At 43.6% G+C, this 265438-nt stretch overlaps 10 protein-coding genes and 1 long non-coding RNA gene across 16 annotated transcripts in view; 4 read left to right on the top strand and 7 right to left on the bottom strand.

The window, feature by feature from the left end:
- Positions 1 to 5816: 5816 nt before the first annotated feature.
- Positions 5817 to 13573, bottom strand: FKBPL (FKBP prolyl isomerase like). Its single transcript, XM_075836439.1, has 2 exons — positions 13188 to 13573; positions 5817 to 6964 (listed from the first exon to the last, which is right to left on the bottom strand). The coding sequence occupies exon 2, from the start codon at positions 6929 to 6931 to the stop codon at positions 6119 to 6121; it is 813 nt and encodes a 270-aa protein (XP_075692554.1). The 5' UTR covers positions 6932 to 6964; positions 13188 to 13573; the 3' UTR covers positions 5817 to 6118.
- LOC142659891 (uncharacterized) lies at positions 13280 to 19484 on the top strand. The gene is made up of 3 exons (XR_012850389.1): positions 13280 to 13465; positions 14222 to 14329; positions 19195 to 19484. It is a non-coding gene; the product is annotated as an uncharacterized LOC142659891 (long non-coding RNA).
- Positions 19485 to 36943: 17459 nt separating this feature from the next.
- Positions 36944 to 45762, bottom strand: PRRT1 (proline rich transmembrane protein 1). The gene is made up of 4 exons (XM_075836438.1): positions 45516 to 45762; positions 44261 to 44580; positions 43721 to 43897; positions 36944 to 39654 (listed from the first exon to the last, which is right to left on the bottom strand). The coding sequence occupies exons 1-4, from the start codon at positions 45532 to 45534 to the stop codon at positions 39478 to 39480; spliced, it is 693 nt and encodes a 230-aa protein (XP_075692553.1). The 5' UTR covers positions 45535 to 45762; the 3' UTR covers positions 36944 to 39477.
- Positions 45763 to 53111: 7349 nt separating this feature from the next.
- LOC142659888 (carnitine O-acetyltransferase-like) lies at positions 53112 to 75189 on the bottom strand. Of its 2 annotated transcripts, none has more exons than XM_075836436.1 (14): positions 75007 to 75189; positions 72559 to 72789; positions 71806 to 71924; positions 70611 to 70664; positions 68622 to 68781; positions 66577 to 66751; positions 66315 to 66493; positions 65049 to 65149; positions 62717 to 62845; positions 61755 to 61877; positions 61545 to 61680; positions 60777 to 60839; positions 55866 to 56003; positions 53112 to 53823 (listed from the first exon to the last, which is right to left on the bottom strand). In XM_075836436.1, the coding sequence occupies exons 1-14, from the start codon at positions 75049 to 75051 to the stop codon at positions 53608 to 53610; spliced, it is 1869 nt and encodes a 622-aa protein (XP_075692551.1). In that variant the 5' UTR covers positions 75052 to 75189; the 3' UTR covers positions 53112 to 53607. The 2 variants fall into 2 exon arrangements, with proteins under 2 accessions (XP_075692551.1, XP_075692552.1); XM_075836437.1 differs by lacking the exon at positions 75007 to 75189 and adding an exon at positions 74710 to 74961.
- Positions 75190 to 83544: 8355 nt separating this feature from the next.
- On the top strand, positions 83545 to 97530 carry PPT2 (palmitoyl-protein thioesterase 2). The gene is made up of 9 exons (XM_075836435.1): positions 83545 to 84927; positions 86226 to 86399; positions 87939 to 88095; positions 89328 to 89423; positions 91332 to 91439; positions 92948 to 93031; positions 93197 to 93281; positions 93360 to 93414; positions 94520 to 97530. Exons 1-9 carry the CDS (start codon positions 84913 to 84915, stop codon positions 94661 to 94663), a joined length of 918 nt encoding a protein of 305 aa, XP_075692550.1. The 5' UTR covers positions 83545 to 84912; the 3' UTR covers positions 94664 to 97530.
- Positions 97531 to 100494: 2964 nt separating this feature from the next.
- Positions 100495 to 114170, top strand: LOC142659886 (uncharacterized). 2 transcript variants are annotated; one of them, XM_075836433.1, is made up of 11 exons: positions 100495 to 100650; positions 101163 to 102325; positions 103687 to 103794; positions 104961 to 105035; positions 105120 to 105224; positions 106018 to 106155; positions 106610 to 106789; positions 106900 to 107112; positions 111368 to 111559; positions 112222 to 112315; positions 113621 to 114170. In XM_075836433.1, exons 2-10 carry the CDS (start codon positions 101165 to 101167, stop codon positions 112312 to 112314), a joined length of 2265 nt encoding a protein of 754 aa, XP_075692548.1. In that variant the 5' UTR covers positions 100495 to 100650; positions 101163 to 101164; the 3' UTR covers position 112315; positions 113621 to 114170. The 2 variants fall into 2 exon arrangements, with proteins under 2 accessions (XP_075692548.1, XP_075692547.1); XM_075836432.1 differs by having other exon boundaries at positions 106015 to 106155.
- Positions 114171 to 125639: 11469 nt separating this feature from the next.
- SLC44A4 (solute carrier family 44 member 4) lies at positions 125640 to 171667 on the bottom strand. The gene is made up of 22 exons (XM_075836431.1): positions 171551 to 171667; positions 154668 to 154716; positions 153888 to 153961; positions 142357 to 142435; positions 141596 to 141695; positions 141366 to 141482; positions 140050 to 140110; positions 139095 to 139200; positions 138262 to 138345; positions 137640 to 137752; positions 135879 to 136001; positions 134790 to 134889; positions 134611 to 134703; positions 133411 to 133513; positions 132341 to 132597; positions 131812 to 131906; positions 131625 to 131728; positions 130796 to 130869; positions 129359 to 129429; positions 128941 to 129035; positions 128356 to 128440; positions 125640 to 127752 (listed from the first exon to the last, which is right to left on the bottom strand). Exons 1-22 carry the CDS (start codon positions 171564 to 171566, stop codon positions 127619 to 127621), a joined length of 2133 nt encoding a protein of 710 aa, XP_075692546.1. The 5' UTR covers positions 171567 to 171667; the 3' UTR covers positions 125640 to 127618.
- Positions 171668 to 181226: 9559 nt separating this feature from the next.
- On the bottom strand, positions 181227 to 205626 carry EHMT2 (euchromatic histone lysine methyltransferase 2). 2 transcript variants are annotated; one of them, XM_075836428.1, is made up of 28 exons: positions 205569 to 205626; positions 203875 to 203953; positions 203260 to 203376; positions 202977 to 203173; positions 202793 to 202877; positions 201846 to 201916; positions 198499 to 198648; positions 198373 to 198423; positions 198181 to 198289; positions 197953 to 198051; positions 197596 to 197741; positions 197293 to 197436; positions 195544 to 195764; positions 195273 to 195455; positions 195043 to 195155; positions 194338 to 194444; positions 194127 to 194249; positions 192397 to 192498; positions 192208 to 192312; positions 190970 to 191124; positions 189018 to 189185; positions 187124 to 187268; positions 186971 to 187048; positions 186765 to 186880; positions 185832 to 185918; positions 183370 to 183448; positions 182472 to 182647; positions 181227 to 181664 (listed from the first exon to the last, which is right to left on the bottom strand). In XM_075836428.1, the coding sequence occupies exons 1-28, from the start codon at positions 205587 to 205589 to the stop codon at positions 181448 to 181450; spliced, it is 3444 nt and encodes a 1147-aa protein (XP_075692543.1). In that variant the 5' UTR covers positions 205590 to 205626; the 3' UTR covers positions 181227 to 181447. The 2 variants fall into 2 exon arrangements, with proteins under 2 accessions (XP_075692543.1, XP_075692544.1); XM_075836429.1 differs by lacking the exon at positions 197953 to 198051.
- A 5071-nt stretch (positions 205627 to 210697) lies between these two features.
- ZBTB12 (zinc finger and BTB domain containing 12) lies at positions 210698 to 214843 on the bottom strand. The gene is made up of 2 exons (XM_075836430.1): positions 214799 to 214843; positions 210698 to 212732 (listed from the first exon to the last, which is right to left on the bottom strand). The coding sequence occupies exon 2, from the start codon at positions 212487 to 212489 to the stop codon at positions 211086 to 211088; it is 1404 nt and encodes a 467-aa protein (XP_075692545.1). The 5' UTR covers positions 212490 to 212732; positions 214799 to 214843; the 3' UTR covers positions 210698 to 211085.
- A 14585-nt stretch (positions 214844 to 229428) lies between these two features.
- Positions 229429 to 257650, top strand: LOC142659882 (complement C2-like). Its single transcript, XM_075836427.1, has 18 exons — positions 229429 to 229749; positions 230899 to 231114; positions 231400 to 231582; positions 231923 to 232096; positions 233900 to 233986; positions 242230 to 242363; positions 244159 to 244294; positions 244383 to 244520; positions 246002 to 246091; positions 246463 to 246600; positions 248457 to 248548; positions 248643 to 248754; positions 250027 to 250174; positions 251586 to 251662; positions 252399 to 252511; positions 253915 to 254026; positions 255261 to 255316; positions 257110 to 257650. Exons 1-18 carry the CDS (start codon positions 229665 to 229667, stop codon positions 257299 to 257301), a joined length of 2283 nt encoding a protein of 760 aa, XP_075692542.1. The 5' UTR covers positions 229429 to 229664; the 3' UTR covers positions 257302 to 257650.
- A 1449-nt stretch (positions 257651 to 259099) lies between these two features.
- The window catches only part of NELFE (negative elongation factor complex member E), a 10494-nt gene continuing 4155 nt past the window's right edge, over positions 259100 to 265438 (bottom strand). For all 3 annotated transcript variants that reach the window (XM_075836424.1, XM_075836425.1, XM_075836423.1), the window contains exons 5-11: positions 265384 to 265438; positions 265257 to 265294; positions 264795 to 265003; positions 263894 to 264038; positions 263757 to 263811; positions 260245 to 260347; positions 259100 to 259518 (exon numbers count right to left, since the gene is read on the bottom strand). The exon at positions 265384 to 265438 is cut by the window's right edge and continues 20 nt beyond it. In XM_075836424.1, the coding sequence (XP_075692539.1) occupies positions 259406 to 259518; positions 260245 to 260347; positions 263757 to 263811; positions 263894 to 264038; positions 264795 to 265003; positions 265257 to 265294; positions 265384 to 265438 (718 nt within the window). In that variant the 3' untranslated portion in view covers positions 259100 to 259405. The remainder of the gene's footprint in view (positions 259519 to 260244; positions 260348 to 263756; positions 263812 to 263893; positions 264039 to 264794; positions 265004 to 265256; positions 265295 to 265383) is intronic.

Here is a 265438-nt window from a genome sequence, read left to right as displayed (position 1 = left end):
TGTGGTCTTGCCAACTGGTCAACTCCTCCAAACTACATATTTGATGTACTCTATCCAGCCATTGTGTTTTGGTTGGAGGTGCCATCTGGAGCCAGCAAAGGGGGATTAAATATTTAGCTGCAGCTATTAAGTGGGTTGCTAGAGGGAGAAGCCATTTACATGTTCTAAAATGTTGTTTTTTTTTAATCCCAAAGCCAGTGCTACAACAGTCTTGGCTGCTATAGGACCTGTTATCTTAGGATGCAGTGCTTTGGATCTCTTCCTTTCTTTGCAAAAGTGTTTTTTGGTCTCCCACTTCGGGATCCAATTCTATCCTGGTCTCTTACATGGAGCCATAATACGGCCATGTGCATGAGGGTAAGAGGACCGAACAACATCCATCTAACAATTTACATGAAGCTAATTATGGCACGTACTAATCTTCTCGGCCCCTTTCCTTAGCAATTTTCAGGTACCTGTCTCGTGTGTTTGCCTAAGCTAGTATTATTCGAGTTGTACAATTTTATGGTGGTAAATTTTGTGCATACCACTTCAGACATATTCCTGGAGGCCATACGATCAAGTAATATATTGATAAGGGTGCACTGGAAAGCCTGCACCTTCCTTTTCTACTTCACTGAGTATTTTGTATGACCATCAGGGTCGTTTCATATTAATAAAGCTCCATTAAAGGGTTTTTCGAATAGAGACATTGGTGACATATTGCCAGGATATTCCCTCATTGTCTGATCCACTGGAACTCCCACCTGCACCTAAAATAACAGCCCACAGACCCTTCTGCTTTCCTCTCATGCATCAGCACAATCAGGAGTTGTTGAGAAATGCAACACAACATCATGTAGGTGAATCTGGCCGTGTTTCAGTACCTGGTTGGGAGAGGCGCTGTAACCCCTTGTTCTAGGCATAGGTGGGCATCACTAGGACACGCATCCAACATCTGGAGCCCTTGAGGTCAAGTAACATGTTGATGTATTGGATAACCTAGATCTTTACTTTATACTTCACAAGTATTCAGAATAAATGCACCATGGTGGATACTACTAGAATTTAGGTGAACGGGCTGTATTTAACAGTGCCACCCCTTTGCTCTACACATCGGAGAGAATCCTAGCGGACGGACCTCCATAGATCAGATATTAAGGGCTTGGTATTTCTCCACTCTTATCTTGGACACTTAGGTCTCTATGTACAACTCGTTTTGATAAGGTCGGAGATAAGGTGTAACTGGGCTAAAAGCCAAACGTCTCTTTTTTGGAGGGACAGTCCATACTTAGAAAATCACGGCACACAGTTGATAATACGATTGAAAGTGAAATTGATCTTGTTCCAAAGTTCAGTATAAATGACAAAACTCAGGACGAGAGGTTTCAGTCCTCCGGACCTCGTTCACATTGTAAAAAGGATGTAGATGTAAAAGGCACATAGGGTCCTGTATTCAGAATTTTCTATAAAGTGTTACATTGGGTTTTTACCCCTCTAAATGCACCTCCTTAATTACAGAGGGTGGCCCATCACCCTCTATATCTCTGTATTATCTAGTCTATCGGCCCATACTATTTCAGGACCCTTACAATAGGTATGTAACTAGACTGTGGGCATATATTAACCTGTGCACACGGATGGCGTCTTATTTTAGCAAAACACGTATGTTATCTTTTGCATGTATTTATGTTTATGAATTAAACCTTTACCTTCTCTTAGAAAACAGGGACAAATCCCAAAGTGCTGGCAGCACCAGATTTCCAGCATGACAACCCCTTCATTAATCCCACATTTAGACATGTCATAAAAGTAGGTTAGGAGGGCATCCGACACCTGGCACGCTAAGGGTATGTTCACACGGCAGCGTCCGTAACGGCTGAAATTACAGGAGAAAACAGCCCCGTCATTTCAGCCGTAACGGCATGTGCAGGCGCTTGAACGCCGCGTCCATTACGGACGTAACTGGAGCTGGTTTTCCATGGAAAACGGCTCTATTTACGTCTGAAGAAGTGACATGACACTTCTTTGGCGCGGGCGTCCATTTACGCGCCGTCTTTTGACAGCGACGCGTAAATATATGCCTCGTGTGAACAGACAAACGTCAGCCAATTGCTTTCAATGGGCAGATGTTTGTCAACGCTTTCAAGCCGTAATTTCGGACGTAATTCGGGGGTTAAAACGCCCGAATTACGTCCGTAAATAGGCTGTGTGAACATACCCTTACTATTGCCAAGAGCGAGAAGGCCGAAATCCCTGTTCTTGGCCAGCGAGCAGAATGAGGATGAACCGTCCCGATCTATAGTTACAAATACAAACATCAGAAACAGACGAAAAGGCCGGGTCCAAAGCTCAGATCCCCACCTAACAGGTCAGAAAAGTAAAAAAGGGCTGGACGCGGGACAACTCCCTTTAAGTAAAAGTAGCCATTGATGTCCAGTATTAACAGCAAAAACACTTGGTAAGCCTAAGAGATAGACAAATCCCGGGCGTTCCCTGTGTCACTGATATGGGGGGGGGGGGGGGAAGCATGGACTGTCCGCACATTCACAGTATATATGCAAATATCCCCTGGATTCTCCAAGACTCCCGTAAGGAACAAGAGCAGGGAAACAAGTCTAACGTCATATACGAAACCGTTACCAGAAAAATACATAAAGTTAGAATATCACGTATATACAATATGTGATAGAATTGTAACTTTATTATAGGACACTGGAGTGGCCAAATAACTTTAGCTGCCCACTCTTAGGCCCGTATCGGAAACCATGTCCGAATCCGCGCCAAAAAACAGCCAAAATCGCCCCTATTGATTTCAACGGGAGGCAGACACTTTTTTTTTCCCCAAGCAGTTTTTAGCCGCTCACAGGAAAAAAAGATCGGCATGTCCTTTCTTGACACGGCTTCCGCCTCTGACCTCCCATTGAAATCAATGGGAGGCGGAAAAAACTTGAGGTGCTCGTTTCTGAATGTTTTTTTGCCTGCACTCCTTGCATTAGCTTCAAAGTCCGCAGGCGAAAAACGCTGCAGCAAAAAAAACAAAGGCAGGTCAAAATCTGCCTCAAAATTCCTGAAGGAATTCTGAGGCAGATTTTTTCTGCCTGCAAAAAGCTACATGTGAACAGGGCCTTAAGTGATTACGCAGAGAGTGACATTTGTCAGTGATCGTCACAGGAGGTGTCAAGAAATGTGGAAGGAAAGGTGTTTATAAAAATAAATTCAGCTCGAGAATCACAAAGTGATGAACCCTTAGGCCCTGTCCACACAGAGTTTATTGCAGGCTGAAAAATCTGCCTCAAAATTCCGTCTGGAATTTTGTGGCAGATTTTCACCTGCCTGCACGCCGTTTGCCGTGTTTTTCAGCCGTGGCCATAAAACGCCACCAAAAATGCTTTCTCTGCCTCCCATTGATGTCAATGGGAGGTCAGAGACGGAAACGCCCGAAGAAAAATCATGTTTCCTCCGCTCCCGGGGAAAAAAACAACAACAAAAAACACCTCTGCCTGCCATTGAAATCAATGGGTTTCTGCAGCAAAAAACTTTGAACAGGGCCTTAAAGGGAATGTGTCGCTAGAAATTTATTTTATTTTTTTAGTTTAAACAGTTCGTATATAAATGATTACACATTGTTCTAATTTTTTTAATTTTTTCACAAGTCAGGAAATATTATAAATTAGATTCTAATTTATAACATTTCCATGTGCTGGTCACTAGAGGGAGCAATTCCAAAAATTGCAGCATTGGCATGTGGTAAAGCAACCTCATTGATTTATGCTGCAAAATTGGAGAAGACACACTCGCTCTAGTGTGCTCAAACAATCCCCCCTCCTTTCTCCTGGCTAGTGCCAGGAGAAAGGAGGGGGTTGAATGTCCAAACCTCCTACACTTTGTGTGCCGCCATTTTTTGAGCGAATGCACAGTGTAGGAGGATTAGATACAGTGGTAATCACACAGTATAACACCAACATACACACATATCACATACACAAACATAACTTACCTGCTCCTGCCGCCGCCGCTGCATACATTCTCTATGGGGATGTATGTGCCGTATTCCATCTCTGTATGTGTCGTTAATCGACACATACAGAGATGATGAAAAAAACGGCAGCCCCCATAGAGAAGTAAAAGTAAGAAAAAAGTACAACACAAAAACACAAATAAATAAAATTTATTTTAATGAAATAATAAAAGCAATAACATATAAGAAAAAAAATTTCAGGACACCTTCCCTTTAAAGAGTAGTAGAAGAAAGGACTGCAGCACTCAGGTATCCAAAAAATAGAAGATTTAATCACCAAGCATAAAAACTGCAACGTTTCAACCCCAATAGGGTCTTTATCAAGCATAGTAATGATACATCAGTGCACACCTTTTATACCACCAGTCTCCAAGGACAGAGTTGATCTCGTACATATCTGTTGTTCTCATTGCGCATGTCCGGAAGTGCTAATTTCTTCAATTTCCGGCGTCAGCCGTTACCATAGAAACACAGTTTTATTCAAGACTGCGCGTGTCCGTAGGGCCCACTGATCGCAATGGTTCATCCGATGAATCGGTCTCAGAAGCCATATTCCCCGGTCCTCTGCGTCTCCGTTTTTGGATCTTTCTTTGAAGAAAATTCGCAGAGAAGGACTCATTCATCTGCCATTTATACACAGCTCCTCTCTTATAATCTTCAAGATCCCTGTGCCATTTCTGGCATTTAGTAGTTTCAGTATCCTTTCGATAAGAGTCCAGATACGAGGAAACTTTGTCGTTGAACTCTCCAAATTCAAGCTCAGACATCACCTCTCGCAGCTGAGATTCTAACTCCACAATTCTTGTTTCAATTTTCTTAATCTCCAACTGGAGAAATTCAATATTAAGCAGTATGGCGTCAAGGGAGTATTTGTTGCTGATCTGCTCAAATTTAGCGCAAAAATCTCCATTTTGTTGAAACAGATTCGGTCGTAAATTTCTTTATGTGTGAACGCCGGTCTATTGATGCCTAATAGTTCTCTTATTGGTGGGGTTATGTGTTACCCGGCCTGATGCGCGGTCTTGAGTAAAACTACGATGCGCCTCTATGGTAACGGCAGACGCCGGAGACTGATGAAATTAGTATTTCCGGTCATGCGCAGTCCTGCGTAAGATGGTGAAGTGCCTCTATGGTAACGGCAGACGCCGAAATTTGTAATTCCGGACACGCGCAGCCTTGAATAAAACTGCGATGTGTTTCTATGGTAACGGCTGACGCCGGAAATTGAAGAAATTAGCACTTCCGGACATGCGCAATGAGAACAGATATATACGAGATCAACTCTGTCCTTGGAGACTGTTTTACAGGTACTACATTGGCGATCTACAATAGCGTTTCCACTAAACTTGAATATGATGATGTGGGGGGTACTTTGTAGTAATTTTTTCTATGTAATGATGTGTTGTCATATCACAGGTGGTATAAAAGGTGTGCACTGATGTATTATTACTATGCTTGATGAAGACCCTATTGGGGTTGAAACGTTGCAGTTTTTATGCTTGGTGATTAAATCTTCTATTTTTTGGATACCTGAGTGCTGCAGTCCTTTCTTCTACTACTCTGTACAAGTTGTCCTGTTAGACCTGGGACAGTTTTACTGCTTGCACCGTCCCTACTTGGGATTTCTACCTTGATCCCCTCTGGAGGAACTCTGTTGGTTGTGCTGCCGATTTCTTGTTTACCTTCCCTTTAAAGGAAACCTTGGGACTGATGGGAAGCAGGGAGGGTGGGCATCTACATGGGTCATAAGCACAGAATGAGGGGTCGTTATGATGCCGATGTGGTGGAAAGCGGGCAATAACCAGACTTTTAGGAGGAAACGGAATAAATAACACTTTATTTGTACACGCATCCCGAGCTTCAGTTCATATGTCAGTCTTTTATGGTCGACTTCCCTGAGGTAAACTGTAAATGAACCGAGTCTTCTCTGAGCAGACACCACAGACTCGCAGCGTAGGCGGACATTTCTTTTTAAACCCGTAGTCATGAGAATGCCGCCTGTCCGGTCACGGGAGACCAGTCACATTACTGAGGCACGAGGAACAATATGCCCCCGGCATCTGAGATCTCACTGAATGGATTTATTGGTGCGGATCAATGTATGGTGTAGGATACAATTTAAAGGAACATTTTCCCTAAAACTTTACTGATTTGAGCCTGCTCATTTTTCTGCTTTTCCCGGACTTTGACGATTTCTCTTCTTGCTTCCTTGTTACTCGGATCCAGTTTCAACAGTTTTTCCAAATCTGCCCTCGCACCCATCCAGTCTGACATGCCCGCTCTAGCCATGCCCCTCCTGTACAAAGCTTTCAGGTGGTCCGGTTCCTTGTCGAGAACACGGGTGCACCTCTCCTCAGCCTCACGTAACCTTCCCTTCTTGAGGTCGCAAGCTGCCAAGTTAGAAAGCAGGGCAATTTTTTCCTCCTCTGCATCTCCAGGAGTGCAGACTAGAAGTCTGAGCGCCCTGGCATATCGTCTTTCTGCCCCTTCAAGGTTTCCGTCTCTGAATGCTTGTCCACCCTTCTCGCGATCCCTGACTGCCATCTTGACCTTCTCATTCACATCCATTTCCCAAGCTTCCTTTCCATTTTCAAAACTTGCCAATCGCAAGACAACCTGAAAACCCAATGCGCTATCCACTCTGCAGACTTCTCCAGGAAGCATGGTTTCAAGACACTGGTCAATGAGACGATCTCGACAGGTATCACCTTCCCCCAATTCTATCTGTACCCAGCTACCTGCAGGATACCCAGCGTCTATGGCAGAACACGGCTGAGGTGTAGGGTCAGTGGGAAGCTCCAGAAATATGCTACACCTGGCACATTCTTTGGGTTTGTCCACTCCTGATCCTGGCTCTAAAATGGTCTTGGTGAAACGCCCATCTGGGCACTGCCACAGTCTACAGTTTGGTGAAGATGGAGGACTTTCCATCACCTCAGGATTTCAGAAGGATGCGCAAGTTTTCTGTAATGGATCAAGGAGACAAATTTAGGTTTATCTGCATGAAACACATGGTAATAAAAACTAAAATCGATGATACAAGTTATCAACTGGGACCTGGCAGGATGTTTAAAGAGATTCACCATCTTTGGGCGTTTTTGTTAAACCACCTGGTATTGTTCCAGAACGGACATATCCAATGGAGACCAATGTTCCTTTGGGAGTGTGGGTGGAAATAAACAAAAGGTGGAGATCCCCTTTAAGTGACAATGAGGCTCATTTTTAGACAAACTACCAGGACATTGCCCAGCCTTACCAGACTTCGGTCCCCTGCATACGACCGTGCCGAAATCACGGTCAGTGATTACGGGCACGGCTGCAGACAGCCACCCGCATTCGCAGGCCATGCTCCCATATAAAGTATGGGAGCACGGTCCGTAAAAAGCAAAAAATAGGACATGTCCTATGTTTTGCGGAGCCTTCCTACGACAAGGAAACCTTCCCGTAAATATACGGGAAGGTGTCAGTCGGCCATAGAAATTAATGGGTCCGTAATTACGACTAAATCTATGGTCGTGTGCATGGGGCCTAAGGCTCCGTTCACATCACGTTTTGGCCCGATCTATAGGCCGTGAAAATCTCCCAATGTGCACGTTAAATGTGGGCTGTGACAGATTCCCTTACAGTGGCATCCGTCACCCATAGGCTAGAATGCCAACTCTCCTGACCCATTATAGCCTATAGGTGACGGATGCCACTGTTAGGCATCTGTCACAGGCCTCTGTTAAACGTATGCGTCGGGAAGCTCCTGCCGGAATGGTGACGCACGGAAATCATTAGCAACGTTTACGTCACCATTGATATTAACGGAGCGGAAAGCCAACACTCATGTGAACAGGCCCTAATGCACGTCTATGGGGCTATTGACACTGTGTTTTGTTTTGTTTTTAAATGTACCGTATATGTCGGCGTATAAGACGACTGGGCGTATAAGACGACCCCCAACTTTTACCCTTAAAATATAGAATTTAAGATATACTCACCATTTCGTGCAGGAGCTATGGACATCGGCGGCAGGACCCAGGACTCTCTGTCTCTTTGAACTCGCGCATGCGCAGATAGGCTGCTTCATCGCGCGAGATCTGAGAGGCAGGGAATGAGAGGAAAGGGCGGGCCAGAGGATCTTACAGAGATGTTCCCTGGCGGCTAATACCGGACTGCAGGCTCACAAGGTAACACACGACCTGTGTGTAGACAATATGTAGACTAGGGATGTCACGATACCAGAATTTGGACTTCGATACCGATACTTCGTTTAGTATTGCGATTTCGATACCAATTTCGATACTTTTGCCAACAGTAATAAAAAAAAAGTTCTTCCGTTTTCTGATGTGAGGCGCGACGTGTGATGAATTTTGAACGCGCCTCACATTAATAGTAATTAATCCCATCATGTTTCTCAGTCATAATGGGTTAATGTGCGAGGTACATGATGGGGTTAATTACTATTAATGTGAGGAACATGGAGGGTAAATTCATCGCACCTCGCGCCTCACATTAATAAGTGAATGAAAGCCGTGTTTATTTCATTTTTTTACAGCGTACACGTCATAAATGATGCAAAAACATTGTTGTCCGCGCCATTACTGAATGTGTGAATATTTTATGTATTGAGACTTATTTTAATGTTTATTGTAAAAAAGGTGAAGGTGTATTTTTTTTAAAATTTAACAATACTTTGTTTTTACTTTATTTTTAAACTTTAATGTACTGACATATATCAGATATGTGCCAGTACATTAGCCTGTGGACGGATAATACACAGGCAGTTGTTAGGACATACTTGGGTATGTCCTAACAACATGAAATATGGTAGGACAGCCCTGGGGTCCGTCAATAGACCCTGGGCTGTCTGCCCATATATGGTATGGCCCTCGATCGCGTCACAGGAATTCCCTGTGACGCAATCCAGGGGCATCCCCCCTTCTCACTTTCCCCTGAATGCTGCAGTCAGCTGTGATCGCAGCATTCAGGGGAATAGCGGCGGAGAGGAGAGGTTTCTCTGATCTCCGCCGTTATAGAGCGGGGCTGCGGCTGTGTAATACAGCCATTGCCCCGCTCCTGACAGGAAGTGTGCGCGCGGTCAGCATGAGGTGATGCGGCTGGCGCTGCACTAATGAGCGGCAGTTCAGGCACTGAAGACAGAACATGGGGGTGTTTTGTAGCGCGCCCGCCATGTTCTGTCTCCAGTGCCGCCGCTCATTAGTGCAGCGCTGGCCGCATTGCATCATCCTGACCCCGCGAACTTATCATGACACAGGAGCGGGGCTGTGGCTGAATTACACAGCCGCAGCCCCGCTCTCATAGTCATGTGTACTATACTGAGCTGTGCGGCTGCAACGTGCATCCCTAATGTAGACAATATCCGGCATATAAGACGACCCCACACTTTTGACATTTTTTTAAGGGTGTAAAAAGTCGTCTTGTACGCCGATATATACGGTATGTATTTTTTATTTTTGCAAACGTTACAAAACAAGCAAACAAAGAATCAACAAGATGTCCCATGACAGTAGCATCTCCGAACACTTATACCATTATTGCACTTATTGTATTGTGTACGTATTGTATAATATACTTCAAATGGTCCTTGATAAATCGATGACAGGATTAGATTTTGCCCCAAAGACAGATTGAAAAAGTGTCAAAAGTCATAGGACATAAAACACACTAAACAAACCAGGAAGAAGGGGGAAGGATAGAGGGGGGGGTGAGAGGATGGCCACGTGTATCCTCCATTGTCACCACGATGTAGTACGGATATTTAGGAATCATATTGTGATGGGCGCCACACCACTCAGCTGATGTTCCAGATACCAAGTTGTGGAGCCAAAGCATGCCATTAGTTCTTGTTTTATATGAAGTGGTAAGGGAGGTATAAAGTTCTCCCATAACGTAAAAAATACTTCAGTTTTGTGCTCTTTATGAAGGGAGGTTTCCACCCAATCCATTCTGAAGAGATATGATAATTTTTCTAGAAAAATACGATGTGTGGGGGGTGTATTATTTATCCAAACCTGGAGGATCGTCTACCTAGCAGCCGCAGAAACATAATATAATAGTTTTTTGTGATTTTTCTGGAAAAGGGTCATGGAAGGGGGCAGTATCCCAAATAGACCCCACTTCTGGGTGGAGGGGCATTGTATAGACAGGGTGTTTGATACAAATTCTGTATTTTTCTCCAAAAGTCAACAATAGTTGGGCATAACCAGAGACAATGTAACAGGTCTGAATGCGGTGCTCCGCACTTTAAACACGAATGGTCAGAGGAGTTACCCATGAGAAAGACCCAGTGAGGGGACACGTAAGACCTATGAGCTATTTTAAAGGACATTTCCCAGTACATGGCTGATGGGAGGTATTTGGCGGCCTCAGTTACAGATGACAGGAGGTCGTCATGAGTTATTTGATCTAAGAGGTCAACCCAGTAAGATACGCCTGATCTCGATTTAGTGTAGTCCAGTGGTTGTCTTAAAGTGCTGTAATAAGTAGTGATCAGTCTTTTTCGGCATTGAGGAGATGGAGTTAAGTGACAGAAGACGTCATCCCAGTCTTGGTCCTGTAAGTGTGACACTGTATTTTTTTAACAGACCGTGTGAACGGCCCGGGAAAAACATAGGACATTGCCCAGATCCCTCAATAGACTCAAGTCTATGAGGGATCCATGAAAACGGGTCCCGAACGGGTGCAAACTGGCTGTCAATTTGACACTCGGTCGTGTGAACATACTAGTCCTACTCAATGAATTAGAATATCATCAAAAAGTTAATTTATTTCAGTAATTTAATTCAAAAAGTGTCTCTCATATATTCTATAGATTCATTACACACAGAGGGATCTATTTCCAGCATTTTTTACTTTTAATGTTGATTATTATGGGAACAGTTAATGAAAACCCAAAATTTAGTGTCTCAGAAAATCTGAATATTATAGAAGCCCAATTTAAAAAATGATTTTTAATACTGAAATGTTGTCCTACTAAAAAGTCTGTCCAGTATCTGCCCTCAATACTTGGTCGGGGCTCCGACTCTGCATGAATTACTGCATCAATGCGGTGTGGCATGGAGGCGATCAGCCTGTGGCACTGCTGAGGTGTGATCAATGCGGCGTGGCATGGAGGCGATCAGCCTGTGGTACTGCTGAGGTGTTATCAATGCGACGTGGCATGGGGGCGATCAGCCTGTGGTACTGCTGAGGTGTGATCAATGCGGTGTGGCATGGAGGCGATCAGCCTGTGGTACTGCTGAAGTCTTATCAATGCGGCGTGGCATGGGGGCGATCAGCCTGTGGCACTGCTGAGGTGTTATCAATGTGGTGTGGCATGGAGGCGAACAGCCTGTGGCACTGCTGAGGTGTTATCAATGCGGTGTGGCATGGAGCCAATCAGCCTGTGGCACTGCTGAGGTGTGATCAATGTGGCGTGGCATGGGGGCGATCAGCCTGTGGCACTGCTGAGGTGTGATCAATGCGGCGTGGCATGGAGGCGATCAGCCTGTGGCACTGCTGAGGTGTGATCAATGCGGTGTGGCATGGAGCCAATCAGCCTGTGGCACTGCTGAGGTGTGATCAATGTGGCGTGGCATGGGGGCGATCAGCCTGTGGTACTGCTGAGGTGTGATCAATGCGGTGTGGCATGGAGGCGATCAGCCTGTGGCACTGCTGAGGTGTTATCAATGCGGCGTGGCATGGGGGCAATCAGCCTGTGGCACTGCTGAGGTGTTATCAATGCGGTGTGGCATGGAGGCGATCAGCCTGTGGTACTGCTGAGGTGTGATCAATGCGGTGTGGCATGGAGGCGATCAGCCTGTGGCACTGCTGAGGTGTGATCAATGCGGTGTGGCATGGAGGCGATCAGCCTATGGCACTGCTGAGGTGTGATCAATGCGGTGTGGCATGGAGGCGATCAGCCTGTGGCACTGCTGAGGTGTGATCAATGCGGTGTGGCATGGAGGCGATCAGCCTGTGGCACTGCTGAGGTGTTATCAATGCGGCGTGGCATGGAGGCGATCAGCCTGTGGCACTGCTGAGGTGTTATCAATGCGACGTGGCATGGGGGCGATCAGCCTGTGGCACTGCTGAGGTGTGATCAATGCGGTGTGGCATGGAGGCGATCAGCCTGTGGCACTGCTGAGGTGTTATCAATGCGACGTGGCATGGGGGCGATCAGCCTGTGGCACTGCTGAGGTGTGATCAATGCGGTGTGGCATGGAGGCGATCAGCCTGTGGCACTGCTGAGGTGTTATCAATGCGGCGTGGCATGGAGGCGATCAGCCTGTGGCACTGCTGAGGTGTTATCAATGCGACGTGGCATGGGGGCGATCAGCCTGTGGCACTGCTGAGGTGTTATCAATGCGGCGTGGCATGGGGGCGATCAGCCTGTGGCACTGCTGGACTTTCCCAGCACTTCATGCTGTAAATGAACCGCTGGCTAGACAAGTGGGTTTGGCCTGCTAGCTCCGCCCATTGAGAATCGCTTGTTCTTAGAAATTCCAATTGATGTAAAGTGGGGAAAAAAAGTCAGGAATTATCTTACGTCCCATATAAAGCTTCGTTCACATCTGCGCCTGGGCTCCGTTCCAATGGAACGGGACCGTGAGGGCCTGTTCACATCAGCGTTGGCTTTCCGTTCCGGGGTTCCGTCGGGTGAACCCCGCAATGGAAAGTGAAACCACAGCTTCCGTTTTGGTGACGGAAACATCGCTAATGGTTTCCGTTCGTCGCCATTCCGGCTGGTTTCCGTTTTAACGACGGAATCAATAGCAGAGTCGACGGAAAGCTGCGACGGAACGGGACCCTAGCGCAGATGTGAACAAAGCCTTATTAATAATAATAATAATCCAGCGCTGCACCTCCCCTGCCAGCTCCAAAGTCACCATAATGATGAGACTTGTAGTTCCACCACAGCTGCAGTGCTCAAGACTGCTACATCTCCTCACTGCTATCACTCTGCTGAGCCTGTGGGACTACAACACTCAGCATGTACTTACTGCTCAATGTATATGACTGGGGGTGGCTGCTCTGCTCACATTGCTGCACCTGTAGTACTACAACACCCAGCATGCACTGACCACAAACTCTATATGACTGTGGATGGCTGCACTGTTCACCTGCTGCACCTGTAGGACTACAACACCCAGCATGCACCGCCAATACACTGTATATGACTGGGGGTGGCTGCTCTGCTCACCTTGTAGCTGCTGTCGGGCTGTGAGAAGCAGGAAGTGCAGTCATGAAGAGGAGGTGGACTTCATTTCCCAGCATGCCCTGCAGGCTCCTCCCTCCTGCACTGCAAAATGCTTGTGTAACTGGGGAGTGGTGATGATTACAAAATACACCGAGAGATAGTCAGCAGTGACACTCACATACAGAGGAGACAGTCAGCAGTGACACTCACATACAGAGGAGACAGTCAGCAGAGAGACGCACACAGAACAGGAGACACCATGGTGTGACTGATCATTAATGGTGAGTATTGTCTTATATATAATGCGTTGTGATTGTGCACAGTGGGAGCGGGATTAGGTGCAGCATAACCAGTGTTATACAGTGACGGCTGCTGTCTAATATTGCGGGGGGAGATGTAACTGGTGCAAGGCAACAGTTGCCCATAGCAACCAATCAGATACCAGCTCTCATTGTTCAGAGGCTCTTTTAAAAATGAAAGCAGTGACCTGATTGGTTGCTATGGGCAACTGCTCCACTTTTGCTTTGTACTGGTTTTAATAAATGTCCCCCATGTTTCAATTTCATAACTATTTCAAAGATCTCTGCTTGGCCCGTCAATCTCCCCCAACTCTGCTCTGTTTCTTGACCCGCAGCTCGGCACCGGTAACGGTACTATAGACCGGTGGCAGCTGATATAGCACCCGGAGCGGCTGTCACTACCTAATGATATCAAGATCTTCCCATTGCCACTTTGCTCTGCGGCAATGAGAGATGAATTGTGGGGGGGTTTATTTAGTTAATGAAGAACGCAAGAGCGATGCTCTGCAGAGAGTCATTGGCTTTCCAGCATGTTGTCTGATCAGGTGAGATGCTCTGCAGTCCACATTTCTTTTTCTTGCAATATGTCCAATGCTTATCACTCCCGCGTGGATCCCTCCATAGGTCCCGGATTTCCTGCTCTCTGGTGGGGGCCGCTCCCGTGCCGAGGTCGATAGGTGGGAAACATACATAGAAGACTTGTAATAGAAGTTTTATAACCTTTTTCTTCTTCTCCAGCTTGCCGCTATGTGGCTCGCAAAATAGCCAATACCGGACGCACGGGAGGAGAGGAGGTGAAAGAGGCAACCAACAGCTCCGTGAAGCCGGCATGTGTCCTGCGCCCAGGTAACGTCACGGTCTGTCGCTATAGAAACGTGTTTTGGTGCAGGCGGTCACGTACTTCACCCCTAAGCCCTCTTGCACGCGACCGATTGGCGATTTTCTTCACATTTTGCATGAATTTTTTTAAAGACAAAACCAGGAACGGAACCTAAACCGAAAATAAATATATATATATAAAAAGGAAGGCGTTGTAGATCTCCTCTCCTGCATCCAATTCTGGTTTGGGCTTAAAAAAATGCATGCAAAATCTGCAGCACATTTGCACTGTGCGAACAAGGCCTAAGAAAGGAAATGAAGAGAGCGCAGTGTCTACAATGTCTCTACAGTTTGTCTCATAAGTGACGAGGAAAGGGTATGTTCACATGGAGTGTTTACAGACGTTTTTTGGACTGTGAACGGCCCAAAAAACAGCTGAAAAATCGGGAGCAGAACGCCTCCAAACATCTGCCCATTGATTTCAATGGTAAAAACGGCGTTCTGTTCCAACGGGGTTTCTTTTACGTGGCCGTTTTTCTAAACGGGCGCGAAAAAGAAGTGCATTTCACTTCTTAAGCCGTTTTCGGAGCCGTTCTTCATAGATTCTATAGAAAAACATCTAAAAAAAACAGCCGTTAAAAATGCAGCGAAAAACGCGACTTTGAATAAAAACCATCTGAAAATCGGGAGCGGTTTTCCCTTGAAAACGGCTCTGTATTTTCAGATGTTTGTGTGCACATACCCTAAGGGTATGTTCACACGACAGCATCCGTAACGGCTGAAATTACGGGGATGTTTTCAGGAGGAAACATCCCCGTAATTTCAGCCGTAACGGCACGTGCAGGCGCTTGAACGCCGCGTCAATCACGGACATAATTGGTGCTGCTTTTCATTGGAGTCAATGAATAACGGCTCCAATTACGCCCAAAGAAGTGACAGGTCACTTCTTTGACACGGGCGTCTATTTACGCGCCGTCATTTGACAGCAGCTCGTAAATATACGCCTCGTGTGAACAGACAAACGTCAGCCCATTGCTTTCAATGGGCAGATGTTTGTCAACGCTATCGAGGCGCATTTTTCGGACGTAATTCGGGGGAAAAACGCCTGAATTACGTCCGTAATTAGTGTGTGTGAACATACCCTAACAGTGACCGATCTGTCATGATGTGATTCAATAACATATCTCGCATAGAGGCAGGACACACAACTGCTATGGGGTCCTTGGAGAGAGGGGGGCCCCACACTGAACTCCTACCCCTGCTTCTTGTCACAGTCATTGTGTTTACTGGCAACTGCCACTAGAGGGAGCTCACTGCATACAGATTTTTACACCTTCCATTGAGTTCAATACAGGCTCCATCTGTCGTTGTCTCCCCCTATGTAATATCGTCACGTTACTACGGCAATCTGATAGTACACGGGGGCTTTGAAATTCTGTGAAGACACCGCTCCCACACCTATGCAGATATTATGGCAGATGTTAATATTAAGGTGTAGTACATTTGGTGGAGCCCTCAGTGGGGAGTGGTGCCCATTCTGAGTTTTCCTATAGTGCCCTATGACTTCTACACCCCTGACTGTAAAATCCTGCAAATGTTTGCCCATACCGCCAGCCATGATTATAAAAATAGAATAAAATTGGCGCTGTAGAACCAGAATCGGGGCATTCGATTTTGAGGTAGCGCAGGAGTGTGGGGCTCCACTTCTAGATCCCAGCAGAGGGAAGAAAGAAGATCTGGTATGGATATCTAAAGCACAAGGTTCACCATGTACCAGGCAAAGCTTTCATAGATGGGCCCCAGCATTAATATGGATGCAGTGTAGCAATATACCAAGAATAATCGGTGATGTCATTAATAATCGGTGATGTCATTGATAATCGGTGATGTCATTATTAACATTGTGATGGAGATCCCCGTCACTGATTTCACAAGACATTTGCTGTGTCATGCTTTACCTGCAAAATGATAGTAGGTGTAATGAGCATTAGTGACCACAAGGGGGAAGTGTTGTACAGTATTGTCAGACTTCAAAGACTAGGAAAAAGTTTTACTTCTGAATATTTTCTGTAATAAATTCTCTGATTATTAACAATATTGATATTTCTATATTCTATGGACTGACAATGTCCGGACATATTATATAAAGTCCACAATGCACTGGTGCGGTTTATGTAGTAGGCCATAGTCACACTTATATGTATTTGTTGCTGTGATCTCCGGTTCTGATATGGAAGATAATATTTATATAATATAATAAAAGATCGTGTATTACCAGGCTGGATAATTCACACCAAAAAATGAATAGTCGGCGCAGAAACATTCTGCGTCTAAGGGCCACACCTTCAGCTTGTATACTGCTAAACAATCCAGATTTAAAGTGACAGTCACTTTAAATAAGTGCAGCCTATCAGGATAGTGGGCACAGAGCATAAATTGGCAAAGACCTGTTCACTGTCAGGACTTTCCTTCTCAAATGCTGCCCGCACTCCCTTTTTGGCAGACTTTGGTAGTGGTGAATAGCACCCCCAACCCTGTTCGGGGCTGTACGGTCATCGGCATCTTATAGATTCCTGTATTTATTGCGTCGCCGTCTCATGAGCTCAGGCTGTATATATGCCGCAGTCTAGCTGCCAGGGGGCCAAACTTGGCCTTTGTCAATTTTTTGCAGGATTTGCTGCTCCAGTTTATCCATTCTGATTGGCTGAGAGTAGGACCGGCCTTTATGGCCTACGACTCGTGCAGTTACACAGGGCGCATCACCTGTTACTGCTGAAGGGGGCGCTAGTGGCCCTGATGGCTTAGGAACCTGGATCTTGCACCCATGATCCCATATGTTGTGCCCGAACCCATAGAAAAGCAACGGCACAAGATGCAGCCACCTTCACGAAACTATTAATTTGGCGATTTTAATTGGGCACTGCATGGCAGGGGTAATCGGGCACTCTGGTTATATGTACACTGTATGATTGTATTATTTGGGCACTCTGGTTCATTATAAGGAAGGTAATGAACATGGCACCATCCAACCTAATGCCAGCCCTGGGTCTGATCGCTCCACACCAGTCACTGGCCACACAGGACCGCATATTGTGTTTGGCTGCCATATTAGAGAATGAGACCAGTGAAGTGTTTGTTCATTACTTTTTAGCTGCTGCTGGATACCAAGATACAGCGGAACAACGTACCCGAGCCAATGTTTCTGGTTCAAGTTATTTTTGGGGGTAAATTACAGCTGCTGCAATGCCCTCTGTGGGATGCTGACCCATAGTTTATCCTCTTCAGTGTTCAGCTATGGCCTGCGTAGTCTGGAATCCACCTCCTGTCTCATCAGAGGCTTAGACTTTTGCTAGGCAGCTTCTCCCTTTATACTTTACACTGCAGCTCTGCTTGTTCAGATTGGCTTGGAGATCACTGCATGGAGCCATAAACCTGCTGGAATCACATGTAATAAAAAGCACTAGAAGGAAAGCGATGAATGGGCTATGTGACTCAGCGTGTGCCATCTGATGCCAGCCTGTCTCCGTGCACTGCCCAGATGGCTCTGCCATTCCTTGGCTGAAGTAGGAAAACATTTTGTTTCTCTTTAGAAGCAGGAATCCTTTCATAAAGACCAAAGGAGACGGTGAATGTGGGTTCAGAATGGGTCGGTCTAAAATACCCTCACGGTGGAAATTATTTAAAGGCGTATGACCACAGTGAATATATACTGATACTCTCTCTGACAATGACCCGTCCTTCCCTCCTCTGACCCTGCAAACCCCATTCCATCTTATGGCGTACACTATATACAATGAAATTCCTTTGATCCGTCATCTTATAGTCCAGAAATTTATGGCAGCAGATTCTGTTATTTCATGTCTTTACCCTGATTTATATATTTTCCTGCGGCTGTCCAATAATGTAGAATACCTGCTGATTTGGCAAGTTCTACTGACGCTGGATTAAAGGAATTTTACTTCATCTCTGTAGCATAGCGTATATCTTCACACAGTGGGCAATAGTGGATGTTTATTGACCCGGATTGAGTCTCCCCTCATTACCAAGCGTCAATAATCAATTTCTGGAAAAAAACAACACAATACGGTTCCACTACTATACCCGAGGGGGGCGGAGCATGACACTAAAGACAAAATCCTTCTGTCATGCCCCGCCCCCTCAGGCAAACGGAAACCATAACTTCTGTTTGCATCAATGTTGATTTCAATGGTAACGCTTCAGTTGCAAATAGTTTCCATTTGCTTCCATTCCGTAAGGCTTTGCGGGTTTTTTTTAGCGGAAACGATAGCGGAGTCAACCACACGATTTCCACAAAAAAAAGGAACCCTACGGAACGGAAACAAACGGAAACCATTTGCAATGGAAGAATTACCATTGAAATCAATGGTAATGCAAGTGGAAGCTACGGTTTCCGTTTAGAGGGGCCTCCGACGAAAAGCTGTAGCTGAACCCATGAACGGAAACCAACGCTGACGTGAACACAGACTTAGGATGGGGTAGGCAGGGGGTCCACTGGGTCTGTTACCCCAGAGCCCTGGCCCAGAGTGTTTCTGTAATGAAGTTCAAAAAACTTTTTATATGTTAGTTTATTTGCCCCCAGGATTTGCCCTAGCTCTGGCCGATAACTCAACGTGGGGCACTTCTTTACCCCCCCTTTTCTCAGGATACTGTATATTAATGCTGTATACGACGGTTATTGTAGGAATATACGATTGTACTGTAGAGGTGTGTAGTGTTTATTGTAGGGGAATTTTTATGGGTATTGTAGGGGTATACAACGTTGGTTATTGTAGGGGTATACATTGGTTGATATATAATGGATACTCTGCTTGCGATATTCTGTGTACAATATAATTGCTCCAGGTTTACATCCCTTTTTTATTTTACTGTAGGGTGCAAGAAGGACGGCGCGGTGAAGTCTCAGCCACCTGCAGTTTCCACCCCGTTAACGTCTGATATGACCGAAGAATCCCCCAGTGCCTCCACCTCCCCATCACATAACCTGGCACCATATTAATACCCCAGTCCAAGAAGCTGGAAAATATGTTGAGGGTTTGAAGAGGTTTTTGTCTCGCCAGCACAGCAGAAGAATGATCCTCCACCCTGCAGCCCCTGTATACAGAGGTTGGGAGGAGGTGAGAACGGCCGCTGCTGTGTAGCTTAATAAAGATCTAACACACGAGTTCTGGATGTAGAAGTCAGTTATTATGTGCAGCAAAAAAAAATCGTGTATATGAGCAGCTAGGCCGGCGGGAGATCAAGTGAGTTAACTGCCCCCTATGTACAGGGCTGAAACTACTATAATACTGCCCCCTATGTACAGGGCTGAAACTACTATAATACTGCCCCCTATGTACAGGGCTGAAACTACTATAATACTGCCCCCTATGTACAGGGCTGAAACTACTATAATACTGCCCCCTATGTACAGGGCTGAAACTACTATAATACTGCCCCCTATGTACAGGGCTGAAACTACTATAATACTGCCCCCTATATACAAGAATATAACTTCTATAATACTGCTCCTATATACAAGAATATAACTACTATAATACTGCTCCCTATATACAAGAATATAACTACTATAATACTGCTCCCTATATACAAGAATATAACTACTATAATACTGCCCCCTATGTACAAGAATATAACTACTATAATACCACCCCCTATATACAAGAATATAACTACTATAATACTGCCCCTATATACAAGAATATAACTACTATAATACTGCCTCCTATATACAAGAATATAACTACTATAATACTGCCCCCTATATACAAGAATAGAACTACTATAATACTGCCCTTATATACAAGAATAGAACTACTATAATACTGCTCCTATATACAAGAATATAACTACTATAATACTGCTCCTATATACAAGAATATAACTACTATAATACTGCCCCTATATACAAGAATATAACTACTATAATACTGCCTCCTATATACAAGAATATAACTACTATAATACTGCCCCCTATATACAAGAATAGAACTACTATAATACTGCCCCCTATATACAAGAATAGAACTACTATAATACTGCCCCTATATACAAGAATAGAACTACTATAATACTGCCACTATATACAAGAATAGAACTTCTATAATACTGCCCCTATATACAAGAATATAACTACTATAATACTGCCCCCTATATACAAGAATATAACTACTATAATACTGCCCCCTATATACAAGAATATAACTACTATAATACTGCTCCTATATACAAGAATATAACTACTATAATACTGCCTCCTATATACAAGAATATAACTACTATAACACTGCTCCTATATACAAGAATATAACTATTATAATACTGCCCCCTATGTACAAGAATATAACTGCTATAATACTGCCCCCTATGTACAAGAATATAACTACTATAATACTGCCCCTATATACAAGAATATAACTACTATAATACTGCCCCTATATACAGGAATATAACTACTATAATACTGCTTCTATATACAAGAATATAACTACTATAATATTGCCCCTATATACAAGAATATAACTACTATAATACTGCCTCCTATATACAAGAATATAACTACTATAATACTGCCCCCTATATACAAGAATAGAACTACTATAATACTGCCTCCTATATACAAGAATAGAACTACTATAATACTGCTCCTATATACAAGAATATAACTACTATAATACTGCTCCTATATACAAGAATATAACTACTATAATACTGCCCCTATATACAAGAATATAACTACTATAATACTGCCTCCTATATACAAGAATATAACTACTATAATACTGCCCCCTATATACAAGAATATAACTACTATAATACTGCCCCCTATATACAAGAATAGAACTACTATAATACTGCCCCTATATACAAGAATAGAACTACTATAATACTGCCCCTATATACAAGAATATAACTTCTATAATACTGCCCCTATATACAAGAATATAACTACTATAATACTGCTCCTATATACAAGAATATAGCCACTATAATACTGTCCCTATATACAAGAATATAACTACTATAATACTGCCCCCTATATACAAGAATATAACTACTATAATACTGCCCCCTATATACAAGAATATAACTACTATAATACTGCCCCTATATACAGGAATATAACTACTATAATACTGCTTCTATATACAAGAATATAACTACTATAATACTGCCCCTATATACAAGAATATAACTACTATAATACTGCTCCTATATACAAGAATATAACTACTATATTACTGCCCCCTCTGTACAAGAATATAACTATAATACTGCCCCCAATATACAAGAATATAACTACTATAATACTGCCCCCTATATACAAGAATATAACTACTATAATACTGCTCCCTATATACAAGAATATAACTACTATAATACTGCTCCCTATATACAAGAATATAACTACTATAATACTGCTCCTATATACAAGAATATAGCCACTATAATACTGTCCCTATATACAAGAATATAACTACTATAATACTGCCCCCTATATACAAGAATAAACTACTATAATACTGTCCCTATATACAAGAATATAACTACTATAATACTGCCCCCTATATACAAGAATATAACTACTATAATACTGCCCCCTATATACAAGAATATAACTACTATAATACTGCCCCTATATACAGGAATATAACTACTATAATACTGCTTCTATATACAAGAATATAACTACTATAATACTGCTCCTATATACAACAATATAACTACTATATTACTGCCCCCTCTGTACAATATAACTATAATACTGCCCCCTATATACAAGAATATAACTACTATAATACTGCCCCCTATATACAAGAATATAACTTCTATAATACTGTCCCTATATACAAGAATATAACTACTATAATACTTCTCCTATATACAAGAATATAACTACCATAATACTGCCCCTATATACAAGAATATAACTACTATAATACTGCCTGCTATATACAAGAATATAACTACTATAATACTGCCCCCTATATACAAGAATATAACTTCTATAATACTGTCCCTATATACAAGAATATAACTACTATAATACTTCTCCTATATACAAGAATATAACTACTATAATACTGCCCCCTATATACAAGAATATAACTACTATAATACTGCTCCTATATACAAGAATATAACTACTATAATACTGCCCCCTATATACAAGAATATAACTACTATAATACTGCCCCCTATATACAAGAATATAACTACTATAATACTACCCCTATATACAAGAATATAACTACTATAATACTACCCCTATATACAAGAATATAACTACTATAATACTGCCCCCTATATACAAGAATATAACTACTATAATACTGCCCCTATATACAAGAATATAACTACTATAATACTGCTCCCTATATACAAGAATATAACTACTATAATACTGCTCCTATATACAAGAATATAGCCACTATAATACTGTCCCTATATACAAGAATATAACTACTATAATACTGCCCCCTATATACAAGAATAAACTACTATAATACTGTCCCTATATACAAGAATATAACTACTATAATACTGCCCCCTATATACAAGAATATAACTACTATAATACTGCCCCTATATACAGGAATATAACTACTATAATACTGCTTCTATATACAAGAATATAACTACTATAATACTGCTCCTATATACAAGAATATAACTACTATATTACTGCCCCCTCTGTACAAGAATATAACTATAATACTGCCCCCTATATACAAGAATATAACTACTATAATACTGCCCCCTATATACAAGAATATAACTACTATAATACTGCTCCCTATATACAAGAATATAACTACTATAATACTGCCCCTATATACAAGAATATAACTACTATAATACTGCTCCCTATATACAAGAATATAACTACTATAATACTGCTCCTATATACAAGAATATAGCCACTATAATACTGTCCCTATATACAAGAATATAACTACTATAATACTGCCCCCTATATACAAGAATAAACTACTATAATACTGCCCTCTATATACAAGAATATAACTACTATAATACTGTCCCTATATACAAGAATATAACTACTATAATACTGCCCCTATATACAAGAATATAACTACTATAATACTGCTCCTATATACAAGAATATAACTACTACAATACTGCCCCTATATACAAGAATATAACTACTATAATACTGCTATATACAAGAATATAACTACTATAATACTCCCCCTTGTATATAAGGATAAGGTTTAATGTTAAAATAACGTGATGTATTCGGCTTCCTAGAGCAAGCATTTCAGGCTATTTTGAGGCCACTGACACCCCTGGGGGCAATGAATGGTTGACGTACAAAGAGCACTGTAGTTCAGTAAAATCTGCAGTATAGATCATTCCTCTGTCACACGATGCCCCCATACTGGTCCTATCACATAAATCTATAATTTTTGCATTATTTGTATAAAAATTCGGTCTTCGGGATTCAGGAGATGTAGCGCCCCCACATGTACACTCACCTAAAGACAATCCGTTTACTCTAAATCCACCTGTAGGATGAATAATATTCACATTTCTCAGACATCAGAATCTATATGTGCTCTATTTAATAAGATATATTGAGATTGGGTCTATAGCGTCTGCACATTCCTAAAAATACAACTTTCTGCTTCACTGCAGAATATAGCGTTGCCATGGAAACCTTTCATCCGGTCCTATAGCGTGGGGCGTAATGTTGTGACAAGCAGATGCTACCCTCCTTCAGCGGATACAATAACTGGGGCGGGTGGTGGTGGGGGGCAATATTTGGTGTCGGGGTTGTGTCATGGTAGGAAACGTGTGGGGTTTCCATAAAGGGTTAATTTATGTTTTTACTATTATCTTTTTATAAGCAAGAATATTCCAGTACGGCAGACTCAACCCCAAAGGGTTGTTCTGGTGACCCCATGGAGAGGAGGGGAGTTCTAACTTTAAAGCAAAGTTCTGCCTAAATATTTTTTATCTACAGAAGACCCTGAATTTGTTCTGTTGGCACTGTAGTGTCCTAATTACAGCGAACTTCCAGTTCCACCTATAAAACTTTACCTGGAAATTTCCTTCAGGATCCTTTATGAATATAAAAATATAAAATGAGCCAAAAGAGAGGAGGGAGGAGCTAGCAGGAACGATGCATTTCTACAAAACTTGGGTGACTCTGTGACTAAATGACAGCTCCATAGCTGGTAAAAATGGCTACCATAACTTAGCTTATTTCTAAACTTTGCTCCAAGATTGATGTGAGGAGTAGAACTGGAAGAAAAGAAGAAAACACCACAACACACTTCGATAGAACAGTAGAGTGCTCAGCACTGCTATGTTTTTGGATGTGATCTTAGATGTCTTTTCTATCCTAGTTCTCACATGTAAATGTCAGCATAAAACAATGAGTAGTTGCATCTAGGATCCCAATAAAAGCCTTAAATAAAGTGTTCAAGACATTCTGTAAATGGGCAGACCCTTGTATAAACATCTGTTGGGGTCCCTACCATATCTCCATTGTGTTAGAGTGTCAAAGCCAGAGAACCACGTTAACTACTTTGGGGAAAATATAGTGAGGTCTATGCTAGAAGTTATCCAGAATTGGAAAAAAGGGTCTCCATTGAATTTTTTTTTTTAAAACCACGCCATTTTTCTTTTATAGGCTGTGACCGGTATTGCGTGATGTGTACCATATTAGTGACATAGAAATGTTTTGTGGAGAGGTGGAGGTGAGGTCATAAAGTAGTTTGGACACTGGTTTGGTCTCTGATTCGCAAGCTTTTGTGGGGGCGTCATTCCCCTATATGTCAGGATTCATCGTTCTTCGGACTGGATTGGAAAGAGGTCTTCATATCGCTGTGTAATGTACAAGAGTTTAACTCGTGTTGGTTCTTTTTGGACTGCCGCAACCATGTCATACCTATTCTAAAATCTCAAATGATTGCTTGTTGCCAGGGGTGCAGCTATAGGGGGTGCAAAGTTGGCAGTCGCACCCAGGCCGTGGTGCCTGAGGGGGCCCAAAGACCACTCTGCCAAATCTCAAAGCCCCTTCGGTTTCCTAACCTGGTGAAGTTATCTATGCCTCTATGGCCACGAAAAATTCTGAATCTTAATCCTTTGCTCTGTTGGGGAAAGACCAACCCTTTGCCATCTTTATTGGCCTCCAGGATCTTGTCGAACTAAAGAGCCTTACTAGACAAGGAGGGCACAAAGGTGATTTTTGGAGCCACATTTTCGGACCATGGGCCTCCTAGCGGTATTAGGGCAACATTTTTAGGACACTCAACACATCTAATGGTTTTAATTAACGTCTCTGCGTTTTTCATTTGGAGTAGGAAATCGGTATATCAGAGCCGGAACTATCAATTTCGCCTTCAAATAAATCCAACCCTGAGGAGGACAAAAAAAATAAAAAATGGTGATTCTGCAGGTCTTTTCTTGTGAGGGGATTTCTCGTTCTTACGAAAAGTTATGATATTTGAGCCTGACAATTTTTTTTTTGCTTCCTGGTCAATAATGACATCTTCATCTAGAGAAGCGCGATCTTTACCTACATCAGACGGTCATCCGGCAAAGTCTGGAAACACTTTACACATAACCTACGTCTTGACTTTCGTCTTCTCTTTCTTCCAGCCACAGGACGATTGGAATGTGTCGGAGAAGACGAAGCGCGCGACAGACACAAATCCCAAATGTCTATAGGAGTAGTCATCCAGCGATGGCTATTCCCAAGAAGAACATATTCTGTACTTTCTTTAATGGGCTGTTTTATGGGAACTGCAATCGGAGTGGTTTGACATCTGTAACCCAGAGGAAGAGACCCGTGAATAATCATACATGTTCTTTAAAATGTAGAGGGTCCACGATTTCCATAAAAATACCTAGAAAAACTCAGATCCGGCTGCCAGACCCGAAAGGCACTGCCGCCACGGACAGAGCACAATAAATACTAAATCTGACCTAATCTAATTTTACACCGGCCTCCTGTCCATGGTAGCGAAAGACCAATAGGAAACCAGAGAAGCCCTAAAGATGACAAAGGCACTTGAACTGCAGGGCACTTGCCAATGCTGACAGATGCCACCGCATGCATAAAACTACAATATGCAGGCGCACAAGCAGAAGATGACCACCAGTAGTGAGTAAAACCACATATAAAGAGCCAAATGCCAACAAAAAAGCAGCAGCTACTACAGATCTAAACTTCCTCTTCGTATCGTGGCAGATAACCAAGGACACCCCCCACGGATCTGTCATCATAGATGAGCCCATTCCTGCCAGAGACATGCATATGGTGCTAAAGATCCACTCGTCAGGCAAACGACCAGATGTTTCCAACCACCAGATCACCAGCGACACCTCACATTGCATAGGGTGGTTGCAGCATTAAAAATCAGAGAGACACCCCTTCTAGATAGGCTGTCCTAAAGATCAGATAGAAACAAGGACTAACGAACGCTCCCATCTGTGGTGCTGTAGGACAAAATAGGAAAACTACTATACTGCCCCCTATGCACAAGAATCTAAGAGTTAGATTTCTAACATAAATCTGTTTTTCTTTGGGCTCCATGCACATGACCGTATTTTCATCTATCAGTAAATACTGTCCGTAAATATGGTCCGTATTGCAACCGTATATACGGATCCGTAAAAAAAAGGAGGCTGCAAATGAGGTCATCAACATGTTGCCTAGCAATGCTTCCGTAAATATGGACTGTTTACGGATGCACATCCGTAGCCATCCGTATTTACGGAAGCTCCCATAGACATCTGTGGGAGAGTCCGTGCCATAATTACTGACAATAGGACTGGTTCTATAATTTGTTTCTGCACGGACACCCATCCGTAAAAATACTGAAAGGCGTTCGTGGCCAATAGAAATGAATGGGTCCGAAATTACTGATGAAAAATACAGTCGTGTGCGTGGAGCCTTAGTCCCAGCAGAAATACAACATATGGGGAGTTCTCCCTTCCGCTGCTTATATAAATCTTGCCCATGTGACTCCTTCCTGTTGAACGTAACACCTAAAGGCTGCGACTGGTTAAAAGAAAGGAAGAAGAGAGGGAGCCTTGTTCTGCAGCTGGGGCTAAGGGAGAACAGATTTACGTTCTAAATTTAACACTTCCCTTATGTCCATCAGAAGCGATGCAGCAATACATATCTGATCTAGGAGGGGAGGGGGTCGTGGAAGATTTTATCCAAAAGGTGAATAGAACTCTCGTGGAATGGACCTTTAAGCTGGTTGGCAGTTCAGAATCTAGAGCTAGATTGGATACTTTAATCTGTGGGAACACAAGAACCTAAGAACTTGGGGACGGTCCCAGGGACACCACCTGTACCACCTTCAGCCTCAGCCTAGTTACTGCCATGATGAACCTCTCAATTAAGGGATCTCTAAACACTGGCATGCCAAGACAAGCTGAAAAAGCAATGGACTGCAGCCTAAGCATGTTGGAATGGAAGATCGTAGTGGATCCAGTAGCCTGGAGACAAACCACCTGTTAAAAATCGTCATGACTCTGGCATAAACCAGTCTGCAGGCTCCATATGCCCTGAGTCATCCTGCCCTCCATGTGGGCACTCAATCCTATCCTGGAGGCATATGTGGTGATGTATACCCAGGATACTGGCACAAAGGACTTCCCATTGTGGGGGTTCAGCCAACACCAAAGTGACAGGTGGGTGCATCGGGACAGGATGGTCTTTTTCCCTAGACCTCTGACTGTGCCATCCCAGGCACTGAGGAACTCCACCCTGGAGAGGCTTCATATGGAACTTTGCCCAGGGAATTGCGTCTAAGCCGATCATCCTTGAGATGCTTCTGAGAGACGATCTCTGGGGTGACAAGAGGAACCTTGCTCTGAAGGCTAGCCAAAGGGATTAGGAATCTGCCAATACTCCTAGAAATTATTTTATCTGGCACAGGACCAGACTGGGTTTTTCCCAGTTTATTAGTCACCTGAGGTTGTAGTGAAATTGTAGCGTCTCCTGCAGGTGCAAACCAAGCAGATGTTCCGACTGAGATTTCATTGAAACGCCTCTTAACCAAGTGAGCCATGGAGACCCCGAAAGATAGGGAGGCGAACTATACATGTCTGATGGTTATAGTCTGGTCCAGATAGCGTAAATCATTGTGTGACATTTTCCAGAGGGTTTGGGAACTAGAAAAACTCCAGGGTAACTTCTGATGCTTGCTCGGATAATGGCGCGTCTAGTAAGAGGTTCTTGTGAATTCTAAAATAGATGAATCCAGGATCTTCTGCTTTCCCGGAGGCAGAAACTGGTGGTTATCCATCTCTCCTAGGGGAGCTAAAAATTATTTTGTAACCCTCTTCTATGTTCACATCTGCGCTAAGAATTTTATTATTATGTTCCGTTATAGGAGCAGAAAAACGTAATTGAATGCTGTGCCGGATCCATCACATAATAGAAGAAAAGAACAGGAAAAAAGGCAGTATCGTATTGGCTAACGGCGCCAGGCTCTGGAGGACAAGGAACGAGGTAGGTGAGGTGATCTTTTTATTCAAACGACGACGCGTTTCTGGACCGGACTGGTCCCTTCGTCAGGTCAGTTTACAATGTTTCCACGTGTAAGGTGCTTCTATATACAATAAAAAAAAAACGGGAAAGACCCGGTTCACAGCAGTTCATTTTTCATTTACAATCACCAAAGCCGTTGCGGGAAAAACCCTCCATATGGCTTTAGAATTAACACCACGTTTACTCAAAACAGAACATAACATTCACATTTTTCGGTTTTTCATTTTCAGTGAATGTTTATTATCGTATATACACTTAACTTTTTTTGAGTTGTCAGTACTTTGCATCGTATTTATGCTTAATTAGAATAAACTTGTATCTCGTTCCATATAGAACCTCCGTATATCTCGTTCTCGCCCAGGTGGGGGGAGTAAGGTGGATATTTCATTTTCATAACCCATATTCCATTTCTTCATAATTAAGGGGACAAAAATATATAAAAACATTTATAAAAAATGATTTTGTTTATGAACAAATAATCATTCACTTGGAAATATATGCTTTTTATTTTACCCAAAAAACTGGCATGCTGCACAATTTTTCCGTAATGTTTTACCAAATCTGCAAAATGGAGCCTCTTATGCAGATGAAGATAATGCCATAGATTGGTGACCCAAGTGTCCAGGATGAAATTCTGCCAAGTTAAGATAAAATAGATGGCCCCCAATAGCCAGATCCCTAGGGTCAGAAGTCTGGTTTCGGATTCCCTGACCCACGGCCCCTCTTCCGAGCTTCTCTATGGGAGGTACTAGAAAAAAATTAATCCCAATGAAGATCTGAAATCAAATCTCTGGTGAGATGTTCTACTAGGATAGGCTCTCCAGCAACCTCTGGATACCTGAGGCAAGGATTTCCCTTTAGTGTTTGACAAACCCGAATGTGGAAAGGGCAATATTTGTAGCCGAGAATTTGGCCTAAAAACCGAAGCGCCAGAAAGAAAATCTGTCACCAAATTATTTTTTTCTCAATGACTAAATTCTCAATGTAGAATTTGAATCTGTCCAAACCATCTCTGAGAGATAAATACACATCACAGGAGGCAGCCGCCATCTTACTCTGAGCAGAGGATGTTACATGACCTCTTTTAAGGGCACATTCATCCCTACGATCCATCGGATCTCTTAGATTGGACCCATCTTCACTAGGGACAATGGATCTTCCTGATAGTTTTTCAATAGTATCATCCACCTTAGGTGGTGATATTCGTTCCTTCTTATCCTCCTCCTCAATGCCAAACATAGCTGTAAAGCGTTTCGTGAGTAGCGGTGTTTGATATGGGGCCTTCCATTCTACTGTCAACACCTGCGACACTGTCTAATCCACTTGTAAGGTCCTGCGCCCCCTAGAGATGGATTGTAAGGGTTCTCCCTGGTCCTCTGACCATACCGACTTATTCATTTAGAAATTAAATCAGAATTAAATTTAGGTTAGGTTTTTTGTTTCATCTGCAAATGAAAAATGTAACTTTTTAAATTTTTTTAAATTCTGAGTAATAGAAAAACCACTCTGATTAAATACTCTCTGGGAAGAGAGTTCTTCAGATAATTTGGAAAAAGATTTTATTTCCGGTTTCATTTCATTCATGAAAGTTTTAACAAAATCTTGGACCGGGACTGCCACATCCTGCGTGGAGGGAGGACTACATTGGAGGTCTTGTGAGATATAATCTTTGCTGTAGTTCCTGTGCCCCAGGTAGTGTTATATGACAACTCTTGCAGGACACCGATCTTCTTTTGGCTTCTCCTGGTACGACTTCTTTCAGATTCTATACTAAACATCTAAAACAGTTTAGAAGTAAAACCTTACATAAACTTGCAATGTGCATAAAAGACATAAGAGGGCGCCAATATACTGTAGTCTGGTAGAAATTCTCAAGACGTAGAGCGGAAGATAAGTCTCACTCAAGCAATTGCCAACTAGCCAAAGCAGTCATTTCCTAAACCGAGCAAAGAGCCACAACCAAGAAGGTGCCTGACAAGTCATAAGTTTTAAACACATTATATTAAAACTACCCCTTAAGATGGCATCACAGGAGCAGAGGTCACGGAAACTACAGGTCCTGCATAACTACTGTGATTCTGCTCCCTTTGTATAAGAATATAACTACTATAATACTGCCCATATATACAAGAATATAACTACTATAATACTGCCCCTATATACAAGAATATAACTACTATACTACTGCTCCTATATACAAGAATATAAGTACTATAATACTGCTCCCTATATACAAGAATATAACTACTATAATACTGCCCCTATATACAAGAATATAACTACTATAATACTGCCCCCTATATACAAGAATATAACTACTATAATACTGCTCCTATATACAAGAATATAATTACTATAATACTGCCCCCTATATACAAGAATAGAACTACTATAATACTACCCCTATATACAAGAATATAATTACTATAATACTGCTCCTATATACAAGAATATAACTACTATAATACTGCCCCCTCTGTACAAGAATATAACTATAATACTGCCCCCTATATATAAGAATATAACCACTATAGTACTGCTCCTATATACAAGAATATAACTACTATAATACTGCCCCTATATACACAAGAATATAACTACTATAATACTGCCCCCTATAAACAAGAATATAACTACTATAATACTGCTCCCTATATACAAGAATATAACTACTAGAATACTGCTCCTATATACAAGAATATAACTGCTATAATACGGCCTCCTATATACAAGAACATAACTACTATAATACTGCTCCTATATACAAGAATATAACTACTATAATACTGCCCACTATATACAAGAATATAACTACTATAATACTGCTCCTATATACAAGAATATACCTACTATAATACTGCTCCTATATACAAGAATATAACTACTATAATACTGCTCCTATATACAAGAATATAACTACTATAATACTGCTCCTATATACAAGAATATAACTACTATAATACTGCCCCTTATGTACAAGAATATAACTACTATAATACTGCCCCCTATGTACAAGAATATAACTACTATAATACTGCCCCCTATGTACAAGAATATAACTACTATAATACTGCCCCCTATGTACAAGAATATATCTACTATAATACTGCCCCTATTACAAGAATATAACTACTATAATACTGCCCCCTATATACAAGAATATAACTACTATAATACTGCCCCTATATACAAGATTATAACTACTATAATACTGTCCCTATATACAAGAATATAACTATAATACTGCCCCTATATACAAGAATATAACTACTATAATACTGCTCCTATATACAAGAATATAACTACTATAATACTGCCCCCTATATACAAGAATATAATTACTATAATACTGCCCCCTATATACAAGAATATAACTACTATAATACTGCCCCCTATATGCAAGAATATAATTACTATAATACTGCCCCTATATACAAGAATATAACTACTATAATACTGCCCCCTATATACAAGAATATAACTACTATAATACTGCTCCTATATACAAGAATATAACTACTATAATACTGCTCCCTATATATAAGAATATAACTACTATAATACTGCCCCCTATATGCAAGAATATAACTACTATAATACTGCCCCCTATGTACAAGAATATAATTACTATAATACTGCCCCCTATGTACAAGAATATAATTACTATAATACTGCCCCTATATACAAGAATATAACTACTATAATACTGCCCCTATATACAAGAATATAACTACTATAATACTGCCCCCTATATACAAGAATATAACTACTATAATACTGCTCCTATATACAAGAATATAACTACTATAATACTGCTCCTATATACAAGAATATAACTACTATAATACTGCCCCCTATATACAAGAATATAACTACTATAATACTGCCCCCTATATACAAAAATATAATTACTATAATACTGCCCCTATATACAAGAATATAACTACTATAATACTGCCCCCTATATACAAGAATATAACTACTATAACACTCCTCCTATATACAAGAATATAACTACTATAATACTGCTCCTATGTACATGAATATAACTACTATAATACTGCCTCCTGTGTACAAGAATATAACTACTAGAATACTGCCCCCTATGTACAAGAATATATCTACTATACTACTGCCCCTATTACAAGAATATAACTACTATAATACTGCCCCCTATATACAAGAATATAACTACTATAATACTGCCCCTATATACAAGAATATAACTACTATAATACTGCCCCTATATACAAGATTATAACTACTATAATACTGTCCCTATATACAAGAATATAACTACTATAATACTGCCCCTATATACAAGAATATATCTACTATAATACTGCTCCTATATACAAGAATATAACTACTATAATACTGCCCCCTATATACAAGAATATAACTACTATAATACTGCCCCTATATACAAGAATATAACTACTATAATACTGCCCCCTATATACAAGAATATAACTACTATAATACTGCTCCCTATATACAAGAATATAACTACTATTACACTGCCCCTATATACAAGAATATAACTACTATAATACTGCTCCTTTATACAAGAATATAACTACTATAATACTGCCCCTATATACAAGAATATAACTACTATATGTACAAGAGTGGGTAGCCAAATTTTCAGGTCTAAATGAAATGACTCTGTAAGGGTTGTTATTATATGAATAGGATCTGCAGCTCCTCAGAACAGACAGACTTGCCGTTGCCCCTGGCAACATATCATCGGGTGACTTTCACATAACATGACATGATCAGATTGGCGCTCTGTACACTACACTCTGCCCCACTGCGTGAGAAATGATCACAAAACGCAGCTGTGATTGCGGAGAATAGAGGGTTTGTCAGGTCTTCTCCAGCGTACATACGGGCTATGAGAAGTGGCACAGCTGCACAGACATTGTGCCCGCTCTATGTGCCCTGGCTGTTCAGCAGATTGAGTGTTAATCAATATGTCTGTATGAATGAGCGAGCGCCTTCCCCTTACACCGCCGGAGCTCTGTGCTGATTTTATTGTGCTGCAATCTGTGTGTGGGAGTGGAGCGGCGGGCAGCATCTCTCCGCACAACATGAGGCGCTGTCAAATGTTTTTCTAATTTGCTTTAGTTCTGAGAAGTAAAAGAACATGGCACAGCTGGGGCTTATGTCCTTGTTATAGCGGACATTTTGTTAGAGACGTTTTTTCAAACCTGGCCAGGTAAAATTCAGTAACTAGGTCTGTCCAGCATATTTGTTGTTGTGGGGCGGGCACTTAAAATTTGAGGGCGCAATAAACATGATATGTAATTCTGTACTCGTCACAGATTTCAGTCGCTAAAATACATTTTGGTCCCCGCCGCGCTGATTCTGAGATTTTCATAGATTTTTTATAGCGCTGCCGGGGGACCGGAAGTCTAGTTGCACAGTCTTCTTTGATGACGATGCGACTCTTCATCATGTGACCGGCCCCGTTGTACTCTATGTACAAGGAGGAGCCGTAGTACAGCGAGTACATGGAGTACATTGGGGTCAGTCACATGATGAAGGGACATGCCGTCATGAATAAAGACAGCGCAACTAGACTTCTGGTCCTCCGGCAGAGCTATAAAAATCTATGAAAACCTCAGAGTCAGCGCGTCAGGGACCGAAATGTATGTTAGCGAGTGTATCACATACTGCAGGGACTACACTGATAATTTTCGGTCCCCACATAACACCTTTAATACACAATGATAGTGGGCTAATAACCAATAGCCCTGGTGTCTAGTGGGCTAATAAACAATATCCCTGGTGTCTAGTGGGCTAATAAATAATATCCCTGGTGTCTAGTGGGCGAATAAATAATATCTCTGGTGTCTAGTGGGCGAATAAATAATATCCCTGGTGTCTAGTGGGCTAATAAATAATATCCCTGGTGTCTAGTGGGCTAATAAACAAGCTTACCGATGTCTAACGGGTTAAAGGGTTATTCCCAGCTTTCCCGAGGGTATGCCATAAATGTCTAAGGCCTCTTGCACAAGACCATAGCTGTGTGTACAATCCGAGTGTCCGCGGGCCGTCCGCAATCACGGACCGTGCACATACAAAATGTGCATTGGCTTCAAGGAGCAACGCTGGGGCCATGGAAACCACGGTCGTGTGCATTGGCCTATGGGAAAGAATGTTTCCTATACTATGCACAATTGCGGCTAGTATGTGGACCGTAATGCACATGTGCATGAGGCCTTAGATAGAAATACCCTTTTAATAAATGACATGATGGGTGTCTCGGGGTCTCTATATCCGTTCTGTCCAGCGGTTAATAATATCCCCAGTAGCCCAGTGGCCACTTACCTCTCCAGTACAATGGCAGTAGCTTTGTGTCTTTATGACCGATCTCATCATCCAATTGTTTTTCCGTCACTTTGGATCAGAGCATGGAGGAGGGAGACCTGTGCGGCTATCCTGTAACCGTTGTACCCTCTTTACCCTCCCTGAGCACAGGCCCCATGACAGATCTTACTTCACTCTTTGCAGCTGCTTTATCTGTGCATTGTGACAACTCTCTTTCGCTATCACAGTCCTTGTGACATGTAGAACATGAAAGCAAGATTTTTTTTCTGCTTTTTGCCTCTTGTCCTGATCTTGAGTTCCAGCATAAGTTATACTCCAGTCACATCCAGAGCTGCATCCAAAATGCTGCCGATTTCCAGTTCACGGCTGCCCTGTTTCCGTGTCTCTATTCTGCCTGCTCTGCTTGGTGCATTGTGGGGAATGTTGTCTGGTGTAAAAAACAAAACAACAAACAACTACATTTCCCATAATGCGGGGCAGCAGAGTATGTTGGTACTATTTTCTACAATTACCCCCCCACTACTACTACCACCATCATCATCAATCACTGATGCTACACCGCTCTTTTTATATTGCTAGAAATCTTTTTATTGAATTAATTATAACACATATACTAATCTAAGAGCGTTGACGGAGCATCTGAGTGACCTTTGGTTTCAACACCGCAGGGCCAATGAACTGCTAAACTGTGACATCATCGCGTGTAAGGTCCTGGGAGGGCTGTAGTGACGCTACAATTTCCGCACATCACAAAAATTCTGAAAAACCTCTGCGCCAGGGCCCCTTTATTCCAGCCATTGTTGGGGTCCCATCGATGGGATATCCTAGTGAGTTACGGTGACTTCCTTAGGGCTTGTCCACACGTAACAGATTTTCTGCAGAAAATTTCCGCAGTATTTCTGAATCAACAAGTGAAAAATACACAACATTTCATGCGTTCTTTTTACTGCGGAAAATAGTGCCGATATTTTTTGGTGCGTTTTTTTCAAGGGCTGTGTGATGGGGATTTTTTTTTTTCCGGTGATGTCATTTCCACCCCCTGTAAGAAATTCTGCAGCGTTTCCACAGCAAATGATGTAGTACATCAAAAAAACGCAAGAATTCAGTTGAATATATGGAATTCCTCCCCACCCTGCACTATTTAGAACATACACTGCACAGCAGGGGGCGCTAGTTTGTTCGTGACTCTAAACTCATTAGATATGGCTGATGGCAGCACGAATATTTTTGTAAATAAAGATTAATCTCTGTATAATGAAAGGTTCTGCAAATTTCCAACATACTTTGTGTTTCAATCCTTTACCATTTTCAAAATCTCTGCTTGCTGTCAGTAAATGGAAACATTCCCATTCACATCCAGAGGCTGAAAACCGATACTGACCTAATACTTCTCACAGCTGAGGACTCGATACAATTTTCTCCAGTCTAGATAATCCTCTGTAAACTAAAACAGCCCAGAATATAGAGACTGATACAATGTATAAGTGCTGGTAAAATGTAACAATCAGGACAGGATAGAGATTTGTGCTGCTGATGTCTTAAGATCACAGAGGATTGTCTAGGCTGAATGGAATTGTAACAACCCCTCAGCTGCGAGACGTAGTAGGTCTGCACAGGTTTTAAGCCTCTGAATGTAAACATTGAATGTATCCATTCACCGACAGCAAGCAGAGATAATTAAAACTCAAACGTTCTCAGGATCTAGGAGCAGTTCCTTTCAGTTTTCCCAACAAATGTGACAGAGGCCATTGAAATACATTTTGGTTTTATTATAGATAATGCAGCTAATTAACCATTCCAAATGCTAATGAATAAATACCCACAATGCATCCCTCCAACCAATAAATAAATCTTTAATAATATGAAAGAATAGTAACCATAAATATTTCTTTTTTTTCCCCAAATCACAGAAATAAACCGTCCCTCCCTATAATATCGTCCTGAAATATAGCAGCTATCTCTTTATTACACACAGTCCGCAACATTCTCTTTATTTACCACATATGGGCCTTTGGCGCCGGTGGTCAGGATGCTCCCATGCGACCAGAGTCATAGCTAGGCTTTCCTCACCCAGGGCAAAGTTCACTTGCCTTGCCCTGTATCTAAATTCCCTGGCCAAGACCAAATGGCATGTTGGCGCCCCCTGTTGGAACCCAGCACCCAGGGCACATGCATCACCAACCCCCCACTAGCTATTTCCCAGATGTGACATTCGGCTGCAGGGCATCCTGGGTATTTAATAACGAGCTATACAGGTAACCGTACCCATTACTAACGCTAAGGCTCTGTTCACATTGGTGTTGTATTCCGTTTTGTATCGGTGGTTGTAGTCTGCTGCTCTATTCTTACCATCAAAAATACTGTAACCCTATTGGGAACCGCAAGGTCCCTATTATAAGTCGATGGGATCCCTTCAAAAATGGATCCACCATACTGGTCATGGCTCCTTTAAAAGCCACGATGGTAGAGTAAATAGAACCTAAAATATATATTACGAAAAATATTTTTTTTTTAAAGGGACTGCACTCCTAAAACCCTAACCATGCAGATTATATTGGCTGTAAATGACTGCCCTGGTTCTGTATAAGTCCATTACACAGTCATCTAGCATATGAAATCACATTGGTGGTGCCAGTCTCTTACCCACTCCAGTTGTGTGACCATTTCCCGTGACCTAAATGTATCAAGCGCTGATGAAAACACTCCAAAAATATCTTCATATTAGGGTTAGCACGAGAGCCAATTAATCAGATTGTCAAGGCAACATTCCCCCAGGTAATAGAGACAAGGACATCTCCTTCTAGAGCAGTTTTAAGTCAAATTGTGACTCTTCTGCTACCGGGGGGACTAGAAGAGTCAGCATGCCTAGACTATGAATTGACAAAAGCACAGCTGGATTATTATCTCTTAATACAGCAAATCTAATTTGCAATACAGTAAAAGCCCTTTAATCCAGAAATCGATGATTCAAAATTACTGCCAATTCGGCGCCAGGCAAAAATAGTCCCAATTGCAGATTGGCAAGGGAATTTTTTGGACAGTCTTGTAAGTATAAAGTGCAGGAGTGTTGGGGGTCAGTGACAGGAAGTGTTGTCACATCTACCGTTCAGCATTGTAGAGGCTAAAGTGTCGTTTTGATCGTGTGGCACCATGGCGAATCAAAGTAGTTTGCTATACCTGGCGTCAGTAAAGATGTTTAAGAATTTAAAAAAATGTAATTCGTTTTTCTAAACCCGAACTCATTAAGACATGGATAATGGCAGCACAGAAGCAGTAAGTGATATGGGGGTTGGGGAATTATTTTCTAATTGACCTGTGTTGTGTCCTTATTACCTCATATGCACCTGCACGGGAGTATCATCTCATATAAAGCCAGCTTTCCCACCTTCCATATGGCTTATCATATCTTATACTGGTTTAAGTTGGCCATACACTTTCTGGTTGGCAGATCAGATCCTGCCCCAGGACCACCAACTATCTGTGTCTATGGGGCTCTCCGATACCCTCAGGGCAAAAAGGATTTGGCCAGTTTGGACCGTTCCGGTCCATTTTTTTGTTACTGGAGTTACTTATTCGAACGGTCAGCCGAAAGATCTTTCGGCCAATAATTCCCATGTCCAGGTCCGCTAGTCCCAACTTCTCATGTCACACAATCATTCCAAAATTCTTCACTCACTCCATACTTCTTGTAAATTTCGCCTGGCTATCTCTCTCTGAAGGACTACTCGCCCGTGTGACAGTCCATTCAATTTTCCTGTATCCATTAGGTCTCCTGAACTGTCTCTCGAGCTATCTCCTGGAGTCTTTATTTCTCAGCCCACTGTCTTCACCCTCAACACATAGCTGAAAAATACCCCATATTTTACCCCATAACACCCCAAGATGGCACCTGTATTATTTAAAATAAGAGAGGGGAATAGGACAGGAGAAGACAGGGACAAAGGTATGAGACAGAGAGCGCTGTCGTAGATGGGAAACACGGGAGAAGAGAGAGACAATAGATGGTCAACCAAAGGAAGGATGAAAAGAAGAAGGAAAAATGGAAAAACACAGGGGGTACATATGTTGGGGCAAACAGAGAAGAAAATAATGGTGGGAGGAAAAAGAAGAAAGAAAACACCAAGGAAAAATGAAAGGAAGACATTAAAGAAGATGAAAAAGGAATAAAAAAAGAGCGAATCTAGAAAAAAAGGTTTGAAGATAGGCGAGTTAAGAAAGTGCTGGGTGAGATCTTGGTGGCTTGGCCTGTACATCAGATGCCCCCAAGTCCCAGAGGGATAATTCAGTTACCCCAGTCATTGTCATGGTGCTGAGCTGCGATGATAATAACCACTGTGAGGATGGTACACAGGACCATAGCGGCAATGCCCACTGCCAAGCTAATGAAGGAGAAGTTCCGGGCCTCACGCGAAGCTATTTCTGCAGACATGATGTCTCCACGAGCCAATGCTGTCCTCACCTGTAGGGAGAGAGGAGAATGAGATCAAACTAGGTAAGGGGTCCACTGCCATGGAAGAACACATGATTGGCCTGAACGGAGAAGACTCATGAAGCTACCACCATCAACTAAGCGGAGTCCATCAGAGAAAGGACTAATATACAGCTGTTGGATAAGGGCAGATGTAAGGGACCGCATAGTTTGATGTGTAGAGGTGAGGGACTCCATAGATCCCCCTGGATTTGTTTTTCATCCCACGATTTGCCAACATTAGAGGGGAGGAGCCCTTCCCTTAAGGAGTATAGGGCCAATCTGAGATGGGGCCCGGTGTCTCCATTGAATCTATGGCCGAACCAGGGTTTGGGGCTCAACATTACATATGTCCGTGCTGCTGGAGTCGCGAGGCACATAACCTTTGGTGTCTTAAGCCTCGCTCCCACATCTAAAACATTTTGAAGCTTTTCTAGTTTCTATGGAGACCAGAATAGAGTGCTACGAGAATTCATCCCATCTTAATTACCTAACATTAGTTCATTGTTCGAAGCCTATGACAAAAACATACATACGACATACATCGCTACATAGGAGTATTTACAGCCGAGGTTGTACAAAACACAAGTAGCAGGTAGAAAAATAATAAATTATAGGGGCGACTCCGAAGGCGACCATCTTCCCCCTCTACCTTGAATGACTGTGTTGCTCTCTCATCACTTCACCTGCTCCACCAACTTGGTATTAACTCCCCATTCATGTTTTTTTTTCCCCTTCTACTTTCTTATTCAGTTTCTTTTCCGCACCATTAGACCATTTTGGCCTACAAAAATACAGACACCCTCAGGGAATCTGAGTCTTCTCTCTGCCTTGACTATGCTCTTTTGTGCTGTTTTGATCCCAGTATCCATTGGACCACACATGACCGTACACATTGCTCCCATTTGTGATTCTTGGTCTTCCTTAAAAAATATGTATAAAAAAAAAATATCGAAGGGATAAATTAATTAATAACGGATGTATATTTGGAGAGAGGTAACCGTTTGTTCTGCTACAGATCTGAGCCTCCACCCACACAGAATAAGAATGTGCGAGTAAGAATTATGAAATCTGCACATAAATGAAAATATTAGGAGCCTATATCATCACCTAGAAATAAATTAACCTAATAAGCGCACTAGATGAAGTCTTGTACTTCCCCGGTGACAACCCAGCGGACACTCTCAAAAACATCTCTATTTCTAGTCGAAGCAGGACAAGTCAACATTTTTGGCCAAACCAGCTGGACGTTAAGTGTGATATTGCATCGATCAGACAGAACTAGGGGGAAATCATATATTTTTTAATGTTTTTGGCAGACAACACATTCTACTTTGCAATTGCTAGCACGCTTTGAAAAAATGCCACCTGCTGGGAGAAACATTGGGGACGAAGACAAGGAGAAAATGAAAATGGAGAGAACATGTACAGAATGAAGAGATGGAGGTCACTCATTTTCATGACCAGAAGAATCATGTTCACAGGTAAAAGGGGTAAATGTTGATTCTGTAATATAATTGGTGTGCGAGTATGATGGGTCTCACCATAAACACCAAGTCAGGTAAAAAATAAGCTCCTTATAACGTTAAACATCCAATACCATTATAAAGAACAGTAGATAGATGTGACCAAACCTCGTGAGAGACACAAAGTCTAGATATTTGAAGATTTCTCAAAGAAAAGACTGGTTGTATTTTTATTGTGATGTCACTTACTATGAGACAATTGGCCGAAAGATGAACTGAACATCAAAAATTATGGGAAGAACAGATAGTAATATGATGGCTTCTGGTGGGGGGTCCATCTCTAGAACATTATAAAGACCATTAGAAGGACTTGACCAAGAATAAAGGAAGAGACACAGAAACCTTGGGCATAAGAGAAGACTGGTTGTATTTTTCCAGTGATGTCACTTACTGCGAGACAATCTTTTGAAAGACCAACTGAGCCATGAAAACTTTAGAAAGAAAGTAATGACAGCTTCAGGTTGGGGGTCCATCTCTGGGTCCCAGACCTCTGGCATTGATTTCTTATCAACTCAGTCCACCCCAAAAATAAATTTTTAAAGAACATTAGATAGACCTGACTAAGTATTGAGAAAGGCGCACAAATCCTATCTTTCTCCAAGTTAAGTCTGGTTGTAGTCTTCTAGTGACGTCACTTAGGCCTCATGCCCACTTCAGGTTTTTTTCTTCAGGGTGCTATCCGTTTTTTTAACCGACACATTCATTTCAATGTGGCCATGCACACTTCTGTTGTTCGGTCCATGTTTCACGGATCCGTCATTAACGGCCGTACGACGGCCAATGGAAGTGTGCATGAGGCCTAACTGTGAGACAATCAGTCGAAAAACCAGCTGAACATCAAAAGCTATGGCTAAAATAGAAAGTAATGTGTAAGAGGGATCCACCTCTGGTCCATGGACCTTTGGCACTGACTGCTCAGTCACTCAGTCCATAAGGAAAGGAACTTATAAAGAACCAATTGAACCAAGTGTCGTGAGGGCACAAATCCCCAAGAAAAGGACTGGTTGTATTTTTCCAGTGATGTGATTCCAGTGATTTTTCCTTTACTGTGAAACAATGAGCCAAAAGATCAGATGAGCCTCAAAAACTATAGGTAGAACTGGAACCACAAGATTTGTCCTTCCACAAATCCCCTAGTTCGAGTTATGCCAAGATGAGTGGTGCGAGAGGACCTGCTATTATAAAAATTTAAAAAAATTGTTGCCGATACTCTGTCGGAGGCTGTGAGTAAAGCAAAATTTTTTTTTTTCAAAGCTGGTTATCCTGCGCTACTAATCTTGCCATAACTCGAAACAGGAGGAAAGAAAAACAAGGTATTTTCTTTGACAGCTTCAGGTAGGTCCACATTTTGGCCACAGTCCTCTGGCCCTGATTGATCAACCACTCAGTCCACCACAAAAAAACATTAAAGTACAACAGATGGACTTGACCAAGTATTGTGGTAGATGCACAAATCCCGGTCATGCAAATGCTTAGATTTCTCATTAAAAAAACAAAACTGGTTGTATTCTTCTAGTAACGTCACCTGTGAGACAATCAGCTGAATAAATCAGATGAGCCTCAAACTAAAGGTAGAACAAAAAGTAATGTGGCAGCTCAGGAGGGGGGTCTATCTCTGGAACCCAGACCTTTGGCACGGATTGCTCAACCACTTAGTCCACCACAAAAATGTAGATGGAGTTGACCGAGTATCTTGGGATATACACCACTTCTGGGCATTCCAATTCTTAGCTTTCTCCAAGAAATGTTTTTTTTTTTTTAAATTGGATCTTGGGACTGTCAGCATGAATTTTCAATGATAGCTGTAAACATGATCCATTATGATATACAGCCTTTTATCGGTTTACTTCCCAGAGGTGTTAAGCTGCACAACCAAGCAGATGAATTTAGGAGAAGTTATTCCAGTGAATGAGCGAGATAATGCTTCATAAGTAGGAAATATTTTTGGTTATTACTTTCATGGGTAAAATATTTTAGAACATTGCACAAGGGTTGGTCTGGGCCTACAGTGTAGCCGAGGATCCTTTGGAGGGCTCAAGCTCTTACACAGTAATAGGCCCCAAAGGTCCTACTGTAGACAACCTCATTTGGAGTCAATCACTTGCCACAAGGGTCTATTTCTTATGGGCTGATTCACATGTACATAAATAATGTGCACATGTTCTGTGTAGAAGATTGGTGGGCCCTTGGAACTATTTCCTCTGGTAGGTCCAAAGAACCACACTCAAAAACGGCATTGAACTATGCACCAGGGCTTCCAAACGACCAACACCACAGTAGGATTCTCCAGAAATGATGACGTCATATTAAACAAGAGAGAAATCAGATGGTCTTCCAAGAAATGATTGACTCAGTGAAGATATGTTGGATGGCAAGAAGTGAGATCTGTCCTTCAAGACCTTTGCTAGTGCCTAGACCCCGTAGAATGGATGGCTGAAGACTATTAGGCTTTTCTTCCAGATGTTATGGGACATAGCAATGGAGACTTACAGATTTTTACCCTCCAACCTCCCATCAAGTGAAACACTCACCTGCACAGCCTTTATGATGGCGATAACTCCGGTGGGCCAGAAGCAGCAGATTGTGGTGAGCACAGCGATCGGCATATAGTCATGAGGAGGACGTCGCGGCTCTAATAGGGCCAGTCCAGGGGGAATCTGAGGAGCTGGGATCCCAGGCAGCGGGGGGACAGTTCCAGCTTGGTATTGCTATTGAAAACACAAGAACGCGTTAATGAAAGTAAAAATTTGGGTTCCATTGATTAGATAAAATAATAAAAAATTATATACAAAAATATTTCTACAGTAACTAAGCAGATTTTCTACTCAAGAGTTTGGTAAAGCTGGGTGGCAACCCTTGTAGACCCTCTACTGGCAGCCATATTGGTTGACACCCAGCTTTCCAAAAAACATATAAATGAATAAAACTCTGTTTATACTTATGGTGATTTTTGATAGTAGGGGTTAATTCTCTGTAATTCCGTTTTCTTTAATATGGCTGTCAAATCCCTGCCTAAACTTTTACCCATAATATTAAGCATATACATGTCGGCAACCAATCTGTTCACTCACCGTTCCCATGGGATACACTGGAACGTAGGCTGTGCAGGGCTGCAGGTGCATGGGATACCCGGTGGCTTGTTGCACATACCCTCCACTTTGAAGCGTTCCTGTGGGCGTATGAGTCTGCACCACATACCCTTGGGGAGCTGGTGGTGCTCCTGTAAATGGGGTCTCCTGAAGGTAGCCTTGAGGGTCCTGACGGGGAAGGGTAGCACTGGATGGCTGGGGTGGAGGATCATTATAACCTGGAATTACTCCATTACAGGGACCCTCCCCCACCGGTTGGTTATAAGGTGGGGGGGAGTTATGAGGTCCAGTGTCCGGAGGGCCTGAAGAGAATGAGGTAGAGCAGGAGGGGGCGAGAAAGAAAGAGAGGACACTGTCAGTCACAACGCTGTAGATAACAACACCCTGGGGCAACAACAGGTCAGAACACACAAGAAGTGACAGGGGCAACTGCACAGATCCAAATATAGACACGCACAAATATATACAGTCAGTCCACGTAGAAGCCCAGTATTGTACCATGTGCACGTATATACATATTATATATATACACACACACACATACATATATATATATATATATATATATATATATACACACACACACACACACACATAATACCTCCGCATACAATTCAAATACATACTCCTTCCTAGATACATAGATGATGTACCACACAAACATATGTAGTAGATATCTTTGCAATGCATACTAAACACATAGCACATATACTAGAACATATACTATATGCAAACGTTATACATAAAAAAAAACTCATGTACTGTACAGTAGGTAGATAAGTGCATTTATATACGTGTACATTTACTGTATATTTGACTATATAACAGGGACTATATAAGATAGATGGATAGATAAATATATATACCCCTACCTATGTGCCATATACATGCATACAGAATATATATATTTGGGATACTACCATAGCATCACTAAGCAATGTAATGGCCTAGCACAGATTGACCCCCTGCACATTGACATCTCGAGCCTCCGCCATCCATTCCATCACAGCCCCCCTCTGCTCCGAGTCTCCAGCTGTGACCGGTGGATATTTGGTGGGATGATGAGGATGATAAAGACCAGACATGATCAGGGACATGAAATGAAGGCTACAGACAAGTGACAGGTCAATAAACAGATATGAGTGTTCTCTATAATGATAATTCCAATATATACCCCCCACCATTTTAAATCCCCCCCTATTCTCTAATCCATGATGTCATCGGTATCCCCTCTCACCTGTCTTCTCGCTGGACATGTCTCTGGGGGGAGGGAGCTGTGCTGATTTTTTTCAGGGGGGGTCCTCGGATAGATGTGGCAGGATAGGGGGGTCTCTCCTCGCCCCCGCTCACCGTCTCCCCCCCTCAGAGCTTCGTTCTGATCCTGCACCAATTCTTTCTGCAGCAGCCTGTCTGTGCCTCCCTTCTCTCTCCTCCTCCTTCTCTGATTCTCTCACCCCCTCTCCTTTTTCCCCCTGTGATTTCCCTCCTCTTCCCTGTAATTCTCTTTTTCTGTGTCCCCCCACTGTTCGTGTTTTCTCCTCCTCCCGATATTCTCCCTTTGCTTCCACTTCACTTTCCCCTCCTTCTGTTCTGTCGGTTCCTCTGTAGTTCTCCTCTCATCGTTCTCCTCCTCCTAAAGGTCACATTCATCCATTTGTCACAGAGAACAATGGGTTAATCTAAAATATAGTGTCAACAATAGCAATGACAAACCACTATCCTTCCCTGGGGGTGAAAAGGGGGTGGGGAAGGTCCAGATTTTGGTTTTTAAGATCCTTGTCACATCATTATTCTCCAGGCAATTAGATATTGGGAAGAGAGCGTTGCGTTGGATCCTTCCAGATCCTACAAGAATGTTGGTGAACGCCTGAAGTGCTCCATCTCCAGAAGCAATCAAATGTTATTTTACAGCACAGATGATAGAAGAGGATGAATGCAACAGCCAGAGAAAATACAGAACATTTCCAGGAGAAAAGACGTAATCAGCACCCAGATACAATCACCCATAAATGATTTCTTCATGGTCACAAATTGGTTTCTGATCTAGGACCATGATGCGATTTGTCAAAGAGCCAAATCCAAACATCTCCAAGTCTAAGAATGTCTCCTGGATCAGTTACCTTCCAAGTTCAATCCTATGCGGGGGAAGGGAAGTGACAACCACTCTGGGTACAACAAATATTGCCCATAAGGGTTGTCACCATATCCCAGCTCGGAGAAATGTGGACAAGAGCCAAGTTACTGCACCATGGGTTAGGCTCGGCCGTCAGTAGCATTAGACGGAGGTCTATTCCAGGTGCAGAGGAACGTTGGGTTAAAGGGCAATTCCAGTAACAATTGATATGATCAAGAATAATAAAGTAATAATTCTCAAGTTATGGGAGGAGTGGTCGGCTAACGGCTTTTCATAATGGCTTACTGCCGCTCAAGAGCCTCAATCATGGAAGCATAGTCGCACTTGCTTCACTTTCTTAAATCCTGACCCCACTTCCAAAACAAGCCACTTCCAATACTGTGTTCCTTGAGTGCCCATGCCTATGATACATCTCAATTATTCCAAATTGTAGAAAATATAGAACTTTTTTCCCCATCAAATTTGACCAAATCTGCAAAAGAGGCCCCGAATCGATGTAAACATAGCCTTACACAGAATTGCCTGAATCGGTGTGCCCACTTTATAGAATTGTGCCCCAATAATACAACATATTTGTCTCCTCCATTGTCCTGCACTGCTCCCTACACCTCTAACAGGCAGTACAATGCCAGCAGCCAATCAGCAGCCACTTGAATGTAATTATCTCTTCCTGTGTCATTCTCTACAGTAAGAGTCAGCACTCAAGAATTCCCTCAAATAGATACAATTTATGATCGATCTCTTCAATCAATGCAGATGAAAAGCATTCTGGGAAAGATCTGGAAATCAAGGATTGTCTCATTAAATCCTAAAAAATGCTTAAGTCACAGAGTCAGGAGCCAAACAAAAGTAGTCAACGTGTTACGTGTGAATATATCTCCAATAATGCCTTACGGCTCATTGTAAACCCAGTTGGAGTTATGCAATTTATATTACATTTCGAGAGGGATAAAGGAAAAGTAGTAGCAACCGCCCCGAGCAAATAGTCATTTCCCAGCCCATTTTATCCAGACAGACTGAGCTGAATAATGTTCCTGCACTAATTACTATACTACTACCCTCATAAAAACGACTATAATACTGCCCCTATATACAAGAATATAACCACTATAATACTGCCCCCTATATACAAGAATATAACTACTATAATACTGCTCCGTATATATACACAAGAATATAACTACTATAATACTGCTCCTATATACAAGAATATAACTACTATAATACTGCTCCTATATACAAGAATATAGCTACTATAATACTGCCCCTATATACAAGAATATAACTACTATAATACTGCCCCCTATATACAAGAATATAACTACTATAATACTGCCCCTATATACAAGAATATAACTACTATAATACTGCTCCTATATACAAGAATATAACTACTATAATACTGCTCCTATATACAAGAATATAACTACTATAATAATGCCTCCTATATACAAGAATATAACTACTATAATACTGCCCCTATATACAAGAATATAACTACTATAATACTGCCCCCTATATACAAGAATATAACTACTATAATACTGCTCCGTATATATACAAGAATATAACTACTATAATACTGCTCCTATATACAAGAATATAACTACTATAATACTGCCCCTATATATACACAAGAATATAACTACTATAATACTGCTCCTATATACAAGAATATAACTACTATAATACTGCCTCCTATATACAAGAATATCACTACTGTAATACTGCCCCTATATACAAGAATATAACTACTATAATACTGCTCCTATATACAAGAATATAACTACTATAATACTGCCTCCTATATACAAGAATATAACTACTATAATACTGCCTCCTATATACAAGAATATAACTACTATAATACTGCCCCTATATACAAGAATATAACTACTATAATACTGCTCCTATATACAGGAATATAACTACTATAATACTGCTCCTATATACAAGAATATAACTACTATAATACTGCTCCTATATACAAGAATATAACTACTATAATACTGCCCCTATATACAAGAATATAACTACTATAATACTGCCCCTATGTACAAGAATATAACTACTATAATACTGCTCCCTATATACAAGAATATCACTACTATAATACTGCCCCTATATACAAGAATATAACTACTATAATACTGCTCCTATATACAAGAATATAACTACTATAATACTGCCTCCTATATACAAGAATATAACTACTATAATACTGCTCCTATATACAAGAATATAACTACTATAATACTGCCCCTATATATACACAAGAATATAACTACTATAATACTTCCCCTATATACAAGAATAGAACTACTATAATACAGCTCCTATATACAGGAATAGAACTACTATAATACTGCTCCTATATACAAGAATATAACTACTATAATACTGCCTCTATATACAAGAATATAACTACTATAATACTGCCTCTATATACAAGAAAAGAACTACTATAATATTGCCTCCTATATACAAGAATATAACTACTATAATACTGCCCCCTATATACAAGAATATAACTACTATAATACTGCCCCCTATATACAAGAATATAACTACTATAATACTGCCCCCTATATACAAGAATATAACTACTATAATACTGCCCCCTATATACAAGAATATAACTACTATAATACTGTCCCCTATATACAAGAATATAACTACTATAATACTGTCCCCTATATACAAGAATATAACTACTATAATACTGCCCCTATATACAAGAATATAACTACTATAATACTGCCCCTATATACAAGAATATAACTACTATAATACTGCCCCCTATATACAAGAATATAACTACTATAATACTGCCCCTATATACAAGAATATAACTACTATAATACTGCCCCTATATACAAGAATATAACTACTATAATACTGCTCCTATGTACAAGAATATAACTACTATAATACTGCCCCTATATACAAGAATATAACTACTATAATACTGCTCCTATGTACAAGAATATAAATACTATAATACTACCCCTATATACAAGAATATAACTGCTATAATACTGCTCCCTATATACAAGAATATAACTACTATAATACTGCCCCCTATATACAAGAATATAACTACTATAATACTGCCCCTATATACAAGAATATAACTACTATAATACTGCCCCCTATATACAAGAATATAACTACTATAATACTGCCCCTATATACAAGAATATAACTACTATAATACTGCTCCTATATACAAGAATATAACTACCATAATACTGCCCCTATATACAAGAATATAACTACTATAATACTGCTCCCTATATACAAGAATATAACTACTATAATACTGCCTCCTATGTACAAGAATATAACTACTATAATACTGCTCCCTATATACAAGAATATAACTACTATAATACTGCCCCTTATATACAAGAATATAACTACTATAATACTGCCCCTATATACAAGAATATAACTACTATAATGCTGCCTCCTATGTACAAGAATATAACTACTATAATACTGCCCCTATATACAAGAATATAACTACTATAATACTACCCCTATATACAAGAATATAACTACTATAATACTACCCCTATATACAAGAATATAACTACTATGTTACTGCTCCCTGTATAGAAACCTGGAAAGCATTGTTAGAATTTATTTCTACAGAACCTGTAACTGGTGAGAAGTAAAAGATCTGAATCAGCCGATGCTTTGGTATGAATTATTCTTGCACACATCCTTTTCTATGTTTTTTATGTTATATATGTGTACTTGTGTGTGTGATCATGTATTGTATGTGTGTGCATAGGTTTGTGCCCCCACAACTGAGGTTGGCCTTCTTTGCCCTGTGATTACTGGTTATCTTGTTGTGATGTTGTGTACCAGCCATATAGCACACTTGTCACTTGCAGCAATTAACCATCATGCATTGCTCCATGTAATGTCTCCCACAGTCACGTTTCTATTGCTGGAGCCGGCTACTAACACTATGCACTAGTGATTGTCCTATACAATGCCCCCCCCCCCCCTCTGCTTACTTAACCATGCCTCTATATGAACCTTTAATCATATTGTCAGCGCCTCCAGCATCGGCGTCATTGATCTGTCCGGCCTCCTCGCCTCTATTCTCGGCACGGTGCAGGTGACCTCATTTCCATCTTTGGCGTCAATGCTGCAGGTAGACAATCTTACATCTCTGGCCCGACTCAGAATGCGGTGCGGGATATAATAATCGGTCAGGCAGTACACGGGATATCATCGGGAGATCGAATGGCTGTCGCACAGGCCATTTGGCCTCCACCTGTCACGCACATGAACTACAAGAAAGGAAAAACGGAGACGAGAAGAGAAGCACCGAAAAGAAGAGATTTCCATGTAACTAATATTTATACGGGGGAACCAGCAAAATTCTGTATACAGCATTAAATTAGAAGATATCCTTAGTAGACAACTCCAGCCAAAAATACACACTTGGGCATCACATCGGGCTTTTATGTCCTCTTTACCTTCACGGCGAGTCACAGGATGGTATCTAGCAGTTAGTTACTCGCCACCCTATACTAAAGGGGATGGGACCAATCAGGGCTGGCCTCCTCTTTGTAAGGTCCTCATACTAGCCGCATGGGCTTCCGCTACCCTTAACCCCGGTTTATATGCCCAGTTATAGCATATGGACGTCATGGTTCCCCAACAATTTGAATGGGTGCCATGTATTACAGCATGTGCGGCCGCCCGTTGCTTGCTCTGGAGATACCAGCTCATTGCTCATTGTTCTCAGCAGCCACAATGGTCCCAGCTTGTTTTAGGTTGTCAAGTTAGGAGAGCCCCTTTAAATTCTAGTTCATGTTCCTGGACTGGGACACCAACCAGGACCAGGATTCCAAATTGGATTAGTCTTCACTTGACAAGGAGCTCTCTATAGCCCATTCAACCCTGAGGGATGGGACAATAAAATGGCCATTTATTTAAACATCATAAAGACAAAGCAATGGACTGTCGACTCAAGAGTTGTATCAGACCAAGACAATTCGACCCTCGTCATTAGGGGTCTCTTAAAAATTGTGGAGTCACATTGTAAACCCCACTTGGGATGACTAATAACAGGTAAAAGGTGCAAGTGATTAGTACATTACTGGTCACAGCAGCCCTGATAATTGGGGAAGGGGGTCCAGTTGACTGAACCCCACTAAAGTACATATGAGCCAGATGACCCCAAATTTTTCTTTAATAATGAGGCATTCTGTAAAATAGTTCTAAGGTTCTGGGAATCAGATGGCTTTTGGGATAGGGATTTCACCAACTCAATCTCAGGGAATGAGATAGATAATGAGCATGGGCAGAAATACTAGCACAGCACAGCAGGCACAAATATAGGCACAGCAGCTGCTATGGGGCCCAATAACTAAAGCGGCCCTCAGGGTTAATGGGATGTGAGTGAGAACTATGGATTATGAAAGGGGGAGCGAAGAATTGAATAGGGCCTCATTCAACTTTTGCTATGGAGCCCCATTGTTGCTGATTATGCCCCTGCTATCTTCATTATCCCTCTACTGTGACATGACTGTGTGCATTATACCAGCATTGTGACATGACTACTTGCAAGATGTTACTTTTTTATTATTTTTTTCTATTGATGTGATATCAGTGTTTGGCTGTGCATTATTCTTGTGCTGTGACATCACTATGCACATTATCAATATACTGTGACATCACTGTGTGCATGATTCCTGTGCTGTAACTTCACTGGGTAGATTGTTTTTCTGCTTTGACATCACTGTGTGTATTATACCTGAATGGTGACATCCCTGTGTGTATTATAACTGTATGGTGACATCCCCGTGTGTATTATACCTGTATGGTGACATCACTGGGTGTATTATACATGTATGGTGACATCCCTGTGTGTATTATACCTGTATGGTGACATCCCCGTGTGTATTATACCTGTATGGTGACATCACTGGGTGTATTATCCGTATGCATTAGGGAGAAACACATGAGGGGAGACCAAAATAATAAGAAATCATTTCATGCTGTGAGCTTACTGCTGAATGTGGTCATGGTATAGTGGGCCCAATTCCATGTTTTTCTATGGGGCCCCGTGGTAACATGAGATAGATTAGAGATTAGATAGATAGATAGATAGATAGATAGATAGATAGATAGATAGATAGATAGATAGATAGATAGATAGATAGATAGATAGATAGATAGATAGATAGATAGATAGATAGATAGATAGATAGATAGATAGATAGACTCCACACTAAAAACTGTAATCAGTTAGATTTATTGTATTCATATTGAGACACAATTCAGTCTGATATGTATACATTCTCATGGTACAGACCTTGTAGGACATCAAAAAGCTGTGATCACCGCTAGTTATGGCATCTTTCCCTGTATAACATTGGAGTATATAGAGCACCAGTCTGGAAAGTTTTGGAAAGTGGGTGGTAGGTGGATGTAGAAGCGATAATGGGGGTAATATTTGGATGTTACCGCTATAACGGGGTAGAAGGATGTAACATAGTATGGGGGAGATCCATGCAATGGATGTAACAATGTATCCGAATGGGACACCTATAATATGGTATCTGAATGCGACACTTACAACAGGATAGACAAAAAACTGGGTACAAACACGTAACAGCTATAACGGGGTGATGGGACAAATATAACGGGGTGATGGGACAAATATAAACAATTCCTAAGGGAGTAGATGGCTGTGACAACTATAACAGGTTACATGGATGCCATAATGGTTACCACTCAGCTCTTTAAGGAACAGCAGTGTATAAGGGGTTCTCCGGCACTGCTATACTCCGTGTTGGGATCTGCCTTCACCCCCTACGATTCATTGACAGGAGCTGTATGTAAAGTAAACGGCCTCAGTCATGTGTAAGAGGGACTATGCAGAGGAGCATACAGGGGCAGGACGGCCACATATTTAGGTTACATCGCTGGGGCCGCAGTGTTTACATATGGCGATGTTGGTTAATGGCTTCTTTTTAGGACCCTGATCTTTGGGCACATGCCCTCCATGATTCCGGTACCGCCCGTGTAATAGGTTTGTATTGTGTCGCTCGTTTATGTCATGGGGCCAATATTCTTACATTGTCATAATAAATATTGGGCAGATTTCTTGCCGTCGTTTATTGGGGGGACAGGTCAGGTTATAAATTAAAGTGATGTAGAGGGCAGTCTACTCCTCCCCCGGTTGACACTTCAGGATTAAGGATCGGACGTCTCTGAGCGCTCCCTGCAGACTGTCGGACAGTCTCTGAGCGTCGGTCTCCTGGCAGCAATCAAACGCGGATACGCACACAGTGATGCGGTCTTGGGAGGGTGCAAAGCAGACACTGTACCCGTCAGGAACAAGGGGCCCATAACACATGACACAGTCCAAAGGAGAGGACACCTGGAAGAGACCGAAAAGCTTCTATGAGAATTCAACGTATTAAAGGGGTTTTCCGGTTTTATGTAAACGAAGCTTAACCATCGTATAAAGAAAAGTTCTGCAACTTAATATATTTTGTGTTTTAATTCTTCCCAATTTCGGAGCTGTCTGCTTGCTGTCAGTGAATGAAAACCTGTATAGACCTAATATTTCTCACTGCTGAGGATTTGCTACTATTGTAATCGAGTCTAGAAAATCCTCTGATCTAAATAGTCTTGGCTCCAGGCAGATACATTTTACCTGCACTGATACAATGTAGCGAACTATCAGGACAGGAGAGATATTTGTGGTGTTTAGCTCAGAGGATTGTTTAGACTGGATACAGTTGTAGCAAACCCTCAGCTGTGAGAAGTTTTAGATATCAGCCTACAATGGTCATTCAACAGCAGATGAATGCCATTTGTGCCGATGGGCAGAATTTATTCTGACCACCAGAATGAGCAAACTTGATGGTGGACATGTAGGTTATGTCAATATACCCAAAGGCATAAGCGTCACCAGAAATCTCTGGAGCCACTTATCTTTGAAGACTCAAAGGGGGAAAAAAACAACAACTTGGTCGACCCTTGTTTACCTCAATGGCCCAGAGACATTCGATTATGTTGGATCCCAATGAATTTTTTTTTATGTATATGAGCACTTTAATATGGACTTGTACCAGAATGTATGAGTGTGCCCCCTCCTTGTAGAGGACATGTGGGACTAAAAATGAATCTCCACCCTTGAACGACATTTTTTTTCTTTTTATTGATCTATCTCCAAAATCCATAATTAAGACAAAGTTAAGTAATACAATTCTGTCTGCCTGCAGACACCACTAGGGGGAGCTTAAGAGCTTACTGCATACCTTATACACACTTATGTCACCAGCATTTCACCTATAAAGCAGCAATACCTGGTGAAAGTGGGTGAAAAATCATTTTTATGTAACCTATAATTCTCCTGTAAGTCAACTCTGTACCTTTAGTATTCAGTTTTTTCGTTTTCCTACCGTATTGAGCATAAGAGAGTCATATCTTCATTCCTCAAGCCTTTGAGTTAACCCCACCTCCTTACTTTTGATGGACAGCTCCTCACCTCCCCCAGCACACGAGTTCCCACATTTGCCCATCGGCGTCCTGTTCTGGTGCGTGCGCAGTAACTAAAATGGAGGCCCGGACGAAGCAGGAAACTGCGTTTGACCATAGATGACGGGCGCATGTGCGTTATCTCAGATGAGATTTCGGCATTCAGGGCTGGCCAGTTTTCGGCGGTGGGCGGATATAAGAAGAGGAACGAATGAGACTCCCGGTTTATTACTATAAAAGGCGCAACATTTTTGCAGACCGTTATTTTTACGGTCGGAGGAGGAGCTTGAGAGAGGGGATAATGACAATGAACTTTTGACAGCAGCGGCCAGCGAGGGGTGAGGAGAGTTCAATAGGTGAAATTCTGGTGACAGGTTCCCTTTAAAGGGGTATTCCGGTAACAAGAAGTTATCACCTATCCAGTGGATAGGTGATAACTGTTAGATCGGTGGGGGTCCAACTACTGAGATCCTCACCCATGTCCCCCATTTCTCCCCACTAGGTGCAGAATGGAGCGCAGGTTGACCATGCTCCCTGATGCTCCATTCAAAGTCTATGGCATTGGCGAAAACTGCTGAACCAATCGGGGGGGGGGGGTCCCAGCGATCCTACCCCTTCCGATCTAACAGTTATCACCTTTCCAGTGTAACTTCTTGCGTCCAAAATACCCCCTTTAATAAGAAACTTAGAAAATAAGCTATTGAGCTCCCTCTAGTGGCAGCTGGAGGCAGCCAGAATTTTCTAATCAATTTATGCCTATGCAGGGGATTTGGAGCTCTGTATCAGAAAAACAGAGGTATGACTGCTATACATATATTTATCCGCACAGAACGTTGGACCTATAAAATGCACATTCACTTTAAACATTCACAAAGTCTTGGTTCTCTGCATGGAAATACTCCCCAATGACTGTACGGAGCTGACAAATTGACAGACCTGCCCAGTGAAGAGCTTCCAGTGGGAAGACACCGCATATGATGTATCCATGAGAAGTGACGGAAGGGCCATCCCTGAGGAAATACACAGCATCTTCATAGCCAGGATAGCGCCATCTACTGACTGCCCCTGTAACACCTAAGAGCGGAGATTTCAATTTAATACATTTATAAGAGAGTAGGAAATAAAAGGTATGCTTTCTTCAAGAAACAGCGGCACTCTTGTCTATGGGCTGACTCGTATTGCACCTCTGCCTAATTTACTTGAATGGGGCTGAGCTGCAATACCAGACACAGCCTGTGGACAAGAGGGGCGCTGTTTCTGGATTAAAAAAAAAAAAAAAAAAAAAAAAAAAAAAAAGGAGGCCCCTTTTTCTGATCTCCCAATCCCTTTCAACATCTCCTGATAAGGTCTATGTCACTTACACATCGTTCTATTATTATTCACTTATAGTATAAGGTCAGGGCACACTGTTCTCAGATCTTTCTCTTGTAATGTGCGCAGTAATCAGGAAGGCATTGATTTCTATGGTCATCTTGTCTCCTCTATCAATATTCTTATAATAATAACCATTTATGCTGCATCCGGACCACAAGCCTCGACCTTAGATAATCCTATGTTGTTATAGGGCAATGAGAAGTCTAGATTTGTGTAGCTGTAAACTGTATTTCCTTTGCTGGGAAAAGGGTCATATCAGGCCATGCTGGGAGTAGTAGTTTCATAAGAGCTGGAGGGGTCACATGCTCTGTTATAGGAGTATTTATTATGAGAAAAACAATAAAGCATTTCTCAAATTAAAGGAACACTCCAGGCCAAACTAATACAACGCTTAGTGCAGAGCCTGAGGGGGCGGAGCATGACACAGGGATTCTCTCTCTGGAGTTCTTTGAACCCCGTGTCATACACTGCCCCCTCAGGCCCTGCACTAGGCATAAAACAGTTTTGCCTGAAGTTTTCCTATAAAAGGATATATACAATTTTGCAACAATTTAATTTCGCTCCAATGAATCTAAAATAAACAAACAAAATAAATAAATAAATAAAGCAATTTTGCAAACAGTCTCGATTAACAACTATCCGTTTTGTGTATACAGCTCATATACTAACTAATCAAAGGGGAGAGAAAAGACATGGACCGAACATCCACTGTATACAATGATCAATTGCGGCTAGGCAAAATATATAAATATGAACGAGAGGTTCTTTGTAACATTTTGATCAAATTGTATGCAAGCCCACTTGCCACTTCACGGCGACCTCTGAAAGTGGGTCCCTACTCTAACGGTTGCAGCACCGCATGGCGGCTACCGCCACCGCAGCGCCGCTCCTGCAGAGGGAGCAACCCAGGGGCCCAAAAGCACCCATGCCTTCAGACCGTGCCAAGCCTCCTTGGCTCTGGGCCACGTCCCCCCACAAGTGCAGCACCACAGCAACAGACACCACCACACAGCACCACAACATGTGAACAGATGGAATGAGCTCACCTTGCCATGCGCCCCCAGTGGCCAACTGAGAGTACAAGCAGGAGCAGGAACACTTATGAGGTCATTCCTAAATTAAAATCAGCTGGGCCAAAAGTGTGGAGTGCTGGTACCAAGTAAAACAAAACAACAGAGGGGATAGACTCTGTATCATATCAAAGGGGAGAGAAAAGACATGGACCGCACATCCACTGTATAGCAAGGTGAGCTCATTCCATCTGTTCACATGTTGTGGTGCTGTATGGTGGTGTCTGTTGCTGTAGTGCTGCACTTGTGGGGGGACGTGGCCCAGAGCCAAGGAGGCTTGGCACGGTCTGAAGGCATGGGTGCTTTTGGGCCGCTGGGTTGCTCCCTCTGCAGGAGCGGTGCTGCGGTGGTGGTAGCCGCCATGCGGTGCTGCAGCCGATAGAGTAGGGAACCACTTTAAAGAGGTCGCCGTGAAGTGGCAAGTGGGCTTATACAGTTTGATCAAAATGTTTACAAAGAACCTCATGTTCATGTTTCTAAATTATGCCTAGCGGCTCAGATCAACGTATATACTGTGGATTGTGCGGTCCATGTCTAGTTTCTCACAATGCTCATATACTAACTAACCTACAGCAAAAGGAAGAGGGGGAGGCAGAAGCACATGACTAGAGGGTCAGACTACACAAGGCTTATTTGTAGTCTGTAACCATGGAGACACAGATCAGAATAGGAGCTGTATTCACAAAACAGTAGGAGATTTTTGCAAAGTTGCTTCATTTTATTTTTTTTTAGATGCATTGAAATGCTCAACTTGCATTTTACTGAAGTAGAAGCTTTACAGGATTTTCACACTAAAGCTATTGGGGTGAGCAGCACTGAGACTTCGAGATGGGGATGTGGTGGGGTGAACCAGCAGCAGGAGGGGGCTCATTCTACTTTCCTCTATAGGAGATCCTATTTGTATACTGGAATTTGGTGCCGGTCCCTCATTTGCATAACAAAAACTCTGGCATTAAGAAAGAACAACAGTAAAGAAGTTAAAGGTCTTACTTCTGGAACGTGTACCAAGCATGAATCATATGTATTATTGCTATAGATATTTATCAGTAGATATTGCACGGTGTATATATAACATGCACATTACATACACCGATCAGCCAGAACAGTAGAACCACCTGCCTAATACTTTGTAGTTCCCCCACGTCCCGCCAATACAGCGCTGACCTGTCGGGGCATGGACTCCACAAGTCCTCTGAAGGTTCCTGTGATATCTGGCGCCAAGACATTAGCAGCAGATCCTTTATATCCTATAAGGCTGGATTCACACGAGCATGTTTAGTCCGTAAAGGACGGAACGTATTTTGGCCGCAAGTCCCGGACCGAAGACACTGCAAGGAGCCGGACTCCTAGCATCATAGTTATGTACGACGCTAGGAGTCCCTGCCTCGCTGCAGGACAACTGTCCCGTACTGTAATCATGTTTTCAGTACGGGACAGTAGTTCCACAGAGAGACAGGGACTCCTAGCGTCGTACTTAACTATGATGCTAGGAGCCCGACTCCATGAGGTACTTGCGGCCGAAATACGTTCCGTCCGTTACGGACCGAACATGCTCGTGTGAATCCAGCCTAAGTGGTGAGGTGCGGCCTCCATGGATTGGACTTGTTTCTCCAGCACATCCCACAGACGATCGATTGAGATCTGGGGAATTTGGAGACAAGTCATCACCTTGAACTCTGTCATATTCCTCAGACCATTCCTGAACAATGTCTGCAGTGTGGCGGGGGCATTATCCTGCTGAAAGAGGGCACTGCCTTTAGGGAATACCGTTACCATGAAAGGGGTACTTGGTCTGCAGCGATGTTTAGGTAGGCGGCACGTGTCACATCCACATGAATACCAGGACCCAAGTAATCCCTGCAGAACATTGTCCAGAGCATCACACTGCCCCCGTCGGCTTTTCTTCCCATAATGCATCCGGTGCCATCTGTACCCCAGGTAAGCGTAGCACACGCACCCGGCCGTTCACACGATATAAAAAAAAGAAAGAAGTGATTTATCAGACCAGGCCACGTTCTTACATTGCTCCATGGTCCAGTTCGGATGCCCACGTGTCCATTGTAGGCGTTTTCGGCGGTGGGCAGGAGTCAGCATGGGCACTATGACCGGTCTGCGGCTACACGGCCCTATTTACGGCAAGCTGTGAGGTTGTGTGTGTCGACACCTTTCTATTGTAAGTTTGCGCTACAGTAACTCTTCTGTGGGATCGGACCAGACGGGCAAGGCCTTCACTTCCCTCACACATCAATGAGCTTTGGCCGCCCATGACCGTCACCGGCTGTCCTTCCTTGGACCACTATTGGTAAATACTTACCACTGTATACCGGGAAAACCCCAGAAGACCGGCTGTTTTGGAGCGGTTCTGACCCAGTCGTCTACACGTCACAATTTGGCCCTGGTCACGGTCGCTTAGGATCCTTACTCTAGTCTATTTTTCCATCTTCCCACACATCAACTTCAGGAACGGACTGCACTTGCTGCCTAATATATCCCCCCCCCCCCCTCGTTCAGGCACCATTGTAACCAGATCATCAATGTGATTTACTTCGCCGGTCAGTGGTTGTAGCGTTACGGCTGATCGGTGTATACTCCCATGCATTTGTGGACACATTCCCTGAGGGGACACCAGATTAAAAACACCCAGCAAATAAAAATACTCGCAATTCAACATAACTCAGGCCAACATGACGTGAACAGTAAATGCATCCCATGATATATAGCAGCCTATTCCATATCCATGCACACGAAGGAAACTTTACCCTATCGCTAGCAAATTCTGGTTGGCCACAGATACAGGTGAGCAGATGACATTGGTGAAGTCCGGGATCTCAGACGCCACTGATTTCTAGAATAAAGAGACTTTATAGAGCGATCAAATCCTTGTGATAATGATCAGAGATTTCTAGTGACAGGAGGGGTCTGAACTCTACGGAGTACTAGAAATCAGTAGTGGTCCAAGATCCCAGACTTCACCAATGTCATCTTCTCACCTGAATCTATGACCTGTTGGGAGATCGCTCCAGTTGGATTTTCCCTTTAAATTTTCCCTAAAGATCTCCGGATTGGCCCCACAGATAATGAGTAGATTGCATTAACATCATCATATTAGGGAACGGTCATTCAAGCAGGTTCCTAATATACAATGACGTCGGTTACCCACGCTTGCTATTGTAATGAGAGTGACTTGGCCATGCTGTAAAATCCACCATAACCGAAATAGACTAGCTCCACCTACTGGTTGTTGCAGGTATAACACGACAGTATGAACTTTTTAACGAAGTCGATTTCTCAAGGCAAGAAAAGCTGCGTCTATTGTGATTCATGAAACGGAGAGAAATGAGAGAGGAAGACGGAGGACGCAAATAAATGCTACAACAGATGCAATGACAACGGAAAATCTCACCTGCTCTCTGGCTGCTTGGTGACTTTCCACAGCTCGAACCAAGAGGGCAAGTTTCTCTTCTGCCTGTATAATGAGATAACGAAGACGGAGTATTTATAAAATGCTAATAAAAAAATAAAAAGTCTCTGCTTGCTGTCAATTAATCAAATAATTCTTGTTTCAATCTTAAAAACATGCCCTGACCTAGTCTTGCTCACACAGCTGGGTTTGTTGCAGTGTTTCAGTTTTGGCGAGAGCAATCAATCTGGCATCCAGATACAGGAGAGCTTTGCGTTGATGCCATGTTTAGTTTGGAGGATTGCCTACACCGATACATTGTAACAACCTCGTTACCTATGTGAGCAGAATTAGGTCAGGACAGGTTTGCAGGTTGTTTGGTTTAGAAAACTAATATTTTCAGGGACCCGACATGTCCTTGCAACACATGGATAGTGCATCGATTTCAGCGACAGCTGTGTAATGCCCGATTTCTCCTGTGGTGGCGCTGCAGGGATATTGAACATTTTCTGACAGGCTCTCCCACAGACTACAGCTGTTGCTGGGGGTCTGAGCAGCAGGAGACCCTTTGATTAGCTTACTGTTGGGGGATCCTTCTAACAAAAAAGAATTGTCCAAAGTAATATTTTTTCTATTTGTTGACAGCAAGCAGATGTCTTGAAAACGTCACCGACACAGCCCCGCCAGAGAATGTAAAGCGAGACATCACGAAGACTTATCACATTCTTTACAGACCCATGGTTCATGACATGGTCCCCACCCAAGACATACCAAATTATTTGGGTCATCTGCAGCTTGTACAAATTCCAGTGCTTCGGGGGAGGAGCAGCGCACAACATCCGACCGCCCCCGATAAAACGCACGGAGTGAGACTACCTCGGTCGTTGCACATAGTGAGCCGTGTAACCTGTGCAAACAAGAACGATGGTGAGCGGCATCTACTGGCAAGGCAGATCTTCTCCACCCCTGCCCCTACTGTACCTGTAATATGCCAGCTGCAGGCAGATCTGCAGGAAAGCACCTGGGCTCATGTTGTACCTCTGCGGAAACTTCTTTCCAAAGTCGGGGAAGGAGAAATAGCAGATGTCAAGATCATTTACCAATCTGAAGGAGGTGAGAAATGCAACAAGCGGTCAGAAATGTAATAAAGATACCTTAAAGGGATTGTTTCACAAAGAAAACCCCTCTCTATAAACCCTATTAGGGCACATGGACGTAATAGAGGGGGGTTCCCCACTTGGGAGCGGAGAGTCGCTAAGTAAGAGAAGCTGGTACTCAACAGATGCAGCCGTCCATGTATAACGGGAGTATGATTTAATTATTATATCACAGTATTATTTGAACATTATTATTATATGGTCAGTTATTCATTTGAATAGCCGCCATGTAATACTATATTTACGCTGTAGAGGTCGCTGTAGGAGATATGTATGGTTACTGGCAGCTTCCTGATCACCTGTAAATAGAGAAGAGGCGGTCTATGAGACAGCCCCTTTACAACCACAGGATTAGCCATTTGCTCTATAGTGGATGACATCATCAGATCTCTGCAGAAGCAGTGATGTCACCCACTGACAGAGATGCCTGTTGCTAGGCAGCCAACTGAGCCAATAAGAAATGTATGAGGATTCCCCCATAAATAAAGTTATTTTCTAAACTTCTATTCAAATATTTTTTTTTGTTATATCTGTTAGAAGTAAAGTTGGTTTATATTCACACGGGAGTTGTCAGGCTGCTGTCCCAGCACCCCGCCTCGTATTGCAGGAGCAGAGGATATATTACTGTATAACTGGCCAGTCAGGACAACCCCTGTGGACGTATTGCTGCCTAACTTGCCAGATGTGCCTGGTGATGAGCTGTAATGATGGCCATATGGTTGTACATTGTGTGTAATTCTTTACCTTACTAAAGAGAGTACACCCCATGGAATAGCCCAAACTCACATGTCCAGGTTCTGCTTGGCTTGTTCGATGTGCTGTTTGATTTCCGGTGGGAAATTGAAGTACAGCTTTCTTGGTGGAGGAACCCTGGTGAGAGGAGTGCGAGGCGGCAGCAGACCAGGGCCCTGAGAGCTGGGAACAAGGGCCATTAGTGGGTGAGACTAGTGTATTATAATAGGGCACTAAACCGAGAATGATATATAAATTATTCTATACACAGGAGACTCAAACCACACACTACAATAAAACCAGACGTCATCAATGTAACCACGTCATGACCCGAGGACGGTAACTCCTACATAATATCTCATGAACAATTACTGGAGGCCTAGCTCAACTTTTTACGACAGTTAAAATCTACATAAAAAGTTGAGTAAATGTATAAATACTTTGCTTGACTGTTTTTGTGCCAATTTTGAGTTAGATCATATTGTTTTTCCCATTTATATACATAACTGCTTTAGAAATGGTTGCCCTTGGAAACAGACAGCAGTTTGGTTCCACCCAGCTGTCAGTCATGTAAAGTTACATTTATCTGAGCTCCCATAATACACTGCTGTTAGCAGGAAACTAGCTGAATACAACTAGACACACGGAAAGAAAAAGATAATGTAACTAAGGATCATTACAACAGAAGTGATGCAAAAGCTACTCAGCGGATTATAGAGATAACGGTGAAATTGTGTAAGTTGTTTTTCTAGAGTGGAGTTTTTCTTTAAAAGACCCGTACAGGCAGAACGGTCTTTAGGGGTGGTAAGCTGGTGGTGGAGACCTCCCAGTTGTCTATTTATAAAATAGCGTATAGGTTGCCGAAACTAACGGGACTGATTGTAGGGTAACGGAGGTCCAAAGAAAAAGACAGCACTGGAATCAATGGGAAGGCAGGAATCCAGGTATGGCAGCAATTTATCGTTTTTGAGGACATGACTGGTCCTCTTTCAATAATTCTTAAAACCTTCCAGAATTATTTTGCGGTGTGTATTATTTAGTAATCAAATTGCTCTATTATGTGGGAACTATATGGCAGTGATATTATGGGGGGGTGTTTAAAGGGAGTATTTTCATATTGCATATTATATGGGCAGTATATGAATCTATTATGTCGGGTGTATATAGCAGAATTATGTGGACACTGTATAGGAGCATGATTTAGACATTATATGGCGGTATTATTTGGACTCCGGGAGCATGATTTAGACATTATATGGCGGTATTATTTGGACGCTATGGGCGCATGATTTAGACATTATATGGCACTATTATTTGGACACTATGGGAGCATGATTTAGACATTATATGGCACTATTATTTGGACACTATGGGAGCATGATTTAGACATTATATGGCACTATTATTTGGACTCCGGGAGCATGATTTAGACATTATATGGCAGTATTATTTGGACGCTATGGGAGCATGATTTAGACATTATATGGCGGTATTATTTGGACACCGGGAGCATGATTTAGACATATGGCGGTATTAGTTGGACGCTATGAGAGCATGATTTAGACATTATATGGCACTATTATTTGGACACCGGGAGCACGATTTAGACATTATATGGCGGTATTATTTGGATGCTATGGGAGCATGATTTAGACATTATATGGTGGTATTATTTGGACGCTATGGGAGCATGTTTTAGACATTATATGGCAGTATTATTTGGACGCTATGGGAGCATGATTTAGACATTATATGGCACTATTATTTGGACACTATGGGAGCATGATTTAGACATTATATGGCGGTATTATTTGGACGCTATGGGAGCATGATTTAGACATTATATGGCAGTATTATTTGGACGCTATGGGAGCATGATTTAGACATTATATGGCGGTATTATTTGGACACTATGGGAGCATGATTTAGACATTATATGGCAGTATTATTTGGACGCTATGGGAGCATGATTTAGACATTATATGGCTCTATTATTTATACACTATGGGAGCATGATTTAGACATTATATGGCGGTATTATTTGTAAACTATATGGCAGTTTTCTTTGTGAATTGAATTACAATAATGTGTGGGAAATATATGACATTGTTAGGCACTATGTGGTATTATTCTCTGGATACTGTATGGAGATATTATTAAGGCTTTGCATAACAGTATTACTTTATATTTGCAGCTTTTCAAAATTATGAAAAAACGGTCTGAAATGTTGCGAGGGGGCCCTACTTTGCATGTTGCCCAGGACCCTACGTACTATAAAACTGGCTCAACGAACAGATAAGCCAAGGAAATATAAAGATATACAAATTATACATTTTGCACCATAGTCAGGGGTGATAATACCTCCTACGAGACACCAATCACTTACCAGTATTCGAAAATATGGCGCAGCATGGTCAGCACCGCAGAGGCATCAGCTGTTGCTTGATCATAAATCAGTCCACAGGTCCCATCCTCTCCCACTACAAACTGCAGGGGTTAATACTCAGTGTTACTGAACGCTGTGGCCTAGCACGTAATAATACTGAAAGGAGTTAGTTTTTAGGGGCAATAATGCAAGATTTTAGTAAGTACCAGTAAAAGTAAGCACGCGAATCGTCCTATTGTTAAAAGTCTTAGACGACTTTTCACTCCTAGATAGCAACCACTTTGAGAGCAGTAATAGTGGCCATATTGGTTGTCACTCAGCTTTCCAAGAAATGGTTAAATATAATTTTTTACATTTTTTGCTGAAGAGGACAACTCATGGATAACTTTTTAAAGGGTACGTATCGTTATAACTTTTTTTTGCATAAATCAGTAGTACATGTGAATATATGAAACTTTGTATTATATCTCATTAGGGGAAAGAAACACCTTTCTCACCTTCCAGCAGCCTGTAGTTCCCCTGTCCCTGCCATGGAAATTCCCTGTATTTGTGCGGTAAAATTTGCAGTAGATTTGCCACGGTATTCACCCTTTGCAATGCAAACCATGACAAATCCATGACTGAATTAACATGCTGCAGATTTCATGCCCTGAAATCCACGCAAATTATTTACACTACATGTAGATAGGGATCCACACCGAAAATTTGCAACAGATCCTCGCTGTATAAACCAAGCTTAAATGGCCAAAACCTGCTCAGTCCCCAAAAAATCCATCTAGTGTAAAACCATAAATTTGAAGACTGTGAGGAGGGTGAGTGGGGGATGCAGTTTCTCAGTGAAACAGCAGCAGTGGGAGTAGCAGAGGAGAGACTAAGCCCTAATGCACACTACCGTGTGTGCTGCCCGAGTCCCATCTGTGATCCATGGAAAGATAGGATATGTCCCATCTTTCCACGGATCGGAGAGTCAGATCCGTTTTCACGAACCCCATTCACCCACTAAAGTGAATGGGTCCATGCAAATTATCGGGTGTCACACGAATGCCGTGAAAAAACCGGCACAAGTGGCACTTGGTCGTGTCAGATGACACCTGGAAGAGCTATCTACTCAGTAAATATGGACGGAAAACCATGAGAAATTCCAAATACACTAAAGAGAGAATCCCGGTGTCATGCTCCGCCCCCTCAGGGCCTGTACTAGGCATAACACAGTATCAGTTTTGCGTAGAGTCCTCCTTTAAGCAAGGTTTGAAACGGAGCCGATACCTGTAAGGTCTTGTCAAACCAGCGATTGCCGCTGTTGGCATGGCTGCCTCCTCCGTGCAGCATTTGGGCGGCGGTACGGCTGCTGTACAGGTCTTCTGAGTACTTCAGCGCTGTAGCATCCAGACACACGGTAAAGAGGCTGCGCTGGATACTACGTACAGACTCCCGGTTCAGCCGGTCTGGAAGATTAGGACACAGTATGGTCATGTGTCTCCCCCATCCATTACTCATCAGTCAAGTTTCCTAACCATAGTAAACCTACCTCGAATGAGGGTGCTGTACGCTCGCCCCCAACTCGTCCTATGGTCGGTGGTGAGCACCCCAATAGGCTCCTTGTCGGTCTTTTTAGAGTGTGCACGTAGGAAAAGCAGCTGCTGGTGAATCTGATCTTCCGTCAGGGGTGAGCCATCACTATTGTACACGTCCAGCTCAAAAAACTGGGGAGAGACACAAAGTCAGCGAATCTGTGAAAAGAAAATTTTGCCTATGGGCAAATTTCCTACTATAGAGCCGTAGTTCCCCCATAAAAGACATGGAGGCTGAAATATGAATCCGTATTTCGCCATTTCAGCCGCCATTGTCTTATATGAGGGAATCTGTGGTTCCGTAATAGGAATTTTCTACCCAGATTCACATTGGAATTGAACAGAATTAGAAGAAAACTTGAGAACTTGATTATCACGAGCCAGGTAACTTGTAACACTGTTTTGAACATCATGTAGGAAACAGCACAGTGCTACAAAGTATTATCTCTCAAGCTTTGGTCGGTTTGTGAACTTGGTTAACATTAGAAGAACTGAAAATGGAGAAATAAAAACTAAAACAAAGATTATAAAGAGGAAGGAGGCGTATGCGGCAATGTTACAGATAGGATAAAGGGTTGTCTACGCCACCCAGACAAGAGATTCTACACTAGGAGACTGGCATCTCAGAAGAGAGTTGGCTCCAAGAATGGTGAGGATGAAAAGAAGGAATTTGGGAGATGGGCAAAAGAAGATAAAGTTACAAAGCCATTAATTGGGTGTTCCCATATTAGACACTTATGGCCTATCCACAGGATAGGCCATAAGGAAGCACCTATCTCCAGAACAGAAGTTCCCCCGAGCCCCACCCTGCCCGATGAAGTGGCCGCCAGCAGCCGCATCTGGGCGGAGAATGGATAGAGACATGGCCACGTCACTCTATCCGGTCACCTCAATGGAAAATAGGGAAACCGTTTAACAAGTCGGGGGACCATCGTTCTGGAGATAGATGCCTGTCCCAGAGCTGTGGGTATGCCACAAATGTCTAAGATGGGAATACCCCTTTAAGACTAAAATACAGTTGACGTATGTAAAAAGACTTAGAGGGGAATTCCATCCTTCGTTATATAGTCCACCACCAAGCCTCAGAACAAATCAATTGTACATTGTTTAGTACCGCTTCCCACTTGGCGTTAGTAGGATATCTCCATAACTTGATATTTCCAACACAGCACTTGTTGGGAAGCACCAATTATTTGCATGGAGTTGCCCAATAAAACTTCCAAAGAACGTCCTGTGTCGGAAATTTTAAGATTGGAATTTTCCAACAAACACTAAAGAGGTTCTGTACCAAGCACCAAAGCACTTTATCTTCTGACATGTCCCAATGATGCATTATAAGGGGAATATTCCAATAATAGTTGGCCGCATATGACCCAATTTAATGACCCATAGGATAATATAACCAATAATCTGGTTACATAGCTGAGAGGAACCAAGTAACTGATGGTTTGAAGCATTGAAAATCTCCATATAATGAACAGGAACCTTTTCTTGTGTCTCTAATGATTATTTGGATCTTCTGTTTGCAAAGCAGTGGTCCAAATAGGTTAGGGTTGTTTCTTATTAACGTTGGCCATAGACTGTGGGTGACAATGGCAAATCTCCAGACTCTTCTGGAGATTTGCATGTGTCACCTGCATTCGAGTGGCTGTACAGAGCCCTGGCCTCAACCCCATCCAATATCTTTGTGATAGTTCCGAATGCCCAATACGAGCCAGACCTTCTCATCCAACATCAGCGGCTGACCTCACAAATGCTCTTTTGGCTGAATGGGCACAAATGCCCACAGACACTCTAAAATCTTGTGGAAAGCCTCCCCAGAAGAGTGGAGGCTGATAAAGACATAAAAGGGTGCCCAACCCTATATGGTTTTGGAATAGAATGTCCTACAAGTTCAAATAAGTGTGATTATCAGATGACCATATAGTTTTGGCCATATAGTGTACGTTCTGGTGGCACACATTGATACACATCACAATATCCTTGTAAGCATAAGCGTCACCTGGTAGTTCTTGCAGACGGTCACATGAGGAGACCTGTTCGGAGGATAGAGAAGGACTCGATCTCTCTTGGTTCCAGGTTCTCTGCAGGATCCAAAAAATTTGTAATACTGATCTTGGCACAGCCTTTGGCCCCTCCATAATTCTTGCAGACCACCAGGGCTGTTAAGGAAAAGTAGGAAGAAAAAATTATTTTGATCCTGGTGCAAGAACAAAAAAAACAAAAAAATCCATACCATTATAGGAACTTGGTTACCAAATCATGCCATGGGACGTGTGACATTTTATTTGCTTTCAAGTTAACTGTATCTGAAGGAGAGCTATATGGCTGATATGGGGTCAATGGATATGCGTGGTCCTAGTTCAGGTCCCATTCTTATTTCTCCATGAGTGGTGTGAACCAAGGAAGAGGAAATGAGTAAAAATTTTCTTCTACAAGGAATGGAAGTAGGTGGTCATCAAGCTCTAGATCCCACTATCCATGGATTAGAAGGATGTTGGGTGTGGTGGTGTGGAACGAAAAAGAGGACCACCTTTTCATTCCCGCTATGCAGCCCTTTCCTTTCTGTTAGCCTACGGCCACTGTATTAGCACAATTAGATCATGCATCTAGTACACAGACATTATAAGCGTCTGTCTCCATGCCAATAGATTCACCCAATCCTCAAGTAAAGGTGTCCAGTGAGATCACGCACATTGGGCATATGGGTCAAGCAACGATTTTCATTCAGTCACCATTGCAGCTTACTAATAATAGTAATATCAATATCCAAATGAAACCAGTTGTGAAGAAGCGTCAAAGTCCCTCTCCTACTTTCTATAAGAGCGCTAATCAAAAGGAAAAAAAAACAAAGAGCCGATGCCCCCAGGTCCTGAAGTGCCATTGATTTGACTATTAAAAAGTGATTCTCCACCCTCAACAGACCAGGTAAATTTTTCTTTGTGTATCGTTCTTCAAACAAAATGTACCCAAGATCTCGTAGGCCTTACCACGTCCAAACTTGGAGGTAGAGCAAAGCATCATGGTACTGAATATTTTTATGCTCTTTAAAGCGGTCGTCCGATGTAGGAAACCCATTTTAAATATCCTATAAGGGAATTCTGAGCTAATAGGGGGGGAGCCACGGTGTAGGACCCTATCTCTTGACCAGAGCAGGTATTACAAAGCTGGTCTCTGCATTACACATACAAACCAATCGATTTGAATGGGCACTGTGTAGTGCTTAGTTTCCCCTGTGGTGGCGCTGCAGGGAAATTGAACAGAACACTTACTGCCTGGATTCCCACACATTACAACTGATCGCTGGGGGTCCCAGCAGGGGGACGCTTTGTTGACAGCTTATTGGCAAGGAACTGTTCTACCAAGAAGGGATTGTCCAAAGCGGAGAACACCTCCAAAGTGATGCTTCACCTGTGATTAATTTTGGCTGCATGGTCAGTAAATGTAAAACTTATTTATCACATTAATACACTTTGCAGGTATTTGTGAACTCAATTATTTGGACAGGACTGTATTATTTATCATCAGGTATTCCGGTATAATTAAGCCAAGTTGTCTTGGTTATGTCATAGTAGTATTTGGGTAGTATTTGAGCACTATAGGCAGTTGTGTGGCACTGCTACCGAGGCACTGTACAGTACATTATTCTTGCAGTGTGTGGTGGTAGTCGCACTGTATAGGGTCCGAATCTAGGCAACTGCATGGATATGTTATTTGGGCCACGCATGGCACCGTTATTTTAAAACCATGCTGTATGGCGCCTATATTTAGACACTGAATGGTATGGATATTAGTACTCTGTATGACTGCACATCATATAGGGGAGGGGTGCCAACAGAAGGGCACCATCCAACGTGAGGTCAGCTGTTGACACTAAATATGGGCTCCAAAACGTTGTGAATAATCCCTTAATGGTTTTGGTGTGAAGTCTCCTTGCACTATGATGGTATGTGGGGCACCATTATGAAAAAACATACAAGACCAAACTCACCTCTCAATTTTGGCTTTAAAGTCCAGGACGCCACAGATCAGTTTAGATGCAAATCTGAAAATCAGTAGATACATTAATAGTCTCCAAAATAATATATCTGTAACCATAGCAGAAGAAGTACCTTTGTGTGCAGAATACAGTTCCAGAGGCTGGAGTGGGGACGACGGGATACAATTTCCTAATACGCACTAAATTCTGCCTCAGGAGCTCATTTTCTGGGTTGTGGACTTAAGAAGGGACCCGTTCTGGAAATGACATCTAGGCAGACGTCTTCTTACGTAGCTCCACCACTAAACAGCAGATCTGGACCTGGTGAATTATGCAAATCTAGTGGCAGGATTCAGAATGGTGAATATTAAAATGTGGTGCACCAGGAACTGGAGTTGGGATTGACGGCATAGTAGAAAGTGGCACCCAGAGCCGGTTCTAGCCTCTAGACACCATCACAATATACTATAGGACTCCTATAAACGACCTTAAAGTGTAACTAAAAAATTCTTAAAAACTTTTGACATCTCATAGTGACATGTCAGAAGTTTTGATCGGTGGGCGTCCGAGCATGAAGACACCCACCGATAGCCAAAACGAAGCGGCAGAAATTCTCTGGTGAGCGCTGTTCTGCTATGTTTCTGATCGGCTTTCCTTGGATCAGAAATGAAGCGGCACAGCGCTCAGTTGAGAGCTTCTGCCGCCTTGTTTTAGTGATCGGTGGAGGTCTCAGTGCTCAGACGCCCACCGATCAAAACTTCTGACAGGTCACTAGGACATGTCAAAAGTTTAGTACCCTTTTTCTTTTTTAGCTGGGACAACATACAAACAAATACCACATGGCGATATTGTCCTTTGTACACCTTAGATAGCTGTTGTCCTGAACGCTTGTTTGGCCAAAAGCTATTCCTCCCGAGCTCCCCATACGTAGATCTGTAATCAATGGGAGGAGGGGAATATGCCGTTGCCAGGCATCTATGGCAGGGACTCATCTTACGTGAAAACCATGCCCAATTCTTCTTTCCCACAAACATCGGGAGGGGAATTCGGGACACCCCCATACACATTTGACGGCCTATAAATCTATATAGAGGCACCCAGTGGGGTCCATCCATGAAAAGTTCAGAAGCTGTAGATTAAACATATCATGGAGTATAGAATATATAGTCAGATGGACATGAGATGGATGTAGGGATTAGATAGATACCTCAGCTGTCCCCTCCAATCCTTGTATTCCCGCTGGGGGAGAATGACAGCCGGGCTGGAATGTACAGGTAGCGGTAGGTGGTTCTCTAGGTATATACACTCTTGTCTCCAGTCTGTGAGCTACAAAGGGAGGAGAGAGGTCAGTAAATGGATAGACGAAGAGAGATTATGGTCTAGCGTGCCATAGACAGAGGAAGGTCTGACATGTGCAAATCACATTCTAATATAATAGAATGTGATTGGCGGTTTAAGGCGAGTAATGGCTCCGTACACACCTTTAATGGTTTTCGACGTTCCAATCTCATCAAATAAGTAATTTTTATTATGGACAGGTTATTAGTCATCGACCAACAAGCTCAGGGACAGTTGATACTCAATGATCAATGGCTGAAGAATCCCAATCCATTGTGTAAAACGATCACCTGACAATCGGCGAACGTTCATCTAACGTCTATGACGTCTAGTGCTCCTTGGCAACATCTATGTCAATGTCTTAAATAGCAAAATTGTATCTGATGGGGCACTTAAAATATTGCAGATGGGTCACCTCAACACAATGGATGGAATGCCCCAAACACTCATGGCAGCAATGCGACAGGTGACCCATGTTGCCATGTAGCCCTAACCCAAGTGGCATTACAAGATATCGATATAAGAAAATAGCATAGAAGTCAATTACATAGAGTGGAATGTGAGCTTTTAATGAATTATATTTTACGATACTGGCCTAGATTGTAAGCTCCTGTGGTCTCACCCAGTTGTCGGTACGTTCCGCCCTCTTATGTAGTTGTCTCTCTATCTCTTCTCCTTGTCCTCTAGGTCGTAGGAATTTCTCCAACAGTTCTTGGGTGCTCTCCAACTCATCCTCATCAACAAGAGGCTGAAGAGAGCGCAGGAAGCGGGCGAGAGTCTTCCGGAGATCTGGGACTGGCTGGCGGGGGAGCGGAGGGGCAGAATGAGACCTACGGAGTGAATGGAGGGAGATCTAGAAATAGAAGAGAGTGAGGATTAGCAACAAATACTAAACATAGTTCAGATAAAGGCCTATAGTCGGCCACACAAAGTAGTCCTAATCACACGAACCTCACATAGTCCCATATTAGAAATTTTGTAGCAAATTTTAATCCCTCAGGTTTTTATTAGATATGTCATGCAGGACCAGCAGGAGTTCCCCTCAGAGGATGTATCTAATGGAGACCTAATAGTTCACTTTGGCCCAAAGAATGGAAGCCGTAAGACTTCCTTCACACACACTTTATGTGTCGTGGTTTGTTTTTGCCCAAAAAAAGGCATCTAAAAAACACGTTTTTTAGTCAAGTGGTACATGCGTTTCTTATGGCGTTTTTGGTGAAGTGTTTTGCAAATGGTTTGTTTTACTACCTGCATTTTTTTTTTTGATCCAGGGTTTTCAAAGACTATGTGATGCAGAGATTTCTCTTTGCATCACATAATTTATTCGGAAAAAAACGGCATTAAAAACGCCAGACTTATTGACACTAGCGGTTTTTTGAAGAGGCAAAAAAAAAAAAAAAAAAAAAAACCTATGGAGGTCTGTGGTAGAAAAACGCCACTGAATGCTTTAAAACACCAAAGCCAGCCTTGCTGCCATTTTTTTTTAAAATAAAAACACTACTGACCCAAAAAATACAAGACAAAAAAAAAAAAAAAGGCACCTAAAAAAAATTCTATCAAAATATTTCCACATTGAGTTCAAGCTAACATGAGGTCGCAGCGGTTTTTGCAGGAAAAGGACACTAGGAAAGACGTCACAAAAAAAACAAAACCTGGAGTGTAAAAAAAAAACACCCTAAGGGTATGTTCACACGGGTTTTTTTTCGGAGTTTTTCGGGCCGTTAACCTGCCCAAAAAAATCGGAAGCAGAACGCCTCCAAACATCTGCCCATTGATTTCAATGGGAAAAACGGCGTTCTGTTCCGACGGGCCATTTTTTTAAGCAGCCGTTTTGAAAAACGGCCGCGAAGAAGAAGCGCATGTCACCTCATGTGACGTTTTTGAAACCATTTTTCAATGACTAGAAAAACAGTCGTAAAAAAACCCTGCAAAAAACTTCTGAAAACCAGGAGCTCTTTTCCCTTGAAAACAGCTCCATATTTTCAGACGTTTTTTGCCAAGCGGAGGAACGTACCCTCATAGTGGAAAAGCAAATGAGAACAAGCAACAATAAGTTTTAGGCATCTGTAGCACGAACAAGCGAGCCTTTAACAACTCTATGCCAAGAAGACATTGGGCAAGATTTATCAAAACTGGTGCAAAGGAAAGCGGAGCCATTGCAACCAATCAGGCTACAGATCTCATATTTCAAAGGCCCTTTAGAAAAATGAAAGCAGCAATCTGATTGGTCGCTATGGGAAACTCTCCACCTTTTTCTTTGTATCAATTTTTACTAAATCTCCACCATTGTCATCTACCCACGTAATTCCCCGTTGTCTAGCCCTGGGGTCTGGCGATTATCTTCAACAAAAAAGCGGAGAGGGCCGGAGTATTGGTGGAGCATCAGAAACATGCACCATCTCTGGAGTATAGATGACCACGTTGGTTCCGGCAAGAGCATAAGGACCCACCATGGTCATCTCTGGTGGCTGGACCCGTAGCTTGGAAGCCGTCCGGACCTGGTTCAAGTCTGAAGGAGTCACAATAGAAGACAACGAATGTCAATGGAGTTTCCCTTTAAGCTCCATAATACGCATGCGATACCTACAGAGGAATCATCTGCCGGCGATCTAATGAGTATAGTGGGCTGCTCGACATCTAGGGGGACCCAAGCGGTTATATCACAACTGCACCCCCCGTCAATAATAGTCTGGAACGTATTAACCCTAAGAATCAACATGGCTGATAACAGGGTGGTGGGGGGGGGGGGGGGGGTCAGGTGTGACAAACATACCTGCATCTCGGGAATACACTACAGTCCCTAAGAAACCCAAAAAAAGTGCCGTCAATTAGGGAATACATGTAATAACCATGCAGGAAGCGACAAGTCTGAACAAACTTTGCAGAAGCGTCCAAGTAGTCGCAATGCTCTGCAAACAAAAACCGCAACGGTCTGCAAGTCCTTTAAAGTAAAGCACTGCTGTCTTGCAAAGTTGCAATGCTCTGCGAATCCCCACGTTCATGAACTTGCGATGTTCTGCAAGTGCTTAGGAGACAAAAAAAAAAAATGGATTAAACTCTGAGATCTCACCGTAGCCCTGAAGGGGGCTGTGCAGTGTATGAGGTTTCGGATCATCCTGCCAGCTGCCCCCCCTCCTCTGCTGCACAAAGTGAAATCTACCCCTGGGGTAATCTACGGCTGGAGGTGTGGGGGGAGGGCCAGGCCTGGGTGTGATGGGGGGAGGGGCAGACCCACACTTCCTGCAGGGCGGAGCATACATGAGTGGATAGTTTGTGTCAAAACCAGTGCTCTGTGAAACTACAACTCCCATCATGTCCCGGTAGCCTGCAAATTGTCCGTTTTCTGCGTGCGTGATTTTTGCATACACAACGAAGTCTTTTTTGTATTTTTATAAATCCAAAATGTTTTTTTGTTTTTGTTTTTTTAGTCGGATCTATACGTGCGGTTTTTGCAGCTGCGGTAGGAAATGTTGCTAGAACGGCTTTTTTTAGAAAATCTAGTTGCGGTATCGCATGTAAAACGGCATTTTGCTGTGCTTTGTGTTATTCAAAAGGGGTTTTTCCGATTTTAAAAAATATATAAAAAAATTTTGTCTCAAAGTTGCAAAATACCAAACTTTGACATATACTTTCCTAACTGGTTTTGCTCCAGTCCCCGCTGCCGGTCCTATATGTCACCTCCCGCTCCTGCTGTGCGTCCGTGCATGTGGACGTGAAGTCAGGTGATCACGTCAGTCAGTGTAATGTCCCCGCTGCGGTCAGTGATTGGCCGCCGTGGTTACCTGATGTGTCATTAATGTGGACGTCATGTCAGCGCGTACAAAGAGACAACAGGAGTGGTGGGGAATGCATTAGACCTGTGATTTTGAGCTCAAATTCAGCGATTTTCAAATGGCGTAAAACCTCTCTACTGCCGCGATTTAATTCAATGGTGAAAAGCCGCAGCCAACGTTTTTTAACCGCATTGTGTGAATTTTTTACAAATCTCATTCGCTGCAATGTAATATCAGCCCGCTGAGCTAATTTCTAAAAATAAACAGCGCATACCCTTAGGCTAGGCATACACGGCGACGACAAGTCACGCGTCAGAAAACTGTGTCGATCTGTCAGTGACTTGCTGGCACATGACTATTTTAGGCTGCGATTTCATTACAAATTGCATGCGAATATGGGTATGTTCACATGGCTTACTTTCAGACGTTTTCCGGGCCATAAACGCCCCGAAAAATGGCTGAAAAAACGTAAGCTAAACTCCTCCAAACATCTACCCATTGGTTTTAATGGGAAAAACGGCGTTTCGTTCAGACGGGGCTTTTTTTTTATGCAGCCATTTGAAAAAACGGCGCATAAAAAAACGCCCTGTAAAAAGCAGTGCATAAGGGTATGTTCACATGCTAAACAAAAAACAGCTGTAAAGTACGAAGCCATTTTCAAGGGAATACAGCCCCTGATTTTCAGACATTTCTTAAGCATCAAGCGTTGTTTTGATGCTTTTTTTTACGTCCGTTTTTTAGCTGTTTTTCTATTGAGGCAATGAAAAACGGCCCAAAAAAACGGCTCAAGAAGTGACATGTATTTTTTTACGGGTCTTTTTTTACACGCCGTTTTTACAAACGGCCGCGTAAAAAAAACGCCCTGTGGGAACGAAACGCTGTTTTTATTATTGAAGTCAATGGGCAGATGTTTGTTTTTAGCCGTTTTTCATGGGGAGTTTACGGCCGAAAAATGGCTGTCAATAGAAAAACAGCTCCAAAAACGGCCGCAAATAAACGCATCAAAAACGTTTGATGCTTAAAAAACGGCTGAAAATCAGAGGCTGTTTTCCATTGAAAACAGCAGTATTTTTCAGCCGCTTCTTGTTTTGCGTGTGAACATAGCCTAAGACTTTAGAACTTCCAAAAGACGCTCAATATAAGCAAAGTTGCAGACATGTGGCAAGTGAGCCGCAGTCGCGAGCGACTTTCATTTCATTGAAATCTCTGCGGTGAAAAGTTGCATGTGACTTGCAATCTGCAACAAAAAATCGTGTAGTAAGGCGACCGCATTCACAAACATTACTTGCGATGTCACAATATGACCTTGGGATCTTTTTGTCACTACCAACGTCGCCATGTTGGCCTGGCCCAAGACAACTCTGACGGTCTCCATTTAAAGCTTTCACCTTTTTTTTATTTATTGCAAAAACAAAAAATGTGCTGATATATGAAGCTCTTTCTCTTCATGTTTAGACAAGGGAAGTGACAACCACAGAAGTTGTCACGGTTTTACACCCTTCTGGCTAATGTAAGAGTGTGGGGGAGAATTCCCAACTTTTAAAGGAAACCTGTCTATTTATATATATACGTTAAAGTATGGTACGTTTATTTATGTACTGTGCCTTTAATGTGTTATGCAGTATTTTCACCACCTAGTTGTCGTTCCAGAGGAGTGTCCTGTCCGGCCTGTTGCACTCATGTTGTATATATGCAGGGCCGGCCTTAGGATAGATGGTGCCCTGTGCGAAATTATCTTTCTGCGCCCTACCCCCATCATAAAAAAAATGCCACCTAGAAAATGTATAATGCCCCCCCACAGTATAATGCCCTATATAGTGTCCCCACACAGTATAATGATCCTTTTGTGCCCCCATACAGTATAATAATATTTAATAATATAATATATTATAACCCCTTCAAGGATACAGCCCCCTTGTAGGTAGTGCCACACAGCCCACAGCCCCCTTGTAGATAGCGCCACTATAGCTCCCTGAAAGAGCGGCTGTGAATTAATTACATGCGGAATATTCACCTGCGGTGGTATTTAACACCTTCCAGACTAGCGCATATCATCATGGGTTCTTCTAAACTTTGTTGGAGAGGTTGTGGACAGATAGGATCCCCTCTACATATGTGGTGGTCGTGTCCATCAGTGTCTGGCCTTTGGGTTCCGGGTATTTGCACTTATTTCAGAATTCGTACAGGTTCCTGTGCCGATATCCCCTGCCATAGCAATTTTGGATATTAATCTGGAGGAAATAGATCCGCTAGATAGATTAATTATTCATCATATTCTTATAGCCACTAGAATGGCCATCGCACAATCTTGGAAATCTCCGATTTCCCCCTCTATCCAGGAGGTCATTAGAAGAGTTAATAGCCAATGCTATCATGAAAATTATTTCGTTTCTGATTTAGTTCTACATGGTCGGAATGTGAGGAGATGGAATTCTTGGACTCATTCAAAATACTATATTTAATTATGTTCTTAAATGGCTAATTTGAGATGTGTTTTACTTGTATGGAGTGTCATTCTAATATGAACAGTATTGTGTGTTTGTTACTTATGTGTATTTTTGTTTGTTTGTAATTTATAAAAATCTATCAATAAAAATGTAAGATTTAAAAAAAGAAAAAGAGCGGCTGTGGCCGGGGATTCCGCTCCTGGACGGAGAGCTTGATGCCTCTCTCCATATATGGACAGTGACATCAGGGGCAACTCCTGAAGCGGAATCCCCGTCCACAGCGATGCCGATACTGTGACTGGGCATTCCACTCCAGGAGAATCTCCTGTCGTCTGTGTCCATTTATGGACAGTGATGTCACTGGCTTCTCCTGGAATGGAGTCCCCGGTCACAGAGTCGGCAACGCTGTGCACAGGGATTCCGCTTCAGGAGTTGCCCCTGATGTCACTGTCCATATATGGAGAGAGACATCAAGCTCTCCGTCCAGGAGCGGAATCCCCGGCCACCCGGGGATTCCGCTCCCACAGGGAGCTAAAGTGACGCTAGTAGATAGCAGAGCAGGAAGATACTTCCCTGCTCTGCTATAGCAGCGTCGCTACCGCTGTACCAGCCGCAGCGGCTGCTAGCGGCGCCGCCGGCCAAGGGGGGGACGACGCCACTGAGTGAAGAAGCGCCTGGGCGGAAAGGGGGCTGCTGAGTAGCCGGGCCCGGGCGCTTCTGAAACAAGCAGGGGAAGGGAGCCAGCGCAGCGCCCCCTTCCACCTGCTGGAGTGATGCGCCCTGTGCAATGGCACAGGTCGCACACCCCTAAAGCCGGCCATGTATATATGTGGCCAGTAATGGCGTGTATTTATTTTTTTCCTGCCATGTCGTTTATTGCGCTGTAACGTTGTGACTGTTTATGGCATGTGAAGCGAAATGAGAATGGTGGTTGGCTCGCTGGCTGGTCTAAATTATTTGGTGCCGAGATGCATGGCCCGGACGCCATCTTTACTGTATTGCCACGCTATAACAAACTCCAGGGCAAAGAAGCGTGGCTATATCGCGTCTTGTCACTGGGGGCACTGACTATTTCATAAAACACTGGTCTACTGTGGAGCTGCTGATGAAGCGTCAGGTACGAGTGGTTGGGCCTGTGTCAGTGGTCCTGGAGCGTGTTGCGAATGACGGGCCTCCCTGTGTATGCAGCAGTCGTGCGAGTAGTGGCGGGTACGGGCAGGAGCCCTTCCTGTGTACAGCGTGCAGCAAGCCAGTTGCAGCCTAGTAGGCCTGAAATTGCCAGGCCAACCCTCGTAGGGAGAAGCCAAATTCTGACTCCACTTTCCTGCCACAACAGAAGACATTTGAACTAGCACCTTCTCTAGTGGGTCCGTCTCCCTCCTCAAGGCTTTCTAAATTTGATATACTATTCTATGACTGTCCAATAATCCAGAATATCTGATAATCTGCCGCACCTCAGGTCCTATTAATGCTGGATTAATGGTATTTCTTTTTATGACAAGTCCCACATTTTCCCATTCGGCTTGTTGACCCCATGTTGGGTGAGCGTGAAGTGTGTGGTTATGATGTGTTGTGTCCCTGCGCCCCTGTGTAAGAGTCCTTGAACATGTTTACACACCCTTATCTCTCACACTCAGTATAACACTACATGTACTTCACCCAGGTTAGTTATTAGCTGCGACGCCTGCAAGCACCTTATCCGGAGCTTGGTGTAAAAATATATATATATATGATGATTATAAACCAGATTCACAGAATACAGGCTGCTGTAAATGACAGCTCATGATGACTCCTGCGGCGGGGAATTAGATTTCCCTCAAAATTTTAGTTACGGAAACAAAACGAATAATAACTTTATAATTGAATTGCTCGTAGCACAGATCCATTCAATGAGACCTGAGAGGTGCCGCATTATCAGATTTTCTGGATTATCTGAGGGGCACAGAAATATATATATAAAACTTGCTTGTAAGGGTAGAGAACGCTCCATTATAATTCAGTCCCGTGCTGGAATTAAGTTCCAGATCATCAGAATTCAATAATATTCACTAACTAGTTACATTTTACATAAGTTATTATATATATATATATATATATATATATATATATATACACACACATACACACACACAAAGAAAAATTGAAATTGAAGAACACCTCTAAATTCCATGTATTCTAGCACAGTTCCAAACACGGTCTTAAAAGGACCACTTTCATAGGAAATGGGGCCGTGGGCAACAAGCTGAGCAGAGCCCCCCGTTTGCCATTTTTAGACAGCTACTGTATTCTCATAATTTGTGCCCACATACCATTATAGTGCCAAGATAATATGGCCATATACAGTCCACATAATGCCATCATATAGTGCCAAGATGATACTGTCATATACAGCCATATACAGCCCACATAATACCACCAAATAGAGCCCACATAATACCACCATATAGTGCCAAGACAATACTGCCATATACAGCCCACATAATACCAACATATAGGTCCCACATAATACCACTATATAGTGCCAAGATAATGCTGCCATATACAGCCCACATAATACCACCATATAGTGCCCACATAATACCAACATAAAGTGCCAAGATAATACTGCCATATACAGCCCACATAATACCACCATATAGTGCCTACATAATACCAACATAAAGTGCCAAGATAATACTGCCATATAGAGCCCACATAATACCAAAATATAGTGCCCATATAATACCAACATATAGTGCCAAGTTAATTCCGCCATATAGAGCACACACAGTACCAACATAGATTTCCCACATAGTTCCAAATTTCATTTCTCAAATAAAGCCACCATATCCCACTAAATAATACTGGGTGGTTTTAGTTTACTCCTGGGGTTCCTATCCTCGGGGGGCCCATGGCTATTACCCAGTTTGCCAATCCCTGCAACCATTTCCATATCGTATCCATTATATAGGATTTAGCAGATACCGCAAAATTCCGGTGGAATTTGTCCAAGAAGATCGCCACAGGGCTGAGCAGGGGATCCCTAACCGAAACAATAGGCCTGCCCGGGGGGGGGGGGGGGGGGGGGGGCAGACGAGCTTTTATGAACTTTGGGTAAACAGTACAGCATTGGTGTTGTAGGAAACTTAGGGATGAGGAACGAATGTAGGCCCTTATCTATCACAACATTCACATATGCATTGTCTACCAAGACCCTCATACGCTTTTGAATATAATTTTTGGGATCAAGAGACGCCCCACATAATACCACCATATAGACACCCTATTAATCCAAATCACAAATACTCGTTCATCGGCTAATCGTATCGCTTATGCTGCAAGGAATATTATCATTGTTGGCATGATAGAAATGTTTGGGGACGAGCGATCGTAGTCTCGAGTGCTCGTCCCCATACATAGCTCGTTATGAAAGGAGCAAACGAGCGCCGATCAACGATGACCGGCGCTCGTTTGCACGGCCCACGTGTAAGTGGACCCTTAGCAATGTCAGATTGGTAGGGGTTCGACCGCTGGATGATGTGGTTGCCCACTGATCATACAATGGTGGCATATCCTATCGATGTATACCATCAATGTCTGTGCTGGGAAACCCCTGGATGGCAACTATAGCACTGTTCATCCTAATCTACCTGCTTCATGATTAAAACACTAAAAGTGTACAAAAGACATGTAGAATTATTCCCGCTCACAGCCGCAGGCTCTTCTATCTGAATCCTATAATTGGAGTTTACAGCGAGGACCCTCTACCCTTCTGGTCCAGCCATTATGCTTGTATTTCCCTGTAGAAGAATTGCGTGTGTTCAGGACCGCGCTTTTCCTTCATTTATGACCCGCATGGGTTTAATCTCAGCTGCTTCTTCCACAATTCCATCACATCATGGAGTCATGTAAATAAATCAAAGCATTCATTCATACGGCCGGGTCTCCATGGAAAAAATTTTTAGTTCTTCAGTACATTCCCTCCTCCGGTGTTATACTCCCGTCTTCCCATCCCGATCCTGACATTTTCAACAAATAGATTTAAGGCTATGTTCACACGGGGTATTTTGCCGAGTTTTTTGACGCGGAAACCGCGTCACAAAACTAGGCAGAAACGGCCCGAGAACGCCTCCCATTGATTTCAATGGGAGGCGTCGGCGTCTTTTTCCCGCGAGCAGTAAAACTGCCTCGCGGGAAAAAGAAGCGACATGCCCTATCTTCGGGCGCTTCCGCCTCCGACCTCCCATTGACTTCAATGGGAGGCAGGAGAAAGCGTATATCTCGCTGTTTTATGCCTGCGGCGCTCAATGGCCGCGGGCGAAAAACGGCCCGATAATTGCTGTTCACACGGAGTATTTTGGGGGAGGAATATCTGCCTCAAAATTCCGTTTGGAACTTTGAGGCAGATATTCCTCCCCCAAAATACTCCGTGTGAACATAGCCTTAAGGAGTTTTCCAGCCACTAAAAATTGATGGCCTATCCTCGGGATAGGCCATCAATAGCTGATGGGTCAGGGTCCGACTTTCGGGACCCTCGCCGATCAGCTGTTTTGAAGGGGGTACGAGCGAGCGCTGCTTCCCCTTCATTTCTTCTTGTTCACTGTGAACATTCGACACGAATTTAGCGGCGATTCACAGGTATTACAGCCGCCTTCTCCCATGGAAGTGAATAAGATGACGCTGCAATATCTGTGGATCGCCGCTACATGTGTGCTGAGGATTCACAGTGAGCAAGAAGAAATGAAGGGGAAGCAGCGCTCGAACGAGCGCTGCGGCCCCTTCAAAACAGCTGATCGGCGGCGCTCCTAGGAGCCGAACCCTGACCTATCAATTATTGATGGTTTATCCTGAGGATAGGCCATCAATTTTTAGTGGCTGGAAACCCCCCTTAACACTTCTACTGTGATTTTGCAGTCTGGTTCGCGCGACAGTCCGTCGAAAATCGGTACCGTTGGTAACTATGGGTTAGTTGAAGGCTGGACCCATTATATGGATTTCTGTATGCATTGCTATAAGACATGGCGTCATGCGACCGTTTGCGCCGCATCTCAATCATTTACGAAATCCAGCGTTTATAGCAGATCTGTGATCATAAGTCGCCTATAGACTGTAATTAACGTCTTAAAGGGGTTGAATGGGTTTGAAAAACAATTTTTAATTTCACCAGAGAAAAAATGGTCTCTGGCTCAGGAGGTCCCGGCATGTCCATGCAATACACAGATAGTCCACTGATTTCAATGGTAACGGTGTAATACCTATATGTCCCTGTGGTGGTGTTGCAGGGAAAATGAACACTTGATGTCAGATGATTGTCAGGGGTCCCAGCAACAGGACATCTGTGGCTGCCACACAGTTATGGGGGGGGGGGGGGGGAATCTGTGGCAGACACACTGTTATGGGGACATTTGTAACTGACACACTGTTATGGGGACATCTGTGGATTCCACATTGTTATGTGGATCTGTGGCCGACACACTGTTAGGAAATTTGTAGATGATAGTGTTATGGGGACATCTGTGGATGACACACTGTTATGGGGGTACCTGGGGTTGACGCACTGTTATAGGGACATCTGTGGGTGACACACTGTTATGGGGACATCTGTGGGTTACACACAGTTATGGGGACATCTGTGGCTGGCACACTGTTATGGGGACATCTGTGGCTGGCACACTGTTATGGGGGAATCTGTGGCTGACACTGTTATGGGGGAATCTGAGGGGGAAGGTTTATTTCTGACTGTAAGAATGCATCAAGTGCACATGTTTATTGCTCGATGGGGGTCTCTCTGATAACTGTGTTTCCCCGCTCGCATTATCTATCACCGCTCTCATTCTTATGCTGTAGGGAGCGGTTGCTAAGACCTGGTTGCTAAGGAAGCCCTACAGGCAGAAGGATAGCAGCGGACGGACGTGACGCAATGACTAAGGGGGCGTGGCCTACGCTGAGCATCTGCTGACTGCAGTCAGTGTAAACAAGGGAGGGAGGGAGAGACAGTCACTGACCATAGAGAGCAGAGAAAAGAGACTGCAGCCTGTGAGACAGCGCACACATAGAGAGCAGAGAAAAGAGACTGCAGCCTGTGAGACAGCACACACATAGAGAGCAGAGAAAAGAGACTGCAGCCTGTGAGACAGCACACACATAGAGTAAATACCTATAACTAGTGCAGTTCAAGGAGACTGCACAGAAAAGAGAGCACAAAAGGGACTGGAATGAGGGACTTCAGGGAACTGGAAGAGATTTCAGGAACTGGGGAAAGAGACAGCACAAGGGAAAGTCAGACTGCAGGGAGAGAGAATAGGACAAGGGGCTAAGAGAGTGACTGCTAGAAATAGACATCCGATACTGTAATTACTGGGTGGTAGATAAGAGACTGTCACGTAGTGTGAGACTGCAGAGAGAGCGGCAATAGAACCAGGGTCTAAGAGAGTGCTCAAAGTACTCCTCATAGTGTGTGATAGAGAGACCACAGGGTGATAGGTAAGAGACAGTCACAGTGTGAGACAGCAGAGGGAGCGTGAGATTGTGGGAAGGGAATAGAACAAGGGGTTAAGAGAGTGCTCAAAGTACTCTGCTAGAGAGAGACATCTGATATTGTGACCACAGGGTGAGAGATCTGAGACCGCCACACAGTGCTGACCAGGATAAGGGGGAAGGGTCCATGTGGTGGTGGGGGGCAGCCATGCCGTGCTAGGTGTCCAGGACCGGACACCAGAATGAGACAGCCGGAGAGAAGGAAAAATACCAAGAGACCGCTCGCATCCCAAGAGGAGAATGAGACGACAGAGAGTAAGATCAGAGCGCTTGTGTCTGTCTCTTATGTTTTCCCGTGAGATTTCCTATCATTTCCCTTTATTGTCCAGTTTAACCCTTTCTCTAGTGATTTCCAGGGTTTGGGTTGTAGCACAGATTCCCTAATCCAGAATTACAGGATTATAGGTCGGTTGTATTATCAGTTTTTTGTGGGTCGGACCTGGTATAGGGAGCAGAAAACACGGGGTTTACTGTTTATGGACCAGTCCCTTAATTAAGGACCTTACAGAAAGTCATAATAACATAAACCCATCCGCTGCATTATATCATGTAAATTTAAAGGGCTAGAACACGTCTTCTGCTATCGACCGTGATGGCATACAAATGCTCGCTACAAGCTAAAAGGTGTGAGTGTTTTCTTTCGTGCCAAGTAAGGGTTAATAGGGTACACGAGGGGTACAAACCAGGTAAAGATGGCAAAACGGGCGCGAAGTTTCTTGTCCCAGCAAGTAATGGGTTAATGCAGGAAGAGTATTCATGTATCACGGAGAGGGAAGGGTTAATGCGCCTGCAGGGCTGCTGTTGGGAATCTAGTGTGGCACATAATGGGTTCATACTGGCATGCAGCAAGTAGAGGGTTAATGGATGGATGGGACGAGTAGGTCAAAGCTGTGTAAAGTAATGGGTTAATATGGGGACCTGTGGAATTGTGGGATCACTGGAAGAAGGTAAGGGGTTAACGCCATGGCTATTCCTATATATCGGGCCAGCGCGTATGGCATTTAAAGGGTTAGCGTACAGACAGGTGCGTTTTTCCTCCTAAATCCTAACACATAAAGGGTTAATACGGTTATGTACATGCGGTGTGTTCGTCCGCTTGCGGCAGGTAATGGGTTAACGATATGGCAGGACAGGGAGGGAAACCATGGCACGTTATGGGTTAATACATCCGGAGTGTTTTTTTGTTTACCTTAAAATGTAAATAATGGGTTAATGGAGCACCAGAGTATGGTTGGTTAGGGGTTAATGGGGGATGGGTGACTTTGGCGCGCTCTGCGGTTTACAGGGAGTTAATCGGACATTGTGATCTTTCTCTCCGGTCACTTGACAAGCTGATGAAATGATGTGATGGAGAGATGAGGAGGGAGAGCGCCCCCTCTGGACATGTGGGAACTGACGATGTGACAGGAGGGCAGGGATGTAGTGTCTCACGTCACAGATGCCTCGGTGCCTATGTCACAGCTATGTGTGCTCCTGACTCATCAGACATAAGCGGGCACTGCCATCTCACGTGCCGCTCTCCACCATCATAACATCTCTCTGTTTGTTTATAGGTGACTTTAGACATGGCAGGAACGTGCCGCTTGGCAGTGCCAACACTCTTCTTCTTCGTGCCCCTCCTGCTCTGGTTAACGGACACCACACATGGATACAAGCCGGTTATCCTGGTCCACGGCCTTTTTGACAGTTCTGCCAACTTCAAATATCTGGTGGAGTACATTAACAAGGTAAGAGGAGGGGGCAGCGCGGAGAGTACTGCAGGATCTGTTACCGGTATGGAACTAATTGTATGTGCGAGATGAAGCAATGTGTCAGGAAGGAGGGCATGCTCAGCGGGTGTGCTGTGTGAGGGGAGGCTGGCACAGCTGCTATACCTATGAGAAGGGAGGCTGGCATAGTTGGTGTACCTAATGAGAAGGGAGACTGGCATAGATGGTGTACCTATGAGAAGGGAGGCTGCATAGCTGGTGTACCTATGAGAAGAGAGGCTGGCATAGATGGTGTACCTATGAGAAGAGAGGCTGGCATAGTTGGTGTACCTATGAGAAGGGAGGCTGGCATAGTTGGTGTACCTATGAGAAGGGAGACTGGCATAGATGGTGTACCTATGAGAAGGGAGACTGGCATAGATGGTGTACCTATGAGAAGGGAGGCTGGCATAGTTGGTGTACCTAAGAGAAGGGAGACTGGCATAGATGGTGTACCTATGAGAAGGGAGACTGGCATAGTTGGTGTACCTATGAGAAGGGAGGCTGGCATAGTTGGTGTACCTATGAGAAGAGAGGCTGGCATAGATGGTGTACCTATGAGAAGAGAGGCTGGCATAGATGGTGTACCTATGAGAAGAGAGGTTGGCATAGTTGGTGTACCTATGAGAAGGGAGGCTGGCATAGTTGGTGTACCTATGAGAAGGGAGGCTGGCATAGTTGGTGTACCTATGAGGAAAGCCTGGCATAGTTGTTGTACCTATGAGGAGAGGCTGGCATAGTTGTTGTACCTATGAGAAGAGAGGCTGGCATAGTTGGTGTACCTATGAGGAAAGCCTGGCATAGTTGTTGTACCTATGAGAAGAGAGGCTGACATAGTTGTTGTACCTATGAGAAGAGAGGCTGCATAGTTGTTGTACCTATGAGAAGAGAGGCTGCATAGTTGTACCTATGAGAAGAGAGGCTGACATAGTTGTTGTACCTATGAGAAGAGAGGCTGGCATAGTTGGCGTACCTATGAGAAGAGAGGCTGGCATAGCAGGTGTACCTATGAGAAGAGAGGCTGGCATAGATGGTGTACCTATGAGAAGAGAGGCTGGCATAGATGGTGTACCTATGAGAAGGGAGCCTGGCATAGCAGGTGTACCTATGAGAAGAGAGGCTGGCATAGATGGTGTACCTATGAGAAGGGAGGCTGGCATAGCTGGTGTCAGAGCTCTTTGCCATTTATAAGGGTGAAAACTCACTGGCATATTTGAGGATGGGGGCGCTCTTACACTTCTGAAGATCGGGGGCTCTGGCATGTGTGAAGATGGAGGCTCGCTTGGATATATGAGCATGGGGGCTCTTTGGCATGTATAAGGAGGGGCTGGGTGCAGCTGGGCATTTCTGAGGCTGGTACCAGTGATGGCTTCATTAGAGTGGCGTGGGATCCTGCCATGGCTGCATGTTGGGGATTATTAGGGAGCTGCAGGACTCGTGTTCTTAAGACAATCAGTAAAGTGGAATCTGCTAGCCGGCGTCTGACTTTCATGTGACTTCCCTTTTTTCTGACCGCAGTCTCACCCGGGCACCAATATCTCCGTGCTGGACTTGTTTGACCACAGGGCGAGTCTGCAGCCCCTCTGGAAACAAGTGATGGGATTCCGGGAGGTGATCTACCCGATAATGCAGAATGCTGGAAAGGAAGGCGTTCACCTGATATGTTATTCACAAGGTGAGGACTACTGCACCCAGCATCCTGCAGCAGACCTCATACCCAGTGATGGCATCACTTCTCACGACTAGCATTAGTTTTCCATTCAATAATCTATATCTAATGAGCTTTACATTAAGAGTTGCCATCCCCAGGACTTGTGTAAGGGTCGATTTAAAGGTCATCTGTCACTGGTGCCCTAATACTGCCAGCCCCTTAGCGTTATTCAGTAGTGGGCACATGCAGTTTGTCAGTGCATATGAGAGCCGGCGCTGCAGAGTTAGTAAAACTAATAACGCCTATCATTGTAGTCTATAGACAACCTGTCCCGGGGATGGGTTCATTGGCGTCCATTGTCGCCTATGGAATAATCCTAATGGTGTTAGTGGGTGGACGGACCCTTTAAACCCATGATCGCCAACCTTTGGCTTTCCAGCTTCTGCGACCATTCCTGGGAGATTAGAGATTAGCGGTCTAGTAGGGATTACCATAGAGGTGATTGATGCCTTCGAACCTTTTCCTGCTCGCTCCGGCTCCGCCTTCTAACCCATCACATGACCACTAATGATCCTCTGATGCATGAAGTAGACCCGGCTGACTCTCATACACGGGGGCGTTATTCCGTTTTTTTTTTTTCTCTTTGCCTCTGTGCATCACGTGGCGGCTCAGACATCCAGTTCTTCAGGGTAATCTCATTCCTAAATTCACAGTCATCTGACAGGTCACGTGGATACGCCTAGAAACATGAACACAATAACTCCACCTCTCCATATACACATATATCATGTCAGGACAGTAGGTGGTGCCTTAAAAGGCCATCTGACAGCTGCCGTTAGACCGGAGTATTATATAAGACTGGCATGGTGATGCCCCCTGTATAGCTGCCTGCACAGCTTACAGCATGCCCTGGCTATCCTACTAAATCCCGCAACCAATCTTACGTTTATTGTGTACAGCAAACTGACGTCTACTGTCAGGTGAGGAAACGGGGACCCGTCAACCTGTCCAATCCTATTGTTTCCCCTGAGATAAGCGGCGCCAAAGGGGAACTGTCAGACGCTTATCACTGCTGGATGTTACATACCGATTCAACGTTCCCAAATATAAACTGTTTGCGGGAGAGCGCTATAGGTTGAACATCTACATCGTGTGTTTGGCCAGCGTCAGACGACCGTATCGTCGCCGTCCTTCGCCTCGATCTGGTCTTCTTAACATTTATGTTTCATACATGCCTTGTCTCCCTCTGTCTGCAGGAGGACTGATCTGTCGGGGGCTCTTGGAGACTATACCAGACCACAACGTGGACACGTTCATCTCGCTGTCCTCTCCTCAGATGGGACAGTATGGAGGTCAGACTCGTTTACTTGTAATCAATATGACGATCAACTTGTAGCATCCATATGACGTTGCCCTCGGTGCATGAAAAAAATCACAATTGCATTTGTCCATGGGAGCCGTTTTGGGAACGTTTCCTAGAACTGGATGTTTAAAGGAACACTACAGGCAAAACCGATACAGTGTGAAATGATGTGTTGGGGCTGAGTGGGAGGGGCATGACACCGGAATCTTTCAATCTCCGTCCTGCACTAGACATAATACAGTTTATCAGTTTTGCCCGGAGTTTTCCTTTTAAACATCAGTTCTAGGAAACGTTCTAAAACTTCTCCTATGGAAAAACACAGTTATGTTTTCTGTGTTACGTGAACCACGTGGATCTCTCAATCAGAATTGTCTGATTAGAATACAGCACCTGTTCTAGGAGGGCATTCAGTGGGTAAAATGGCACGCACTAGTTTGACAGGCCAGCACCACCTTGTCTATGGGCTGTGTTTGGTATTGCAGTATTCACTTGAATGGAGCTGATCTGCAATACCAGATACGGCCTACGCACAAGAGTGGTGCTGTTTTGGAGAAAATGCTGAGCTTTTTCCTGATCTCATACCCCTTGAAGTTTTATTAGGACATCCAAGAGATTTTTATTACGGTCATTAAGGGGCCCTATTTTACAGCACCAACTTTTTACAGCACTGTGGATGACACTCGGCACGGGTGTTTCGTCGCATGTAGAGCAGGTGCCCGGCTGTGTAATGACATCTGGGCTCTCGCTGTAGTGGCTGGGAGCGGGGGTACTTCCGATCCCGGCTGTTTGAGGCCCCATTCACACGAGTGTAAAATCAGACGTGCGCCAGACCAACGCGCTGGATCGCCGGAGGCAAGGATAGGTCAGTATAGGTTTATTTATTTTGTTTCCAGCCCCAAATAAAAAAATGTTCACATCCCGGATAACCCTTTTAGTCATTAAAGGCTATGTAAACCTTTAAAAGGCATAAACAGGTCAGTCCGCGTGATTAGTGCAACTTTCTAAATAGTTTTTAATAAAAAAATATTTTTAGTTTTTTTTTAGATACAGCTGCTCTGTATTCTCTATACAGAACAGCTGTATCTTTTGCTAAATCCTGTTCCCGTCGGGTCCGCGGGTCCGGCATATCTCTGACAGTTCATGACTTAGATGTGATAGATCCTGTGTGTCCGCGGACTGACGGATTCAGGTAATAACCAACGATACGGCTGCTCTGTATAGAGAATCTCAAAAACAATTTTTTTTTAAAATAAAAACTATTGAGAAAGTTGCGCCAATCACGCGGACTGACCTTTTTTATTAAAAAAAATAAAATAAATTAAATTGCCTTTCAAAGGTCTACATAGACTTTAAGGCCCAAAATAGGACGACCACTAAAGGGTTAAATGAAGAACTTGCCTTAATAACGAAGCCTGATTGTTCTGCAGATCTATAACGGGTCACAGATGAGTCTCTAATGACCGTTTTATGCTGGGAAGGAACACATGTATTATTAATATAATATACAACATATATATATATATATATATACACAGCAGGAGATGTCTGACCGCAGCAGATAGCCGCTCTGTGTAAAACGTGAAGTGTAATAATGCCGTGTAATACCAAGCAATTTTGCTTCTGTATAAATAATAGATCATATAATAACCTTGGTTGCCGTGTCATCCCTTAAAGGGAAAGTCTATCAAGCCATGGTCTTCTGATATGTCATAGACAAAGATGTCAGAAGATCAGATTTTGGGCGTACTTCCCCTTTAAATTGTTGCCGCATGTAACCAGCATAATTAAACCCATTCACTCAGAGCCGTTATCTTTTATATGTCCGGAATAAAGAGCAGCGCTGACTTGTGTCGTGATGGATTGTATGTATAATAACGGACTTGCTTTCATGTTCCAGACACAGATTATCTGCGGTATTTGTTCCCCACGTATGTGAAATCCAATCTCTACAGATTCTGCTACACGCAGTTTGGTCAGGGCATCTCCATCTGCAATTTCTGGAACGGTAAGATATCCGCCCGCCCATGGCAGCGACGTGAAGAGTGGAGGTCACACAAGTCAGTTTTTTAAGGGGCCGTCTTCTTTGGACATCGGGGCGTTTTTAATACTTTCACTAGCTGGGCGCTCTGATGAGAAGTAACATCCTCTTCTCTTCAGAACGCCCAGCTTGTGACAGTGCAGATCTGTGACGTCACTCATAGGTCCTGCATCGTGACGGCCACATCGGCACCAGAGGCTACAGTTGATTCTGCAGCAGCATCAGCGTTTGCAGGTAAGTCGATCTTACCTGCAAACGCTGATGCTGCTGCAGAATCAACTGTAGCCTCTGCTGCCGATGTGGCCGTCACGATGCAGGACCTGTGAGTGACGTCACAGATCTGCACTGCCAGAAGCTGGGCGTTCTGAAGAGAAGAGGATGTTACTTCTCATCAGAGCGCCCAGCTAGTGAAAGTATTAAAAACGCCCCGATGTACGCACATAATACACGCCCACTTGGACTTTTACTTTTAAACACACCCACTTGGACTTTTGCAAGCCTCATTTGCATAATTACAAAAATGGTCATAACTTGGCCAAAAATGCTCGTTTTTTAAAAATAAAAACGTTACTGTAATCTACATTGCAGCGCCGATCTGCTGCAATAGCAGATAGGGGTTGCAAAATCTGGTGACAGAGCCTCTTTAAGATATTTAGGGGGTGGCCCTCCCGATAAGGACGCCGGGGTCACACCGTGCAGGGTCTGTTGCATTTTGATTTTAACCAATCCAAAAAGAGGGCAACTATAATATTACGGTAAATTCCTTTCATCCGACATGAGATCGTCCAGAAAGTCTGATAATCTGGCACAGCCTGCAATTTAATCTAGAAGAATTTTACAAGCATATGAGAATTTTTTTTTTGGTTTACTTTAAACTTTCCTGCCGTAGGTTCTCAACCCTTGGGTTTAATTCACACAGGGTTTCTTTTTGCAGGCAGAAAAAATCTGCCTCAAAACGCCTTCAGGAATTTTGAGGCAGATTTTGAATTGCCGGCGTTATTTTGACGCTTTTTTTTTTTTTTTTTTTTTTTAAAGTTTAAAACGAGCGCCGCAGGTTTTTTCTGCCTCCCATTGATTTCAATGGGAGGGTCAGAGGGGATAACGGTTTGAGGAAAGAGCGCACCACTTTTCTTTTTTTTTTTTTTTTTTTTTTTTTTTTTCCTCTCCCATTTGCAATTAATGGAGCACAATTTGGGCCTTTTTGGTTCCAACGCGGTTTCCGCATCCAAATCGGCGCCAAAAAACTCCGTGTGAATATCTCATGATCCAGTACTATCCCATAACAGGTCTCATGGATGCCGGATTAAAGGATTTTTTGGGGTATTTTTTTGGATATTGTTTTCAGATTTTTAGTAGTTGAATGAATGTAATTTTTTTTTATTTTTTTATTCAAAGCTTTATAGAAATTATTTGTAAACCAGGGATTCTGGAAAAAACAAAAGTCAATTTTTAAATGTAGATTTTTCTCTTTTCAGATCCACATCACCACGACATGTACATCAATAGCAGCGATTTCTTAGCGCCTATAAACTCCGAAAGGCCAGAACCGAACACAACAGGTAATTGCGCTTGTAATATGGAGAAAAAGCCACCCCATAAGTCTCCACGGGGTCCCCTAAATGACACATGAATCCTTTATTTCTACCGTCTGCGTCCAGCATCTTGTATGTGATGTGTCCCTCTGCCTGTACAAGAATTGATTTTCACACTCCCCTCCCCCACAGATTGGAAGAAAAACTTCCTGCGTCTTCGCCAGTTAGTCCTTATTGGCGGTCCCAGTGATGGCGTCATCACACCGTGGGAGTCCAGGTACGGCGAGGTCGTGGCTTGTGAGTGTATAGCTGTACATCTAGCGTCCTCTCATGTCGCCACTTTTTGTCTTTTCAGCCACTTTGGATTCTACGATGAAAATGAGACGGTGCTGGAAATGAAACGGCAGAAGGTTCGTCCTATCAAAAACTAACGGGAGTACTTATGTCCATGAAATGACCAATGAAGATCATCTCAATTAGCCCCTCCCCTCAACTTCTTATCCAGACTTTTCTGGTTTTCTATGCCAGCCATACACATTTGATGCCCCGTGTGTGCCACCTTATACATGTAGCTCACCTTGGCCAAGCATGCATGTTTATTTCAATTAAAAGAGGGGCAACAAAGGATCGGGCATGGTGAAAACCATTCAAATATGCTTGTCCTATAAATATAAGATGAGATAAGCGGCTGTCAGACACCTGAGACTCCGTTTATCTCTGTGGAACTGCAGGATTGGACAAGGAAAAGTCCAAAATGTCAAATCTTAGTTTGCCGTGACAGCCGACATCGGGGGACGGTCTGGCTTTCCTCTAATATCTATGGCCAGCATTAGGAGTCAGGGCTGCAGGGAAGTGTCATGTGACCCCAAGAATGGTTTAGAGGCTGCGCAGGGGGAGGGGCTTATATGTTATAGTGATGTCATTGCGCCCCCTAGTTCAGTATTAATAATGCATCTGTAATCTACCATATTGTAAAGGGACTTGTATTTATGACCGTCTCCATGCGAGGTGGTCGGGAGTACGGAAACAGCCAAGCGCCAGCCACCTCATCAGACCGTGGCCTGACGAGCGGCAAGATCCGGACAAGCTAGGATGGGGGTCAGGGGCCCTTTCTAGAGATAGGTGCAGGTTCCAGAGGGGGGACCCACATCTGTCGGACATTTATGTCATATCCTGTGGATATACAGAGATAGGAATACCCCTTTAATCATTATATAAGGAACAGTTCTGAAACTTTCTGATAATTTGTTTTAATGCCTCACCCTTGTCAAGACCTCTGCTTGCTGTTAGTGAATGAAAATATTCTTGTTTTCTATCCAGAGCCTGTACTGTCCTGCTCACGCAGTTGCAGGACTAGTTATAAAAGAGACCTGACACACTGTAACAAGCCATGCACCTGTGTGAGCAGCACAATTGGACAGGAAGAGGTTTCCTTAAGGCTTCAGGCAAACTGAGAGCAAGAAATGATGACTTTTCTGTCATTTTTATATTTTCCCCCCTTCTTGTTCCTCTCAGGTGTATCAGGATGACAGCTTTGGTCTACGTACAATGGACAAAAGAGGAGCCGTCGCTGTTTACTCTGTGCCTGACGTCATGCACACAATGTGGCACTCCAACGAGACCGTTTTCAACGAATGCATCGAGAAGTGGCTGACCTAACGGCGCGGCGCTCTACAGAGGGATTAGATGACGCCTCTCGTCTTCTCCCTCCAATCTAATGCGGATTGACCTGGACTCATGACACCTCAGTGTTCATCTTCCCCTGTCTGTCGTGGTTTGGTCCGCTGCTCCGGTCACTCCAGGGACTTACTCCACCCCAGACCTCCCACACACTGTAGGCTGCTGTTTTTACCTCCCAGCATTAGTCTCCAGTCTGTAGCTGTGGAAGGATATCGGGTACTTTTAAACCCCCCCCCCCCCCCCCCCAACCTGACTTTCTGGAAGGCGGAATGTTTTCTGTTTGTATCCTTTTTTTAACAATGAAAGATGAATTTTAGGAAACTGTTTGCACAATGGGGGGGGGTGGGGGTGGTCTATTCTTAAAGAAGTACATACAGAACAAACAGGGATCCTCTACCTCCGCCGCCAATCCACTGCTGTCACATTTTGGGCTAACAGGGTGCTTTTTATCGTCCCTTCATGGGCAGACAAAGGAACGTTTACTAAGTGTCTTCTTGGCCCATGGACTTTTGGGTGCTGAAGTCGTGGGATCTTCATGGTACACAAACACCATACTTGGCTCTTACATACTGTAGAGTAGACAATTTGTGAGATGATCCAATAGTAACCGATTGTGGGTGGGTGTATATATATATATATTATATAACATGTACACTGAATGGCCACTCCATTAGAGACCCCCCATCTAGTAGCGTGTTGGACCTCCTTTGACCTTCGGAGCCGCAGCAATTCGTCGTGACAGATTCCACGCGGTGATTAAGTCGTTCTGCAGGAATATCGGCTCGTGCGGACAGGATCGCGTCTCGCAGTTGCTTGTAAAGCGTCCCTCTGTCATGGGGTAAATAGCGGCCATGAAGCGATGGACTTGGTCGGCCACGATGCGAAGGTAAGCCCCACTGGTATCAAAGAAGCCAGGGTGCACCAAGAAAACATCACTCCACCAGCCTGAACTGTTCACAACTGACAGGAACGGTTCATTGATTCATGCTGCCTGCGCCAAAGTCTGACCCTCCCGTCAGCATGGCGCCACGGATATACCTGTATTCATTTGACAGGCAATGTTTTCCACTGCTCTGTGATCTTATTTTGCGCTCTTTTGCCCACCGGAGTCTTGTTTTTCTGTTTCCCTTAGACAGCAATGGCTCTCGCACTGGTCGTCTGCTGTTATAGCCATCAGTGCTGAGGAACGACGAGTTGTGCGTTCGGACTCGCCAGTCGGGGCACCAGCGTTGTATTCGGCTGTGGTTTGCTTGACTGTGCAGCGCCTGCACGCAAGAACGATTCTTCACATCCTCCTCTGACCCCTTTTCGCTTGATGTTTTTACTCGATCTCACCATTCTTAGTAAACTGTCCACACCAATGCACGAGAAAACCCCACAAGGTTGGCAGTTTATTTTTAATACCGGCCCCCGGTTAGTCTCGCACCGATGACCGTGCCTCGTCCGAAGTCGCTCGATTTTCACATTCTAATGTGGATTTAAACAGAAATTGATCCACAGAAAACCTACTCGCTTGTCTTTGTTTTTCCTCCGGGGTGACGTGTCTAATTTCCATACAAGGAAGCTCCGGGGTCTCTAATAGTGGCCATATAGTGTATATGAATAAATAGTTCTGGGTCCCATTACGTCGTACAGGTGGCCACACAGTCAGCTGTGTACACCATTCCAACCATTTTTATTTTTTTTTATACGCAGAGGTAGTAGTGATACATATCTAGAAGGGTTAGAGAACACCGAGTAACACGACAGGTTTTGTTTGTAGCCATGTCCGCAGCTCTGTAAATGAGCTGTATACTCCAAACGGTAGGAGATTTTATTTTTTTAATTGACTTTAAAAAGATGCTTAGTTTTTTATTTTAGATGCGGAGGGATAAAAAATGGTTGTGAAAGTGTTAACTGTGATTAATTTTATTTCAATGAAGACTATTATAGGGGATCTGTCAGGAATCCGAACAGGGGGCAGCATAGGGTAGAGGGAGGCTTGATCCAGTATGTAAAAAGCTGAACTCAAAAAGCAGGACTCACAGGCTCTCTATATGTTTGCAGGAGAAGCAGGACTCACAGGCTCTCTCTATATGTTTGCAGGAGAAGCAGGACTCACAAACTCTCTCTATATGTTTGCAGGAGAAGAAGGACTCACAGGCTCTCTCTATATGTTTGCGGGAGAAGCAGGACTCACAGGCTTTCTCTATGTGTGTTTGGGGGAAGCAGGACTCACAGGCTCTCTCTATGAGTGGGTGGGAGAAGGACTCACAGGCTTTTTCTATGAGTGGGTGGGAGAAGGACTCACAGGCTTTTTCTATAACTCCTGGCAGCAGTTAAGCAGCTTTTAATATGAAAATTGTGAATCAAATCATAGAAAACTATATATATATCCCCGAGCTCAGCATCTCCGCCTCTATTCTATGCTGCCCTCAGATAGAAGACCTGACAGATCCAGCGGGGTTATGAATGGTGTCTCTGGCCGCAGTGTTGCCTCCGCAGTGTGTGAGCAGTTGAACGGGGAGCTGAACTATCCCTGTGTTTGCTGCAAAAAAATAAAAAAAAGCCCTCATCAATGCAATGTCCCCTCCGCTCAATGGAAATTGGGGCAGCAATTTTTTTTATACCTTTCTAAAAAGTTTGTCAGGTTCGTGTTTTCACAAGACTGGACCGGGAAGCTCAGGACGTGGGTTATTTATGTATTTATAATCCTTGAAGACGCACCGATATGGTACCCAAGGCACAAGAGCTGACACTCCTGGACACGAGGGATTGTGTTAGCCGGGACACGTCAGGGAGTTTACTGCCCATTTCTGCTTTTTTATGGCTGTTTGTTGTGTTCAATAAAACATTTCTGCATTTAACTGGTCACGTTTATATTTGTTTTACAAGCCAACGCTGACTGCGCTATGACTGATTCATCACGGACCTGTCACCATGACGTTTGATAGACACGACGTGCACTTTATTGGGGATGTGGGGAGGACTCGCCTCTACATCCGTAAGAAACAAGAGGAAGGATTGCCTGAAATGAAATCACTGATTTGTGCCTATGTCTACCTTTTTGTTTTCAGAAACAGCGCCACTCTTGTCCACTGGTTGTGTTTAGTATTGCAACTTGGATCCTAGAACAGACACAGCCTGTGGACCAGAGCGGCGCTGTTTCTGAGGAAAAAATAGACCCTTCTTTCTAATCTTATACAACCTTGTAATAGAGCATGGTCCGCAGCGAGAAATCTATAGGGGGTGCAGGGGTACCATAGCAGTCACAACCTGCCCCTAGTCCTGAGGGGAACAGGTCCATCCCCCCCCACCACCCAAATAAAGCTTTGAAAGCACAATTGCTTATCATGATACGTGAACATAGGATGAAATGAGAAGGGGATTGGCCCCCATAAAGCTTTTGCAAGATCTTCAATTCTTCAAGTCTTTCTAGATATGCAGCAATATGATAGGGGTGTAATATGGCCGCATTTTAGTGACTATTAGGGTACATTCACACGCACTAATTACGGACGTAATTCGGGCGTTTTTGCCCCGAATTACGTACGAAAATAGCGCCTCAATAAAGTTGACAAACATCTGCCCATTGAAAGCAATGGGCAGACGTTTGGTCGTAATTGGAGCCGTTATTCATTGACTCCAATGAATAGCAGCGCCAATTACGTCCGTAATGGACGCGGCGTTCAAGCGCCTGCACATGCCGTTACGGCTGAAATTACGGGGATGTTTTCAGGCGGAAACATCCCGGTAATTTCAGCCGTTACGGACGCTGTCGTGTGAACATACCCTTAGTGTATGTTTACACAGCTTACTAAAAAAAAGTCTGAAAATACGGCGCTGATTTCAAGGGAAAACATCTGCTGATTTTCAGCCGTTTTTTTTTTTAGCAACTCGCATTTTTCGCTGCGTTTTTTACGGCCGTTTTTGGAGCTGTTTTTCAATAGTCAATGAAAATCCGCTCCAAAAACGGCTCAAGAAGTGACATGCACTTATTCGTGGGTGTTTTTAAATGCGGCCGTTTTTCAAAACGGCCGCGTAACAAAACGGCCCGTTGGAAAAGAACGCTGTTTTTCCCATTTAAATCAATGGGCAGGTGTTTGAAGGTGTTCTGCTTCCAATTTTTCGGCTATTTACAGCCCAAAAAACGGCCGAAAATAAGCCGTGTGAACATACCCTGAGGGTATGTTCACATGCAGTGTTTTCAGGCGTATTTTGGGGCGTTTACGCCTAAAAAACGCCTGAAAAAACGGTAGCTGAACGACTACAAACATCTGCCCATTGAAAGCAATGGGAAAAACAGCATTTAGTTCATACGGGCGTCTTTTTACGCCTCTGTTTTAAAAAACGGAGCATAAAAAGAAGTAGCATGTCACTTCTTGAGGCCTTTTTTGGAGCTGATTTTCCGTTGAACACTATGAAAAACGCCTCAAAAGAAGCTCCAAGCTTCATTTTCAGCTTCAAAAACGCCTGAAAATCAGAGGCCGTTTTCTCTGACAACCGCTTCGTATTTTCAGACGTTTTTGAGTTTGCGTGTGAACATAGCCTTACGTCTGCAAGACCAAGACAACTATGAACTGTGACTTGCAGCCGTAAAACAGTCACAAAAATTTGGCCATATTACGACCAAGTGAAACATACAGACGCATGAGGTCCAATTCCGTAAGAAGATGAGGAACCTATCAATTTGTTTACGGAGCGTGGATGGGAAGCGGAGACATCGGCAAGACCAAGAGAGAACTGTTAAATACACGTACATCATGTCTAATGTGCTGACCATATTGTTATTTGCGGATCACACTGGTCTTGACCGGAGCCACCAAAAATCTAACGTCTCCATGAAACTATTTCTACGATGTTCACAAAGTGTGATGATCACCGTGCGTAAAATAGTCCTGATCTTAAAGAAAAATGTAAATTAACCCTAAAATATTTAATTGGAAATTATGTGAATGAATATTAATACTGAAACAGACTTTTAAACACGTTCGAAGTGGCAATAACATATTAAATACCAGATATTTATAGAACGCTTTTTGTTGTACTGTCTTTTTAAAAGGAGGCGTGGTCTGATTCTTCCCACCTGTATAAGTAGGTGGGATCCACCCAAGATAAATGTCTGTAAACAGGTTAAACCAACATTCCATGGGGGGGGGGGGAGAGAGGTAGGAGGCGGAATTGCTGCTTGGATTGTACCAAGTCTCAACCGCTCCACATGTTGTTAACCCTTTCTCCGACTGCAGCCCATAGAGTGTCAGAGCATTAACTCCTGAGCTGCCAGACACCCAGCGCACTACTAGTCCTTGGCCTCTGTTTCCTGTGCCCTCTGGATATGATAGTGTTAATAAACCTTTAACCTGCACAATGTGAATGCAGCCATTCATGGTGAAGTCCTCATTTGCTTGTCTATTTAACTCTTTACTCTCCGAGATAGCAACATCATTAGCATGTGATATGGGGGGGGGGGAGTAAAAATTGAACCAAAATGTTTCATGCTGGGCCATGTAGTGCATCAGATCTAAGATTTTTCATGGGGTCAGCTCTGTAACAGAGCTCCAGGCAGCTATTTTCCCCTGGAGATTACAGGAGCTATTTACGGTATAATCTTGCCGATGCTGCCTTTTAACCCTTTAAATACCAGGAGGATCTCATAGCAAATATTTTCCATCGCTGCGTTACTTTGTCTCTTGTTTTCCGCCGTTGATACGTTGTAGCAAACCTCAAAAAGAAACTTTGTTTCAAGAGTCCCTACCTTGAAAGGGTTAATGCAGCTCAGGTAGGGACCTGGGTGCACACCTCTACTCCGCCCTCTTGGGAGTTTCCTGGAAGGAGAGGTGAGGTGGCAGAGGAGGGTCAGTCTTCTGCTCAGTACTAAGTTCTAGACACCAGACTGTGATGGGGGCATAGGAGTTTCAGAGCGACCCTTGATTAGTTCTACATGTGGAAGGAGACATAAGGGCACGTCGGTGCCAGTGACAGCGAAGGTGGGTGGTGACGGTGGGGGTGGTGGTGACTTTCTGGTTGGCAGGGGACTGATTAGAGCAGCTGTACAGGAATGACAGGGGGTCCTGTATTAGAGGAGAGGTGAATGGATCGGTGGTGACAACCTCCTGGGGTCACCGCACCATGTTATTCATTCAGGGAGGAGAAGGAACAAAGTTTACTGGAAAGTGTCAGTGGAACGAGCTGGTAATCCCATGCTGGCCTCCTCGCATTCCCTTCCGGCAGAGTATTGTGACAGATGAGTCCGTGCTGTGTAAACGTGGACAGACTTTTTTTTTTGTGTGTGTGTTCTTTAGAAAAAACTAAATGCACGCCGCTGACCAGAGAGGGATCGGTGAGGGGCAACTTCATAGACCCACGTAATACAGCGAGAGTGAGGTCACAGGGACCAGCAAAAGTTGGCATCGCCATAAAAATGTTTTTGTAATTTTTTTTAAATTTTGTTCTTAAAAATATTTACTGTTCTGAATTTATTCACTACTTCCTCTTCCAGATATGTCAGACCTTTGCCGCCTTTGCTCCTCTCAACTTCGTGGGTCACGCCGCAAGTGGCTCTTTGGGGGCTCTGGATCCCTCCCTGCCTTATTCTCCCATGTAGTAGGTACCCCCGTCCTCCGCAATTCAACTGGATCAACCTCCAGACCTGTCAAAGGAAAGGGAAGACCAGAAGATGCAGAGTTTCTCTGTGGAAAGTGCTGCCACTCGCTCAATGTCTACCAACGCTATGACCAGGTGTTGTCTCGCATGCGGGAGCTGTATGAGCAGAGGTCCACTCGCCTGGTAACAGAGAAGGAGAAACTTTTGTTTACCTTACGTACTATTCACGCCAGAGCCTGGGACCTTCCACCACCTGAGTACCAACATGGGCATCAAGACCGTAATACACCTGGATATCGGGGTTCTTACAATGATCTCCGTTCTCCTGGCTATAATAAGTCTCGGAATAATTCCCTTTCTCCAGGATACCAAAGTTCATGTCCAACTTCTCCCTTTCCTGACCGTCCTGGGTCTTTCCATGGCTCCTTGGGTTCTTTGTCTTCTGGTACTCCTTCGAAGTCCTATCAACAACTCCTGGACCATGACCGCTCAAAGTGGGAGCATGAGAGCTGGTGGGATGACCGCCACAGGGGCTGCTCACGTTGCATCAAGGGTGAAAAGTGTCATTCTTGCTCCTCCTGGAGAGTTTCTGACGCCAATTATGAGTCTGTATGTACTGTCCCTCGAAGAAAGAAGCATAATAGTGGAGCAGATGACGGTAGTTCGGTTCTTCTAAGGAGCAAATCTCTGGGAAGCTTTGGTGGAGAAAGCATCAGCAGTAAGGGCTCCCTCCTGTCCTTATCAGCCTCTTCTTTGGATTCTCTTTCTTTCATGGGGGAAGAAGGAGAAGAAGTATTTTGGAAACCAAAGTCTCCTTTGGCCTCATCTCCTCCTTCGTTTCCTTTACCCAAAGCTGTGGTGGGAGAAATGTTAAAAAGCTTGAAGAAAATTAAGTACAGTCCAGTTAAAACCCCAACAAGGAGCAAGATACCTGTAAGAGGTCAACCGAGGGCAAGGGCAGAAAACGTGGACCAATGTATAGAAGAAGATGACTATGAGAGACCACGGATAGAAGAACCTGCAGGAGACTTGGATGCATACATGGGAATTGGAACTGAGGTATGTGATAGTTGTACTATTATATATGTTGGAATATTTCGAAGATGATGGCGCTTGAGTGACAATGGTGAGGTCTATGCTATTAGTCGGTGGCACATAGGGGGTCCAGGGATGGGTAGGTGTTTTTGAGATATCTGCCAACTATGGCTGTCCGTCACAACAGAATATGGATGCCTTGGGTGTGCCAAGATCATAGGTATAAATAACAAACATTACTCAAGGCAACCTGCTCATCCGGTATTGTAAAAACAGTAGGCAACACGCCACCCTGCATGGCTCATCTGTGAGAATTATATTAAATTGTTACAGTGTAAGTGGCATCTTGACAAATTGAGCTAAGTATTTGTAAGGTGAATGAATGGGTGTGGCAATGGTGCCAGGATGCAATAAATAGGGACCTACCTGCATATTATATATATATCTATTTACAATAATACTTAAGGAATTTCACTTGTATAATAAAATATACACAATGAGGTATTACAGAGGATTGGAGGCATGAGGCATTTCCTGCATAGCGAAGAGGTAGGTAATGGACCTAGATATGTGCTACTGTTGCCTGTTTTTGGATTGCTTACTTGATGACTATCAATATTTTTATTGCCTGGCCAACTATAGTCAGATTGGTTTCTGGTATGGTTTGATGGGCATGAGGTATTTCAAGGGAATGCCACCTTCCTGGTGGTTATTTGTTTATAATATATGCAGTGAGACCTCTCAAAGTCCACATCTTTGAGGAGACCACCCCTGATCTAGACCACAATTTTCTCATATCCTATGTCTATTGGCCATCGTCATTGTGAGGACGATCCAGCCAAAAGAGCTCATACGATATATAGATATTAATTGTAGATATACATATGAGGCACTAGGGAATGTTCTTGTGCCTTTACTCTAGGAATAAATACAGAGACGTAGTCCTTGAATGTACACAGAGTGAGATTATCGCCTCGTTACGCTGAGAAGATTATAAGATGCCTTAATCAACAACTTAGGAATTGGAATAATCTTTCAGGAACCATGTAAGAAGCCTGTACTAGAAGTGTCCACTTACGGCCAAGCTCCATTGATGAATGTTGATCTCCAACGCCAAGATCTTGAAGTTTAGTTGGTCATCAAATGCTCCAAGTTGCATGAATATTGCTTATAAAACCTTGAAGATGCTCGGAGACATTAGACTTGTCTTGATCCTTGGGTTTGGGTGACTCGGGTGAAAATTTGACAGACACGAATGTTCCAAAGTCTGATGGTCAACATACAGTATGTCTAGTGGGGAACCGGTCAGGCAGTTGCACCTACCATAGAGGCAGACCAAGGTTAGCACATATAAGCTCTACATTCCTGTCCCATCTGTCTTCCAGGTCTGCAGGACTCAAGCCTCTCATTCCCTTCACATTCGGGAGACCCTTAACTGGCTGGAGACACAGCTGAAGACCGCTCAGAGTGGTGGGACCTCGTCAGGGCAACAGGTAATGGTTCAGTTTGGAGTTGGCAGCTGACACCACGATGCAATAATTTATCAAAGCTTCTTTTATCCTAACATGACTGTCATTGTGTTGTGTGGTTAGTACTGGAATGGGCAGTATAGATGAGATCTTTCTTTTTGGAAACTGGTGGTTACCAAGTGACGACCACACCAAGAAGCCATCCAAGCGTTGTCTCTCCTCTCGTATTGTGGAGAGGAGAAGCAGATGTATCTGGTGGAAAATGAATCCAAGCAAGAAAGAGAGTATGAATTTGGTATCTGAATTTTAGGTCCACGAAGAAATTATTACACCAGATTGAAGTTCTCCATAATGTGGCTCAGATGTTTAGTCCAACCTGCCACGCAAATATTATTTTGCTATATGATTCACCTATTTTGCATTAATTCAGGGATTTTTACATGAAGAGCGTAGATTGTGTCCGACCAGAAAAAAGGTGGCCATAGGACATCTACCCTACTCCTCCATGAACATGCACTTCTAGAACTTGAGCTTACATGCTTATTTCATTAGAGCCCTGGAGATATGCCGACACGCCAAGACATCTTTGGCATTGCTCAACTCTTGGACCAAGCTGTCCAATCCTTCATTGTCCTGACTGCAGATGTTAAGGGACCACTGAGCAGGTACCATAGAAATGAGATTTCTTGACCAGGGAATCTCACGGTAACGGTCCTCCTTTTACTTAGTGCATCTGTTAGATACACTATTGAGGACATGCCAGAGTGGCCCCCAAATGTCTGTGTGTAATACGCAGCTGGCTAAGAGGGGCCACATGGCCACATCCAGCCTTTACTTAATAAGGTGTTGTGGATGCAATTCCATGGTCCCTCTCTGCCAGTCCAGCAAAAAACAATTCACATGGCTTTTCCTTTAGGGACACCATAAAGTCTAAGGGCGGGTATTTATGGCCATATGCCTCAGAAGCACCCCAGCTGTGATACACCTGCCCATCCTCAGAACCCATCTTGGAAGTGGAATAGTCCTTCAGTCCAATATTTCTGGTTACACAAATAATTTGATTTTGGGCTATAGATCTTCCAACATGATCTTCACCTTTTAGAAGTAATTTTTGTTTATTCCTCCCAAGTCTGCAATGTCCAGCGCTTGTTCCAGATTTAGTTTTACTTTAGATGCTGCTTTCCTTCTAGGACCAAGTGATAGAGCAACAAGAACTGATACGAGAGTTGATCAAAAGACTCAAGTTCAAGGAAGAAGTCTTGGAGGTAGGTCACCAGGCAAGGTTTTTGTTTTCGTTGGTGGATGAAATAATACTTCATGCTCAATGGGACTTGTCTTCTTTTCCTCAGGACTCTCTGACCTTGTTGCTGACTCTTCCTGTTGCCAGTGACCCATCGGGAGAACTTATCACAGACTTTGTTGAGAGGTTAAAGGAACGAGAAGAACAGATAAAGGTGACATCACTATTGATAATATATTGCTAGCAAATAAAGGGGAACATGCGCCACCAGCAGAAGGAAGACGCCCAACACGGCCATCCGTTTATAAGTGTTGTTGCTATGTGTTTAGACCTGATGTCTATTTTCCCCCAATATAGTTTAGCGAATGACCGCTGCAGCAATGAACCACTATATGGCCTGCCTGCGTTCTGAATGAGGTGTTAAGGCTACACAATGACATAAATCAGCAATGATATGTATTGTACTCCAGAGCTGCATTCACAATTCTGCAGGCTTCAGAACTGAAATCTTTAAATATTCCTTACTGATTTGTTGTCCATACAGACCTTCCTCTGGCAAATGACATTCTGCATAGTGTAATCTCATGTTGAAAACTCTACCTGTCCCACATCGCTAGAGGAGCTCAGCTGGGCTGTTAGGGGTGTGTCTGTCGACAAGCTTTTTGACTGTTTCTGATAACAACCACTAGAATTGTGAATTCAGCTCTATGGTGGTAGTTTTGGTGGTTTAGTATAACCGTGTGTGTGTGTGTGGGGGGGGGGGGGGGGTGTGTATGTTGGCTAATTTGTGTTGGTCATATGATCAATCATAAGATTGAGTTCACATGTTAGATTTAAGTTGTAGAAAAAAAGCCACTACACCAGCATGTGAATCCAGCCTTGCTGAGTAAAAAATCACCGCCGGCCCAGCGGTCCTTGTACTGGTCAACAAATCCATATGTTAATCTGCAGGAAAACAGCCCTTAGGGCAATGTCTCATGTACTAACACTATGACCTGTCCTAGCAGAGAGAAGGGGATGAGTTGTCCGAAGTCAAACGCCAAAGAGCGTCAGAAGTCAAACGCCTACAGGAGGAGTTGAGATCAAGAGAGGAGGACATCACGCGACTGTCGAAGGTCCTGCGTGATAATCAAGACACTATAACCGTGAGTGCTTCCTCAGGGGCGGTCCTATGGCTCAGGGGTTGTCTCTGCTGCCTTGTAGCACTGGGATCCTGTAGAATCCTACCAGACAATCATTGCATGGCATTCATATGATGGGTATGGAGTTCTTCTGGCTTTGGTTTCCTCCCCTGTACCAAAAATATACTATCTGACAACCAATGTGGCCACCGTTTGTGGCTCCCACAGGGGTTGTCACCCAGCTTTTCTAGGGTTCTAAGTAGCAAATATGCCTGTTTTAGCAGTGATACAGAAGGGGGCATATGCCTTTTCTTAAATAATCTACCATCCAGGACTCTAGGGAAAACTGTGATAATGCTTTTTTGAGAAGTAATGCCACTTTTATTGGTTGTCATCCAGCTTTTGCTGACACTAATATAATGAAGAAATGACGACACCATGCAGAACCTGTAACATTGTCTTCTACTCCATCATCAAGGCTCTTCGTGACATCCTGGGAGAAAAGGACTTCACCATCCAGAGACTGGAGGTGGCACTGGACTCTGCCGTTCGCTCCTCAGCCTCTCAGGATGCTCTGCGCCTCTCTGCTCTGCGGCAGAAAGATTCTCTGATTGCAGCAGTACAAGGAGCCCTGAGCAGCAGCAATCAAGATGTGGAGGTGAGTATGAGAGACATACCGAATCTCATATCTCCGTTTTAATATAATTCATGTCTTGCTCCATGACATAACCTTTCTTCTGTCACAGATGTCTGTATCTCCTTTTGCAGGCCCTTGCAGACTCTCTCTTATCCCACGGACTGGAGGAATTTAGTACCTCAATTCCTGGACTGTCTGCCCCTAATCCTCTAGTATCCCAGCTACAGGAAAAGGGTCGGCTCCTATCCCAAGCCCACGCAGACAATCAGCGTCAGAGAGTTGGGCACCAGCGAGACATCCAAGATCTACTAAATGCTCTTAATGAGAGCCAAACGCTGCTCCAGGTGAGACTTCCAACATTGTAAGAATATAACTACTATAATACTGCCCCCTATATACAAGAATATAACTACTTTAATACTGCCCCTATACACAAGAATATAACTACTATAATACTGCCCCTATATACAAGAATATAACTACTATAATACTGCTCCTATATACAAGAATATAACTACAATAATACTGCCTCCTATATACAAGAATATAACTACTATAATACTGCCCCCTATATACAAGAATATAACTACTATAATACTGCCCCTATACACAAGAATATAACTACTATAATACTGCCCCTATACACAAGAATATAACTGCTATAATACTGCTCCCTATATACAAAAATATAACTACTATAATACTGCTCCTATATACAACAATATAACTACTATAATACTGCCCCCTATGTACAAGAATATAACTACTATAATACTGCCCCCTATGTACAAGAATATAACTACTATAATACTGCCCCCTATATACAAGAATATAACTACTATAATACTGCTCCCTATATACAAGAATATACCTACTATAATACTGCCCCCTATATACAAGAATATAACTACTATAATACTGCTCCTATATACAAGAATATAACTACTATAATACTGCCCCTATATACAAGAATATAACTACTATAATACTGCTCCTATATACAAGAATATAACTACTATAATACTGCCCCCCTATATACAAGAATATAACTACTATAATACTGCCCCCTATATACAAGAATATAACTACTATAATACTGCTCCTATATACAAGAATATAACTACCATAATACTGCCCCTATACACAAGAATATAACTACTATAATACTGCTCCCTATATACAAGAATATACCTACTATAATGCTGCCCCCTATATACAAGAATATAACTACTATAATACTGCTCCTATATACAAGAATATAACTACTATAATACTGCCCCTATATACAAGAATATAACTACTATAATACTGCTCCTATATACAAGAATATAACTACTATAATACTACCCCTATATACAGGAATATAACTACTATAATACTGCTCCCTATATACAAGAATATAACTACTATAATACTGCCCCCTATATACAAGAATATAACTACTATAATACTGCCCCTATATACAAGAATATAACTACTATAATACTGCCCCTATATACAAGAATATAACTACTATAATACTGCCCCCTATATACAAGAATATAACTACTATAATACTGCCCCCTATATACAAGAATATAACTACTATAATACAGCCCCTATATACAAGAATATAACTACTATAATACTGCCCCTATATACAAGAATATAACTACTATAATACAGCCCCCTATATACAAAAATATAACTACTATAATACTGCTCCTATATACAAGAATATAACTACTATAATACTGCCCCTATATACAAGAATATAACTACTATAATACTGCCCCTATATACAAGAATATAACTACTATAATACTGCCCCCTATATACAGGAATATAACTACTATAATACTGCTCCTATATACAAGAATATAACTACTATAATACTGCCCCCTATATACAAAAATATAACTACTATAATACTGCTCCTATATACAAGAATATAACTACTATAATACTGCCCCTATATACAAGAATATAACTACTATAATACTGCCCCTATATACAAGAATATAACTACTATAATACTGCCCCCTATATACAAGAATATAACTACTATAATCCCCCTATATACAAGAATATAACTACTATAATACTGCTCCTATATACAAGAATATAACTACTATAATACTGCTCCTATATACAAGAATATAACTACTATAATACTGCCCCTATATACAAGAATATAACTACTATAATACTGCTACTATATACAAGAATATAACTACTATAATCCCCCTATATACAAGAATATAACTACTATAATACTGCTCCTATATACAAGAATATAACTACTATAATACTGCTCCTATATACAAGAATATAACTACTATAATACTGCTACTATATACAAGAATATAACTACTATAATCCCCCTATATACAAGAATATAACTACTATAATACTTCTCCTATATACAAGAATATAACTACTATAATACTGCTCCTATATACAAGAATATAACTACTATAATACTACTCCCTATATACAAGAATATAACTACTATAATACTGCTCCTATATACAAGAATATAACTACTATAATACTGCTCCTATATACAAGAATATAACTACTATAATACTGCTCCCTATATACAAGAATATAACTACTATAATGCTGCCCCCTATATACAAGAATATAACTACTATAATACTGCCCCTATATACAAGAATATAACTACTATAATACTGCCCCTATATACAAGAATATAACTACTATAATACTGCCCCCTATATACAAGAATATAACTACTATAATACTGCTTCTATATACAAGAATATAACTACTATAATACTGCCCCCTATGTACAAGAATATAACTGCTATAATACTCCCCCTATATACAAGAATATAACTACTATAATACTGCCCCTATATACAAGAATATAACTACTATAATACTTATGGACGAGAGTATAGATTTTAATGGTTAGGGGAGATGTATCTAGCTATAAACTATGAGGCCATTGTGTATTTTGGGCAGTGTTCAGACCTCTTTTCTCCTCTCCCCATGTATGAGTCCTGCAGAAAGTGAAGTATCAGGGGCTGTAATGATGTCTCCCTGTTTCTCCTCTGTGTTTGTGCGGTTCAGCTGGGAATCTGTGAACGTGTTTCACATGTGAATGATTTCTGATGGGATTTGTGCTGGTTCAGCGACTGTATTGTATAATCCCTGATGCTCCGATCCCAGGCCGCGAGTCTGTTGGTGTTGAGGAGGTCCCGCTCCCCTTCCTCCTTCCTGGATTAGACACCACAACACAATGTACCAAACTATGTAACGGAAGGATATTTGATCCTCAAATTATTGGTCATTGCGATGGTTCTGACGGTAATGGGTTGGAAGTGCCCAAATATATAAATGTAAATTATCCATAATTCTGTTGGTGAGAAAATTGTGTTGGCTGAAACGTAAATTGATAACCTGATATGATGGAAATGTCACAACCTCTGGGGATTGCTGACCTGCTGTTTATACTTCAGTATTGGGAGCTCTTCAGCTCTGCTACATTGGGACACTGCTAAGATCAGTGACTCCAGCGTAGCTGCATTGTGTATTGAAATCTGTGGTTGTCTGAAATCCACCTATTCAGAAGTTCGCACTGCGGCTTTTACACTTTTCCATACTTTTTTACTGCAGCTCTGCTTGTTCAGATTGGCTGCTGTGTAGAAGCACAAGCTCAGCAGGAGGTCAGTGCAGAGGTTGGAGGCCACTGTCATAGAGCATCATTTCTCCTCTCATAGGTCATATAATTTTCCTTTATGTGGCCTATATACAACTCCATTAGGGCTGGGCGATTATGACCTAAATCAAAATCACGATTAATTGAACATGTAACCTCGAGTACGATTATTTAGGCCACACCCCTTTTGCATGCCACACCCCCTATTTGCATGCTACTCCATTGAATTAATATTTATCACCTGAGCCTGCTGTATACTACTGTATATAATGTGCCATATAGCTGCCCCCACACAGTGTAATGCCCCCATAGCTGCCCCACACAGTATAATGCTCCCCATAGCTGCCACCACACAGTGTAATGCCCCCCATAGCTGCCCCACACAGTATAATGCCCCCCATTGCTGCCGCCACACAGTGTAATGCCCCCATAGCTGCCGCCACACAGTATAATGCTCCCCATAGCTGCCGCCACACAGTGTAATGCCCCCCATTGCTGCCGCTACACAGTGTAATGCCCCCATAGCTGCCACCACACAGTGTAATGCCCCCCATATCTGCCCCCACACAGCCCCAATAGTGCCTAATAAAAATAATAAAATACATACTCCCCTAACCCCGTTCAAACGACGAGTGGAGGAGATCCCTCTGCTCCTCCGGTCTGATTCGGCGCAGACAGGCGCGATGATGTCACTGTCTTGTGCCTGTCTGCACCAAGCCGTGAGCACAGCGACTGGGAGAGCAGGCACCTTACGGCTCCCTGCCCTACCATTGGATTCAACTGTATCTGTGTCCTGAAAACGCAGATACCGTTGACACTGGGAAAAAAACTTAATGCGCAAGCTGACGTTGTTTAATTTAGCTGAATTTCGGTTTGTTTGTCCTTTAGATTTTAATTGCCCAGCCCTAAACTCCATTGTCTTTCATCTGTAGGAACAGTTGCGGCACTGTAAGAAACGCCTGCAGGACGGGGCTCAGGAGCAGAAGATGCTGCGAGAGACGCTGAGGGAGAAGGAGGGAGAGCTGCAAGAAGTGAGACGAAGGCATAACGCCGACCAGCACCAAGTCAATGCCAAACTGCTGCAACTACAAGACTCTGCCAGGGAGAGGGACCATGCCACCAAGGTAACGACCCCACAACCCTAGATGCTGGTGAGGATACCTGCAAATACCTCTTCATCCCTAACTGCTGTGTTACCGCCATTGTATCCGCACCCATTCCCCTACTAGATTTAGGATGCCCGTCTTGAAACACGAAGTCAATGCAGGATTTTACAGAGGGCTGAATGCATGGGCCATTACCATTGTTTGCTGCGACACTATCGTAGCGGCTACATGCAGCCAACACTAGGGGGAGCTCACTGCATTCAGATTTATACATCCATATTCAGTAAGCTCCCCCTAGTGGTGGCTGCATACAGCCAAAATTATATTAATCAATGAGCCGTATACACATATATATTATGAGATTAATCAGCACAGAAATTGGACTTAAAAATGAAGTGGCGGACATTAACTTTATTAAAGGTGCAGTATGCTTGGCGGAGCTCTCAGTGGGAGGTGGAGCCCTTTCAGATTTTTCCTATGGGACCCTATGATTTCTGTGCAGACCCCTGACTCATGGTGATATCCCTATTTTATTAGTAGCAGGCTAACCCGCTTATGTTCCTCACTTGGTATATCCACCTGGTGGCCATAGCCAGTACTGCGGACCCTTTTTGTACAACATCTAATTGGATTTTTTTGTAGTTCAGAATTATTATTATTATTTTTTTCTGGTCTTCTAGAAACTACTGCAAGATGCTGAGAGCAGAGATCAGATGATCAAGAAGCTGCAAGACAGGCTGAGCCTGGGAGGGGGGATCAGAAACACACTGTGAGGTGAGTGCGGGTTCCTATGTAATTGCGCAGTAGCCTGGTCATGTGGTGTGGCACTGGCTGGGCATGTGATGGGTGGTTGGCACTGGTTGGGTTCTTGGGGCTGCAGTCAGATGACCTTATGTGACATGAAGGTAATGTGCAGCTGGAGTAAGTATTGGTCTGATGAATGAATCTGCTGCATCTGTGTGCTACAGCCTACACGTGGCATGTAATGAGGCCGGTGCCCGGTTGTGGCTGGTTGGGCACATTAAATTGAATCCATGCACTTGCTGTGATGGAATTCTTACTGTTTTGGTCTCTTCTTCGGACCCTCGCATACTTGCTGCTGACTTTATGCCACGATATAATAGCATTTTGCATGGTACATCTACATATATAGTTATGATCCTTTGCAAATCATTTGCTTTGACTTTTATCTTGTACTCATTTTGAGTTACGTCATGTCTTTATACTCTAGTCACATCTAAAGCTGCTGTCAAAATTCTGCTGATAGCCTCTTGAAATCATATTTGTTTTTCCTTTTTCTCTTTTGTCAGACTATTGTACTGTACCTGGTGTAAATACTCCTCCAATAATGTGTCACAGCAGGGCATGCTCCGTGCAGACAGTGAACCACAGAGGGCAGCAGTGAAACGTGAGGTTTTGCTGACGGAGAGATACCAAGAATTAAGTGGTTTATATATGATAGAAAAAGACTCCAACACTGCTATGGAGCTCATGGGGAGAGCGGGCCAGGAACTGAACTGCTCGGCTCTTGTTGCATCTCTTCAAATGGTCATAGTTAAATTATAAAATTCTGGTTACCTGCAGCCACCAGTAGGGGGAGCTCACTGCATGCAGATTTACACAGCTCCCATTGAGTTCAATGCTAGCTGTATAAACTCATATGCAGTGAGCTCCCCCTAGTGGTGGCTGCAGGTAACCAGAATTTTATCATTTAATTCTATCACTGTTTAAAGGACAGCTGGGGCTTTGGAGCTCTGTGTCAGAAAGTTACACACATAGACATACAATATACACAACACACGGTATATCCAGTTTTAGTTGCTATAATAATTTTATATTTTGTGGGTGGGGCTTATTCTGTTTCGCTATGGGGCGCTACCATTTTAATCTACGCCCCTGCAGGAATGGGGTAAACATCTTTTGTATGCGACTAGAGTATACAATTATCTTTAGAGGTGACTAGAGTATTAAATTGTGTACTAATTTTGAGTTACATCATACTTAAAATATTAGTAAAATTACTCTTTACGAATCGCTATAATATGAACGTTTTATTTCTGCTCTCGTCTTCTCTTCCAGATGTGCTGCTTTTCTACTTTCCTCACAGGATGAAATGTGGAAATTGTTATGAATACATTGTTTGCCAGCTGGAGACTCAAACTCCCATCATCTTTCTCCAGAATGGGGGTGGGGGGACATCAGGACCCAAATAACTTGAGATCATCGTTGGGTCAATGGGAAGAGACTTTGAATATATTTGTGGACTTAACGGGATGTGAAATATCAGACGGGACAAGAGACGTTGGACGAACGTTTAAGGGAACGAGGGAAATATTGCAAGTCGGAAACGGTGGGATTGTCGAGAAGTGTATGTTGTTTGGAATTGTAGAAGATTATTGAAGGATGTATTCCGGTACAATTCTGCTCAGGATCACATATACATATAAACTCTTCTATGTGACATTCATTTCTATTCCTCTAGACCTGGATATGGGTTTCTTCTATAGTAGGACGGTAAAAAAAAATATAATTTTTGTTCTTAAGATGGATATACTGCTTTGTCGATGCCCCACAAGAAGACCATAGAAAGGTCCGACATGGGAAATGTTCTCTAGAAGACGACGACCATGTGGCCTTCTCAAGCCAAGATGGGACAAAAGCATTGACCTTGTCTGATCTGATGGCCATGGCTTTATAGGGATTGAAGAATATTGTTCCTCACTCCATTCCTCCTCCTCTCGTATCCGTCACCGCTGAGAGGTCCGTTATGTTAGAAGCCATGGATACGCCGGCGACGTTTACCCCTCCATACCACCTGCAATCATCGCCTGTGTGGACTACATGAGAAAAACCAGCTCTAGTATGAGAATGGAGATTGCTGCATCTTCATCCAATGGTCGTGTTTGGGAGAACCCACCACTGGTCCTGCAGAGTCTGGTCGTGTTTGGGGGAACCCATCACTGGTCGTGTTTGGGAGAACCCACCACTGGTCCCGCAGAGTCGGTCTTACAGCCCGGGCCTGTTGTATAGGTCATAGGTAATGGAGGAGGAATCGATCACGTCTGTGTGACCTGATCTCATCACGTAGTGCTATGGGCAAGTAGCAGGACCAGATCTTTCGAGATTAAGGGATCACTTACTGTAGATGATGTCATATGGATAATAATGGGGATGATTTGATAACTAACAAATAATACCTGACTGTTGTATATTTTTTATTGTTAAATTGCAAAATTCTGTATCGGAGCACTGACCGGTGACAGGAGACGGGTCACCAGCGGTTGTTTAGCACTGACCAGATATTGGATCTGCGGGGCCAGAATAAAAATTTTGTCCCTGTGGAGCTTCTATTTTGGAAAGAAAATCACTGGCGTGTCCCCTCCGTGTCACAGGCAGCACAGGGGAGCTATGGGATGAGTATCCCAACAAACAACACCTCATATCTCAGCTATTTTGACCCGGGAAGAGCAGACTATTGGAATGGACTGTAGTGACTCTTAGATTTCCAGGTCATCAGCGTAGTTGATAATTAATGAGGTTGTACCTGACTGCGCACTCACTACAGTCCACTACAAAATGGGGTCCCAATGTCAAATGGTCAACGCTGTCTCTTGAATTGGGCTAGATGGGAATGGATTAAAAGGGTTGTACAGGATTAGAAGAAAAAGTTGTTTGTTTTTATTTTTAAACAGCGCCACCGTTGTCCGTGGTTATGCATGGCATTGCAGCTCAGTCCCATTTACTTGAAGCTGCAATACCAGACAAAGCCTATTGACAAGAGTGGCGCAGTTACTGTAAAAATATGCAGTAAAAATGCAGACTTTTTTTTTTTTTTAATCCGCCAACCCCTTTAAGTCATACATTAGGCGATGTCTCTGTTGGTCGGCATTGTGTGAAAGTTGTTGTCGTCTGCCCTTACAATGCTGGTCGGTTCAGCAGTCATGGCGTATCTTTACTGTTTACATCTGACTACAGCGCTCTGTATATCTCATACTTAGACGCGAGTTTCAATCTGGTGCAAAGGAAGTGGAGCAGTCGCACATGGCAACCAATCAGTTTGCTTCTTTGATTTTCAAAATATCCTCTGAAAAATTATAGCTGGAAGCTGATTGGTTGCTATGGGCAACTGCTCCAGTTTTGATACATGTCTTACAAGAACGGCAGCCTCTGTACTGGTAACTTTATGGGAACAATGGTTTCCAGCCAGCAGGAACAGGTTCTGTCACTTGAAACAATCATTGCCGCTATGCTCACTGGCCGTATTGCCCATAGCAACCATTCGGAGCTCTTTCTTTTCTTAAACTGCTCTGTAAAAATGAAAGCTGCGCTGTGATTGGTTGCTATGGACAAGAAGGCCAGTTACTCTGTTAGTTTGGATAAATAAGGCCCATAGGGGGGAGGGATTCATGAAAACGGTCTACCAGCAAAACGGTCTGTTGCCCATAGTAACCAATCACAGCGCAGCTTTAATTTTTCAAGGTCACTATAAGAAATAAAAGCTGCTCTGTGATTGGTTGCTATAGGCAATTTCAGTTCAATTTAACCATAGTCACCACTTCCTCAGGAGTCTTTTTAAGGAATTTTGTAATGAAAAATTGTGATTGTTGATGAATGTTCTGAAAATTACCGAAATATATTATGTTTGTCACGGCAAAGTCTTCGTTATGGACCGGCCTTTCTCTTTTTCTAATACGATACTTGAGAATATGGCAGCACTTCCCTGACTGCCTCATCATTGCCATGTGCCCGGCTACCCATCACTGCCATCTGTTGTTTATTATGCCGTGATTTGGTAATGGCGCTGGTTGTCGTTGTTCTAGGAGTACCTGGGCCGATTACAACTGTGTCACCTCCTGCCATGTTATAAAGGTGCTCCCTAAATGATTTTGTCCTGATGGGAAAGAACGCCAAACCAGCGCCGCTACTGCCAGCCGCCAGTAAATTTACTATCAGTCCATTGTTACTAAGGGAAATTACCCGGCAACCTAAGCTCAGGAAACGGGTATACAGCCATATGTTATGCACTGGGTGACCCGCCTGCCAGTGATTGGGCAATTTATGGAAATGGCAAAGGCAACCAGAGCTTCCCGCCTCATGCCACGGGAGGGGTAAAGCTTGGAGCCTGCCGAACTAATGCTCTTAATGTTTGTAATTCTTCATGTTCCCGGGATGTAATTAGTTCCGATTTTGTGAATAAAATGTCTATTAATTACACGTCTAAGGTCATGCGCTTTATTTCTACAGTCATAAATTTGAATCCAGCAATATCGGAACCTGGTAGGTGGCGGAGTATCAAATCTTCTGGATTATCAGAAATAGAAATCATGTAAAAGATCAGAAACACTCTCCAGGCTGACGACTCAAAGATGTCAAATAGACGACCTTACCTTGTGACTAGTGGCGGATTAAGTAGACCATAGGCCTGGGCTGTTACCCAAACTTGGGGCCCCCCTTCTCCACCGCTGCCCTGCCGCGCCGCAACTATTGTTAACGCTACCTTTTTGTGCAAGCATTCACAAAAAGGGGTTACGATTTCCCTTGTCACAGGGCTGTGTCCCTACATACTGACAGTCTCCAACCATCGCTGATAGTATCACATCCTGACAAGGGGAATGTTAACATCAATTTGTCGATCAGTCCTGGACTACACAAAGACTTTTTCCTATAATAAACATGTCAGGTGATGCGACAGATTCTCTATAAATCCAGTGACTCACAGGTGACTACTTTTTAGATTCTAGTAGGTTTTTTTTCCCTCTTTTCTCCTCCATCTGGTCCAGACTTCATGACGACTTCTCCCGGCCATGACTCATTTCTGCGGAATTTGCAACTCCGATGTCTTCAGGGCCTCACTTTTCCAACATTTCTACACCTATAAACGAAGATAAAATTATGATGGTACCGCACACTGTGCCCCTAAATATAATAGCACCATGCACTGCGCCCCTGAATTAAATGGTACCAAACACTGTGCCCCCGAATATAATTGTTACACACTCTAAAGCACCACATACACGGTGCCCCCTGTAGATGGCACCACACCCCCAAAGTAGATAGAGCCCCACAAACACCCGCTGTAGATCGCATCACACACATCCCCCTGTAGACAGCGCTTCCCCCCCTTGTATATAGTACCACACAGCGCTCCCCCCCCTTGTATATAGAGCTACAGGGCGCTCCCTCCTTGTATATAGTGCTACACAGCACTCCCCCTTGTATATAGAGCTACACAGCGCTCCCCCTTGTATATAGTGCTACACAGCGCTCCACCCCCCCTTGTATATAGTGCTACACAGCGCTCCACCCCCCCTTGTATATAGTGCTACACAGCGCTCCACCCCCCCTTGTATATAGTGCTACACAGCGCTCCACCCCCCTTGTATATAGTGCTACACAGCGCTCCACCCCCCCTTGTATACAGTGCTATGCAGCGCTCCACCCCCCCGTGTATATAGTGCTACGCAGCGCTCCACCCCCCCTTGTATATAGTGCTACGCAGCGCTCCACCCCCCCTTGTATATAGTGCTACACAGCGCTCCACCCCCCTTGTATATAGTGCTACACAGCGCTCCCCCCCTTGTATATAGTGCTACACAGCGCTCCCCCCTTGTATATAGTGCTACACAGCGCTCCCTCTCCTTGTATATAGTGCTACACACCGCTCCACCCCCCCTTGTATATAGTGCTACACAGCGCTTCCCCCTTGTATATAGTGCTACACAGCGTTCCTCCCTTGTATATAGTGCTACAGAGCGCTCCCCCCTTGTATATAGTGCTACACAGCGCTTCACCCCCCCCCTTGTATATAGTGCTACACAGCGCTCCACCCCCCCCTTGTATATAGTGCTACACAGCGCTCCCCCCTTGTATATAGTGCGACACAGCGCTTTCCCCCCTTGTATATAGTGCTATACAGTTCTCCCCCTTTGTGTAAAGCTACACAGCGCTTCACCCCCCCTTGTATATAATGCTACACAGCACCCCCCCCCCCCCCCCCAAAAAAACCAAATAACATATTTTACTTACCTTGCCCCGTTCCTGCCACGGACGGAGCGCTGCACGTCCTCCAGGCGGAACGCATGCGCAGCTCAGCGTGATGCAGTGACGTCCGGCCTGCACAGGGAGTCTTCCCAGTGCCTTATAGGCTGCAGGCCTGACGTGGCCTGCAGCCTATAGAATTCATTTGTATCTACGTCCTGAGGACGCATATTCAAGTGAATGTGGAAGTCGCTAGCACCGGGGCCCCCCTCCATTGCTAGCGATGCCACTGGGTATGAGGGGGCCCGTGCAGTTAGGGTGGCCATTGGCCCCGGGTGGCCGCTCGAACCGACCGAATGATGATCTGCCACTGCTTCGGACTACTCATTTATTAACCAGTAGCAAATCGCCAATTAATTTCACATCTTTTTTTCCTATGGTGTATTCTGTAAAGAAACTTAAATGCACTGAAAAATAGAAAACTATATGCGACATTCTAAATGTTTAATACCCATAGGGGGCAGTATTAGGCTGGATTCACACGAGCATATTACGTCCGTAATGGACGGAACATATTTCGGCCGCAAGTCCCGGACTGAACACACTGCAGGGAGCCGGGCTCCTAGCATCATAGTTATGTAAGATGCTAGGAGTCCCTGCCTCGCTGCAGGACAACTGTCCAGAAAACATGATTACAGTACGGGACAGCTGTCCTGCAGTGAGGCAGGGACTCCTAGCATCTTACATAACTATGATGCTAGGAGCCCGGCTCCCTGCACTGTGTTCGGTCCGGGACTTCCGTCCGAAATACGTTCCGTCCATTACGGACATAACATGGTCGTGTGAACCCAGCCTCATAGTAGTTATATTCTTGTATATAGCAGTATTATAGTAGTTATATTCTTGTATATAGGGAGCAGTATTATAGTAGTTATATTCTTGTATATAGGGGCAGTATTATAGTAGTTATATTCTTGTATATAGGGGCAGTATTATAGTAGTTATATTCTTGTATATAGGAGACAGTATTATAGTAGTTATATTCTTGTATATAGGGGCAGTATTATAGTAGTTATATTCTTGTATATAGGGGACAGTATTATAGTAGTTATATTCTTGTATATAGGGGGCAGTATTATAGTAGTTATATTCTTGTATATAGGAGCAGTGTTATAGTAGTTATATTCTTGTATATAGAGGGCAGTATTATAGTAGTTATATTCTTGTATATAGGAGCAGTATTATAGTAGTTATATTATTGTATATAGGGGGCAGTATTATAGTAGTTATATTCTTGTATATAGGGGCAGTATTATAGTAGTTATATTCTTGTATATAGGGGCAGCATTATAGTAGTTATATTCTTGTATATAGGGGCAGTATTATAGTAGTTATATTCTTGTATATAGGGGGCACTGTTATAGTAGTTATATTCTTGTATATAGGAGCAGTATTATAGTAGTTATATTCTTGTATATAGGGGCAGTATTATAGTAGTTATATTCTTGTATATAGGGGCAGTATTATAGTAGTTATATTCTTGTATATAGGGGCAGTATTATAGTAGTTATATTCTTGTATATAGGGGCAGTATTATAGTAGTTATATTCTTGTATATAGGGGCAGTATTATAGTAGTTATATTCTTGTATATAGGGGCAGTATTATAGTAGTTATATTCTTGTATATAGGGGGCAGTATTATAGTAGTTATATTCTTGTATATAGGGGGCAGTATTATAGTAGTTATATTCTTGTATATAGGAGCAGTATTATAGTAGTTATATTCTTGTATATAGGGGCAGTATTATAGTAGTTATATTCTTGTATATAGGGGACAGTATTATAGTAGTTATATTCTTGTATATAGGGGACAGTATTATAGTAGTTATATTCTTGTACACAGGAGGCAGTATTATAGTAGTTATATTCTTGTATATATGGGAAGTATTATAGTAGTTATATTCTTGTATATAGGAGCAGTATTATAGTAGTTATATTCTTGTATATAGGGGCAGTATTATAGTAGTTATATTCCTGTATATAGGGGGCTGTATTATAGTAGTTATATTCTTGTTTATAGGGGCAGTTTTATAGTAGTTATATTCTTGTATATAGGGGCAGTATTATAGTAGTTATATTCTTGTATATAGGGGGCAGTATTATAGTAGTTATATTCTTGTATATAGGAGCAGTATTATAGTAGTTATATTCTTGTATATAGGGGCAGTATTATAGTAGTTATATTCTTGTATATAGGGGCAGTATTATAGTAGTTATATTCTTGTATATAGGGGGCACTGTTATAGTAGTTATATTCTTGTATATAGGAGCAGTATTATAGTAGTTATATTCTTGTATATAGGGGCAGTATTATAGTAGTTATATTCTTGTATATAGGGGCAGTATTATAGTAGTTATATTCTTGTATATAGGGGCAGTATTATAGTAGTTATATTCTTGTATATAGGGGCAGTATTATAGTAGTTATATTCTTGTATATAGGGGGCAGTATTATAGTAGTTATATTCTTGTATATAGGGGGCAGTATTATAGTAGTTATATTCTTGTATATAGGAGCAGTATTATAGTAGTTATATTCTTGTATATAGGGGCAGTATTATAGTAGTTATATTCTTGTATATAGGAGCAGTATTATAGTAGTTATATTCTTGTATATAGGGGCAGTATTATAGTAGTTATATTCTTGTATATAGGGGACAGTATTATAGTAGTTATATTCTTGTATATAGGGGACAGTATTATAGTAGTTATATTCTTGTACACAGGAGGCAGTATTATAGTAGTTATATTCTTGTATATATGGGAAGTATTATAGTAGTTATATTCTTGTATATAGGAGCAGTATTATAGTAGTTATATTCTTGTATATAGGGGCAGTATTATAGTAGTTATATTCCTGTATATAGGGGGCTGTATTATAGTAGTTATATTCTTGTTTATAGGGGCAGTTTTATAGTAGTTATATTCTTGTATATAGGGGCAGTATTATAGTAGTTATATTCTTGTATATAGGGGGCAGTATTATAGTAGTTATATTCTTGTATATAGGAGCAGTATTATAGTAGTTATATTCTTGTATATAGGGGCAGTATTATAGTAGTTATATTCTTGTATATAGGGGCAGTATTATAGTAGTTATATTCTTGTATATAGGGGGCACTGTTATAGTAGTTATATTCTTGTATATAGGAGCAGTATTATAGTAGTTATATTCTTGTATATAGGGGCAGTATTATAGTAGTTATATTCTTGTATATAGGGGCAGTATTATAGTAGTTATATTCTTGTATATAGGGGCAGTATTATAGTAGTTATATTCTTGTATATAGGGGCAGTATTATAGTAGTTATATTCTTGTATATAGGGGGCAGTATTATAGTAGTTATATTCTTGTATATAGGGGGCAGTATTATAGTAGTTATATTCTTGTATATAGGAGCAGTATTATAGTAGTTATATTCTTGTATATAGGGGCAGTATTATAGTAGTTATATTCTTGTATATAGGGGACAGTATTATAGTAGTTATATTCTTGTATATAGGGGACAGTATTATAGTAGTTATATTCTTGTACACAGGAGGCAGTATTATAGTAGTTATATTCTTGTATATATGGGAAGTATTATAGTAGTTATATTCTTGTATATAGGAGCAGTATTATAGTAGTTATATTCTTGTATATAGTGGCAGTATTATAGTAGTTATATTCCTGTATATAGGGGGCTGTATTATAGTAGTTATATTCTTGTTTATAGGGGCAGTTTTATAGTAGTTATATTCTTGTATATAGGGGCAGTATTATAGTAGTTATATTCTTGTATATAGGGGGCAGTATTATAGTAGTTATATTCTTGTATATAGGGGCAGTATTATAGTAGTTATATTCTTGTATATAGGGGCAGTATTATAGTAGTTATATTCTTGTATATAGGGGCAGTATTATAGTAGTTATATTCTTGTACACAGGAGGCAGTATTATAGTAGTTATATTCTTGTATATAGGGGGCAGTATTATAGTAGTTATATTCTTGTATATAGGGGCAGTATTATAGTAGTTATATTCTTGTATATAGGGGACAGTATTATAGTAGTTATATTCTTGTACACAGGAGGCAGTGTTATAGTAGTTATATTCTTGTATATATGGGAAGTATTATAGTAGTTATATTCTTGTATATAGGAGCAGTATTATAGTAGTTATATTCTTGTATATAGTGGCAGTATTATAGTAGTTATATTCTTGTATATAGGGGCAGTATTATAGTAGTTATATTCTTGTATATAGGGGGCAGTATTATAGTAGTTATATTCTTCTATATAGGAGCAGTAGTATAGTAGTTATATTCTTGTATATAGGGGCAGTATTATAGTAGTTATATTCTTGTATATAGGGGCAGTATTATAGTAGTTATATTCTTGTATATAGGGGCAGTATTATAGTAGTTATATTCTTGTATATAGGGGACAGTATTCTAGTAGTTATATTCTTGTACACAGGAGGCAGTATTATAGTAGTTATATTCTTGTATATATGGGAAGTATTATAGTAGTTATATTCTTGTATATAGGGAGCAGTATTGTAGTTATATTCTTGTATATAGGGAGTAGTATTATAGTAGTTATATTCTTGTATATAGGGGGCAGTATTATAGTAGTTCTATTCTTGTATATAGGGGGCCGTATTATAGTAGTTATATTCTTGTATATAGGGGCAGTATTATAGTAGTTATATTCTTGTATATAGGGGCAGTATTATAGTAGTTATGTTCTTGTATATAGGAGCAGTATTATAGTAGTTATATTCTTGTATATAGGGGGCCGTATTGTAGTTACATTCTTGTATATAGCAGTATTATAGTAGTTATATTCTTGTATATAGGGGGCCGTATTGTAGTTATATTCTTGTATATAGGGGCAGTATTATAGTAGTTATATTCTTGTATATAGGGGCAGTATTATAGTAGTTATATTCTTGTATATAGGGGCAGTATTATAGTAGTTATATTCTTGTATATAGGAGGCAGTATTATAGTAGTTATATTCTTGTATATAGGAGCAGTATTATAGTAGTTATATTCTTGTATATAGGGGGCAGTATTATAGTAGTTATATTCTTGTATATAGGAGCAGTATTATAGTAGTTATATTCCTGTATATAGGGGGCAGTACAGTATTATAGTAGTTATATTCTTGTATATAGAGGGCAGTATTATAGTAGTTATATTCTTGTATATAGGAGCAGTATTATAGTAGTTATATTCCTGTATATAGGGGGCAGTACAGTATTATAGTAATTATATTCTTGTATATAGGGGCAGTATTATAGTAGTTATATTCTTGTATATAGGGGCAGTATTATAGTAGTTATATTCTTGTATATAGGGGCAGTATTATAGTAGTTATATTCTTGTATATAGGGGACAGTATTATAGTAGTTATATTCTTGTACACAGGAGGCAGTGTTATAGTAGTTATATTCTTGTATATATGGGAAGTATTATAGTAGTTATATTCTTGTATATAGGAGCAGTATTATAGTAGTTATATTCTTGTATATAGTGGCAGTATTATAGTAGTTATATTCTTGTATATAGGGGCAGTATTATAGTAGTTATATTCTTGTATATAGGGGCAGTATTATAGTAGTTATATTCTTGTATATAGGGGCAGTATTATAGTAGTTATATTCTTGTATATAGGGGGCAGTATTATAGTAGTTATATTCTTCTATATAGGAGCAGTAGTATAGTAGTTATATTCTTGTATATAGGGGCAGTATTATAGTAGTTATATTCTTGTATATAGGGGCAGTATTATAGTAGTTATATTCTTGTATATAGGGGCAGTATTATAGTAGTTATATTCTTGTATATAGGGGACAGTATTCTAGTAGTTATATTCTTGTACACAGGAGGCAGTATTATAGTAGTTATATTCTTGTATATATGGGAAGTATTATAGTAGTTATATTCTTGTATATAGGGAGAAGTATTATAGTAGTTATATTCTTGTATATAGGAGCAGTATTATAGTAGTTATATTCTTGTATATAGGAGCAGTATTATAGTAGTTATATTCTTGTATATAGGGGCAGTATTATAGTAGTTATATTCTTGTATATAGGGGGCAGTACAGTATTATAGTAGTTATATTCTTGTATATAGAGGGCAGTATTATAGTAGTTATATTCTTGTATATAGGAGCAGTATTATAGTAGTTATATTCTTGTATATAGGGGCAGTATTATAGTAGTTATATTCTTGTATATAGGGACAGTATTATAGTAGTTATATTCTTGTATATAGGGGACAGTATTATAGTAGTTATATTCTTGTATATAGGAGCAGTATTATAGTAGTTATATTCTTGTATATAGGGGCAGTATTATAGTAGTTATATTCTTGTATATAGGAGCAGTATTATAGTAGTTATATTCTTGTATATAGGGGCAGTATTATAGTAGTTATATTCTTGTATATAGGGACAGTATTATAGTAGTTATATTCTTGTATATAGGGGCAGTATTATAGTAGTTATATTCTTGTATATAGGGACAGTATTATAGTAGTTATATTCTTGTATATAGGGGCTGTATTATAGTAGTTATATTCTTGTATATAGGGGCAGTATTATAGTAGTTATATTCTTGTATATAGGGACAGTATTATAGTAGTTATATTCTTGTATATAGGGGCTGTATTATAGTAGTTATATTCTTGTATATAGGAGCAGTATTATAGTAGTTATATTCTTGTATATAGGGGCTGTATTATAGTAGTTATATTCTTGCTCATAGTGGGCAGTATTTGGCTGGATTCACCACATATTTGGCCGCAGTGTAACTGCTGCAAAATTCACGTGTTTCATGCGGAGTTGGATGGATGCAGATTTGCCGCAGACTTGCCATTGGTATAGGGACAATTACATTTTCCTGAAATACCCAGTTCAATATAAATGACTAATGTGAACCATTAAAATAATTATATATTACACGATTTTGTGATTTGCATTGTGCACACGCCTTTTGGGTGTCATGGGACTTGTAGTGTGGCATCTGTAACATAACAATGCATAAATATGTAATAATGAAACATCTGATAATTTATAATCAATTTATTAATATCTTAGGAAAATACTTTTCTTCTAGAAATCTATAGACAAAAAAATATACAGCATTATGTACATGTAAAATAGGATTTAAAACATACAACAACCTATCTGCGGTAGGATGTTATTAGAGATTCTTACACAACGTATAAAGTATTATATATATACACCGTAAAGCGCGCTCCAGTGGAAGCTATAGTTCAGTCTAGCCCTTCCCCTTTGGCTACTTTGCTGGAGAGCTCCACCCACCTCAATTCCTTCTCTTTGGAGATCATCTAGACAGACTATAGATGAACTGCATAGGAAGAAACCTCTAGACAGGTAGTAAGTAACCGATGCAAAGGGTAGAGACAGTAGGCACTTAAAAACCGCAACTATAGACGGTCAGATATTTTAATATATTATCCACACATGGCTCCTTAATTAGACCCACATTGCAGCTGTCTGCATGTGGCCTTAGTTCAGTTCACTTTAAAGGAACACTCCAGGCAAGACTGTTATAACTACTGCAGAGCCTGAGGGGGGCGGGATTAAAGGAATATCAGAGATGATCTGTGTCATGCTCCGCCCCCTAAGGCTCTGCACTAAGCATAACACATTATCAGGTTTTTTTCATGGAGTGTCCCTTTTTCTGTACCTTCTAAAATTATCTTCTGACAGGTTAGGAGGCATATCAGAAGTAGTACCCCTTTAAGGGGATTGTACCAACAGGAAATGTCTTCCTCATACGCCCGATTAGGACACATGAACATTATAGAGGGGCTTTCATACATGGACAGCTGGTCCAGATGGGATAGGTCTGTGAAACGTCCCACAAGACAGCATGGAAGGCCATATTAATTTATATACTAATTGTAAACATATGAATTTTTATCCATTTATGATCCATAGTACGGACTCCATTGGCGCAGTCCAGGACCCTCTACATGGCGGCCTCGATTGATGATTTGCATTGTAAGCTGTGATAAATTTATAGTTCCCATAGACGATCACATAGTTACAGGAATTCTTCCAGGGCTACAGAGAGACCTAGTAATTGATTACTGGGGAATTGCTATTTATGCATTTTCCTTATACAATATTATAAATGGCTCCATAGTGGCAGCGCATGAAGTCAATGACCGACTCCCTCTCAATTGTGGTAAAGACCCCCCCCCCCAATGTTGATCTGTCCTTATAAAGCGCACTGGACATTGAGTTAGACTAATAAAATAAAAGCTAAATAGGTCCCTTTAAGACAAGTGGTATAGTAAACGAGGGCCGTAAGGGCCACAATACTTCCTAATCGCCAACTATTCACGCAGAGTACTGTGTGGTAGTCGGTCCAGCACACTTCTAAGAATTTTTAAATGTAATTATTTTTCCCTCGAAGTAACCATGACCATCACACTGCAAGCGCTTAGTTCTACAGAAGTAGCTAGCATTGAGGTCTTGGGTCCACACCTACGCCCCAGTCAAACTATGGCATCCCACTAGGCCTCTCCTGCCCATAGTTAAGTAGTAATGCCCTCTAGTGTATTGATAGACTACATTACTGGTTCAAAATGGCCACCTCCAAGACTAAAGAACAATTGAAAATTATGGAAACCCACGAAGCCATATTCACAGTAAGTTATGAGGTCACAGAAGGACTAGTCAAACATTGTGACAGATTCTCCTCACCCATGTTGGTCACACTGAAAACGACTGGATTATTGGCAGCACGCTTGGTAAAATGGCCGACATATGACCAGGAACTCAGCGATCACCTGCCCAAACGTGCGAATGAGCGCTTAGGTGATGTGCCGACTTCTCTGCCGAGCCTGTGCAGCCGCTAAAGCCGGACACTTTTTGGTTTTCAGGAGTGTTCGATAGTTGAAATGTAAACAAAATGGCCACTCTAATCTGTGGAAGGGATCAAACAAAAATACGGAACTAAAATAATATTAACAATAATAAAATCAGCTGCTAATCTCGGCCGGTTAAGTGATTTATTTCTTCTTCTTCTTCTTTTTCTTGTCCTCGGCCTGAGGGGGTCGGTTCTTCTTGTTTAGGATGGACATCAGAGACTTGGGCATGTAATATGGCTTCTCTGCTGAGCCGTCGTTCCGTTCCAAGTCTTCCACTGGAAAAACAGAGGCGGTTAGGAGGGCAGAGAAAATGCAAGTTGTTTAAAGGGGGGAGGGGGGGGGGTTCCAAGTGTATTGGGGCCACTAAACCACCAGCATGTCTTTATGCATGCGCAGTGAAGTGAAGTCGGGTATAACGTCCCCGGCTTCATCTGCACAAAGTGCCTGCGACCGATGCCGCTGGACTCCTAGAGTTCGAGTAATTTACATTTTTTACAATTTTTTTTTTACATAGACACGTTTGAAAGGCTAAACCCCAGTTGTATAACGACACGCTGGTGTTTTAGTGGCCCCCAAACTTGCCGACAGAGACTCTTTAACTGGATTTATTTTAGCACCCCCGCCTCCAATGTAGGGTCTATAGGGGTTGTGTTGTGTATCAAGGATCACTAACCAAAATCTAGAGATTAATTTAGATCTGTAATCCGAGCTCCAGCCCAACCACACAATTAAAATCATTCTGCCTTGTGTTAGGGTCTATTCATACGCTGCAGTCAAATCGCTGCTTTTGCCACAATTTTCTTAAAGCCACGGCACACGAATAAACTCTCATTGTATTGTAAGTCCTTTCAGGACACGAAATGACAAGGTATACTCACAGAAGCACAGGAAGAGGGTGTCCACACACATATTGTACACGCTAAAGAAGCCTTGAGCGATCATGTATGATCCCACCACCACCGTCTGCAAGGAAAAATGGACACAATGAGTAAGAACAGCAGATATATCCTTCTAAAGGTCTGTACTAAGCTCAGTGCTTGTTGTGAAGTTTTCTTTAAAGGTGGTTTTCCGGTTTCTTCGGATAGGCCATCGATATCAGATCGGTGTTGGTCCGACTCTCGTCAGCCCCGCCGATCAGCGGTTTGAAGGGGCTACGGCAATCAGGCAAACGCCATGTCCCCTTCATTGTTTACACTGCTCCGCCCGTTGAATAGCGGCTGTGCCGGATATTACAGCTCAGTCCCATTACTTGAATGGGATGAAGATGTAGCAAATAGCAGACACCTATAATACGGATCAGGGTGATGATATCAGGAGACATCACAGGTATAAGATTTTACTTTCTAATGGATTTGGTGAAGACAAGGAATCCACCCTGGAGCAACACGCAGCTTACATTGAACGTGATGCCAGGAGGAGCAGGAGTTTTCTGAAATCTATACGTTACATCCTCCACCACTCACCAAAATGGGTATCCAGTAGTAGTTCAAGGATGGGGACTTAAAGGCATCATTTGGAATTGGCAAACGACCAGAAAAGAAGAAAAATGCGAGGACTCCTGAGGAAGACAAGACAAAGAAGATAAGACCAAAGTGTCTGAGAGGAGGAGCATGAGATATACAACAGAGGAGATGATATGCAAAGAACGACTATGTGAAGGTAATGGTGATGTCATTTTGTGTCAATGATGGTGACTTAGAAGATGGATTTTCATGTAGTGCAATGATGAGGGTTGTGGTAGCAGGATACGGCCCCATAAGATCACGTGTATAGCACTGGAGCTCATGCATGGCCGCAGATAAGGGTCAAGCCACAGAAAGGGAGGAAAATTGCTGGAAACCAGAAGGGATTGTTTTTGTTTTCTTCCTTGAGCCGCCTCACCTACTCCACCAACAACAATCAGTTTCCCGAAGAATATCAGCAAATCTGTGACCTTGTCCAGAACTACCACCCTGGAGAGAGAAGCGCAGAGATCAGAACACATCTAATAGGCACGTTAGACATGCAAAGAACTAAACTGCACAAATAATAGCTGGAACGTGCGGTCAGTGGAGATGACAGAAGAGGCTAAACACACGCGCGCGACATGCTTAATACATCAACACGCCAAATCCAAGTCAACACGCCAAATCCAAGTCAAGACGCCAAATCACCCATTACTCAACATACCAAGATCCACATTCTGCTCAACATTTCAAGACCAGCTCAATGCACCAAGTCAAGTTTAGGTCAAGGTGCCAGGTCCAGCTGAAAGTGCCAGGTCCAGCTGAAAGTGCCAGGTCAAGCTCAAGGTGCCAGGTCCACCTCAAGGTGCCAGGTCCAGCTCAAGGTGGCAGGTTCAGCAGAAAGTGCCAGGTTCAGCAGAAAGTGCCAGGTTCAGCAGAAAGTGCCAGGTTCAGCAGAAAGTGCCAGGTTCAGCAGAAAGGGCCAGGTCCAGCAGAAAGGGCCAGGTCCAGCAGAAAGGGCCAGGTCCAGCAGAAAGGGCCAGGTCCAGCAGAAAGGGCCAGGTCCAGCAGAAAGGGCCAGGTCCAGCAGAAGGGGCCAGGTCCAGCAGAAGGGGCCAGGTCCAGCAGAAGGGGCCAGGTCCAGCAGAAGGGGCCAGGTCCAGCTGAAAGGGCCAGGTCCAGCTGAAAGGGCCAGGTCCAGCTGAAAGGGCCAGGTCCAGCTGAAAGGGCCAGGTCCAGCTGAAAGGGCCAGGTCCAGCTGAAAGGGCCAGGTCCAGCTCAAGGTGCCAGGTCCAGCTCAAGGTGCCAGGTCCAGCTCAAGGTGCCAGGTTCAGCAGAAAGTGCCAGGTTCAGCAGAAAGTGCCAGGTTCAGCAGAAAGTGCCAGGTTCAGCAGGCGACAGGTCCAGCTGAAAGTGCCATGTCAGCATTACTCAGGAACATGAATAGTCCAAATAAATATGCGAAGTCCCACATTACTCTAGGTCCAACTCAACATATCATGTTACTCAGAACATGCTAAATCACACATTACACATGCCAAGTCAATACGCCAAGTCCAACTCAATATGTTAAGTCACTCAGAACATGCCAACTCCAAGTTAACACATGAAGTTGGCATATTGACCTGAACTTTAAGTCACACATTGTTCAAAACATGTCATGCTCTCCATGCGCCAAGTCCAACTCCTCACACAATCCTCACAAAACGCCATGTTCTACTCCACACGTCAACTCTTCACACGCTACTCACTAGTCATATTTGCCAAAGACAGACCCTGTTATCCATGAAGACACGACCCTGTGTAACAAGCAGGAGATACATATATAGACAAGTCAATAACATGGAGAATGAGGAGCTGTGTGCGTCATCACCTCAAAATGTTCCTCATCAGCAGCTTGAAGGCATTTTTAGCAGAAACACAGAAATTCTTTCCATAAACTGCGATCTGCACAGGAAGGAGAGTGGATCGGAAGATTAGTAAATAAGGAAAAATAGGAGGCAATATTTTTCTGTGCTACTAATTGCAACAGCAACATTTTTCAATTTGGACCGGGCGATCAGATGATCGACAGGTCAAGCAGCTAAAATTGGCTACTCATTTCTTCTACAGTGGCCACTGCAGGATAAATGTGGTATGACAAGGGGCCTAATTAAAATTAATGGGTGGCCATGTTATACATGATCATGCTGAGTCCCCCAGCAGAGCAGTAGCAGTTCTTTTTGAGCGCCTCTCTGCTCCGGCTAACAGAGGGAGGTTGCGAGCAGATGACCCCTCCTTTATACCCTAGTTTGCTTCTGAACAGCAATTTCCCATATCCTACAGTTAAAATCTACCTTTATAAATTTTTGCTTTACTTATCTTGATATTGAATTAAAATGTTACTTTCTTCTCCATTCACATCCAAAGCTGAATTCAAAATTGTTTCCCGTTACCAGAGAGCAGTGTACTATGTGAGCTCAGATCAGAGTGACAAAGATTTATCTCGGCAGTATGTCACATGTCTGACAGCACGTTTGAGCTAAACTGCTGTCTGTTTCCAAGGGCAACCAGGAGAACTTTGTAAATTTGCTTTGACTACGGATGGAGACTTGAAATAAGTCAGAATCAGTATCAAAACAGTAAAGAAAATAATATGCAAAAGTAATCAACTTTTTAGCATGACCAGATTGCAATCTTAACGCATTAGAGAGAGTCGTTACCATGATATACGCGTTTCGATTCAAGAACTTGATGAACTTCTCCAGACACCAGAAGCAGCATTTGAGGCAGCAGAGGACAAAGCGCGTGCATGGGTTTTGTGCCCCTGGTGGAGAGAGATGTTATTACGTATAAGTGGAGACCCTTTCATGTACAGAACCTTATAAAGAGCCCTATATCAAGTGTTACCTTTCAGCTTGTGGTCCAGATACTCCAGTACGATTCTGATCAGCTGAACTATGGTGAGTATGAGAGACCCAAACGCTAGTGATCCTGTGTGATATCTGGAGGGGAGAGAGAGACTAGAGGGGTCACAATCTATTATAGAAGGAACATGGAGAAAGCCCTGGGCACTTTGTAACCTATAGATTTAAGATACGCTTATACCAAGCGTATGTTTGTAGCACAAGGTTATGTGATATTTACAGGTATAGTTTACTTTCACAACAATTTTATTGCAATCTGCTATCGTTTTGAGTATACAGCTCCTATGAAGTCTCCATGGTAAAATGATAAAAAAAAAAAAGAAGACTGGTTGTGAGGGAGGACCTTCCCTTTAAGGAGATCATATAAGCCACCAAATACATTGAACCATCCGAATGCAATACTGTTTAGGAGTTTACAGATTATCGGTCAGCTGCGTGCCACCACCAGGTACCGGACTATTGGAATTGCTGCAGAATAACGGAATCCTACGGTATATGGATATACGGCTCACCTTAATGTTCTCATGAAAGCGGCAGACACAGGGAAGTATGGGATATCTTTAGGTTTGTGGAAAGCCCAATAATAAGAAGCGAAGGTCCCGGCTAAGACGCACTGGCCCAGGGCAATGACAAAGTTAATGCACCACAGGAAGCCAATGACATTGTAGATCTGCAGGTTGAAGAGGTTTTGCTGGAAGATTCCATCAGTATTATACTTGTAGAAAATACATCGCGCCTCGATGCAGTCGCTACTGGAGACGTTAAATGTCTGCAGGAGGGAAAACCTACAAGTTACACTACAATTATAATATATAACCTGACACAAAGTCTTAAAGGGGTGACCCATCGATCTGTAAATAAATCACTGTTTAATAAAAAGTTCTGTCACATTCTAATAAAATGTGGCTATCAATTCCTCACCATTTTCAAGAGCTCTGCTTGCTGTCGGTAAATGTGAGTGGCAATGACTGACAACTTGTCCTGATCATGTCTAAATGACACAGGTGCGGGGCTTGTTGTAAAGAACCATGCGGTTGTGTGAGCGGACGGGCCCTATGTTTTGCTGATTCCTCCAAGCACATCACCAAACAGCTTCCGCCAGTAATAACAATGGATTACTGGAGGTTTCAGAAGCCTGAGCAGCGAGGGGTGGTGGGTTTGATGTCCATTTCATTTTTACACAAAAGCTGGGTGACCACTAATATAGCCACATTTACAGCATCCACAAGGGTTGTCACCCAGTACTAAAACGACAAAACTCTCTAGTTATGCAGTGATATGGAGGGAAGGGATTTACCAGGCTACAAAGGATCTCTCACTCTTGAGGACCTATCACATCTATAAAAAAAATAATAATTGAATTGTGTAATGCTTTATTTCCCCTGTGGCGGTGCTGCAGGGAAATTGAACACTTGCTGCCAGATTTCCCCAGAGCTGATCAGTGATCGGTTTATCATCAGGTTATCCTGATAACAAAAAGCCATTGTCCAGAGTGGACAACCCTTTTAAGTAAAACATACAGACCACCGAGAGAATACATTGCTAGAACCCCACATTTAGCCAAGATGTGCACAGTACTCACCGTTGGGTCACAGGTGTTATTTCCAGTTATATTTGAACACCCCGGAGCACTTTTGTTCAAAGCAGACACAACATATATTGGAGCACCAGAGGTTGCCAGGTACCTGGAGGATGTTAAGGAACCACCAGAGCATCGTTATGGACCATTAGTGTCTTCTACCTTGCGCGGGGCTTCCAACAAGAAGAAGATCATGCTTAACTTCAAGTTCTCACTTTTTACATACATTACATGAGATTTTAGAGTATCTCCCCAGAGGGTAGCGGAGATGAAGTTCTCATCTTCTGGCCTCCAGCTGCTTATACCCTTCGTCTAACATGGCTACCTCAAAAGAAGCAGGAGGACATTGCGTTACGGTGTTGGATCACACCCTCCCTAGTATTGTCTGCATAGAAACTCTCTAAAAGTCCTCATCAATTACAAAGAATTGTGCCAGGTAGACAAGGCCTTCAAAAATGGAATAATGACTTCTTCAATTGAGAAGACCCATCGCACTTCTTATGGAGATATTCTATGGCACAGTTACATGGCTGGACAACATACGGTAGCCAGGAGGACACGAATGCACCTCAAAAGCTACTTCTGGTTAAAAAAAAAAAAACTTTGTTGAAAGGTATCCGTTAATCTGCCGCACCTCAGAAGATCCTAAAGGATCACATTTTCTTGAATCCATCACGGGTTTGTCCACGATTGCTTTTATTGGACCTTTTGTGCATAGAATACCATAATTAAAGAATAGGACTATGAAGAGTCCTTATCCAACACATAGTGACTTCTTGAGGAGTCATCTCTCCTGGGATAGGTGGATGAGCATCTACTAGGGCACCTTCCGAGATCCTGTTGGATGGGTCTAGTCAAGTCTTGGTTTTTGGCACTTTGTGGAGGGTGTTTGTAGTTTAGGAACCAGCATGAAGGACAGAAGAAGAGGTAGAAATTTCCTGGTCGCTAAGATTTGTATTTTTGCCCCCCCCCCCCCCACCTCCTTTGAAGGACTTTCAGGGCCACGATTATAGCTCTTCTTTCTCTCGAATCGGTTCAGAAGGTAATTGGCGCTTACACAAGTCATAGACGGACATTTTCTTGGCTAGTTGACTAGTTAGCCAAAGGGCCCAAGTAACGTCATAAAAATGTTCATGGATTTTTATACAATGTCTGTATAAGGAGGGACTAGACTAGAACGACATAAACGATATTAAAGGATACAGAGCGGTAACGCCCCAGTACGCCACACAGACAACCAGAAGAACAAAGGTGACGATGGGATAAAACAGGGAAGACATGATATAACCGATCGCCCTGGGGACGGAAAGAGATCATCGTTATTGCCAAAAACTTTAAGCTTCGACCAGAAATTGCTTCGCACTTGCCCCTCCCCCGCTCACCTGCTGGCCTCTTTTATCAGCGCGATCGCAATGAGAATCCTCTTCCGCAGGAACAGCAGGAGTAATAACAGAATGGCTTCAACCACAGCGAGGATGATTACTGGAGGGGAGGTAAAAATATGCTACAAATAACCTGATGTCACCTTTAATAATAATAATACATATATATATATATATTTATATATTTCACTTCCCACCTGCAATATTCAAATATTATATTATGGGGTCTGAGACCAGCACCCCACCAGTCTGGGGCCCTATATTCTCTACCATCAGGCCAGTTGGGGATTACGGAGTGTAGGCTGCACATATGCGCAGCACACGCCATACAAGTCTATAGGAGATACGTGCTTGGATGATTCCGTGTCTGCCATAGACTATAATAGACCATAGCGAGTCTGCGGCCTCCGATCAATGTAGCCGCTCACATTACGCAGGTAAAATTCTAGATTGTGTTTACTGAAGACGTAAAATAAGAGAAGTAATCGTTGCTGCTTCGGTCTGTAAAATTTGTTCCTAGCCACTGCAGTACCAAGTATGACCTCTAGATGGTGGTGCAGACTCAAAACCTAAATTGTATCTCCTCTCCATTTGCTATGCAGTTGAAGGCAGTCTTGTGATCCCTGTTATCAGCCAGTTGGGGCTGACTGTGGTGTTCATCAATGAGATGACTAACAGGAAGTCCAGAAAAATGCCTGCGCCTTATGATAACTTCTTTATCGCTAATACCTCCAGATCTAAGAACCTGTAGAAACATTTACACACACGAGTATGAGTAAAGTGGAGGAGCGTCTCCTGCTTGGGACCCCCCCCCCCTCTATGAACCAGAGTGGAGAGACCCTCGGTCTGGCAGACCCGGGCCCACCATGTACTACACTGCCCCTGTTGCGGCTCGCTGCAGGCAGCATGTCTAGCTGTTTGCCGGGTGTCTCAGGGGCGGCTGTGGTTCCCATTTTAAGGTTTTACCCCCCTTTAACCAATTCTTACTAGATCTTTGCAGACATGTTGGGCTATTATGTGTTGTTACTATTCACAATAATAACCGAACATTAGTGATACACGGATAGAGAAGAGCAGAGTGTGACTTACAGATAGCCAGCCAGGTCTCTTTAACACGGCCATAGACGCTCAGGTTGGTGGTGAGGCCCACATTGGATATGGTTGCTCCTTGTTTGTTGAAGGTGTCATACTCCATATAACAGTGATAGATGCCTGGGAAAGAAAAGACAGAAGGACAAGGTGTCAGACAGTTAGCAATTAAAGGGTTTGTCTAGGATCAGAAAAACGTCTGTCCATAGGCCATGTCTGGTATTGCAGTTAAGCTGTAGTCACTTGAATGGGGATGAGCAGCAATACCAGATACAGCCAGCGGACAAGAGGGGAACTGGGAAAAAAAACAACTTTTTCAAATCTGGGAGATCCCCTTTAAGATATTTGCTAGTATCTCTTTACTCTAGACTATGTTAGTACTTCGATAAGCAGGACAGGAGGGGATGAATCATTGACTTTAGCTGTAGTGTGACATTAAGTTCACGAAATAATATGACAATAGATTACCGTAATTAATTCATGTTACAGTATTAGTCGTGTTATGGACTACGTTCCTTGCTCCTAAAAGTCTAAAAGGATGTCTTGACCTTTAAACTCCATTTTACAGTTTATATATAAGCTACATAAACAGTGGAGTCACTGTGTACACACATTTACTTATCGTCTACTAATAATGTGTTATAGCCTGTATAATACTCCAGAGCTGAACTCAGTATTCTGCTGGTGGAGACAATGTGTACATACATTACATTACTGATCCTGTACTGATCCAGAGTTATATCCTGTATTATACTCCAGAGCTGCACTCACTATTCTGCTGGCGGAGTCACTGTGTATATACATTACATTACTTATCCTGTACTGATCCTGAGTTACATCCTGTATTATACTCCAGAGCTGCACTCACTATTCTGCTGGTGGAGTCACTGTGTACATATATTACATTACTTATCCTGTACTGATCCTGAGTTACATCCTATATTATACTCCAGAGCTGCGCTCACTATTCTGCTGGTGGAGTCATTGTGTACATACATTACATTACTTATCCTGCACTGATCCAGAGTTATATCCTGTATTATACTCCAGAGCTGCACTCACTATTCTGCTGGTGGAGTCACTGTGTACATACATTACTTATCGTCTACTAATAATTTGTTACAGCCTGTATAATACTCCAGAGCTGAACTCAGTATTCTGCTGGTGGAGTCACTGAGTACATATATTACATTACTTATCCTGTACTGATCCTGGGTTACATCCTGTATTATCCTCCAGAGCTGCACTCACTATTCTGCTGGTGGAGTCACTGTGTACATACATTACTTATCCTGTACTGATCCTGAGTTACATCCTGTATTATACTCCAGAGCTGCACTCACTATTCTGCTGGTGGAGTCACTGAGTACATATATTACATTACTTATCCTGTACTGATCCTGGGTTACATCCTGTATTATCCTCCAGAGCTGCACTCACTATTCTGCTGGTGGAGTCACTGAGTACATATATTACATTACTTATCCTGTACTGATCCTGGGTTACATCCTGTATTATCCTCCAGAGCTGCACTCACTATTCTGCTGGTGGAGTCACTGTGTACATACATTACATTACTTATCCTGTACTGATCCTGAGTTACATCCTGTATTATACTCCAGAGCTGCACTCACTATTCTGCTGGTGGAGTCACTGTGGAATCTTCTGTTTTTCCCCAATTCCCTATTGAAGGTCCATAAGCATCACTCATTGTATAATTTTCACTCATGTAGAAAAATAGGTGTAATTGCCTCGACTTACCGTATCCAATAACCCCTATAACGCCAATGATAAGCAGCCACACTAGGATGCCGGCAGTGAACCTCAACAGGATGAGGAAGAGTAGGCTCACCACCATAGCTATAGCCAAAGCTCTGTAATACAAGATGGAAGACGTCAGCTCTTCTACCCGGATTACTCTCAAATACGATGACTTTGTGACCATCTCCCCATACTTTACTAGTTCTTATGCCCCCCCCCATCCTCCAGTGCTTTCTGGTTCCATCATCCCATATATATTCTTCTACCTCCAACACCTACTAAATACCTCGGTCATTCCAATTCATTGTTCCGTCTTCAATGAGCTGTGCGTAATGAATACATGACCTCCATAATCCCCCCTTTATTGTCTATCATCATAGTAAGAACATGGCCCCCAGACTTTGGCAGGTATATGAATTATAGGGACACCCTGGGAAAACGGATGCACTGTGTTCTACTTAGAGGGGGTGGAGCTTGACACAGAGATTCTCTTTGGTGTTCTCTGAATCTGTGTCATGCTCCGCCCCCTCAGGCCCTGCCCAAGACATCTCAGTGTATCAGTGTTTTTCCTGGAGCGTCCCTCTAAGTTATGCTGCAGTGTATAAGTTTCGTCATCACTCACATGAGGATCCAGGACCACGACTTGGCAAAGTCCTGAAATATTTTCTTTCCTAGGTTCTGGAAGTTAAATGAATCCAATATTTGACTAAATAAAAAAAAGAAAATGAGTGAGCGAGACCGAGAAAAGAAATGAGGAACCCATAGAAAAAGAAACAGAAAATTAGCGGGAAAGAGAAGCGTCCTACCCGAGCTTTGGCCACATTCTGCCCGAACCTCCCTTTAAAGTGAATGGGAGGAGGAATAATTCCCTGGCGGATTTTGCGGCGGGAAGCAAAATCCGCCGTGTGAACGGACCCTTAAGGCATAGGATTAATAGAAGGAGCTCAGACGTAGTGGTCACAACCTAGCCATGAAACCAGAGGGACTACAAAGGTCAATCTGCCCTATATAAGGAGACCAGTTATGTGCGATAATTAAAGGGCCCTAATTGCATTTGGGCCCAGAAGCTTCAAGTTACGCCTCTGATTGGTCGTGAGCTTAATAATTTCAAAGCAAATGAAGAGCTTGCGACGGTCTTGTTTTTTTTACTTTTAAGCCATTTGAGGGTCCTTTAAAGACATTATGCTCCATGATGAACGCTAAAAAACACTCCAAAGTTAAATTCAGCTACTTTGGGGAGAAGCAACGGAATAACCACACAGTTTACACAATGGTGAATTCTGTAGACAGACATACAACATCAGAAACATTTCTATATCAATTTTATTTTAACTTCCTCCATATCGACAAAGTAAAAAACTGACTTAGTAGAAGAGTACAACGTTTGCAGCAAGCCATAAAGCAGCAGGAAGAAAGGGAAGATTAAAGGATGAAGTATTGGCATCAACATCTTACTCAGTTGCTTTGATTATACTGTCCTTTGATTGGTTGGTGCTCATGTTGTCGATGGTAAAATTAGACGGAAAGGAGAGATTCGCGCTGGGAAAACACCTGTTAAAGACTGGGAGACAAAGATGTGCTCAAAAATACATTAATACCAACGGACTGGAAACCATTCGAAAGGATAATCTACCCCAAGACTCCTATTAAACTGTTCGCTGCTTGATATTCGTGGGGATGCATTCCTGGGTTAATGGTCTGGGACTAATGACATCACCATGCTTCACGTGATGTCATCGTATGCACAGATGATCAACAAGCTGTGTCAAGTTACCAACGGAGTGGAAAGTAAGTAATCTATTCCACCAAGAGCTTAAAGTAAATGTCCATTATTGAACACAGTCTTGTTCTTTTTTTTTTCTATTTAAATATAACTCCAAAATCCTTTGCTCATAAATTTCATAATATAACTTTATAGAGGTTGGAGTCTTGTTTTTCTGATACAGAGCTCCAAATCCCCAGCATAGACATTCTGGCTGCCCGTAGTCACCACTAGAGGGAGCTTAGGAGCTACCTCACACCTGCCCGAAGGCCAAGATCAAAATGAGCCTCCTATTATGGTGCTAAATTGTGCCACCCAGAACTGAAAGGTGTTTGTTTCCCCCTCCACGCTCGTTGGGCCAATTGCTCACCCTTTTGCTTGCTAATAATGCAGTTACTCTGGAGGGGAGTCCTGCACAGATTCTCACTGCCCAATAACCGATACTGGGCTCCTTCTCTCCACAGACCCCATAGCAGGCCTTCTTATACTCTCTAACAGTCAGGAGATTCTCCAATCCCTTTCACTACTCTGTGCAGGACTAGAAATGACAATCACTCTAAATGTCCCAAATTGGCAATTAAAGTAATTACTCTCCTCGAGAAGACAGTCCTTCAGTTTCTGGTAAAATATATTTATATTATTACTCACATGGATTTGAGGGGATCAAAAACACAGGACAAAGCTCCTTTGATGTAATTTCGGACACGGTCTAAGTAAATTTGGAGAAAGACATAAAAATAGTAACGTTTCTCTACAATCACCTCAAACACCCTGGTCCTGCAGTATGCTACATCCAATCCCTTCATTCACAATAAACATTTCAGAATAAATATATACATTATATACACACATACATGCTAGATAAAAACTTGAGTCACCGGCACTGTGTACATACATTACTTATCCTGTACTGATCCCGAGTTACATCCTGTATTATACTCCAGAGCTGCACTCACTATTCTGCTGGTGGAGTCACTGTGTACATACATTACATTACTTATCCTGTACTGATCCTGAGTTACATGCTGTATTATACTCCAGAGCTGCACTCACTATTCTGCTGGTGGAGTCACTGTGTACATACATTACATTACTTATCCTGTACTGATCCTGAGTTACATCCTGTATTATACTCCAGAGCTGCACTCACTATTCTGCTGGTGGAGTCACTGTGTACATACATTACATTACTTATCCTGTACTGATCTTGAGTTACATCCTGTATTATACTCCAGAGCTACACTCACTATTCTGCTGGTGGAGTCACTATGTACATAAATTACATTACTTATCTTGTACTGATCCTGAGTTACATCCTGTATTATACTCCAGAGCTGCACTCACTATTCTGCTGGTGGAGTCACTGTGTACATACATTACATTACTTATCCTGTACTGATCCTGAGTTACATCATGTATTATACTCCAGAGCTGCACTCACTATTCTGCTGGTGCAGTCACTGTGTACATACATTACTTATCCTGTACTGGTCCTGGGTTACATCCTGTATTATACTCCAGAGCTGCACTCACTATTCTGCTGGTGGAGTCACTGTGTACATACATTACATTACTTATCCTGTACTGGTCCTGAGTTACATGCTGAATTAAACTCCAGAGCTGTACTCACTATTCTGCTGGTGGAGTCACGGTGTACATACATTACATTACTTATCCTGTACTGATCCTGAGTTACATCCTGAATTATACTCCAGAGCTGCACTCACTATTCTGCTGGTGGAGTCACTGTGTACATACATTACATTACTTATCCTGTACTGATCCTGAGTTACATCCTGAATTATACTCCAGAGCTGCACTCACTATTCTGCTGGTGGAGTCACTGTATACATACATTACATGACTTAACCTTATTTAAGCTTAGTTCTAATATATAAACTCTTAAAAACACAGAATCTTTCCTGGTAGACGATCTTACAAGCATACAGAATACTCATACTGACCATGAGTGTAGTGCTTAGATTAAGGCTGGGTTGACAGTACTCCTGAATAAACGCATTTTTAGGGGTTTCAAAGGGATTAGTGGCTCTGAACGTCTTCGGGCATTCGGCCACACACACCTGAAAGGTGGACGGATAAAATCAGGGGTAAAAGTGTTACTGCACCACCAAGTCTCTGGCAGGATATGAAGGACACGGGGCGCTATGGAAGGTCAGGAAAAATGCAAACTTACCTGGGTGGTGGGGCACTGTAATCCATTCATTGCAGCAGCCAATATGTTTATTCCAGTGATGCATTTTAATAAATTATAGTACAGCACAAAGGGCTTATCCCTGCAAGAAAAAATACACGTGAAGGAAAAGAAGAGACTGCGGGAGGTGAAGAGCACAGGGTCCCCAAGAATCCATTTAGTAGGCTTAAATACATGAAAAGTGGGAGGTAAGAGAGGGATGAGACATACAGGGGAGAGGAGCAGCAGTATAAAGTATGGATTGCCTGCAAATATACAAGAGTAAAGGAATAAGGAGGGAGACTGCAACAAAGAGCCTGAAGCATATATTAGAGACAAAGCGAAGTCTGGAGATACAGAAATAAAGGCATTGGGAATCTGAGCCATAAACAAGAAAAGGGTTTATGAATTGTTTTATGATTTATGATTAGAAAAAAGTCTGCTTATTTCCAAAAACAGCGCCTCTCTTGTTCACAGGCGGTGTCTGGTATTGCATTCTCTTGAATGGGGATTTCCTGCAATTTCAGACGCAGCAAATGGTCAGATGTTGCGCCACATCTGGGCAAGAAGCAGACCCTTCTAGTGTAATCCTGGTATACATTTTTTTTAAAACATGGGAGCCTGTGGGTGACGGACGCCATTGTTGGGAATCGGTCACAACCTACGTTTAACATATATACACCAGGAGCATATGCCAAACCGAGAGCACTAAAAGCAGTGTGAAAAGAGTCTGAAAATAAGCATCACGGAGGTGAAATACTCACTTGTTTTCCCCGACCCCACAGTACATTCCAGTAGAATTTCGTGGATAGACGACCTGACGAGGATCTCCATACAACCAGGCTAGAGAATAAGGGACACGACAGGTCAGGACTGATTCACAATAGGTGGCAGAGATGGTAGAAGTACCACAACAGGTTTCGTTTTTACATTAGAATTCACCAACTTAATGAAGAAACCAAGGTCACAGAGCAGTGGTCACCAACCTGTGGTGGTCATAGCATGCTGGGAGTTGTAGTTTCTCAGAGCCACAGGTTGGAGACCATTGTCTTATAGGTTGTTTCTTCCATCATTTCATTTTCGGCTTATTCAGTTATCTATAACTTGATGTAAACCACGTGGTTACTTTTTGCTGGCAAGGGTTAAATCTCCCAGGCCAAGCCTTATCCCCAAAATAAGCTCCTCACAAACCCTACAATATGAATTCTCAACCATTGTGGGTCCAATGAAAATATTTTCCCATCGAGGGCAATCCCTACATTAGTGGGGAATGTTTGCCTGGTATGCTTCTCTCTCCCGGTGTCCAGCACCATTGTGTGCTTCGCGGCACTGGATACCTGGAGAGAGAGCGGCGCTGCAATGTGTGCTTGGCGGCACTGGACACCTGGACAGAGCCGCACTGCGTTATGTGCTTGGTGGAGCTGGAAACCGGGAGAGAGGAGCTGTATTGTGTGCTTGCCAAGCACACAACGCAGCACCACTCTCTCTCCAGTTGTCCAGTGCCACCAAGCACACAACGCAGCGCCGATCTGCAGGTGTCCAGTGCCGCCAAGCACACAACGCAGCGCCGATCTGCAGGTGTCCAGTGCCGCCAAGCACACAACGCAGCGCCGATCTGCAGGTGTCCAGTGCCGCCAAGCACACAACGCAGCGCCGATCTGCAGGTGTCCAGTGCCGCCAAGCACACATTGCAGCGCCGCGCTCTCTCTCCAGGTATCCAGTGCCGCCAAGCACACAATGCAGCGCCGATCTGCAGGTGTCCAGTGCCGCCAAGCACACAACACAGCGCCGCTCTCTCTCCAGGTGTCCAGTGCTGCCAAGCACACAACGCAGCGCCGATCTGCAGGTGTCCAGTGCCGCCAAGCACACATTGCAGCGCCGCGCTCTCTCTCCAGGTATCCAGTGCCGCCAAGCACACAATGCAGCGCCGATCTGCAGGTGTCCAGTGCCGCCAAGCACACAACACAGCGCCGCTCTCTCTCCAGGTGTCCAGTGCTGCCAAGCACACAACGCAGCGCCGATCTGCAGGTGTCCAGTGCCGCCAAGCACACATTGCAGCGCCGCGCTCTCTCCAGGTGTCCAGTGCTGCCAAGCACACAACGCAGCGCCGATCTGCAGGGTAGCATTCCACTCAGTTCCCCCCTTCTCAAGTTGAGTCTACATGAGGAGGGGGAGAACTGAATGGAGTGCCACCCTGCAAATCGGCGCTGTGTCATGTTTTAGGCAGCCACAGCAAGCAAGTTTTTAACAGTCTTTTTACCGTGGCGATGACTTTCCCTTACCGGGCAGGCCAGGAGTTAATGCTGAGGAGGAAACTTCAGAAAATTCAGGATTTTCTTCATGACTGGTCTTATGTTCACACTGAGTTTTTTGGCGCATTAACCGCTCCGCAAAACTAGTCAAAAATTGCCCGAAAATGCCTCCCATTGATTGATGGGAAGTGGACAAGTTTTTTACCGCGAGCGGAAAAACCGCGTCGCGGTAAAAAGAAGCGCCTCCAAAAAACCCCATTTCAATCAGTCAGAAACTGGAAAAAAAACGCCTTGACGAGTTTTTGTCAAACCACTGTGCAAAAAACGTCTGGAGCAGTTTTTGTAGGAGGAATTTTCCTCCTGCAAAAAACTCTGTGAACACAGCCTTATTACACAAATACAAGGTTTGGGGGCGATATCTGCACCAGCGAAAAAGACTGTTCCCTGTCCATATTTACAAGCATTTTGTATGTTGGAGCGAGTGAGAAAAGGACCTCAGCACCAGCTAAACAGGACTGAGACTTCATACAATATGGCAGCTAAACGCCAAAAGTCCGGTTATGGTGCGCTATGTGCCGCGTACAAGGGTCACACTGAAATGGAAGTTTAACTAACGGATTCATTGCTCAATGTCACTTACATGGTAACTGATTGTCTTATATGACTTCCATGTTGCATGGCACAGAGTACTTCATCTTTGAGGTTTTTTTATTTAGATCGGCACACCTTACAAAACAAGTTGCCGGCCTCTGCTCTACACCTACTTTACTGACTACGATTTGTTGACTGCTTTGCCCACCCAAAACCACATCTTTGAACCAGCCTGTTGCCCCTACTGAAAAAGGTGATAGTTCCTGCCTATTATATCCTCCGTAGTTCCCCCTGACCAGGAGATTTCAGGGTTGTCCCCTGCACAGATTACCAATGTTTCGCTATAGGGGGTGCCGAGGTAGCAAGTGCTTGAGGGGGGCCCAAATGCCACGTTCCCACAGAAGACGCTAGTATTATAAATGGCACATGGTGGGTGGGGGACCCCGTTACAGGTTTTGCATTAGGGCCCAGAAGTTTGATGCAAACACAACCACCAGCAAGGACGTCCGAGGATTGTGGTAGATTTTATATTCTTTGGCTTTTTAGTCACCACTTTCACCATCACTTCTAATTTCCAAGCTTCTTGAGCAAGTGATCTACATACCCTCCGGAAATGTTTTGGCTTAACTGGTTTTACCACTAACAGGAGTGTTGTACGGCGCGGCACCCTCACATACCACAATCCAGAGACTAGTCGTGTGACCGACCATTTAACATTCAACAACCACGTCCTCAAGATTGTCCTAACAAAACGACTTCTACATAATTTCTTACAAGCAAGACTCCTGAATTAAGTCCCCTACGATACACAATGTAAGGCCGTATTCACATCAGGGTCCCCTACGATACACAATGGAAGGCCGTATTCACATCAGGGTCCCCTACGATACACAATGTGAGGCCGTATTCACATCAGGGTCCCCTACGATACACAATGTGAGGCCGTATTCACATCAGGGTCCCCTATGATACACAATGTGAGGCTGTATCAGAGTCCCCTACAATACACAATGTGAGGCCGTATTCACATCAGAGTCCCCTACGATACACAATGTGAGGCTGTATTCACATCAGGGTCCCCTACGATACAAAATGTAAGGCTGTATCCACATCAGAGTCCCCTACGATATACAATGTGAGGCTGTATTCACATCAGGGTCCCCTACGATACACAATGTAAGGCTGTATTCACATCAGAGTCCCCTACGATACACAATGTGAGGCTGTATTCACATCAGGGTCCACTACGATACACAATGTGAGGCTGTATTCACATCAGGGTCCCCTATGATACACAAATGTAAGGCTGTATCCACATCAGGGTCCCCTATGATACACAATGTAAGGCTGTATCCACATCAGGGTCCCCTATGATACACAATGTAAGGCTGTATCTACATCAGGGTCCCCTATGATACACATTGTGAGGCTGTATTCACATCAGGGTCCCCTACGATACACAATGTAAGGCTGTATCCACATCAGGGTCCCCTATGATACACAATGTAAGGCTGTATCCACATCAGAGTCCCCTATGATACACAATGTAAGGCTGTATCCACATCAGGGTCCCCTACGATACACAATGTAAGGCTGTATTCACATCAGGGTCCCCTACGATACACAATGTGAGGCTGTATTCACATCAGAGCCCCCTACGATACACAATGTGAGGCTGTATTCACATCAGAGTCCCCTACGATACACAATGTAAGGCCGTATTCACATCAGGGTCCCCTACGATACACAATGTAAGGCCGTATTCACATGAGGGTCCCCTACGATACACAATGTGAGGCTGTATTCACATCAGGGTCCCCTACGATACACAATGTAAGGCCGTATTCACATCAGGGTCCCCTACGATACACAATGTAAGGCCGTATTCACATGAGGGTCCCCTACGATACACAATGTGAGGCTGTATTCACATCAGGGTCCCCTACGATACACAATGTGAGGCTGCATCCACATCAGGGTCCCCTACGATACACAATGTGAGGCCGTATTCACATCAGGGTCCCCTACGATACACAATGTAAGGCCGTATTCACATGAGGGTCCCCTACGATACACAATATAAGGCCGTATTCACATGAGGGTCCCCTACGATACACAATGTGAGGCTGTATTCCCGTCGGAGCCTCCATCGCAGATTCCATAATATTTGACGGAAAAAAAGCACTGCACGCACATCTATTTTTCCCATCAAAACGCAAAACAAAGCGACGGAACCCAATGTTAGTGAAGGGGGTCTACTGGGCGTCGTGGTATCTGTTACACGACCGTTCCATCACGGCGTCCTTAGTACGCCAATGTGAACAGAGTCTTACAACGAACCATGAGACAGAGCCAGTCATGCAGCAAAATAAAGTTGGCCATACACTAGAAATTTTGGATGTCTATTTTCGGAAGAACTTTATGGTTGGTGTGTGTTGGTCATTCAGGATGACAATGCAATATGCTAAAATGATACTTTGCCAACAATGAATAGATCGATCTTTGCCGTGAGCGATGACCTGGACTGGGCTTCTATTGATGGGGTTCACATCTGTAATTTGGCGCAAAGTATTGCTAACGACTGCACTTGATAACAATTAGCCTTTTTGGCCAGTTGTCCGGGATTTCCAAAAAAACATGGCTAATTTCATGCAGAAACAGTGCCACCCATGCCTACGGGTTGTGTCTGGTATTGCAGCTCAGATCCATTTAAATGAATGGTGCTGACCTGCAATATCACACACAACCTGTGGACACATACCTCGCTGTTTTTGTTAGAAAGCAGCCATGTTTTCCTAATCCTGCACAGCCCCTTTGACATTGAATCATAACCAAAAACAACCAGTGAGGCAAAAGAGAACCAGAATAGCGTAGTCGATTATGGTATTGATTCTGTCAAAACAATGGAACCCATTGGCACCGGATCCGTCACCATTGAAATGAATGGTTTCCGTTTGTGTCAGTCAGGGCTCCGTTCTGACGGAAAGCTCAGATGGAACGGAGCCCTGACGCAAATGTGAACGAAGCCTTAAATAGGTGAAATCTGAGGACCAAATCCTTCCAATCCACGGTTTATTAAGGAAGGGGTTAACTCCTTCTGGCAACATCCTGCAATTTACGGGCTGGCAGAGAAAGTTATTTCCAATGAGGCGGTGCTACTGATAAGGAACAAGGAAACGATCCCTGTATCAAATCTGCCAAAAAAATAGCAGTGAGTTATAAAAGCAAATAAAGCGCAAAATCATTACAATAACTTTTATTTGCCTAAATGCAAATGCACTGGAAATACGACACGTTCACCTCCAAATCACAACATTTCTCCAGTTTGTGTAAATCCTTTACAGAAAGTAAAGAAAAAGGAATATTAGGCTGTTCAAAAAAAAAAATTGTTCCAGCATTTTTCTTTAAAAACTCAAAAATCTAAAGCATAAACTGAAAAAAAGTCAGATTTGACTTTCCTGAACTAATATTTCGTGGCATAGCCGATGTTTCCGAGAACTGCTTGACATCTGTGTTACATGGAGTCGACCAAATCCTGGCCCCTCTGAACAGGTATCCAGTCCGGGAAGACTGGACGACGCTCCACAGTTCTTCTGAATTTTTGGGGGATTTTACATTTTTTAGGCCACCCCACAAGTTCTCTATGGGATTGATGTCAGGGGATTGGGCTGCCACTCCATTACTTCAATCCTATTTGTCTGTAACCAACGTGTTGTTCGCTTAGGCCTCATGCACGCGGCCGTGCCCGTAATCATTGCGGGCAGGGCCGGCCGCGGACTGCCACCCGCATTTTTGGCCCGTGCTCCCATACAAAGTATGGCAGCACGGCCCATAAAAAAGCAAAGTATAGGACATGTCCAATCTTTTGCGGACAGTTCTACGGCCCGGACACCTTTCCGTAAATAAAACGGGAATGTGTCGGTGGACAATAGAAGTGAATGGGTCCGGAATTACAGACGATTTTTACAGTCATGTGCATGGAGCCTTACTGGTGTGTTTTGGGTCATTGGCGTGTTGAAACACCCATTTCAAGGGCATTTCTTCTTCGGCATAGGGCAGCATGATATCCTCAAGCTCTTTGATATATTCCGACTGACCCATGATCCGTTGTATGCGATAAATAGGCCCAACACTATGGTATGCGAAACATCTCAACCCATATCATGATTTTTGCAGCACCTTGCTTTACGGTCTTCACAGTGTGCTGTGGTTTGAATTCAGCGCTCGGGGGTCGTCTGACATACGGTCTGCAGCCACTAGACCCAAAAACTATTTTGCTTTCATCAGTCCACAAAATGTTGCGCCATTTCTCTTTGGGCCAGTCATTGTGTTCCTTGGAGTCCTTGCTGGTGACGTGGCTTCACGTAATCATCTTGTGATTGTAGCAGATCACCGGTAACTTCAGATCTTCTTTCATCTCTCTGGAGGTGATCATTGGCTGAGCGTTTGCCCCTTTGGCTATTCTTCAATCCTTCCCCGCTTCCTTCCGCGTCTTTCAGGTTTTGGTCGCCACTTCAAGGCATTTGGGATCATTTTAGCTGAGTCGCCTATAATTTGCTGCACTTTTCTCTATGTTTTTCCCTCTCTAATCAACTTTTTAATCAAAGTCCGTTTTTCATGAGAACAATGTCTAGAAAGAGCCATTTCCCCCAATATTTCAGAAGGAAATGCGCTATAACCAACATGTGCAACATTTGCCAGACTCTAAATGGACCCGTTATTCCACAGAATGAAGCACTTCACCAATTTAACTCCTCACTCCTATTATTTAGAACAAACCCCTATCAATTAACCCCTTAAGGACACGGACATTTTTTGAATTTTGTTTTTTCACGCCTTCCATGAGCCATAACGTTTTTATTTTTCCGTCAATAGAGCAGTGTGGGGGCTTTTTTTTTTTTTTGTGGGAGGAGTTATTTCTATTGGTAGCATTTAAAGGGAATGTGTTGCCAGCAAAACATGTATTTTTTTTTTTAGTTAAACAATTAGTGTGTAGGTTATTAAACATTGTTCACATTTATTTTATTTTTTTCACGAGTCAGGAAATATTATAAATTAGATTCTAATTTATAATATTTCCCAGCACTGGTCACTAGATGGAGCTATTCCCAAAATTGCAGCATTGCATGTGGTAAAGCAACCACATTGCTTTTTGCTGCAAAATTGGGAAAAAAGCACTCGCTCTAGTGAGCTCTGAGAATCCCCCCCTCCTTTATCCTGGCTAGTGCCGGGATAAACGAGGGGATTGAACGGTCTAACCTCCTACACTGTGTGTCGCCATTTTTTTAGCTAACACACAGTGTAGTAGGTTTACATACAGTAGTAAACACACACAAACACGAACATACATAGAAATCTCTTACCTGCTCCTGCCGCCGCGGCTCCCTCCGGCCCGTCCGCTCCGTCTGCTGCCGCTGGTCCAAGTGCACAAGTCCAGAAGCTGCGACCGGAAGTAGTAATCTTACTGTCCGGCCGCGACTTCCAGTCCACAGGAAAATGGCGCCGGACGGCGCGCATTTCAAATTGGACTGTGTGGGAGCGGCGCATGCGCAGTTCCCACACAGACGGCGTACACAGAAGTGGATGGGACGGGCCCCGTTCGCAGTCCCTACGGGACTGGAGCTGCCGTATTCCATGTCTGTATGTGTCGTTAATCGACACATACAGAAATGGAAAAAAAAATGGCAGCCCCCATAGGGAAGAAAAAGTGAAAAAATAGAAAAAAGTAACACACAAACACACAAATAAATAAAAACGTTTTTAATAAAACACTAACATTAAACTGACATGAAAAAATTTTTGGTGGTGACATTGTTCCTTTAAAGTACCATATAACGGAGGGGGAGGGGGCACTGGGCTAAGGGGTAGTAATAGAATCTCCCATTTAGGTGATATGCTTTTATTGGTAGTTTGAGGAACAGATACACCGTGAGGGCTCCCCCAAGAGCCTAAATGTAAAAATATAGATGTATCTTGTATATTTTCTATTCTTTCCTGTACTTCTCGTACATGTTAAATAAATTATAAAAAAAAAAAATGACAACTTAACTTTATTCTGTGGCTCAATACAATTGCTGTGGTACCAAATTTATATAGTTTTTTTATATTTTACTACTTTAAAAAAAACAAAAAACTTTTTGTTAAAGTAAATTTGTTCTGTTTCACCCCATTCTGAGAGCCGGAACTTTTTTATTTATCCGTGGATTGAGCGGTGCGAGGGCTTATTTTTGAGCTGTCGTTTTTATTGGTACATACAACTTTTTATTACATTTTATTTTAGATCTAAGTTGACCAATAAAACTGTGATTTTGGTGGTTTAATTTTTTACGGCGTTTACCGTGCACGTTAAATAATTCTATATTGTAATACTTCAGACTCTTACAGATAGGGTATGTTCACACGAGGGCGTCCGTTACGGCTGAAATTACGGGGATGTTTCAGCCTGAAAACATCCCCGTAATTTCAGCCGTACCGGCATGTGCAGGCGCTTGAACGTCGCGTCAATTACGGCCGTAATTAGCGCTGCTATTCATTGGAGTCAATGAATAACGGCTCCAATTACGGCCAAAGAAGTGACAGGCCACTTCTTTGACGCGGGCGTCTATTTACGCGAAGTCATTTGACAGCAGCGCGTAAATATACGCCTCGTGTGAACAGACAAACGTCTGCCCATTGCTTTCAATGGGCAGATGTTTGTCAGCGCTATTGAGGCGCTATTTTCAGACGTAATTCGGGGCAAAAACGCCCGAATTACGTCCGTAAATAGGCCGTGTGAACATACCCATACAGCGATACCAATTTTGATTACTTTATTTACATTACTTTATAGGAAAAATGGGAAAAGGGGGTTTTATTGAACTTTTAATATATATATTTTTTTCCACTACTTATTTAACTTTTTTTTTTTTTACACATTTTTTAGTCCCCCTAGAGGACTTGAACCAGCGATCATTAAAAGGAAATGCACATCATATCACTGGTACAATACACTGCAATACTAATGTATAGCAGTATATCTTTATTTTTACAGGCTTCTATTAAGCCCTGCCTTCATTAGGCCCCTGGGCTGCCATGACAACCATCGGCACCCCGATTGCGTAGCGGGAGGCGATGAGCTGTCGGAAGGGGGGGCACCCCCTCTAACGCCTCAAATGCTGCGGTCTCGATTGAGGGGGTTAAACGGCCAGGAACAGCGCGATCGCTGTTCCAGGCCGTTCGTCCCGGGTGTCAGCTGTAAAAACACAGCTGACACCCGCAGCATATGGAGAATGGCCACCTTTATTTCTCGCTCCTTATTCAGTACACATGGACGCTCAGCCGAGCCCGTTCACGTGTTCGGGGTCGGGAGGAACAGCTGTTGGCTGAAGGAGCTTTCGGCAGGCAGCAATCTATGGCCAGCTTTACAGCTACGTCAGCGCCGGAGTCTCTTTTGCGTAAGTAATGGCTATTGTTGAATGTTCTGTACACAGAGGGAAGTGTGAGACTGTTTTATCACGCCGTTCCTGCAGATAATCTTATCTCTTTCTGATATGTTTAACAGACTTATGGCGGCCATTTTCTTCACTGACTCTCAGTAGTTCGCAGCTTGTTTTTATTGCAAGTTATAGAATTGGTGATAAGACTCAAGGCAGATATCAGCGACTACTGATCTTATAACGACTTACCGTCATATACATGGCAAATCTCTTTAAAGACATGGCGTACCTTTTATTTTCTGGGTTCAGTGTCAATTATGGAGAAATCTGGACTTTCATTTATTTTTTTTCATGTGTTTTGTATCTTTAGGTTATGTTCACACGCTGTGTTTTCAGGCATATTTTGGGGCGTAAACGCCTCGAAATACGCCTGAAAAAACGGTAGCTAAACCCTTTCAAACATCCGGCCATTGAATTCAATGGGGAAAAACTGCATTACGTTCAAATGGGTTGTTGTTTTTTTACACCACCGTTTTATGAAATGTCATGTAAAAAAACGGCGCGTAAAAAGGAGCATGTCACTTCTTGAGCCGTTTTTCATGGTTAAAAAAAAAAAAAAAAAAAAAAAAAAAAGCTACAAAATTGCTTAAAAAAAAAAAAAATGTTTTCAGCTACAAAAATGGCTGAAAATCAGAGGCTTTTTTCCCTTGATTTTCAGCCATTTTTTATTCCGTGAACATACCCTTAGGTCTGCCTCATAGCTTCTATTTAAAACGGAATTCATGGTGCTGCGCCAGATCTTTGATGTGACAAATCACATGCCCTCCGTGACCGGCCTGTAGTTATGGTTTCCATGATACAGAATATACAGTATTACATGTCTCGTCACGTCCTGTGCTCTTTTTATAAAAAAAACTTTATCGGCAATAACATCTTCAAGTTATAGTCGGCTACCTATGGCCGAGGCCATGGTCAGAGATGGCGGATTTGTTGCAGATTTTTGGTGCGGAGTCCACGCAGTACAATACACATCAATGGGATTTTCAAAACCTCATTCACATGTAGCAGATTTTTCCGCTAAGGATTTACTGCAGATTTTCACATCAGAACACACTCCAAGAAATGCTTTCAAGGAAAAGACAGACGTGTCCATAAATACAGACTGCGCTCCCATAACTGCAAGAGTGCCCACAAAACACTGTCAGCCAGAGTAACCCCATAACAGAACCGGAGCATCCACATAATAGAGCCGGGGTGGCCAAATAAAACCAGAGCTTCCGTATAACAGTGCCAGTCAAAGTGCCACATAACAGACCAAGAGCTCCCTCATAACAGCGCCAGAGTGCCCATATAGTAGAGCCAGATCTTCCACATAACGGTGGCCGTCAAAGTGCCCCTATAGTAAAGCCAGACGGCCCCATAACAGTGACTGCTATAGTGCCACATTACAGAGGCAGAGCTTCCACATAAAAGTGCCGGTCAGAGTGCCCCTATAATAGAGCCAAAGTGCCCTCATAACAGTGCCAGCCAGTGACCACATGAATATTGCCAGTCAGGAACTATTTTTCAAGAAATTCCTGTACAATCCGAAAGGACCGGCAAGTATCCATGGAGCGTACAAAATATTTTGCAATGATCCTTGTAGTACAGACACATCCGCTCACGTCACAGTGCACACCATTATATGATCTATGTGCTGATCCCTGATTATAGGGGGTGCAGAGGTAGCAGTCGTACCCAGGCTAAGCTGCTTGAGGGGGGGGCCCAAAGGCCCCCATAAGACGACACCAGTATTATAAATGGCACATGATAGTTGGGGGGTCCTGTTACATATTTTGCATTGGGGCCCCGGAGCTTCAAGCGAGGCCAATGAGCCCCATCATTCTATACTTTCCATAGACATTTCCGCGTGACTTTTTTGTACCATTTGGCCAGCGAATACGCACTTGTAACGTATACTCCAGACATACACACACCCAATCCATGTAAATATTTAAAGAACACCGACTTCTATCTCATCATGATTTCCATGCTTACCTAGAATTCCAACCACTATGTAACCGAGAATGAACACCATGAACAGGACACAGCAGATGATGTCCGTGCAGCTCCTACGTGAAGAATGGAGACAGTCAGTGAGAGGAAACACATACAAGGGGCCTCATTCATTTTTTTTCTATAACATATTCTTCTGAATCTGACCATGTTCGGTGTCGACCCAAAATTTTCTCTAAATAGACCAAGTAAGGTTGCTTTTAGGGTATCCGAAGGTATTCTCTATTGACCCAGTCAGCAATTTCAGGAAGGCCATTTAAAGGGGTTGTCCAGGATTAGAAAAACATGGCTTCTTTCTTCCAGAAACAGCACCACACGGGTCCATGGGTTGTGTCAGGTATTGCAGCTCAAATCTATTGAAGTGAATGAGGCTGAGCTACAATACCACACAACCTCTGGACAGGTGTGGTGCTGTTTTTGGAAGAAAGTCTCCATGTTTTTCGACTTCTGTTCAAGCCCTATATTAGATCCATTTGTGCCCACTGGTTACAGCATTTATGGGACATTGGTGTTATGCCCTACTCTCAAGGAAACTGATAATTTGACATTTCTTTCCATGACACAAATTTGTGTTCCAAAAAATTGATATTCTATGTTAGCATGAAAACCCATATCCTCCTACGCGACGTCAACACATGGACGTGTCTGCTGAACGAAATATAAGCATATCAGCAGCCAAGCAACAAAGATGACTGCGCATGAGCAACAGCTATGGCTGACATTGGAAGGCCGATTCCAGACCTAGAGAGACAATTCACTCACCGATTTTTGATAGGTCCATTAAACTTTGGGTCAAATTTTGCCGGTTCACCTATGTGGGGAAAAAAAAAGATGTATTAACAGACTTGTACCCAGGGGGGGTTGAATATACTGAGCCTGCACTTGCCTTTTTGGAAGGTGTATACAAACGCACATTATCTCCTAATACTTCACCCTTCCACATCATAGTAAAGGAAAAAGGGGCAAATGCCCAGGAGCCTCCACCACCTAGTTCCTTCCAACTTGCTTGACTGTTCCCTTAACTCCCATAGAACACAATGGAGAGACACACGCACATGCGTTGCCACCTCACCAGGGTCGAAGAGCCACCATTCTTGACCTAGGTCCATGGATATGCCATGAATGTCTTAAATGTGATTAATCATGTTAGCCACACATTATGACATGCTTACTGTGAAGGGGCCACCAAATTTTCTGCCCGAGGACCGCCACGTACCTTGGCGGGACCCCAAGCAGGGCTCTACTTCTCCAAAGTTACCATAAGGGTAGCAAACAAGGGAAGATGGCATTGCCTCAATGATCACAAGTCTCTTTTTTCAAAGAAGAGATAGGGTGAGAAAAAAAAAAGCCCTTGATCCTTCTGCCCAGATATGAGTAGGTGTGGTGGTGGGCACGGTTACCAGTAGATGGGCTCCATTTATCATTTATGTGCAGCCTACTCTGGTCACAAAGTTTTGTAGGCCGAACATTAGACATTTTGGCAGCCAGACGTTGGTTTACAGCTCTACTTATGACTAAAAAAAGAAGAAGAAATCTTACCACTGATGGTGGAATGTGTGTCCACCTGTGACCGTCCTCCATACCCTTCCTCGTCACAGGACGGTTATCGTCACAGTAATGTGGTAATTGCGGCATATTTGCAGCTCTTATCAGTTAATTACCGGGAAATTATACACTTAAGCTTAAATCCTGTTAACAACCTTGGTTTGTCATAGTACAGGCTGAGTTTTTATGACATGCACTTTCCTCAGGTATCATACACAATGACTAATAAACACACATGGCCACCAAAAAGGGGAGGTGGAGAGGACTGTTTCGGGGCTGGAACAAAAGGAGAGCAAAAGGGGAAAATGCCGCAGGACCTCCACTATCTAGGGGCCATCATACCGGTCCTCAGGATACACATTTTCAGGGCACTGTATGATTGCCTTACATTGATTCTAAGCTTTGGACGATCCCTACATGCTAGAGGGATCCCTTGACAATAAGCTGATCCCAAATTGTCCCCCAGCTGGGACCCCCAGTGATCAGCTGTAATCTGTGAGGAAACCTGGCAGTAAGTGTTAAATTTTCCAGCAGCGCCACCACAGGGGGAATTGAGCGTAAGGCCGGATTTACACGAGCGTGATATACATCCGTGCGACGCGCGTGCTTTTCACGCGGGTCGCACGGACCTATACAAGTCTATGGGGGCATGCAGACAGTCCGTGAGTTTTGCTCAGCGTGAGTGCGCTGAAAAAAACTCACGACATGTTCTAAATTTCTGCGTTTTTCGCGCATCACGCACCCATTGAAGTCAATGGGTGCGTGAAAACCACAAAGGTCGCACGGAAGCACTTCCGTGCGAACTGCGTGATTCGCGCAAGAGCTGTCAAACTCTGAATGTAAACAGAAAAGCACCATGTGCTTTTCTGAGAACAAACATCCAAACGGAGTGTCAAATTAGAGATGAGCGAACCGAACTTCACCGGGTTCGGCCGAACTCGTTTTGACCGAACCCGGCAAAAAAATTTCCGGTACGCGGCGTCAGGAGACAGTCACTGTCCACGGTGCTGAAAGAGTTTAACTGGTTCAGCACCCTGGACAGTGACTTCCGATCACAATATACATGAACATGTAAAAAAAAAAAAGAAGTTCTGACTTACCGATAACTCCCGGCTTCTTCCTCCAGTCTGACCTCCCGGGATGACAATTCAGTCCAAGTGACAGCTGCAGCCAATCACAGGCCAAGCACAGGCTGCAGCGGTCACATGGACTGCCGCGTCATCCAGGGAGGTGGGGCCAGATGACAAGAGAGGGACGCGTCACCAAGGCAACGGCCGGGAGACCGGACTGGAGGAAGCAGGAAGTTCTTGGTAAGTATGAACGTCTTTTTTTTATTCACAGGTTGGTGTATATTGTGATCGGAATTCACTGTCGAGGGTGCTGAAAGAGTTACTGCCGATCAGTTAACTCTTTCAGCACCCTGGACAGTGACTGACGTCGACTAACCTCATCTCTATGATGGCGGCTGCGCGAAAATCACGCAGCCGCGCATCATACACTGATGACACACGGAGCTGTCAAGTGACTTTTGCGCACACAAAACGCTTCGTTTTTTTGCGTGCGCAAAATGCACACGCTCGTGTAAATGAGGCCTTACACAGTGACAATTAAAATCAATGTGTTATCTGGGTAATGTAGGACAGGACAGGTCCTCCAGGGTGAGAGACGCTCTTTGTAACCACTCTCCAGGATCCTCCTCTCTTGACAAGAGAGGACAGGGGGCTCCCCTCTATTAACTCAGAATTCACTAATAGGGTGCATGAAATGGGTTTTCTAAACTAGACCACCCCTTTAACTGGACACTACTTGTTACTCTTATTTATGCACTTAATAAGAAGTTATACATCCATGGGGACCACAGCATTGTCATGGCACATGGCGAGAGAAGGGAGATAGATTTGCATCCACACTAATGGAATTAATGATTTTGCCACTGTGCTTAGATGTGTGACTAGACTGGATTTGGAAGGGTATGTCCTGATAGGTCTAGAGAGAGGTCTAATATTTAAGGATAGACCTTAATCCGGACTTGTGTGTCAGGGGGTCCAACAGCGCCAGACCCCCCAGGCCACTTTTAAAAGATCAAACATAGTGTTCATAAAGTACTTTGCCCAATCAGAGACAACTGTACGACGGTTAACCCCTTAGTAACCAGCCTATTTTAGACTTAGACTGGGCCTCCGTGAAAAGGAGACGGCCTAGTTTAAGCCCCTTAGTGACCGTTGTGAAAAGGAGCTGCCGGGGGACCGAAAGTCTAGTTGCATAGCCTTCTTTATGACGATACGACTCTTCGTCACGTGACCGACCCAGCGCTATAAAAAAAAAATCATAAAAAAAACTCAGAATCAGCACGACGGGGGACTGGAATGTATATTAGCGAGTGTACTCACATACTGCAGTGACTACACTGATAATAATTTTTGGTTCCGGCATAACCCCTTTAACTCACAGCTGTGTGGTCATCTCTATCTTCTGACCTCTCTTAAAGTCGCCAGTATTATCACATACCTCCTAACCGTCCCATCAGATTCAGCGGGACAGTCCCGGATGTCCCGGGCAGCCAGGGGTATATCCCGCTGTCAACTGTATCTGCGTCCTCAGGACGTAGATACAGTTGAACCCAATTCTGAAGCAGGGAACCATCAGCTCCCTGCTTCAGAAATAGTTCAGAGCGGAGGATCAGAGGGAGCTTCTCCGCTCACCAAGGACTCCTCGCCACAGCGCTACTTTAAGTGCTGTGCTCGGGGAAGCCCTTGACATCACTATCCATATATGGACAGTGAACTCAGTGGCTACTCCTTGAGCGGAATCCCCGTTGCCGATAATCTGGCCCCGTTGCCGATGATCCTGCTCCTAGAGGAAACTCCTGAGGTCACTGTCCATATATGGACATTGACATCAGGGGCACCTCCTGGATCGGAATCCCCGGCCATATTCATCAACAAGGACTCCGCTCAAGGAGTAGCCACTGACGTCACTGTCCATATATGGACAGTGACATCAGGGCTTCCCTCTAGGAAAGGAATTTTGGGCCTATGCTCTAGTTAGGGATTCCGCTCCTAAAGGGAGTCCCAATGGCACTATCTACAGGAGGGTGGCTGGCGCTATTTTCAAGGGGTCTGTGGCACTACCTAAAGGAGACACTGTGGTTCTATCCTCATGGGCAATATCTACATGGGCACTGTGTCACTATCTACAAGGGAGCTGGTACTAGGTGCAGATAAGGGGGCATTATACTGTATGGGGGTATCTGCGTGGGCATTATACTGTATGGGGCGCATTATACTGCGTAGGGCAGTTATGGGGCATTATACTGTATGGGGTATCTGCGTGGGCATTATACTGTATGGGGCGCATTATACTGTATGGGGGTATCTGTGTGGGCATTGTACTGTATGGTGGCAGCTATGGGAACATTATACTGTATGGAGACAGCTATGGCGGTATAATACTGTGTGAGGGCAGCTATTTGGTATTATACGGTGTGGGAGGCACTATGCGAGCATGATACTGTGTGGGCTGAAGCGGGTGTGTATGAGCGGAGATTGGGTGGAATTAGAGGCGTGGCTTAAAAGATGCGTGCTGCATTGGTTGTCCCTTTTTGTCACACTTGAAAGTTAGAAGGTATGTTATCGCAATGTCGGTCATTGTGACATACAGGCCATAGGGTGAGCAGTATTCTAAACCGCATTCCCAAAACTTTGCTGGCGCCTATTCCTAGACATTAGCACAGTCTGCTCTATAGAAAGAGCAGATAGAGATTGTGGACATTATTCATTGACGGAGACGAAAGAGGGAGCACTAACGTCACAAAAATTAGGTAAGTATTTTCTATTTGATCTTTAATAGCCAGCAATGTATTTTGTATTCCATAGAGAGGTACAAATTATTGGCCCTTAACTTCTCTAGACTACCAGGGACATTACCATTAACTCTTTAACTACATAAGACCGCCATGGTTATTACTTGTAATCCATTCACCCCCCCCCCCCCATAGACCAATAGAGATTAAAAAAAATGTAATCCCTAAAAAACCTTGGACCACCAGGGGTATTACCAGCAAACCCTAAACCACGTTAAGATTATTAACCATAAACCTCTCGCTCCTTCGGAACAGAAGTAGGAACGTTCAGCCAAAAAAAGACAATATATTAACCCCGAAGATGAGAAGCTTTATCGGGGGCATAGCGATCACGGTGTGGCTCGTGTTTCTCCCCAGCCCACACAGATGTATATAGGTCCCAGGATGTTACCATAGCAACCAGAATAAAAAAACACCCATAGTTTACATTGCGGACTGCATTCATAGAACTCGGGACAAGCACCGCCATGGACAGCACTTTCCTATGAGCAAAAACTTCGCCCCAGCCTTCTGCTATTTAACGACGCGACCGCATGACGTGATATTAGATCAGATGTCTTCACAGAGCTGCACACCCACCACCTTGTCCCCCAGCATGCACTTCAATCAATAAATGCTAATCAATACGGATTTATTGTGATCGACATGAAGCTTCTCTTTCCTCTACTCCAAGAATGAACAATAACTTCAAATACATAAGTGTCATATTTTCTGTGGAAAGAAGTCTGAAACTGGCGCCTCGGGAGAGGGGTGGCACGTTTTTCTGCCCCTCAGTAGGGCCCCTCAAAAATAAGCTGATCACAGGGTGACGCCAATGGTGGAACCCCCAGTGATTGGCTATAATCTGACTGTGAAGGAATTTGGCAGCAAGTGGTCAATTAAAATGCAGCGCCACCACAGGGGAAATTAATCATTACATGGTAGGCACTGAAATCAATGGGCTGTTTATGTAACGCACAGACGGGCAGGGTCCTCCAAAGAAAGACGCTCTTTGTTGTTATACTCAATTCTGGCTAATATACCGGGGGTCCTGAATGCCGCCCCTCCTCGATTATCTCAAAGTTCCCTAATTCCTTTAGGAATGTAAAAAAAAAATGTCGCTTTCAAAAGGGACTTTTTTTTCCTTTTACGTTGCTCATATCGAGATTTACAATATTCTCATTGGGAGTCTATGATGTCCTCACCGCTGCCCACATTCTTGATAAAGGCTAAATATACATTTCCGTGTTCGTACAAACAGTGTGTATAATGCGGGCGTGGAGCCTCACCCGTCACCAAGAACAAAAGCCCAGAGTTATATTACAGGTCGTGAATGTGCCGTCTATAGACTCGCGTTCACTTCTTGATTTTCACCCTGTAACTTACCCCTCCACCCACTTCTTACCCCTCTTGCCCAAGGCAAAGTAGACTCCCTCATCACAAGCTTTCTTCGCCCCCTCTGTCTCTTCATACCCCCGGGATATGTCTTGAGCTCTGTGCCCGTCTCTCCTCAGCCTCCATACTTTGTCTTTACCATCATATGGAGTCACATAGAAATTCGTGGGTGTTGGTGCAAATATTTAGGGTTATGGATATCGAAAAGTTTACGACAGCAATTCTCAGGAGGAACGGCAAGGTACAATGGAGCATCGTTCTGCAGGATTAATAGTATTGGCGAAGACTAATGGTGCAATGTTTTGCTGCAATAGCAGATATGGCAAGGTTGATGGAGAAATGCTCTGCATGGTTGAGGAGTACTGGAAGAAAACTGGAGGCTGATGGGGGGCAAAGCTCTGCATGGGTTTGGGTATTGCGAAGGATAATAGAACAATGCCCAGCATGGATAACAGTATTGCAGGGGTCAATAGAGCAATGCTCTGCAAGATTTCCAGAAGTTCGTGTATTAACAGGCATATGGTTCACAATTGAGAATTTCTGGTATGGATTACAAAACCCAAGACTCCAGGGTAGAGCTTTACAGGGATCCCTCAAGATTTCCCGCTGTCTACATGCCCCTCATTTAAAAAAAGGTCCCTTTAAACCAAGTGTCAATTAAAAGGGTCACATAAATTGCCCACTAAAGGAATGCCATAAACTGCCAACAAGGGGCACACAAACGGCAACATTTGTAATAGGCTTATATGAAGTTCCTGATGCTCTTTTACTTGGGGCCTCATTGCAAAAATAATCAATACGGGACTTATCCCAGAATATGTATCCCCCACCGCTCTGCAGGGACTGTGCCGGGAGGGGTCCTGTGCAGGTTCACACCACCGGTAGAGAAGGCGGATAGTGATGTCATTGTTTGGATAGAGGCCGAGGTATAAAAAAAATGTGATCTGAGCAGGCTGACGACTCGTCTGTGACCTGCCCTCAGCGGGTACATTGTTCAGACTGGCAGGATGCCTTCTATGGAAGATCTACAAGGGTGTCTCCCTATATGTCACCCATCAAGTGTAACTATATTTGACTCGACAATGAATGAAGCCAGAGCTTAGAAATACGCAATTTTATTAAAGTCTAAAGTAACCAATGACGCTCAAGACTCATGATCGACCATGAGCCAATATACAAGGAGCAGGGTCAGAACAGATAACCTCAGCGTGGGAAAAAAAATAAAAATCGATCATTTGGAAATCTCCAGTTGTTGTCATTGTTTCAAAGTCTATAATGATCTTAAAGGGATTGTTGGGTATAGAAAATACATGTTCAAATACTGTTTTGGGGAATTCTTAGTTAAGACGGAAGTGGTTCCTCATTTGGGAAGAGAGCGGCTAACAAGAGCATCTCTTTCTCTGGAGGACCTGTGCATTTTATGTATAGCGTATACATTTCCATTGGAGAGGTGTAATGCCTAATGTTTCCTGTGGTGGCGCTGCAGGGAAATTAAACACTTTCAGGTTCTTCCACAGCTGATCGCTGAGAGCCCCTGTGATCAGATTATTTTCAGATGACCCCTCTAATAAAAAGTGAGTGCCTAAAGTGGACAGACCTTAGCTACATGATATATAGTATATAGAGTATGAGAAGATTAAGTCCAGAGGTCCACCATCTATAAGGTGAGAACATTTCCTCAGGTGGCAACCTCTAGGGGAGCGGTAATGGCTGCCACTACCTGTTGTCACGGTTGGAAAACTTGGAGAAAAACAGTTAAAACTAAGGCCCCATGCACACGACCATGCCTGTAATCATGGACACGGCCAACCGCCAACTGCTGCGGCAGTCACCCGCGTTCTCGGCCCGCGCTCCTATATAAAGTATGGGAGCACGACCCATAAAACGCAAAAGATAGGACATGTCCTATCTTTTGCGGTACACTTCTACGGCCCGGACACCTTCCCGTAAATAAACAAGAAGGTGTCCGCGGACAATAGAAGTGAAAGGGTCCGTAACTGCAGACTGTAATTACGGTCCGCCATTACGGACAATTTTTACAGTCGTGTGCATGAGGCCTAAGAAATGGCTGAACAGAACCTTAAAAAATTTGAGGGAAAATAAAAAAAGTCAAAGGATTTTTATAATAAATATTCACGGGTGATTTTTTTGTTTCTAGGTACAAATGCGCCATGAAAAGAATTTCTCCCTATAATCAAAATATGACCTGGGAATAGAAATCCATGAATCCTACGCTATTCTTTGGTTCCATGTCATGTTGATCTAATGAAATCTAAAAACAATATGACAGCCACTAGTGGCAGCCATTAGAGTGCCCTATAATGACTGTCACACAGATTTTCAACATCATGGGATGGCGTATAAATCTGCAATCGGCCCGTCGGAACAGAACGCCGTTTTTCCCATTGAAATCCATGGGCAGATGTTTGGAGGCGTTCTGCTTCCGATTTTTCGGACGTTTTTCGGGCGTTTATGGCATGAAAATGTGTGAACATACCCTCAGTGGATGATTGGGGTCTATGAAAAGATAGGACATGTCCTCTCTTTCCACGGATCACTGACAGCACACGGTCATGTGCATGAGGCATTAGGGTACGTCCACATATAGCGTGAACACTGCAGAATTCCCGTGTAGAAATTACGCAGCACATTACCGGAGCAGCAGAGCGGATGAGATTTGAACAAACATGCTGTGGAAAATATTTGAAGAAGGGACGTCGGGAAAATGACCTTCGGTGCAGATTCTCAATCTGCAGCATGTAAATTTCTCTTGCGAAAACGCTGCAGAATTTCCACGCTGTTTACGCTACGCGTGGACATGCCCACAAAGTAAAAGCCGCAATCATAGTGTTTACCACTAACACACCAGATGAATTTTGAGTCACGACTAGGACTCAACAGCTCATTTTCAGTACCATAGACTTGACAATTACAGTCTGTTAGGGTCCTTTTACACGGCCAGATAAGGGGCGTGAAAACAAACGTCGATCAACGAGACAGCTCGTTGATCGGCACTCGTTAGCTCCTTTACTACGATCGTTCCACCCCATACATTTCCATTACACAGGGAGGTGTTACCGACTAGTGACCATTTTAATCGGCTGATCATTGCCTTGTTTATGAGGGAATGAGCGTTCGTATGCCCGATCATTGGCCCGTATAAAAGGGCCTTGAGTCAGTGAAAGAAAACCACCGGTGACTACTTGTTACCTCCATGTCAAAGGCAGCACAGGGACAACCAAAGCAGCTCTACAGCGCGGGACTGCCCCAAATAGCTCCTCATATCTCAGATTCCTGTACTCCTGTGGATGTGACATTGGGGTTGGTGGGGGGGGGGGGGGTGCTACGTGGGGTTAATCTGAATGAATACACCTTGAGTGGAGTTGGGCTTTGCGTATAGACCCAATGGAGACACCCGCCTGAGTTACGACTCTGTTTTGGCCACTACCCCTGGTCTCCATATCCTGCCAGGACCGTACACACCCATGCCCAGGTTATAATATAATGTGCGCTGGATGCCGAGCATCACACCGACCTAGTAATTACTTCAGAGCGGGAACTACTGACAACATGTCATTGCCATCATCACCACCATCATTCCTGGAAACTAACCAGTAATTAAGAACAACAAGCCGCACCATGGCAATGCCACTCCCCAGGGGCCAGCGATGCCCTGAACGTGATGGCTCCGGCTCAGATCACAATAGATAGCGCTCTAAACTTGGCTCCTTTCGCGCATACAATATACAGAGTTCCTGCCGAGCTGGTTTCCGACCACAATGGAGTCCGTCTCACATTTCACCTGCACAATAGATTCTGTCTGATCTTTCTAGAAACACAAATCAAGTTGCCGGAATCACTTGCAAATGAACCTTGATTTACAAAACAGATGATCTCCCATGGCCCATGTAGAATAAAGTTCTTGTCTGCCGCCCTGCGCCCTCCTCCCTCCAGATCTGCAGTTTCATCTGTGCTCTGGATAATAGACATTTGTCAATTTCTTATACTGTCCTGAATATATTTCGTGTTTTTAGGAAGTATACGGGTGACTTATCAAAACGCGAGCAAAGCAAAAGTATAGCAGTTACTCATAGCAACCAATCAGATTGCATCTTGAATTTCCAAAAGGGCCTCGTAAAAATGAGATCTGGAACCTGATTGGTTGCTATGGGCAACTGCTCTACCTTTTATTTTGCACCAGTTTTGTTTTCATAAATCCACCTTTATGTTTTCTCTCGGTTTCCCTCCTGTATTATAGACTTTATTTTAGATTACGTCTTTACTCTTTCTACTCTTTTCTGGCATAAGTGATGGTAAATCTGTCAGTCCGCCGGAGGCCCGTCCCTGCCCAAATAAACCCCGCCCACTTTTCCTGCCACTTGTGGCGAGGTGTGAAAAGTCGTAAATATGGTGTGCCCCATAATTTGAAGCTTTTTTACTACATAAAAGTGGCGTAAATTCCCCCCTAAGTATGCAGATGGCTTTATAGCAGATTCCAGTCTGAACTGCGGGCAATGTCTCACTTTAGAAATCACTCCCTTCGTGTGAAGTTCATGGTGTATACAAGAGGAACAATAAGAAATAAGAGCTGGCGAGTGCGGTAACATTACTGAATGATTGGGGATTGGCGGCCGCACGTGAAAAATGTGATATTAAAATCTACTACACTGAGAATTGGAGTTGCAGGCCCAAAGCCTGAAGAGAGATTCTCATGACAACAGGTCTTCTCCCAATTCCTGTCAGGTACAGTGTTGTCATGGTGACCCCCTCCTCATCAATATCTACATCCTCATTGGTTTGAATGGTGGAAAATCTTTGTGTATATTGATGTGAATTTTGATTGACATCCACGCAATGTCTCCATGACAGCACTGCACCTGACAGAAATTAGATGGGGACATGGCATCAAAATCTCTCAGTGGTGCAGCCTCAGGCTTCGGGCCTGTACATTCAAGAGATCAGATCTCAGCATACAAGACATAAAAAAAACATTTTTTTTTCTCTCCTTATGAGTTTTATCAGGACAGCGGTGTTCTTCCCCTCTCCTTCACCCCTCAGCCTAGGCCAAGTGTCAGGGACGGAGGTGCTGGTGCAGGCTGCATGAGTAAGATGGCGTCATTCTCTTTAAAATCGGCCTACTAGGCCCACAAAGAGAGCGGGTTGGGGCATAGCACCAGGACTGTTTTTGCGTTTTCTTATTGAGAGGTCTATGTTAGGAGGTCTTACATGAGATTGGAAAAGGTTTTAGAGACATGTAGAACAGGAAAAACTAGGCTCTTCCAGATATTAATCTGTCACCTATAGACACCTGACTAGAATAGAAACCTCCGCCTAGTCTTAAAAGAAATCCAGGGACTGGAAATGTGTGGCTTGGGGTCATTACGGTGTTGTGTGGAGTTAGACATTAAACCAGAGCTGTCACTTTACTGCAAATGGCCTCATAAAAATGGTTGACGCATTAACTATGAGCTGACAGAGAGAAAGACGAGAGTGGAGTTTAATAAGGGTTCAATTCAGAATCTGTGTGGGGGTCCACAGGCACCCAACAACTCTCATCATTTCTATTCCATGTAGGCCATGACAGGACGGACGCTGGACCAGACCCCCGGTTTGGACTAGTGACATCATCAGAGTCCTGTAACCGTTATCTGCGTGGGGGAGGGACCTGCGAGTCCCCTCGACTGCTTGATTTCCCGATTACTCAGTCCGACGTTGTTATATAGACATATATCATTGATAGTTGGGTGGTGGGTCCAGGTATAGAGCTTGTAATGGGAACCCTGAACCTCTGTGGACTGAATGATAAGACAAAGCATGAAGGTAGCGCCAAACAGTACAATTCTACTGGCAGAGAAAGGGTTAGCGGTGTCACATTACTATCACTTTGTTATGGCGGAGATTTGAATAAGCTTCATGGGATTTCCATACACACAAGACCAGGAAGAAGTAAAGAAAACACTTCTAAAATGTACGTTACTATGGTGGCGCTGCCGACTCTACACTTATCAGCCTGTTGGTACACAGAGGATCTACAGCCATTGCAAAACTACAACTCCCAGTATGTGCTGCCAGCCCCAGGCTGTGAGTTGTGATTTCACAATTGGCCGGTGAGCCACGGATTGCAGACCACTATATCAGTGGGTCTGACAAACCATATTCTGTTAGCATCACATGGCACAACTGACCCTGTGGTCCTCCCACCAAAACATGTGTGCACCCACAAATGAATAGGTCCCCCCATTAACAGTAACGTTTTCTTCTCGCTGCAGATCATGGACGTCGCCTCCTTGCTTCGTAGGCGGTGTCTGGGGTGTGTCTGGCAGCTTCAAAGCTTTGTTCTGGTAAATCATAGGAAACCAGGCCACTGGATACACAATTCCTAAATCTGTAGAGGGGTGCGGGAGGAGAACGGAGCAGTGACTCCAGTGTAATACAGATACTCCAGCGGGAGGGGGGGGGGCTGCGGACGGGTAACACTGGTTATACGGAGGTCAGGAATGACAGAGTTATTTATGGAGGGCACATCCGGAGCACTGAATACAGTATATAGTTATAGGTACGAGTAAGGAAGGCAACCCACTGTGGTGGATATGCCACCAGATAGAGAGGGGCCACAGATCAGTTTTGCACCACCTGCTTCCTCCTGGTTAGAGTAAATCTGGGTAAGGCCAAGTTCGTGTGCTAGGGATGTCAAAAACATAAAGTGAAACCTTTTCAATGGACAGTGATGCTTGGAGCATTTGTGGTTTTTTTTTACTAGCCACGGCTCCATAATGATGGCCACAGCACAACCATTAACAGAGACTCAAGTGCCCCCATAAACCGTGCCAGCCACAGTGTCCCAATAAATAGTGTCAGACACAGAGTGCCCCTATAATCCGTGTCAGACACAGAGTGCCCATATAAACTGGGTTAGATGAAGAGTGCCCCCATAGACAGTGCCAGCCACAGAGTGTCCCCATAGACAGTGCCAGCCACAGAGTGGTCCCATAGACAGTGCCAGCCACAGAGTGGTCCCATAGACAGTGCCAGCCACAGAGTGGTCCCATAGACAGTGCCAGCCACAGAGTGGTCCCATAGACAGTGCCAGCCACAGAGTGGTCCCATAGACAGTGCCAGCCACAGAGTGGTCCCATAGACAGTGCCAGCCACAGAGTGGTCCCATAGACAGTGCCAGCCACAGAGTGGTCCCATAGACAGTGCCAGCCACAGAGTGGTCCCATAGACAGTGCCAGCCACAGAGTGGTCCCATAGACAGTGCCAGCCAAAGAGTGGTCCCATAGACAGTGCCAGCCACAGAGTGGTCCCATAGACAGTGCCAGCCACAGAGTGGTCCCATAGACAGTGCCAGCCACAGAGTGGTCCCATAAACAATGCCAGCCACAGAGTGCCCCCATAGACAGTGCCAGACACAGAGTGGTCCCATAAGCCAATGTGTTCAAATAAAACACCCTAGGTCCAGCTCTGCCAAAAAATGACCCATGGGCAGCCAAGTGGTCACTCACATAACTCTCCCTCTCAATCAGCAGAAGTAAGAAGGTGCCCCCTTTTTCTGGGAGACTACCAGACAATCTGGAATAGTAATCAGCAATCACCTAAGGCCCCCCCAGCATAACACCATTAGAAAACATGAGGGCCAGAAGGGAGAGGTCTGCGAGTCTCTACAACGGGATAGAGAGTGCAAGAAAGGACCAGGATTTGGGGAGCTCCAGTTACAAGAATGGGGAGGTGTTGGGTGCATTTTACAGGAGTCCTCTTTGGCCGCGGGGTAATAACTGCACCAAAAAAAATAAAAAAAAATCGCAGCAAATCTGCACTCCTGTTTTATGATGTGGTTTTCAACCGTGCGGTGAGAAACGCATTGCAAAACCGTGGAAATTCGCTGTGAAACTATGCGGTTTTGCTGTGATTTTCACCATGCTGTTAAAAACTACTCAAAATAACAATTCATCACATTCATCTGAAAATCATCTGTCATCGTGACATGTAGGAAGATCAGTGGCAATCTACTTGGGTAATGGGTATTAACATGCCCAGGCGGCACAGTTGACAATTAGGGGATGCATTTACCGGAGTAATAAGGGCAACACCAACTGCAAACAGCAACCATGGAGAAACGTAATCCACAATGTCAATGTACAATGGGACAACTGACCAGGAAATGTTTACGTGGCTGGCACAAGAGACCAGGTAAGCCTGGCACAGAGTGGGTATAACAGGACACGGCATCAACATAATGAGTGATTAGGTAAAAAGTAAAGGGGCATTACTGGTATATAGAACAGGTGAAGTATAAGGGTATTACTGGTATATAGAACAGGTGAAGTATAAGGGTATTACTGGTATATAGAACAGGTGAAGTATAAGGGTATTACTGGTATATAGAACAGGTGAGGTATAAGGGTATTACTGGTATATAGAACAGGTGATGTATAAGGGTATTACTGATATATAGGAACAGGTGAAGTATAAGGGTATTACTGGTATATAGAACAGGTGATGTATAAGGGTATTACTGATATATAGGAACAGGTGAAGTATAAGGGTATTACTGGTATATAGAACAGGTGAGGTATAAGGGTATTACTGGTATATAGAACAGGTGAAGTATAAGGGTATTACTGGTATATAGAACAGGTGAAGTATAAGGGTATTACTGGTATATAGAACAGGTGAAGTATAAGGGTATTACTGGTATATAGAACAGGTGAGGTATAAGGGTATTACTGGTATATAGAACAGGTGATGTATAAGGGTATTACTGATATATAGGAACAGGTGAAGTATAAGGGTATTACTGGTATATAGAACAGGTGATGTATAAGGGTATTACTGATATATAGGAACAGGTGAAGTATAAGGGTATTACTGGTATATAGAACAGGTGAGGTATAAGGGTATTACTGGTATATAGAACAGGTGATGTATAGGGGTATTACTGGTATATAGAAACAGGTGAGATATAAAAGGTATTACTGGTATATAGAACAGGTGATGTATAAGGGTATTACTGATATATAGGAACAGGTGAAGTATAAGGGTATTACTGGTATATAGAAACAGGTGAGATATAAAAGGTATTACTGGTATATAGAAACAGGTGATGTATAAGGGTATAACTGGTATATAGAACATGTGATGTATAGGGTATTACTGATATATAGGAACAGGTGAAGTATAAGGGTATTACTGATATATAGGAACAGGTGAGGTATGGGGTATTACTGATATATAGGAACAGGTGATGTATAAGGGTATTACTGATATATAGGAACAGGTGAGGTATAGGGCATTACTGATATATAGGAACAGGTGAAGTATAAGGGTATTACTGATATATAGAACAGGTGAAGTATAAGGGTATTATTTATATATAGGAACAGGTGACGTATAAGAGTATTACTGATATATAGAACAGGTGATGTATAAGGATATTACTGATATATAGAACAGGTGATGTATAAGGATATTACTGATATATAGAACAGGTGATGTATAAGGGTATTACTGATATATAGAACAGGTGACGTATAAGGGTATTACTGATATATAGAACAGGTGACGTATAAGGGTATTACTGGTATATAGGAACAGATGATGTATACATTTATATACCTACGGTTTGAGGAGAGGTAACTAACAGGACAGTATAAAGGTAATGGCAGGATGATATACGGGGGCAGGAGGTAACAGGACAGTATACAGGTAATGACAGGATAATATACGGGGCAGGAGGTAACAGGACAGTATACAGGTAATGACAGGATGATATACGGGGGCAGGAGGTAACAGGACAGTATACAGGTGATGACAGGATGATATATGGGGCAGGAGGTAACAGGACAGTATACAGGTAATGACAGGATGATATACGGGGGCAGGAGGTAACAGGACAGTATACAGGTGATGACAGGGTGATATATGGGGCAGGAGGTAACAGGACAGTATACAGGTAATGACAGGATGATATATGGGGCAGGAGGTAACAGGACAGTATACAGGTAATGACAGGATGATATATGAGGCAACAGGACAGTATACAGGTAATGACAGGATAATATACGGGGGCAGGAGGTAACAGGACAGTATACAGGTAATGACAGGATGATATATGGGGCAGGAGGTAACAGGACAGTATACAGGTAATGACAGGATGATATATGGGGCAGGAGGAAACAGGACAGTATACAGGTAATGACAGGGTGATATATGGGGCAGGAGGAAACAGGACAGTATACAGGTAATGACAGGATAATATACGGGGGCAGGAGGTAACAGGACAGTATACAGGTAATGACAGGATGATATATGGGGCAGGAGGAAACAGGACAGTATACAGGTAATGACAGGGTGATATATGGGGCAGGAGGTAACAGGACAGTATACAGGTAATGACAGGATGATATACGGGGGCAGGAGGTAACAGGACAGTATACAGGTAATGACAGGATGATATATGGGGGCAGGAGGTAACAGGACAGTATACAGGTAATGACAGGATGATATATGGGGCAGGAGGTAACAGGACAGTATACAGGTAATGACAGGATGATATATGGGGCAGGAGGTAATAGGACAGTATACAGGTAATGACAGGATGATATATGGGGCAGGAGGTAACACTACAGTATACAGGTAATGACAGGATGATATATGGGGCAGGAGGAAACAGGACAGTATACAGGTAATGACAGGATGATATATGGGGCAGGAGGTAATAGGACAGTATACAGGTGATGACAGGATGATATATGGGGCAGGAGGTAACAGGACAGTATACAGGTAATGACAGGATGATATACGGAGCAGGGTGAGGTGACTTACTCCTCCGGTACTGACTGATTAGTGTGTACTCGGCACTTACCGAACTCCTCCGCCATCTTCTCCGGTCCCCGCTGGCCCCAGTCTCTGGCCGGCTGTTTGGTTGAGGCTCCGTCCCGAATCCGTTTGGTCACCTGGCCCCGCCCATTCCTCGCACCTGTACCTCGCCCCGCCCATCCTCGCTGCTGACCACGCCCCGTCATAGCCTCCAGGCGATGAATACACAGGACTACACGCAGATACAGATCTAATGTATACCGTACACACAATACTATACAACACTGTACACAATACTACACAACACCGTACACACAATACTACACAACACCGTACACACAATACTACACTACACCGTACACACAATACTACACTACACCGTACACACAATACTACACAACACCGTACACACAATACTACACAACACCGTACACACAATACTACACAACACCGTACACACAATACTATACAACACCGTACACACAATACTATACAACACCGTACACACAATACTACACAACACCGTACACACAATACTATACAACACCGTACACACAATACTACACAACACCGTACACACAATACTATACAACACCGTACACACAATACTACACAACACCGTACACACAATACTATACAACACCGTACACACAATACTATACAACACCGTACACACAATACTACACAACACTACACAACACCGTACACACAATACTATACAACACCGTACACACAATACTATACAACACTGTACCCACAATACTATACAACACCGTACACACAATACTACACAACACCGTACACACAATACTACACTACACCGTACACACAATACTACACTACACCGTACACACAATACTACACAACACCGTACACACAATACTACACAACACCGTACACACAATACTATACAACACCGTACACACAATACTACACAACACCGTACACACAATACTATACAACACCGTACACACAATACTACACAACACCGTACACACAATACTATACAACACCGTACACACAATACTACACAACACCGTACACACAATACTATACAACACCGTACACACAATACTATACAACACCGTACACACAATACTACACAACACCGTACACACAATACTACACAACACCGTACACACAATACTACACAACACCGTACACACAATACTACACAACACCGTACACAATACTACACAACACCGTACACACAATACTATACAACACCGTACACACAATACTACACAACACCGTACACACAATACTACACAACACCGTACACACAATACTACAAAACACCGTACACACAATACTACACAACACCGTACACACAATACTATACAACACAACACCGTACACACAATACTATACAACACAACACCGTACACACAATACTACACAACGCCGTACACACAATACTACACAACGCCGTACACACAATACTATACAACGCCGTACACACAATACTACACAACACTACACAACACTGTACACAATACTACACAACACCGTACACACAATACTATACAACACCGTACACACAATACTACACAACACCGTACACACAATACTACACAACACCGTACACACAATACTATACAACACCGTACACACAATACTACACAACACCGTACACACAATACTACACAACACCGTACACACAATACTACACAACACTGTACACAATACTACACAACACTGTACACATAATACTACACAACACCGTACACACAATACTATACAACACTGTACACACAATACTACACAACACCGTACACAATACTACACAACACCGTACACACAATACTATACAACACCGTACACACAATACTACACAACACCGTACACACAATACTATACAACACCGTACACAATACTACACAACACCGTACACACAATACTACACAACACCGTTTCCACTATACTATACAACACCATACACAATACTACACAACACCGTACACACAATACTATACAACACTGTACACAATACTACACAACACCGTACACACAATACTATACAACACTGTACACAATACTACACAACACCGTACACAATACTACACAACACCGTACACACAATACTATACAACACTGTACACACAATACTACACAACACTGTACACACAATACTACACAATACTGTACACAATACTATACAACACCGTACACACAATACTATACAACACCGTACACACAATACTATACAACACCGTACACACAATTCTACACAACACCGTACACACAATACTATACAACACCGTACACACAATACTACACAACACCGTACACACAATACTATACAACACTGTACACACAATACTATACAACACCGTACACACAATACTATACAACACTGTACACACAATACTACACAACACAACACTGTACACACAATACTACACAATACTGTACACAATACTATACAACACCGTACACACAATACTATACAACACCGTACACACAATACTATACAACACCGTACACACAATTCTACACAACACCATACACACAATACTATACAACACCGTACACACAATACTACACAACACCGTACACACAATACTACACAACACCGTATACACAATACTACACAACACTGTACACACAATAATATACACCATACACACAATACTACACAACACCGTACACACACTACTATACACCGTACACACAATAACACCGTACACACAATACTACAGAACACTGTACACCCAATACTATACAACACCGTACACAAAATACTACAACACCACCATAATAATGCGACATCATTGTGTGAATTAGCACGGTACTGTGACATAAATGTGCTTAATATCAGTGTACACCAGGGGTCTCAAACTCGGCCGGGTAAGTGGGCCGCATATAGAAAAAATGTGAAGTTGACGGGCCGCATTACTTTCAAATTTGATACAATACAAAATTATTGTTAATCAATTAGTTATTTGAACTACTATAACACTACATTACTATAATAATAGCGCTAGGTTTAAAATTTGAGAGATTTCTCCACGTGCTTATTTCAACAATCCATCTTTCCAGTTTAAGTGTCGCTAAATGCAGTCCGGCGGCTCAGTTAGCAGCGTTTGGCAGACACATGTCAAGATTGGGCAGCCCCTTTTTAGATAGTGCCATAGTGCCCTCGGTGGATGCTGCCGCAGTGCCATCGGTAGATGCTGCCGCAGTGCTCTCCGTGGATGCTGCCGCAGTGCCCTCCGTAGTTGCTGCCGCAGTGCCCTCCGTAGTTGCTGCCGCAGTGCCCTCCGTTGATGCTGCCGCAGTGCCCTCCGCAGATGCTGCCGCAGTGCCCTTCGCAGATGCTATCACAGTGATGTCAGGGGCTTGCCCAGAGCTGGAGTCCCGGAGCAGAGCCGCTTCTAGCACTCTGCCTGGGATTCCAGCTCTGCTCCTGACATCACTGTCCATATATGGACAGAGATGTCAGGAGCAACCCCAGAGCTGGAGTCCCGGGCAGAGCGCTAGTAGGCTCTTCCTGGGATTCCTGCTCTGGGGAAGCCCCTGACATCATTGTCGATGTATGGACAGCGATGTCAGAGGCTTCCCCAGAGTCCCGGAGCAGAGCCGATACTAGCGCTCTGCCCGGGACTCCGCTCTGGGGAAGACCCTGACACACTGTCCATATATGGGCAGCGATGTCAGGGAATTCCACAGAGTCCCGGAGCAGAGCCGATACTAGCGCTCTCCCAGGACTCCGGCTCTGGGGAAGCCCCAGACATCGTGTCCAAACATGGACAGCGATGTCAGGGAATTCCACAGAGTCCCGGAACAGAGCCGATACTAGCGCTCTGCCCGGGACTCCGCTCTGGGGAAGACCCTGACACACTGTCCATATATGGGAAGCATTGTCAGGGAATTCCACAGCGTCCCGGAGCAGAGCCGATACTAGCACTCTGCTCAGGACTCAGGCTCTGGGGAAGCCCCAGACATCGCTGTTCATATGTGGACAGCGATGTCAGGGAATTCCAAAGTCTCGGAGCAGAGCCGATACTAGCGGCTCTGTGTCCCGCGGGCGCAGATGACAGCCCCAGGGGCCGCCTGCGGGCCGCGTGTTTGAGACCCCTGGTGTACTGTGACATCGTTGTGTACGTTATCCCTATACTGTGATATCACTGTTCATTATCTCTCTACTGACATTATTGTTTATTATCCCTGTACTGTGACATCACTACTGTCCTGTATCATCACTGTGCTCATCTCTGTACTGTGACATCACTCTTTATTATCCCTAATAAATGCTCTGACATCATTGTGTGCATTGTCCCTGTACTGTGACCTCCCTGTCCTCATCTCTGAACTGTTACATTTCTGTTTATTATTCCTATACTGTGACCTCACTGTGCACAATTGGGCGCCAGAATTGTCTTACGGTGTAAAAAAAACGGGCGTACTTGTCTTGTGCCAGATTTATTAAGTGTTTTAGACTTTTTGAGCCTCATTAAAGTGAGTCAACCAAGAGGTGGTGTAAGGAAAAGCGTCTAACATATCTAGCAAAATATTCCTCACATCATGCACCACTATGATAGATTTGACACATCTTTTGCCTGCCTAGTTTTAAGTTTAAGACAGTAATAATAAATCTGTCCCAATTATCCCTTCTGTGCCATCATTGTTCCTGTACTATGACATCACTAGACACATTACCTTTGTCCCAACCCTTCTGTGACATCATTGTGTGCATTATCCTTGTACTATGACATCACTAGACACATTACCTCTGTACTGTGACATTACTGTGCACATTATTCCACCACTGTGCCATCATTGTAGGCATTGTTCCTGTACTATGACATCACTGTGCACATTATTCCACCACTGTTACTTTTTACATTATCCCTGTACATTCACATTACTGTGTACATCATTCCAACACTGACGTGATTGCGTGCATTTTTCCTGTATTGACATCATTGTGCACATTTTTCCACCACTGTGATGTTACTTTGTGCATTATCTCTGTACTGTGACATTACTGTGATATCATTGCGTACATTAGCCATGTACTGTAACATTACTGTGTACATCATTCCAACACTGTGACGTGATTGCGTGCATTTTTCCTGTATTATGACATCATTGTGCACATTTTTCCACCACTGTGATGTTACTTTGTGCATTATCTCTGTACTGTGACATTACTGTGATATCATTGCGTACATTAGCCATGTACTGTACATTACTGTGCACATTATTCCAACACTGTGACATCATTGTGTGCACTATCCCTGTACTATGACATCACTCTGCACATTAGTATTTTATTCCTCAATGGCTGATTAAACCAATAGCCGCCATAATTTAAAAAGGCAAGTTGTCTTCTACCCTTTATACAAGTGAAGACACGTGTGACCCGTCTGTGAAAAGGGGATCACCTACTGGTATGGGGTGATAAGGGTCACTCCGATCTGAAGCCCCAGAGCAGCTATATGTGCTTCCCCGGTGGTACATGCGCCTTTACTTTACAGGGTATAGGTCCTGCTGCCCCATATAGGGATTTCTTTACTTCCGGTGTATATGTATATATGTAAATGAGCCGTTTTAGGTGTACAAAAACTCTGTAAAGAAACTTCTCTACTCCAATAAGATGTATACAGGACAGCGAGTGAGTCAGGCGGAGGGATAGTTAAAGATGTGACAAGTAAACTATTATACACTAAAGGAGCCGACCCATATCGAAAGGGAAAGGATTGTGAAACATTAACAAGATTTACCTGCAACTGCGCCAGCTCTTAATAGCAGGGCCACGTAATCGCCAGGCAAACCTAAGCAGGCGCCAGGGCCCAAATATTCTTTGTTAAGCGGAGGGTCTCCTTAATATACAGATGGTTGTTCTAGTCTTAAAAGGGTCGTCTTACTGCAGGAGTCAGAGCCGCACTGGCTCAGAGGAGAAGCATGAGTGAGGGAGCCCCTCTATGATGTCCACAGTATATGCCCTATTAGGACCTACGAGAGAAGACCGCCCCTTTAATGTGATGTCATATCCAGCTCCAAGCAACGGACAGGACATAGACTGAATACCACACGACAGAAGGGGGAGAAAAAAATAAAAATGAAAAAAAGCGGCTAGGAATCTATGGGGCATAAAACATGTATATTGTGTGGTAGCCTCTGTATGAGACATAAAAATGATAAATTGGAGGTTGCTGTCCCTTTAACAAATTTGACCGAATTCGTAAATGTGTACAAAACAAGAAATATTTGCATAGAGAGGAGGAAGGCGACTTGTTGCTTTGAAAAACGTTGATTTACAGAAAGAACAAAAGTGGCATCTTGAAGGACACGGAAACTTCCTTATTGGATCTAGAAAAACCTGTACAGTAATATATATATATTTTTAACTACAAAAATATTCAATATTAAGAATGAAGCTATAGTCCTGAGCCGTTATATAGTCACAAAGGTACAAAGTAGTTAAAGGAATTTACCACTGAGTTCAGGTGTACCTAGTGGGTGGAGCCAAGTACAGTCACTAGACCGCTATTGGCCAAAAACATGTTTCATCAGCGTCCACATTATACAGCTAGTCTCCCCTACAAACATTGTATTCAAAATATATGGAGGCACTTTGACTGGGTCTGGTAGGGTACGTCCATACAACCTATTTTCAGCAGTTTTTCGCGCTGTAAACGCCCTGAAAAATGGCTAAAAATGCGGGGGCTGAACGCCTCCACGTAACTGCCCATTGATTTCAATGGGAAAACCGGCGTTCCGTTCCCACAGAGCGTGTTTTTTTTACGTGGCCGTTTTTCTTTGAAAATAGAAAAACAGTTCCAAAAACGTCCGTAAACAACGCTAGTTGCTTGAAAAACGGCTGAAAATCAACTGTTTTCCTTTGAAACCAGCACCTTATTGTCAGTCGTATTTTGTTTCCCATGTGAACATAGCCTTAAGGTGGAACTATGAAAGGTTGAATGGAAAAAAAAACAAAAAAAAACTTGCAGCCGATAAAAGACACTCAGCAATTTTCTAAAATTGGGAGCAATTAAAAGGTGGTATATGTGGTCCGAGTAAATCTAAATAACCCAAAAAAAAAAAAACACTTTTATAATCCAGAAGGTCTGATAATCTGCCATTTGTCTCAGGTGCAGAACTATAATGTCATGTGGAATCTCAAAACCATTGTGTTCTTTTATATAGATTTCCATGACCATCTGATAATGTAGAATATCTGGTAATCCGTCACCCGTCAGGTCCCGTCAGTGCTGGATTATACATACACACCTTGATGATACGGTATGTACTTTTCAAATAAAAAATAAATAAATAAAAAAAAAGGCAAAGAAAACAACAAAGTCCAATACCAACAAGGAAGAGACTTCACGGTAGTCACCTATTCAGACAATAAAGTGCAGATGACTTCAATCCAGGGAGTGACAGCAGATCGGTGACTTATTAGTAGAAAAACTAACAGCACATCTAAAAGGCGCAGGATGGGAGTATATTGCCCCAAAAATACCGGAGACTTCAGGTTCTTAATGACGCATGTGATCATAAAAAGATAGACCGGTCGTATTATTCATCCCTTACCGATTTACAGCTTCCTAGTCCTGAGCACGTCTGTGAAATGCCCCATAAAGGGTTAAACTAGTGTATGCCAAGTGCTCCCCCTATACAGCTCCCAGTACCAGAGAGTTTCATGGTGTCCGGTGACCAGCTGGAAAGGACACTTGGGAGGATCGTTGAGCAGGGAGGCGTGTCTGTCATCAGCCTATCAGCATTGCTGAGAACACTTCTGGCATTACCGATTGGCTATGAGCAGCTGACTGACGGACGTCCTTTTCAGCTACACACCAGGCACAGGTTAAAGCCCCATACTTTGGTTCTGGGATCTATAGAATGGAAATTCTTAACGCCTACAAATGTAACCCTTTATGGACACTTTAGATATGGCCTTCTAAATAAACCTTCTGTCTAACGATTCAGAGAATTGGTCCGGAAACATTGAAAATCTATCCCTTTGAACAAAAATCACCTCCCCGTAGACGTGCGGCGCTATTAGGGTATGTTCACAAGGCAAACGAAAAACGGATACCGAGCTGTTTTGAAGGGAGAACAGCCTCTGTTTTTCAGCAGTTTCTTATACATCAAGCGTATTTTGTTGTGTTTTTTTTATGTCCGTTTTTGGAGCAGTTTTTCTATTGAGACAAGGAAAAACGGCTCAAGAAGTGACGGAATACACTTCTTTTTTACGGGGCTTTTTTTCCGTGCCGTTTTTACATACCGCCATGTCAAAAAACGCCACGTGGGAACAAAATGCAGTTTTTCCGATTGAAATCAATGGGCAGATGTTTGAAGACGTTCAGGCTCCGTGTTTTTAGCCGTTTTTCTGGGCGTTTACGGCCCGAGAAAAACAGCTGAAAATAAGCCGGGTGAACTTACCCTTATGCCATGCGGCCAAAAACAGTGCGCTATTTTTACAGTGCATTTTTTGGCTACGCGGCCTGTACAGGTGATGGTTTCAATGTGCTTCATCTGTACAAGACGTATAAACGTACGCGGCGACGGTGTACCGGGCACCCTAAAGGGGCTGTACAAAAATAAACAAATCTGTAATTGTGTTTAACAATTACTAAATATCTGGAAGAAGCTCGATTAAGCCCCTTGGGGACCTAAATATTTTTTTAATTTTGCATTCCGGCGGTCATAATTTTTTTTTTTTAGAATCAAGTTTTTTTTTCGCCACTACTTTGATTTTTAAATTCTAAAGGGGGATTTTCATCTAAAGATGTTAACTATAATATATTGATATAAACATCTACAAGCCGGCACATTAGCCTGTGTACTAATCATACGGCTGGAATTCAAGAGGTTAAACATCAGAGATCAGAACAAAAAAAAAAATCTAATCCTCGGCGTCGGAGCGTTTGTGTTGCAGCCATCGCCCCGCTCCTGATCGTACGGTGGAAGAACGAGGAAAATACTCGTAATGATGCAGGAAGGAGTTAAACAAAATACACTAAACTCCGCTCCAAAGATGCGGTCCATTTAAAGCCGTGATATTTCTATATACACAGACTTATACATTCAAGATCGCGAACGCGCGCTCAAATGCAGCGGACATTAAAGGGGTCTTCCCATCTTGGACCTCTATGACATAACCACAGGATATGCCATCAATGTCCGATAGCTGCGGGTCCCACCTCTGGGACCCGCACCTCTCTAAAATGGCGCCCACTAAACCCCGTTCTAGCTTCCTAGTCTCCTATCCACTTCCTAGTTAGGTGGTCGGGAGTTACGGAAACAGCAGAGCTACGCCGCATAGAAGTGAATAGGAGTTATGGAAACAGCGTAGCACGGCGAGCACTCGGCTGTTTCCTTAACTCCCGACCACCTAACCAGGAAGTGGCCGGGATGCTGCGGGAGACGAGTAATCTAGAATGGGGTTTAGGGACCCCGTTCTAGAGATAGGTGGGACCCGCATCTATCTGACATATCCTGTGGATATGTCATAAATGTCTCATGGGAAAACCCGTTTAAATCGCCGCTGAAAGAGAAACATTTCCTACATATTTACCATCTCCGTCTCAGGGTTCATCTCACAACTGAAGTGAATCCAGGATGACAGACGGGTAAACACGGCTGATCCCGGCAGAGCGCTCTGCACACAACACGGCTGCGGTCCGTGGACGCTCCGCGGCTGCTATTTACTAAAACATAAATCGGTGTTACATAATAAAACGTCCACTCAGATGTATTTATATATAAAAAAAAAAAGTCATGATCTTTATTTTATTCATGAGACTGGACGATTTAGAAGACAATGATCAGGCAGGAGAACGGTGATCAGAGCAATGCTCTGCAAGATCACTACTATGTCCCCAGGCAGGACATTGGTGAACAGCATGATGCTCTGCAGCTTAGACTGGAAGAGAGATGCTCTGCAAGGTCCCTCTTGTACTAGGCTCTGATAGGAGAGTCTTAACGATCAGACAGTCTGAGGAGGAGGAGGAGGAGGAGGAGGAGGAGGAGCGGCGGTAGGAGCAGGAGCAGCAGATACCGGCACCGAATCGGGAACCTCAATTCGAGCGAGGCGGCTCTGCTCCAGAGCAATGGCTTCAGCGGAGTGTTTGCACCTCTCAGACCCACATTGACACGTAAAGTATTTGCTCTTGATGTCCCAGAACCGGTCACCGTAATCAAACCTGGAGGGAGAAGAAACGGCAGAGGGGGCGGGGTTATACAATAGGAGCGAATAGTAATGAGGAAAGTAACCTTAGAGATCACCAGTCAATGGAGGATACGTCGTGGCATCAGATCTCTTCAGATTTAATGGGATTTCAGATTTATGATCTAAACCTTAGCATAGGCCGTTAGTGTATAATCAGCGGAGGTCCGACCCTGCGATGTACCCGCTTTGTTCTGCTCATCAGTGGGAGTCCCAGAGGTTGGACCCCACCCATCATACGACAGCCTATCCCAAGGACACAAAAATCAATCAAAACTCCTGGAAAAGCCCTTTAAAAGTTTTTTTTTCCAGCCAGTAAAAATTGATGGCCTATCCTCAGCGCTCATACGAGTGCTGCACCCCCTTAGAATCAGCTGATCGGTGGGGGTTCCGGGAGTCTGACCGCGATAAGTCAGCTATTGATGGCCTGAGGATAGGCCATACATTTTTACTGGCTGGAAAACCCCTTTAAGATCCCCTAATGGAAACAAATAATCAGTTGTTACAGAAAATTCTAATTGCATCCAAGGCAGTTTCATGTTCAGGAGGCCAGTCATGTGATTTAACTTGGCCAATCAGCCTTTCTTGTGGAGCCCGGAACGGGTGGTAGAGGCGTTCAGCAGGTGGAGTAGCACTTGCTGTCTTATTTCCATCAGGGAATGTATGTTAGATGCCCTAATTTATGGAGGTCAGTTGTTATGACAGATCCTCTGATAAAATGAATGATTACATAGAGATATTCCAGGCAAAACACAAACATTTTAATTTGTCCCTTTCCGCTTACCCAAGTTCCTCTCCTGCCCGGATGTCCCGTCCACTGAAGAAGGCAATGCGGGGAAAGCGCAAATCCTGGTGGGACATGAAGACTCTCACGGGGATCAGGTTGGGCTCACACAGATGATTAATGAAGCGGCTGACATTGCCATAGTATCGAGCGTCTATGCAGTACACCTCCCCGTCCTGAGAGAAAAGAGGGGCAGCATTAGTGGTGTGACGGCATATACAGGGGAAACACTCCGTGTACCCCATGTGCCCGGTGACAAGTGACGGTTACCCTGGGCACACATAGAACATCCGTATTTTTTGTTTGGGTCAGGTCATATATTTCGCACCTGACGGAATCAGATACTATTAGAGTAAAGCGGAGAAAAAAAAAACCCATTTGGAAGGTTTTACGGCTTTCCTCTGGTGGGTTCTTCTCCAGTTTTTGGCACAAAAAGATGATTTTTTTTAAGTGCCCTGTAAATTCATGCTCTCAAAGTTCATTAAGGGATACAGCAAATGGTCAGGGTCCACTAATGTAAGGACATCAATAATGCAGTCGACTGCGCTATTGATTCCGTCGGAAAAACAGAAACCATTATTAGCGATGTTTCCGTCACCTTTGATATCAATGGTGACGGAAACGGAAGCTGTGGTTTCAGTTTGACTTTCCGTTGCGGGGGTTCACCCGACGAAAACCTCAGATGGAACGGAAAGCCAACGCTGATGTGAACAGGCCCTTAGTCTATATTGAAACTTGCTGTTAGGGAACTGTATAGGCATCCACATTCATATACCTGCCCTATGGCGATATGAATGAGCAATGCGTATACAGGAATCAGGAGATATATAGAACACACACATATATAGAACACACACACACACACACACACACACACACACGCACACACACGCCTAACCTTGTTATCCAGGTCAAAGAGATAGGAATCATCTTCTCTCACATCAGCCTCTGCATCAGAGATCAACTCCCCCACATACCTGCAGATGGGAGAAAAGATTGGGAGGTCACAGCGGGAAGCAATGGCTTATGGGAAGTCAGAGACCAAAACTGCAAAGCGCAAAGAATTAGGGGGATATATTTTTTATAATGGGTGCAAAGGAGAACTATGAGGTTACCCGGCCAAGCAATGGTCTCTTTCACATTTCAACCTGAACTAATAACATGTAGAGATTAATTCTTATCGGTGGGGTTTTCAGCATCAGACATTTCATATTGAATAGATTGGAAGCGACAGGAGCGCAGAAGGAGTCAGCGTGAAAATAAGGAAATACAATTATATGGTCCCCTTTTAACAACGTATATATAGAGTCCATGAAAAGTAAATACATTACAATCCTCTCTTGTACTGATCCTGAGTTACATCCTGTATTATACTCCAGAGCTGCACTCACTATTCTGCTGGTGGAGTCACTGTGTACATACATTACATTACTTATCTTGTACTGATCCTGAGTTACATCCTGTATTATACTCCAGAGCTGCACTCACTATTCTGCTGGTGGAGTCACTGTGTACATACATAACATTACTTATCCTGTACTGATCCTGAGTTACATCCTGTATTATACTCCAGAGCTGCACTCACTATTCTGCTGGTGGAGTCACTGTGTACATACATTACATTACTTATCCTGTACTGATCCTGAGTTACATCTTGTATTATACTCCAGAGCTGCAATCACTATTCTGCTGGTGGAGTCACTGTGTACATACATTACTTATCCTGTACTGATCCTGAGTTACATCCTGTATTATACTCCAGAGCTGCAATCACTATTCTGCTAGTCTTTAATAGACTAACTCAGAATCAGTACCGGATAAGTAATGTAATGTATGTACTCAGTGACTCCACCAGCAGAATAGTGAGTGCAGCTCTGGAGTATAATACAGGTTATAACTCCGGATCAGTACAGGATAAGTAATGTAATGTATGTACACAATGACTCCACCAGCAGAATAGTGAGTGCAGCTCTGGAGTATAATACAGGATGTATCTCCGGATCAGTACAGGATAAGTAATGTAATGTATGTACACAGTGACTGCATTAGCAGAATAGTGAGTGCAGCGCTGGAGTATAATACAGGATATAACTCAGGATCAGTACAGGATAAGTAATGTAATGTATGTACTTAGCGACTCCACTAGCAGAATAGTGAGTGCAGCTCTGGAGTATAATACAGGATATAACTCAGGATCAGTACAGGATAAGTAATGTAATGTATGTACTTAGCGACTCCACTAGCAGAATAGTGAGTGCAGCTCTGGAGTATAATACAGGATATAACTCAGGATCAGTACAGGATAAGTAATGTAATGTATGTACTTAGCGACTCCACTAGCAGAATAGTGAGTGCAGCTCTGGAGTATAATACAGGATATAACTCCGGATCAGTAATGTAATGTATGTACACAGTGACTCCACCAGCAGAATAGTGAGTGCAGCTCTGGAGTATAATACAGGATGTAACTCAGGATCAGTACAGGATAAGTAATGTAATGTATGTACACAGTGACTCCACCAGCAGAATAGTGAGTGCAGCTCTGGAGTATAATACAGGATGCAACTCAGGATCAGTACAGGATAAGTAATGTTATGTATGTACACAGTGACTCCACCAGCAGAATAGTGAGTGCAGCTCTGGAGTATAATACAGGATGTAACTCAGGATCAGTACAGGATGAGTAATGTAATGTATGTACACAGTGACTCCACCAGCAGAATAGTGAGTGCAGCTCTGGAGTATAATACAGGATGTAACTCAGAATCAGTACAGGATAAGTAATGTTATGTATGTACACAGTGATTCCACCAGCAGAATAGTGAGTGCAGCTCTGGAGTATAATACAGGATGTAACTCAGGATTAGTACAGGATAAGTAATGTATGTACACAGTGACCCCACCAGCAGAATAGTGAGTGCAGCTCTGGAGTATAATACAGGATGTAACTCAGGATTAGTACAGGATAAGTAATGTACTTACAAATTTCTTAAACTTTTGATGTAGAGTTATTCAATTGAATGGAACGGAAAGCTGTACTATTAAGCACAGCCCAAAAAAGGTTTATGGGGGGGGGGTGAATTTTTTGCAGCTCGTGTACTACCCCTTTAAGACCTGAGTGATTCTGTTCTGTCAAGTTGTTAAAAATTCTATTCAGGAATTTCCTTATCCGTTTCCAGAAAATGTTTTTAACAACCAATATTGCCACCATTACTGCAACTGCAGGGGTCCACACAGGTATAAAGGTATATGAGAAGGGAAAATACGGCTTCATAACCAGGCAGATTTATCATTCAGGGATTTATAGAATATGACAGACCTGATGATGCTGGGTGGACAATCCTCACACTAAATACTTACTCGCAGATAAAGGATCCCTGGGGTATAGCCTGCAGAGCCCTCACTCCCCAGCCCATCTTAGCTGTACGGTACAGCTGCAGCCGAACCCTGAAAGAGAATTTAGGTGAAGAATTTTATTGTCAGACTGGTTTACTATACACAATTACCCATTAAAGGGGGTTTTACGATCAGGGACATTCATGACATCCACAGGATAGGCCATAAACGTCAGATAGAGGAGGGTCCCATCTATCTCTAACTCGCCGCTTCCGTAAGAACTGACCGGTGTAGCTCGCATGCTACGCTGCTTCCATAACGGCCACTCAATCACGTGTCAGCCGGTACACAGAGGTAGGGGGCCCCGTTCTAGAGATGAGTGAGGGTCCCAGAGGTGCGGCCCGCATCTATCTGACATATCCTGTGGATATACCATAAATGTCCCGGATGGGAAAACCCCTTTAAATATGTAGCGAGAACAACCTGCATAAACCTTCCTTCTCTTGCTTCATATAATTATACAATAACGGTTCTTATTACAGGGACACTGGTGAAGTAAAATCCCATTAATCCATGGAAGCGGACAGGTGTATATAAGACTCACTGGTAAGGGTAGTGAACCATCGGGAAGAGAGCGAAAATGAAATGTGAAGGGAGGTCATCACAGGTCAGGACAACGCTTTTTAGATGTCCTATGAATGGCATAAAGCGAGTGGGGTTCCCCAAACCAGGGAGCCCCTGTAAAGGACAACTTCCGCTATGGAGGACTTGGTCAGAGCATGTACAAAATAGTCACCACCTACATCTTCCATTGGCAAAATCGGGATATATCGCCGGCCAGGACTATCATTTGAGGAAAGAATCTTTTGATAGGGACATGAAGTTTGCGACTTTAAGAATCTGACTGTACTTTTTTTAGTGCACACAAGAAGGTGCTGCGGTTGGTGCAACGCTTACTTAATGCCGCTCTGCACCACTCGGTTCTTGCACGTCTGCCAGCAGGCACAGGCTTGGTTACATTCAAAGATAAGCGGAGGCTCAATCTTGTTAAATTCCTGTAGAAGACGACCATCCTGCAGACATCAAACACAAGAGGGCAAGTCAGCGAGGCAGAAAACAAGAGAAGGCAGAGCAGACAGGAGAACCTCCGTATAAGCGCTCACCTTATCATACCAGCAGCGGATACTGAGCTGTCCGCAGAGGCAATTACTAGATGAACAGTCGTCCAGGCAGCTGCAATTCTGAACACGCAAGGAAAAAAGGGTGAGCAACAGAAAGAGAGAGAACATTGCGGAGGAAAGGGACGAGATCTGTACCTGGAGGTGAGTTATATTGCGGTCAATGCTCATGGCGGAGGTCTCACAGTTCTCGGACACATACTTATAGTCTTCCGGGGAGAGTTCTTCATCCACTCCGTTCACACAAGGAATAGGAACTCTTTCATATCCATGAGCGATGTCCCTAGAGGAATAGAAAAAAAGAGGGGTCAGGGAGCTGCGGTGATATCACTGAGCATTACTAGATATTGCATCACATTATAGGGATTAAAAGTTTTCTCCAGAATGGACAGTGTACCCATGGTTATGAAATGTGCGAATCCTGCGAATACATGAAACATTATTATGTCTTAGTGGAGGAAGGGGACAACTTCCTCACCTTCCAGCAGCTTGCAGTCCTCCTTCCCGTCTCTGTAAATGTTGAGAAACCTCCTCAGTCACCCAAAAAATCCATCTAGTGTAATAGAAGACAGGGAAGAGGGAGGAAGGGGGATGCAGCTGCAGAATCTCTCCCTTAAAGGGGTTTTCCCACGGGGGGACTTTTATGACATATCCACAGGATATGTCATAAATGTAAGATAGATGCGGGTCCCACCGATCTCTAGAACGGGCCCCCTAAACCCGTTCTAGCTTTTTGTGCTCATGCGGACTGCCAGCCACTTCCCGATTACATGGTCGGGAGTTACGGAAACAGCGTAACTCGCTGAGCTGCGCTGTTTCTGTAACTCCCATAGTAGTGAATGTCAGTTACGGCTGCAGCGTACCATGCGAGCTACGCTATTTTCTCCTTCATGGTCGGAAATCAGCTGGAACATAAAGAGGTAGAACGGGGTTTAGGGGGCCAGTTCAATAAATAGATGCGGGTCCTACCTCTGGGACCCGCACCTATCTGACATTTATGGCATATCCTGCGGATATCTCATAAATGTCCCTCGTGGGAAAACCCCTTTAATGTTTGTGTGAGTGATTGGATGTAGTGGAGAAGCAGCGCAGCAGGGTGGAGCCACTCTATCATGGGGACAACATTGCTTACTTATGGCTCACCCATACAGACTGCTCTATGGACAAGATACTTGTAATAGATCAGTAGAAAGCGATGGACGTAACCTGTCCACCAGCATCTATTAGGGAGCCACAAATCAGACTATACGGGCCAGCTGCAAGTAAAAAAATCCAACCTTCTGCAGCAACAATCAAAGAAATGAGTTCATGAAATTCAAGCTGGATATGAATCGGTGGACGAGTCACCTTTAGGAGTTGGTTTTAGCAGAAACAGGTGATGGCTTCAAGAAAAGGATCAGATGAGGACTTAGAACAGAAAAATAAATACTTAAAGGGTAACTAAACTTTGACATGTAATAGTAACACGTCAGAAGTTATGATCGATGGGGGTCCGGAGTACTGAAACCCCCACTGATCTCTAAAATGAAGTGGCAGAGGCCTTCGGAAGCGTATCGTGCCGCTTTGTTTCTGATGGACTTTCCTGGGGAAGCCAAGCAAGCGGCGTACGGGTTCATAGACTTTCTATTGGGCTCGTACACCGCTCTGAGGAAAGCTGATCGGAAACAAAACGGTACAGCGATCACCTCTGCTGCTTCGTCTTAGCAATCGGTGGAGGTCTCAGTGCTCGGACCCCCACCAATCAAACCTTCTGACTAGGACATGTCAAAAGTTTTGTTTCACTTTAAGTAAAAGTATAGAATTCTTGTTTGTATGTTGATTCCGTCTGGTCACCACTTAGTATCAGAAGGGACATTTTCTTCTTTTAGGGCAGATCGGCTCATGTCTCGTTTTTTCCCTCTGGATCCATAGGGGGGAAAACAATGTTTTACGATTTAACCCTCTCCTCCTTCACATCCGCTCAGCCCCTTGGTTGAACTTGGACATGGACCTCTATCATGTGGGAGTAACAAGCGTCTGTCCACACGCTCACCTGCTGATGATCCTCTCCGTGCGGACTGCTCTATTGAGGATCCCTTGTCGGATCTTCCGATTAAGCTGTAAAGCGTACCAGACGTCTGTGTGCTCCAGGGTTAGGTCGCATGGGGTGTCCCCTTCATTGTTACGAACCTCTGTGTCAGCCCCACGAGACAGAAACAGGCTGAAGGAAAAAAAATAAAAAATTAGTAAAAATTGTATTTTTATTTTTGAAAATATTGATGCGAATTTTTTTTAAGTACTCTCCGTAAAATCCTCTTCTCGTTCAGTTTGGAGAAAACACACCGTAGGCATATGCCACTAGGAGGCGAGACACCAGAATAAATAACAAAATAAAAAAAGTATGGACTCCTACAGTCTATACCCCACCTACAGACACTGAGCTAATTCAGTCTGTACAGAAACAGTATGAGAAGTGGAACAATATCAGAACCAGATGAGAAAACCAGGTCCAACCTTATAACGAAAAAAAGGGTGGGAGCCGTGTTCCCCAATGGACTGGACGAGAAAAGGATTTTACACTGAGTACTTAAAATAGTTTTCGCATTAGTCTCATTGAGAGACACAGACCTCAGGACGTCCCAAAGAAATCCACATGGGTGGGAACCAAGAGAAAAACTCTGCCGATGCGCGCAATACCAAGGGAGGCATCTGCGGAAGCCCCTGTAGAATTTGATTAAAAGTGCGCAAAGACGAAGGTAGCCGCTACCTTGCAGAACTGGAGAGTCGAAGACGGATGGCGCATAGTCCAGGAAGCACCAAGCGCCCTACTGGAACGCGCTGTAACCCAAAACAGGGGTTTATTCCCTTTGAGGAGACTAGCTTGGGGCAAAAAAAAAAAAAAGGGTACAGTCCAGAGCACCTCCTTATCTTGATGGAGAGACAGGTACGGAGCGTGACAAGACAGAGGAATAAGTGAAAAAGAGGCAGCGGGGGAAATAGGTGAATTAAGAGAACCCTTGTGGCCTCCTGAGCATCGACTGCGTACACCTTGGGATCCCAAGACCTGGTGACAAGGAGGGCAACCTGGCGAGTAAGTAGAGATGCCGGCCTGTGTGCCCCACCTGGAACAGATTTGTGAGAGCACTACGAGATGAAGGGCCCATTACCCTGGGTCGATCTGATCACGAGTGAGAGAGTCAATTGCCGAGAGAGCAGGAAAGTGAAGCGCCGGCCACTCCAGATTCTTGAAGGCCGCCACCGAACTCCGGGTCCTGCCTTGGTGATTGAGCTAGTCGACTGCTGTGACATTTTCTGCCTGGACACGGTAGAGATCGCTTCCAGTTTAAGATGTTGATGGGAAGACCGGCCTAAAGGCCCTGAGCCGTGAGATTCTGGATAGCATTTCCCCGACCCCCGAAGGCTGTGGATCTGCCAACGCAGCGGGAGAAAGGAGCGTCCCTGTAGGTATCGCCGAGGAGCAGAGCCACCAGAGTAGAGACCGGCAGACTTAAAAGGGAAGACGGATTCAGCAGTCAAAGGGAATCCAAAGAGCAGAAGAGAATCCAGGAGAGGATAGTGGACGAGTGAAACCTCCGACGAAACCCCGGAACGGAAAGCCAACGCTGATGTGAACGGGCCCTAAATGTAGTAATATGCGCCGCCAACGCAAATGAACGCACAGTTGTGCCGAGTCTACCAGAGCAGGAGCCACTTCCTGCAGGAACGCTCCATATTAGCTAACAAAGGAGGGGGGACAGGAGACCCTAGCTCGATCACATCCATATGGAACAATAGTTCAGGATGAGACGACCCCTTTAAGATTCTTACATCACAATAAAGTACTTTTAAATAGACAACTAGTTCTGTGTTACTTATCTGGTCCTGAAATCGGTTTTACAAAGCTACAGTGTCAGAGCGGCTTGTGCTCAGTGATCGCTCTCGTCAGATCACACGAGACTAATGTGGAGTTGTTGAGTAGAAAATAGATAGATAATAGGCTCTTACTTTACGCAGTGGATGTAGCCCTCGCGAGCAGAGATGTGCAGTGGCGTATCCCCATGGAAGTTAACGGCATGCAGATCGCACTGCGCATTGAGCAAAACCTCAGCAATCTCAGCACTGCCGGTGAAGGACGCCCAGTGTAGGCAGATGTTTTTCTCCTGTGATGGGGACAATACGCAGAAGATAGAAAGTGAATCTGTCACCAAAGTTACATAGAAAACTAATAACCTTATAGCAGAGCAGAGGAAATATTTTATACATTTTGTATCCGTTTTTCCTTCCAAGGCTATGAAATCACGCCCCATATGCAAATTAGCCGCAAAAGGGGTCTAAAGTAACTTTTACACCGGCCGGTACAACCAGCGCCGAATAACGAGACAGCTTTTTGATCGGCGCTCGTTTGCTACTTTCACAAGGAGCCAGTATGGGAATGAGCGATTGATCATTCGATCATCCGATCGCTCGTCCCCATTCATTTCTATCGTTTGCCCGTTAATTGCCGGGTGTAAAAGTACCTTAAAAAAGTTACCTCCAGTTCTCTGAAAGTCTATGAGGATTCCCTTATACATTCCCAGTCAGCCTCATCAATCACAAATGTCCCTGCTTAGCAGCAAACATGATTGTGTGGTTACATTAATGTATTCAGATGGGTGATCTGGGGCAGGGCGGATTAATGAATATTCATGGCACACCGGAGCAGGAAGGAGATGGCGCGGGCAAAAAAAAAAAAAGTAGTAAGTAATTTTGCTCAATGATCCCTAAGGCTATGTTCACACGCAGTGACCAGGAACGTCTGAAAATACGGAGCCGTTTGCAGGCAAAAATAGCTCCTGATTTACAGACGTTTATCAACTCGCGTTTCTCACGGCCTTTTTGGAGCGTTTTTTTAATGGAGTCAATGAAGAACGGCTCCAAAAACGCCCCAGGAAGTGTCCTGCGCTTCTTTTGACGAGCCGTCATTTTACGCGCCGTATTTTGACAGCGACGCGTAAAATAAAGTCTTGTGGGAACAGAACATCGTAAATCCTATTGAAAGCAATGGGCAGATGTTTGTAGGCGTAATGGAGCCGTCATTTCAGGCGTAATTCGAGGCGTAAAACGCCCGAATTACGTCTGAAAACACTGTGTGTGAACATACCCTAATAGTGCACAGGGGGTTGTGGAAGCCGTCGAAACACATTATGCAAAAGATAAACGGACAGATGGAAATCAATAGGGAGGAATGAGTGTTCGGTACTCACATTGTCCTGCAAAGTAACATCTGCCCCCCTTGTCAGCAATGTACGAATGACGTCAATGTGCTTGTGCTCGGCAGCCCAGATGACGGGAGTCCAGCCACCATTATCCTAAAAAGAGACATCAGTGAATAAATGAATGGAGGCGTCACTGCTTTCCACCGTATGTGGATATATCAAGGAGGACAGGCTCACCTGGGCATTTACATTAACTTGGCCCGTCGAAAGTAGGAAACTCAGCATCTCCAGATTTCCACTCTTGGCTGCGTGGTGAAGGCAGGTAGAACCATCCTCCTCCTGAGAAATAAGAAAACCTCCGACATAAGCTCAACAGAAATATGGCAAAAATGTAGTCAGTCTACAGTACCAGCTGTCATAATCTAGGAGCACAGTATAAGAGAAAACGTAGCGCCACCTAGTGTCAAGATGGTTAAATCATTATGATCTTACGAGAGTCAAAATACATTGATCACAATATTTATTAACCCAGGTGATTATGTGAACAGGTTGTTCTTCATGGAAGAATACTCGAAACGCGAACAGATCTCCGTCCACCTTATATACCTCACTACTTCAGAAGCGCACGCACACCCCCTGGTGCTTATAAGGCCAGAGCCAGCGCAGAACGATGGCGAGACGGAGAATTAACCCCTGCGTCCGTGGAGAAGCGCCTGCACAGGAGAATGTGACCTCTTGGGTCTCTGCTTTGTTTACATTGCATTGTATATTTATAACTACCTCTTGATGTACATGGGCCTTGTCTGCCAACATTACCACAGCGGGTTGCACCTGTTCTGGACTCTTTTGGATGAACCAATTCTATTAAGGAGCCGGATATGGTCACAAAGAAATCACCGGCATTCAAGTAGAAACTGTTGGTCCCCGAGTTTGATCTCACTACACGCTGGTTGTTGTGTCTGACACGACCTCAATAGGTGAGCACCTTCCCAGAGTCATAGCAAGAAGCTACCTGTGACGACAGTATGTCCCTATTTCTTAAGGGATGATTTATAAATAACCTAATAGACCTTATTGATACGTCCGGTGAGTGCAACGATATTAATAAGGAATGCAATTAAGAGTGGACATGGACATGTTCTGTATCGATGGAGGGTGCCCCTCAAGATCATCTCCTCTAGGGAGCCCAAGGGAACCCCAGTTTGACACTGGATATGGATCAACTTTTTATAGATCATTTTGTTTGAAGTTCCTGCCACTAGGTGTCTCTTCCTGTAATCTGCTGTCCACCCCCTGTTGTCAGGCAAAATCCATCCCTAGTTACAGAGCAGAGGAGACAGACTGCAGAAGGTGGGGGAGGGGGTGCATTTTCACTGCCTGCCCATAGAAGTCTACAGAGAGTGAAGGGTGGAGCAGGAGGATAAAGCAGGAGAGACACAGACACGCTGCCAATACAAGTCTATGGGAAGGGAGGAGTAGGAGGGGGAAGCCGAAGCAGAGAGGAGAGACAGATACGCTGACCATAGAAGTCTATGGAGGGGAAGGGGGAGCAGAAGCAGGTAGGGCAAGACACAGATGATGCTGCCCATGAAAGTCTATGCAGAAGGGAGGGGGAGCAGAGAGGAGACACAGGTTCTGGTAAGATTTCTAGTGTTGGACTCAGCTACACTGCTCATTACTGCTGTATAATCTCCTCCATGCGGCTGCAGTTTCTGTTTATGTGATATATGAAAAGATAGGAGAGCAGGATTCTCCTCTTCTGTGTTTGTAGCATATAGAAAACATGATAGCAGTAAGGCTCTGCTCACTAACTCAGAGAAAACGGAGAATAATAGATAGAGCCTACAGAGGGTAAAACGGCTAAATAATGAAGAATACAAGTCATATAATAGTCCCCTAAAATGTCAGGTCCGCTTTAAGAAAAATAGACTAGAACGTGACTTTATATACAGCAAGGATGCAATTACCTGATGGTACACGCAAGCTCCATTTTGAGCCAAATACTTGGCAACATCCAAATGATTGTGGACAACAGCTTCTAGAAGAGGGGTACGGAGGACCTTGTCATTGGCATTGAAGTTCGCACCCGCCTGGGAGGGAAAACACCGGTGTAAAACAAAAACGCCAAAATGTAAACTAGACCGAGTGCAAGTGGTAGAGGGGGTGGCAGCACGGCACCTGTAGGAGGATATGACACAACTCCAGACTTCCTCTCTGTGCGGCGGCATGAAGGGGACTTCTCTTTAATTGCTGATCATTAAGGAAATTGGAATCTTGGTTATCCACTAAAATAGAACGAGAAGAAGAAGAGATGGCATAGTAAGTACAGGAGACATGCAGTTGTGTTTAGGGACTTTCATGACCGGTTGTTGCAGAAGAAAACGTCAAAATTCCATTCAGGACAGGCAAGCAGGGAAACCAGTGGATAGCATGAAATTGAGGAGAGGGGATTCTATGGTTTACACGTGTCACACTGGCATAGGCTGCTTTACTGTCAGGACATAGTGTATTGAAGGGTAACTAAACGTTTAACATGTCACAGTGACGAAGTTTTGATCGGTGGGGTTTTCGAGCACGGAGACTCCAACCGATCGCTAAAACGAATAGACAGAAGCACTCGGGTGAGCGCTTGTTTGGCTTTCCAAGGAAAGATGATCAGAAACTAAGCAGCACAGAGCTCTGCCGATTCGGTTTAGCAATCGGTTAGGGTCTCAGTACTCGGAACCCTGCCCCGAGATCAGCAACTTAGGGTCTCAATCTTAGCAGAGTACACTAGTAAGTTTGCACAACAAAGACAACACAAAAAGACATTACTGCGTTAAGAATTAGGTACTGGAGGGAGGGATGGGGGGGGGGGGGGGGGGGAGAATGGGGGTCACTCACTCAACATGAGCAGGACTTTCTGCAGTTCCCCGGCCTTGACGCTCAGGTAGAGTTGTCTGGAGTTGTAGCGGATCTTCTTCCGGCTTCTTCCTTCTCTCTTTTGCTGGTTTAAACTGTAAAGACAAGTTCATTACTTGGAACAGTCAGTGGAGTCCAGGAATGGGGTGAGGGGGAAAAAAAACAATCAAAGGGAAAAAAAAATAAAAAATAGAGGAAAATGACAATCGTACTTGTCAGTCTCCTGGGACATCAAGGCTTTCTGAAGAGCATCACGGGCAGCACCAGGTGGCAGACCGGCAGCACTAAGAGCCATTCCAGATGGAAGAACAACAGAAGGGCCTTCAACTCCTCCATTGAGAGTGGCATCATCAAGAAGGGAACGTTTGCCTTCGCCTACGCCGCTCATCCGTGCGCTAACCGTAAAAACAAACCGGTCATGAAGCGGAAAACGCAACAACCCAATCAAAACACACCAGCAAGAAAGAGGTCTCCTGAAGTCACCTAGGCTGTGTAGTATCTGCCCTTCCTTGACCACTGCCATCATGCGGAGGAGGGGCAGGAACGGGCACAGGGGTATCGGCTTTTGCTACAGTGATCTGTTCTGCTTCCGATGCATCCTCCCCGCAGTGAGGACAGAAGATGATGCCATTTAGAGGAGAGACACAGGCTCTGTGAAAGCGATGATTGATCCTGAAATCAGGGTGGCACTCGAGGAACGTTCCCTGCAGATCGAAGAAAAGGAAAATAATTAGAGAGGATGTAACATTTAGGACATGACATTTAGGCCTCACCCGCACAGCGTCCCTGCAGCTCCATACTATGGTACCATTGGCACCCTGTTATCTAACCCACGGCACCTCTGAGGGAGAACACTTCTGCAATCCGGCGCCCCATAAAACATACGCCAGATTACAACAAGATAGGCAGAGGTCCATTGCAATAAATCGGATCACTGATCTCACGTTCATATTTGCACTAGAAAAATGAATTGTGAAATCTAAAATAGCCGCGCCCGGCAGAAACGCACCACTTCTTGTCAGCATTGCGTTTCCAAAAAGTCAGCGTGTTTTATATTCAAGTCCCAATTCCAAAATATACAATGTATTAGTTCAGACAAAATGAAGGAGCTCAAATCAAAACTAAAAGTAATTTACAATGAAAGTTCTTATTACATTACATATTTTAAAGGACCAGTGTCACGAAAAAAATTTTTTACATCAGTTTGGTTTTAGTGTTTTATTAAAAACTTTTATATTTATTTGTGTGTTTGTGTTTTACTTTCTTTTATTTTTGAACTTTTTCTTCTCTATGGGGGCTGCCATTTTTTTTTCCATTTCTGTATGTGTCGATTAACGACACATACAGACATGGAGTACGGCAGCTCCAGTCCCATAGTGAATGCGAACGGGGCCCGTTCCATCCACTATGGTGTACGCCGTCTGTGTGGGAACGGCGCATGCGCTGCTCCCACACAGTCCAAGTTGAACTGTGCGCCGTCCGGCGCCATTTTCCTGTAGACCGGAAGTCGCGGCCGGACAGTAAGATTACTACTTCCGGTCGCGGCTTCCGGACTTGTGCACTTGGAGCGGCGGTAGCGGACGGACCGGAAGGAGCGGCGGCGACTGGAGCAGGTAAGTGATTTCTATGTATGTTCGTGTTTTACTGTGTGTTTACTACTGTATGTAAACCTACTACACTGTGTGTTAGCTCAAAAAATGGCGACACACAGTGTAGGAGGTTTGACCGTTCAATCCCCTCGTTTCTCCCGGCACTAGCCAGGATAAAGGAGGGGGGGATTCTGAGAGCTCACTAGAGCGAGTGAGTTTTCTCAAATTTTGCAGCATAAAGCAATGTGGTTGCTTTACCACATGCAATGCTGCAATTTTGGGAATTGCTCCATCTAGTGACCAGCGCTGGGAAATATTATAAATTAGAATCTAATTTATAATATTTCCTGACTCGTGAAAAAAATTAGAACAATGTTTAATCACCTAAACACTAATTGTTTAACTAAAAAAAAAAATACATTTTTTTCTAGCGTCACATTGCCTTTAAGATGATATAATGGGTAATACGACCCAGAGAAGTGGACTGCTTCTGGTATTCAAAGTGAATGGGGATAAGCGGCAATATAATACCAGACACAGACCGTGGAGAAGAGCGGTGCCAATTTTTTTGAGAGGGGAATCAAAACCTTTTTGTCTCATCTCACACAACCACGCATGTACCAGGTTTATGACGGATACGTACGCTGGTGCAGAAATATCCACATCCGGGGCAGCAGTGATGTTTGACCATTCTGGCGCGGTGGCTCTCACAAAGGACCATGAGCGGTACTCTGCTGGAAGGACGCATGGTCTCTCGCTTGGTGATGGGGGCGTTACATCCACTCAGCTGAAATGATAAAGATAAAAAGGTCTACACATGGATGGCCGTCTGTACTCGAAATGGCCATAGAGATTGAAGGATAGCGGAGAGGACGTGTTCACTCATGCCAAGGCCCTTTCCATCATTGCAATAATCCTACAGTCCCCGAGCACCCGTCTGACTCACCTCTCCATCGACGCTCTCCGTGGCCATACACATATTGTTCGCTTGCTCGCAGACTCTCTCCACACTAGGAGCCTCCATACGACAGCTGCAAAGGGGAAGTTCTTCAAAGCGTTCAGTGTCCATGGAGCTGGACTCATTGCACACACCTATAAAAGAATGAGGAGGTCAGATAAGTAAGGAAGTCATTATGGAGGGTCATATAGCCATAGCATAAGGGGCAGATAACAGCCACGGGATCTTTAGTGAGAAAAAGCACAAGGATTGGCTTGGAAAGATCGTGTCGATAGAGTATTAAAGTGAGGGCACAATGCCGGCATGCACAGCAGACACTGTTAACATACTGGGTGACAAAGTTACCTGTGTGATTAGGAGACAGAGTCCCCTCACTAGGCAGATCCAGGGATCCCAGAGGCACCTCTGTGTACTCACTTTGTGATCCCCCTACAGTACTAGCAGCTACAAGAGGAGGGTATAAGGTAAGGTGACAGATCTGCGGCGACCATGATAAAAATCACACCTAACACATTCTATCCAATCCCGTCCCGTCCCATTCATCAGACGTCTTCCCCTCCTGTATCCGCTCACCTGTGCCAGGTTTCTCTCGCTCTCGCCTCTTCCTTTTCCTGGTCGGTTTGAGCCAGGCCTTGTCCATCTTCCATTTCTTTTTGCTTTTCTTTTTAAGGCTGCTGGAGCTCTAGAAGGACAGACCGCCATTCATTACTGGATACTGGAACAGGGGACCAATAAGATCTCTCCGCAGTGAACGGATCTACTTACCCTTTCTGACTGGTTTCCAGATCCCTCCTCTTCCTCCTCCTCCTCTTCCTCCTGCCATTAGACCATAGAGTCAGTTTCTGGATGAGAACAGCTTCTAATGCTGAGATTATACAGGACACGACTTACCTTGCTGTCGCTGTCTCCTTGGTCCTCCATAGACATGCTGTCATAGAAAAGGCTGAACTCTGTGCCAACATCTGGCTCCCATTCCTCAATCTCTACCCCATCAGGATCCCGGGAAGACCCTGGAGCAGGGGAAGAGGGTACTGAAGGTTCCTGAGGGGGGAAGAAAAATGTTCTAATAATTGATGTGCACCTATAGATTGTGTGGTTTTTTTTTTTTCTTTCAAATCAAGAAAGGTCCAGAGTAATTTTATAATATATATTTATGGGGGGGGGGGGGGGGGGGTGTCGGAGCACCATAACCCTGCTGTCCTCCATAAGTAAAACAGGTTGCATGCAGCCACATCTAGGCAGAGCCAATTGAAGATAGATTTATACCGCTCACATTGAACTCCATAATAAATCTGCACCCATAGAGCTCCCCCTAGTGGCAGCTGCAGGCTGTGTGAAAGGCTTCGTTTTTCACTCCCCGCCTTCCAAAATCCATAACTTTTTTTGTATTTCTACCTCGGTAGAGCGGTGTGGGGGATTATTTTAAAAAATGTATTTTTGGGGTGAAATAGAAAAGAAAAAAAACAAAAACAAAAAAAAAAAAACACACCAGTAATTCCTCCATTGTTTTTTGTGTTTTGTTTTCATGGCTTTTCACCGTAAGGTAAAAAACAACAACATAACTTTATTCTGCGGCTAAATATGCTTACAGTGATACTACGTATTTAACCCCTTAATGACAAGGCCATTTTGTGCGTTAATGACCAAGGATTTTTTTTCTGTTTTTTCACGGTCACATTCGTAACTTTTTTTTTAATTCCGTCGACATCGCCGTATGTGGGCTTGTTTTTTGCGGGACCAGTTGTATGTTTAAATTCAATTCATTTTGGATGCATATAATATATTGATTAACTTTTATTAACTTTATTTTAGGAAAGAATTGAAAATAAGCAGCTATTCCAGCATTGATTTTCACGTTCTAAATTTATGCCGTTCCCCATGAGGCATAAATAACAGGTCACCTTTATTCTACGGGTCGGCACGATTACGGGGATACCAAATATGTAAAGGTTTTAGGTTTTCCTACATTTGCAAAATAAAAACCCTTCTAAACAAAAAAAAAATTAACTTGTTTTTGCACTGCCGCGTTCCAAGCGCCGTAACTTTTTATTTTTGCGTCGATGTGGCCGTTTGTGGGCTTGTTTTTTGCGGGACAAGGTGTCGTTTTCATTGGTAGTATTTTGGGGTACATGGGACTTCTTAATTAACTTTAATTTTATTTCTTTTGGTGGGAAAGGGACAATTTTGCCATTGTTTTTTGCGCTTTTTTGGACGCCATTCACCCGGCGGTTTAATTAACGTGTTAACTTTATTGTTTGAGTCGTTACGATCGCAGTGATACCATATGTGTTTTGTTTTTTTTCACTTTTACTAAATAAAACCACTTTTTGGGGATAGGTGGATTTTATTTTTACGGTAATCTTTATTTATTTTTTTCATAAACTTTATTTAACTTTTTTTTTTTTTGGTCCCACCAGGGGACTTCACCATGCGATCGGCTGATCACTTATATAATGCTTTGGTATACTTAGTATACCAAACCATTATTGCCTGTCAGTGTAAATCTGACAGGCAATCTATTAGGCCACGCCTCTGCCACGGCCGAATAGGCAGATGCTGAAGGCAGACCTGGGGGTCTTTGTTAGGCTCCTGACAAAGGCGCCCCGTGATTTCTTTGCGGGGGTGCCTATGGGGTGAAAGAGGGAGCTCCCTCCCTCTGTCAAACACATTAGATAGCAAATAGCGGCATCCAATGGGTTAAACTGCCGGAATCTGAGCGCGCTTCGATTCCGGCAGTTGGGGCAGGAGCCAGGCGGTGTATAACACTGGCAGTACCCACGAAATCTGAGCGATGGACATATCCGCCGCTACGCGGGAACGAACACCTGCTTGCGACGGATAGATTCATCTCTGGTCGTTAAGGGGTTAATGTATGAGATTATGTTTTCGTTAGAAAAATTTCACAAAAAAAAGTTAAATAAAAACGTATTGATTTAAAAGGATTGCAGGGATACCAAATTTATATTGTTTTTTTTTTTATATTTTACTACTTTTACGCAGAAAAAAAATTTGTTCAAAAAAAAAAACAAAAAAAGATTTGTTTGGTTTCAGCAAATTTTTTTTCTGTCAATTGAGCGATGGGAGAGCTTGTTTGTTGCGGGACGAGCTGTAGTTTTTATTGGTATTTTTTGGTACATACAACTTTTTTATAATCATTTTTTTTTGTTTGACAGCGAAAGTGACTAAAAAAAAAACAAAAACAGCGATTCTGGCGGTTAGATTGATTTTTGAACAAACAATTGTTAGACCGCGGATACAATACACGTGTTGCTGTGTAGTGTCATTTTTAATGACTCCTTTTAAGCCCTGCCAGTGGCAGAAAGATGGTAGATCCGGGAGCGTTCATTAGGCTGCCATGACAACCATCGGCACCCCGCATTCACGTCGTGGGGGAGCAGATGGGCTACCCCCCTCTAACTGCTTAGATGTTGAGGTCGCTATTGACCGCAGCATCTGAGAGGTTAAATGGTCAGGATCAGAGCGAGATGTCAGCTGTAATATACATGTGACACCCGCAATGTATGGAGTGGTCTCAGCTGCATGCTCCAACCCCCGCACCATGACGTACAGTTTTGTAATGGTGTGTCAAGGGAGTAATAATGTACAAAAAAAAAACATTTAAAAACCCTATTTCCCCTAAATATATATAAATAAAAAACACATAACTGATATCGCTGCACCCGTAAAAGTCTGAACGGACATAATATAACATTTAGCTCACATGGTGAAGGCCGTAAAAAGAAACCAACAAAAACAAAACAGAATTGCTGTTGTTCGGTCACCTTACCGCCCAAATAAAATGAAATTTAAAAAAAATGAACAAAAAGTCATATGTACCCAAAAGTGGTACCAATAAAACTACATCTCAACCCACAAAAAAACAAGCCCTCACACCGCTCCATACTTTTTTTTTAACACGATCACGTCAGGGGGTGGTGGTGGATGAACCGTCAGAGGTGGCTTAGATACCGCCATTGACCGCGGAACCCTGATCGTTGTATTGAAGCGTCAGCTGTGAAATACAGCCGAGACGCGCAAGCTATGGAGCGGGCTCAGCACATAAGCCTGTTCCATCCTTTCCCTCCCGTCCTCTGCAGTATATATATATATATATACACACACACACACACACACACACACACACACACACAGCGGATGTTAGGAAGGGGTTAAAGAGACGCAAATGGTGATGGCAACAATTTGGTATTTCTAAGATTCTTGTTCGTCACTTCACTGACCTCAGAGTCCTTTGACTTGGCAGCAGAAGTATTGGCATTATGCAAGGCGCTCGTTCTTCTCTGTGTAGAATCTGAAAACAAAACAGAGGAGCCCAAATAAATTTCCAGGGGTTGAAGTCTTACCAGAATTTTGGCCTACCATGCAGGATATACCCACGGGGGACACTGGTTATACTTCATGTGTGACAGGTAGACGGACGGATCCTCCTCCAGGCCGGGATCACACACAGTTAGGATTGCATTTTTGGCTCAGGTTTTTTTTAGCCCAGAAGTGGATCCAAAAGGACAAAAACGGAGGCATCTCGTTTCTTTTGTATCCACTCCTGTGTGTGGCTCAAAAACCCGATCCAAGAACGGTGTGTCGATCCTGGCCTTAAGATGTTAAAGGGGTTTCCCACAAACACATGTATCCCCCTAACCACAGTATAGGGGATACATGTGGGACTGCTGGGGGTCCGACCGCTGAAACCCCCAGTGATGAGCATAACGGGGGAGCGGAATTCTCCCGACATGCTCCATGAGAATCGAGCGCTGGTGCACATGCTCGATCATTTCTATGGTGCTGCCGGAGACAGCGGTCCTGGAAATCTCATAGAAATAAATGGAGCGCTGGCTGAGAATGCGCACCAGCGCTCTATCCTCATGGAGCACGTCGGGGGACTTTCGGTCCCGTTTTCCTCATCGCTGGTGGTCCCAGCAGTCGGACCCCCGGCAATCACACACTTATCCCCAATCCTGTGGATGGGGGATACATATGTTTCGTGGTGAAACCACTTTAACTCTTACTAGGACTGCCTTGTTATCCTTCAGTCCAGCGGATGTGAGAACAGGGAGGGGGGGGGGGGGGTTAAGCCAGGCTGATACTCTTTACCGCTCATGTAGATCAGGAAAATAGCATAGGTTGGGCCCCCCCATAGTTCAAGCTATGCCAAACCGATGTACAATACCTGGGCTGTTCCTGTTCCCCATCTCGGTGTCTTTCTTCATACTCATTTTCTCTCCATCCACAAAGAACATTCCATCTCCCGACATCTGGAGCACAACGACAACAATCAAAATCTCCAGACTGTCAAAATCAATCAAATCTAAAGCAGCAGTAAATAGAGGAGGGGGTCACAGTCAGACACTCACGTGGCCGGCCCGTGGAATGGTCTTCCTTGCACGGTGCACTTTGTCCACTCCCTCCCGGTTTATATTTAGCAATCGCATGGCCAGGGATTGTGTGTTGTGCGGCATCTTTCCAGCCCCAGTGAGAGACATCTTTGCCCGGCTGGAGATTGGCGAGGAGGACAGAGACGGAGGTGCTGGCAGGGACTTGGAAGCATGACCTGTCAGGGAGAAGGAGCTGCAGTGTCTTACAGGAGGCCACGGACTGCGCTGGATTGTATTATTGCTACTATTAAGTTGATCTCACCTGACAGACCCCGACCAGGAGGAGAAAAGTTCAGGTTCTCCTTCTCCGTCTCCGCAGCGTCGTCTTCCTCGGTTGTCAAGGCGCCGAGAGACGCATCCTGGATCACTTCAGCATCACCTAAAGAGTTAAATTAACACATGACGCCGTAATAAAGACACGCCGATTCCTCATACGCCTTCACCTACACCGACCTCAGGTATATTTTCCAGCATCGCAACGCAGCTGCTTATGAAGAGCGTGACATGTTAAAGGGGTTTTCCAGTTTTATGCAAATAAACCAATTAGATAGGAGGCGAAGGTGTTGCTTTCCCGAGGTCGTGGGAACAATAAGCAGCACGTCCTTTCTTGCCGCGATTTCTGACCTTCCGTCGAAATCAATGGGAGGCAGAAAAAACGTGCAGCGCTCAATTCTGAGCGTTTGTCGCTGCTTTATTTTGCCTGCAAAAATGCAGCGGAAAAAAAAACCACAGAAAGGAATTCGGAGGCAAATATTTTCTGTCTGTAAAATACTCTGTGTGAACAGGGCCTTATTCCCAGTTGTGAGAAAACATCAGCCAGTCATAAATAAGAGGAGGAGGTGGAGTCGTCGGCCCTTTAGTGATTTCTAACACTTACCCCTATTGGTGCTTGAAGACAATCCCATGACGTCCTTCTCGTGGGGGGTGTCTCTCTCGGCCTCCCTGGCGGGCAGCGCCTAAATTGAGAACAACAATTGTTAGTGCAAACGGTGAAGTTGTGGGCGGATGGTCTCATCTCATAGATCGGCACTGATCGCCAGGATGAAGGTGGTCTATGGCAATCTTCCAACCAAGACGAAAACTAATGGTGCTAGAACCTGGAGGAGAGCCAGGAGCCCCCTCGTTCTGCAAGCATCACCTATGTCCCCATGACAAAAATGGAGGGCCACTTTAGATGTCATTCAGCTCTGCTACATCTTCATCTATAATTTGCATCATTGAGTCATGGTCTTGTTCTAGTCACCCCTTCTATACGATCACACACAGCAGTCAGACACATACAGTCCCATCCTCTCTCCCCACACTGCACGTTAGACACTATTCACACTGGTCTCACGGCTTCCGTTTCACACCTACTCCAAATACGGCTTCATAGCGACATTTGGAGGCGAATAAGTCGTGGCAAAATTGCAGCATCAGTGCGACTAAACCTCAAGGTTTCCTGAAGGGAAAAAAAAAAAGTTCCATGGTGGTCGCTCCCAACATTTTTCCCCATAGAGAAGCATGGAGGTCGCTTCACGGTAAACCCAGGATTATACCGCAGCCCGCGGAACTCTAGACTAATAAGCAGCGAGACGTCCGCACGTCCTTGGGGATCTTCAACATGATGGAAACCCCCCAAGATCACATCCCCCCCCCCCCCCTCACGGGCTGTAGATTCTGTATAGACGTCTTAAAGTGTAACTAAATGTTCAACAAACTTCTAACACGTCATAGTGACACGTCAGAAGTTTGGATTGGTGGGGGTCCGAGCACAGAGACCCCCACTGATCGCTAAAACGAAGCGGCAGAAGCGCTCGTGTGAGAAACGTAACTCGTGATTATTCATTATCAGGGAGTTCAGTTTTTTTATCAGCATTTTATAACGAAAAGTTCTGCAACTTTTGAGAAAAGGAAACACAAAGTTTAAGCTCTCTGATTGCTGTCAGTAAATGGAAACATTCTTCTTAATCTACGCGGATACATGATAGGGGAGAGTTTGGCGCTGATGATGTATTTAGATCACAGAGGGTTCTTTGGACTGGATATAAATTGTCGCCAACTCTCAGCTGCGACATGCGTTCTCATCTACCGGACCGCTGGATGTAAACCAGCGCGATCCTATTCACTGACAGCAAGCAGAGATCACAAAGCATTTCCATTTACTTCACTGGAAACTTCTGTAGAAGTCAATGGCGATTCGCTATTACGTGATCACTGACGGCTTATGGTTTGTCGTCCATGACGGATTGGGGCCAATAAACATGGGGGATCTGTGATCGTCTCAATTCTGCATCTCTCCAGCTGCTGGGGAACTACAACTCCCAGCGGACACTAGTAGGGCCTGCTCGGAGTTGTAGCTCCAAAACAGCTGTAGACCCCAATTAAAGTCTCCTCCCGCACCCCACACTCTCCACTTATCCTTTACCCACCATAATCACCTGTTGCTCTATTCTCCCCTCCTCTCTTTGTCTGCGCTTCACCCCTCATCGATTCCCCATCACACCCTGTCACCCCATTTCCATTTGCCCGCTGCCTCCCTCACTTACATCCAGCCCGGTACCCCATCGTCCCCCCCTTTCTTTTTCTCACTCTTTCTCCCGCCGCCTCCATCGCTCCTCAGCACACACCACTTCCTGTCTGGCTACTGACCTCACATCCGGTTCTCCTCTCACCGCATTGGAGGGGGACTGTTCCCGAGGGTGGGCCCAAATACAACGAAGCCGTCCTCTCTTACATTGGTTCTTCCGTTGCCATGGAGAAATACGTTCTCTCGGCTGTTCCGTGATTGGACAACGCGTCCCCGTAGACGCGTTGTAAACATTTTGCGTGTCAAGGATCATGTGATCGCCAGCTGATTGGTTAGAATTCATCCAAGCCTCGATGTCAAGTTGGGTCAATTTTCTTAAAATGGCAATGCCACTTATTGAGACGCCCTACAAACCAAATCGCAGGGAGCAGTGAAGGCGGCCATTTTTAACCCCTTAAAAACCTTAACCCCAGAAAAAGTTTTTTATTTTTGTTTTCCCTCTGAACTCCGACTGTCATCGTTTTTTATGTCAATGTTGCATTGTGGCGCTGTCATTTTTACAGTTCTAGGCTCTGTTCTAGGAATTAACAGAGATTCTGCCATATTTGTTTTTAACGCCGTTCACTGATCACCAAAAATGTTTTAGGTTTCAAATGGCGCTTTCGATGGAAGCGCTTTTATACGTAGTTGTAGTTTGCAGCACGGTTAAAAATTGTCCAGCAAAATTGCAGTTTAACCATTAATTACTGCGTTTTTCCAGTGTTGTTTTTACTAGTAAAACGGTAAAAACGACGCTGCTAAAAACGCCAAAAAACGCAGTGAAAAAGTTGCTCATGAGTGTGTGACGTGACTATGGCTGTCTGCCGTTTGCCTGTTTTGTCAGCGAAAAGTAATGGTGTATTACTTTAAGAAGTATGTTACGTTGTACGCGCATCTCTGACCACACCCATTTATTTAGCAAATTGTTTCTCGCGGCTTTTAAAAATTTTTGTCTGCCTAATGATCGCTGGTTCAAGTCCCCCAGGGAGACTAATAAAATGTGTAAAAAAAGTTTGATGAAGTTATTAGTTGTGCCATTTTTCATCTGAAGTAATGTAAAAAAGCGAAAAATTGGTATCGCTGCATCCGTAAAAGTCTGAACTATTACAATATACCATTATTTAACTCGTGCTGTGAACGCCGTATAAAAGAAAAACATTTAAACCGCCAAAATCGCTGGTTTTTGGTCACCTTAGTTCACTTTTTATGAAATTTCTTTTGCGAACTAATGCGACCAAAAACAGCGAATTTCTGCGTTTTAAGTTTATTTTTTCTTTACGGCGTTCACCGTGCGGTAAAAACAATTTAACTTTATTCTGCAGCTCAATACGATTACGGTGATATCACATTTATCCAGGTTTTTTTTATATTTTATTACTTTAAAAAAAAAAAAACTTTTTGTTAAAAAAAAAAAAATTGCTTTTTTTCATCACATTCTGAGGGTCATAACTTTTTTATTTTTCGGTAGATTGAGCGGTGTGAGGGCTTATTTTTAAAAGTAATCAAAAAAAGTTGTATGTACAACTAAAAACTACAGCTCGTCCCGCAAAAAATAAGCCCTCGCACCGCTCAATCCACGGAAAAATAAAACAAGTTATGGCTTTCAGAATGTGATGGAAAAAAACAAATTTTAACAACATTTTTTTGTTTTTTTAAAGTAATAAAATATAAAAAAAAAAAAAACTGCATAAATTTGGTATCATTGTGATTGGAATGAGCCGCAGAATAAAGTTAAGTTGTCGTTTTTACCGCACGGTGAAAACAAAAAAACAACGTAGGAATCGCAGTGTTTTTCAAATTTCAGCCAGCAAAGAATTTTTTTTCAGTTTCCCAGTACATTATATGGTACTTTAAATGGTGCCAACTCCTCCCGCAAACAATAAGGCCTTATTCACACGACAGGGTCCGAGTGTCGGCCGATAAAATGGGCCGTTTTTCCCGGCCGGTTTGCATCTGTTTTGCATCCTTTCCGATTCCGTTCCGGGCAGTGTTACCGTTTTCAACGGCCGATTTTGACCCATTTTGCATCCGTTTTTTTCCCTGTCCGTTTTAAAATCGGATGAATTTAATTTGTACATTTTTGCCCCACACTGCCCTCCGTAGATAATGCCACACACTGCCCTCTGTAGATAATGCCACACACTGCCCTCTGTAGATACTGCCTCAGCCCCCCTGTAGGTAATGCCACACAACCCCCTGTAGGTAATGCCACACAGCCCCCTGTAGGTAATGCCACACAACCCCCTGTAGGTAATGCCACACAGCCCCCTGTAGGTAATGCCACACAGCCCCCTGTAGATAGTGGCACACAAACCCCCCCCCCCCCCTGTAGGTAATGCCACACAGCCCCCTGTAGGTAGTGCCACACAGCCCCCTGTAGGTTGTGCCACACAGCCCCCCGTAGGTTGTGCCACACAGCCCCCCCCCTGTAGGTAGTGCCACACAGCCCCCTGTAGGTTGTGCCACACAGCCCCCCCCTGTAGGTAATGCCACACAGGCCCCCCCCCCCCCGTAGGTAATGCCACACAGCCCCCTGTAGATAGTGGCACACAACCCCCCCCCCCCTGTAGGTAATGCCACACAGCCCCCTGTAGGTTGTGCCACACAGACCCCCTGTAGGTTGTGCGACACAGCCCGCCCCCCCCCTGTAGGTAATGCCACACAGCCCCCTGCAGGTAGTTCTACACAGCACCCCCCACCTGTCTGTAGATACCGCCACCGTTCCAGGAGAAGTCCCTGACTTCAATGTCCATATATGGACAGTGAAGTCAGGGACTTCTCCTGCAGCGGAGACACCGGCCACAGGGTCGGGGATTCCGCTTCAGAAGTCGCTGACGTCACTGTGTCCATATATGGACAGTGAAGCCAGGGTCTTCTCCTGGAGTGGAATCCCTGGCCACATCGCCGGAGATTCCGCTTCAGAAGTCCCTGACTTCACTGTCCATATATGGACACAGTGAAGTCAGGGACTTCTGCTGGAGCGGAATCCCCAATCCCAGGCCACAGTGTTGCCGAAGCTCCTACAGGGAGAAAAAGACATACCCTCCTCCTACTCCTCACATGCACTTCGCACTGTGGGGAGGAGAGAGCGCGAGCGACGGAAGACACGGCCGTCACTTGGAGCACATTCTGGTGATGGCCGTGTATTACCCGGCCCCATAGACTTCTATGGGAGCCGGGCGGCCGGGAGAATGGCCAAAAATAGGGCCTGTCCAATTTTTTGACGGCCGGGTTTCCTGGGCCGTCAAAAAATCGGTCGTGTGAATAGCCCCATTAGGAGTCTATTGTTCCTACTGCAGCCGTGCGACGGCCGTTTTTTGAACGGCCGTCGCACGGACGGGAACCCTGTCGTGTGCATAAGGGCTGAGCCCTCACACCGCTCTATTGGCAGAAGAATAAAAAAAGTTATGGCTCTTGGAACGCAGGGAGTGAAAAATGGCTTAAGGTTTTGTTTTTACGCCGTTCACCCTGAGAAAAATTACGTTAACTTTATTCGGCGGGTCGGTACGATTACGACTATACCAAATGTATTCAGTTATGGAAACATTTTAAAAATAAAAATAAATAGTTTAGTGTCGCCATATTTGGATAGGAGCCGCCTCCCTCCTTCAACAGTTATTGCCAATCCCCGCAGCTAAATCAGGGTGTCAGTTGTAATGTACAGCTGACAACCGCAGTGTACGGACGGGGTTCAGCCCGTTCCATCCAACCGCCCTCCCTCTATAACGTACAAACATTGTCTGTGGATTTAAACGGGTTAAATGTTGTCTGTTCAAGTGAATGGGGCTGTGCTGTAATACCAGACATGGCCAATGGACAAGGGTGGCGCTGTTTCTGGAAAAAAAGAGTAGACTTTTTTCCAATCCCTTACAACCACTTTAAGAAAAAAATGATCACTATTTTGCTGCTGTTAAAAGGGTTGTCGAAGGTTGGAAAAAAAAAGTGGGTCTGCTTTTATTCTTCACAAACATTGCCACTCTTGTCCATGGGCTGTGGCTGGTATTGCAACTCAGCTCCATTTATTTAAAAAGGGCCAGTCCCCTCTCCTGACGTCTATTTTAGTAAAAACTTGTATTCCCTGTGAAATAACAATTCTGGAGCACCTATTCTTAGAAATGTAATTTGTACTGTTCCTCTGTTATTCCTCCTAGAAATTTATAACTAAATTAACAACCATCCCTCTTGTCAAAGGGGCGTGTCCCTACACAGTCTAAGGGTAAGGCCCTGCGGAGTGGCTCTGACGGGGGTCGCGACTCAGCCAACAACCGCGAAGGCACCACGTTCGGCGTCGCTGTCAAATACCCTGTTAATGGCCGCGCGTTATTGCAGGTAAAACGGCCCTTTACCTGCAAAATCATTCGACCATACAGGGTGTATTAATTAATGGCTGCATGATTTTGCAGACAAAGGGACTTTTTACCTGCCTTAACGCACGGCCATTAACAGGGTATTTGATAGCCGTGCCGAACATGGTGCCGATGTGGTTGTTGGCTGCAACGTGACCGTGTCAGGGCCGCTCCGTGTGGCCTTACCCTGAGATTGTCAACACTGATTGGACAATGTCAGTCTGTGTAGGGACACTCCCCCAACCGGTAACACCCGGTTGTCAATTTATTTATAAATTTCTAAGAGGAATAACAGAGGAACAACACAACACAGAGTCCTAAGAAGAGGTCCTTCAGAATTGTTACATCATGGGTAATACAAGTATTTACTAAAACAGACATGTCAGGGGAGCAGAGAGGTTTTCTTTAAGTAAATTGCGCGGAGCTGCAATACCAGACACAGCCCGTGGAGAAGAGTGGCGCTGTTTCTAATCCTGGACAATCCTCTTTAAATATGAGTAGGTTCTTTTTAGATGCATTTCATTATGATCTATGAACTAAACATTTATTCTTCAAACCAGCAGTTACATGGACAAGTAGATAACGTCGGTAAGTGGAGCTAAAACCAGGTATGGTGTCAGATGCTGGGCCACAGAGCGTGTGGGGGGTTATGGCAATTTGAGGAAGCTTGTGAAACCGAGGGTGAGATAGACAGGTGGCTCAGTGTTGCCCAATGACCCCTATACACCTGCAGCCGGCCTGGCTAAAGCAATCTGCAGCACAGAGTATTTAATCCAAGCCAGTAAATGTCCACAAGGCCATGTTTTAGTTTTTTCATTTCATTTAAAAACACACTTATTTTCATTGTACAACAATAAAAAGTCGGTCTGAAAGACAAGGACAAATCCTTAATAAAACATGAAACATCTTTTAGAAATTCAGTATTGCTACAGCAGAGACCAGGGAGAAGACACGGACGAGAAGAAGTTATATGACAAGCCCGAGTCCAAATCTTCAACATCTTGAAATCTTAAGGACTAGGGAGCACAAAACTTTGTAAAGTACAGTCTGTAAACTACAGTAGTCAACAAAGCTAAAAAGTCACAACGTCTATAAAAAGGAAGTACAACCGGCCGTGTATTAGTGCAAATTAGCCAAAAACAAATTTAAAGCTCAAAAAATCCCATCTTGCCCGGGTCCTTCTAACCCCGGAGTCTAGCCCATCATTATATTTAAATCAGGTACCCCAGATTCCAGGGCATTGTGTGCCGAAATATTCATCTCGACCACGCCGGCCTCCAAGACATTCTGTGCGGTGGTCTTTCCGTGCTGCTCCTTGAGGTGACGTCTTATGGCCGGTTTGTGGGCAAATCTCACGTCACAGTAAGAACAGCGGTACGGCCTCTCTCCACTGTGCAGGTTTAAGTGGTCGTGAAGGGTAGATTTTTGGGTAAAGCATTTACCGCAAATATTGCAAGAGTGGGACTTTACGCCCCTGTGTACGTTCATGTGTCGGTTAAGGTTACTGCTGTGGTTGAACTGCTTCCCGCAACGTGGGCACATGAAGACAAAGTGCTGCGCCCGCATGTGAAAGACGAGTTTCTCCACTCCTTGGAAAGTTTCTTCACATTTAATGCACCTTAACAATCGCCTGTTGCCAAACCTGGCATCACCAATGACCATTGTGCCAAGGGACGATGAACCTCCTGGACCACCAAGAGAACTTCTAGAACTTCCATCAATCACAACACTACTTTGGCACCCACCCATCCCTCCATCTAGCACCTCTTCCTCTTCTTCATGATAGCTGCTTGGTATAATCAGAACTCCTTCACCACCTTCCACCTCATCACTGTAGATGGCCTTCATGACTCCTTGTTGGATGGCTCCATCCACGGTCTCTCCTTCTACGGTAGAATTGACCAAAGCCTCTTCTGGTTGTGCCACTGAAGTATCTTCCATTCTACTTTTCCTCCAAGATCGGCCTCTCTTTCCTCCGGCTCCACCACCCACACCGGCTTCCACTTTCACGATACAAATGTCCGTTGGTGATTCTTCTTCCTCCTCATCATCATCTTCATCCTCTTCCGCCATCATCAGCTCCTCCTCGCTCTCGTCTGCTTTCATAGGCTTGGAGTTTTCAGCTGGACGAATGGGGCGCACTGTACTCGTGGTGGTCGTTGACGTGGCACCACGAGAAAGCATGCATTTTGGTTCCCTCAGACCAATCTGTGGATCAATAAACTGCGTCAGAGCATGGCGACACTTTTCGACGACGTGTTCCATCTGCAAATAGCTGGCGGCAGTAAGGTAGTTCACAATATCTCTGACCGAGAATTCTAGAAGACCAGTGTAACAAGACAGTAGAAGGTCCGATACCACCCTTGGTCCATGCATGAGGGAAACTTGGAGTTCAGAACCAGGATTTAGAAGGAACTGATCTCTAAGGAACGGGGAGCAGGCGGCAAGAACCACACGGTGCCCTCTGAACTTGAGTCCATCGGCAAGAACCGTTACGTCACAGAAGCGTTCCTCTGTCCTCAGCTGGTTCATGCTACGCAGTGTGGCTGCTTCATGGCCAGGGAGCTGGAAGCGAAGGACATCGTAGGCGGACGTCATGTTTGATAAGTACAGTAGATAGGACAAAGCTTGGAAGTCAGGATGGTCTTCCACTGTTTTTTCGAGACCTTTCTATCTTAGGTTTTGTTTTCAGAAGATACAAGCTCAAAGTATTATAAAAGAGTTAAAAAAAATTAGAAGGTCACATCAAAAAAGTAGATCTTCTGTTATTTGGCCGATACGTTCCTCTATGTTTTAATAATTTACTTCACCGGGATCAGACATATCAGCATTTGGTTTTCCCTGCAGAGAAGAAAGAATAGTGAATAGAACTACAGACATCATTTATTGGCCAAAGAAAATTTTTCGAGAAGAGAACGGTCAATACTAATATCTACATACAAGACATGCGACAAAAAAAAAGAGCTTGCTAGGAAAAGTGCCGAGGTTCTGGGTTTCCAGCAGGGGATGGATAAAGCTGCCGTACACTAAAGATTTTAGACTACCGAAAATATAGACCATTGTCTGTGTCACGAGGGGTCTGTGGACCCACTGGGGCGTACCGCCTTGGCGGTAAGGCAGCTGGCCAACAGGGCGCAGGTCAGAGTCTATAGGATATAGGGTACCTGTGGCAGCTCAGACAGTAGCTTGGCAGGGACTAGGCAACAGGTGGACGACAGGCGTGGGAAGGCAGACAAGCGTGGTATCCAGCAAAGCACGACTATAGCAAGCACGGCACTAGATCGGGATACAGGGACAGGAAACACTAGGGGACCAATTTACATACAGACTAAGGAAACACAACAACGCTCAGGCATAGAACTAGGGGGCTGGACCCCTTTTATAGTCCAGGGTACTCACTGGTCAAAGGTCGTCCATGTGGCATACTTGCTTTGAATTTCCGTTGCGTAAAAATAAGCCGTGGAAAACGTTACGATGTAAGCCTACGGAAAAAATATTCTTCAACACAAATTGCGAAATTTGTGGGAAAATTTTTCTCTTAGGACATTATACAGTTTTCTGCAGCAAATTTTTACGTCGCGGGAAATACAAGGCAAATACGCCCCCTGTGACTGCACAGGGACCCCCCTCTATTTCCCTGATAATTGAGGTTTTGTAAACTGTGATGTCATTTCCAATCATTTGTACAGGTCGCAACTGTTGCTGCAACGGTGTCGGCTCACACAGACGCCGCCGTCCACGACTTCTGATGCCAGCCACAATAGACACATATTAGGAGAGATTTACCGATAAGGCCCGGGCTTCACGTCAATAATCTGATCACAGTGCGATATCGCCGCTGGAGTCACTTTTTGCGATCTGACATTGCAGGTGCATAAAACGACACCTAGATGTACAATGTCATGTGCCCCCCCACCCCCCACATAGACTAATATTACTGCCGATAACATGCAATATGGCACAACGATTTGGATCGGTCACCCCTCCTGACATCTTTTCTTAGAGCTCGATTCCTCTGTTATTCCTCCTAGAAGTGTGTGAATAAATTGACAGCTGGGTGTTACCAGTTGGGGGGGCGGTGTCCCTACACAGACTGACACTGTCCAATCAGTGCTGACTGTGCAGGGACACGCCCCTTTGACACTTGTCAATTCATTCATACTTTTCTAGGACGAATAACAGAGGAACAGTACAACACAGATTTAAGAAAATACGTTCCAGAATTGTTATTTCATGGGGAATACAAGTTTACTAAAATAGACGTTAGGAGAGGTGACGGAGCCCGTGCCAGTCAGAGTGAGAAGTGTAGGGGGTGCTGTATACCCCCAACAAGACACTTCAAGGGCACAAGTCTAAAAAGTGCTATTGATCTTTATCTTTTCCATACAGCACAAAAATGTACGCAGCCCCTGCAGGCAGTGCCAGGGCTTGGGCATCACTATGATTTTTGCATGTCGCAAGGTGCGACTCTCTCTCTAAAATCGCGCTCCAATATAATTCCATAGTAAATGTAAGAACATTCTCTATATTGGAAGAACGTACTAAAATTAATCAGATGCAACTTGGGCGCAATCTAGAAGCAATGCCAACATCAGACGCAAAAGTGGCATGACCCAGGCTGCCAGGATGCCCATCTAAAGTTGCCCAAATGAAAGATATAACACATAATAAAAGTATATCCATCTGATATAGCGGCAGAATAATGCCCGGAGTATCCTGGGGGGCAGCAGTGAAGGGGTTAAGAAGGCTGGGTGACCTCTGATTGGTGCATGGAGCAGCGCAGGAATTAATAGGATGATCATATGCAAATGATAAAGTTGAACAAACACCCCCTCCCCCACCCCTCACTGCCGTGCACCCCAGCACTCCCCTGATCTGCCCCCCACTTTCATTTAAAGGCACATTACCTGCCCACACTGCAGCCTGTCCAGTGTCTCCCCTCCTCTTCCTGTTCCTCTTCTTTTTTTTTCCTGCCACCCCTCCCGGGTCCTGTGCATGGTATTTAAAGGGGCATTGCTGCCTGCTGCCAAAACACACAGCGGCTCTGCAAGCGAGTTCTGTAGTACTGCAGTGTACCAGCAGGGGGCAGTGTGTCACTAGGGTTTATACAAATCCTCGCAGAAATGAGAGTGAGCGTATACAGACATGATCTACCTGTGCTGCAGGTGGGTGGCAGGGCATGTGGGCATAAAGGTTGGCACCATGCCAATGCAATGACACTGAGGTTAATTACACTGGCATGCCAATTGGTTATTATTGTACAGAACCATCACAGGTTTTATCTACTTATAGTGTATTTTGCACATTAATGGGGAGATAAACGGCTGACAAATATACCGGGCTCCGCTTATCTCTGTAGGGAACAGAGGATCCTGTCCATTCACTGACAGCAAACTTATGCGACAGTGCCCTCATACGTACTCAAAATGTTTTATATATGTTATTATATATGCCATAGGCTCAGGATTTTAGTTTTGCTGCCTAACAAGGTGGCGTCTCTACAGGGTCAAGTGTCTAAAAATGGACCACAGTGTACCCTTCACGTCTCAGGCCGACAGCTAAAGCAGCGGTGTGGGTGCCCAATCATCAGCACCTCAGATCTCAGCTTCCATGGTAAGTGTGACATTGGGGGAATAAGATATTGGGTCATCTGCCGCCACACCTAGGGCTCGTCCACACGTAACGGAATTGCTGTGTATTTTCCATCCAGAATTTGGGCCGGAAAAAACGCAGCAGAATAAAGTAGCAGCAAAGTGGGCGACATTTAACAAGGAAATGGCGCAGTTTTTTTTGCAGCGGAATTTCTGCTACTTTCTGCGGGATTGTTGCAGAATTTTTCTGCAGCCATTCCGTTACGTGTGGACAAGCCCTTAGGACATGTTCGCGCAGGGCGGATATGCTGCGCAGAAACACACAGTATATCCACCCTGTGCCTCGCAGGGAATTCCTGACGAAAAACCGCACCAAATTGTGGCGCAGTTTTTCGGCCGGAATGTCCGCTGCGGAAAACTGCACAGGAAAAAAAATGGATACTTACCATGGCGGCGCGTCCCTCTGACGTCATGATGTTCTGCAGCCCTGGGATGACGTTTCATCACATGTTACCGCTGCAGCCTGTGATTGGTTGCAGAGGTTACATGGGATTAAACGTCATCCCAGGAGGCCGGCCTGGGCGAAGAAACAGAATTCTGGGTAAGTAAAAAAATAATAATTCTGAGTTGCCTTTTTTTTGTGGTGGAATCGGTGCTCTTCCGCCTAAAAAACCGCAACATCTGCTCTGTTTTTGCTAGTTTTACCTCCCCGTTGACGTATTTATGTCGTATATGACGTATTTGTAGTTTCCATGCGGAGATGCTGCATGTTTGGCCCATAGACTTGAATAGGGAACCTACATTTTTGTTGTGGTTTGTACGGCTTTTACGCAGCGGAAATGCAGCAAAAAATGCTGGAAATGCACAGGTTCACAAAGTTTGCTATAAATCATTGCCTCACACTAAGGGTATGTTCACACAGGCTATTTTCAGCCGTTTTTTGGGGCATAAACGTCCCGAAAAACGGCTGAAAAATCAGAAGCAGAACGCCTACAAACATCTGCCCATTGATTTGAATGGGAAATACGGCGTTCTGTTCCGACGGGGCGTTATTTTACACCTCATTTTCAAATTACGGCGCGTAAAAAGACGCCCAATAAAAAAAAAGTGCAGGTCACTTCTTGAGTCGTTTTTGGAGCCGTTTTTCATTGACTCTATAGAAAAACAGCTCCAAAAACGGGCGTAAAAAATGCCGCAAAAAGAGCTAGTTGCTTAAAAAACGGCTGAAAATCATTTTCTGCGGATTTCTGTGACGGATTTAGGGCTTATTCAGATGAATATATGTAGTCCGTGTGATGGAGGTTTTTTTTAACCCCTTAATGACCAGCCTATTTTAGACGTTAATGACCAAGCCATTTTTTAAGTTTCTCATTCAAAGAGCTATACACTTTTTATTTTTGCGTCGACATAGCTGTATAAGGTCTTGTTTTTTGCGGGACAAGTTGTCATTTTTAATAGCACCATTTTGGGGTACATAGAATTTATTGATTAACTTTTATTAACTTTTTTTTGGGGGGGGGAATAGAAAAAAAACAGCAATTTCGCCACACTTTTTTGCGTCCTAAATCTACGCAGTTTACCGTGTGATATAAATAACACAATAACTTTATTCAGCGGGTTGTTACGATTGCAACGATACCAAATTTGTCTAGTTTTTGTATCTTTTACTACTTTTACACAGTAAAAACGCTTTTTTTTCAAAGTTATTTGTTTTTGTGTCTCCATATTTGAAGAGCCGTAACGTTTTTATTTTTTTGCCGATGCAATTGTAGGAAGGCTTTTTTTTGCGGGACGACTTGTAGTTTTTATCGGTACCATTTTGGCGTAGATGCGACTTTTTGATCACTTTTTATCACATTTTTTTTAAGGCAGGATTCAAAGAAAACAGCAATTTTTGCAAGTTTTTATATTTTATTTTTTACGACGTTCACCGTGCGGGTTAAATAATGTAATAAGTTTATAGTTGGGGTCGTTACGGACGCGGCGATACCAAATATGTGTAACTTTTTTACATTATTTTGTTTGTTAATAATAAAGCCGTTTGTAAGGGGAAAAAGTGGGTTTTGAATTTTTTTTTTCACTTTTTTTTTTTTTCACTTTTTATTATTATTACTAGTCCCACTAGGGGACTTCACTATGCGATCCTCCGATCGCATTTATAATACACTGCAATACTTCTGTATTGCAGTGTATTACTCCCTGTCTGTGCAAAACGGACAGGCATCTGCTAGGTCATGCCTCCAACATGATCTAGCAGGCATTCATTACAGGCAGACCTGGGGGCCTTTATTAGGCCCCCGGCTGCCATCGGAGAAACAGACACTCGGCGATCTTATCGCCGGGTGTCGGTGGGATGAGAGGGAGCTCCCTCCCTCTCTCCAAAACCACTCAGATGCGGCGCACGCTATTCAGCACCGCATCTGAGGGGTTAAACGGGTGAGATCGATACTTATATCGATCTCACCCGGTGGAGCAGGGACGCTCCCAGCCCTCAGCTGCCTCTGGCAGCCGAGAGCAGGGAGTTTTGACAGCTTCTTGCTCTGTTTACTTATTCCGATGCCGCGACGTAAAAAGTCTATGCCATCGGAATAAGGCCCGTTAGTGACCGACGTAGAAACACTATGGGCCGGTCACTAACGGGTTAATGGCCGTCACACAACTGCATGTATTTCTGTGGGACTGTTCACATGTCCTATTTTTGTCAGTTTTGACGGATCCATCAATAGTCTCAAGTCATGCGTCTATTGATGGATAGGGGCTCTTGAGGCCAACCCCTACCACAGACTGCGAGTCAGGGGGCTCTTCTTCTCTCAATAGCTGGGAGTCCCACCTATCAGATATTTATGGTATATCCTATGGATAATTTGGCAGGAATGCCCATTTAAACAAACCACGTGTGGTCAACGGTTTGTAGCGGACGAGCGGCAATGTTTATACTTGTTTGGAAGAGGTGCCCATGCCACCCGTTATTTACTCGCCATGCGGAAAGCTGAGGGAACCTGTCCTGCTCCTGCAAAGAAACCAGCGAACAATGGCCAACATGGCACAAGCGAAAGCTGCGCACATAAGGAAATCACTCATCAAACACCTCAGAGACATAAGTGGAAGCAAACACAGGATAAACCCTTCACAAATAACCGGCCGGGTACAAAAAGCCGACCCTTCACAACAAAATAGTCACAGCACCAAGTGCAGCCGAGGACCTGAGAGAATTCTATACAGTTATCTCTTATCTACACACGCTCACTGCTATAATATGGGATCACTGACCATTAATTGTAGGATCATTTCTATATTATATCAGTTGTTACATTTCTCCTGCTCATTCATCTAGATTCTTATTCTTAGTAGTTATATTCTTGTATATAGGAGCAGTATTATAGTAGTTATATTCTTGTATATAGGGGGCAGTATTATAGTAGTTATATTCTTGTATATAGGAGCAGTATTATAGTAGTTATATTCTTGTATATAGGGGGCAGTATTATAGTAGTTATATTCTTGTATATAGGGGGCAGTATTATAGTAGTTATATTCTTGTATATAGGAGCAGTATTATAGTAGTTATATTCTTGTATATAGGGGGCAGTATTATAGTAGTTATATTCTTGTATATAGGGGGCAGTATTATAGTAGTTATATTCTTGTATATAGGAGCAGTATTATAGTAGTTATATTCTTGTATATAGGGGGCAGTATTATAGTAGTTATATTCTTGTATATAGGGGGCAGTATTATAGTAGTTATATTCTTGTATATAGGGGCAGTATTATAGTAGTTATATTCTTGTATATAGGGGCAGTATTATAGTAGTTATATTCTTGTATATAGGAGCAGTATTATAGTAGTTATATTCTTGTATATAGGAGCAGTATTATAGTAGTTATATTCTTGTATATAGGGGCAGTATTATAGTAGTTATATTCTTGTATATAGGGGCAGTATTATAGTAGTTATATTCTTGTATATAGGGGTAGTATTATAGTAGTTATATTCTTGTATATAGGAGCAGTATTATAGTAGTTATATTCTTGTATATAGGGAGCAGTATTATAGTAGTTATATTCTTGTATATAGGGGCAGTATTATAGTAGTTATATTCTTGTATATAGGAGGTAGTATTATAGTAGTTATATTCTTGTATATAGGGGCAGTATTATAGTAGTTATATTCTTGTATATAGGGGCAGTATTATAGTAGTTATATTCTTGTATATAGGGGCAGTATTATAGTAGTTATATTCTTGTATATAGGAGCAGTATTATAGTAGTTATATTCTTGTATATAGGAGGTAGTATTATAGTAGTTATATTCTTGTATATAGGGGCAGTATTATAGTAGTTATATTCTTGTATATAGGGGCAGTATTAGGGCATGACCACACATGGCGGAATTCCTCCGCAACTGTCCGCATCCATGCCGCACAGAATCTGCGTTGCAGATTCTGCTGCGGATCTGCACAAAATGTGCAGTACATTGATGCGGACTAGCTGCTGCGGACTGCGGGAAAAGTGCTTCCCTTCTCCCTATCAGTGCAGGATAGAGAGAAGGGACAGCACTTTCCCTAGTGAAAGTAAACGACTTTCATACTTACCGGCCGTTGTCTTGGTGACGCGTCCCTCTTTCGGCATCCAGCCCGACCTCCCTGGATGACGCGCCAGTCCATGTGACCGCTGCAGCCTGTGCTTGGCCTGTGATTGGCTGCAGCCGTCACTTACACTGAATCGTCATCCTGGGAGGCCGGACTGGAGACAGAAGCAGGGAGTTCTCGGTAAGTATGAACTTATATATTTTTTTACAGATACATGTATATTGAGATCGGTAGTCACTGTCCCGGGTGCAGAAACAGTTACTGCCGATCGCTTAACTCTTTCAGCACCCTGGACAGTGACTATTTACAGACGTCTCCTAGCAACGCTCCCGTCATTACGGGAGCCCCATTGACTTCCTCAGTCTGGCTGTAGACCTAGAAATACATAGGTCCAGCCAGAATGAAGAAATGTCAAGTTAAAAAAGCAAGACGCATCCGCAGCACACATGACATGTGCATGACAGCTGCGGACTTCATTGCGGAACTTTGAATCTCCATTGAAGTCAATGGAGAAATTCCGCCATGAGTCCGCCACTGCTCCGCAACAGACAGAGCATGCTGCGGACACCAAATTCCGCTCCGCAGCCTATGCTCCGCAGCGGAATTGTACGCATCGTGTAAACGAACACTGCTAAATTAAAGTGAAAGTCAATGGAGAAACGGCTCCGCTGCGGATTAACGCTGCGGAGTGTCCGCAGCGGAATTTAAGTGAAATTCCGCCATGTGTGAACCCGCCCTTATAGTAGTTATATTCTTGTATATAGGAGGTAGTATTAGGGCGGGTTCACACATGGCGGAATTTCACTTAAATTCCGCTGCGGACACTCCGCAGCGTTAATCCGCAGCGGAGCCGTTTCTCCATTGACTTTCACTTTAATTTAGCAGTGTTCGTTTACACGATGCGTACAATTCCGCTGCGGAGCATAGGCTGCGGAGCGGAATTTGGTGTCCGCAGCATGCTCTGTCTGTTGCGGAGCAGTGGCGGACTCATGGCGGAATTTCTCCATTGACTTCAATGGAGATTCAAAGTTCCGCAATGAAGTCCGCAGCTGTCATGCACATGTCATGTGTGCTGCGGATGCGTCTTGCTTTTTTAACTTGACATTTCTTCATTCTGGCTGGACCTATGTATTTCTAGGTCTACAGCCAGACTGAGGAAGTCAATGGGGCTCCCGTAATGACGGGAGCGTTGCTAGGAGACGTCAGTAAATAGTCACTGTCCAGGGTGCTGAAAGAGTTAAGCGATCGGCAGTAACTGTTTCTGCACCCGGGACAGTGACTACCGATCTCAATATACATGTATCTGTAAAAAAATATATAAGTTCATACTTACCGAGAACTCCCTGCGTCTGTCTCCAGTCCGGCCTCCCAGGATGACGATTCAGTGTAAGTGACGGCTGCAGCCAATCACAGGCCAAGCACAGGCTGCAGCGGTCACATGGACTGGCGCGTCATCCAGGGAGGTCGGGCTGGATGCCGAAAGAGGGACGCGTCACCAAGACAACGGCCGGTAAGTATGAAAGTCGTTTACTTTCACTAGGGAAAGTGCTGTCCCTTCTCTCTATCCTGCACTGATAGGGAGAAGGGAAGCACTTTTCCCGCAGTCCGCAGCAGCTAGTCCGCATCAATGTACTGCACATTTTGTGCAGATCCGCAGCAGAATCTGCAACGCAGATTCTGTGCGGCATGGATGCGGACAGCTGCGGAGGAAATCCGCCATGTGTGGTCATGCCCTTATAGTAGTTATATTCTTGTATATAGGGGCAGTATTATAGTAGTTATATTCTTGTATATAGGAGCAGTATTATAGTAGTTATATTCTTGTATATAGGAGGTAGTATTATAGTAGTTATATTCTTGTATATAGGGGCAGTATTATAGTAGTTATATTCTTGTATATAGGGGCAGTATTATAGTAGTTATATTCTTGTATATAGGGGCAGTATTATAGTAGTTATATTCTTGTATATAGGAGCAGTATTATAGTAGTTATATTCTTGTATATAGGGGTAGTATTATAGTAGTTATATTCTTGTATATAGGAGCAGTATTATAGTAGTTATATTCTTGTATATAGGGAGCAGTATTATAGTAGTTATATTCTTGTATATAGGGGCAGTATTATAGTAGTTATATTCTTGTATATAGGGGGCAGTATTATAGTAGTTATATTCTTGTATATAGGGGGCAGTATTATAGTAGTTATATTCTTGTATATAGGAGGCAGTATTACAGTAGTTATATTCTTGTATATAGGGGGCAGTATTATAGTAGTTATATTCTTGTATATAGGAGCAGTATTATAGTAGTTATATTCTTGTATATAGGGGGCAGTATTATAGTAGTTATATTCTTGTACATAGGGGGCAGTATTATAGTAGTTATATTCTTGTATATAGGGGGCAGTATTATAGTAGTTATATTCTTGTATATAGGAGCAGTATTATAGTAGTTATATTCTTGTATATAGGGGGCACTATTATAGTAGTTATATTCTTGTACATAGGAGCAGTATTATAGTAGTTATATTCTTGTATATAGGAGAAGTATTATAGTAGTTATATTCTTGTATATAGGGGGCAGTATTATAGTAGTTATATTCTTGTATATAGGGGGCAGTATTATAGTAGTTATATTCTTGTATATAGGCGCAGTATTATAGTAGTTATATTCTTGTATATAGGGGCAGTATTATAGTAGTTATATTCTTGTATATAGAGGGCAGTATTATAGTAGCTATATTCTTGTATATAGGAGCAGTATTATAGTAGTTATATTCTTGTATATAGGAGCAGTATTATAGTAGTTATATTCTTGTATATAGGGGGCAGTATTATAGTAGTTATATTCTTGTATATAGGGATAGTATTATAGTAGTTATATTCTTGTATATAGGGGAAGTATTATAGTAGTTATATTCTTGTATATAGGGAGCAGTATTATAGTAGTTATATTCTTGTATATAGGAGCAGTATTATAGTAGTTATATTCTTGTATATAGGGGGCAGTATTATAGTAGTTATATTCTTGTATATGGGGCAGTATTATAGTAATTATATTCTTGTATATAGGGGCAGTATTATAGTAGTTATATTCTTGTATATAGGGGGGCAGTATTATAGTAGTTATATTCTTGTATATAGGAGCAGTAATATAGTAGTTATATTCTTGTATATAGGGGCAGTATTATAGTAGTTATATTCTTGTATATAGGGGCAGTATTATAGTAGTTATATTCTTGTATATAGGGGGCAGTATTATAGTAGTTATATTCTTGTATATGGGGCAGTATTATAGTAATTATATTCTTGTATATAGGGCCAGTATTATAGTAGTTATATTCTTGTATATAGGGGCAGTATTATAGTAGTTATATTGTAAATAGGGGGCAGTATTATAGTAGTTATATTCTTGTATATAGGGAGCAGTATTATAGTAGTTATATTCTTGTATATAGGGGCAGTATTATAGTAGTTATATTCTTGTATATAGGGGGCAGTATTATAGTAGTTATATTCTTGTATATAGGGGCAGTATTATAGTAGTTATATTCTTGTATATAGGGGGCAGTATTATAGTAGTTATATTCTTGTATACACGATGCAGTATTATAGTAGTTATATTCTTGTACATAGGGGGCAGTATTATAGTAGTTATATTCTATTTATGTCTATAGGGGCAGCATTTTACTGCACTGTTGGTGTTAATACCAGTGGGCACCCATAGAGCCTTTCGAGGAGTCCAATGGATCATTGGAAGTCCACATGGTGAGAAATTTTCTACTGTTTATAAACTCCTCCCGTAGCTAAATATTTGGTGTTGGTGGAATTATTATACAGTGAAATAGAAGGTCGGAGAGATATTATTAGAAGGTGACAGTGTTACAACAGAACCCATGAGACTGTAATCCACATGAGGGAGGTTTGTTTGCTTAGTAAAGCAGCTCGGTCCTTTTATGCGGATTTCTCCTTCCCATGGCTTATGATACAGGTGTTAGATGTGCCATTAGGGATAAACAGGCTACAGCTTGTGACTTAAGAGTTATAGGAAGTTCCTTTATTAGGATTTGCACACGTGGACATTTTCACACTCTGCCATGTTTAAGGGGAAGTCTTACCATATTGCTCAAGATGTATTGCGTCTTAGACATGTCCATGTGCCAGATGGACAGTGTATGGTGGTAGCAAGAGCCCGTCACTCTACCCAAATACTTAGAAGGCTACATGACCCTTTGCAACCATTTAATCTTAAATTTAAAAAGAAAGTACGCAACTTAGAAAATAAATATTGATTACCGTTTTGTGTGTACAGCACCTATGCAGATCTATGTATCTCCATGGTTACAGACAACCATGTAGTCTGATTTTACAGTCATGTATTCACCCTATGCCACCTGCTTCTTGATAACTTAGTCGTAAACTCTGAAGGCAGGCCCCTCCAAGAATCCAGTGGAACAGTCTTGGATTGCTACTGCTGTTCGGCTATCCTGTGTGTTACCATGTTGATCCCGCCTCTACGATGTCGCCCAAGCCCTGACCCCCCAACCCCCCGGTCTGCATTTCTAGATTAAGACAGCGTGGAGAACCTTAAAGGGGTTGTCTGGGCAGGGACAATGATAAGCTATCCACAGGATAGGTCATCAGTATATGATCGGTGGAGGTCCGACACCCGGACCCTGCACCGATCAGCTGCCTTCGGATGTTATGTACTGTATGCAGAGTTCGGTGCTAGAAGCATATGGCCCCGTATACTCATAGCTCTGCTCCAATTCACACACGCAATACTACCGCTCGACCGCTATTCTGGACTGGAGCCATCTGCTGCCGGCATGGATATCCGGTGCCCGGAGGCAGCCAGAGCAGCTGATTGGTGCGGGGTCCGGGTGTCGGACTCCCACCGATCATATACTGATGACCTATCCACAGGATAGGTCATCAGTTGTCTGTGCAAGGACAACTGCTTTAAGTATTTGGGAACATTATATATAGTAAAGAAAGTAACGTCAATGAGACATTACTAGTTTTACCGGCTGTGATCAGCAGAAGGCAGCGCAACTCCTGCAGAGTGCAAGAAAGTTCATTCTCCGTGATAGAACAACGTCAATGGTAACTGGGCTGCTTTGTGATGGACGCTGCCACTGGGTACTGTGGGCACCAAATGAGCACTAGATGTACTATTTATCTATACAGAGTATGGCACTATTTGGGCACAGAATGGCATTCTCTTTGTACTGCATGGCTCGATATAGGCACAGAATTGCACACTGTATGGCACTCCTTGTATTGATTGTCACTGTGTGGACATTGTGATGCACTATGTGGGCACAGTTTGGCTCTAAGTGGGCACTATTTATTTTATTATTGTACTGCACTATTCGGGAACTGTATGACACTATATATTTAAATAATGATATGCAATTCAATAATGCAGGAAACATTCTCAGCACTAATATTTTGCTTGTTCCTCTTTCATTGCAAAATGTCTTTCTTTTTGATGAAGTGATTCTGCAAAAAGTGCCATATTATTTGCATTCACAAGAAGATAAGTGTTTTTTAAAAGCAATGCGTGCACGAGCCAGCTGCTGAAAGCCCAGGGCGCTGCTCAAATGTCGCTGCTTAGTAAAAGATGAAATATTGTTGGTGTTATAACGTGCAATTTTAGTTATAGTTACATAGTACTGTTTAAAAAAAGATACATGTCCATTAAGTTCAACCATGGGATGGGTGAAGGTACGGGGTATGGGTACATTTTATAACCTTGTTTCCCCCCTATTGATCCAGAGAACCATAATAAACCCATAAGGCATGAGACAATCTGCCTGGAAAGAGAAACATTCCTCATCCCAAGTGGCGATCAGACTTGATCAACACTCAAACAAGCGCTCTCTACATTGACATAGGTGGCGTTCTTGTTGTTTTTTTGTCTAAGAAATCATCTTGTCCTTTCTTGGAGCCATCTACCATTCCTGCTGTGACCAGCTCCTGAGGTCGGCTTTTCCACATATTTACAGTTCTTACCGTGAAGAAGGCTTGTCACCTCTGGAGATTAAACTTGTTTTTTCTCCAGACAGCTAGTTGTAGGAACTAGAGCCCAAAACTGAAATCCATATTCTAGATGAGGTCGTACTATAGCTTTGTAAAGTGGTAATATTATGTCCCTGCCCAGTGAGTCCATGCCTCTTTTAATACACAACAATATCTTGCTGGCTTTAGATGCAGCTGATTGACATTGTGCTGTTATTTAGTCATTGATCTTCACGAACACCCAGATCCTACTGAACAAGTGACTCTACCAATTTCATTCCCCCTAGGATATATGGTGCATGCAAATTATTAGTACCCGGATGTATAACTTTACATGTATCCACAGTAACCTGATTTGCCAAGTGTATGCCCAAACACTTAGAGTGTCCAAGTCAGCTCCTGTATATAGTACCTTAGGAGCCCCTTAAACATTTTTCCAGCAATGGATGTTAAACTTACTCGTCTATAATTACTTGGGAAAGACCTGGGGCCCTTTTTGAAAAAGAGCACCACATGTTCTCTGCGCCAGTCCATTGGCACTATGCCAGTCATTAGAGAATCTCTAAATATTATAAAGAGAGGTATAAAAATAACTGGACTGAGTTCCATCTGGTCCCAGAGACTTGTTCAGATTTACTTTATTTAACGTCGCTTAGACCCGGTCTACATTCAGTCAATTACGTATATTAATTGATTAACAACACTGGCACCGTCTACATCTAGTCTTCAGTACTGGCTATGTCTACATCAACTACTCAGCACTGTATCAGGCTACACCAGCTCCTTTGCACTGGCACCACCTACATCAGCTCCTCAGAACTAGAACCCCTACAGCAGCTCTCAGCAGTGGCACCACCAACATCAGATCCCCAGCACTGGCATCGCCTACATAGGCTCCTCAGCACTGGCACCACCTACATCAACTTCTCAGCAGTGGCACCACCAACATCAGATCCCCAGCACTGGGACCGCCTACATAGGCTCCTCAGCACTGGCACCACCTACATCAACTTCTCAGCACTGGCACCACCAACATCCGATCCTCAGCACTGGCACTGCCTACATAGGCTCCTCAGCAGTGGCACCACCGTCATCAGCTTCTTAGCACTGGCACTGCCTTCATCAGCTTCTCAGCACTGGCATCATTTACATCCGTTTCTCTTCTTTTGTACATACAGAGCTAAAAATAACATTTTGATAGCTCTGCCATCTCTTGACCCCCAGTGACCAACTCCATGTTACCGTTATTAGGGGTCTTACATGCTCTGACCTTGATTTCTTTGCATTTATATACCTAAATAATTTTTTCGATTTATTTTGCTTTCTTTGGCAACCTGCCTTTCATTTTGTATTTTAGCCAACTTTATCACCTTTTTTAGTTATAGTGTATTTCCTCTTCTGAACACTATTTTGCTGTTTCTATATAGAATTAATATATAGAATAAATGTAAACACATGCTGCTCTTGTTACATCCTGTATTATGCTCCAGAGCTGCAGTCGCTATTCTGCTTGTTGGCCTTGGAAACAGTCATCAATGATGTCGACGGAAACACCCTTAATACTGATCTCTTATAATGTGGAGGTACAGTTACTCCTTTCTGGATCAGATTACTGTAGAGTGGCAGTCACAAAGACTATACTTTACAAAAAGCAAACCACCCAAACTGGATTTTCACCTTATAATTAACATTGGATTTTTACCTAAAACGTTTACCTTTAAAAAATTGCCTGTATATTAGGGAATCAGAATTTAGAGCTTATTGACAGTTTATTAAACTTACAACAAAGTGAAAGTTTTACCATCAGCTTCTGAGTAGATGATTCAAAGGTGACCGATATGGCTGCACTTCCTGTTATCACTTTTATAAAAATGTCCGCCGAACCAGAAATAGGTCAATATCTCTGTAAGTAAAATAAAACAACATAATTACCAAACTTTGGCCTCTTCTTTTACTTCTAATTTTACTGATTTATGACCAACTTTACCTGTTTAGTAGAAATCTCCCGAAGCCTGCAGAATTGTGAATGCAGCTCTGGAGCATTGACTTATTTAGAAGGTTTTTCACTATTGGAAGTGACTGTCTAATACTAGGATAAGCCATTTTTTTTATAATTGGTCGTGATTCGACTGCCAGGACCCCCACTGATCCTCAAAAGGAAAGAGCCGCAGTGCTAGTCAAGTCCAGTGGCTCCTTCACAGTGCTTCAACAGCAACGCTCCCAGCCACCCACTGGGCAGGGAACAGTTATTTCACTATCATAAGCCATCAATTTTAGGTTAAATTTCCTCGGTTGTTTGGTTTAGAAACTGCATTTTCAAATATCCTATTAAGGAATTCAAAATATTTAATGGAGGGGGGTCCCTTGTTCAGGATCCTCATTTTTAGTCAGAGCAGAGGGTGAATATAAAGAGCGTCTCTCAGTCTGGAGGACTCGGCATGTCCTTACATTACATGGACTGCCCTTTGATTTCAATGGGCACCGTGTAATTCCTTATTTCTCCAGTGGTGGCGCTGCAGGGTAATTGACCGCTTGCTGCTGGGTTCCTTTATTAATTGCCAGGGTCCAGCAGTGAGACATCCTGTGATCAACTTATTATTAGAGGACCCTTATAACAAAACGGACTTGCTCAAAGCATACAATATCTTTAAGAACATCATGGCGCCTATTAATCTTTTTTGTAATTTTTTTTTTATTAAATACTTCTTATACTTTCTTTTGCACAATGTGCATCCATACCGGGAAATTCTTGCATTATGGCATAAGCATCAGGAGTGGGCTCTAGTCTCTGAGTCCGGTTTTTAGTTAAGTCACCTTTAACCTTTTGCTTATCCTCTCCATAAACAATTCCAGTAAAATCAATGTCGCCAGCCAATGTTGAAAGAGGGAGCGCCAACAAATGGTAAACAGATGAAGAAAGATAGGAGAAATGAAAGCGAGAGTAACACAGGGACTTCACAAATTTCCAGTAAAAAAAAAAAAGAATGATTTAAAGTGGTACTCCGGCTAAATAAAACTGTTTCGTAATTATTCATTAAGGGTTCCTTAATAAAACTTTACTTGTCGTTGCTGACTTTAGACTTCATCAAGACGTTGCTTAGTAACAGGAAGCTGAGACATGGGGTGCTGTTTGCTGGGGGTCCTCTGACTGTAGAGCTCCCTATGCGGCCTGTAATGTGCAGGGAAAACTGTGGTCACCTGGATTTTTTTTTTCTAGTGTCAATGAATTCATTTTTTACATTTTTTTTTTTTACTCCTTGACCCTGTAGCACCTCATATCTCAGCTTCTCAGCAGAGAATCACTGTTTTTCAGCTTGTAAACTGTGACTGGAGATAATTCCCTATGGGTCAATGTATATGATCTAAAAAGAATTCAGTTTTGAAAAATTTGATCTGATCACAAGAGAATATCGGACAATGAGATGACATTTTTTGTCTATATCTTCATCTCCCCTGTGGTTAACTCTGTTCCCTGTGGTTCACTCCTCCCTGGAGGTGTAGCCCGGACTGCACTCTTCTCGTTTCTCTGCACCCCGTACAGCAGAGCTAAGGAACGGTGAAGACTGAAATGGGGCACCGACTGCAAGCAGAATATATTTCATCATGTGGCCTCCTCCAGGCCATTCTCCTCCTGGGGTCAATATATCTCGCAGGTATGTAGAATTATTTTTACATGTTACTTCCACACATGCTAATGTTTTGGAATAACCCTTTTTTATTGGCCCCAAAGTTCCTAAAAGATACTCCTAAACTATTACTGCAGTTTGCAAAATGTGATTCCTTTATCAAAGATATCTATATCAGACAGCCCCTGTGGCCGGTGATTCCTGTACCAAAGATATCTCTATCAGACAGCCCCTGTGGCCGGTGATTCCTGTACCAAAGATATCTATATCAGACAGCCCCTGTGGCCGGTGATTCCTGTACCAAAGAGATCTCTATCAGACAGCCCCTGTGGCCGGTGATTCCTGTACCAAAGATATCTCTATCAGACAGCCCCTATGGCCGATATAGGTCCTGTGGAAAAGGGAATGACAAACTCAGGCTGGTCCCGTGGCCAGTGGGAACGAATGCAGGGCTCCCCCTCTCCACAAGCGCCACAACCTGTCAGCAGTTTTTAGGTCAAAACTGCTGACAAGATGATTTAGAGGAGAGGAAAGGCATTTTAAATCTGCAGCTGATTCAGCGCTGATTTTTTTTCCCCGCTACATGTGGATGGAGTTTTAAACACTTGTACTTTAATTCACGCAGATTTTCATTGCAGAATCTGCACGGTAATTCCACAAGAAATCTGCGAGATGTGAACCCCTGTTCACATCAGCGTTGACTATCCGTTCCGTGGTTCCATCTGAGGCTTTCGTCGGGTGAACCCCGCAACGGAAAGTCAAACTGAAACCACAGCTTCCGTTTCCGTCACCATTGATATTTAGATCAATAGCGCAGTCGACTGCGTTATTGATTCCTTCGGAAAAACCACAGACGGAACCCCGGAACGCAAAGCCAACGCTGATGTGAACAGGCCCTTAGACATACATGGCATATCTTGTGTATCACTTCATAACTGTGTTTAATATTCTAAGACATTTGGATGACAACCTCTTGGAACTGTAATGGCGGCCACATGGTGTGTCACCAAGTGGAATATAATTTTTTTTACCATGTAGCGCTTTTTACTGGGTTACTATATGAAGTCACCAGCACTGTCTATTATTTTGCATGTTAGCACTCTGAAATACGTGAAACATTTGTCCTGTAGGATGCTGTATTCTCTTCCAATCCCATATCTCCATTTTCTTCCACAGTTTGTGAACCCAAGATTCAGTGCCCCCAAGATCTTGGCAACAAGACTGTCCCTGCAACCCTAACAGATGGACTGAATGTTGGAAGTACTGCCAAATTCCTCTGCCCCTCGGGGCAATACGCCTGGCCAGAAAGCAGCCGCACATGCCAAGCAAATGGCAAATGGACGGACATAAAAAACAGCTCTGGGAAGAAAATGAGAGAAATATTATGTAAAAGTATGTACTTATGAGTACAAACGACATTTCATGGTGGTGGCATTGCTCACAAAGTTGAGATGGTAGTGCCACTATGTCACATATGATAACATAGAATTTGTGATGAATAGTTCTGACTAATTTATAGGGACTGCCATGGGTACCTACCTAAGTCCATGAATGGCACCTATATAAATAGGACTGACTAGTAATGACATTTACTGTACTTTATTATAGTAATCTTCATTTTTATACAAATTTACCTTTTACTTTTTATTTAAATTGCACTTTCTCTTGTATTTTCAGAAATTAGATGTCCTGACCCCGTTATATTTGAAAATGGAGACTTTCACCCAAGAGGGCCTTTTTATGTAGACTTTAATATTACCTTCATGTGTAATGATGGTTACATTCCCAGGGGATCTATGGTAAGATCATGTAAGAAAAATGGAAAATGGAGTGGAGAGACCGCAATCTGTGATGATGGAGGTGAGTGTCTGGATATCATAGGCTAGTATGGTTGATAGACAAACAATACAAAACATATATAGAAAGAACAAATTAATTTTGGAACGGGTGAGGAACGTTGGGATGGTCCTGATGGCCAGATAATTCAATATCATTGAGGAATTGGAATATAAAAGAGTTGAAATACATGGACGCTTAGAGGGGCATGGTGGATATGTGAAAGGCAAGATCTGTATTTTTTTTAGCTTTTTAGTAAGATTCACATTATAGGCTGACAACAGATGTTATGGGAAATACATTAAATTCTTATTTTATTTATATTTGCATTGACTGTTATTATCATATGTGTTGTACCCTACAGCCGGCCACTGTCCTGATCCAGGTTCACCCCTTGGCGCAATAAAAACTGGTGTTCGATATGACGTGGATGGTAGTGTCTCATACAAATGTATCACCGGCCTTACTCTGATTGGCTCATCAAAAAGAACGTGTTTAGAGAACAGGCGATGGAGTGGGACTGAGGTCATCTGTCTTTGTGAGTATTGGGTACAAGAACTGATCCTTAGTTAGGATCCACCAGATAGGTCATCAGTATATGATCAGTGTGGGTCCAACACCCGGACCCCACACCGATCAGCTGCTCCGGCTGCCTCCAGGCACCGAGAGTCCATGCCAGAATCAGATGCCTCCGGTCACATGATAGCGGCCGAGCTGCAGTACTGCACTATTCAAGTGAATAGGAGCAGAGTTGCAGTTCTGCAGCACGAACCCTATGCAGTTGTCAGAGCCATCTGCTTCCTGCTCCGACTACTGCATACCCTTCATAACATGAGGCAGCCGGAGCAGCTGATCGGTGTGGGGTCCGGTTGTTGGACCCGCACCAATCATATACTGATGACATATCTTGTGGATAGGTCCTCAGTTGTCCGTGCATGGACAACCCCTTTAAGTCAAAATTATAGGTCACATTTTATCTCCATCCATCATCACAACCAACCATTATGTCCTTAGGCACTTCTCACATCTGCGTCCAGTGTCTGATCCATCATATGAAGGACATACTGGCACCCAATGGACTCCATTGACTTATAATGAGGCCAGTCGGGTTCCATCGTGGTGTCTTTCGTATTGCCGAGAGAAATAGCGTTGTATGCAGTTCTATTTTTCCTGCCAAATATGAGGGACTCTCCAACAGAGCCCACAACAACAGATATGAACAGAGCTTTAGGCTGCGTTCACATCTGCGTTGTAAATTACCTATTTCGGTACCCTCATAGGAGCAGAAAAACTGAATTTAAGCTGACGGACCCCAACAGTGTGTCACGAGGCGGGGTGTGGACCCACTGGGCCGTACCACGTAGCGGGATGGCAGCTGGCCAAACAGGTATGGTACAAAGTCTATAGTCCAGAAAAGGGTACCTGAGGCAATGTAAACAGCAGCAAGTCAGGCTCGGCTAGGACCAATTGGCAGGCAGACATCAGGCGTGAAGATGCAGCACAACATGGCAACAGCTCAGCACGGCAGTAGACCAGGATGGTACATATAGCACTGGAAACAGGATACAGGATACAGGTACGGGGAACACTGGGAAGCTGGAAGACACTTAGACCATTTGCAAGACAGACTAAGGGAAACAACAACGCTCAGGCATAGTGGCAGGGGGCTGGACCCCTCTTATAGTCCAGGGTACTCATGGGTCAAAGTTCATCAAAAGGTCCAGTGCGCACGCTGCCCCTTTTAAGAGCGGGCACGAGTATCCGCGCGCACCCTACGGGATCCGGCTGAGATGAGTGGACGCGACTGCTAGTGTGTCCTAAGGAGGAGGCTGGGGCCAGCGCTTGCCGACTCATGGCTGCGGCTGTCAGGGGGAGGTTGGAGCTGACGGCCCGCAGCCACGGACATCACACAGTGCCGGACGAATCCCATTGACTTATAATAGGGTCAGGTTCCCTCGTAATGTCTGTCGTTTTGACAGGAAAAATAGCGCTGTATACAGTGATAATTATCCTGTCAAATATGCTGAAATCTGCAACTAGCGGATTCTGCAACTCATATATGAACTTACATCTGCGTTGCTAATTTGGTTTTTCTGTTTCGTCATAGAAGCAGAAAAACAGAAATTAAGTCGTGAAGGCTCCGTCCCATAATGTACATCAACGGCAACTGACAGATCCCATTGACTAATAATGCAGTCTGTTGGGTTCTGTCATTGTGTCCGCCGTAGAACTGCATGCCTAATGGTATACCTATATATACTATATCTCCTCTAGTTGCCCATCTATGCTCTCTATTAATATTTACCATTATAATAGATGGCCCTCCTTTTCTTTTTCCCAGATCCTTATACCTTTGACCTCCCGGAGGAAGCTGGGGAGTATTTTGCAGGGTCACTGTCTGGAATTCTGAAAACTTCTGAAAAAAAAGGTAACTTGTCTTTCCCACAACCAATGGCGACTTTTCACCAGGCAGCGAGAAACCAGTGATATTTGTATCATTGACACCGATGGCTTGTCGGACTATAGAGAGCTAGACCGTGACCCCCCTGCCCCCACACACACATATATATGTGGTGGCCCGTGGGTGGCGGGGGATGCAGGAACCCAAAATGGTGGATACTGGGCTCTCTGTCTTGTGTCACGGTGGTATTTTGCCTTGCAGGCCTTCCCACCTCCCAGGGACACACACACAGTGATGAGGGGGCTGCACAAGATGATGATGATGACTGTTGTTTCCCCCGGGGCACTCCCTTGGTGGCTGACTCCTGTCTGGTGTTATTTGGGGTGCCCTTGGTGTAGAGTGCAAATAGAAGACAGGAGACGGTGGTGGCAGTTAATCAGGAGAGCTTGCAGCACACTTTTACTTTTCAAGATGGAGATTGTACAATACAAATATGTCATCCAAATTCAGCTCAATCAGTGTAGCCCAATGCTAAATGCAGGAGTGCTATTATCTCTCTACTCACAGTCTCTCTTTCTGGACTCTTCTGGCTCCTTGAGCTGTTATTCCAATAAATCTCTTTAGGCCTGTCTTTCTCTGTAATCCGAAAATGGCTGAACTCAGGAGCACCTTCACTGTGCTTCCTGCTGCATCCACTCCTAGCTCACCACTGCCCTCACTCACTCTAACCACTCCCTAATTAACTCCTCCCAGCTTCTGTTACATTATAGAAAACCACTCCGCATAGGCTGAAACACAATGTCATAACATTTCTGGACCTGTAGATGGCAGCATAACACAACACATGAATACAAACATAGTTTTCATAGTAGTGCTCCTGTGGGACACTACATACACCCCCTCTTTAAATAAAGCCGTCCTCGGCGTCCGACTCTCCAGGCGGCAGGTTAACCTAAAACAAAGGTTAATCACAATTGCAATAATAAACTAAGAGTCCATACAGTCTCTGAGGAATGTGAGGATATAATGCTGAACAGGGAAAATGTCCAAGAGTCCTTGTCATATGAACTGGGGAAAATGAAGGGCTTGTTACCCAATTGGGATGCAAACAATACAATGTCTCTGGTGAAGGATAATCCAAAAATGAAGTCTCAGATTCAACAGTTCAATCTTGATATCGAGCTGGCATCTTACCTCGGGTAGCTCTATCAGATCTCCTCAGGGGCTCCTCTATAGCAATTTCAGGGTCCCTGGATTCCTCTGGACCAGGCCGGAACTCGGATGACGAGGTCACTTGGTCCTCGCCGGGATCAAGAACAGTTCTTGGAACAAAAATAGACAGCCAAGGTTGGAACAGCCAATCAAGAGGGGACATACTAGTTGTTGGCGGTAGCGGTTCAGCTGCAGGAGATTTCTCAGTTGTCTGTGGTTCTGCTGGTACCTCTTCCTTTAGGCAGAGCTTGAGACGATTACGGTGGACGACTTGGGAATCTCGGCCTTCGCGCACAATCTCATAGACATCAGTCCCAGGGTGCGGGATGGACTTAATTGTGTATGGTTCTTTCTGCCACTTGCTGTCCAACTTACTTGAACGATGGTTGTTTTTCAGCCACACACGGTCTCCAATTTGGAAGGGTTCTGCTTCGGCCTTTTGATCAAAACCTGCTTGTTGCCTTTGACGAGCATCTTCCATCCTTCTTTCCACAATCTCGTTGGCTTCAGCCAGGCGACGCTGGTGATCACTCACCCACTCTGTGTTTGGCAGGGGGTTGATAGTATCTGGAACTTCGACATCCATGGCCAAGTCCGAAGGCAATTTGCCCTGACGGCCAAACAGGAGATAGTAAGGAGTGTACCCTGTGGAGCAGTGCACAGTGTTGTTATACAGGTACACCAATTCTGGCAGGAGAGTCGGCCAATCAGCCCTCTTCTGGGACGGAACAGTTCTTAACATCCCAATAAGAGTCTGGTTCATCTTTTCACATAAGCCATTACCTTGTGGATGATAAGCGGTAGTTCTCAGCTTCTGACAGCCATAGAGGGAACACAACTCGTGGAACAGTTGAGACTCAAATGCGGAACCACGATCAGTCAGGATCTTGTCCGGACAGCCATAGGGGAGTACGAAATTCTTCCAAAAGATGGCAGCGGTGGTCTTGGCAGTCAGGTCTTTCACTGGCATAGCTACCACGAACTTCGTATAGTGGTCAATTATAGTTATAGCATAAGTATACCCAGTGCGGCTTGGTTCAAACTTGACATGGTCAATGGCTACCAGTTCCAGCGGTCTATGACTGATGATGGGGTGAAGTGGGGCTCTCTGGTCATGACGCTCTCCTCGGCTCTGAGCACAGTTGGGACATTCTCGGCACCACTTCTCTATGTCGTCTCTCATGCCAATCCAGTAAAATCGTCGGCGTATGGTATCTTCCGTTTTATGAACCCCAAAGTGTCCCGATCTGTCATGGTAGGCTTCCAAGATGGATTTGGAATCTCGCCGGGGTACCACAATTTGATGTAGACGCTCACCCGTTACTGGATCCAGGGCAGTCCTCTGTAGTAGACCTCTGGACACGAAAAGTCGATTCCTCAGTCTCCATAGACAAATTAATTCCTGATCAGCTTGACCTCTACGTATTCGGTCCGGAGTCCTCTTCTGAAGAAGGGAAGTCTGCAATTCCTGTAGGTTTCTACTCTCCCGTTGGAATCTAGCCCACTGTCTGGAATCTTGGGAGCAGTCAGGAACATTTGGTTGCGGATGTTCGTTTCGCTTCCTCTGAGCGATCACCGAATTCTGGGTTGCAAACTGGGCATAGAATGTAGGCATCTCTACCTCTTCCCATTCATCATTACATCGGACCGGTTCTTCACCCACAGGCAAACGGGATAAGGCATCGGCATTCACGTTGGACGCACCAGTCCGGTACTTGATCACAAACTGATAATTCGCCAGTCTGGATGCCCATCGCTGTTCAAGAGCTCCCAGTCGCGCTGTATCCAAGTGGGCCAGCGGATTATTATCCGTGAAGACGATGAAGGGTGTTGCAGCCAGGTAATCTTTAAATTTTTCGGTCACTGCCCACACAAGGGCCAGGAATTCCAGCTTAAAGGAACTATAATTCTGGTCGTTCCGTTCAGCGCCTCGAAGACCTCTGCTGGCATAAGCGATGACTCTCTCTTTCTGGTCCTGTACCTGCGACAGGACGGCCCCCAATCCCTTCTGGCTGGCATCAGTATACAGCCTAAAGGGTTGGTTGTAGTCAGGATATCCCAGGATAGGTGGTTCGGTTAACAGCTGCTTCAGCTTCTGGAAAGCGGCTTCATGGGCTTCAGCCCACTCAATCGGGATCCTTCTCTTCATAGCTTCCTTGGAGTGACCTCTCAACAATCCCTGGAGGGGTTCTGCAATCTGGGCAAAGTGTGGGATGAACCGTCTATAATACCCTGCAAATCCCAAGAAACTTCTCACCTCCTTGACTGTGGTAGGGGCTGGCCAGCTCTTTACTGCTGCTACTTTGCCTGGATCAGGAACCACTCCTTCTGCACTCACGACATGGCCTAAGTAATGGACTTCCGGCTTCAGGAGATGACACTTGGAGGGTTTCACTTTCAGGCCATATTTGATGAGGGTTTTGAGGACTTCTGCCAGGTGCTGTAGGTGTTCCTCATAAGTCTTTGAGTAGATGATTACGTCGTCCAGGTACAAGAGGACGGTCTCGAAGTTTTGGTGACCCAGGCAGCGTTCCATCAGCCTCTGGAAGGTTCCTGGGGCATTGCATAGCCCAAAGGGCATACAATTAAACTCGAACAACCCCATGGGAGTAGTGAAAGCAGTCTTTTCCCTATCTTCGGGAGCCATAGGTACCTGCCAATACCCGCTGGTCAAATCCAGAGTTGAGAAGTAGGCAGCAGACCCCAAAGCAGTCAGGGATTCTTCAATGCGTGGCAGGGGATACGCATCCTTGTGAGTGATATTATTGATTTTGCGGTAGTCCACGCAGAATCTAATGTTGCCATCCTTCTTTTTCACCAGGACTAGGGGTGCAGCCCATGGACTGTAGCTCTCCCGAATCACATCTGCGTCCTTCATTTCCCGAATCATTTTCTTCACTGGCTGGTACATGGCTGGTGGAAGGGGACGGTACCTTTCTTTGATGGGTGGATGGACGCCTGTAGGGATGGTGTGCTCAATGATAGTAGCCTTCCCAAAATCCATAGGATGTTTACTGAAGGCTTGTTGATTGTCTTTGGCCACCATCAGGGCTCCTTCGATCTCCTCTTCGGTAGTATTAGCATCGCCAACATGGATCTCGGTCCACCAGGGTTTTGTTGTCATCTCAGGGGTAACTTGATTCTGGGTAGCTTGCTGGAACACTGTAGTCTCAGGGCTCCAGACATCTTGGAAGAAGACCTGTGAGAGCTTAGCAACTGGACGGTATTTACTCAGTACCACAGCCGTATCACCAATGTTCAGGAGGCGAATAGGTACCCTCCCATTAGAAACAGTCACTAGACTTCTGGCTGCTAGCACGGTCGGATGATCTTCCAGAAGAAGAGGTTCCACAAGGGCCTGGTAATCTTGACCTTGCAAACCTGGACGAGCTCGACACCACAGAATGGTTTCCGTCTCTGGTTCCAGAGTCACTGGTTGTGAGTCCATGATGCGGGCACGGCAGATCTCACCCTTTTCATTCGTGAACCTCTGTTGGGCATTCAAGAGACGGATAGCATGCTGAATTGCATTTTGATTGGAGACAGGGACTGTAGAAAGTGCTCGGTGTAGGGCATCTAGCATCTCTTCATAGCAATTCCTAAGAACATTCATGCCCAGCACCACTGGTGGAAAGTCATCATCCCAGACGTTCACTACAATTACGCCTTGCTGGGGCAGTTCAGTTTCTCCCATCTGGATCGTGGGTTCCCAGTAGCCCCGATGGGGTATCGATTGTCCATTACTGGCTACAATGTTAAGCCACGTGTCTGGGGGTTGTATCAGCTGGTCGAGGTCCCAGTACTTCTCAAACCAACTTCTCTGCAGAGTGGTGACTTGAGAGCCAGTGTCCAGTAAGGCCGACAGTGGGATCCCATTTAGGTGGATCGTAATCACTGGACACTGCCCAATGTACCGGGGAATCCATTCTGGTGTTGTGGGACCTATTGGTCTTCCTCCCGAGGGGCGGTCCTCTGCCTCGGGGGATTGTCGTTTAACTGACGACATTCTCTTTCAATATGGCCAGCTCTTTGACACCTACGACAAATGGGTCTTCCGGTGGTATCAAATCTGTCAGAAGAGCGTCTACCCCAATTCCGGTAACTTCCCCCTTCTGATCGGTTACTGAACCTGTTACTGGAGTAGCGGCGGCTTTCGTTCTGGCGTTGCTCCATATCTTCCATTTTCTGGCACATTTTACTGAGGCTCTTGGTGAGGACAGCAATTTGGTCCCTCAGTTCACCAACTGGATCTTGAGCTTGCATGTGAGCACACTGAGCTAGTGCAACTTGACTTCCCGCTGCTGTAGGATGATCTACTTGCGACTCCGTAGGAGTCTCTATGGAATAGGGGAAAACTTTGGCTTGAACCGCTGCGGCTTCAGTCCCCAGGATTCTAATTGCGAGCTCTTTAAAGTCCAAGAAGATACAGCTTGGGTTCTGGGAGGCCAACATTCTGAGCTGACTTTTAAGAGCTTCAGATGCAGCTCCTTCAACAAACTGCTCCCTTAAGGCCTTGTCAGCCTCTGCAGCCTCTAAGGGTTCTACTTGCATAATTGCCCGCTGGGCCTCCTGCAGGGATAAAGCAAAGTCTCTCAATGACTCACCGGGCTGCTGCTTCTTTCCAAAGAACCTCATCTTGAGCTCTGCCACAGTCCTTACTTCAAATGTGGCACGCAATCGGTCCAGTATCTGTTCCACTGTTTTTTTCTCTGTTCTGGGCCAGGATTTCACTTCTCTTAATGCTGCGCCCTCTAGTTGTCCTATCAATATCTCAACCCTCTGGTCTGTTGAGACAGGATACAAACGGAACATGGACAGCATCTTCTCTTTGAATTCCCTCAGGGAATGAACTTCGCCTTTGTAGCGAGGAAGCCATGGTGCTCCAAAGTAATAGGGCATAGTGAGTGGCATCACTTGTGCTGTTGGAGGTGACCCACTGGGGCTTGGAGAGCCGTTATCTCCGTCATCAGACATTTTCTGCAATAAGTCCTACAGTAACCCCTAGCAACGGGTGTTCAATTTCAGGCTATGCACTAAGCCTCTTTTCCGGATATCTTTTCCGGTGTCTCTACACTGTTAACTGCCACTTTTTACTTTAAATCTCATTTACTGGCCTATTCAGGCACTCACCAGCTTTCTCTTAGCTGCTCCGCTGTTTTCGCGGGTTCTGTTGCACAGTTCCTTGCCACTTCCAATATGGCGGCGACTTGGCGGGAAACTTTTATTCCGGCTGTAGCGAAATGTCTGTAACTCTGCTCCGGCTGTGGCGCATCAGCGCTGACTTAGTTCATAAGGCACAGAGGCCATAGAGATCCTGTTCGTGACGCCAAAATTATATGTGGTGGCCCGTGGGTGGCGGGGGATGCAGGAACCCAAAATGGTGGATACTGGGCTCTCTGTCTTGTGTCACGGTGGTATTTTGCCTTGCAGGCCTTCCCACCTCCCAGGGACACACACACAGTGATGAGGGGGCTGCACAAGATGATGATGATGACTGTTGTTTCCCCCGGGGCACTCCCTTGGTGGCTGACTCCTGTCTGGTGTTATTTGGGGTGCCCTTGGTGTAGAGTGCAAATAGAAGACAGGAGACGGTGGTGGCAGTTAATCAGGAGAGCTTGCAGCACACTTTTACTTTTCAAGATGGAGATTGTACAATACAAATATGTCATCCAAATTCAGCTCAATCAGTGTAGCCCAATGCTAAATGCAGGAGTGCTATTATCTCTCTACTCACAGTCTCTCTTTCTGGACTCTTCTGGCTCCTTGAGCTGTTATTCCAATAAATCTCTTTAGGCCTGTCTTTCTCTGTAATCCGAAAATGGCTGAACTCAGGAGCACCTTCACTGTGCTTCCTGCTGCATCCACTCCTAGCTCACCACTGCCCTCACTCACTCTAACCACTCCCTAATTAACTCCTCCCAGCTTCTGTTACATTATAGAAAACCACTCCGCATAGGCTGAAACACAATGTCATAACATTTCTGGACCTGTAGATGGCAGCATAACACAACACATGAATACAAACATAGTTTTCATAGTAGTGCTCCTGTGGGACACTACATATACTCTCTGTCAAGGTTTGTTTTTATCATTTGCCTTTAGTACCAGATCACTTTGATGCAATCTGACCTTTGAACGCTTATATGCCTGCGTATGACTGCCCTCAGGAAGGGCGTTTTGTACAAGAACGACCGTGCAATGAGTTATAACAACAGGGAGGACTAAGGGTTAAAGTCACCCATTACTGCCAATGCCAACCCTACAAGGTCTTTATATTTCTGTATAAGAACCCATGAAATGTAATACTGGGAATATGTTCTCCTGAAATATTCAGGTATGACAATGAAGTGGTGGCTCCACAAGTCCTATCACCCGTATGGGCCGGAGACTGGTGCGCCTAGACGACACGGGTCATATCTTGGGGCACCATAATAATGTAATATTGACTGAATTGCCCTAAGAGCATCTCTGTCCCTACAAATAAGCTAATGTCTTCCTCGTGTAAAGTGTATCTAGTCATTTATGAGATATCTTGGTCTCCTACACAAACGACACAAGTTTGGTGACAACCACAAGCAGCAGCCATGACAGTGCCCATTGTTGTTGCCACCCAGTTTTCCACATACCCCGAACAGTTTGTGAACCTGCACAATGCGGATTTACATGGCAATCACGGTCTGTGGAAAGCTGGAGGACCTCTCCAATGAAAACTATAATGGCAGACATTAGTGGGGGTCACCCAGCTTCTGTTACTCGTGTGGAGACCAATGTAATTTAGAGCCAAATAATGGGGCCGAAAAGCCGGCCTTGTTGCCTATAGCAACCAATCACAGTGCAGGTTTCATTTTACCAGGGCAGGTTAAGAAATGAAAGCTGATCTGTGACTGGTTGCTATGGGCCACAAAGCCGTTTTTTCTGTAAGACAGTTTTAATAAATTTGGCCATTGATTCTGTATTTTTGGGTAATTTTGCATTGTAGGGCAAACGATTGTAACCTATTTATTCAGATAATCCTCATGAAACCATAAATCAACCTCTGTTATATACATTTTTTGCAGGAACGGTGGGGAGAACGGTGAAGATAAGTAAGGATGGGATTCTCCATGTGTATATTCTCTTGGACGCTTCTAACAGTGTCGGTGAAGATAATTTTGAGATCTTCAAGGACTGTGCGGAGATTCTTGTCACCCGGGTTTGTGATAGTCCTATATCTGTCCCTATCTAATCAATATCTTTACTGCGTAGGCTTATTTATATGAAGTGATGACAGAACCGGGCTACAGAATCGTCCTTATGGCTTAATTACTGCTAATACTAGCCATCAGGGGCATACTCATTAATGGCCAGGCCCCATACCGGGCCCTGCCCCAGATCAGACACCCCCCATAGAAATAAACTGAAAAAATGCTCCTGCGTGTTCTCCTGTCTGCATGGGGCCCGCTATGGATCCCCTCAGGCTGCATAAGGCTTGGTTTGTAGCGCGCCATACACAAGGCCCCGACGCCGAGTAACGTCACGACTTGTATGCGACACAGCACGCAACGTCCAGCGTCAGTGTGCTGCATCGCATATAACGTCCTGATGCTACCTGGCGTCAGGACTTTGTGTGGAGGGCGGCAAATATCCCCTAAAGTGTTAGTCTGAGGGGATCCAGACAGGGCCCCCTAACCCTACAGACCCGGTCGCTGCTGCGGCCCCTGCAACCGCAATCGTTAGGCACCTGCTAGCCATAGATGCATACAAAATATAGCCAATATGACCAGGGCTGTGAAGCAGGAGGTAATATTACCATAATACTGCCCATAAGATAAAGTCATAATGGAGGCAATTTATTAAGATTGGCGTTTCATATGCCAGTCTTAATCTAAAGAAAGTAGGAGTAAGATGTGCCAAATTTATTCTATTAATAGATTAGGCGCATCTCTGGTCCAATCAGCTGTTCCGGATGCCTCCGGGCACCGGATGTTATGCAGTGGTCATGCCGGAAGAAGATGGCTCCGGTCACAGTATAGCGGCCGTGCTGGGTTAATGCAGCACTGCTCCTATTCACTTGAATAGTAGCAGAACTGCACCACGGCCGTTATACTGTGACCGGAGCCATCTACTTCCGGCACCGATTGGTGTCGGACCCCCACCGATCAAATAATTATGACCTATCCTGTGGATAGTCCATCAGTATGAAAAACCTCCCCGTGTCTGGAAGACCCCTTTAAGTGAATGTAAGCGATCAGGAGGAAGTTAGCACCTGTGTTCTCTGTATTTCTACAAGACTGTTTGGTCCTGGAACTTACAAACAATGTAGACAAATGTATCTCCTGTTTAGTCTTAGCATTAATTTTGAGATTTAGTATTCCTTTAAAGTTGTAGCTAAACGTTTGACAAACTTCTGACATGTCATAGTGACATGTCAGAAGTTTGGATTGGTGGGGTCTGAGCACGGAGACCCCCACCAATCGCTAGAACGAAGCAGCTGAAGGTCTCATGTGAGCGCTAAGCCGCTTCGTGTCTATTCGGCTTTTTCCGGAATTAATTGTATCGGTGTACGGACTCAATACAAAGTCTATGAGCCCGTACTCCGATACATCGGCTTTCCGGAAAAAGCCGAACAGAAGCGAAGCAGCTGAACGCTCACATGAACGCTTCTGCTGCTTCGTTCTAGCGATTGGTGGGGGTCTCCGTGCTTGGACCCCCACCAATACAAACTTCTGACATGTCACTATGACATGTCAGAAGTTTGTCGAACATTTAGCTACACTTTAAGTGAGAGGAACCTAAAACAAGCCTGTGTAGCATGGTGAGGCAGTCTGTTGTACAGCAGATAAGACTTCCTGTGACCACTTCAGTACATGTTACTAACTTTACTCAACCGGTAGTCACTTAAATAAGAACTCAAGTCGTTCCTAGGCAAAACCCTGCAGAATTCAGTAATGAGAGATAAACCTTATGGATCTGAGGACAACTCTGTCTCATTTTTCTTCTCCTGATAGCTCGGGGTATTTGATATGAATATTCAGTTTGGAATAATATCTTTTGCCACGGAGCCTAAAATTATTGTCAGAGTCTCTAATAATGAAGATGTTGACGAAGTATTGGAGCATATTGAAAATGAACTCAAGTACAGTGGTGAGTACGGAAGTGTGGCCCGTATGGAGAAAGAAGAGAGAATTGGGACTTCAGCAACTCCGTTTTTTTTTCTTCACCTTGTCTTTAGATCACAAGGACAAGTCAGGGACAAATACTTATGCTGCTCTGAACAGTGTACACGAGATGATGTCACTTCAGGAGGAGACATATAAGAACATGACGCTATGGCTTTCTGTTCATCACGTCATTATACTGCTGACTGACGGTGAGAGAGATGAGGATTGTACTCCATTGCGCTTATATTATATAGGCCACCCCATTTCTATGGGAGCCAGGAAGTTAAGGGTTCTTCCTTAAAAAAAAAACTAAAAAAATTATAATTCCAGGACATGATAATAAACAACCCGCATTACAGAAGAGGTTACAAATTTCCAGAGGACTTTACGCTCCCCTTCTCCTGTGGTGCATCGTTGGGGTCTGCACCCAGGGAAGGTGGCCTTTTGAACAGGGTAGTGATTAGGGAGCCCCATTTTGATCTTTGTAGGGGTTCTTCCGCATTATTGTATACCCGTCTCACTAAATCATTGCGTGGTCACTATCTGTAGTGTTTGAAAGTCTACAAGATCTTTTTGGATATCAAACTTACCTTCATACTTCTTGCAAAAATTCTGTGTTCCTTAATGAGTGACTCATTTGTCCTATCAGCCAATTCTCTACTAGTAATCAGATTAGACATTTCTATCCAATTCTTTAAAACCGGATCAGGACTGACCACTGTACATTTACACCGGGCAGCTCTGGGCCTTAAAGTGGGCACCATAGTATATCTACCGCGTCGGCTTAAGCTGGTTACCAAAAAGATTGGGAAGCTGAATGTCAGATGCACGGCAGTGAGAGAATCCAAGGGACCCTGGAGAGAAGATAGAAGCGTGTATAGAATAGAGGCAGTGGCAGCACCACTACCTCTATTGATCCCAGCGATCGTGTGGCTGATCACATGATCGCCGGGATGCCGTTAGTGGGAGGCTGCTGCTGGGTTTAACTAGACCCAGCACAGCCCTAACAGTGATAATAGTCCCTATAAAAGGACTGATTTCCCCTGTAACTGGAGCTGCCGTGCAGGGTAAAGTATAGTGTAAAAAAAATTAATCTTGAAATAATAAAGTCTTTTCTAACCATTGATGAACAGACCATAGAGATAAAAAATAAAAGTAAAACAAGCAAAAATAAATAAAAATACACCTAAGCCCTGAAATAGATATGGAATATATCAAAATTTACAGTAGACCATGACGATCACAAATAAGAAGTCCGTTTTATAGTAATACTATAATAATTGCAGAAAAAAAATTGCTAAAAAGCAAAAAAAGCAAATGTTTTATTTACTTCAAATTTATAAAACTAAAAATTCTGAAAAAGCTACAATTTTATGTACAAAAAAGAATAGAAACCTGCATTGTTCACAAAAAAAGGTCACCAAAAAATCACGCCGCTATCCCAAAAAAATAAAAAAGTTATAGCCGTTTAACTAACACGTGCTAAAAATGGCTAAACCGTGCCTGGTCCTGAACTGTATTAACCTGGCCCTAAACAATGTGGATTCAAATCCCCATCAACATCAATGTTCACATCACATGTACACACATAGTTCCCACTATTCAAGCCGATTAGGATGTAGATATTGATGTGGATGGTGAACGGAATCTACACAAGGTCTCCATGACAATACATTACTGTTCATCTCAGGAAAAGCCAATATGGGTGGTCGACCTGTGGAAATGATAAAGAAGATCAGACAATACCTGGACATTGCAAACAAAAGGGAAGATTATTTAGGTGAGATCTATCTATCTATCTATCTCATATCTATCTATCTATCTATCTATCTATCTATCTATCTATCTATCTATCTATCTATTATCTATCTATCTCATATCTATCTATCTATCTATCTCATATCTATCTATCTATCTATCTATCTATCTATCTATCTATCTATCTCATATCTATCTATCTATCTATCTATCTATCTATCTATCTATCTATCTATCTATCTATCTATCTATCTATCTATCTCATATATATCTATCTATCTATCTATCTATCTAATTATATAACACTATGGTAATGTTGAAATATACAGTATATTGTGACGATGATATTCACTCTATTATTCTTGTGTTCCCACATTTGCCCTCTTTTGATAGATGTTTATGCGTTTGGTGTTGGTAAAGACACAGATAGGACCGAGCTAAATGAAATCGCCTCTCAGAAGGAGAATGAAAAACATGCTTATGTCTTGGACACTGCAGAAGACATGAAGAATACTTTCCAGAAAATTATACGTACAGTGCCGCAAAAACTCACTTCTCTCTCTCATGCCGTCTTCTCTCCCCGTCTGTAGCTCACAGAGCCGACCAGAGAGCACGGGTGGCAGATATCGCCCGTGTTTACCACCTTTAAATGAGCATCGATCGTCGATACATCTTGTCTATCGGCGCTTGTTTGCCCCAATCGAATGAAGCAATGATCGCTCGTCCCCGTACATTTTTATCACATCGGCATCACATCCCATTTACACAGGGAGATGCGGCGCCAAATAGCGACCATTTTTCTGGCTGCATAAAAGATGCGATCAGCCCATGAGCGAGTGTTTGCTCATTCATCGGCTGATCGTTGCCCTCTGTACACAGGGTAATAATCGGAAATGAGCCTTCATATGAACGCTTGTCTGATCATCGGTCTATCTAAAAGGGCTTAATGCCGGGCATAGACATAAACTGCTACCAGACCTCTGGGGCATCGATTATATCCAGATCTTTATTGGCAGAAAATACACCAAACCACAAAGTCATAACTTTTTTTGTATACTCTACTATATGGCCCAAACTTCTATCTATCTATCTATCTATCTATCTATCTATCTATCTATCTATCTATCTATCTATCTATCTATCTATCTATCTATCTATCTAGTATAATGCTCCCCATAACTGCCCCCACACAGTATAATGCCCCCCATGGCAGACCCCATACAGTAAAATGCCCCTTATAAATTCCCCCATACAGTATACTGCCCCTCATAGGTGCCCCCACACAGTATAATGCCCCCATAGCGGCCCCATACAGTATAATGCCCCCTTAGCTGCCCCATACAGTATAATGCCCCCCATAAAGTATAATGCCCCCATAGCGGCCCCATACAGTATAATGCCCCCATAGCAGCCCCCACAGAGTATAGTGCCCTCCTTAGCTGCCCCACACAGTATAATGCCCCCTTTAGCTGCCCCCACACAGTATAAAGCTCCCATAGCTGTCTCCCGACAGTATAATGCCCCATACGGTATAATGTCCCTCATAGCTGCCACCATATCAGCCTCCCATACAGTAATGCCCCTCATAGCTGCCACCATATCAGCCCCCTCCTTATACAGTATAATTCCTCCATATGTGCATAATAGAAAAATAATAAAGTTACTTATCTATCCCCGTTCCCACGACGGGTGGAGGAGGAGATCCTTCTCCTTTGCCCTGTGTTATGAGTGACTCGGCGCAGACAGGTGCGATGACGTCACTAAATCGCGCCTGTCTGCGCCGAGCCGCTAATAGCTCACGGCACAGTGAATGCTGGAGGAAGGAGCCGTCAGCTCCTTGCTCCAGGATTAAATTCAACTGGATCTGCGTCCTGAGGACTCAAATACAGTTGGAAGCAGGACCTCGGTGAGTGGTTCCCGACCCCCCCGGAGATCTTCAGACGACCCCCCAGGGGGAGTGCGACCCACAGTTTGTAATGTATTGTGTCTTGCAGTTTGTGTTTGCGGTGGAGAGAGGAAAGGGGGGCCTGTAATTTAAAGCCCCCTCTCCTCTCTCCACTGCAAACACAGACAGTACAATACAACAGACAGTACAATATAACACACATACATTATGGGCCCCCTCTGCAGCTCACCTGCAGTCTTCCATGCTCTTCCACATCGGCTCTTACACAGTGACTGGGCTTTGGGCCCGGTCGCAACTGCAACCCCTATAGCTACGCCACTGTATATCTATCTATCTATCGATCGATCGATCTACCTTAGGTCTTGCGTTATACTTCCTCTCGCTTGGTAGACCCTCATCATATATTACCCTGTATGTGTTTGCGTATTATACATTTTTTTGTATTGTGTCCATATTGCTTAAATCTATTTTTTATCCACAGATATTAGCAATTATGGAGAAATGTGTGGATTCAACGATGAGACTGAAGAAGATGAGAAAAGTTTTCATCATCCTTGGAACGTGGAGATTAGAGTGAGTGGGCATCAGCTGCCAGCAGGGGGAGACACAGTGTGGTCTATCCACAACCAGACAGGACACTTAGCAGTTATACCTATTCTCCTCCTAGACTCCATCCACAAACCCGTGCCTTGGGTCTCTTATTTCCAGCAGATGGGTCCTTTCTGCAGCACATTGTTTTAAAGGCGTCCATGAACCAAACGCATACATCTTCGAAATCGGTAAGTAAATATGTTGGTTTCAAATTGGAAATCTATTCACGCAACCTCTCAGTAGTGCAGCCTCAGGCTTCGGGCCTGTGATTTCAACTTCATATCAGAAATGACCAGGCCAACTGAGGAAAAAAGCCTTAGACGAAAATATCATTTATAACTCTCACAAAATTAGTGAAAGACTTACAATGACCGGAAAAACTATCAGGCAAGCGCATTTTAGGTTCAAACGCAGTTGCAGCTGGAACGACTGCTTGGACCTGTGCAGTGTTAAATCCTTTCAGCCAGATCTTGTACCAGCTGAGTAAGGCCTCATGCACACGACCGTAAAAAAACTCTGTAATTGTCGACCGCAATACGGTGCGCAATTACAGACCCGCCCGGTTCTACTGGCCACGGACACCTTTCCGTAGCGCTACGGAAGGGTGTCCGTGCCGTAGAACCGTGCCGGGAATTATGGAGCATTCCCTACTTTTCTGATTTTACGGGCCGTGCTCCCATACTTTGCACGGCACGAAAATGCGGCCCGTGGGCCGTGATTACGGGCATGGCCATGTGCATGAGGCCTAAGGCCGTGCATCTGCTCCACCATGTCGTGCATAGGTTTCATAGTGGAAAAGACAATTTTTAAAGGCTTGTGATTATGTCAAGGAATAACTACTTGAGCAATTCTCCAGGGTGAAAGTTGCTATACGAGCAATTTCCCAAAGGCAGTAGGAGACTGTCTGGATCAAGTGTGCAGGTAAATCAGCTACCTCAAGTCCGTCACCACTTTGGTCAGCACAGTCTAAGGTTACTCTATGGTGTTCACCAGAGTCCACCGCAAGGCAGGTTGGATTTGGCTGCATAGAACCCAGGTTGTTTTTACAGTACACAGTGTTGGACAGGAGGTGCACATGCAGGCAATACCAGAATGGATAACCAGACAAGCGAGAGGGGAAATCAGCAAGCAGAGTACAGACCAGAAGAGACTAAATGTCGAAATCAGTGAGCAGAGGGTAAATACAAAGATAAGCCGAAGTCCAGTTCAAGGAATCCAAACAGTCAATGATTCAGGGTGTAACCAGGAGCTTGATCAGAAACATGAATACACAAGAGAATCACAAGCAACAATGAGAAAACTGAACAGATTCAAATACTACACTCTTGGCCCTGATAGGTTGCAGACATAGAAATGCGATTGGCTCTGCATCTCAAACCACGGCCATCCATAGGCTAGTAGTCATGACAGCCTTAAAGTAACGGACGTTTCCTAACATTTTATCTCATGTCTTGTTGTAGGGGATGAAAAATACAATGGAGAAAACATTTTCATTCACGACTGCTACAACCTGAGCCGTAAAGTGGATAGAGGGACAACTCAGGATTACGACTATGATGTGGCTCTTGTAAAACTAAGCAAGAAAGTGAAATTCTCCAAGAGCGCCAGGTAAGACTATTAAAGGTGTCTCAAGTCTTGAGTAGTCGTCTTTTGTCAAGTTGTTAAAAATGCTACTAATCTCTCAGTGGTACGTGATTAAGCTGGGTTCCAACCAAAATGACCAGCGTTGTACCTACCATAGCGGCAGGGCACGCGACTGCTTCTCCTTACTCTATCGTTGCGGCTACCTATAGCCACCACTAAGGGGAGCTCACTTCATACATATTTATACAGTTAGCTCCCCCTAGTGGTGGCTGCAGGCAGCTAGAATTATATAGTTTATTAAGTCAGAAAAGCAGAACTCCCCTATATACATATAATATTAAATTAATAAAAAAAAATTCACCTAAAAACCGACATAGTACATTTTGCGGACCTCTCTCTGGAGCCCATTGATTTCTTTGTATTCTGAATATGGCTACCAAGACAGATGCCACAGGCATTGGCATCCAGCTCTCCTAGAGTCCTGAATGGTAGATCTGCGTAATCATGCAGTGATACTTCCCCCAGCTTCAGCAATGCTTCATTTCTTTGTATATTTGTGAATGGAGAGGTGGCCGGGATTAAGGAAACAGCCGAGCTCGCTGTGCTCCGCTGTTATCGTAACTCCCATTAACCTCTCCATTCATTCATTCATTCATTCAACACCGGGGGCCACCCTGTTATAGAGATAGATGAGGTTTCTAAAGGTGGATTCCGCATCAATCAGACATTTATGGCATATCCTCTGGATATGCTATAAGTGTCTAAGGTGGAAATACCCCTTTTTAGGGGATGTATAACTACAACAGTAGACAGACTTAAAGGGGTAGTCCAAGATTAGAAAAACATAGCTGCTTTCTTCCAAAAACTGTGCCATGCATGTCCACAGGTTGTGTGTGGTATTGCAGCTTAACTCCATTCACTTCAATTTACCAGAGCTCTAATACCAGACACTCACCATGGACAGCGCTGTTTTTGGAAGAAAGAAGCCATGTTTTTCTAATCCTGGACAACTCCCTTAAATATTCAGCAGACTAGGAAAGCTGGGTGACCATTCCTATATGACCGGTAATAGCAGACAGATTTACTGTCACCCATGTTATCCATTTTTTACAATTCATTTTCATTATAAGAATCCCCTGAAAATAAGCAGATTACTGGTTGTCTGACTGCTGAGACCTTCAGCAATCATTTGTAGTCTGCAGGTGAACCTGGCAGCAAGTGTTAAATTATTCTACAGCGCCACCACTGGGGAAATCAAGCATTACATGACACTCATTGAAATCAATAGGCCTTCTGTGTAATGCACAGACGTGCCGGGTCCTCCAGAGGGACACTCTTTGTAGCTGCTCTCTACTCTAGCTAATTGACAAGGGTTTTCTAACCATACATCCCCTCTAATGGAAATGAATAGTCAAACTTCTTTTTTCTTTTACAGGCCTATCTGTCTCCCCTGTACGGAGCCCGCCAACAGAGCCATGAAAAAGAAGAAAAGTGCAAGCTGCGATGAACACCGTAATGTCTCATCTATGTGTCCTGTCCATCAAGTACAATATGAAACAATGTGCATACACACCAGCCAGCGCATTTAAATAGCAATGGTTACAATGGCTACCTCAAGGGTCATGTATATATGTATACATCTTAGTATTCTCCTCGAAACTAGGTTACATATGGACATTAATGCATTTGGTTCCCGCCAAGTCAAAATATAGCTAAAAGAAACATTTACAGTACTAACCTATATACATACATATTTATCCATGGACGTAGCCATGGCAACCAGAATAAAAACCTCCATTGTTTACATTGTGGCTGCACTCAGCTTTATTTATAAAAGGTCTGGAGCCCCTATAAATCTGGGTAACCACCAATAAAATGGAGATTCACGTTAAATAGGAGGCACAAGGGCCATGTCAGATATCAGCTTTGTTCCTTACTTTCACAACTGGATGAAGTGGGCACAGAACTGTATATACATTATAGAACTGAGGAACTACTGAAGGGCACCAATTCCTATGGGCATGAGAGATGATGGTTCTCAGAGGAGGACGAAGGAAAGGCCAGACATCTACTTTGTCCTTGGTCTCAAGACCTGTTAGGCCGGGACCCGGTGGCTTGGTAACTGTCATGATATACCATCTTGGCTTGTGGTAGTAATCAGATCTAATCATACATTTGGGTATAGAAGCTAGTTAAGAAGCCTATAGGGGCACTATATGTTACTTTTATGGCCTTTGTACCATCCCAGGTGTCTTCTTACTGAGCGCCAGTGACGTGCCGGCTGGATTTCTGTCCAAAGAAGTGAAGGATAAAATAGAGAAATTGAAAGAGCTGCACGTCCATATAAAAAACAACAATTTGGTGAGTCCTGATCTCAATATAATGTAACCAATGAACCGCCTGCAGCGAACCCCTCGTATCGCGTCTGTAGCAGTAAGTAGTGCAAGCCGTTCATACATAAGAACTGTCAAAGTTTCAATGTACTTTTATCGGGATCTGCCCTATAGTTATAATGCCCCACAAGTTTTATCATCATGTCCTGTTTAGGTCCAAAATCCTGAGCTGATACATTTCAAGGGGTTGTCCAGACATATTGATGGCCTATACTTAGGATAGGTCATCAATATCATATTAGTGGGGTCCGACTCCCAGCACCCCTGCCGATTGCAGACTCAAGGGGCCGCGGCTTTCGTCTGCGAGGTCTTTTTACAGTTTACAGGCACAGCGCCGTACACATCCGGAGTGGCTGTGACTGCAATTCCGGTCCAGTTAAAATGAATGGGACTCAGCTGCAACACCAGGCACAGCTGCTACTGATGTGTACAGCGCTGTGCCAGGTAAACGCTGAGGGGGCGACGGCAACAAATGCTATGGCCCCTTCAGTTAGCGGATCGGCGCAGGTGCCGGGAGTGAGACACCCACCGATCTGATATTGATGGCCTATCCTAAGTATAGGCCATAAATAAAAAATGTCCCGACAACCCCTTAATATATCTTTATAGCAGTCGGAGATCTATTTTTCTGATACACAGCTCCAAATACTCGCCATAGTCAAACTGTATTTGGCCAAAAGTAGGTGGACACCTGACCATCACACCCATGCAGGGGATTTAGCGCTCTGCATCAGAAAAATAGAGCTTCAACTGCTGTAAAATATATTAAGAAATTGAAACACCACTGATTATTAAACCGATTTAGTTGAGGGGAAAAAAACAACAAAATTAAGTGTGCAAATTCATAGCTATGCGACAAATTCATTCCTGTTCCAAGGCGGTTGTGGGTGTTTAAACTCCCAGACTCTCGGAAAGATAAAAAAGGCAGATCTAACAGACGCAACAGGCTGACACTTCCTGTTTTCTGTAGCTCACTTGTCAGCTTTGCTGTATAGACTGAGATAAGATGAGCAGAGTCATCTCCTTATATTTAGAGGGAGTTAATGACAGCTCTGTTGTACTGCTGGAAGATACAGCGGTATAACAACACTATACACACAGATAAGGCTCCGTGCACTCCACTGCACCCCCTTGGTCCATGGAGAAGGGACTCTACCTCTTCCTAGAGTCTCATGTGAAATTTCTGTGTCTATTAACTCCCATATATTTCAGTTGCCATAAAGCAAACCTACCTTGCTTCATCCTCTATACAAACAATAGAGGAAGAAAGTGTACATCTCCAATATGACATAGAACATAAAACTTCCACCTTCTTTTTAAAAAGAACTTCTGCAGCAGCTTGTAATGACCGTATTCTGTTTTATCAACCAGAGAGAAGCCTGCATATCGGCCATTCAAAACTTTGAACTGTATAAAAGCATCAACCCCCATGATATGGTGTCCCCGCGTCACCTCTGTGTACAGGGACAAATGTCGTGTAAGGGTGAGTGTCTCTTCCAGTGATAGAAGAAGTCTTGATGTATCGGTTTGCGGCTCTAATATTATGTTCTGCTGAGAGGAACTCTAAGAGAGAGCTAGAAATGTGTTTGAAGTTGGGTATGTTTACTTATGTAACAATTATATCTTGGCAGCATGGTGGCGCTGCAGGGGAATTTAACACTTTCTACTGGGTTCTCCAACAGATTATAGATGATCGCTGTGATCAGCTTTACTTCTAACAAAAAGGGATTGTCTAAAGCCGACCTCACCTTTAAATGGGTTATCTAATGAGAAAACTAGTACATGTCGGCCATCCAAGTGAATTGGTGACAGTGTAACACATGGACGGACCGGGTCAGCCGTCATAACAGCAGCTCTTTAAAGGGGACCGCAAATTATCAGCAGTGTAGTCCCTGCAGTATGTGATAGACTCGCAAATATACATTCCGGTCCCCGTCACGCTGATTATAAGATTTTCATAGAGCTGCTGGGCTACTGGAGTTTTAGTTGCCCAGTTTTCCTTCATGACGACACGGCTCTTCATCATGTGACCGACCCCGTTGTACCCTATGTAATTGCTGTACTACTGCTTGTACATAGGAGTACAGCGGGGCCGGTCACATGACGAAGAGTTGTGTCGTCATGAGGGACGGCTGTGCCACTAGACTTCCGGTCCATCTATGAAAATCTCATAATCAGCGCGACGGGGGACCGGAATGTCTGTTTCGGACAATTCTTTTTTTTGTAAGAAGGGTCCCCTGACAATATGCTGATCACAAGGGTGCCCAGCTGGTGGCACCCCAACTCTAAACTGTGATCTGTGAGGGAACCTGGCAGCAAGTCTTTAATCCCTCTGCAGTGCTTCCACAGGAGAAATGAGGCATTACACTATGCTATTTGAAATCAATGTGCTGCGTCTCTCTGGAGGACCTGTCCTGTCCAGCTCAATACAGTCAGTCCATTTATTTGAATTGGCACTGTGTAATGCCTAATTTCCCCTGTGGTGGCGCTGTAAGGAAAATTAAGACTTACTGCAGAATTTCCCCACAGATTACAGCTGATCGCAGGGGGTCTGAGCAGGGGGACATTTTGTGATCTTCTTATTGTCAAGGGACCATTTTAACAAATAGGAATTTTCCAAAGTGGACACTGTAACTGCTGGAAAAGGGTCAGATCTCTAGAACTTGATCAGGGGTGGATTGTTACTATAGGACCGATCACATTTTCTTCTCTTACAGGAGAATCTGGAGGATCTCTCTTTGTGAATATTCGGGATAGGAAAAGATTCTTTCAGGTAAAATATTACGGGAATGTGTAAAATAATCTGCCATCAGAGTCTGTATACGATGCCATCATACAGCTATACCACTGCTTGTAATTGCACCAACCAAATGCCCCCCAATGAGCAATAATCTGGGGCAAAAATAAAAGACAGTGCATATACTGAGAATATGTGGCCCCTTAGTGGTCCCTATTTTCGTTAGAGTCACGGAGACAGATCACTGAGGGTAAGCTGCTACATAGTCTCATTGGGATAAGAACTGAGAAATTTCGGGGTCTGTTTAGTGGGTGCAGTTATACACTTTAGTATAGTCACATGACATCACGTAGATGTTCTAATTCAACGAGGACTTCTCGGTTCTGAGAATAAAAACAAAGTGATGGTTGACGAAATGATACAATTTCCTATGGATATCATTAGCAGAAAAGCGGATTTCGTTCCGTATTGCAGGACACCGTTTTCACTTTCATTTCTGTGATCGCCAGATTTTAATGAGATTTTCCTCTGCTCCGGGAGATACCAATTGTGTTACCAGCATATTCCGCAGCGCTGGACAGAAGTTGTCATCACTCACTGTCCGCAATAGGGCTCACAATCTAAATTCCCTCTCTATATGTGTGTCTTGAATTTCATGCAGAATATTATTTTATCAGCCATGTAAAAAGATAACCCAAAAATGACGGAGACCTCGGCAGAACCCAATGGACCCCATTGCCAAGTCAATGGCTCTGTTGGGCGGTGCTGGTATCCGTCGTGTGACAGATCTGGCACTGCTTCATAAATTCCCTTATAAACCAGCAGCAGTCACATAATGAAGAGAAAGCTGTGACAGGATTACTGTGTGCTGCTTCTTCTAGCCTCCTCCATAACCAACAGGAATCCATGCCAGATCGATACTAATAACATCTACATCCAGCATGAAGAAAGATGTCAGCAGAGATCCAATACAAAATGAAAGGGTCCCCAACTTCATCCGTAATTATGGATAAATACAGTAGTGTGTATGGGGCCTTACACGTTGCAGATTTAGGCCACATGCACACGGCCGTAAAAAAAGAAAAAAAAAAAACTCTGTAATTGCGGACGGCAATACGGTCCGCAATTACAGACCCGCCCAGTTCTATTGGCCGCGGACACCTTTCCGTATCGCTACGGAAGGATGTCCGTGCCGTAGAACCGCGCCGTGAATTATGGAGCATGTCCTACTTTTCGTTTTTTTGCGGGCCGTGCTCCCATACTTTGATTACGGGCATGGCCGTGTGCACGAGGCCTCAGTCGGTATTTTGCGTTAGTAAAATACAGATTTTGTCTTCATAATACTGATCAAATCTGCAACGTGTGAATGAGACATTCAATGCTTACTGCTGCCTGTTCAGCTGATGTGGTCTCCCTTTTTTAATGGAACAGAGCTAATTTTCTTAATAAAAAATAAATAAATTATAATAAAAACATGCAATTGACATAGGTTTCATACCTTGGTCTTCTATTACGTCATGAGGTGACAGGTCCTCTATAACGAGGACAGGCCTAGTGCCAGATCCTCTTAAAAGTGTTGTACTTTATTATCCCAAAACAACAGCGCCACTCTGGTCTATGGGCCGTGTCTGGCATTGCAGCTGAGCAATATTCACTTCAAAGAGCATAAGCTGCCATACCAGACATGTCCCATGGACAGAGTAGAGCGATTTCTCAAATTACGTAAACCCTTTTTTCTATACCGGTCGCCACTAGGGGGAGCTCAATGCGTACATAGGTGTAGGTCTTCAACACAATATATTCATATGTATCTTTTTCCCCCCTCTTAGGTCGGGGTCCTCAGTTTCGGTATATTTAACCCTTGCACTAAACCTGGCATACGGAAAGCTAGCCCAAGTGATGCTCGGGATTTTTATGTTAACGTCCTGGAGGTCCTGCCCTGGCTTCACAAACATCTCAAAGAAGAACTTGGGTTTCAACCGGACAACAAAAACTACAAGGAAGTCGTCTGTCCTACATGACATGATGCGCAGCCCTGACCTCTGGTCAAACAGTGTCCTGCTCCAATGCGGACGTGCCTGATAAAGCGACTTTGGGGCAGATCCTCTTATTAGGATATAGAATGACGCCCCAATCTTAATTAATGTGCTATTCCAGGAGGCCCCCCTTAGATTGCAGCCAAAAATGTGACATTACTTACATATAATTTCCATTATATTCTTCCTGAATAGAATGCCAGAGCTACAGTTAAAACTGACACAGTCAGTAATTGCCAAGCACACCTACCTGTACTGGAATTTTGGGGCTGCACAATGAGTCAACTGGGCGGTTAAACTAATACTATTAAACTAATCTCAGCATTCATGTGAACCCTCTCAGGAATCCTGTTTAGTCATGAGCAGATTGTACAGGATTATAACACACGGCTGCTTTCAAGAAATAGTGTCACACCCGTCCATGGGTTGCATCTGGTATTGCAGCTCAGCTTCAATTGTTGTGAATGGAGCTGAGCTGCAATACCACACACAACCTGTGGACAAGTGTGGTGCTGTATTTGGAAGAAAGCAGCTATGTTTTTATATCCTGCACATCGCCTTTGAGTAAAGGCTCCCTAAATGCATTGTTTAGCTGACCAACTCAGTGAGTAGGTGATTGTAGTGCACAGACCCCCATCCTTCCAGACCATTATGGGAGAGGGGACTTCATAGTGGGTGCGCTTAGCATGATCTTAACCCTTAAAAGGACATCAATTCCGATGCCCATGGTGCATGCGCCTCACGTAGGACGCACTTTATTAAAAGAAACCTAGAAAGTTGGGTACATTGAAAAGGCGACGAACGTTCATCAGTTTCAGAAAGAAAAAAATATATTCTCTACTCTACAAGCGTTATCGGATAAATTCCCAGGATCTCATTATCTTCATATTCTCCTTTTTACCAATTAGAACGGATGATAACATTATAGAATATTTTGCCTTCTCATCCTATTGCAGTCAGGTATCCAGCTCATCTATTTACTCTCAAAGACCCCAATTTATAAAACATTCAACAGAATAAGTGCCCTTACAGTAAAGAACCCCTACCTATAAACTTTCTATATGTCTTTACACACAATATATATATGATATATATACCTGCTTGCGGTTTCATGTATATTATTCAGCTTTGCAATAATAAACATTTTTACATTCACGTCACGTATTGGCTTTACAGATTTATTATATTATATTATAGAACCCCCCTGCTGACTGTTTCCTTAATGATCAGGAAGAGCATTCAAAAAGCGCTCGGCCCGATGACAGAGAATGATGCGTTCCCAGGCGCACAGTCCTCGCTGTCACTGCCGAGCACGCACCTGTATGATCAGGACACATCGCTGGGGGACACCTCACTGGACACCTGGTATTAACCCCCTCCACCACCAAGAACGGAAGATTAACCCCTCCATTACCCAAGACCACCAGGGAAGTCAAATTAGTATTTTTCCCCTTATTTTCTTTTGTCTAAACTTTGGTGCATTTTATAGTCCAAAAAATACGGTCCCCCCCACACACGCAGGGAAATTCCTTTAAATCCAGTATCAATAGGCACCAGATTATAAAATATTCCAGATTATTGGACAAGTAGAAATAGATTATTATACTTTTGCATCAGAGAAATTTCCCAATCAGTTTTCTTTGCAGATGTTTCTCCTTTTGGGAAATTCCACATTATATTTTAGCCTGGTGCCAGATTATGGGATTTTCTGGATTATGGGATGATTAATAGCTTGTACGTTGTAAGAACAGGGTAGCAGCTAAACCAGCATATAACAGGAGAATGAGAGTAGTAGTAGACGTTTATTATACCGTATTCAACATATACAAGTTACACTGAAAGTCGTTCACAAATTAAAGGGGTTTTCCGACCATAGTGTTTGATGACATGTTGATGGGACAGGCCTCTGTGACCCGTTCTCTTGATCGTGGGGAGTCCCAGCAGACGAACCCCATGACGTGTTGTAGCGGCACAAAAACACTATGGCGAGAAAACCCCCTAGAACACAATAAGGTCATCCTTCTATGAGCCATCCGAAGCCTCGCACCTCAAACTTATCCCGTCCCACATGAGGGTTCCTCTCCCCCCGTTACCCAGTAGTGGTGTTGCCCGTGCTGGAGGAAGCGGCATTGAATACATTTTCTCTATAGAGGACTTGAGATCTCTTGTCTTTGTGGGATCCGTTGATGCTGTCATGGACGGCTGCGGAGAGGAGAGATCATGGTTTCCATTAGGCTTAAAGGGTACGTCACATTTGCAATCAATTTTTACTGCGCCAAAGCACCCAAAATAAAAGCGTCTTCTCCAATAGCCTGGGTTAAAAATATCCTACCGTTTTGTGCATGCAGCTCTTATGCAGACCTGTGTGTCTCCCTGGTTACAGACTACAATCAAATCCTTTGCGTAGTCTGATCATACCGTAGTACAACAAAGGCTTTGTTCCTCTGGGTCTGTAACCATGGAGACACATAGCTCTGCATCGGAGCTGTATACACAAAACATATACTATAAAAAAAAACAAAACAGAAGGACGTAGAGACAGATAACTAATCCGTGAACAGAACAACACGTGATTACTTAAAGGGCCGGTAACTCTAAAACGCAGCAGCTACTATCAGATGCATGACAAAGTATTGATCATGGGGACAAGGGTTAGTTATCCCATTGAAGAACATACGCAACATGAAATGGCTGATAACTAAGCGGCACAGCGCGCACCCGAGCGCTTCCACCTCTTCGTTTTAGCGATTGGTGGGGGTCTCAGTGCTCGGACCCCCACCGATCAAAACTTTTAATATGTCACTATAACATGCCAATTTATTTTTATTTAAAAAAAAAAAAAAGTTTAATTACCCTTTAAATGTCTTTGCGATCGAAAAGAATGTATCCAATTTTGTGTGAAAGACCCACGGGCAACCGAATACTCACCCAGCTTACCCCACAGGGGATCGTCTATGGCTGCATCCAGCATGGGCTGCTTCCGGGCTATACTGACCTTCACCTTCACGTCCTCTAACATTGTGTCATTAAGCTGGAGAAACAAATCGAGAGTCAGAGCATCAGTGTTACACAGTCATCACCTGTACCCCTCAGCCAATCACAGCACACATTATATAATAGTACAATGGTCTGGCCCGCATAACAGAAGAAATCACTCCGCCGCCCGGGTACATGAGGATCGAGGAGGTGGGACTGACAGAGAATAAAAAAAAACAGCAGAGGGCGCCATAACAAGTAACAGTAATATCTACACACAGGGGGGCGCCATAACAAGTATGTAACAGTAATATCTACACACAAGGGGGCGCCATAACAAGTATGTAACAGTAATATCTACACACAGGGGGCGCCATAACAAGTATGTAACAATAATATCTACACACAGGGGGCGCCATAACAAGTATGTAACAGTAATATCTGCACACAGGGGGCGCCATAACAAGTATGTAACAGTAATATCTACACACAGGGGGCGCCATAACAAGTATCAGCAATATCTACACACAGGGGGCGCCATAACAAGTATCAGCAATATCTACACACAGGGGGCGCCATAACAAGTAACAGTAATATCTACACACAGGGGGCGCCATAACAAGTATGTAACAGTAATATCTACACACAGGGGGCGCCATAACAAGTAACAGTAATATCTACACACAGGGGGCGCCATAACAAGTATGTAACAGTAATATTACCACACAGGGGGCGCCATAACAAGTATATAACAGTAATATCTACACACAGGGGGCGCCATAACAAGTATGTAACAGTAATATCTACACACAGGGGGCGCCATAACAAGTAACAGTAATATCTACACACAGGGGGCGCCATAACAAGTATGTAACAGTAATATTACCACACAGGGGGCGCCATAACAAGTATGTAACAATAATAGCTACACACAGGGGGCGCCATAACAAGTATATAACAGTAATATCTACACACAGGGGGCGCCATAACAAGTATGTAACAGTAATATCTACACACAGGGGGCGCCATAACAAGTATCAGCAATATCTACACACAGGGGGCGCCATAACAAGTATGTAACAGTAATATCTACACACAGGGGGCACCATAACAAGTATGTAACAGTAATATCTACACACAGGGGGCGCCATAACAAGTATGTAACAGTAATATCTACACAGGGGGCGCCATAACAAGTATGTAACAGTAATATCTACACACAGGGGGCGCCATAACAAGTATGTAACAGTAATATCTACACACAGGGGGCGCCATAACAAGTATGTAACAGTAATATCTACACACAGGGGGCGCCATAACAAGTATGTAACAGTAATATCTACACACAGGGGGCGCCATAACAAGTATGTAACAGTAATATCTACACACAGCGGGCGCCATAACAAGTATGTAACAGTAATATCTACACACAGCGGGCGCCATAACAAGTAACAGTAATATTACCACACAGGGGGCGCCATAACAAGTATGTAACAGTAATATCTACACACAGCGGGCGCCATAACAAGTATGTAACAGTCATATCTACACACAGGGGGCGCCATAACAAGTATGTAACAGTAATATTACCACACAGGGGGCGCCATAACAAGTATGTAACAGTAATATTACCACACAGGGGGCGCCATAACAAGTATGTAACAGTAATATTACCACACAGGGGGCGCCATAACAAGTATGTAACAGTAAGGGTATGTGCACACGGCCTATATACGGACGTAAATCGGGCGTTTTTGCCCCGAATTACGCCCGAAAATAGCGCCTCAATAGCGCTGACAAACATCTGCCCATTGAAAGCAATGGGCAGACGTTTGTCTGTTCACACGAGGCGTATATTTACGCGCCGCTGTCAAATGACGGCGCGTAAATAGACGCCCGCGTAGAAGAAGTGACCTGTCACTTCTTTGGCCGTAATTGGAGCCGTTATTCATTGACTCCAATGAATAGCAGCGCTAATTACGGCCGTAATTGACGCGGCGTTCAAGCGCCTGCACATGCCGGTACGGCTGAAATTACGGGGATGTTTTCAGGCTGAAACATCCCCGTAATTTCAGCCGTTACGGAACCCCGCCGTGTGAACATACCCTAATATCTACACACAGCGGGCGCCATAACAAGTATATAACAGTAATATCTACACACAGGGGGCGCCATAACAAGTATATAACAGTAATATCTACACACAGGGGGCGCCATAACAAGTATGTAACAGTAATATCTACACACAGCGGGCGCCATAACAAGTATGTAACAGTCATATCTACACACAGGGGGCGCCATAACAAGTATGTAACAGTAATATCTACACACAGGGGGCGCCATAACAAGTATGTAACAGTAATATCTACACACAGGGGGCGCCATAACAAGTATGTAACAGTAATATCTACACACAGGGGGCGCCATAACAAGTATGTAACAGTAATATCTACACACAGCGGGCGCCATAACAAGTATCAGCAATATCTACACACAGGGGGCGCCATAACAAGTATCAGCAATATCTACACACAGGGGGCGCCATAACAAGTATGTAACAGTAATATCTACACACAGAAACTGGGCGCTATATACACGGTGGATAGTGGACTGAGAAATCACCAGCACCACAATGGCAAGTGCCACTCTCTGCTCGAAGCGATGGCTCTTGTGATACTGATTGGACGCAAAAGCCGTCACTCAGAGCAGAGGGGAATGTCTGCCTGCGTTCAGTGTAGAGAGCCCAGGGTACTGGTCATAAAGTGGACGTCTCCATGGCACTTGCCAATGCAGAGCCAGGGACATCGAAATGTAGATTTCTCGGTCATGCAACTTGCATGATGGGGAACGCCGACCCTGTATATAGCGCTGGCAGCGGATTTGAGGGCTCAAAGCTGTTGACAGGTTCCCTTTAATCATATGGACAACCCCTTTAAATGACTTCATTCTGGCTGCCTGTAGCCACCACCTTCCCCTAGTGATGCAGCCAAAATGTCATCACTGTCTATACGTGGGATTTGGAGATCGGCTATGCAACTTTTGTCCTGCCCAGTTTCTTCTCTAGTGCACCCCCAGTCAGTGCAGACAGTACTGTGCCCGGTTTCTTCTCTAGTGCACCCCCAGTCAGTGCAGACAGTACAGAGCCCAGTTTCTTCTCTAGTGCACCCCCAGTCAGTGCAGACAGTACAGTGCCCGGTTTCTTCTCTAGTGCACCCCCAGTCAGTGCAGACAGTACGGTGCCCGGTTTCTTCTCTAGTGCACCCCCAGTCAGTGCAGACAGTACAGTGCCCGGTTTCTTCTCTAGTGCACCCCCAGTCAGTGCAGACAGTACAGAGCCCAGTTTCTTCTCTAGTGCACCCCCAGTCAGTGCAGACAGTACAGTGCCCAGTTTCTTCTCTAGTGCACCCCCAGTCAGTGCAGACAGTACTGTGCCGTTTCATATTGATAAATCGCAGCCATCTTACCGCCTGTATCGCCTGGTCTGCCGATTCAATCTTCTTGAACGTGACAAATGCGCAGCTGTATAGGACAAAACACAAGGTGAGATGATTCCCACCCATTCACTCCAACCCTACCACTGAATGTCCCGGCATGCTCTTACTTCCGTTGAGGATCAGTCGCCAGGTCTATGATGTTCCCAAACTTGGAGAAGGCATCGGTGAGCGCCTGCTTCTTCATGCCCACGCCGTTTACATACACCGTGTTTCCTTTCCTGGGTGCACGATGTTCAGGGAAAGAATCTGTGCCTGTGTATACAAGAGACAGAACATAGGACCGATATTTAAAAAGCCCCCACCGTAACCTATTAAATTACATGTGGGCCGCACTATGGCTCAATGGTTAGTATTGCTGCTTGTATCTCTGGCTTCAAATATGACCAAGTGCAGCTGCACACGACCGAGTCTCCCCGCGGAACTGCTGTTCCATAATCTATTATTTTGTTCAGGACGGAGCAGCAGTTCCGTGGGGGGCAGGGACTCCCAGCATCATAAAAAGTCTATGATGCCAAGAGTCCCGTTCACCTGTACCGTGGTCGGGCCAGGAAATGCGGTCGACACTGGGACCGTTTTTCACGGCCCGAACACGATCGTGTGCAAGAGGTGTAAGGGCAACATCCACAAGGAGTTGGTAGGTCTCTCCCCTCTCGTGTTGCTCTGGGTGGTCCAGTTTCCTCCTATACTACAGTAGTTGGAGATTAGAAAAACATGGATGCTTTCCTCCAGAAACAGCACCACTCTAGCACACTGGCTGTGTCTCGTACTGCAGCTCGGCTCTATTCACTTGAATTAGTTGCAAAACTAGACACAGCCAGTGTGCTAGAGTGGCGCTATTCTGGAAAGCATCCATGTTTTTCTAATCTCACATTAGCTCTAGTGTGTATTGTGATAAGGAAGTTAGATTGTGAGCTCCTGGGGCCAGGGACTCCTGTGAGTGCCTATAACTTGTGTACAGGGCTACAGAGCAATGTTGATATAGAAGGCTGGATTCGGAAGTATACGTACTCCTGTTGCAGCCTTCTCTGTCTCGTTCTCTATCACTTCGATCTCTATCACTTCGGTCTCTCTCCTTGTCCCTCTCCCGGTCTCGTTCTCTCCCACGGTCTCGGTCATATGGCTCCCTGACTCCTCCTACACGACGGCCTTCTCTGTCGCTCTCTCGGTCCTCTGCCTCTCTTTCGGAGTCTCGCATACGCTCGCTGGAGCTGACAAAGCTGAGAAATGAGAAAAATCAATCAATATGGGAACGGGCCGAGCGGAGGAGAGGCGAGCGGAGGAGAGGCGAGCGGAGGAGAGGCGAGCGGAGGAGAGGCGAGCGGAGGAGAGGCGAGCGGAGGAGAGGCGAGCGGAGGAGAGGCGAGCAGAGGAGAGGCGAGCAGAGGAGAGGCGAGCAGAGGAGAGGCGAGCAGAGGAGAGGCGAGCAGAGGAGAGGCGAGCAGAGGAGAGGCGAGCAGAGGAGAGACTCACCTCTCATAGAGAGACTTTCTTTGACTGCGCCTTGAACTCTGGAGAAAGAAAATATATTTTTCTGAGCAGGTGTCTCGGATTTGTCAGCTCCTTCAGTAAAGAAAAAAAAAATTCCCACAGCGCTTACCTCAGCTTGCTCCTCATCTACAGAGACGCTGCGCTGGAAGGGCTGGAAAGTGGGG

Source organism: Rhinoderma darwinii, chromosome 8 (genome assembly GCF_050947455.1).
Source record: "Rhinoderma darwinii isolate aRhiDar2 chromosome 8, aRhiDar2.hap1, whole genome shotgun sequence".
Lineage (NCBI taxonomy): Eukaryota > Metazoa > Chordata > Amphibia > Anura > Rhinodermatidae > Rhinoderma > Rhinoderma darwinii.
This window is presented reverse-complemented; position numbering and strand designations above follow the sequence as displayed.

Coding starts and splice junctions, on each gene's coding strand:
- FKBPL (XM_075836439.1), bottom strand. CDS start 6,931: ATGGAAAGTCCTCCATCTTCACCAAACTGTAGACTGTGGCAGTGCCCA.
- PRRT1 (XM_075836438.1), bottom strand. Junction 43,898..44,260: donor CAGTGTATCCCATGGGAACG/GTGAGTGAACAG, acceptor TGTTTTCAATAG/CAATACCAAGCTGGAACTGT. Junction 39,655..43,720: donor CCATCATAAAGGCTGTGCAG/GTGAGTGTTTCA, acceptor CTCTCCCTACAG/GTGAGGACAGCATTGGCTCG.
- LOC142659888 (XM_075836436.1), bottom strand. CDS start 75,051: ATGATCCGAAACCTCATACACTGCACAGCCCCCTTCAGGGCTACG. Junction 66,494..66,576: donor GTACAGCACCCTCATTCGAG/GTAGGTTTACTA, acceptor CTAATCTTCCAG/ACCGGCTGAACCGGGAGTCT. Junction 56,004..60,776: donor ACCAAGCAGCCAGAGAGCAG/GTGAGATTTTCC, acceptor CTCCGCTCTTAG/GTGTTACAGGGGCAGTCAGT.
- PPT2 (XM_075836435.1), top strand. Junction 86,400..87,938: donor TGGTGGAGTACATTAACAAG/GTAAGAGGAGGG, acceptor TTCTGACCGCAG/TCTCACCCGGGCACCAATAT. Junction 93,282..93,359: donor ATCACACCGTGGGAGTCCAG/GTACGGCGAGGT, acceptor TTGTCTTTTCAG/CCACTTTGGATTCTACGATG.
- LOC142659886 (XM_075836432.1), top strand. CDS start 101,165: ATGTCAGACCTTTGCCGCCTTTGCTCCTCTCAACTTCGTGGGTCACGC. Junction 106,156..106,609: donor ATAATCAAGACACTATAACC/GTGAGTGCTTCC, acceptor TCCATCATCAAG/GCTCTTCGTGACATCCTGGG. Junction 106,790..106,899: donor GCAGCAATCAAGATGTGGAG/GTGAGTATGAGA, acceptor CTCCTTTTGCAG/GCCCTTGCAGACTCTCTCTT.
- SLC44A4 (XM_075836431.1), bottom strand. Junction 134,704..134,789: donor CTGATAAAAGAGGCCAGCAG/GTGAGCGGGGGA, acceptor TTCCGTCCCCAG/GGCGATCGGTTATATCATGT. Junction 129,430..130,795: donor CTGATGAGGAACATTTTGAG/GTGATGACGCAC, acceptor TTCTCTCTCCAG/GGTGGTAGTTCTGGACAAGG.
- EHMT2 (XM_075836428.1), bottom strand. CDS start 205,589: ATGGAGGCGGCGGGAGAAAGA. Junction 203,954..205,568: donor TGGAGGCGGCGGGAGAAAGA/GTGAGAAAAAGA, acceptor TTCTCAATTTAG/GCGCTGCCCGCCAGGGAGGC. Junction 203,174..203,259: donor TCCTGGTCGGGGTCTGTCAG/GTGAGATCAACT, acceptor TCTCCCTGACAG/GTCATGCTTCCAAGTCCCTG.
- ZBTB12 (XM_075836430.1), bottom strand. CDS start 212,489: ATGACGTCCGCCTACGATGTCCTTCGCTTCCAGCTCCCTGGCCATGAA.
- LOC142659882 (XM_075836427.1), top strand. CDS start 229,665: ATGGGGCACCGACTGCAAGCAGAATATATTTCATCATGTGGCCTCCTC. Junction 250,175..251,585: donor AAATTCTCCAAGAGCGCCAG/GTAAGACTATTA, acceptor TTTCTTTTACAG/GCCTATCTGTCTCCCCTGTA. Junction 252,512..253,914: donor ATATAAAAAACAACAATTTG/GTGAGTCCTGAT, acceptor TTTATCAACCAG/AGAGAAGCCTGCATATCGGC.